The 280,765-nt window shown below is 49.6% G+C and overlaps 9 protein-coding genes across 26 annotated transcripts; 3 read left to right on the forward strand and 6 right to left on the reverse strand.

The window, feature by feature from the left end:
- Window positions 1-564: 564 nt before the first annotated feature.
- On the forward strand, window positions 565-14,536 carry MAP7D1 (MAP7 domain containing 1). Its single transcript, XM_068917075.1, is given in 19 exon segments — window positions 565-634; window positions 5,993-6,637; window positions 6,791-6,859; window positions 7,434-7,597; window positions 7,843-7,957; window positions 9,296-9,406; window positions 10,564-10,686; window positions 10,771-10,918; window positions 10,988-11,200; window positions 11,202-11,386; window positions 11,449-11,609; window positions 11,689-11,757; window positions 11,760-11,849; window positions 12,930-13,034; window positions 13,122-13,175; window positions 13,312-13,369; window positions 13,498-13,600; window positions 13,679-13,878; window positions 13,953-14,536. Coding segments are annotated over 19 exon segments (2,679 nt in total). The 5' UTR covers window positions 565-579; the 3' UTR covers window positions 13,964-14,536.
- A 1,139-nt stretch (window positions 14,537-15,675) lies between these two features.
- Window positions 15,676-52,520, forward strand: THRAP3 (thyroid hormone receptor associated protein 3). Of its 5 annotated transcripts, none has more exons than XM_068917711.1 (13): window positions 15,676-15,781; window positions 21,696-21,761; window positions 26,818-26,899; window positions 35,280-35,441; window positions 39,291-40,193; window positions 41,714-42,454; window positions 43,332-43,504; window positions 44,875-44,986; window positions 45,745-45,829; window positions 48,248-48,432; window positions 49,036-49,228; window positions 49,651-49,800; window positions 50,966-52,520. In XM_068917711.1, the coding sequence occupies exons 4-13, from the start codon at window positions 35,305-35,307 to the stop codon at window positions 51,185-51,187; spliced, it is 2,901 nt and encodes a 966-aa protein (XP_068773812.1). In that variant the 5' UTR covers window positions 15,676-15,781; window positions 21,696-21,761; window positions 26,818-26,899; window positions 35,280-35,304; the 3' UTR covers window positions 51,188-52,520. The 5 variants fall into 5 exon arrangements, with proteins under 5 accessions (XP_068773812.1, XP_068773814.1, XP_068773813.1 ...); XM_068917713.1 differs by having other exon boundaries at window positions 49,654-49,800; XM_009683027.2 differs by lacking the exon at window positions 15,676-15,781 and adding an exon at window positions 20,981-21,108.
- Window positions 52,521-54,793: 2,273 nt separating this feature from the next.
- Window positions 54,794-58,981, forward strand: SH3D21 (SH3 domain containing 21). 4 transcript variants are annotated; one of them, XM_068917633.1, is made up of 12 exons: window positions 54,794-55,285; window positions 55,436-55,490; window positions 55,660-55,760; window positions 55,943-56,041; window positions 56,237-56,273; window positions 56,683-56,730; window positions 56,911-57,007; window positions 57,112-57,155; window positions 57,234-57,337; window positions 58,251-58,483; window positions 58,608-58,671; window positions 58,743-58,981. In XM_068917633.1, the coding sequence occupies exons 1-12, from the start codon at window positions 55,235-55,237 to the stop codon at window positions 58,779-58,781; spliced, it is 972 nt and encodes a 323-aa protein (XP_068773734.1). In that variant the 5' UTR covers window positions 54,794-55,234; the 3' UTR covers window positions 58,782-58,981. The 4 variants fall into 4 exon arrangements, with proteins under 4 accessions (XP_068773734.1, XP_068773735.1, XP_068773736.1 ...); XM_068917634.1 differs by having other exon boundaries at window positions 58,257-58,483; XM_068917635.1 differs by having other exon boundaries at window positions 55,952-56,041.
- Window positions 58,982-59,121: 140 nt separating this feature from the next.
- Window positions 59,122-62,305, reverse strand: EVA1B (eva-1 homolog B). Of its 2 annotated transcripts, none has more exons than XM_068917637.1 (3): window positions 62,174-62,305; window positions 60,508-60,623; window positions 59,122-60,187 (listed from the first exon to the last, which is right to left on the reverse strand). In XM_068917637.1, the coding sequence occupies exons 2-3, from the start codon at window positions 60,572-60,574 to the stop codon at window positions 59,730-59,732; spliced, it is 525 nt and encodes a 174-aa protein (XP_068773738.1). In that variant the 5' UTR covers window positions 60,575-60,623; window positions 62,174-62,305; the 3' UTR covers window positions 59,122-59,729. The 2 variants fall into 2 exon arrangements, with proteins under 2 accessions (XP_068773738.1, XP_068773739.1); XM_068917638.1 differs by lacking the exon at window positions 62,174-62,305 and adding an exon at window positions 62,079-62,165.
- A 1,655-nt stretch (window positions 62,306-63,960) lies between these two features.
- Window positions 63,961-97,762, reverse strand: STK40 (serine/threonine kinase 40). Of its 3 annotated transcripts, none has more exons than XM_068917078.1 (12): window positions 97,639-97,762; window positions 85,299-85,411; window positions 83,144-83,263; window positions 82,057-82,142; window positions 81,398-81,541; window positions 80,027-80,254; window positions 78,890-78,942; window positions 72,470-72,585; window positions 69,168-69,312; window positions 68,658-68,777; window positions 67,564-67,648; window positions 63,961-66,655 (listed from the first exon to the last, which is right to left on the reverse strand). In XM_068917078.1, the coding sequence occupies exons 3-12, from the start codon at window positions 83,253-83,255 to the stop codon at window positions 66,437-66,439; spliced, it is 1,308 nt and encodes a 435-aa protein (XP_068773179.1). In that variant the 5' UTR covers window positions 83,256-83,263; window positions 85,299-85,411; window positions 97,639-97,762; the 3' UTR covers window positions 63,961-66,436. The 3 variants fall into 3 exon arrangements, with proteins under 3 accessions (XP_068773179.1, XP_068773177.1, XP_068773178.1); XM_068917076.1 differs by lacking the exon at window positions 97,639-97,762 and adding an exon at window positions 95,216-95,379; XM_068917077.1 differs by lacking the exon at window positions 97,639-97,762 and adding an exon at window positions 91,633-91,775.
- On the reverse strand, window positions 97,343-110,301 carry OSCP1 (organic solute carrier partner 1). 3 transcript variants are annotated; one of them, XM_068917080.1, is made up of 11 exons: window positions 110,082-110,252; window positions 103,902-104,056; window positions 103,015-103,182; window positions 102,331-102,411; window positions 101,736-101,839; window positions 101,239-101,367; window positions 100,632-100,701; window positions 100,281-100,420; window positions 99,437-99,500; window positions 98,800-98,881; window positions 97,343-98,017 (listed from the first exon to the last, which is right to left on the reverse strand). In XM_068917080.1, exons 1-11 carry the CDS (start codon window positions 110,191-110,193, stop codon window positions 97,980-97,982), a joined length of 1,143 nt encoding a protein of 380 aa, XP_068773181.1. In that variant the 5' UTR covers window positions 110,194-110,252; the 3' UTR covers window positions 97,343-97,979. The 3 variants fall into 3 exon arrangements, with proteins under 3 accessions (XP_068773181.1, XP_068773182.1, XP_068773180.1); XM_068917079.1 differs by lacking the exon at window positions 97,343-98,017 and adding an exon at window positions 107,791-107,820 and having other exon boundaries at window positions 98,730-98,881; window positions 110,082-110,257; XM_068917081.1 differs by lacking the exon at window positions 97,343-98,017 and having other exon boundaries at window positions 98,726-98,881; window positions 110,082-110,301.
- LSM10 (LSM10, U7 small nuclear RNA associated) lies at window positions 97,712-98,083 on the reverse strand. Its single transcript, XM_068917082.1, has one exon. It carries the CDS (start codon window positions 98,081-98,083, stop codon window positions 97,712-97,714), a length of 372 nt encoding a protein of 123 aa, XP_068773183.1.
- Window positions 110,302-110,628: 327 nt separating the features above from the next.
- On the reverse strand, window positions 110,629-119,224 carry MRPS15 (mitochondrial ribosomal protein S15). Of its 2 annotated transcripts, none has more exons than XM_068917400.1 (8): window positions 119,039-119,224; window positions 117,032-117,094; window positions 116,408-116,483; window positions 115,529-115,577; window positions 114,639-114,723; window positions 112,870-112,928; window positions 111,605-111,796; window positions 110,629-110,833 (listed from the first exon to the last, which is right to left on the reverse strand). In XM_068917400.1, the coding sequence occupies exons 1-8, from the start codon at window positions 119,181-119,183 to the stop codon at window positions 110,705-110,707; spliced, it is 798 nt and encodes a 265-aa protein (XP_068773501.1). In that variant the 5' UTR covers window positions 119,184-119,224; the 3' UTR covers window positions 110,629-110,704. The 2 variants fall into 2 exon arrangements, with proteins under 2 accessions (XP_068773501.1, XP_068773500.1); XM_068917399.1 differs by lacking the exon at window positions 119,039-119,224 and adding an exon at window positions 117,383-117,874.
- Window positions 119,225-119,469: 245 nt separating this feature from the next.
- CSF3R (colony stimulating factor 3 receptor) lies at window positions 119,470-128,440 on the reverse strand. 5 transcript variants are annotated; one of them, XM_068917404.1, is made up of 16 exons: window positions 128,213-128,440; window positions 127,215-127,625; window positions 126,803-127,102; window positions 126,520-126,631; window positions 126,240-126,427; window positions 125,431-125,585; window positions 124,633-124,786; window positions 124,392-124,474; window positions 124,095-124,308; window positions 123,521-123,709; window positions 123,140-123,241; window positions 122,847-122,993; window positions 122,178-122,318; window positions 121,824-121,914; window positions 121,469-121,550; window positions 119,470-121,154 (listed from the first exon to the last, which is right to left on the reverse strand). In XM_068917404.1, the coding sequence occupies exons 2-16, from the start codon at window positions 127,282-127,284 to the stop codon at window positions 120,633-120,635; spliced, it is 2,550 nt and encodes an 849-aa protein (XP_068773505.1). In that variant the 5' UTR covers window positions 127,285-127,625; window positions 128,213-128,440; the 3' UTR covers window positions 119,470-120,632. The 5 variants fall into 5 exon arrangements, with proteins under 5 accessions (XP_068773505.1, XP_068773506.1, XP_068773503.1 ...); XM_068917405.1 differs by having other exon boundaries at window positions 126,240-126,340; window positions 126,511-126,631; XM_068917402.1 differs by having other exon boundaries at window positions 126,511-126,631; window positions 128,250-128,433.
- Window positions 128,441-280,765: the final 152,325 nt, after the last annotated feature.

Raw genomic sequence — 280,765 nt, forward strand, 5'->3', positions numbered from 1 at the left:
CTGAATTAGCCAGTCGGCACCGCGCGCGGCAGAGCGCTGGCCGCCGCTCCAGCTGGCGCCAGGGCCGCGGCTCGAGCCCGCAGCAAGGGCAGAGGGTGAGCGGGGAGGGCAGGCAGCGTTCCCGCTGGCGTGCCAGGGCTTTGCCACGACCCGAGCATCTTAAAATGTTGGGAGCGGGAAGGGTGGGTCCAAGCAAGGAAATCTGGGAGAAGAGGCTGGAGGGCGAGCGGGTGCCTGTGCGGGGCTCAGGGATGCCGGGCGCAGCGGGCGGGGGGCAGCCGGGCAGCCCCGGCACCGGGGGCGGCAGGAGCCGGGGGGGGGCGAGACCCTCGGGGCGGGGGGCGGCAGAAGCGTCGTTTTGAGGAGGAAAGGCGCGGGCCCGGCCGCGGGGCAGCGCCTCGGGGTGCAGAGCGGGGGACGCAGGGACAGAGCATCCGCTGGGCTGCCGCGGGGGTGCCGGGGCGGGGAGCGCCGCGCGTCCTCCCCCGCCGGGCCGGGGGGAGCGGGGCGGCGCGGCACGGCACGGCGCGGCACGGCACGGCACGGCGCGGCCAGCCCCCGGCGCCTCCCCGCCACGCCATGGAGAAGAGCCGAGGCGGGCGGGAGCCGCAGCCCCAGCCGCAGCCAGCCCAGGGTGAGTGAGGCTCCTCGGGGCCGGGGGGGGCCGCGGCCCCGCTGCCGGCGGCGGCTCCGGGAGCGGCGGGGCCCGGCCCGGGGGGAGCGGGGGCGCCGCGGCGGGGCCCGGGCGGGATGCGCCCGGCTCGGGGCTGCGGCGGCCGGCGGCGCGGAGGGGCCGGGGCCGGCGGAGGGAGCCGCTCCGTCGGGGCCGCCCGGGGGGGGGCGGGGGGGGTCTCTCCTGGCGCAGACAAAGCGGCGGCGGCCGGGCCGTGTCCCCTCCCCTCCATGTTGGCTCCGTGTGGGAAGGGGGCCGGGCGCTGGCCGGGCCGGAGGTGGGGGGGGGGGGGCCCGAGCCGCCCCCGAGCCGCCCCCGAGCCGGGGCGTTGCGGGGCCGGGGGGGGGGCTCCGGCGGGGCTGCCCCCTCCGCCCGCGGGATGCTGCCCTGGCCCTGGGCTCGGCCCGGCTGCCGCACCGCTGCGGCCCTGCCGCCGGGGCCGTGCCCGGGGGGGGGGGGGGCTCTGCAGAGGCAGGGGCAGGCGCTGCCCGGCCGCCCCCCGCCGCCGCCCCCCGCCCAGGGGGCCGTTTGGCAGCGGGGCGCAGGCGGCCCCGGCCGTGACAGCCGCGTCGCCCCGCTGCTGCCCGCGGGCCCGGCGGCGCCCGGGCGGGCAGGCGGGGGGGCGCGCGGCCCCTCGGGGCAGAGACCCCTGCGGCAGCCGCGCGGGCCGAGGGCGCAGCCCGGCCGTCGGGGCACCGGCACCCCGGCGGCTCTCGCGCCCGGGGCCCGGCTGGACGGCGGCGCTGCCCCAGGATGAACTCTGCTGCCCGGCCCGGCTCGTGCAAACTGGGGGAGGGCAGCGGCTGGCGGGGCCAAGGCTCTCGGAGCAAAGATTTGTTTTGGCTCTTTTTTTTCAGGGCTGCAGCCAGGCGCTCTTTGGCCCCGGCCGGCTGGCGTCGGCCGCGCAGGGGAGGCCGGGGCTGTGACTAAGCACGGCTCCATGGCAGGGCCGCTTCCCCCCCGATGGAGGAAGAGGAGCGGCAGCTCCCCTCCCCCTAGTCCCGATGCCGGCTCGCTCGGCAGGGCCGGCTGCGCTGCCGTGATTCATCGGCCGCCGCGGCCTGCCGGGCCCCGGCGCGGGGAGGAAGAGCCGCCCGTCTCCCCGCGCCCCCGGTCGGAGGCTCTCGGGCTGCAGCCCGCCAGCAGCGCTCCCGAGCCTTGACGAGCGGCGCGTCCTGAGCCGCGGACATATTGTCTGCGCCGGGGGCTCGCCGCCGCGTTCCTGCCTTCCCGTTGTTCGCGGCAGAGCGGAGCCTTCCGTTCCCTTTCGAGGGCGTCCTCTGCCCGCCCGGCTCGGCCGGCCGGGGCAGCGGGATGCGATGCGCGGGGGCCCTGCCGGCGGTCAGCCTGTGCCTCCGCAGCCTTCCCCCCGCCGCGGCCGGCCGCTCGCTTCTATCCCGCGCGCCGGCAGCGCGGGGCCCGGCGGCGGCCAGGGGAGCGCGGCCAGCTCGCCGCAGCCCGGCCGGGGCAGGCGGGGTGCCGGTGTGTCCGGGGGCCGGGGGGAGCTGCCTCTGGGCATCGCTCCTCGTTTTAAGTGGGAAGTTGCTCGTTTGAGCGCGTCGCCCAGGGCCGGGGTCGCTCCAGCCCTTTCGCGCTGCGGGGCGGCGGAGAGGCCGAGCGCGGATTGCCGGCCAGCGCGGGCGTTTGGGAGCGGGCACCTCCGGGTGAGCTCTCCCGGCGCCGGGACGCGAGCGGTGCCGCCGCTCTGAAGCCGTCAGGGCAACGTGATGCGACGTGCGGAGCGGCGATGTGACAGCCCCGTGGTGCCTTGTCCAAAATAGTTAGTGCAGCTCTCGCGTGCCGGAGTGCTCCGAGGGGGACGGGGACGGGGACGGAGGGGAGCGGAGCGGGGCCCTGGCGGGAGGAAAGGCCGCTTCCCGGGAGCGGAGCTGGAGGCCGCGTGCTGCCGAGCCCCGGGCCCGGGTGGGTGCCTGCCTCCCTGCTGCCGGGCTCGGGATCTGCTTTTCGGAGGTGCCAGCAGCTGCTCTCCGAGAGGCCCCATCCGGGAAGGGGCCGAGCGCTCTGCCTGCCTTCCAGCCCCGTTTCTGTCTTCCCGGCGTGATGCTAGCGGGCAGGTTTTCCCGAGCGTGGCCGGGAGCGCTGCCCTTGGGGCTGGCAGCGGCTGCGCGGTCGCCCCAAGGACGGGCACGGCCTGGCGCGCGGCCCCGCGGCCCAGACGAATGGCAGGCAGGTGCCGGCGCCCGGCCGTGCCCGGGCCCCCATCCCTCCGGACACGGCTGCTCCGGGACCGGCGCAAACGGAAAGTTAGCGGTGGGGGGTGACGGCGGCCAGAGGCAGCTCAGGTTCTCTCCGCTTTCCCTTATGTGTATTTTAAACACTGGAAAGCACCCTTGGCTCTGGCCCCGCTCTGGCCACGAGATCCGCTGTCCCAAATTCCCCTCGTTGCTCGCTGGCTTGTCACAGTGCCGTCTGGCCGGTGCCGCGCGGCGGGAGCTCGGCCGCCTCCGCCGTGGCCACGGGGGCCAGCGAGGCGCCCCGGGGCGCCGGGCTGCGCGGGAGCAGGCGCCTTCCTCCTTCCCGGCGCCGTTTCTGCTCGCCGGGTTTGCGCAGGCGTGCAGCCGGCGGCTCCCGCGCCCCGCCATGCACACGGCTGCACGGCTGCCGGGCGTCACGCTGCGGCCCGGCCGCGTCGCCCTGCCGAGGCTCGCGAGCGTGTTAGCGCCTGCCCGGGGCGCCCAGCGGCGCGGACGTGCCGGAGACGCTTGCTCACCTTCCCGGCTGCCCGGGGGTGAGGGATGCCGAGGCCGGGAGCCGGGCGCGAGCAGGCGGGGCGCAGCTCGGGGGGCGGCGCTGGGCGCCCGAGGGCCGGCGTCGCCCCACGGCGGCGCGCCGGCTGCCTCGTCTCCGTCCAGCTGCGTCTCCCTCTTGGAGAACAGCATCCCTGAGGCCCGGGCAGCCTTTTCCGCTGCATCCCCCTTCCATGAGCAGCAGCCTGCAGGGGACCAGGCGGCCGTCAGCAGAGGCCCGGGGGGCTCGGTGCCTCCCCGCTCGTCCGGCGCGCGGCGGTCCGGGGCGCTGCCCCTTGGAAGGGGATCCCGCCGGGAAGGGCCGCGGGCGTCTCCGCCTGGGCCGGGGCCTGCAGCTGGTGGGGCTGCGGGAACAGGCTCTGGGAAGCCGTTGTGAAGCTCTGGGGGCAGGAGCTGGCGTTGGGATTGCCCGTGTCGTCCCCGGGCATCGCAGGCGCCGCGCCGGGAGCAGCCCCGGAGCTGGGGCACCCGCCAGCCCCTCGCGTCGCGGCGCTCCCCGTCCCGGGCGCTGGGGTCGGCCCCATGCGGGCACGGCTGGCGGGGCGGTTGGTGGCCGTGTGGCACCCGCGGGAGGCACGGGGCCGGCGTGGCGCTGTGCAGCGCGGCGCATCGGGGGGATCTGAGGTTAAAGCGCGCTGGCCTGCCCTCCCCGGGGGGATAAGCCACGGACATTTAACTAAGGCCGCTTTCCTCCTGATTGCCAGCGTCCCCGCGGGGGTTTGATGTGCTCTCGCTCCACGGCGCCAGGGCACTGGGCTCTGCCTCGCTGAGCATCCCCTGCCGCGCGCCGTCCGCGCAGCTCCCAGGCCGCGAAGGTGGTGCTGGCCCGCCGCGATGGGGAGCGCGGCCCGTGCCCGATGCGCACGCGGTGCCGTGGGGCAGGCCGGCCCCGGGGCCGGGCGCGCGGCGAGGACGGGCGAGCTAATCCCCTCTGGAATGCCCCGGCCGGCGGGAGAGGGGGACGCCCGGCGGCCTGGCCCGGGCGCGCAGGCGGCATTAGGTTTCAGGGCAGCTGCCGCACAGCAGCGGCCGCGGGGACAGATGGCGGCAGGGCTGGGCCGGGCTGCGCCGGGCCGCGATGAAGGGGGAGCCGGGGGACGGGCACGCCGGCCGGCGGGGAGGCCGGGCAGTGGGGCCCGGTGTGCGCCCGGCCGCCACGGCCCCGGCGGAGGGGACGGGGGAGCCCCCGGGGACGCCGGGATGCGCAGGACCGGGGCGAGGGGATGCACCCGCTTCCTGCAGCGGAAAATACCCGCAAACTGGAGGGGCCGCACAGGCCCGCGAGGGGGCCGGGAGGGCTCTGCTGCAGGGCACCGGCGCGGCCTCGGCTCGCCGAGCCCCTGGCGGGTTTGGGGCAGAGCGGGACGCGGGGCTCGCGCGGGCTGCGAGGCGCCGAGTCCCCGCTGCCGCAAGAGCCGTCCTCAAGCCGGGGCGGCCCCCGGCTGGCGCTGGGGGGCTGCCCGTGGGCTCGCTGTGCCCTCCTGCCCGCGGCGAGGGAGCGGTGCCGGGCCGTGTTTGCGCAGCCCGTGCTTCGCCCGTCTCCGCGGACTGCAGAGCGCCCCGCAAGCACGGCCGCGCCGGGCCCGTGACATCCCAGCCCGGCCCGGTGCGGCGGCGCGGCGGCCCGCGGCGCCCCGGCATCCCCGCCGGTGCGTTTGCAAGGGCTGATTAATTGCCGGCGGGTCGCCGATAGCCGCAGCACGTCGTGGCTGCGCGTCCGGGCTCCCGGCACGTCCCGACCGTGGGGGTGCACGGTGGAGCATCCCCATGCGCAGCCCGGGGCCGGGCCGGGGGTCTCCGCCGGGCTCGCCGGCGCGGGTGGGCAGGCTCCCGCGGGTGGCCCCGGCGGCGCGGCGGGGGGGGGGGTTGTTTTCTCGCCGCGGCGTCGGCCTCACATGTGCATTCCTGGGGCATGAGTTAATTGTTGTGCGCAGGGCCCCGGGCCGCGGCGCGGCGCAGCGCGGCGCTGGGCGACATGGGCCGGGAGCAGTGACGTCAGGCCGCGGGGCCCTCGCCCATCCTGCCTCCGTCCCCGCGCGCGCCGGCGGAAGCAGCCCCGCGTCCTTCGGCGGGGGCCCGCGGGGAGGTGCGTGGCCCGGGCACCGTCCTGTGCGTGGGGCCTCCGTCCCCCCTGCCCGCGGGCGCGCGGGGCCGCGGGAGCCTCCGGCGGGAGCAGCTGCCGGCGGCGGGAAGAAGGGCGGCTTTGTGGCCCCGCGCGCGGTGCCTGGCGGGGCTGTGTGCATTGTGCGCGCGGTGCCTGGCACCCCGGCGCGGGGACAGGGGGTGCACGGCCCCGGGGGTGCTGGGTGCCCCGCTGCCTGGCCACGCTCCCCCCCGGCTGGGATCTGGGCCCCCGGCAGCATCCCCCAGCTCCTGCATCCCTGCTGTCTTGGGATGGAGCTGAGCGGGCAGCTCCGCGCGTGCGGGCGCTGCCGGGCTCCCGGGGTGCCCCCTGCACCGGGGGCTCCGGCCCGGCCGCGGGCTGCGTTTGGGGAGGGACCGGGCTGCCCCAGGCGCAGTGACCATGTGCTCTTCTCTCCCCGTGTTGCAGGGCAGACAACGTCCCCGATGGGAGACAGCATGCTCGCCCCCAGCTCGCCGCCCCCCGCCCCGGGGGGCACCTCCCCGCCCCGCGACCGGCCCGGCTCTCCAGCCGCAGCCCCCTCCGGACAGCCCGTCTCGCCCGTCCCTCCAGCCGGAGCCCCTTCCGAAAAGACCGTCTCGCCCGTCCCGCCGGCGCTGACCCCCACCGGACAGCCCGTCTCGCCCGCCGCGCTGCCGTCGGGACGCCCCGTCTCGCCCGCCATCCCCTGCACGGAGAGCATCGCCCCGCAGCCCGGCCGACCCGTCCCCACCGCTGGGACGCCGCCGGGGCAGCCCGCGGCCCCCACGCCGCCGGCCGCGGCCCCCTCGGAGGAGAGCGTCCCCCCCTGGCGCGGCCGGGCCCCCCCCGGTGCCCCGTGCCCCCCCGCCGCCGGCCCCGCAGCAGAGCCGTCGCCCCCCGCGCCCGGCCCCGTCCTCGCCACTGCTCGCCCGGCAGAGATGCTGCCCCATGGGGGCGACCGGCCTGCCGGCGACGGGGCCCCCTCCGATGCCGGCAGCCCCCCGGGCACCGCAGCCGGAGCCTCGAAGCAGGCGCCCCCCAGGAGCGACCGCGCCGCCCCGGCCGCCGCCGCCAGCCCCCGGCCCAAGCAAGGTGGGTGCCCCGGGGGGGCCCGGCTGGCCCCCATCGGCACTCGGCCCCGCGGCTCCGGAGAGGCTGGCGTGCCGTGGCGCTGCCGGATGCGCCCGGCTGGGGGGGTCCCGGGGCTGGGACGCTGCTCTCACGCCGTTTCTCTCCTCTCCGCAGACGCCCAGAAAGCCCAGGCGAGGCACAAGCAAGCCAAGGAGCGGCGCGAGGAGCGAGCCAAGTACCTGGGTGCGCGGGCTGCAGCAGCGGGACCCGGGCGGGGGGCACAGGACCCGGGCGGGGGTCTCCCCAGCAGTGCCCTGCCCCGCTCCGGGCACTCGCCCACGGGAAGGGAAAGTGCGATGGGGTCAGAGCCGGCTAAGGAGCTTTGCCGGGGTCACTGGCAATCTCATTAGCGGCGCGGGGAGGCTGCGCCGGCGGGGCGGCCGTCCCTGCAGCGCCGGAGCCCCCGGTCCGCACGGTGCCGCCGGCTGCGCGGGGGCTCAGCTCCGTCCCGCCGGGATGCACGGCCACGCGGCGGCTGGCTCCCAGCTCCCGCCGGAGCCGCCGGCGGGGCCCCTCCGCGCTCCTTCCACCCTCATTCCCCCATTGTTCCCCCGCGTGCGCGCCGTTGGGCTCGGCGGGCTCCCGGGCTCCCTTTTGTCCTCGCCCAAACTCCTCCCTCGCCACGCTGCTGGGATGCCGCCCGCCCTGGCCGGCGCCGGCGGCACGCGGCTCGCCCGCAGCCCCGGGGGGCCGCGCCGGGGGCAGAGCCGGGGCTGCGGCGCGGGTGCGACCCCGGTGCCTGGGCTCCCCCCGGCAGCTGCCAAGCGGGTGCTGTGGCTGGAGAAGGAGGAGAAGGCCAAGCTGCTGCGGGAGAAGCAGCTGGAGGAGCGCCGCAAGCGCCTGGAGGAGCAGCGGCTGAAGGCGGAGAAGCGCCGCGCCGTCCTCGAGGAGCGGCAGCGGCAGAAGCTGGAGAAGAACAAGGTGGGGACGGGGCAGGCGCGGGCGCAGCGGGGCGACGCTCCGGCCGGGGAGACCTCGGCGCTCCGGCGTCCCTCCGGGGGCCGGTTCCCGCGGCGCGCGGCTCCTCGGGCCGGCGCGTGCCCGGCCTCTCCGCGAGCCTCCCCGTCGCTGCAGCGGTCTCGCCCTCCCCGGCCCCGGGCTGCCCTTCGGCCGCGCTCCCCCGAGCCCGGCTGCGGCCTCCAGCCCGTCCCTCTCCCTCCGGGCAGGAGCGCTACGAGGCGGCGATCCAGAGGTCGGCCAAGAAGACGTGGGCAGAGATCCGGCAGCAGCGGTGGTCGTGGGCCGGGGCCCTGCACCACGGCTCCCCCGCGCACAAGGACGGTGAGTGCGGGGCATCGCGCCTGCTGCGCCGGCCCTGCTCCGTGCAGCGCCGGGCGCTGCCGCGCTCGCGCCGGGGGGGGCCAGAGCCGCCGAGCCCGCGCGTCCCCCGCCGTGCCGCCGGCCGCGCTGCCGCTGTGCTGTGCCGGGCGCCGTGTCCCCGCGAGGTGGGATTGCTGCCGGGGTGCGCCGCAGCCTGTTGGGGTCTTTTGGCTTCTTCCTGCTCTCGTGGCGTTGCATCCTTCGGGCTGGTGCGGGCTGGGGGCTGCATCGTCCCACCTGGGGGGTGGCAGCGTCTACGGTCGCCGCCGAAGGGACGTGGTGCGAGGATGGCCCCGGCTGGCGGGTGGCGAAGCCGCGGGGACGTCCCGGCCGTGCTGCCCCTGGCTCCGGGGTTTGCTGTCGTGGAGCCGTGCGAGGCCGCTGGCGTCTCCCGCGGGAGCTGCGTGGGGACGCGTGTGCCCCGGTCCCCCGCCGGGGAGGGGGCCCGGCGCGGCGATGGCCCCGGCGGCGCGTGCTGCCGGGCGTGCGCGCTGCCCCGTCTGCTCCGGCCGCCGGCAGTGCCGGGAGGGCAGAGCCCGCCGAGGGCAGCGGCGGCGCGGGCTGGCACCGGGCTGCGGCTTTTCCATCGGGACGGGTCCGGCTCGGGGACGGCGTGGCCGGCAGCTGCGTGCCGCCCTGCGGCGCCTGGCTGGGGCGGGCCAGGGGACCCTGCGGGTTTCCCTGCGAGCTTCTGCGGGGCCGGGCTGCGGGAACTGCTGCTGCACGTGGGCATGCCCGGGGAGCCCCTGCTCCTGGCTGCCGGCGCTCGCGGCGGGCACGGCCGCCTGGCGCCGCGGCCCTGCCGGGGCCGGCCAGGGCAGAGGGGTCCCGGTGCCCCGTCAGGGCTCTGCCGACCATCAGCACCTTCCCGGCACCGCGGTGGAGACCGAGAGCTGGTGCGAGTTGTCCCGTGTCTGTCTGGACCCGCTTCTCCCCGCCGGGCTGGCTGCTCTCTCGGGGGGCTGCCGAGGGCCGTTGTGGCCAGCCCCGCTCCCCACGCTTCCCGGGACCGGTGTCGCGGGACGCCGGTGGCAGCCCCAGGACTGGCTCCGGGTCCCGGGAGACGCCGTCCCTGCACGAGCAGCGAAACCTCCCAGCATGACCCCCCGTGCCGGGGAGAGGGCACCGTGCAGCGCGGGACGCCAGCGCCTCCGGCTCCTCTCCGTGCCCGCCGGCCCTCCTGCTCCCGCCGACCTCCCGGAGACCCGCTGCTGCAGAGCAGGGCATGCTGCATGCCAGGGCCCCCCCGGCTCCCGGGCACCGTAACCTTAATGCCCTTGTGTCTTTTCCCTCCTCCAGGTGCGAGCCGCTGCTCGGTGTCCGCCGTAAACCTCCCCAAACACGTGGACTCTATAATCAACAAGCGGCTCTCCAAATCCTCCGCCACCCTCTGGAACTCTCCCAGTAGAAGTAAGAGACCTTTGCGTTTGCCCGCAGCGCAGGGGGGCTGGCGGCTGGCCCCGGCCCCCCCGGCGCTCGGGACCCCCAGAGCCAGGGAGCCCCCTGCCCCCCGGCCCGGCCTTGCGGCACGGTGCCCGCGGAGAGAGGAGAAGCCGTTCGCCCTTTTTCTCTTGCAGGAGGAGGCGGGAGCCGGCCGGCGGCTCCTCACCGGTCCCTGTCCGGCCCGTTTCGGGGCACGGGGTGTGCGCGGGCTGGGAGGGAAAGGAGGAGCAGCCGGGTGGTGCCGGGGCTGGGGACCGGGCGCCCTCGCCGTGCGGGGCTGCGCCGAGCAGCCCGGGCCGGAGCAGGCGTCGCGCGGAGGCAGCGGCTCCCCGTCGGATGCTCCTCGGGGCAGGGCACAGCGCCGGTGCCCACCGCGTCTTCCCCGTCCGTGTGGCCTTTCCGGGCAAGGAGGGGGAGGAGGCCGGCGGAGGGGCCCCGTGCGTGGGGTGTTGCGCCGCGCCGTGCCGTGCTGCGCCGTGCCGTGCCGCGCCGTGCCGTGCTGCGCCGTGCTGTGCCGTCAGCGGCTCCCAGCCCGCTGCCGGCTCCGCGAGGTCGCCCCGGACGTGTCGCAGCGCTGGGGCTGCTGTTGTGTTTCTCGGTTGCCTGGTGAAGGGAGCTCGCGCCGTCCCACCCCGCGGTATAAATAGCTGGAGCAGCTGGCGCGGGCGGCTGCCGGGGCGGGAGCGACGCAGGCTGCCGCCGCCGCCGGCCCCCGCCGCCCCGCGTCCCCCAGCCCGGCGGCGAGAGGGGCCTCGGCGAGGCGCAGCCCGGCGCCCGCCAGCCTCTGCGCTCCGGGCGAGCGGCGGCCCCCGCGGCCGGCGGTTCTCCCCGCGCCCCGTCTCCCTCCCCAGCGCCGCTCCGTCGTCTCCTCCCGGCGGCGCCCCCATGGCCAGGGCCCGGACGGTCCCCGGGACCGTCTCCGCGGGCGCTCCCCGGCAGCGCGCGCGCGAGGTTCCCGCGGCCGGCCCGGCGGCTCCGGCGGCGCGGTCGGGCCGCGGCGGCCTGGGGCGCGCTGGGGGGCCGGTGCCGGCCCTCGCCCGTGGCGCCCGGGCGCTGCGCCGGGGCGGGGGGGGGCAGGGGGCGCGTGGGAAGCGCTAAGACCCCCCCGACCCGTCCCTCGGCAGACCGCAGCTTGCAGCTGAGCCCGTGGGAGAGCAGCATCGTGGACCGGCTCATGACGCCCACCCTGTCCTTCCTGGCGCGCAGCCGCAGCGCCGTGACGCTGGCCGGCAACGGCAAGGAGCAGGGTGAGCCGGCGCGGGGCGGCGGCGGCGGCGGCCGGGCTCCCAGCCGCCCGTGCCGACCCCGCTCTCGCCCCGCGCCCCCCCCAGTGCCCGTGTGCCCCCGCTCGGCCTCCGCCAGCCCCCTGGGGCCCTGCCACGGCCACCGCCTGCAGCACCGGTGCCGCGAGCGACGGAAGGGGGCCGCCGGCAGCCCCGACGCGCCGCCGCGCCGCCGGCCCGAGGGCCTCGCCGGTGAGTGCCGCCCCGCCGCGGGGTCTCGGCTGCCGCCGCCGCCCGGCGCTGACCCCCGCCTCTCCCCCGGCAGAAGGAAGAAGGAGAAGAAGGACAAGGAGCGGGAGAACGCCAAGGAGCGCAGCGCCCTGTCCCGCGAGCGCGGCCTCCCGCGGCGCCCGCCGCCGGGCCGCGGCAGGTCGGAGCCGGCGCCCCGGGGGCCCCGGCCGCCCCCGGCCCCGCTGACGCCTCCTCTCCCTGCCCCGGCAGCCCCGGCCCCCGGGAGCGGCCCTCGTCGCCCGCCGCCCGCCCGGCTCCCCGGCTCGCCCGGCGGCCCCGGCCCCCGCGGCGCCCAGCCCTCGCCGGGGCACGAGCCAGGGCCCGGGAGCCGAGGGGCCGGCTAAGGCGCGCGAGAGGAAGGAGGAGGAGAGGGCCACGGCCGCCCCGGCGCCCGCCGAGCCCCCCGGGGCGCCCGCCGAGCGGCAGCAGGTGGGTATCGGGCGGGCGGGCGGGCGTGGGGCTGGCGGCGCCGGGGGCCGCGCTGACGGCGCCGGCGCCCCGCAGCCCCCGGCGGCGCCCCCAGCCCCGGCAGGCCCACGGCCGGCACCACGGACCGGGAGGAGGCGGCCCGGCTGCTGGCGGAGAAGCGGCGGCAGGCGCGGGAGCAGCGGGAGCGGGAGGAGCAGGAGCGCCGGGAGCGGGAGCAGCGGAGGTGAGTGGCGGGCGGGCGCGGGGCTGGCCGGGGGTCTCGGCGCGCGGCCCCGCCAGGCTGAGGGCGCCCGTGCCTGGCCGCAGGTGCCGGCAGGAGGAGAGGCGCGGCGGGCGGCCGAGGAGCGGGCCCGCGAGGAGGCCCAGGCCCCGTCGGCAGGAGGAGGGAGCGGCGGCTGCGGGAGGAGAGCGAGGCCCGGGAGAAGGCGCGGGCCGAGCAGGAGGAGATGGAGCGGCTGCAGAGACAGGTCGGGGGCGGCCGGAGAGGGCAGGGGCCGAGGGGGATGGCGGGGACGGAGGGAAAGGAGGGATGGAGGGATGAAGGCTGGGATGGGAAGGGAAGGCTGGTTGGAGAGTGATGATGGGGATGGAGGAGGGAGGGCAGGGCATGGAGGAGGAGGAGGGAGGGCAGGGATGGAGGAGGAGGAGGGAGGGCAGGGATGGAGGAGGAGGATGGGCAGGGATGGAGGAGGAGGGAGGGCAGGGATGGAGGAGGAGGAGGGAGGGCAGGGATGGAGGAGGAGGAGGGAGGGCAGGGATGGAGGAGGAGGAGGGAGGGCAGGGATGGAGGAGGAGGGAGGGCAGGGATGGAGGAGGAGGAGGGAGGGCAGGGATGGAGGAGGAGGAGGGAGGGCAGGGATGGAGGAGGAGGGAGGGCAGGGATGGAGGAGGAGGAGGGAGGGCAGGGATGGAGGAGGAGGAGGGAGGGCAGGGATGGAGGAGGAGGAGGGAGGGCAGGGATGGAGGAGGAGGAGGGAGGGCAGGGATGGAGGAGGAGGAGGAGGAAGGCAGGGATGGAGGAGGAGGAAGATGGAGAGCAGGGATGGAGGGGGAGGAGGAGGAAGGCAGGGATGGGGGAGGAGGAGGAGGAAGGCAGGGATGGAGGAGGAGGAGGGAGGGCAGGATGGAGGAGGAGGAGGGAGGGCAGGGATGGAGGAGGAGGAGGGAGGGCAGGGATGGAGGAGGAGGAGGAGGAAGGCAGGGATGGAGGAGGAGGAAGATGGAGGGCAGGGATGGAGGGGGAGGAGGAGGAAGGCAGGGATGGAGGAGGAGGAGGGAGGGCAGGGATGGAGGGGGAAGATGGAGGGCAGGGATGGAGGAGGAGGAGGGCAGGGATGGAGGGGGAAGGCGGGAGGGAGGATGCTCCCCCGTAGTGCCCGGGGGATGCAGGAGCGCGCATGGACGGCGCCAGCCCCTCGTGGCTGCGGCAGCGGGGTGCCGGGAAGGGAGCGCGTCCCCGGCTGCGCTGAGCCGCCGGGGCCCGAGCTGCGGGCGCCCTGCCGGGGTGTCCCGGGCCCGGCCGGCCCCGCTGAGCCCCTGCGCCGCAGAGGGAAGAGGCCGAGGCCCGGGCGCGCGAGGAGGCCGAGAGGCAGCGCCTGGAGCGGGAGAAGCACTTCCAGCGCGAGGAGCAGGAGCGGCTGGAGCGGAAGAAGGTGAGGGGGGGGCCCGGGCGCGCTGGGCAGGCGGCGGGGCCCCGGCACTGGTCGGGGCTGCCCGCGAGCCCCTCTCTTTCCCCGCAGCGCCTGGAGGAGATCATGAAGAGGACGCGCAAGTCGGACGCGGCAGATGCCAAGGTGGGTGAGCGCCCGGCGCGTCCCCGTCCGGCCCGCGCCCCGTCCCGGCACGCGGGGGGTCTCGCTCGGCCGGGCCCTCCCGTCCGCGCCCCGGCGCCTCCGCCGCCGGCCCTCACCGCTCCCCTCTGCCCCGCAGAAGAAGGAGGACAAGAAAATGGTGAACGGGAAAGCAGCTGAGCGGGAGGACGCCAAAGGTACGCGTGGGTCCCCCGCGGGGCCCCGCCGGCCCCGGCCTGCAGACGGCGCCTCCGCGGCGGCAGAGCCGCTGGCGCCGCGTCCCGCTGCCCGCCGGGGCTGAGCCGGACCCGCTGCCCCTCCCCAGGCCCCGAGGAGCGCGCGGGGCCGCTGGCCAAGGAGCAGGAGCTCCCCGAGACGGAGACGCCGAGCGCGGGGAGCCCGGGCGCGCAGGAGGGGCTGCAGCCGAGGTGAGCGCCGGGGGGCCGGGGTGCGGGGGGGGCGGCGGCGGCGGGACCCCCGCTCAGCCCAGCCCCTCGGCCCCCCAGCTCGCCGGCCAAGGAGGTGGCGGCGCTGGTGAACGGCGTGCAGCCCGGCAAGCACGAGAACGGCTTCTCGGCCACGGAGGGCAGCGCGGGGCGGCAGGGCGTGCTGGAGCGGGCGCACCACGGCCCCGGCGCCATCCTCCCCTTCGGCGACAAGGAGCCCTTCCTGAAGAAGGCGGTGGTGAAACCCCCCCAGGTCACAGGTGAGCGCCGGGGGGCCGCGGCGGGGGCCACGCCGCGGCCGCCTCGGCCCTGACGCTCGGCCCTCCACCCGCAGAAGTGCTGTGAGCGGCGGAGGGGGCCGCCGCGCGCCGGCCCGCCCCGGACTCTCGCGCAGGACCGTAGCCGTTGTCGGAAGAAAAACCTCGCTGCTCCCCTCCGCCCGCCGCCCGCCGGCGGCCCGGGCGGCGCGGGGCCCTGCCGGGGCGGCTCGCGGCCCCCCGCCTGCTCCGGGGACTCCTGGTTTCTCTTTTCATCCTTGTTTTTATTTCGGTTTTTTTTTTATTTTATTTTATTTTAATATGCACCTTATCAGACTGACGCCCTCCCACCCTAGCAGCCTGCCAGAGCCGCCCCAGACGTGTGGTGTAATAATGTAGTTATTTAACTTGCTGGGTACAATATATGTGAATACTGTAAATAAAGCAGGTGAGGCATGGGGGCCGCCGGCCCAGGCCCGGCCGCGCGCGCGGGGCCGCCCGGGGCTCGCGGGCAGGCAGCCGGGCAGCGTCGCCCCCGCGTCCCCGGCGGGCGGGCGCGCTCGGCGCCGTCGGGCTGGGACCACGCAGCTCTCCGTGCCGTTGTGACAGTGTTATGCATCCGGACAACCTTTGCAAACAATAAAGGGGACAAACCACGCTCGCCCTGCCCGTCTCTCCGCCCTGCGGCCGCTCTCGCCTGCCCGCCCCGGGGCTCGGCCGCTGCTTCGCGCCCGGCTGCTCCCTGCTCCCAGCCGGAGCACCACGTCACCAGCCCGGCCGCCGCGCTGACGGCTCGCAGGCCTCCTGCCGCGCTTTCGGGAACTGCAGCCATCCCGCCTGCGGGCGGAAAAAAACCCCACGCAGGCGTGCGGCCGCGCGAGCCTCCCAAGGGGCGAGGGCCGCGCCGGCCCGCTGGGGCACGTGCAGCCCCCCGCGCGCTGCTCCGGCCAGGCCCGGACCCTCGGCCTCGCACCGACCGCGGCAGCGACTCGTTGCTTTGGCGCTTCGCTCGCCGCCGGAGCCGGTCGGGGGCTGCGCCGCGGGGCCCCCCGGGCGGCAGGCTCAGCCCTTCCCAGCCCCGACGGCGCGCGGGCGACCGTGCCGAAGCGGCGGCCGAAACCGCCGGCTTCCCGGGCCGGGGAGGCAGAGCCCAGGCCTGCGGGGAGCCTGGGGAAGCGAAACAGCGCTGGGGGGCGGCGCTTCCCTCCGCCGCCCCGGGAGGAGCCAGGAGGGACCCTGGGGGGGCTCAGCCCCCCCGCCCCGATACCCTCTGACCCCCAGCCAGGGGCTCAGCCCCCCACTGACCCCCATTTCTCCCTGACCCCCAGCCAGGGCTCAGCCCCCCCACTGCCCCCCCATTTCTCCCTGACCCCCAGCCAGGGCTCAGCCCCCCCACTGCCCCCCCATCTCCCCTAACCCCCAGCCAGGGCTCAGCCTCCCCACTGCCCCCCCATCTCCCCTGACCCCCAGCCAAGGGCTCAGCCCCCCCACTGCCCCCCCATTCCTCCCGGACGCCCAGCCAGGGCTCAGCCCCCCCGGGAGCCCCCTGCCCCGACCCCGTCTGCCACCTCCGTGGCCGCTGCCCCCCCGCCATAGGCTTAACCCTTTCCGCCCCAGGCAGGGCCGTAGCCCCGCCCCCTCCCCTGGCCCGCCGGAAGCCCCGCCCCATCCGTCGCGCGAGGGGCGTGAGGGGGAGGAGGCGGAACAGACGTAGCGGCCCGCGCAGCGCCTGCTGGGAGTTGTAGTCCGCTTGGCTCCGCCAGCCAAAGCTGGGGGCGCCGGAGGACTGCAATTCCCGGCAGGCCCCGCGGGAGGCCAGGCGGGCGGGCGGGAACCGGAAGTGCGCGACGGAGGAGGAGGTGGAGGCGCCTGGCTGCTGAGGAGGCCGCGGGCGGAGCGGGGTCCGGTGAGTGCGAGCGGCCAGGCCCGGCCCGGCCCGGCCCGGCCCGCTCCCCCCCCCCCCCCCCGCCCCCAACCCCGGCTCTCCCCGCTCCTTCGCGGCTCCCCCCCGCCGCGGCCCCATCCGCCGCCGCGCCGCCCTCCGCGGCCGGGCCTGGCTCCGGCTCCCTCTCTGTGGGCCTGAGCGCGGCCTCCTGCTCCCCCCCCCCCCCGCCGGCCGCCACGTGCCGGGCGCGGCCGCAGCGCGGCGGGGTGGGGGCGCCCCGGGGCCTCTGGGCCGCGCCGCTTCCTCGAGCTCCCGCGGCGCCTTCGGCCAGCCCGGGCCTGGCCCCGGAGACTCCCTCTCCCGGGCCTCCGCGCCCGGAGCTCCCCTCCACCCCCCCCCCCCCCCCGGCCCCGGAGCCTGCCGGGCCGCTACCCGTGCCTGGAGCTTCCCCCGCTCTTCGGCACTGCCCCAGGCCGGGCCCGGCGCTTCCCGGCTCCGCTCCGGGGTTTCCTCGTGGCGGGCCCGGCGTGTAGGCCCGGGAGGGAGGCGGGGGCGGAGGGCGGCCCGGCGGGGGGAGCGGCGGCTCTGCCGCGGCGGGTTCCCGCTCCGGCGCTACATGCTTCATCCGTCGGGGCAGCAGGAGGATTTTGTTTGCTTACTTTTCCCTATTCTGCAGCTTGTTATTTAAGAGTGAAGTTTTAGTAGAACTTTGGGTAATGCAATTCAGCTTAGTTCTTCTGTGGTGTAGAGGCACACGTGAGTCCTGAATCCTTTTTTTTCCCCCCCCTCTATGTCGATGAGTTTGGTTTTTTTGTTTTTTTGGTTTTTTTTTTTTTTGCTTAACCCTAGCTTGAGTTTAACGTGCTTGGGATTTCTCTAAATATATTTTAAAAGTCTCTATGACGTTTTTGGTCACTATATTTGCCTGCTGTGTGGCTTTCTCGGTGAATTTCTGTGCCAGAAAATGACACGATGAGTTTGAAATAAGCAACAGTCTGCGTAGCAGCCTTGAAAGACTTGCGTTAAAGTCTGTTTATCTCTATGAGCGCTCCATAGACTTGGAGCATGTGGTTTATCATTTGTATGGCATTTATCATTTGTATGGCACTATTTCTTCATTATTTGTCAGAGTGATAGGGTACCTGTTGTTTTTAAATATACAGTAATGTGTCTTATGAAAACACTTTCTGCTGGGGGAAGGGCCTCATGGATAACACATGAAACAATTTGAAAAGTGGTATAGCATAGTGTCATAACTGAGTAAATGGAAGGAGAAAAACCTTTATCTTCCTTTGTTTACTGCTTCTTTGGCAGTGTATCAGTACAGTGCACGTGCAAGAGACTACTGGGCCACAACAGCAAGTGGATGTTTTCACGATGCTCATTTAAATGACCGAATTATTCTTCTCAAAAGGTCTCTTGCAGTATTTCTTTCCTCTAGTAGCAAAGTCAGGTGGTTAATGTAAATGTTTGTGGTAAGTCTAATATGGAGTCTTCTGTGTGCTTTTAGTGTGCCTTTTATGTGGTCACTCTTATCAACTGATGTTGCTAAAAGGAAGTAGTTTTGCACTACATAACCTAGTTTTCCTTCCATGAAAAAGGTGTATTTTTCCTCATTTGCGTTTTGAAGCTTAGGCTTTCAGATTGCCTTTAAAGGAGTCTATTGTAGAGTTAAAAAATATATATATAAGTATTTAGATATGCTGATGCTTTCTCCTGAAGAATTTACTAGTTCTTACCTATGCTGGCTGGGGCACTTTGAAGGTGCCTCAGCAAAGAGCTGAAGAAATGGCTGACTTCATGAATTGCATTGTTTTTTTATCCTCATCTCTATTGTTAGACTGTATAAGGCAGTTACGCTAGAGAGCTGTCTGAAGTGCCTGTTGTTGTGACAGAGGATCCTAGTAGAGTCTAGGTCCTTGTCACTGTATCTAAACTTTCTTTGGATTCCACTGTGATAAGCTCTAGCATCCTGAAATGTCTTTCAAAATTTGTGTTCTGTAAGACTGAGAATGTGTGATCTGTAAATTATAAGAATCTGACCACAAGGAGAATTAGAGTTCTAGCACCTAAACTGATAGCTGTGGTGTTACGTCTTTCTCTTTAAGTTTGGGTTTCTGCCTGTGGTGAGGCGGAAAGTACGACACAGCATACAATCCATTACAAGGATGCAAGAGGTCTTGTCACGTGTCAACTTGAATGACTGCATTTCTGCATCCTTTTGCATTGACTTTTTGCCTCTCGTTTTCAGCAGCCCTGGCTGTAAGCTTCCTTTGAAAACAGCAGGTTTGAGAAGCTGTCGTGAGCAGATTGGTGTTGATAACTGCTGTTCTAAAGGTGGAATTGTAGCTATGGGGGGGAGGGGAAGGTGAAACCTTATACGTATGTATCTTCCAGCGTACACTAAAGAAAACTGACCATGTAAGGAGGCATCGATATCATGGTCTATCTTGTATCCTCTTTTAAGGTGCTTGTGTTTGTTAGATGCATTAGAGCAGTGGTAAATCTAACTACTATATAGTATGTCCGTAGCTGGCTGTGTGTTGACAGTGGCAGGTGCATGCTGTGATGAATCCTCTGCCTATGTTTTGTTTGTAGTTCCTTGTTTATAGAAGTTGTGCCTGTCTTTCTGCTGAGTTATGCTGTGGAGTCTTGCTGCTTTTTGCTTGTTAATTCCACGTCCCTTTGGGAGCTCTGCAGCAGTGAAAAAGTAGTCTGTACTGCTCTTTAGTGCTACAATAAGCACTGACCAGAAAGAGATTTCCATAAGTGCCTTCATAAGCTGTATGCTGCTATTTTAGGTATGCTGAGATTTCAGAAGGCAGTCGTGTGTATGTGACGTTAACTTCTTCTCACACCATTTAGACTAAAGCAAAGTTTTGTCAGGCAGATTTCTAAATTAAATGTTCATTTTATTATTAGTGTTGTGACAATACTGTTCAGCTGTCTGCTGGTTTCTCCAGCTTATTTAAGTCAAGAAGCTTTGTAAACTCTACTTAAGAAAATAATCAGTAATTCAAGTTAAGCCACGTCTGGGTTCTGTGAGTTTACCAGTTGTGTTTGAAACTGGCACACTTCAGAAAAGCTAGTGAATACCTTTCAGCACGGTTAGAAAACAAAAACACTGACTATATGAAACCCTGATATGTTAAATAGGTGCCAATCTATGCAAGTCAGCAGACTTTTTTTGTTTTAACCTGCTCCCACCAGAGTCTGATCTAGATACCTTTGCTACAAAAAAAATTTTTTCTCCTAAGCCTGAGGATACTTCCAGTTAAAAAGCCATAGTGTTCCCTTTGTAGATGTAGCATTCATTCCTTAAAAGAATAGTGGAGTTTTGCCAGGAACTTGATTTTTAGCCCGCTTGGCCTTGTCTTTGCAAAATGACAGTTTGGCTTGTCAGAACTCATTAATTGTTTAAGCAGTGACACAACCCTTTAACTTTTTTCCATATCTGGAAAAGTTTACATATACTGAGCTGTGTTTAATAGCTTGGTGTGCCAGTACGATAACATATGTTCTTTGGGCCCTATGGTTTATTCTGAATTATGATGGTATGGAGTTGCTCTGTGTAACAAAATTCCTGCTTTTTGTGTAACCATATGGCATAGTCCATGGGCGTTGAATGAGAGAGTAACGGCGTTAACTTCAGAAGCTGCTCTGGCTCCCTGAGGAGCTTGTGGAAGATGATCCAGGCACGGCTGTATAAACGGCTCGTGGTAGATGTTACAGTTGTGCTGGCATACCTGGTGCTTAGCATATTTCCTACCTGTGCTTTGAACTGCCCCCTATTTTAGCTTCCTGTGTTGATAGATTCTCATTCAGCAAAGATTCACTACTTGAACTTGAGCATATCTTGAAAACTGGTCTGTGAAATTGATAATGGGCTCCTGAATGAGGAGATCACGTTATATTTAGCAGAGGAGCTCATCTTGACCTGTTCTGTGACGGCTGGAATCACTCTGAAGTGGTAGCTGAGAACATGTAGGTGCCATTTTGTTTCTGGATAACAAGCTGGACTTGTAAAGGCTGTGTATTTGTTATCACATAGGGAAATATTCTTCTCCTCTTTGCAGTTAAACAGAGCACTAGCAGAGGCTAGATGACGAAGGTAATCACTGTTATTAGGTTTGAGAAAGTTAAGAGTTCCTGCTTAATTTAGCTTTATCGTGTCAGAACTATGAATAGTAAAATCATGGGATTGCATTTCATGCCAGCTGAGAATTGTGTTTGCATTGTTTCACTCCATGGTAACCGGAAGCTGTCATATCCATAGAAAACAATGGCACGTAGAAATGACATCCAGTCTAATTGCAAGAATGCTGAAGTGCTGGGTCATTGTGGGCCAAGTATGCTAATGGCCCTGAGGAGGGAAAACTTGCTTTTTTAAAAGTGTTTTGCTGGTCTTTACATTGCTTTAGACATAGGCAGATTCAGGAAAAGCAACACGTTCTCAAATGTGGAATTGAATACAGAATGGCATGGCAAATAACTTAGTGTGCTGACCTTCTGTTTAATGAAAATGTTATTTTTGTACCAGGATGGTGTTGCGTGATGCAGAAATGATGATTTCTGGGGTCAGTGTTCTCCATATTTGAGAATGACATAGCGCTAGAGTGGTTGTCCGGATAAAATATTACTTATGAGAAGCTATTGTTATTTAATATTAAACCAATGTGATATTTAAAACTTAACTCTTAATTTCATAGTGTTGTTATGGAAACGGACATTATTCTAGTGTGCAGTGTCAAGATTAGTTTTATTTTTCTCCAGTGGTGGTCAGTCTTCCTCCACCTCTAAACCCATTCACCGTTTCTGAAAGATTAGAAGAATTGCACTGTAATAGTGCCTGCAGATGGCTGTGAGAGTTTGTTGCTTTTTTTAGTGGGCTGGGGGGAGGGTCATAGTTTTTCCTGGCACTGCGTTCTCATGTAGATCCTAGCTGGACATGCCTCTTCTCGTTTGCAGCACTGTACAGAGAGGGCAGCGATGGCTGTGAGGAGCTCCGAACCTGAAGAATCAGAGGTTAAGGTGCTTTAGGTTAGGACAAAGGGATCAGTAATTAAACAGATTTGAGTGCAGTGTCTCCTCACTTCTCATGTTTAAAACAGTAATTTGGTTCACATGCTTTCCTACCCAAGGAACGGTTTTCTCTCAGTGCCCTTTTCTTCCAACCATATAGGAAAATATTTAGTATGTTTTTTCCCTTTTGTGTTCTTAGGAGAACGAAGCTTTTTTGCAAAGACCTGCTCATACCTGCTACTTTGATAGGAAAGGAAATTCGTAACTTTATCTCCAAATCTGTTTCATCCAGCTGTTCTGTAGCCTGTTGGGATTTACAGTGTAAGGTAGTTCTTTTAAAAAAAAAAAAAAAAGGGGGGGGGGGGAGGGGTCCCAGAAAACTGTGGGGGGTGCTGTAGTTTGCAGAATTAGCCAGCATATGTCCTCCTCATTGTGATTTGCATTTCACTTTTATAGGTTCCTCTTGCTTTGAAAGCACAAAAGGCAATGACTTGGGTGGGGGTGTGCGGGGGGAGGAGTGAAGCTGAAGTCCTGCTCTCAAGAGAATTAGCTTCAGTATTAATGATGTTAGCTTATGCCTTAACAGAGCGTTGTATATCTGATATCTTGAGAAGGTTGTGTACCTGATTACTTCAGGCCCTGTGTTTCTGTGCTTTTTTTTTTTTTTTAATTATTGTAGATAATTGCACCTATAGGGCTGTGGATAAGGTAATTTTCCTGAGTCAGGGATCTGTGTATGAACTGTTACTCTGATTAGATTAAATATTTTCAGGACACTTTTTTACTGGAAGAGAATTTGGGAAACAGTATTGGGATGAAAGACTTAGATCGGAATCCTTTCTTACACTTGTAAAATGCAAGTGTTTGTCAGTATCTTGATTGGTTGAAATTTGATTTTTCCTTTTTCATTTAGGTGAGAGCTCAACTACTTCTGATAAAGCAGTGTTCAGAAACATAATTGATGGGAGGCTTACATAAGGTATGTAAATGCGGCTCTGAAAGCTATCTGTTCAAATGAGCATGGAAAGCTTGCAAGCCGTACGTTCTACAAAAATGTCAATAAGCGGTATATCTAATCACTAGTATATACTTAAAGGCAAGACTGGAAGAACCATTTCTGCACATGGTTACTTTCTCTTTTCCCATGCTCCTCAAGGAGCAGAAATATGGAAAATCTTAAGTGCACAGTTTAAATAGAAATTCAGTGTTTCTGGTTACTTAAGATAGAATGTCATGTTAAAATCACTGGTACATTGGAGTAGTAATATCATGTCCTTCTAATAAGAAGGATAAAAATAATTAAACACTGTTTCCACAATTTGTATTCTTATTAGAGGTATCACACCAATAGAGGGGATTTTTTTTAAGGATTTGACTCTATACATGTGTTGCACTGCTATATGAATGCATTTCCTTTTTATCTTTAAATTCTGGCAACTAAGCAGAAATCTAGCCTAAAGACTTACCTTGATCTGCAGCTTCTTCTTGCTTCAGATTGAATTATTAATCCTGATGTGTCAGTACAGCTCTGGGACAATGATTTACAGTTCCCCTTAGCTCCCTTATCATTAGCTGAACTGTGTTAATTTCCAGCTGAAACTGCTAACATAAGCTTTGATGCTTTAAAAAAAAAATCACAAACTAGAGACAGTAAGACTGGAACAGTGTGCCACATAGTCTAAATTTAGTGTAGTTATTCCTACTTCTTCCAGTAGGAATAAAGAATTAATGACAAAAACTTGCAACAAGAATGATCACTTGCAGAGGTGTACCATTTGCAAAATGGTTTTAATTAAGTTATGGCAGTGGTGTAATTTCTGGAATGAAGTAACAGTTGCTTTATTTCAGAGAGGTGGAAAATGGAATATGTCTCTTCTATATGTATAGACTTCTTATGCATGAGCATTCACCTCGGTTCTGTAGCCAAGCAGAATGTAGGAACAGCCTTTTCTAATGGCTTATACTTAAAATGACTCTGATTTTTTTTTTTTTTTTTTTCAAAATAACTTTGTTAGTGTAATACTAGGTCATGGAAAACTTCCCCCCCACCCCACCCCGAGTTCATGGGATTAAAGTTAAGGTTCAGATAATTGAAATGCTAGTGTGGGACTAAACATGTGAGTGGTTTTGTTTTTTGTAGAATATACATGAAAGTTACTGGAACCCTTGTTTTCATAGGTTAAATGTATGAAGAATCTTAATCCTTCAGGACAGATTCGATTTTGGCTGTACTGTATGCTTCAGGAAACTTCCCAAAGGGCCCAATATTCAATTATTTTTAACATCACTTGCTGTTTCTTTGGAAGCATAACTTCCAAGTTTTTGTACATGCTTTGTGGTCTAAATTTTAATGAAACAAATGCTAGTGTATGGAGTCTGCTGGTTTCCAGACTTCAGTGACCTATGGGAGATGAAAACTTCACTGGAGGTCACAGTTTATTCTTCCATTGCTGCATGGGGAGTAGCACAATAACTTCAGTTATGCATGAGTCTGAATTCTTTTTGTCCACTGACTGGTGAAGAGTTTTCTTATGTAAAGTAAGGGGATCTCTTTTGGACCATTTCCTGCTTCTCTCGGGGGTCTGAAACTACAGGAACAAGGATTCATGGAACCCCCCCCCCCAACAGTTTTGACAAGGGTTCAGTTTATCTCCAACAGCTACTGAAAATAATAGGGCTGCACTGTGAGTAGACTATTACTAGTTTTAATTTGCAGTCCACTAGGGTGACAGTGGGATCTGTGCAGGTGGTTATTTTTTTCTTCCCGTTAACCGTTCTGCTGATATCAAGGGCATTCTTACTTTCTGGTGCACAACCACAGCTTAGTTTGAAAATGAAGAATCAAGCAAGTAGTGAGATTATTAGACTTTGGTTTCTGCATGTGCTTTCTGTATGTTACATTACGGTTGGCACTTCTGATGTGCTCTAACATGGAGATTGCGGCACCTTTTTTAAATTTTTTTGCGCTCCGAGTGAGTTCACAGCAACATCTAGTACTGCTGCAGGGTGAAGCTTGCTGGTTAATTGGTTTTACAAAGCTGGTTTAATCTGTCCTGCTTTTGGACTGCTCTTTTAGAACAACAACTTTAGATGGCTTCATTTCAGAGTACTGACAGTTGCCAAGCTTCCTGGTACAGGAATATTATTTTCACTTTCTAACGTAATGGAGATAGTCACACTGCTACGGTCATTTCTTTGATGTGCTTCTTAATAGAATTGACAGACCTGTCTCCTTATGTTGAGATGGAGACTGTTTTTTTTTTTTTTTTTTTAAGCTCAGCTTTGGTTCTTGATCACTAATACAAGAGTAGTTCTGATTCAGTGGTAAAACGATGACAAGATCAGGTCCTATGTAATTTCCATAAAGGAGGGGGCATGGTGGTGGTTAGTTCAGTCTGTTGGAATGGAGTACCAGGAAAAGTCCCTCTGTCAGAAGTAGGACTTAAATCCTGTTGCTGCTGCTGGAATGGTTTTCTAAAGTCCAGGGAAGCTTTCATAGATTTGGGCTGGGAACCGTAAGGGAAGAGCAAGTGTCATGTGTCCTCTCATTGACCGTGCTCGGGGTGATGGGGAGATGTGTTTCAGGGTGCCCTGCAGCTGTGTGTTTGCACAAGCTGCCTCTTTGCTCTCCCTACAGCAGGCTCGACAGGTGCAAGTGGCAAGTGCTGCTTGGACTACAGATCCTTTTCAGGGAATTAATACAAGGTATGAAAAATATCTTGTGTGGGCACTTAGGGTAGAAAAGAAAAGAATAACTGTTCTCATTCTTTGCCAGATACACATGTAGAAAACAAAGATTGCTGTAAAGTGACACAAGAGTTGGGCTGCTTTTATTAAGTGTATCGAGTCTGGGTGTAAGAGAGAGTATTGGGAATTAAGTTTTTTAGTTTTGCGTGTCTTTTTTATGAGCCCAGTAGCTCGTGTTTGACTTATTTAACTAATTTGTTCTTATAGGTATTGTATTCTTCATAGCAATTTGGCATAAGTCAAGTTGAAAACAAAGCCATGCTGAAATGCATTTGAAATATGCTGATAGTTCTTAGTCACTGTTCTATTTTATACAGTTGCTGTTGTCTAATAGACAAAACACGTTTTGTAAGATGTTTTGTAGGATTTTCTTTAGAATTGACTAATATTGTTACATTTTTGGACTTTAGGATGAGTTGAGAATTAATTATTCGGTGATGATAAAGGCTGTTGTGAGCAAATAAAGTGACAGTTCAACTGTTTCTTCCCATACTGAATGTTTGTGTTAATGAACGCTAAATTGGTGGCAAGGAACCCAAGCAGGAATGTTTTCTCTAATGAGATGCTGTCTTGTTTGCTTTGTGTCTTACTACAAAATAAACTATAACTGTTTCAATAAATGCTAGCCAGAAAGGAGAAAGTAAAGTTTTGTTTACCTACTACCTCTGTACACAACTTTCTACCAAAGGCCTTACAAAATATCACTTAATGTTTGCAACTTAGTTTCAATATAATACATATTATTTACAAAATATTATAGCAAGTTTTGCAGGAATGTGCACATTTCTAAGGTATGTGCATAAGCTGTTTCACTTGTTACTGAATGTTCTTAGTGTTTATGCTCAATGTGTTATAGACAAATTGGAAGACAAATGAAGTGCCTCTTTTTGTGGGGACATATCTGCTGTGTTTTCTCTCCCAGCTGGCAGACTGTGGTGATGGGTGGTGTAGCAATCCTTAGTGGCATGCTTGAGATTGAGTGATTTCAGCTGTAATGATTTGTTACATAGCTTGTCTGTACAGGGTTGTGGTGGAGGTTCTGTTTTGCTTTAACATCTGTAAATGGTCTGAAATAATAATGAGTACTACTTGAAAAACTTCAGAAAAGGAATGGAGGATGGAAAAAGACAGTAAATAAGGTAGTATAGGCCAACTGGAAATAGCAAACAAATTCCAGGAAAAAAGCATTGGGAAAACTAGAAATATTCTTTGTTTGACCCGTGTCTTGGCATATAGAAATGTTCTTTACAGTGTTCTGGAATATGAAACTCCTGGACTACAATTTGTGCTTCAGTAGAAAGCTTTGAGCACGTCCCTGCCTTTCTTTCCATATCTGGAAAAAGGCTAACAGTTCTTGCTGTTAATCAAATAAGAAGATAATGTCAAAAATATTTAAAAGGTAGGTATTTTTTTGTTTTGTCTTTTTTTCCCCTTCCAAAGTTTGTTAAGCATGATTGAGGAAAAAGTTAATCCCTAGAATACAGTCTTCCCACAGTCTTAGGTGAAGCTAGGTCTTAGTTACCATTCCATAGCAGATACAATCTTCAAATAACCTTTGAAACCTTTTATTCAGTGAAGTAAACAGAACAAGTGGTGAATAGCTATAGACTAATGCATTTTATGACTGTATACTGCTGTTAAATCAGGGGATTAATAATATGGAGTCACTTTTGAGGATCTGTTTACTACTGTTTTCTTTCTTAAAACTTGCAGCCTTCTAGAGATGGAGGATACTGAAGTAGAATTCTTGCCCTGTCAGCATTTTGACAGTTCACAATGGACTAGTAGCACCTTTTGAGGACAGTGATATGGTGATGGACGAATTTGTCAGGAAAACCATTGTTCCTCTTGGCTTGTGGATTCTCTTTAACAGCATGGGAAAATACTTTAGTCCTGATTGTGGTCAGTCCATACAAATGGATTGAGACAAACTGCTTCTATACTGCTGTTCCAGATGTAAAGAAAATAGTGTGGATATAAGGGGAGTTGAGATGTGTGTATATGTGGAGGGAGAGAGAGGTGGAAGAAGAAAGAGAGAAACAGACTTAGAATTTGGAAAGCTTGAATAACCATTCTAGAAATAATGTTCTTAATGAAAGTAAATGGAAGTGTAATTCATGGTGAAGTGGGAAGTGAATTTAAGCATTTCAGAAGACCGCGTTTGTTGCCAAAGATACGTGATGAACATTTTGGGCATGGCCCTGGATTGACTCCTATTGATCACTGATAGTAATAAGTAAAAGAATGTAAATATAAAGATTTTTCAATGCATTTTCTTCTCATTTCAGGTCTGTTTCCTGATTTCATAATTGGCAAAGCTGAGATAGCTGACTATTGAAGGGTGCAAGGTGTGAATCTGTGCTCAGGCAGGTAGGCACACAAGAGAAAATTAAGTCTGCAAAGGTGGTAAAACTGACTTTCTTGGGATTTGGAATATACCTTCTTACATTACCTCTAATGTGGGTATACCATAAATTAAACTATGTCAGTTAAATTATTTTTTCATTGTTCATATTGCTGTACAAAGAAGTCTACATGTCATGTGTTACTTAAGCAGATTTTGAAGAAAAAAAATCAGCATTACATTTTGGAATCTTATAGTTTTTGTCTTTTCAAATAGCTGGTAAATGCAAATGTTAAATGGAACAGTTGGGGGAGATAATCTTGAATGACCACAAAGAACAAGTACCTACTTTTTTAACATGTTTTTTGGATTTAAAACCTGTTTGTGTTTGCTTGAAGGAGTGCTTCCCTGCCCCCCCCGCCCCCCCAAATATACCTTAACTGGCCAGATAATTGTCACACTGATCTAAACTGTTAAAGATTTCCATTTAGAAACGTTTTTTGTTTTGCTAAAGCTTCATATCTAAAAACTGATTTGAAACAGTGGCTATTAGAAAAGCAGAATAAAAGTTCTCATTAACTAAATGAATAGCATATTCTGAATATTTAATAATTCTGAAGTCTTAGTGGCTGATGGGAGTGTATAGCAGTGGTAAACTCTTGACAATGGAAAAATCACTGATTATTGGAAACTCCATAAGAAAATTTGGTTAGAATCAATCACATGGGAAATGCATGCTTGTTAAACTTCCGTTAAGGAGAAGAAAAAAATCCAGATCTACAAAAAGTTTTTTTTTTTTTTTTGTCAAAGGTATGCATGTTATTTCTATCAAGTGTTGACTGTCTTCTAAATTGAAAATAATAGATCAGCAGATACACTGAGTGGCTTGGCGCAGCACGGTTGTAACGAAAGCAGCATGGTTGTGCATTGAGATGGGTATTACTTGGTGAGAAAGGAGAATAAGATGCTTCACTTGTATGCTCGAAAGGTAGTGGGAAGACTGAATGTGAAGAGTACTGTCTGAACTAGAGTGGGGATTTTTTTGGTAGCAATTTCAGTGTAAAGAGAATTTCATTGCTGTGGAGCAAACTTAAGCTGTTTTTTGAGTTCTGTCAGAAGATTTAACTTGTAAAACATTAACTTCCCTGACCCTGTTTCATGACAAAAGTCTGTCTTCTGGACAAAGTCCATTTTATTGGCATAGTAGGAGCTTTCTCTCTTCCTTTTTTATCCCCCACTTTAAGCGGTATGGTGGATTGCAGTGAGAGGACTTAGAAATAGAGAAGGCAAAACTTAAGCCTGGAAACAATCCCCCGATTTTAGAAAACAGTGACTTTGACAGTGAGCCTTCCAGGCTGCTGGTTCTTCATGAACTTTATCTCAAAACCACCTCATTTGTTGGTAAGACTTATTTAAGAGCCACACTATGAACAGGGTCAGAGAATTGATGTGGCTTAAAAATATTTTTCTAAAAATATTTGTCACTTGTGTCATGACATTGATTCAGTTTATTGCGTAGCCCCTCAAGGCATTGTATTGGCACGATGGGAACTTTATACGCTGGCCTGGTTGCTAAAGTAGTATCTAGTCAAACAGTAATATCTGCAGTCTGAGGCATCTGTTAATTTTTGTTCCGTTTCTTAAGGAAGTAAAAATGGCTCTACACAGAAAAGTGTCCACAGAGGTTACTGTTAAACATCAAAGGGTTGACTTTGGCCTTTGTCTTCACTTGATAGATTAACTGAGTTGCCGGCAATTCATGGTGTAGGTCCTGTTTGGACGAGATACTTAGAAACCCGGCTTTTATATTGATATTCATATTGAATGTTTTCATTTGGTGATTGACTTCAGTGATTTCAGATCTGACTTGCAAAAAACACGACTAACTTTAAAATCTGTGTGGTATGAATGTATTTAGCAAACTAATTTGGAATATAAGTAGTGCTTGTTGAATTATGACGTATGTTATGTGGTGTAGTTTTAAGGCCAAAGAAGAGGCTGTGAAGCGTCTGTTTTCCAACAGTATAATAATACTTTACTAGAAATGTAAACTCCCCATGCTCAGGATCAGTTCTGATATTTTTAGACATTAGACTGTACTACTTGGGAAGATCTGCTGGACAGCTTATAACCAGGCCTTCAGAAGAGACAGACAGGAAAGAACAGTTTCAAGAAACACCTAGAAGTGGTTTCGGGAGCACGTATCCACCAGATATATGCAATCTCTGCTTTTTTTCTGCTGGGAGATGAGACCTGTCTTGCGGCAGGGAATAATCATGCCCCTTTAAAGGTAGAGGTGGAGTCAGTGTCATGAAAAGGCAATTTTGTAGCTGTAAGCAGGAAGGAGACTTGACCTCTGACTGGCAAGCTGCTAGTGAGGAGTCTCCATAGCATGGTGTAAATGCTCCTACTGAAGTCCCCTCTCACAGGACCAGACACGTTACCTTGTAATGCTTCACAAAGCAGCTTCCTGCTGTGAGCTGTGTGAGGCTGCGTACCTGTCTGTACTTTGCGGCACAGCATCGTGTTCAGTGGAGAAATTGAAATAGTAAGGAACTGTGAAAGCAACTTTGGCTGCTCACTTACATCTTTCAGTTTCATTTAGCGGTATCTCTTTAAAATCAGAATAATCTTTAGGAAGTTTTAGCCGAATAGATTCCTTCAGAACGTATTTTTGGTTGATCAGCTGAGCATGTTTTATCTCAGCAAGTAAATCATTAATTTTTAGAAGGATGCTGTAAATAAGTTTACAACTGCAGTGTTAACATAAGGGAACTGAAATGACTTCACTATTTAGTTTATTTAACCTTTTGAGTGCTGATAGAGCATAGAAACTTGGTTCCTATTCTAGTAGGAGTTACCTCACATGTTAGGAATTAATCAACCTTAAAAATATTGGCAAATATTAAAAATAACTTCTAAGGCATGAGAGCTTTTGGCACACATACCAAACTAATGTTTGGCTAGTAAGTGCTCTGGATCACAGTAAAATCCTGAAGATGCTTAAACAACTTGAAGCAAATAATACGTTTGCTAAGATCTGTTCTGGGGCCTTCTCAGGACTTTTTGACCCTGGTCATGAAAGAGGTACAACCTTAAAATCATGTTTCAGAACATATCATCTCTGTATTCTGAGAAGAGTTGAGTCCTCAAGCTAGCCCAAGGTTGAGATGAGTAGTTGTTTCTCCCCTACGTCTCAGTAGCTGCACTGCTAAACACTGCTGATTACTGTGGGTATTTAGGAGATGTCTCTAACAAAAATGGATTGTGCAGTAAACAGAAGATAATGTTGTTAAGACTCTTCCTTTGAACAGTAGTTAGCTCTTTGTGTAGTGCAACATAGCTGTAACTATGATACTTGAGATATAAGCCACTTTTACTGTGCTCTGTCGGATCAGCTCTAACCTTATTCTTGTTCTTGGAAAATGCTTTAATATTTCAAAAAGACCCAACAGAGAAGAGCCATAGTGAAAACCATAAGCTGTAATGCTACTTGTCTATTAAAATATTTTAACCACTGTAGATTTTAGCATGCATAAAGATAACTTACAAATGGCAATATGTTGAATTGTGGTTTGTTCTTGAGCTGCAGGATTGACTTTTATTAAAAAGCTATACTGAAATTACAAATTTTATTGGCTATTTTTGTAATCTCCTTGCAGAACGTAGCTTTTTTTTGGCTTTGTTATATCAAAGCTCCCCAGGATTTGGTTGGGAGTGGTTCTGTGGTTCTGAGATGCGATTTAGATCCACGTTCCTTTTATGATTATTATGAATCTTCCTACTGATCAATTGTTCCCGTTACCATTTGCTTCTTACGATTCTTTTCCATATTTTTGCTTTACTGTGCTAAACTTCTGATTGCTTTTGGCTAACGGATTTTGGAAATGTTGATGTTTCAACAGATGTATTTAGTTAAAAATTAAAAGAAAATATTTGTGAAATGTCCTTCCACACAGTCTTTCTCTGAAAAGTGGCCATCCATAGGAACATTTCTTCTTCTGCTTGTTGTGTTTTTTTTTTTTTTCCCACCCCTGGTGCTATTTAGTTTTTCCTAATAGAATAGGAAACTTTTTTTTCTTCCACGCTTTCTGGTATGGGCTATATTAAAATACTTAAGTTGTCTTGATATAGTATCTTTAGTATAGTGAAAAGGAAGAACTGGAGCATATAACATGATTTTTCTTAAAAATAAGAACTAACTTCCTGTCTCTGGAGAATATCAAATCTCATGAAGAATGACCCACTTTCCCAGCAATTGCTCCTGCAACTGACATTGTGCTCTTCCTGAAAGTGCCCTGACAGTAGTTGGAGTATTCAGTAGTGATGCACGTAATTTGGCGTCCGGGAGCAACTGGAAGTGCAAATCAGTCCATTGGAATTTGCTTAAAATGGATACATCAGCAGAGAGAAGTATTTGATCTGTTGTGTTTATATACCTAAATGTCTCTGTTTTTAAACAGTAAGTGTAAAAAGGATAGACCTGTAGCAATATAGTTTTTCTTTCAACACAGGTGACAGAATCAAAAAGAAGTTTGATAACAATCAATGCTCAGTTAGTATCTGCATGTGTATAGTTATTTTTCAACTAAGTGCTTCTTAGCTACTGATTTATGAACAGAGTAGATGTCAGTTTAGTTCAGTGAAGCCATTTAATTTCAGACTGTGTCTTAAGAACGCGTATTGCATATGGAAAGTGTATATTAAAAAGTTGCATCAGCTTGTGCAGTTAAGTTTTTTACCAAGTCTTCTGTAGTTCTTGTATGTATTTTGAGCTCAAGTAAGTTTATTTGAGAGAGGATATCTGATGTTTTGAGCTGAAGGGCTCATTACATGTTACAACTAAATAGGCACTAATAAAAAGCTAGTTCTTAATTAAAAACACATGTGGTGTTTATCCTGTAATACAGTTTCATTAACGCTGTTGCAGTGGTAGTGTATGCTTGATCGGAAGGGCCTAAATTCTAACTCTGGTTTAGCTACACTGCATAGCCTTTAGATGTATCCTAGAAAAGCCGAGACACATTTTAAAATCTTCTCTAGGCATGCCTCCTCTACCTTGAGCTGGGCTAACTTAGTGGAGGATGATTTTTGGAGCAGGTTTTGGAAAATGCAAGTTGGAGGCAAAAAACCATTGATTTGTGTTATAGGAAGACTTAGTGACTTGCTAATGACCCTTTTGAAAGGGTGAAGATAAGTCAGGAATCTTAAATAAGAGGGGAAAGAGTATAGCAGTGAGTTGCCTTTTCAGTGCACTGATTTAAAGTAAGGTCAGATTTCTCTGCAGTATTATTGACAGCCTTCATTTTGCTAACGTGAGCATTGCAATCTAAAGCTTCGTTTAAGGGTTGGTTCTAAAGGAGTAGTTTTCTTGCTTCAGATTGCAGACTGACAGGTCACGTAGAGAAACTGATCAAACGCAATCAAGTATGCATCAAAAATCTGTCAAATTCCGAAATGAAGCTTCGCAGAATTATAAGGATCCCTTCAGTTTTCTTGTTTGGTAACACTGGGAATATTTTCTGATGAGTCAAAACTATATTAAATTTTAATCTGGAAGCTGTGTATCTGGAATTTTCTCCATTTGTGGCATCATGCTTTATGCATTCTATGTGAAATTCCACAACATGAGAAACACTGCATAGAGATACGTTTTGAGTGATGAATCAGTAGGGTAAGGAATTCTCATTAACTTTAATTTTGCTATTGAGCATGTATAGATACAGGTAGAGCTGTGAATCTACCCTTAAACTGACTCTTTTTCTCTCTGCCTATGTCAATTAAATCTATGTAATATTTTACTAATGGGGAGGGGGCTGGAGAAAGTGTAATTCCTGGTAGAAATTTGTAAAGAATTTCTTGGTAGGGAGTTTAACTGTAAAGATTCATGAAAGAATGTTACTATGCCTGTATGTCATATAAATACAAACTGTGCCTGATGCTTCCTGGAAAGCCAATCTGTTGCTCCTCTCCAGTCTGTGCTCTTGTTCTGAAACTAGCAAAGATGGCTTTTTTGGCTTTTGACTTGCTTGGCAGCTGGATCAGTTTCTTGCCTTGAATCATCAGGGGAGGAGTAAGCAACTTCAGGATGAGATTGGATATGACTGATTTTATTCTCTCTCTCTCTCTCTCTCTCTTTTCTCCCCCCCCCCCCCCCCGAATGAAATACACATAGAACTTAATCCCTTTGCTTCATAATTTTCTTAACCTGATCTAACTGTGCTGCTGCTGCAAGTAGTATTCCTGTCCGGCCACAAATTTGTCTCTTCCTCTGTGTTGGCTCTGTAATGGTGAGGAGCTTTATGTGGTGAGGAGGTCGGTTTCGGTGCGTCATTCTGGCTGAAATATGAAGGGTGATTTTTTTGTGGTGTTAGTTTTCAGTCAGATTAATGAGCTGATATGACTCTACGCTTGTATGGTTGTATAATCCAAGTCAAGGGAAACGCGGGAGTTTCCCCCATTTCCATCAATGTGGCTTTAAATAGTCTAGATGTGGTTTTGGTCTGCTTAAAAAGTAACATGCTAAGAGGTATGCATCTGCTGAAACTGGTCCAAAATCATTGCTCATTTTTCATGCAAAAGTTGCCTTCTGTTACAATGATATGGTCATCTATTAGTCTTGTGCTTGTTATAATTTATGTGGAGGAAGAGAGAAGTTATTCAGATGATAGGGTGAAGTCAGTGGCCTCTTAAATGCTAAATTTCTTCTGATATTATGAATGAAACTTATGTATTGTTTAATGAGAGCAGTTCTCAGATTCATCACCTACCTCTGGAATTGCAAAGTTCAAGCCTTGGAACTGAAGGCTAATGTAGAATACTGAAGAATCCAAGCATAAACTAGCATAGCACTTGTTCCCTTTTTCAGCCCACTGCTGAAACCTCGAGTTTCTAGGAACGGTAATAGAAAGGAGACGGGGAGCTCCATCTGAGGACTGAGGGAACAGAGCTCCCTTTCTCCCTCTTAAGTCGGAGGCCAAAGCACTTTCCATTTAAGCTGAAGAACTGTGCTGAAGAACTATACTGAAACCAGCAGGGAACCAAAAGCTGGAGCACATTTTGCAGCATGATCAAATTTTAAGTTGTAAGGAATTTTGTTTATGGCTGGATACAGTGATTAAATAGGTCAACTATTACTATAGTTTTGGAGCACTGTAACTATGGGACAGAAATGGCGCTAGAGCTCTTCTGACCTGTCGCTGTGGTATGCTAGGTTTGTTTCTAGCCCTTTATGGAAAGGAGGTCGCAAAAGGAGGTCGTTTCTAATGTGCAGTGGAAAGTTTGTGAAGGACCCTGTCTGAAGCCTCAGAACTGTGTATTAGGCGTTTGACTTTTTTGGATGCTGACAAGTTGAAAGAGAGAGCAGTCTGAATTTCATCAAAACTTGCTGGGACCTTCAAATGTAAACACTATGAAACCCCACTTTTTTTGTTCTGAATGTTTTCCTTTCCCTTGAGGCAAGACATAGTGAAAATCCTTTAGAAGATCATGCTCACTGATATAAAACTTGTTCTTATATGGTAATAGTTGTTTCAATTATCTATCTATAATCTATGTGATCAGACTGTGTGTTTAAAATATTTTTAAAGGGGCTGTTTAACCTTTAGCTGGATACTTTCCTGAAAATGGCACAGGTAATTCATTTATTACTGCAGTTATGTCAAGTCACTTAATACTACGACTTAATCTCTTCTGTCTTTAGTATTTGAATGACTGGGTGAATATTTGGAAGGACTTCTGAATTATTTTGGCTGCAACAGAACTCCTCACTGGATGATGTACTCTTGTAATTGATCATAGCAACTGCATAAACTACACAAGCAAATAGAGCATGTATGCCCAGGATTTAATCTGGAGGTTCATAGCTAGACAGATCTGTACAAATGGCGTTATGTTCAGGTATCTTGGATTATCATTTTCGTTTGTGATTTCTTCTGAAAATTTAAAGAGAAGATTTTTTTTTTTTTGATGGTAAGCCGCCTTTATTTTTTCATTGTTCTCTAATAGTGACAACTGGTTGTTTTGATAGTGATGTGGTTGAAATTAAATAGTTCATCTCGTTCAAGGTCCTTTTGCTCTAGCTAACAAAATAGCCTCTCCCCATTCCCGTTTTTTGTGTTAACTTGATGTTTTAAAATGTAGCACTCAAATTGGTAATTACTCTGCATTAAAAGCCTTGTTTTCTTTGCAGATTTCCCTCTTAAATTGGGGGGTGGGGGGGGAAGCTTTCTATTCTGAGCCCAGTTCCGTTTATCTGTTATTAGGCGGCCACTTCAAACGTTCCCATTTCCAGTTTTATCAAGCTTCGTTTCACTTGGTAGTTCCAAACTGCCAGATGCTGCCTGTTCTCTCAAGTCTACTGTATGACTTCATTTCTGAAAGATATTATATCCCTGTTTCCTTCAGGTGTAACTGACAGGTGCTTGCAAAGATGTCTAAAACTAACAAATCAAAATCTGGATCCCGTTCTTCTCGTTCGAGATCTGGATCAAGATCACGTTCGCGTTCCTTCTCCAAATCTCGCTCCCGTTCTCGTTCTGTCTCACGATCAAGAAAACGCAGGCTTAGGTAAGTGCATGTGGCTCCAGGTCAAAGGGTGCAACGGTCTGTTTTTCCAGTCTCTGTCCTGTTCAGATGGTTTGTCACTTAGTGCTTTTCTATGAAAAGCCTTTTTTTAGATTCTAGAATAGATAGTGTCTTAGGGCGTTTCCTGCCAACCTATACTTTTTGAAGTGTTTTTAATGAGCTAGAATAAATTGTCTGTTTCTCTGTATTGTTAAGTGTTTTTATTTTTATTTTTTTTAAACTTAGCTGTTATTTGAGTCCTTAGCCTGGTCTCTGTAGCATTTTTTTTTTTTGATGAAGGGTCATTTTACTTTTCTCTGTGGGATTTTTTTCTAACTTTAATAGTAGCAACTACAATAGTAATGATGCACAATTAAACAAGAAAATGTTTTTGTTAGTACAGCTAACTTTTACAGTATTATGGTCCACAGTAAAGTTGTTACAGCCTTTCTAAACCAGGCCCTAAGAGAAGGCCTCTTACTTTGCTTTTCCTAAAAGGTATTGATAAAAGCCTCTGTCAAAGGATGCATTCCCGCTCCGTTCTTCTGCAGTCTTAATTGCTGCTGTGTGTAAGGTGATAACCCATTATACATTTTCCTAATGTTAAGTACACACAATCTTGAGGAAGATCTGGCTTCCTATGTTAGAGGTACTTACAGATGATGATGTGTTTGAAATTGCCTAAGCAGGGCAATACGCAAAAAAAACAGCTTTTTATCATGATATGACAAAAGTGGTTGGTTTGTTTGTTTTTAGTAGACTTGAAATGCCTTTGATCCTGGGTTTGCTTTGCTAATATAAGTGGTAGTGAGTGTTAGAGTTTGTGTTCCTTAGTTAGAACAGGGAAGAAATCCGGAAGTTCCATAGCAAAAGAAGCTCACTTGTTTTGTTAAACATCTTTTTTCTTTCTTTCTTTTTTTTTTTTTTAAACTTTTGAGTTAATTGATCCCAGATTTAAGAGGCTTTTGCAGATGCTACATGCTCCTCCCCGCCGCCCCCCCCCCCCCGGGAATTCAGAGGAGTTTTAATGTAATTCAGAGGAATTTTAATGTCAGTTTAAAACACTGCTGTGAAAGGTAGAAGCAATTCTTTTTTTCTATTTCCCTTCTCCTCCCCTCAAAATACAGGAGTCAGTTAACCTGTATGGTAATTCTGGAGGGATAATGTAGATAATGTTATTTTCACTGCAGTTTACTTTTAAGAAATTGTTTATGTGCATAATAGTTACCACCTCCACAAATTGCTTCTGATCAGGCCAGTTAAAGGCTCATCTCTTTCACAGATATTGGGAAATCTGTTTTTTTCCCTTTCCTTTTAAGTTAAAGATTTTGTATCTTGCAGCAGCATTCCGGTTGGATCTGGTAAAAATTATGTTCAGCTGCCTTTTCACTAAGCTTAAGTGAGTAACAATTATTCTGAAAATCATTAGGCTATAAGCACTTGCAACTGTTAACAATTAAAGATTTTCAAAATGCAGAGGCTGTAATAAACATACAGTTGGAGAGAGAAGGACAGGACAAAACCAAATTAGAGGCGGAGACTTGAGTCAAACTGAGTCCTTTGCAGAAGGAAGCTGGAATGCTGGAAGATATGTTGTCGTTTGGGAATATCTGCCTAGCTGTGAAGCAACTTTGACAATTGGAAATGAAGGCACCCTGTATAAACATGATTGTTTCCTCTGTGCTGCTGCTGAACCTACTTGCGCTTTGCAAATAGCATCTTAAAAAAAAAATCAAAATGGAGGGGGTTAGTACAGACAAATCATCTTGTATGGAGTTAGCATATTCTCTGAGGTAGGTCTAACGTGTTATTTTAGCATAAAAATCCATTTTAGTGTACTTGAGTGTACATCATGAAAATGGTTTTACTCTTAGTCTTCGTTCCAGAGGCTTACTTTGTATTCTAGGTTGTCTTCCCATGTTTGAGTCTACCTGAAGTTACTTGCTTTCTTTATGGTTTTGTTTTGCGTTTGTAAGCATTCTAAAATAGTGGACTCTCTAAAACTTGTAGTGTGTTTTAGCCAGCTAGCTACAGAGACTGCCAGACCTGGGAGAATTATCGTTACTTTTATTGTTTCTTTTGCATAGCATTTATTGTATTTTTTTTAAATGATTTCTTGTAAATCGTCTCTGCAACTTTTAGAGTTAGATTTTTTCCTGCTGCAAGCCACTCTAAAATGACAGAATAGATTTTGGAAGCAGCATACAACAGGTCCCCTGCTCATAATTGGCAACAAATGCAGTAGTTGTCTGAAAATGGGAGCGTATATGTTCTGCTTAGTGCTTTTGAATAGGATTCCTCTTTTAATTGGTTCATTCTTGCTGTCTGCCCCTGCCTTTCCTTCTTGTTTGTTGCTGTTTTTCGAATGAGGAAGTGTCTCAGGTAAGTTGCTAGGGTTTTTTTGGGGTGGTTTCAAGTAAAGGAAGACGCATATGTTAAAATTGCCATTAAACGGTTTGCTAGCAGTGACTACAGTATGAGTAAATTGTTTCCTGTTAAACTCTAATGTATTTGATAGCTGGAAAAAATAAGAATAGATCTAAAGTTTGCTTTAACTGCATGTATGTACTTTACTGTTTTAGGAATTCTAATGGTAGTTTTTTCTGTTAGGTTTTGGGGGTGTGAGGCAGGGGAAAATAGGGGGCAGCAGTGAGTTGTGTTTTTTGCCAGTCTGGAGAAAGAAAGGGTGGGGGTAGTACATATCTTATTAGAATATGACCAATGAGCGTTTTAGAGCTGACTGGATCTCTATTAATGTAAGAGGTGAATCTGGAAATGGCATCAGTAAACACTATTTACTAATGTTCCGTTTAGAAAATTTCTTCTGTTTAAACCTACTAGTTTGGACATTTTCTGTTTTACTAATACAAAGTTTCAGACTTCCAGCGAACTTTATAGTTTTCTAACAGTTGTGAAGTATTTACTGTAAAGCTGGCATTTAATCCTGAGCTACATGGTGCTTTTAAATAGTAATGCAACTGCAGTTCCAAAAATTTACTGGAAAAGACTAATGAAACAGTCAGCCCTTAATGTTATGCCCTTTAAATCTGGAATCTTACAGGTTTTCTACTTAAGTCTTGGATTTCGTTCTGTTCTTCCTTATTAATACCCTGTACTCTTGGAAGCAAGCAGCTGGAACGCTGAACAGTGCCATCTCGTGGCGTCAGGCTAGAGAGAGAATGCACACCACCTGACTGCTGCCTCGCTTTATTTGATGGAGTTCCAGGCCCTGAATTACAGCAAATGATGCACCTTTTGAAACTTAAACTGCAGAGCAGTGCGCCATTTACTCTAGTACTACTGTTCTCATTTTGAGGTGTTTTAATTCTTTTAACTCATCTGGCAAAGAAGTGGGGTTTCATCTTGGTCATCAGGATTTCAGAAGCATATGAAATAATTGAGGGACACAAGAAGGGGAAGATTCGGATCTGTTCCAATAATGGTAGCATGACCTGCATTAAAAAATGCTTCTTTGTGCAAGATAAGATGTAACCTTGGCCTTGAGCTGTAAGACCTTGAAATTTGAGACATGTCACTTTCCTTGAAGGTGGGTAGCAGCCACATTCCTCCTAGAAAGATCAAAAGCAGTGTGTACTCATCATGGTCTCTGCAGTGATTCTGAAGTCACTTGTTTGTCAGTATCGCAGATAGAAGTTATTTCCATTGCCATGTATTGAAGGCAAAGTGTAACACCTCAATTGGATGAGGATAAACAAAAGAAATTATTTTGAAGCTTAGAAATTAATTTTACCAATTCTTTTTATAAGGGTTCAAATACAAAGTTGTATGAGAGGAATAAACTTTAAAATATTATGTGCTTTTTCCTTTTTTTTTTTCCTCTCCTTTTATCAGTTCTAGGTCCCGCTCAAGGTCATATTCTCCATCTCATAACAGAGAAAGGAACCATCCAAGAGTCTATCAGAATCGGGATTTCAGAGGTCATAATAGAGGATACAGGAGACCGTATTATTTCCGTGGCCGAAATCGAGGGTTTTATCCATGGAGCCAGTATAACCGAGGAGGGTATGGAAATTACAGGTCAAACTGGCAAAATTATCGCCAAGCATATAGCCCTCGTAGAGGGAGGTCGCGTTCTCGTTCACCCAAGAGAAGGTCTCCTTCACCGCGGTCTAGAAGTCATTCTAGAAACTCTGATAAGTCGTCATCTGATCGGTCAAGGAGGTCTTCCTCTTCCCGATCTTCCTCAAATCATAGCAGAGTTGAGTCTTCCAAACGTAAGTCTGGAAAGGAGAAAAAGTCATCTTCCAAGGATGCCCGAGCATCTCAGGCTGCAGGAGATAATCAAGGTGATGATTCTAAGGAGCAACCATTTTCAGGAGCGGTGGCTCAAGATGTCAAGGCATCTGAGGGATCAAAACCATGGCAAGATATGACCGCCTATGGTACGAGTTCAGCGTCGAGAGCTGCCGTGCCTGAACTTAGTCCACGGGAACGCAGTCCTGCGTTAAAAAGCCCCCTCCAGTCAGTCGTGGTAAGGCGTCGTTCTCCTCGGCCAAGTCCACTGCAGAAGTCAAGCCCTCCGCTGTCCAACCCGTCGCAGCTGAGCTCTGTTTTACCAAGCAGCACCTCCTTTCAGGCAGGCGCTCATCAGAGTCCGTTTGACCATGGCTCAGGAAGTTTGAGCCCAACAAGGAAGAGCCCTGTGTGCAAAAGTCCAACACCAATCAGTTCAATTTACGGTACATCTCAGAAGGAGGAAACCACAGCTCCTGGAGGAGGAGCCTTCTCAAAAAGGCAAGTGGTGGGTTTTGCTGTGCTCTGTGAAGTGTTCTGACAAGCCAGGTTGCATGTGTAGGCACGCTCTGGGAATGCTGCAAGGGCTCTGTGTGTGCTTGCAGGCTCCAGCTGAAATGAGGTTCCGGCATGCGCAGTGTGCCATGCTAGCAGCTTATCAGCTGTTTGGGCCTGGTACAGCCTAAATTATAAAACATCATATAGACCTAGCCCTGTGTTGTATCAAGTTGGAGTTTGTTTTCTGACTTAACTTGGCTAGTTATAAAGATTATGTTGGTTCCCTGTGAAACTATTTCTAGTTTACAGTGAATATGTGCCTGATGAGATTTTCTAGCAACCTAACAGTGCACACTAGAAGCTTAATTTCTGTTGTTTACTTTTCAGTGTAAGATTTCAAAGTACTGCTTTTTTGTCTGGATCAGTTTTACTAACAAAAGATAATGGTCAGCCATTTTCAAAGCAACCTCATATTTTAAGTTAATGTTATTATCCAGTTAAGATTCTTGAATTGCATTAGATATTATAAATTGGCAAAAAATTAATTCGAACTGACTGCGTGTCCTGCTGCAAGCAGTCTGTGGCAGGCATAGCTGCGGTGCTTGTGTCTGTGTATGTGGGTGGTGCAATAAGCTTAAGCACCAAGTTCATTACTGAAATTAAAAGAAGACTTTCCATGCAAGGCATCAGTTCACTACAGTCCTATTTTCTTGTTTATTCCGCTACAGATTAGTACCTTGAGGTGACGCTTTGTTTCAAAAGATAAAATATCGTTCATGAATGGCTTTCAGTCGTCTTATTTTTTGAAGTAATTCTGAGTTGATTCAATATCAAAGATCTCTGAACTTGAAAAGTTATTTAACTCCAGTTTGGGCTTTTTGGAGCAGTGAACTGTTTCCTCAAAGCTAGGATTTTGCTTGATGAATGCTTTAAAACATAGTTCTGATGCTTTAAATTAGCTTAGGCAAAGCTGTTGTTCTCACTAAGTGTTTTGTCTTCTCCCAGCAAAGTAAATATTTTTCTCCTTTTAACCTTTTTGCTTTTATTTGTGTTTACAGTCTATCATGAAATATTTAGCTTACCTAAGAAACTTGCATCCAAAATTTGAAGTAGCTTTTGAGGCTTTTATTTCCAGTGTGTTGTTTAAAGCAGAACAGCCCAGGTTGAAAGTTTTGATGTGTTATTCTCCTGAACCAGGTTTGTAAGTAACTGAACTGATTGGGTAAGATGTTACCGTTTTCCTTAAAATCGGTCTATGGGTAAGACGTTTTTATTTGTTCCTAAGCCTCATATCATCAGTTCTGCATTATCCTTTTTTTTTGTTTGTTTCCTGAATTTATTGAGAACGTAAAGTCGAAATCCAGGCTGAGTAGCCTGCTTTGCCCTTTAACTGTTACAGCCTAGAGTTTGCCTTCTGTATATGTGTATCTTGAGATTTTCTAAAATTTATCTGCTTTCAAATGAAGCATTAACCTCTCTGATTTTCAGTAAGAGAATTACTGCAATGTTTGTTGTATGAATAGGTATCTGGAAGAGCAGAAAACTGAGAACGGGAAAGACAAGGAACAGAAAGTAGCAAGTGTTGAAAAAGAGAAAACAAAAGAAAAAGGGAGTTTCTCTGAGTTGGGATCAACAGATGGAAAGACAAAATCTGACTCCTATGCCTCCAAAACCGACTCTGAAAAGGGATACCGTGGTAGCCAGTCACCCAAACGCTATAAGTTCCGTGATGACTTTGAGAAGCTAAAGATGTCGGAGTTCCACAAGGAAAGTCATTATGGCAAAGAGGAAGTAGACGAGCAGGAGAAGAAAGACAAGGCAAAGGGCCGAAAAGATTCGGAGTTTGACGATGAGCCCAAATTTATGTCTAAAGTGGTAGCAACAACGAGTAAAGGTCAGGATGAGGAGAGGCCAGGAAAATGGGAAGGCCTAGTGTTCTTACCACCTGGAAAAGAGAAGCAAAGGAAAACTGATGAAGTAGAGGAGGAAAGCTATTCTGAAAGATCTAAAAAAGAAGAGAGACCAGCATCCAAGAGAGCTGAGCCAGGTCACAGGGGATTTGTTCCTGAAAAGAATTTTAGAGTGACCACTTACAAAGCAAGCCAGGAAAAAAGTTCTTCACCCCCGCCAAGGAAGGCTTCTGAAGTAAAGGAGAAGCCAGGCACCAAAGGAGATGGGCTAGCTCCTGGCAAATCCTCCTTTTCCATTACCCGGGAGGCCCAGGTCAATATCCGAATGGATTCCTTTGATGAAGATCTTGCACGGTAAGTATTTGCTATTGTTTATGGGCAATCTAAATAGTGATTTCAGCTGCCTGTTTCTCTTCTTGAGATCTCAGTATGCTTGCCAAGTGTGGGGAAGGCTAAACAAGATTTACACCACACGTTTCATTTTTGGTGATAGATATTAAAATTTTTCTGGCATTAGAACGTTTGTATGAACCCTTTATGTGGTAGAAGGTTAGAGGGTTTGCAGATGGAAGATGAAGGTTAAGTAACTTTTTCTTATCTTCTCTGACTTGATGCAAGATTAGTTTAGAAGGTAAAAGCTTCTGGCTCACACTCCCCACTGCGCTGGGGCCTGAAAAGAATTCAGTACTTAAAGCTTCTAGCAGCAAGAAGACATTATGGTGCAATAAAGCTACGGTGCAGCTTAAACTCTACGAAGGTCCGAGCCACTTCAGCATTGTTTCAAGAAATCTTAAGACTATAAAAAGTTACTCCAAAAAGTACTTTTGTAAAGTATTAGCCAGCAAGTGTTAATATGCTCTGAGGGATGTTAGAGGTTAATTTAGAATTTAGGAATGATGGGAAAGGTTCACAACCAGCTAGCGGCATAAGAGTTGGCTTGTGTTTCATAGGATGTCAGGGTTTAGCATCTGTACAGCTCTTCAGATATAGAGCAGCAAGTGATCTGAATTATTACACTAATGAGTTAAGTGAATTATTATTACACTAAAATGGATGAGTATATTTCAGATATGTTTAAATAACAGCTTACTCTTGCTATTGAATGTTTTTAGGTGACTCCATAGTACTAATCATAAAATGCAGTAGACTTCCAACCTCTGAAATATTAATCATCTTTTACTGCTTCCCTTTACCTTGCTCTTCTGTTCCATGTGGTCTGTTCTTTTTCTAGTCCGAGTGGCATATTGGCTCAGGAACGGAAGCTATGTCGTGACCTTGTGCACAGCAACAAGAAAGAGCAAGAATTTCGTTCTATTTTCCATCATATTCAGTCTGCTCAGTCTCAGCGAAGTCCTTCTGAACTGTTTGCTCAACATATAGTGACTATAGTCCATCATGTAAGAGGTAAGTCTCACGTCTGTGTGTCCTCAGATGAAGGTTCACTCTTTTCTTCCTTGCTCCAGTAAGCAAGTTTCATGCGCTCTAGCTAATACTCACAGTTCTTTTTCAGAAGACATGCTAGATTAGAATAGCAGCCAGATAATCACAGAATCATAGAATTATTCGGGTTGGAAGGAACTTCTGGAGATGTATTCCAGCCTGCTGCTCAAAGCAGAACTTTCTTCCAGGTTGGATCAGATTGTCTGGGGCCTTCTGCAGTTGAATTTTGAAAAACTTGGGTATAGAGCACCTGGGTGCCTGTTCTAGTGTTAACTCCAACTGCGGGAAAAATATTTTCCTTATATCCAGTTAGAATTTCTCTTGTACCTAGTGATGATTGTTTCTTGTCCTTTTACCATGTATCTCTGAGAAGAGTCTGGCCTTATCTTCTCTGTAATTCACCTTTAGGTAGTGGAAGACTGCAGCTATTACTTTTCCCACTAGCTTTTTCTTGCTTTCTCTTTTCTAAGCTAGACAAACCACTTTCAGGCTCTGCTCATATGTCACGTGCTCCAGCCCCCTAATCGTCTTAGTGGTCCTCTGCTGTATTCTCCAATTTTGAGATCTCTTGCGGTAGAGGTTCCAAAAGTCAGCCCATATCCAGATGCAGCCTTACAAACAGGGAAGAATAATCACTTTATTGACCTGCTGACCACACTTATGCTAATATGTTCCAGTTTGTAGATAGCTTTTGTTGCTGTAAGGATGCATTCATTCATGCTTGGCTTGTCTGCCAGGATTTCCAAGCCCTTCTCTGTTAGAGCTGTTATTTAGCCTGTCCATCCACAGCCTATACCGGTAGATGGGACTCTTGTATCGCGGGTGAACTTTGCGTTGTCTCTGCTCGTGTTGGCCTGTTCTTCCAGCTTGTTGAGGTCCCTCTGGAGGGCAGCCCTGCCCTCCAGCATGTGAGCCGCTCCTCTCAATTTGATCTCCTCCACAGACCTGATGAGAGGGTATTGTCCCATCATCCCGTTTGTTGTTGAAGATATTAAACAGTATTGGCCCTTGATTTATGTAAAGGAAATTGCAAAGACAGAAGGGGCACTCTTGCTTTTACCTGAACAGTATTCAGGGAGATGATTGTGACTTAGAGTTTGTATATTCTAGTGAATTTGTACCTATATGATTAAATCATGTCTGTACAGTGAGATTCTACTCTCTTAATTTCAAAAGAGTGACTCTCGTTTGTCAACAGTGTTAGTTAGAGCTTGTCACTTGTGTGCTGCATGCATCCTGCGTGTGAATTTGACCAAGATGTAGGAGTAATTGCTTTTTCCAGTTTACAAAAATGGTATTAACTATGTGACACTTCTCACTCAAACCCCCAACAGAACATCACTTTGGGTCTTCAGGAATGACACTGAATGAACGCTTTACAAAATATCTAAAGAAAGGAATGGAACAAGATGCAGCTAAAAACAAAAAGAGCCCTGAAATCCACAGGTTAGTGGCATTGGACTGTGTTTTAACTTTTCAGGATTATTTCATGTTTCCTTCTCTCAAACTCTGGAATAATTCTGGAATAAATCAAGACTAAGATTGAATGATATGTATCATTATCTAGTTAAAGTAGTGCAATACAGCAATCATAATATTAGTGTTACGTCTAATCTCCTCTCCAGTCTCTGACAAGAGAGACTAAGGAAGTCATTAAATCCATAAAGAATAGAAGTCTCTTTGTTGGGGGGGGGGGGGAGACGCTGTCTGTAGCATTTGATTGAATGCCTTACGTTCTGGATCATAAAGGCTTATCCTTTAGTAAGCTGTTGCAATTCCATCCAATGTAACCGAGTAAGCATATGGAGACATGACTCTTTTTTTTTTTTTTTTTAAGTTGCGCTGCTGTGCTCTTGTATTGTGTCTATGAATTACCTAGGTGTTAAAAAGTTCTGGTTTTAAAAAGACATTTAATTTTCTTTTTTTCGTTGTCACATCCCTCCTCCCACTTCTCAAAGTCCTTTTGTCTACAGCTGAAAGAGTACTTCTGGCAGTTATTTATTGGAAAGTAGTTTCATACCTACAAAACTATTCACGAATCTAAATAGCAGTATATAACTAGCTTGAGGCAAAATGGACAAATGAGGAATTTTAAGGACCTTTGGAAATTTTGGACTACCTACTTTAAAATGGCATTTGATTGAAAAAAAACTTCATGTTATTCTTAGGGACAGGATAATGCCTTGTGCTTCCTTTACTTTTAGGAGGATAGATATTTCTCCCAGTACTTTTAGAAAACATGGATTCTCTCAAGAGGAAACGAAAACTTCCAGAGATCCTGGCTTCAAGGTGAACTGTTACTCTGATTAGTTTAATTCAACAAAATGAGTGCATTGGGCATGAACTTAACAGTGATGTTTTTGTTTAAATTACTCTCTACTTAAGTTTGTGTTTTTCTTTTAAGGATGGGCATAATTCTAAAAATGAACTACAAAGGGTTAATTTTTATTAAAAATGTATCAACAACCTTTGTGAAGTGGTTAGACTATGGTAAATGACCCCAAAGTCAATTGAGGTGAGCTTGAGAAAAAAGAGAGGATTTTTGGAACAAGTGCCCATGATGAGAGAAGAGACTTTTTGTGATATTTTTCTGCTTGTAAGTATTATTAAATCAATTGTATACACGCGATATTTCCAACCATGTTTTCGAAAAGACATGCATGTCAAAAAGAGGAAAGTAAAACTAAGTACTTATCTAAACCAAATACACTATTAAGCAGATGATAAATTTTGTTCTAACAACTTACTGTACCATTTCTGTTGATTGCTGTTACTTTAACATTCAGCACCTGTTTTAGTAGATCCAGACCACTTGGAATTTAGTGTATTAGCTTTTCTAAGTACAACAGTGTTAAGCCATTGAACTCACTGTAAACGGTCATAAAAGTGGCTTAACGTAAAATGTTTGGGATTTTAACCTGTGTTTATTCACCTTCATACATATTTACGTTGAACATTGAAGAGATTTAAACAGTCCTGCTGAAACCTTACTTGTTTCATATTTGTTTTCGATTTTTTCCAAACACACTTGTGGCTTGACATGGACGATGGTGAGATGGATTTGATGGGCCTGAACTCTGAGCATCAGCTTGGCAGAGTGTATTATAAACGTGGTTTCCAAACAGCTCGCCAGCCTTCCGTGAAACAGACGTGCCCTCACAAACCCAAATAGGTGTTTGCTGTGCCACATAAGGGAGCTGCTGCTGGTTTTGTCACTTATCTGTCATCCATCGTGTTGGGAGCAGTTTTGTTCTCAGAGTAGAAATTAAAACTTTGCCTGGGGAAAGTAGAAGAGCAGAAAACCAAAACAAAACGTCTGCTCCCACTCCTGCGTTATTTGACATTTTTATTTAAACAAAAAAGTGTTTAGAAACTCATGTAAGTAAAAAAAAAATTTAATAGCTAGAGAATTACTAATCCTTTGTATTTAATTCAAGGCAATTAATCTGATGTATGTTGCATAGAAAGTCATACAGTTCCCAAGAATAGTATTGTGTAAATAGTCTAAATTGGTGATCACCGAGCACAGCCATGGAGGCTGTATGTTATTACCAGCGACGCTGTGTGCAGTCTTCCCGCAAAAGTGCTGCTACTCAGTTGAACATTTCTCAAAACCACAGCCAATGTGAATTTGCTACTCTTGTATGTGCAGCCATGGCAAAACTTCATCTAAGTACCACTGGTCTTAGAGTATCTACAGGTAACATAACTGTTTTCGTTTTCTCAAGAAAATATCTTAAGCAGCAATTTCAATAGAACTCTAAGCAAGCATTACCTGATTTATTTTTAACTAACTAAAAGCAAAAAAAAAATAAACCTAGTTCTTGAATGTTCTTCTTCATACAGTTGGCTGGTTTTTTGCTTTGTGAAGCACCAGCTAACTTGCACCATTAGACTTGCTAGGATGATGTGGGGAGAATACTTCTTTCTGTGATGCTTTCTTGTCATCTTTCATATAGTGCCTCCCAGTTTGGGAGGAGACGATGTGCTCTAGGTGATGTCTGCCATAGAGCAAATCTTGTTGACAGACACATTAAAGGATACTCATCTGTGGGATGTTGGGGTTTTTCTAAATGGAACATGACGGCTGCATTTCTGTGGCCTCTTTCTCTTATTACTTTGATCAGTAATCACTGTCTTAAGTATCTCCAAGTAGCAAACAGCCTTTGCTTCTCCTCAGGTACTGTTTCAGACCTGACGATTAAAATTCTTTCCACCCTGCTGGATGGTGTCTGTCAGCAGGGTAGTGAGCATGCTGCTGTTCAGCAACAAACATCCACAGGACGTTAGACACTTTATTCATGCTACAGTTTTGAGACAACATATAATCAGTTGGATTGGATTTCCAAGTTCTCGGCTCTCACTGGCTGTGGTATCCAATAAGTGTCAACTTCTGTTTCTCCCTCCCCTATTACCAGACTGTTCTTACAGTGCTTAAAAGAGGAGAGTACAAGTTTAAAAAAAAAAAAAAACAAAAAAACAAACAAAAAAAAACCTTTATGTAGGTATGTAGGAAGGTTGAAGTCTATGAAATAAAAACTGATTTCGATAGTGAAATGTTTTACATCTTAGAATGAATTATTGATTAAGTGTTTGGATAAACTCCTGCTCTCCGGAAGTCTGTGCAGTCAGTAGCAAAGTAATGGTGCTGAGCTGGTGCACTGTAAGCCTTCATATTAAGCTCTTCCCACTTCCCTGCTTTTGCAGGCCGAAGGGAAATATAAGGACGACCCTGTTGACCTGCGCCTTGATATTGAACGCCGTAAAAAACATAAGGAAAGAGATCTTAAACGCGATAAATCAAGAGAATCGGTGGACTCGAGAGATTCAAGTCACTCAAGGGAGAGATCAGCTGAGAAAACAGAGAAAACTCACAAAAGCTCGAAGAAAAAGTATGTAGGAACCTAAGAGCTTTCTTCTCTATTTCATACCTCTGCTGTTATGATTGGAGACAACTGTTATGCTGTTGATTTAACTACACCAGTGGAGTTTATGTCTTCCTGATATCTTGATATCTCTCTGAAACACTGAATGACAATTAAATGTAAACGAGAAGGCTACGTGTATTACGGTGAATTACTTTTCCTTCTTTTTCCTAATGTGTCATAGAGAACAGCTATGTTTAAGTGCCTTGACTTTAAGGTTAATTTAATCCTTTGCTATTAGCTTCATTTTCCATTTGACTAAAACTCTGTAGGTCAGTGCCTCTCCAGGAGAAACAATACCAAGAAGAGAAATAGTGCTGATCTGAAAAGCATGCTTATCTCAAAATAGATGATTTAAACACCGTTGTGTCTGTGCCTTCCTGGAGAAGGCTTGGGACCTGTTAGAGCTGCGTGTTGCAGCTTGAGGTGTTACTATGGCTTTCCTTCCTCATAGTAGGAGAAGGTGGATGCTATATTGATAGGGGAGTAATAAAGAAATGGTTTTGTAGTTCACTGCTGACCTGTTACCTCTTTGTCCCCCTCACCTCCCCTTTCCTGTCACTGAAACAGGAAACACCGAAGGGTACGTGAGAGATCCAGATCCAGTTCATCATCTTCACGGTCCTCCCATTCATTCAAAGCAGAAGAATATCCTGAGGAGACTGAGGAGAGGGAGGAAAGCACCACGGGTTTTGACAAGTCCCGACTTGGGACTAAAGAATTCACTGGTCCAAATGAGAGAGGAAGAGCTAGAGGGACCTTTGTAAGTTTTTCATCAGCCCTTCTCTCCTTCCTCTTGTCGCCTGTATCAATTCCCGAAATGGTCAAAGTGTGGCCATTTTGTACTGCTCTTGCACAGTTAAAGCATACTGTAAAGTAGAAGCCCCAAAGACATTGGCTGGTTGTGGATGACGAGCCAAAATGTAGTTACACCCGACTTTGAACGCAGGTTCCGGAGAGCATACTAGGCTGCTGAAAATAGACTGGGCAGTTGAACTCAAGATGCATTGAGCAAAATCAAGCCTGGAAGCTTTTGCGCATTGGTGATTGCTCAGCAATCCTGATGACCAGCATAAACCTGCATCCATTGGTTTGGTTTAGGCTATTGAAGTGGCTCTTTTGGTCATAACCACCCTGGTCTCATAACCATAACCTTTCTTTTTCTCCCATTTCTTAATGTTGCAGCAGTTCAGAGCAAGGGGGAGAGGATGGGGCAGAGGCAACTTTTCAGGCAACAATAACAGCAGCAGTGGTGGCAGCAATGACTTTCAGAAGCGAAACAGAGATGAGGAATGGGATCCAGAGTACACACCCAAGAGCAAGAAGTACTACTTGGTATGTGTCTGAAGTACTGACACATGTATGAACACTAGGTGTATCTGGCCTGAATCTTTCTGAGGTGAAAGCGCAAACTATCATTAAACTAATCCACGAATTTAAGGACTCGCATGACACTTCCTCAGAAGTTTCTGACTCACAATTAAGGAGAATTTGTTTCTACTCATTGTAGAATAGTTTTCTATTAAGTAAATTCCTAAAGGCCAATTAAAGACCACATGTTTCACAGTAAGGTGAAAAACACAGCCTAAATCTGTTAGTCTGTGTTGCAGATGGCCTACATTTCTGGCCTCTTCTGTCCCCATAACGAGTCCACTTCCTGGATGGGTTAGTACTGTTTCCTCTATTTCTGGTGATAGCGACCTTCCATGCTAACAGGCATTATTAGTCCAGGAGAATCCAGTCTGAATGACTCTGTTCTTTGAAGAAAGGGTAGTTTTAAACATAGGCTCCAAGTCGATTTCTTTTCCTGATTTGGGGTGCTTGAGATCCCTCCTCTTCTCATTACATAATGCAGTATTTCAGTCTTGTACCTCAAACAAGAAAGATTGAATTTTCCCTGTGCTCTGCTCTTGTTGAAAGCAAAATTGTAATTTGCTTTTGGTGTCCAGTCTCCACTCTGCCACTTCACAAATAGAAGTAGATCAGTTTGAGGCCAGAAGCGTGGTCCAGCTTGTTACCAGTTGCATCTGCCTTACTTCATATAAAGCATTGCCGGAAGTTGCTTGCGTCTGTTATTGAGCTCCCTGAATGCCCAGCAATAATGACTGAAGCTGCCAAGTGGTTTGATTGGGAAGAAAGTGAAGGGGACATGTGTAGAATATCTACACTGTGGAGCTGCAGAATCAGCCAGTGGCGCTCCAGGCCTAGATACCTGTCTGCTGCCTGCCCTTAGCTATTGCAAAGAGCTTCCTGTTGGAAAAGCACAGGTGGGCTTGCACAAAAGAAAGCCTGTATAGCCATTGTGTGTTCCTATTTCCATCTAGCTTGTTGTTTTTTCTCCAAAACATGCCCGTTCTTCTGTGTAGATGGCACTATTCATTGTGGCATAAATATGGGAGTCTGCAGGGATGCATATAATAAACTAGAGTTTTCTTGCTCCTCTTATATTTGAGAGCAGTCAGTCTGTTTCATCTGATGTCATTGATTTCCTCCTGTGCAGCATGATGACCGAGAGGGCGAAGGTGCTGAAAAGTGGGTGAACAGAGGCCGTGGTCGGGGAGCTTTCCCCAGAGGAAGAGGTCGCTTCATGTTCAGAAAATCAAGCACCAGCCCCAAGTGGGCCCATGACAAATTCAGTGGAGAAGAAGGAGAAATTGAAGATGATGAAAGCGGAACAGAAAACAGAGAGGAAAAGGACAACTTACAGTCAGCTGCTGAGTAGCCGCAGTGTCTGCATGTTCCCAGAGAACCCTGGCAGGGGTGAAAGGGTTCAGCACACCAGTGCTGGAGCCTGTCAGGGTGACGTTGAAGTGCTGAACAGAGCCCCAGAGAAGAGCTTTGAAACAATCCCGAAGTTAACTGCATTTTCAGAGCTCAGCCTCCCTAAGTGTGGACTAGAACTGATCAAATCATTTATGCTTGGATCCACTCGTGAAGTATATCTTCCCAAAGACTTACCTTCTGGACTGAATAAGGTCAAGTACTGAGTGAGATCCTAGATTTTCTCTTGTCTGTGACCTTATTGGATGGTCAGTTGTTTTTTTTTTTTTTTTTTTTTTGGTAACAGGCTTTGAAGACGATGTGGATTTCAGTTTGTGCCCATCTTAACCCAGTAGTCTTGACATTTGTTTCTCTTTTTATAATTTGAAGTAGTAGAGGTCGGGATTAACTCGCCAGTTTAAATTTTTCTCCCCTCTTGTGTATTCAATTTTTTAAATTCATACTCTACTTATTTTAGGCCTTTGCGTATGTAGTAACATCAATTAAATGATAATTTTGGAAACTATTTTTGGTTCTTATAAATAAGAAAACAATGAAGCATGTGAATAAACATCTAAATGTTAACTTGTTGGGACCAAACTGCTATGATTTTTTTTAAACTTTTTTTTTTAATGTAACAGTTGAGTTTAGGGCCTTTTTAAAACCATTGTTTTCCTTTTATGTTGAAAGTTAACAAAATTAGCATGGTTTTAAAAAAAAAAAAAAAAATACACCCTACTCTTCACCACTGTTTAGTGTGTACACTGTTAGGCCTGGTGTGTGCTGGAGTCCCAAACCGCTTGTAGGCATTTTGTGTATCCTCTTTGCAGCTGGTTGTGAACTTGAGTGCTCTTTCCAAGGTAACATAGTTTTCTAAGAAACTTCAGAATTCTACTAGGTTAAAAATATAAAAGATGAGAATTTTTCAATATTTTTTATTAATCTTTTTATAAAAACAAAAGGCAAATCCCTCCTGTGCTGGTTAAGGATGGCAGTTAGTGTATTTCTTTTTATCTTCTGCTTTAAAATATTCTGAAGAAGTTTGCAAATAGTTCTTCGGCTGAATCAGTGAGCCTTCTTAGGAGGAGAGGCATGTTCATGCACCGATGCTGAGTGTGCACGTGTTGTAAAGACACCGCTCTCCCTGTCCCCTACATCTTTGCCTTCCCTTCCCCAGGATTGCTGTGCTGTTCCCCCACACACACCAACTAGAGTTTGGTTTGTTTTGACTTGAGCAGTTCCTGTTTAGCAAACCCCTGAAGTTTGTTTTATGCAAATAAAATACAATAAAATAAGTAGTAGGTGTAACTTGCTTTGTTTTGTGTTCTGAGTCTGGGGCTGCTTCTGTCACCAGACGTTTGCTTTCTGAATTAATTGGTGAAGCCAAAAGGACCAAACATCTGTGGTCAGCACCAGTGTGGAATTGCAAAAGAGTTGCTCTGAAGGGAGGCTTTAAAACATGATGATCCTGAAAGAGAGCTGGGCTAATAAAAGAGGAAGCTCCCCCACCACGGTGTCTGTGGGTTGTCTCCAGCGTTACAGTGCAGTAAGTGCAAGCATTTACTCTCCTGGTGGAAATGATCAAGATGTTGCTATATTATATGGCTCTCCAGGTATGGAATATTCTACTTTGAAGCAAGTAGAAAAACTGGCATTGCAACACAAGTAAGTGTAGAAACAGCTTACCTGCAGTTACTGTTTCAGGAGGTGTTTAGGTGCAGTAACTGAAAGGGTGGAGTTTTTATCCCTTAGCTTGATCTTGCATCTACCAGTAACCTACTACTGATACCAGACAGTAGGTGGGGTTTCTTGCTTTTGTTTTTTTATCATTAGCCTAACTGCTTTCATAGTAACTAATTAAAGCTAAACTTTTTTTTTTTTTAACCTGAATCATTGTTAGTTGTCTCTTGGGAGTCATGCAGCTTGCTGGGATTTACCCTAACTGTTGCCAGTCCTCTTCCAAGGAGGAGGAGAGGGATCTTTTATTTGCTAAGTATTTAAGAGGCCTTTTAAACCCTTTTGTTAACAGTAATTGCATGGGGGAAGGGAGGGAATGATACAGCCATGGGCCAGGTTCCCCACCCATTCTGAAAGCAGGGATTGCATATCACGCTTGTGACTGAGGAACGTGATGGCTACATGCATCCCTTAACACTGAACGCCCTGAAGATCAAAGCTCCTGGCAGCCCGGTTGTATGCCACCAGTAAACCTGAATGCTTGTTGCCTGTAGCCGAGTGGTGGTGGTTGCATGCGCTAGTGTCCTTCAGTGGTGGTTTTTGTCCATTGCTACCCCCTCACACAGGAAGGTTATAGCAGCTCACTTAGCTCCTTGCTGCTTGAGATTTGAGTGATGCTAGGTGTGCCCAGCAGCAGAGCTTGCCCTTAATTCAGGGCTTTGCCTACATTGCAAAAAAGCATGCTTTACTTTGTGTTAGTTCATAGTGTTAGCTAATAGCAGCAGAGACAGTAGCGGGGGTCAACGGTTTGTTTCCCTTCACACTTGAATTTGAGCACTGTTGAGACACTGTTCCCTCAGCTTGGATTAGCAAACCCAAGGAAAGAATGCGTTTTCAGTCTGTAGCATAAAACTCTATCGCTAATGTGAGTGTGAGCTCCTCGGGGCAGTTGCACAAAGCGCAGCAGCCACCCCCTCCCTCTTACCTTGGTTCAGTGTTACCAAGTCACATGGATTTAGTGTAAAGGCGTATTGAGTGCCAGGCCCCCTTGCTGAAGATGACGATGCAAGAGAGGCCCCTTGTGTCACTAGTGACCCCTTCCTGGCACGCGCGTTCCCCGAAGGGTCTTCAGCAGCATGGGCGCGTGAACCCTGGCAGCTCGTTCTGTGGGTTTCGGGGCCCTTTGCCGTTTAGCTTTCCCTTCCCCTATATAGGGAGGGCTACAGGCCTGCAGCACCCAGCCTGGCGTGGCACGCGCTGCGCACCCGCGGGGGCCCCGGCACGCACGGAGCGATGCCCCTCGTCCCCTCCTTCCCCTATAATGCTGCAGCTGCAGCGCACAGCTTTTCCATCAGAAGGGGTGCTGGGGCCCCTGGGGAGGGGTGCTGCGGCGGTCACGGCTGCCCTGGGGCTGGGGCCGCCTCGTGCGTCCCTGCTGCTCTACCCGCTCGCGCCCCCGGCCGGGACGGCTCGGGCCAGGCGGCGGCTCCTGGCGGGACAGGGGCAGCGTGCGGGGGTTTTGCTGTGTTTGGAAGCGCTCTGGTGGCATCCAGGGCGGTGGGGAGGTGCCTGGAGGAGCCAGGAAAGTCGCTCCTGCCTCCTGTGAGTCTAAAACTGAACTGCTGCCTGCCTCGGTTTCCCCCAGCAGCGCTGCGCCCGGGGCAGCCTGGCTGTTTTGCCACCCCACCGCTCTCGGTCCCTTCCCCTTCCCCTAACCGTTTCCGCCCGGCGGTTTTGTGACTTCCTTCACCGTGGCCACCGCGCGCTGGCCTGCCGCTGGCGGCCCCTCGGGGGCCCCGACCGCAGAGCCGCCGGCCTGCCGGGGTCCCCGAGCCCGGCGCCCGCACGGGGCTCGTCCCGGCGGCGCCTTCGCCTGCCCTGCGCCCGTGCCCTGCGGCGCGGGCTGCGGCCGGGGCAGCGCCGAGGCTGTCGGTGCCCTCCTCCCTCCGCAGCCCCACGCTGCCCTGCCGCGGCCGCGCTGCAAGCCCGCCGGCTCATCCGGCCTCCAGCGAGGAAATGCAATATCCCCGGCCGCCTCCCAGCCCCGCGGAGCCCTGCCGCGTCCTGCCGCCCGGCGCCGACCCGCAGCGCCTCCGTGCCCGCCGGCACCCTGCCCTCGGGGCAGCGCGGAGCCGGCAGGAGCCGGGCTGTGCTGCACCCCAGCCCCACGGGGGGACAGAGGACGAGGGTGTCCCGCTGGCCTGTGCTGGGGGCACTGGCACCCACGGGTGCAGCTGGGCTGCAGGCGCCTGGTTGCGCGGCCCAGGGCGGGGAGACTGCTGGCTCTTGCAGAGGCGCCGGGGCCGGACGGCCGCTGGCCGGCGAGGCCGAGATGCAGCGCTGGGAGCAGATGCCCAAGCCCTTGCCGCTGCCGGAGGCGAAGGTGGGTGCAGGGGATTTGCAAGCCTGCGGGTGCTGCCCGAGCTGGGTCTCCGGCCTCGGCTGGGCCCGCGGGTGCTGTGCTGCAGGCAGGAGCCGGGGACTCGCTGTGGTGAGCGGTGCCCCCCATGCCAACGGGTCTCTTCTCTTGCAGGCAGAGCCATGGCCGCCGGCCCCGCACCCTGCGCCTGTCCTGGTCCCCGAGCCGTGTGAGTGTCCCCGTGGCCATGCCGCAGCCATGGTGGTGGGTGGCGAGGGGCAGGGGGTGCACACGGTGGGGCCGGGGTGTGGGGTGCTGGGGGGCAGTGGCTGCGGAGGGCACCGGACCGCCTCGGCCGGCTGCGTCCCCACCAGCCCCGTCCCGTTGCCACCGTGCAGACCGGGAGCCCCAGCTCTGCCGGGCCCTGTTCGACTACGCGCCGGCACTGCCCGATGAGCTGCAGCTGCGGAAGGGCGACGTCGTCCAGGTGCTCTGCATGGTGAGGCCACGCGGAGCCGTCCCTGCACCCCGCACTGTGCACCCTGCACTGTGCACCCTGCATCGTGCACCCTGCACTGTGCACCCTGCACCGTGCACCCTGTAGCCTGCACTCTGCAGCCTGCACCGTGCACCCTGCGGTGGCCTCGAGCCGGGTGGCCTCGAGCGCTCCCTGCCTTGCAGAGGATGCAGGACGAGGGCTGGTGGGAAGGGCAGTGCCGTCACCGGAGAGGCCTCTTCCCCAGCAACTTCGTGGAGCTCCTGCCGCCGCCGGCGCCTGCGGTGAGCGGGGGGCTGCGATGGGGCACGCGGGGCCGGTGGCGTGGAGCTGTGCTGCTGCCGCGGCCTGGGGCCGGCGCGGCCAGACCCTGCAGCCGGTGGGCTCCGCGGGGCCCTCGTCCTGCGTTGTCGGCGCCGGGCGGCAGCCGTGGCGCAGGGGGAGCGCGAGGTGCCGTCCTCACCCTGGCTCTCCCGCAGCTGCAGCCGGCGGTGCCGTGCCGGGACGCGGAGCCGGGTGAGTCGGGGCCGGCGGGGCAGGGGGAGCCGCGTGGGGTGCCGGGGCCGCGGCGCTCTGCGCAGCGACTTCCTTCCCCGCCAGGAGCCGGTTTCCTCCGGCGTCACGTGCCGGGTGCGGGGCTGCGGCGCCCGGGGCGGCTGGGCCCGGCACCGCGCGGCAGGTAGGACGGGGGCAGCCGCGGGGACCCGCGGGGCGGCCCGTCCCCACGCGTCCCCGCGCCGGGCCGGGAGAGCAGCGCCGCGGCCTCGTGCAGGCGCCTGGGGACGGCGCTGGGGACGGCGAGGCTCCGGAGAGCCGCCGGCGGCGAGGATGGGGCTGCCCCACGCCGGCTGCCGGTGCCCGGCAGAGCGGAGGGCAGCCGGCACCTTCCCCGGCCGCCGACCTCCCTTTTTCGCCCCCGCCGCAGCCTCTAAGGCAGCCGAGGACGAGCCCGGCGAGGAGGGGGGGCCCGCGGGTGAGTGGTGCACCGGGGTCCCTGCCGCGGGGCGGGTGCCCCGGTGCCGGCGGCGGCGCGGCGGGCTGGGCTGCGCGGCGTTCCCCGGCAGGAAGCGCTTCCTGCCCCGGCAGCGCGCGGCCTCGCGCCCCGGCGCTCGCTCTGCCGGCCCGGCCCCGGCTCAGCCCGCGCCTCCCCCAGCGCCACCCGCCAGCATGGAGCCGGCCAAGCTCCCCGCCGCCAAGAGACCGGCTCCCGCGCCCCCCGTCCCGGCCAAACCCAAGCCGGCTGCCGGCAAGTAAGAAGCGGCCGTGTGCCGTCGGCCGCCCCGCCGGCGCGCTCAGCCCCCGGCACGGCTGAGCCCGCCGGCGCCCCGCTCCCTGCCCTCTCCGCTGCCCCCAGGCCCTGCGTCTCCAACGGCGAGCGGAGCAAGGCCAGCGACCCAGGTGGGGCCCGGCGGGGCGGCCGCGGCGCGGGGCCCGGGCGGCCGGGGCGCTCGTGGGCGCCAACGCTCCCTTTCGCAGGTGCCGACGGCTTCGAGGCTCTGCAGGTCTGCACGGCCCGGCTGAGCCACCCGACCGCCGCGCGCCCCAGGGTGCCGGGCAAGCGGCCGCCCAGCCTCTTGGTGGTGAGTGCGGGCTCCAGCGCCCCGGGCGGCACAGGGCACGGAGGTGACATGGCATGGGACACGGTGGCAGCATGGCATGGGGGCACGGTGGTGGCATGGCATGGGGCGCGGAGGTGACATGGCATGGGACACGGTGGCGGCATGGCATGGGGCACGGTGGTGGCATGGCATGGGACACGGTGGCGGCATGGCATGGGGTGCGGAGGTGGCATGGCATGGGACACAGTGGTGGCATGGCATGGGGCTCGGAGGTGGCATGGCATGGGGCACGGTGGTGGCATGGTATGGGGCGCGGAGGTGACATGGCATGGGACATGGTGGCGGCATGGCATGGGGCACGGTGGTGGCATGGCATGGGGTGCGGAGGTGGCATGGCATGGGACACGGTGGTGGCATGGCATGGGGTGCGGAGGTGGCATGGCATGGGACACGGTGGTGGCATGGCATGGGGCGCGGAGGTGACATGGCATGGGACACGGTGGCGGCATGGCATGGGGCACGGTGGTGGCATGGCATGGGACACGGTGGCGGCATGGCATGGGACACGGTGGTGGCATGGCATGGGGTGCGGAGGTGGCATGGCATGGGACACGGTGGTGGCATGGCATGGGGCTCGGAGGTGGCATGGCATGGGACATGGTGGTGGCATGGCATGGGGTGCGGAGGTGACATGGCATGGGGCTCGGAGGTGGCATGGCATGGGACACAGTGCCACCATGGCATGGGGCACGGTGGTGGCATGGTACGGGGCACGACACCAGCATGGCATGGGGCACGGTGCCACAGCGGCAGGGCTGCCGGCCGGCCCCCACCGCGGCTCTCGCACCGGCCGTGCACCCCTGCCCCCTGCGCGCCGGCTGCCCGGGCCGGGCCAGGCCGGGGCAGCCAGGGATCCCGCGCTGACGCCCGGCAGGAGCAGCGGCTCGGGGTGCTGCAGCCGCGCGCCGGCGAGGGGGAGAGGCCGGCCGGCGGGATGCCGGCCGCGGGGCCCCGCTCCCAGGTGGCCGGCGCGGGGCAGGGCTCGGAGGCGCCGGTCCCGCCGCGGAGCCGGGAGCTGCCGCCGGAGGAGCGGCTGGCGCTGCAGGACCTGAAGGCGGAGGTGCGCTCGCTGCACATCCTCGTGGACCTGCTGCGGCGCCAGCACCTGTGAGTGGGGCACGGGCACGGCCAGGGCATCCCACACGCCGGCAGCGGGAGCGGGGCGCCGCCGCCGCCGCCGGTCGCCCTCGGGGCCGGTCCTGCCGCGGCTGCCCGGCGCGCTGCTTTGCAGGCGGGACCTGGAGGACGTGCGGCTGGAGCTGTGCCAGGAGCGGGCCAAGCGCGCGGCGCTGCAGGTGGGACGGACGGACGGCCGCCGGGGCCCCCGCCGCCGGCCCGGCCGCCGCTCACCGCCTCTCCTCCGCAGGCGGAGATCGAGCGGGTGAAGACGACGCTGCTCTCCTAGAGCCGCTCGGCGGGGACGCGCCGCGGGACGGGGTGGCGGGGTGCACCCTGCGAGCGCGGTGCCGCCGCCGCGCACCCCGGGCACGGCGGTGTGCGTCCCCCCCGCCCCAACCCCGGCGCTGCGTTTGCATTGCACTGAGGATGGCTAACAACCTCTGTTTATTATAAATATTGTGTAAAATAAACTATTTTGGGTACGGAGCCCTGCCCGGCTGCGTGGGCGCCGCTGGGCAGGGCAGAGCGGCCGGGCAGCGCCGGCAGGGCAGCCCCACGGCGCGGGCGGCCGGCGGCACCTGCCCCCTGCCCCCCCCCCCCCCGGCCGGGCTGCTGCAGCCGCCCCCGCCGCCGCCTCCTGCTCCCCCCCCCCCGGCTCAGCGGCCGACACGGGCCCCGGCGCCTTCTGGCAGCCCGCCATCGACGTGGGGCTGGGAGAACATCTGGAAAACATCTGGATCCTGTTAGGGCCGGAGGCGCAGGCCTGGGAAGGAGCTATTTTTGCAAAGCAGCCGGGGGAGGCGGGGGGTGGCGGGTCCGGACGGGGCCGCGGGAGCTGCTCCCGCACCGCAGCGACGGCGCAGCCGGCCCGGCCCCGCTCCGCCGGGAACCGTCCGCCCCCTCCCTCGCCGGCATCCGGCACGGCCCGGGGTCGCGGGCCGGGCGCTGCTGGAAAGGGCCCGCGGCTAATTCCGGTGGGAACGCGGAGTCCGGGGCTGGCCGGGGAGGGAAGCGGCCTGGGAACGTCTCGGCGGGGTCCGGCCGGCTCCTGCGCGGCGGGGGGGCACCCGGCGCTCCGGGGAGCCTGGGAAAGCGCCCTGTCCCCAGGGCCGGCGGCTCCGCTCGGCCGCGGCGGGCGTGCACGGCGCCAGCACCCGTCCTGCACCGGCGCCTGCACTCGTACCGATGGCGCACAGCGGCCGTGCCGTGCCGGGCCGTGCCGGGCTGCTGGCGCTCAGTAGTAGAGGCTGCGGCCGGCGGCGCCGGCGCCCAGCAGGTCGGGCTGCCCGTTGCGCCAGATCTCGCGGATGATGCGCTCGCGCTCCTCCAGCCGCTGCGCCCGCGCCAGCTCCTCGGCCGAGGCGAAGACGTTGACGGCCAGCGCGCCGTCCCCGGCGCCGGGGCTCTCCGGCGGCAGCTCGGTCACCGGCAGCAGCGACTCGGAGGCCGCCCGGTCGATGGTGTCCTCGTCGTCCTCCTCCTCGTCGTCCTCCTCGTCCTCGTCGTCCTCGTCGTCCTCGTCCTCGGTGTCCTCGGCGTCCTCGGCGCGCCGGCGGGGGCGGCGCGGGGGCCGGGGCGGCGGGCGGTGGGCGCGGGGCCGGCAGGAGATGCGCAGCACCAGCAGGCACAGGGTCAGCAGCAGCCCGAAGCAGACGCCCAGCACGAAGTAGAGCCCGAAGCTCTCGGGGTTGGCTGCGGGCAGAGGCAGCGGGGCTGAGGGGCTGCCTGGGCCGCGCCGTGCTGCACCGCGCCGTGCTGCACCACCCCGCGCCGTGTCGCGCCGCACCATGCCATGCTGCACCGTGCCGTGCTGTGCCGCACCGTGCCATGCTGCACCGCGCCGCGCCGTGCCATGCTGCACCATGCCGTGCCGCACCGTGCCATGCTGCGCCGCACCGCGCCGTGCCCTGCTGCACCATGCCGTGCCCTGCTGCACCGTGTCATGCTGCACTGTGCCACGCATGCCGTGCCACGCTGCGCCGTGCCATGCCGTGCCGCGCCGGCAGCCTCACCTCGGATGTGGGCGTACGCAGCCATGCTGTTGCTCAGCAGCTCCATCTCCCGCTGCCGGCTCTCCATCCCGCTCCGGCTGCGCTCAGGGCCGCCGGGGGCCCCGCGCGCTCCGCATCTGCGGGACGAGGGGCCCGAGTGAGGGGCTGAGCGCCGCGCCGTGCCGCACCGGCCGGGGGCTCCCAGCCCCGACGTCCTTCCTGCGGGCCAGGAAGGATACGGCCCCTCCGGGACGCTGCGCCAAGCGGATCCGCTGCACCAGGCCGAGCTTTCCGCCCCGGCCCAGCCCTGGCCCCGGGCACGGCGCCCGCGGGCAGCCTGCTCCCGCCACCCCTGTTTGCACATGGTGCCCCGGGGCAGCCCGGCCGCGGCGCGGGGACAAGGGCCGCACTGCGGTGCAAAGGGCAACGGCACTGCCGGGCCCTCGCTGCCCCCCTGCACGGTGCAGGGACCCCCCCGCCGCCCCAAGCCCTCGCTGCCCCCCGCGCGGTGCACGGATTCCCATGCCCTGGCCCCGGGCAGGGCCGGCGGTGATGCCGCATCCGCCGCCCTGGCACGGGGAAGAGCTCTTTTCCCAGAAACGTCTCCACGGAGGGAGGAATGAGGAAAGAAATGCAGAAAATGTGACACATCAGCAGAACCGTCCCTGGACAGTCCGGTCCTCCCCGTGCACGGAGGCAGCGGGGCTGCGGCACGCAGCTGGGCCAGGGCAGACCTGCGGGGCGCCCCCCAGCCCCGAAACACGGCCAGCGCTGTCCCCACGCGGGGCTGCCCCCCTCCCCGAGGAGCAGCCCCACTGCTGGCTCGGCCGGGCCACGGCCGCTCCACGAGCCCCGCTATGGGGCCGGGAGCGCGCAGGGCCCCCGTGACGGGGCCGGGAGCCAGCAGAGGGCAAGGCCAGAAGGAGCCAGGCCCGGGCGCTTGCCCTGCACCAGGGTAGGTGACCCATGTGCTGTCCCCAACGGGGACAGTGCTGGCCCCAGGGGCCGTGTCTGGACGTCACGGGAGGGACATCACTGTAGGGTACGGCCGTGTTCGTGGGCACAGCCTTGAGCACCGCGTCCCCGAGCACCAAGTCCTGCACCGAGTCCCCAAACACCGTGTCCCATGTCCCCGAGTCCTGCGTCCCCGAGCCCCGAGTCCTGCATCCCCGAGCCCTGCATCCCCGAGCCCCGAGTCCTGCAGCCACAGGCCCTCAGCCCCACGTCCCCCAAGTCCGAGCCCCGCGTCCCCGAGCCCCGAGTCCTGCACCGAGTCCCCAAACACCGTGTCCCATGTCCCCGAGTCCTGCAGCCACAGGCCCTCAGCCCCATGTCCCCCAAGTCCGAGTCCTGCGTCCCCGAGCACCAAGTCCTGCACCGAGTCCCCAAACACCGTGTCCCATGTCCCCGAGTCCCACGTCCCCGAGCCCCGAGTCCTGCATCCCCGAGCCCCGAGTCCTGCAGCCACAGGCGCTCAGCCCCACGTCCCCCAAGTCCGAGCCCCGCGTCCCCGAGCCCCGAGTCCCGGAGCACCAAGTCCTGCCCCGAGTCCCACAGCCCCGAGTCCTGCATCCCGGAGCACGGCGTCCCACCTCCTCCTGCACCGAGCCCCGTGTCCCCAGGCCGGGGCGCCTCGGGCAGGGCACGGCGCAGCGCCGTGACACGCGGCGGTGGCTGCGGTACTCACCGGGCCGGGGGCGCGGGCGGCCCGGCGCAGGGCGGGAGCCGGCTGCACTCGGGCGGCAGCGAGGGAGGAGAGAGAAGGGTCTGTTTAGCATTAACGCGGCAGCAACAGGAAATAGTTCGGCGGAGGCCGGCGGTCAGCGCTGCCGCCGCGGAGCCAATGGCTGCTCCGTCCTGCCGCTCCTTCGCCCGCTCCCCCGGGACAGGGCGGGCGCGGGGGGCTGCCGGCCCCTCCGCCGGGCGCCCCCCAAGCAAGGGGGCTCGGCTGCCCCTCTGCCTCCGGGCGCACCGAGCTCCCGCTGCTGGCGGGGCGGGACGGGACGGGGATGGGCTCTGCTGAGACCCCTCGCGCTCGTCTCAGGCGGCGCTGCTGGGCCTGGGGCCGCGGGGAGAGCGGGGCGGCGGCCCCGCAGCCCCCTCCCTCCCCTCGGGCAGCGCCGGGACGGGGCCCCGCCGGCTGCGGGGGGCTGGGGGGCCGGGCTGGGGGGCAGGGCGGTGCGGGGCAGGGCTGTGGGGCCGGGCTGTGGGGCAGGGCTGTGCGGGGTGATGGGGGCAGTGTGGGGCAGGGCGGTGTGGGGCCGGGCTGTGGGGCCGGGATGTGCGGGACAGGGCGGTGCGGGGTGATGGGGGCAGTATGGGGCCGGGCTGTGCGGGACAGGGCTGTGTGGGGCGATGGGGGCAGTATGGGGCCGGGCTGTGGGGCAGGGCTGTGTGGGGCAGGGCTGTGGGGCAGGGCTGTGGGGCAGGGCGGTGTGGGGCAGGGCGGTGTGGGGCAGGGCTGTGGGGCCGGGCTGTGAGGGGCAGGGCGGTGTGGGGCGATGGGGGCAGTGTGGGGCCGGGCTGTGGGGCAGGGCTGTGCGGGGTGATGGGGGCAGTGTGGGGCCGGGCTGTGTGGGGTGGAGCAGGGCGATGAGGGGCAGTGTGGGGCAGAGCAGTGCGGGGCGATGAGGGGCAGTGTGGGGCAGGGCAGTGCGGGGCAGAGCGGGGCGATGAGGGGCAGTGTGGGGCAGGGCAGTGCGGGGCAGGGCAGTGCGGGGCAGAGCGGGGCGATGAGGGGCAGTGTGGGGCAGGGCAGTGTGGGGCAGAGCGGGGCGATGAGGGGCAGTGTGGGGCAGGGCAGTGCGGGGCAGAGTGGGGCGATGAGGGGCAGTGTGGGGCAGGGCAGTGTGGGGCAGGGCAGTGCGGGGCAGAGCGGGGCGATGAGGGGCAGTGTGGGGCGAGGAGGGGCAGTGTGGGGCAGGGCAGTGTGGGGCAGAACGGGGCGATGAGGGGCAGTGTGGGGCAGGGCAGTGCGGGGCAGAGTGGGGCGATGAGGGGCAGTGTGGGGCAGGGCAGTGTGGGGCAGTGTGGGGCAGGGCAGTGCGGGGCGATGAGGGGCAGTGTGGGGCAGGGCAGTGCGGGGCAGGGCAGTGCGGGGCAGAGCGGGGCGATGAGGGGCAGTGTGGGGCAGGGCAGTGCGGGGCGATGAGGGGCAGTGTGGGGCAGGGCAGTGCGGGGCGATGAGGGGCAGTGTGGGGCAGGGCAGTGTGGGGCAGAGCGGGGCGATGCGGGGCAGTGTGGGGCAGGGCAGTGCGGGGCAGAGCGGGGCGATGAGGGGCAGTGTGGGGCAGGGCAGTGTGGGGCAGGGCAGTGCGGGGCAGAGCGGGGCGATGAGGGGCAGTGTGGGGCAGGGCAGTGCGGGGCAGAGTGGGGCGATGAGGGGCAGTGTGGGGCAGGGCAGCCCCTGGGGCAGCGCCCCCTGGCGCCCCCCCGGCCCGCCGCCGCCCCCCCGCGGTCGCTGCGCTCCTCAGCTCTCGTTATGAAGTTTTATTGCCGACATGCAGGAGTAGTTTCGATGTAGTACAAAAATAATGTCTTTATACAAACTTTTTTCCCTTGTTTTTGTTTTTTGTTTGTTTTTTACAACAGGATCCTTCCCTACAGCATGTCATACATCGCTACCACAGAGACCCGAGCAAGCGGCTCCAACCCTCCCGTGCGCTACCGTGGTTTTCCAGTTTGCTTCAACACAAATGCGATTTACTGGCGATTGCTCGTTTGCCGAAATACTCAATATCATACAACTTCGCGGCGTCCCCGGAATATTGCTTTAAGTTTGGGGGGGGGGGGGGAGGGGGGGGGCACAGACCAGGAGGGAGCGAGGCTGGGGAGAGGAGCAGGAGAAAACCCAATGGAGAGAGCAGGACCCGGCCCACCCCGCGCGGAGCCGCCGGGGGCCCGTCCGGGGGCCGCGGCACCCCGGCGTGGGGCGAGGGTCCGGGCCCCTAGACTGGGGCTACTGTCCCTGCCCTGCTGCTGGTGGGGGCGACAGTTTCACACAGAGGCGTGCACGGACAGATCGATCGTCTTGAAAAATAAATAAGGCTAAGACTTACGCTACTGGCTCAGCTGGCTGGGGTTGCTGCAACTGTTCTAGTCTGTATTAGTGTTCACAAATTAACTGCCTGCAGGCGGCCCAGTTGTTTTGGCGAGTTCAGAGGCAGAACATAATGCCCGACCCTGCCGAGGAGTTTCAGGTCACTCCCTATACGTCCATCACCAGAGTCCCCCCCAAAAGACAACCGTAGGCTTAAAGACGCTAGACGCAGCCTGCTCCCCCAGCCTCAGGCAAGAGAAGGCAACAAGCTACAAATAAATCTGCTACTCGCTCCCTGCCTGCATCCGTGGGCAGAGCAAGGAGTAATTTGTGCCACACCAGCACGAGGCGCACAGGTACGGGAGCTGGTGGTGGAGAGAGATGCCATCCCTTTCTCCGAGAAGCATCGTCAATGGTGGTAAAGCTCACCCCAAAAAGCAGGGCCAAAGTCTATACCTCTTCCTGGGACCGGGCCAAGGCACGTCCCTGCTAGCACATTTCCCTGTGCCAAACCCGGCGGCCCCAGCTCAGAGCGCCCCAGCTCTCTCGTTGGTGCTGGGCGTAACGTTAGCACCTATGCTGCTGCTGCTGCTGCTGCGGGGCCCAACGTTGTAGCCAGCCCAGCCCAGGGGACCGAGGCATCCAAAAAAACCTCTGGGTTGAGCAGGAAAGCTGGATGGGGCACTGTGAGCCATGGGATCTTTGCGTGAGAACAGTTAATCTGGCAAGACGGGCATCCAGTTCACAAAATGAGGCTCAGAAACAATCCTTCCTGTTCTCAGCACAGTCAGATGCTTTTCCAGTGGCATTAGGTGACTAACCGGGACATCCTTCTCCAGCCTAAGCACCACACTGGGACAGCAGAGGAAGGCCCAGGTTTACATGGTGAGCTGGGATGGCAAGATAAGCTAGAGAACAAATACAGTAGAGACTTCAGCCAGCCCCTTTCTAATTCTAGGCAGATTATTCTGGGAAGCTTTTTCACATTATAACTCATATATTATATCTGTACCACAAATGAAGTGTGAAAATGCTAAACCAATTAATGCAATTTTAACTGCACCTTAGATAAGCTACTGAAAAAATAAGATTAAATCATGTATTCTTACAAAACTAAAAGAATCAGTGAAAGGTGAGAAGAGGTCAAAGGCCAGGATGGGCCAAGTTCTGCAAAACCTTTGAATAACTATGGACAAGACTAAATCCTTGCAGTGATTGTCTGCAATGACAATTCTTGTCTCACACCGTGGCTGTGTTCTCAGGAACAGCGATTAGTCATAGCAGGCAACTGGGCTGTTTGGGTGCTGCTCACTGAAGGCCTCAGCGCACTGAGGCCCACACAAAGCCAGCGAGGGTTAGACAACACATTTAAACCAGGTGGTATGTTAAATACAGGAAAAGATTTGATGCAGATGAAGGGAAGTGGGAGGCTTCAAGAAATTCTTACTTTCAAGAAACCCAGATAAATCTAAGCTTATTCAAACCATATGGAGGGAACGCAATCAGCCGACTCTCCATACTACACACAGCCGCAACGCTTGTGCCAGCAAACCAGCTTCACCCTTGGTAATCTTCTCCTTTCTGACAGGCTTTGCTCGATCCAGAGAACAGCATGGTTAAAAAGACAAGAGAGGTAGATTACAAAGTCATGATTAAAAGCAGATTAGTCATCTAGGCTTGGATTTAAAAACAAAGATTCCAGAAGATGCCAAGAGATTGCTGCTTCCAAAACTAGCTTTTTCAAAAGTCTTCTCCCTCCAGAGCGAGTGTGAGTGTGTGTCCCTTAACAGAGCTCAGAAGAATTGCTACATTATTCTCCATCATGGGACACCAGTATTGCTGTTGAGCTGTAGTAGGTGACGTGAAAGGCAGATTGCAGGATGGTGCTTGTGCTCTCAGATGTGCGGGAAGCTACTTCCGAAGGTACCTCTGGGCCAGGATAGCTGCATCCAAAGGGTTCATGGGCTGAGCGTCATGGCCCAGGCGTCGCACAGGGGGGATGTTCCCAAACTGTCGTTTCTGTAGGAAGCTCTTGGCCTCATGCAAGGTGTTCTTTTCCTCAGCCAGGAGTAGCTGCTGCCTCATGTAGTTCTCAAACTCATATTGTGAGCACTCCTCTGTCACCTTCACCTGCAAGAGAACCACCTCATCAGAGCCACAGTGACAAGCAGTGCTCCCATAGCAAGTTGGGTTTGTGTTGAGCTGGTCTGGAGGAGCATGGAAGTGTGGCAGCAAGCACCTCTCACAGCTCTTAGCACGCGCCATAATTCACCTCCAATGGTCCAGAACTAACACAGGATAACTAGAGTCTAACAAAAGAAAACACCTTCACTGGACCTGCTGCTGAACTTAAGACACAGAACTCCCTTGTGCCACCAGGAACAGAGGTCTGAAAACCTTGTGGGCATTGTCTCAGTGCAGCTCATCCCCAGTGCTGCCAAGTATTCAAGAGTTAGTGCAGCTGCTGGACCACAATACTCACATCCCTCCTCAGCCCAGCGGAGGAGGAGCTTGCCAAGGGATTTCTGAAGGTAGCGTTGCCTGCCTGGCTGCTGCGCCACAGGCAAAAGCTCCAAGACAACTGTCCCCAGGCAGTGAGGTCACTGGTCATCCCTTCCAACATGAAATAACACTGGCAAGAAAACAGGATGTTTGCTCCCGTTACAGAACGCGCTGGGGACACCGAGCCAGTGTTGCTACCACTTCCTGGCTCTTGCCGGCATGTGCAAGCTCTCAGCTGCATACAAGGGACTGAACGCATCTCGGAGGAGAGCGGACCGCCCCAAAGTTTGGGTCAGCTGAGCTCACTTCCACACAGCACAGTTGGCTGGATACTCTCTGCTTCCCTGTCCCAGCAGCATAAGACCTTCCTTTCTTTTGCACAAGATCGTGATGGATACAGCAGCCTCCTAGAGCAGTTACCACAGCAAGGTCCTCACCACCCTCCCCTCACCAGCTCAGGGGCCATTTCTTTCTATAGCAGATGGGCTTGCAGGGGCAAGGGAAAGCAGCACGAGGGTGTGCAGGTGCACACCTACCTCTTGGGGGTTTTCAGGGTTAGCCACTTGGTCATCAATGTCTGGCACAACTTGCAAAGGGCCACTTAGCGAGGACATAGACTGCCTAGGGGTGAGAATACAGCATTAAAAATTCAGAGCACAGTGCCAGCTCCCCCACCCTCGCCCAACAGACTGGTCACACTTCTGCCTGGCTGGCCATTGCTGGCACGCTACATGGGCACAGTGCTGTCTAGATGCCACACCAGCTACTGCTACTAAAGCATACCACTCCAAATTCACAGTCAAATTTCATTGAAGGAAATAACGTTACAATCTCCACAGTTTCTTTTTTTAAAACAGGATGTGGAACTCTTAACATCTTGCCTAGGTAGGAGAGAAAACAGCCACAACTCCAAAAATCACAGAGGTTTCACTGCTGACTCAGCAGACAGCACAAGAACTTAGCTTGGACATGCTGTGCAGCACAGACCGAGGGTCAAAGGGCTGACGACAGAGGGCTGCTCAGAGCAAACACTGTCAGCAGCTACTTCTGCTGGAGCATGCTACTAGAATCTCATCCCAGTCCTGGGGTCAGATTTACTCTTAACAGTTATCCCCACCTTGCAAATGCAGTGTTCCTCTTCGTAATGCTATCCGCTGCTCTTCCTCTAGCTCTCACGTCTGATTTTACTTAACTGACAAGGCAGGGCTAATTACAAACTTGTAGGAAATGACTGTCTTTTGGTTGCATCTGTATGTACATGCGCAATAATCCTGACCATTAGCCTATTTAAAAGTCAAATTTGAGGAGGAAAGGGGTGACACAGAACAGCAAAGGCCCTCCAGTGCCCCAGTACTGTTTGGTAATTTTATTGCTTTACAAAATCCAACTTTTCTGTCACAAATGATAAGCATTTGCACTAGTCATGCCAGCTGTGTCCATCAGCAGCCACCAGTGTCACCTGCCAACCACATGGAAATGTTTGTGACACAAGTTTTAAAAACTTTTTTGCCGTTTTCACAGACTGTCCTCTGGTATCCTGTGCTTGGCAGCAGTCTGCTGACCACAGCTGAAGTAATACAAACTTGAGGCCAGAGACTCCGTGTTCCCATCTTTCTCCTCTTGAACATACCATGATGCTATGATGGAGCTGAGAGAATCCAGCACTTCAGAAGCTGTCAGACGCTGCTGTGGATCCAAGACCAGCAGTTTTCGGATCAAGCACACAGTGTTTTCTGAGACCCGCCCATCCCTGGGAGAGAGAAAGCATGGTGAGTCAGAGTGTCACCTGTCCCAGTGTCTGAGGTGGGCAGAGTCAGCAACAAGATGGACAGGCTGACAGCACGCCGGTCAGGAGCTACAGGAGCCACTACTGCTCTGACTCAGGAGACCCCAGAATTAACCAGGCAGTTGCTTCCCTGTCCCAGCAGCCTGAGGCCTTTCTCACCTTTGCACAAGATGTCCCAGCTCAGCCACTCCTTCCTTGGTGTCTATTGCATACACAGCCTTTGTTCTCATTTCTGCTGTGACCATCAGGGGCTTTGACCAAAGGCCCCTCCAGCTCATGCTGCCACAATAAGGCACAGCGCACTGCCTATACAGGCATTAAGAGAAGGACTGCCCTGGGACAGGCTGTACTCACTCAGGGATGGTGTACTCAGCAGCCTTGATTTTACGGAAAAGCTCCTGAGGTATGCTGTCGTAGAAGGGAAACTGGCCATAGAGCATGGTGAAGAGCACCACACCCAACGCCCACATGTCACTGGGTTTCCCACGGTACGGCCGCCCTGCAGGGAGGAAGGAGAGACAAAAGCAACAGGCTTTACAATACCGTTGACTTCTGTGGTCCACCGTGGCAGTAAAAGCCCAGAAGCAACCTCTAAAAAAGGAGCGTATGCAGAATTAAAATGCTCAGCCCTTCCTATTCCAAGACAACAAGAACCTCTTTCAAAGATGCACTCTTGCAAACAAGGAAACCAGTCATCTCCACACAGATATTTCCCCATTCTCTGCAGGGGAAGGTTATCCTTACTGAAGGGCCTTGGTATGATCTGAGAGCATCAAGTAATCAGAATCACAAGGGCACTGTATAGGAGTTCATAAAAGGGCCCACAGCTGCTCCTTAGAGCTAGAGCCAAAGTCCAAGCAGCACCCGTTCAGCTTTGTTTCTTTCAGAAATGCATCCATTCAGGAACTGGTAGCACAAACTGAACAGTGAGTTTCTCAAAAGGTCCCTTCTGTTCTAGCTCTATGCTGAAGCTGCCTTCAGATACCTGCTTCACCCTCCTTCACCATCCCTGGCAGCACTGTCACTGCCAGGAACCCTTGAGCGTTCCAGGTCCAACGAATGCACCTTGCTACAATTCCAGGTCAAAGGAGAAAGGAATTTAAGGGTCAGCCAACAAAATGGGGGGACAAGAAAGAAGGTGCGAAAAGAATACGCTGATGAGAGAGAACACCGGTGAACAGCGGCCTGAGGTTAACACCAGTCCCTGCCACGCTGGCTGTACAGGAGATTTGAGCAGAAACGTAGACTAAGACTCTCCACGCTCGGATTCAGGCTCTCAAGATGGGACTCAGCATTTAGAAAGGACCTGAAGGACACGGTCACTAGAGCCTGCCGTGAAGCAGCAGCGTGCTCAGAAGACGCCTCCCCCGGCACAGGCACTCCAGAAAGCTGCTGCAACCCCAATACGCCCTGGAATCCGCTAGATGGAAACGCTGCTTTAAAGTCCCTTCAATCACATAATAAATCAGCAAATAGCAGCTTGCATGAGGGTCAAAAATTAAACTCCAGTGCTATACCACAGCACAGGATTAAGGGAATGACTTCCTCTGACTCACACAGTGAGTCACTGCTGCAGCATTCATTACTTGTACTAATTATTCTCTGCTTTATATGCTCAAAAAAGGCACCTCTCCCTCCTCCTCCAGCTTCTCCTGCAGTGACATTTCAGTAGCCACAAAATACAAGCCGTCTCTTAGAAAAGGACAGCTTCTCCTGGAGACCTAAACCAATGATTAATTCTTTGGGTTTTTTAGCTTCCTCTTACACAGGAATATTAGTGATACAGACAGAAGGATATTCTTATGTACCCGGGACAGCCTCTTAGAGCCTCAAGATGGTGGTGAAGTTTGAAGCGTCCTTAAGTAACCCTCCAAACCCAGAGGGTAGGGTAACAGAGAACTGAGCCATTTTAGGACAGCTTTTTCAAGAGAACAGGATTGTGCTGCACAGAGCCCCAAAGGGGAAGGGCTACACACGTCTCCTGTCGGAGGCAGCACGACTGCATCTGAAGACCAGCCCAGCCAGCGTTGCAGCAAGATGCAGCCCTATAAATTAGGCTGTCCCTTGCAGCGTCTTCAACAGTCTCAGCTCTCAGAGAAGTCAGTAAAAACAGGGAGTTCAGCATCTTGTGGCACTAGGCCTACAGACAGGCCATTTGATCACCCACCCACCAGAGAGCTGTTAAAACAAACACTGGTGCTTGCAGCAGTGCTGTGCTGCCGAGCAGCACGCAGAGGGCTAAAATCCAGGACAGAGAACGGCACCCCAGCCTAGCAGGAAGGAGGAGCTCCATGCAACCTTTCCCAGACACTAGCCAGTTGAGTTACAACTGCTCCAAGCTCCTGCAGAGCAGTTGGCTCATCATCCATCTGGTTACAGGGGCCTCAGGATATCCTGAAGAACAGGAAAGGCCTGCAAAAAACCACACGTTCTGTCTCCCCAGCCTGCCCCTGCCTCCCTTCCTGGCCGAGTCCCGCTCAGGAGGGAAGCGGCCTCAAACCTGCCTGACAGATCACAACAGAAGAGCTCAGCTACATTTTTTGCTACCGCCTGTAACCCTGACAACAAATACACTGCGGGGATTCCACTGGGTCTTGAAATAAGAACAGAAAAGACTAGCTCCATCTGAGGGCATTTCTCAAATACAACAGCTCTAGAGAACCAAGACCAGTAACGAGTAACTGATCTTTTGCAGAGGTGCTTTCAGTATTCCAAGACCTTATCCTTTCACAAACAAATGCCACAAAAAAAACCACTGGGCAAGGATTCTGGATTCCACTCTGGCTACAGGCATATCAGCGAGTGCTGCTGCCCAACGTAGCGTAGACTTATACAGAAAACAGTTGGTGCTAACGACATTATGTCCAGTCTTACGCAGTTTCACATCATCCATTGACAGCATCCAGCAGGTAGCGCAGCAGCATACCTTAGAGCTCACGTTTCAAGAGAAACGTGCGGAAAGCAATTAAATACACAGAAACTGCATTTGTCTCTGAAGGTTCCAGGCACTGAAAACAGTTAAAAGGTGGAAGAACATTAGGAAAAGCCATTCCTTCCTAGATATCTGCTCAAAAGCCTCTGCTGGAGACGAGGCATAGGCCAGATGGACTGCTGGTCTGACCCAGCCTGGTCATTCTTTTATTTTTAAATAACTCTCCTCAGTCAGCCTAGAAGCACCCAGGGCATCCAATAGTTCCCTTCTGGAAACAAGTAGAAAGAGGAGCAACTGCTCCTCGTACAGTACTTACTTGGGAAGAAGCTGACGTTATAGTGGAAGTTGAACTGATTGTCTCTTAGGCCTAGGGATTGACCTGCTGCTTAAGTCAAGCCTCAGGAACAAAATTCAGACATGGGAAAAAGAACATCTTGTCTGCATTTGGACTCATTTGGGAACAGGCAGGCAGCTTTCAATTAGCTTTGAAGTTCAGACTAGCCTCAAGACAAAATTTATACTCACTCTTTCCCTCCATGCTTTCCCAGTTGGAAAAATAGACCAATTCTTATAACTAGACCCTCATTAAGAGATTCTTAAAACGCAAGTTACATACAGGAACAGAAATAGTTTTCATTTAATGACAAGGGCCACAAATAACAAAACAAAAGTAGTAAGTGCAGGGGCTGTGAACTCCCACCGAGGAATGGAGCGAATTGCCTACCGCTAAGTACATCCGGGCTGATGTAGGCAGGGCTCCCTCGCTGGTCTTTCAGCAGGTCATCTTCACTCACTAGGTGCTTTCCAAGACAGAAGTTTGTTATGGTTATTCGGTGAGTCCTAGGGAGGATCAGAAGGTATCAGTGAACAAGGACCAACATGCCACAAGTCAGACAGTGCAGAGGAAATTATTACTATAACAGAGATGTCTACATGGCTTTTTGGGAAGCAGGAAGTGGTGGACTTATAACTGTGGTTATAAGATCAACCCCATCCTGCTGGGAGGGATTCTGCACATGTCAACATGACTTGCAAGATTCTTTTACAGAGGAAATAGAGACGCTATTTTACAGCTATGAATAAAGTCTACATCAGACTGAGTGGTATGTGCGAGCGTGGCTGTAAGCAGAGGGTGCTCAAATGACCTGCCCACCCTGCAGCCACACAGTGGACAGCCTCCCACGACGTGTTCGGCAGCAGAGCAGCCTACAGGCATCAGCAGCACCAGGATCTGCACTTAGGCACTTGCTGACCATGCAGGGCATCATTGTTAAGAAAATAAATGTTTATTTTAACAGCTGATATTCCCCTATTCTTCCTAGCTACTACCTCCAAGGACATCATATTCTATAAGCTGAGGGAAGATAACTGACAGGAAGAACGGCCATATTTATGCCCCTGTGCACTGTTTGCCTACGAATCTCCAACAGGCCATTCAGAGAGCTCGCTGAGGTACAGGACCTTTGATGAGATTCAGTACTGTCACTTACGTCACCTAAGAAACCCGCAGCAAGCGTCCCATGGCAGTTTTCCCTGATCTCCAGAACTCTTCTTTACTCGAAGGTACGCAGAACGGAGGAGGTTTAATCAATATCCAAAAAACCTCCCATAGTTAAGTACTTCATAAAAGGTGAGAACTGCAGGTACGCACAATTTCTGTATTAAGATACTCCTATTTCCCCACGGTATTGCCTGCTGCAATTTACGGATTTTTCAAGGAAAAGTACGATCATTACAGAATTAATTAGTGCCACATTAAAACGTCCATGTCACTCAGATAATTCGGTTCTTGACATACAACTTAAAGGACTGAGCAGAAAAACACTGTCTAGAAGATTTCTATATTCTTGAAAGTATTACACAGGTAGGGTCTGAGAGCATGAATTAAGTCAGTCAAAATAATCAAGAAATATTTCCAGCAAATCTAACAGACAAGTAAAATCAAACCAAGTGTGGGTTGGCAATGGAGAGCTGATTATTAAGACAGACAGATTTGTGTTTAAGAAGTGTTAGATTCAACTGTCAGGAGTCTTCCCTGGGTGAATAACAAGTTTCAGGATTTGTTAAAGATTAAAAAAGAAAAGAAAAGAAAAGAAAAGACTAAGTGTGCTGTAGGATACAAAAGTGTTCATGATTGCTTGGTTTTATTTAGTCACTGAAATTTGATCTGATCTGTAATAAAAAAAAAAAAAAAATTCAACTACTGTGCTGCCTACTTGGGAGCCTGACCTGGAGAGGCTTCAGTGCGTGCATCTCCCGGGGACAACGTCTGAAGGGTTTTCATTAGCCCAGGAGAATAGCATGCATGGTTTCGCATTTAGAGTGACACATAACTAAGGCTTGCTCTCCAGCCAATAGAAAAGACCTGGCTGTCTTTCATGAGCATGTCTGGAACAGAACAAACATTTCTATCAGTCCAAATGACTGGTCCTCTCCATGGTAATCTATTCTTAAGCTTCACCCACCCTTTCAAATGACTCATTGCTTTAGAGGCCACAGGCAGGTTTTCCTTACCAGCTGATGGTCTTGCCAGTAAAAAGCAAAAGCGTACCATGTAGTACAAAGAATGACTTTGACAAATATGTTGACATAGCTTCAAATACCTTCCCCCTTACACCTTGCCCAGAGCAGGAGGGAAACTCTGTGAGGACTCTTGCAGCAGCAACCCTAGTCTGCCTCTTCCCAGCAAGCAGGAAAAAAATCAAACAAGCAAGAGATAAGCTATTTATTTTACAGCAGCTAACTAGAAACAATCTAGAACAATTTACAGGTGGCCCTGAAAGCCACAAGCTGTTGTGACGAAAACAAAAAGTTCATTTCAACAGGCAAAATCTGTTTGCCTTTCAACAGGCTTAGGGAGGAGAAAAAGCACACCGTGATCGCAGTAAGCCTGCATGCTTTGGACAGACTCTAGAAACCTGCAAACCCAAACCCCTCCAGTTTTTTTTTTTTTTTATTCACTCCACAAAATCGGACAGGGCATGAAAAAACAACAAATCCCACTTGTTCTTAAAATTAGTGCAAAATATTTAGTCTCTACAGCAATCTAATTTGAAAGAATATAGCAAAGTATGTGAACTGGAACTAGCTTGCCAGTTTAATAACTGTATAAACTAAGACAACTATAAACTCCAAGGAGCCACCAAATAGCGTATGCTGTCACCAGCCTCCTCTCTCATTTGTGCTGAACTCATGCCGCACTGATGCTGTTTGTTCTGCGCAGGGAGGCCTGGACCCTCCTGTGCCTGCACAGCATCCAAGACGTGTCAGACAGTGTGTTATAAACCAGTAAACAGTGGCTTGCATCAAACCAGCTGAAGGCAACAAAGAAGCTATTTCAAGCACAAATAGAGTAGATAGAACTTTGTTTAGATAGCATTTTACTGCTAGTTAAAACATAGTGTATAACAGTCAAAGATTTAACATTGCTGGTGATTACAGTACAGATTGCCGAGCTGGGAATTCATTTAGCGTGAAGAATGAATTATGTGAACAGAACTGCTTAACGCCTTTTTTTTTTTTTTTTTTAAGAAAAATTGTTCTCTGTTGCAGATTTCTGGATTGCTATAATAAAGCTATGAAATCACAAAGTTTTTACCCATCTCTCAATGTGTGTTTTAGCACAGGCATTTTAACCCTTTAACTCTGCTTCAGGTTATTGTACCATTTTCAGGAATATAACCCGAGTAGTACTTTTTCCAGCTTTAATAGGTTATTTTATTAACCCCTGAACATCCATGTGGCAAACAACAAGGAAGCAATCAATTACTTCCGTGCAAAAATAAGAGCCAATACAAAAACATTCCAAATCAGTTTAGAACTAGATTACACAGGAGCAGATTTATGCTTGAAACGGGTTAAAGAGCTCTAAAATGAAATTGTAACTTCTCAGTGCACTGTGAAATTAAGGAGTTCACAAAACCTCCAAGCCTTAAATGGCGCGTAGGCAAGCAGCAGCCAGCCGTCACCCAGCAGAACAGGGCGGCTAAACACGGGTGGCCAGCGGAGCACAGCGCAGAACAGCAGAACCGCGCAGGTGTAACACCGTTCTGGGAATTGCCTGAGGGGGAGCTGACATAAACCACTGCGCTCTCAAACATCCCGACTACCCATGCTTCAGTGCTCTCAGCATGGTGGGAGAGGACACAGTAACATCTACTGGTTAGGTAAATAAGCTGCGCAGATGGGCTTGAATTGGGACTATCACATCAAGCCCAATGTAAGAGCAGGAAGCAGCGTAATGTTTATTTGTGCGTGCTTGGGGAGCAACTGGAAACGCAATGCAAGCCTGCTGTTATTTTAAAACGCAGTCAAACCTCAAACTAAAGATGACCGACGCCTACATTGGCTTCAGTAATGGTGTCTTTTCAAACCTGCAGATTTTAAGTCCTGTGCTATTCACCATATTCTGGAGACTAATATTTCAGCCTTGGCTAATCCCACTGAAAACACAGACTAGATATTCACCCAGCTGCAGAGCCTGTGCTACGTTTTTGGACAAGCGAGCATGCAATGCCAGAAGGTCCAACTGCACTGCAGACAGAGAAGCCTCTTTGCAGGGCTCTGCTGGACTCCAGCACTCTGAACAGCAAGCCGGTTACCCAAGCAAGAGTGTAGTTCTGAACGAGCATCAGGAAAAGACTGAAGTCAAAAGATCTTTCGCATCCTTTGGCAAATTTTGAAGTTCACATTTGCTACTGGAACAATTGGTGACCAGTTTTCTACAGCTTAACTGCAGACAAACAATGGCCTCGTTCCCTCAAGGCAATGGAACTCATTCCAAGAGGACTGAAAGAGAAGTAATCAGAGATCTGCATCAGCATCATTTGCTATGAGTGAGTCACGCTTCGGTTATGACCCTTTTGGCTGATGCTCTGCTTTTTTGGTTTTGGTTTGCTTTTTTTTCCCTTTTTCTAAGAACTTAATTTGCACCTCCCACCCCTAGGAAAAGGAGAGGAATCACACCATCCTCCATGGCATACAGGCATCCACTTTCTCCAGAGTAAGGGGACAGCCATGGAAGGGATGGTAAATTCATACTGTTATATTTCTGACCAAGGAGATCCTCATTTTCATCTTCTCACTTACAGAGTAGGTGTTCAGTGCTAAATGCATACGTTTCCTCCTAAAGCCAGGGCATGTCCGAGGCACAGACCTGACCCATCATCAGAGGCTGCTACCGTTTACATTGCTCAAAGCAACAGTGCTGGTGGCTTTCAGAGAGAAAGCTGGTTCAGGAAGTTTAAGCAATTCCTGACAGATCATAAAAAGCAATGACAAAAAGAGGCCTAGGCTGAAAGCAGAACAAAAACAAAAGCAACCCCAGAAACATCATAAAACAACAGGAACTAGAAGCTCTCATGCAGCAAGGAAAAGGGCTAAAACAGCAACCAGAGATAAAACACAGCTGAGCTGACATCCTCCAAATGGATTAGTTCAGTCATCACACTATTACTGAACATCTTCCAAATAGATTCTTCAAATGATTATTCAGAGGAACTATAGTCTAAAGAGCAAGGGCAGCACTGCCAACTTGCAGAGATAGGGGAGTTCACAGGTTACAAATGTCTTGCTTCCTACTACGCTCCAAATTCAGCCTTCCTTTCCTGCCAATTTATTCCCATTACCCCTGTGACCCACCACCACAATCAGCCGCATTCCAGTCTGTCTTGTGCTTAAACAGTCAAAGAGATCTTAGTCATGGAATCTATAGCGAGCAGAGAAATGACAAAACATGAAATATTTTAAAGATTAGCAGAATCGGGGACTAATAGGTACCGAATGATCGTCCAGCTGTAAACTGAGAGAAATTTTGCTGCTGGGACAAAGAACCGTAAAATCAAATGGTTTTGCATTTACTCTGTATTTTAGAGGGAATCTTGCATGAGAAGCAGTACAATGCTTTTTATAACCCATGGTAGCATAGATCTGCATTTACCTATGAGTGGCACTTCAGGCTAGTCTGATTAGAGTTCCCCTACATGAATAACTCCGAGAAGTACAGTTCAACATCCACACATCTCAGCCTCCACAAAGATGCAGGCATCTCAGACACGTTAGACCTTTCCTACACCAACATGCATTGTCTTAACTAGAAAAGAACAGTGATGAAACTAAGATCTGTTCCATCCCTTGGCAGTCCTAATGGAATAAGTTTGTGTCTTCATTGTAATTCCTAGCCACTCTCCAGCCCTACTCTCCAGCCCTACTCCCCCCCCCCCCCCAAAAAAAAAAAAAGCTGCTAGTTGCCAAGAGTTGTGAAGTGAGATTTTATAGCCAAAAGTTACCATTAACGATCCTCTACACTAACATCTTCTATTATACAGACCACAAATCGTACCAAATATTAACACTGCCTTCCAGGAAACAACCTTCAAAAACCCTCATCCACAGTGTAAAATTAATGGTTATTTCAATTAACTCATAAAGCATCTGAATCAATACTAGCACTTAAGCGTCCATTTGGAGTTAACCCCTCAGAGTCAATATTCTGAGCGCAAATTAATCTGGGAAGCTAAAGCAAACATGAAATAATTATACAAGGTGAGTCAACAGTTTCCAGTATAACAAAGAGCATGGAAGATTTCGGGCTCAAATCCACCTGTATTCATTCCTTAGCAAGAAATCTGGATTACTAATTTGGTTTCAATGTCAAAAGACAAATCTTTCTCGTCTTCCCACAGTTTTTGCTCTTAGTATCTCCAAGAAAATGTGACAGTGATGGATGCCAGCTGTTAAGGAACAGTTTTTAGAATGCTTAATTGTATGCAACTCTTCACCAACAGAATCTTTCAATTCAATTTCACTAAGACATGTCTAAAGAGAGCTGCTGTTTCCAGATGTTTTTGGCATGTGTTTGTTCTAACGCTGAATTTTCAGAAGTCAGAATCCAGAAGTAGGTGCTGACCACGAAGCCATTCTAAGTTTGGTGGAGAAGCAAACTATCTAGGTTGGACTCGATTCATTTTTGAGAGTACTCATGCAACTTTGAGCTGAATTTGCATTTTTGCTCAGCTTTCTATTTCTCTCATCCTTTTGGTACAGTTGCTCAAACACTGCCTTCAATTGTGTTCCCCATAAAATATCTGCTCGAAAGGAAAACCATAAAACAACTGCAAGAACAGCAGCTCTCCAGCAGACTTACCTTTTGTTTAGCACCATGTTTCCTAGTTTCAAGTCTCTGTGCACAATGTTTTTCTGTAAAATATATATTGGTATAACATAAGCAAAAGCACATTTGCCGTATAAGACTAAATTTGATACTTAGACAAAAACACTAGCTATCCTTTGAAATCATGCTGTCTTCATTCTCAAACTAAAAAAAATACAGGTGGGAAATGCTCATCTTAGTCAATTTGGCTTCTCCTAAGTACAAACTAAGGAAGACAGAACACTTTTAAACTACATATAGAAGGCAACATTTAATGATGGTTCTATTTAAAAAAATACAGTACTTGAAGCCATAGACATCGGCTTTTGGGGTGAAGAACAAGGAAAAAAAAGTGTAATTATGGTCACAGCCCGACATCTAACACAAAAGGACACTTCACAATAACGTAGATTAAGGTTTCTAGTCAGGCTGCATTCTAGATACTTTGTGTATTTCATTTTCAATTCTGGTCAGGACAGAACAAACAAATGTGCTGATCTGGACACACAAACAGACTTGACTGAAATTAACAGGCCTGAAACTTAAGGGCTCAGGCTCAGTAAGACCTCCACATTGAGCATTTCTCAAAAGACAGATGCTTAATTGCTCTGCCAAGGAAGGATGAATGTCACTTTTTGCAGGATTAAAAGGTCAAACATCAGTAGAATCTATTTTTGTAACAGTAATTTCTAGTTCACTGATGTCAAACTTGTAGCTTGAGGTTTTAATCTCAAAAATCAATTCTTGCATTGTGATTCATACCACTTCAAAAGGAAACATCTTGAAGGGTTTCCTACATTTGATTAGCTCTCCTCCTCTTCAACCACCCCCTTTTGAGGTTAATAATGTTGCAGTTCACCTAATCTGCATTTAGTCCAGCTGGCCTCTCTCCACAGCCAACCAATGCTATATTATCATCAGGAAACTTGAAGGGAGGGAAAGGGAATGCTCTGCTATGGCTTGCTGCATGAGGTCTTATCTTATGCAGAGCACTGTTATTGGGAAACAGCTGAAACATCCATCCTTTGTAACATTTCCACTGCCTGCACAAGGAAGATTAAAAAACCCTATTATATTAATGTGGGAAAACTGTAAGCCTTCCAGCACTGAAAGGGATAACAAAGATCTTACCTTATGTAATGCTTCTACCACTCGTACCACATCGTAAAATATCACAACCGTCTCTCGCTCACTGAGTCTCTTCTCTTTAATGACATAATGCTGCAGATTGATCAGATCTGCTGTTTTGTCACTGAAATCATGAGCACAGAGACAGTCTAACACAAGACAAATGCGCTTCTTCATTTTTCTGACCATTCTATTGGCTTCTAGATCTTCTATAATTTCACAAGCGCGGTCCTACAGGGAGACAAAGAAATGAGCAATAGTTCTGGGACACTACCCAGACATATAAATATTTAAGAACAGAGCATTAGAAAATAAATAACTATATGGTAATCTCAAAATAAGCAAATACAGCTATAGGGCTTAACCTTTGCCCTGACTTGGGATTTCAAAAATAAGACACAAGACCTCCACTTAAAGAAGTCAAAGAAAGTCTGTACTGATTTATTATGAATATGTACATGTCAATACTGATATTGATATATATCTTTAGATAAAGCCTAGAAAAAAAAAACAAACTGTGGTAGAGAAATCTGTGAGTACTAAGGACCAACTCTCATTATTGTTAATGTATTAACAGAAATCTTAATCAAGACAGAGAATTAGGTGTTCTTTCATGACATTGAACAGGACACAGCTGAGTTGGAAGTTTGGTTTTATTTAAGATACAGAACAGATGGCTTCAGGTAAAAAGCCTGTTGACACAACTTAACCAGCAAGCAAAAAAAACGCCAACATCCAAATTGTAACTCCTATCAGCCCATCACACTCCATAAATAGCTCTGAAGGTGTTAACAGCCCTACAATTCATTCATTCAAGATGACTTTATGTTGATTAGCACATTTACAAGTTTGTTTTAACTTGCTGAAACGGCTTCTTGGCAATCTGTCCTCTCTTACCAAATCATCATAAAACAGATCAAGTACAGAGATCGGAAAAAAGAAGTTCAGTTCTAAAAAGAGTGCTATATTAGCACACATTAATTTGCTAGTGAAGCAGCCATTTTCCTCTCTGTGAGGCAGTGACCCATCCTAAGTACTTCTGCTACATACATTTAAAAGGCCTCAGGTACAAGCATCACAAGAGCTGTCATTAAGCAATGTAAGGAGTATCAATAGGCATGCTATCTAGTACCTGTCCCATTTTTGAATCTTCTCACTTTTCACCAATCACCAACCCTGCTCCATCACATTTAACATTCAAAAGCCCCTGCCACAAACTTGCTTCTTTGAAGCAGCAGTGATTAGTCACAGCTGTGTGCTGGTAATTCTTTACACACAAGAATGAGGTCAGCATGAACTGTACATTAAACAAAAGGCACCCATGCTAATAGCAGTGATGGACATTCCCAAAGCCTGCACGGTGGCCAGCCGTACCTGAAAGAGCCCGTGATGATGAACCACTCCTTCCTGATTGTGGAGAAGGGAAAGAAGAGAATACTCTGTGTGCAGCAGCATCTTGCCCTGTCGTTCTTCCTGGGTTTCTGTTCCTTTATCACCCCTTTCTTCTAAGGTCAGAATCTTCAGGAAAAGGGAAAAGACCTTTACAACTCCTGGGAAAACTCAGATGTCCCCAGACCTCCATTACATTTTAAGTGTTCACATGTGTGTTTAGCAGTTGCATGTAATTACTCTGATGTTTATATACTCACCACAAACCTGTCTGAACTAACATCTGTGCAGAACACACAGCATTAATTTGATTAACACGCAAAAGCACCTTAAGTGGCTTTTTGCTAACATCCCAAGTGATTTTTCATGCTGGTGCTGCCTCTATTTTAGGTACAGTGGAGTAGGTCAGAAGGCTCCAGGATCCCATCACACAACCCTGCGAGAACAGCAGCCACAGAGGCCCCATCTCAGAGGTAACGCTGACACCGAATTTATGCCTGGCAGAACGGCCCTGTGAGGGGACGTTTAAGCAGACATTCCTAGAGTGAACCAGTGCAGAGTACCCGCTCCCTAATGCGAGCAGTTCAGTCAAGAGAGCAAAAGTTAAGAGGTCTGAAAATTTGGTACCTTTGCATTGCGCTTACCTTTAGCTGATAGAAGTCATCTGTCCCATCTTTTCTTGCCAAACATTGAACAATACTTGGCACAGGGGAGTTACCTAAGCGTGGGCCTAACAGCACAAAGCAAAAACAGACTTGTTTTCCTCTAAGCAGTAATGACTAATTCAGCGTTTCATCAGTAATTAAGCGTCACACAGTTTACATGAGTTTAAAATAAGTTCCTTTTTTTCAGGAGATTAAGTGTCTTTCCATAATTTGTGTTTATCTAAAGAAAACAAACAAAAAAGGATGCTGAATTCTGAAAACCTTCTGGACAACAATATTTCATTTGTCCACTGGAGAGAAATTTAGCAAAAGTGCACTCTGTCCAGCTGTTTTTAGAAATACACATTTCTAAATGCCTAAGCCATATGGCTCTTGCATTTACTAGCAACCACCATGGCAAAGAATTATTACCAAACCTCTGAACCTAACTGTCACCTCTGCAGGAACTGCTCAGATACACGGATTAGTCCAAGTTTCAAGTTAACATACAATCTCTTCAATTAATTTTAAACCAATCCATTTCTAATTGACTATTGCTTGTTTTCCACCTGTGAAGATCATGATATTTTTTTTAGGGCTTTATATAACCAGTCCCGACCTAACAACTATTCTAGCAATTCTCAAAAGCCAGCACAGTGGTCTTGCCTCACCAGGTATCCCTTGTAATGCCATACTGCATTATTAACTTGTCCACGTGGGGATTTTATAGTATATTCCAGTAAACTGGGATTGAATACATCGCTAGAGCTCTAACTAACAAGTCCCCTGAATTAACTTGCTTTTAAACAAAGTTTAAAAATGTAGTTTAAAAAAAAAAGTAAAAAACAGGGGCTCCCATTTATGTTAAAAGCCATGTCTGCCTTCCTAAATTGGTATTTTAAACCTCCTAGGTACAGAAGCTCCAAGTAATGCTGCTTTGTTAACATCAGATGAATTCCACTCTGATTATAAGAGCCTAAGTTACACATCTGCTTTGTCTCATTTTATTATTTCTTTTACTTTCACTTTTGCAATCAGTGGCTTTCTACCTAGAAAACTAAAGATGAAGAAAACCTTCCCTGCTTACCTAGGATAAAAGGGCCTGCTCTCTTGGCATTATTTCCAGAAATCCCTGTACAAAGAGCTTTCGCCTTAGTGGATGTTTCCCCAGCTCCTCTGTCTGACGCTCGCCGCTTCATCCTTGGCTCTTGAAAGAGAGAAGATCACATTTTGATGAGCAATTGAATTAATTTCCTTATACTATCTCTTACTTTGTACTGGAAAGCTTTCCCTTACTTATGCATTTGTGTCTCTGCCTACTTGTGTTTCTACACAAAAAGCTATGGCTCATTTATTGGTAGATCTATTGGGGTGGGGTGGGGTGGGGGGGTTGGAAGCTTAATGCATTTTTGAAGGTATAAAATCAGCCTCACTATTCAAAGCAACATTTCCTAAAACAGTTGTTTGACAGACACGGTGGGAACAAGTCAAAATAATTAAAGCTTGTTTCACAGCAAAAAATGAGTTTGCAAATTAACATATTCCAAAAAACTCTGAAAGCAAATGCCTGAATTATCCCTTACTCTAGGTACCTAATCCTGACTCAGCCTACGGAACTTTGTGGAGTTCATCCACAGAGGACTTCACACTAGGTGTTAGAGGCAGCTCGCTCACTGGATAACCCAGAAGGCACAAGCCTATACGAACAGTATCTTTCACCTTTTCCAGCAAGCACACAGGAGAAGGCATAGAAAATTTAAAAATGTTTTTTGTTAGTTACTCTGAGATTCAGTTAATTTAGCAATGATTTTGCAAAAATACATTTTAATCTTAGAATACACCCTCTCCTCCCTTGCACCTCTTTAGGCTACAACCTTTTAAACACTTCTCCATCCCTCTACACCCAACGCTGCTGGATTGAGTTGAATGCATGAAACTGGAGTCCAATATATAACACACTTTCCTACTTCAGTTTCCACGTGCGGGAAGTGAGGCTTTCTCTAGGTTTAAAAGATTACTACCTGCTCTTAATGGATATTCTAATGAAAGGAAACATCATGGTATCAGTACGCGGACTCTCCTGTACAACTACTGCTTGCAAAGAACACGTTATCAGAGGGGCATCTCATGCTTTGCATCAAAATATTCTTTCAAAGACCACAGATATCATTACAATTCTGTATCGTTCTGTACCACAAACAGCTAAAAGCATAAGTAATTTCTCCTTAGTGATTGATTTCAAACACGCAGGAACCTTCTGCTGCTGAGAATTCTAAAGAGAATTTGAGGAGGTTACTGTAGAATCAATACTTAAAAGGACAAATAAATTCAAGTCTCAGTCACTAAAACACCCCTTCCTCAAAGAAAGCTCTTGTTTCATTTCAACGGAAAGAGAACCTCTTATGTTTGCTGAAAAGCTATCCTTCACACACAGTATGTTTACCACAAGCAAAATCAGCTCCAGCAGCAAAAGTTGTGAAGTTGTTTCTCATACACTTCCTTTTCATCTTTATATCTTGGAAATTAGTTTCAAAGACTCACAAATGCTCTAATGTTTCAGTTTTCAAAAAAAAAGAAAAAAAAAAAAAGCAGCATAGATCCACTTTCTTACTCTTAGCAAGTCAAAACCAAGCCCTGGTAATTTTCCCTAAAATGTTCCTACAACAGACTGAAAAATATTGTCTTTTGTACTTCATTAAAAAAAAAAAAAAACCTCAAGCCTGTGTTTCACAACGTAAGAGACCGATAAATCACCACGCTTTGAATACAGTTGGGAAGTTTACCCTCCAGCAGTTCCACCCTTTCTGCGGACACAACAGTGATCTCATTGCATCAGTCTATCCAGCAGCATCTGTCACCAAGATCAGCATAAATAGCAAAAGGGGTAAGGTGAGAGGTCTTAACAGCAGACTTCACATCCATACGCTACCACAGTCTATCAACAGTTCAGACCTTTGAAAAGTATTACCAGGCCCAATTAGTTAAACAGAACAAAATCCTGATCTCCATATGCTACTTGTTCTGTTCATTCCGCATCCCTGACCTAATACTTGATCGTGCTTTATAAAATTCTCCGTTCCTTGCAATATAATTATTCCTGCTGGAAACATATGAGTAAGATTTCCACTGGAGAAACCCCACTGCACAGAAACTCTGAGATAATGACTGTTGTGCAATCTGAGCTGGATGGGAATCTATGGTGCAAACAGCGTTATCGTAAACAAAATAATCTGAGGACTCACGTAGTTCAGCATCAACTGTATCTTTACTCTTCTTCCAAACTAGGTTTTCCAACGTCTCAGGAGGCAGGAGGCACCACCTTGGAGAAGGCTGGATGGTCGAAAGGCCGAGGACTCTGTAACGTGAAATGAGATACACTTGATGCTGTGGTTCTGGATTATCCTTGATTACGATAACGTGATATGCACCAAAACTGCAGCTTGAAACATCTGTGTTTATTTTGGCTTAGAAGAGGCCTCAAGCTCCTGATCTCACATGAGAGAACGAGAAGGGCCTTGAAGTTTAGTCACCAAAGAGTCACAGATGCATGGCCAGGCACAGCAAGACAAATACAAGCACCAAGGATCTCTGATAGCATTTTGTGAAGTGAGATGGATCTTTGGAATGGAAAGAAATGCGATCTCCTTTTTAACCTTCATCACACGGTACAAAGCTTGGCTGCTTTTAACTGCATTTTAAATACGGCATGATCGGTAATTTGGATATAACAGAACCTTCAGCACTACAAGCAATTTTTAATCACTATAGGAGTTAATGCTCACAAGTTTGGACTTCAGAGAATTTCTGCAAAGGGCAAAGAAGAATGCATTGAATGTTATTCTTTTCAAATCCCCACTGCAATTTGTGCATTTGCGCCCTTTTTTAAAATCAAACTAGCCCTACTCAAATTCAGTGCTGCTTTACAGTTCATCAGGGCCCGTTTGAAAGGGCAGATTGAATTTACCATTTCAGTCAGACACCCTAGGATTGAATCTATACTAAATACTTGAAGTTTAACTCATAGATATTGTTTATGTTACATATTTGTTAATTCAACTGTTTCAATTTACCAGTAGTCAGTTAGATCATCAACTGAAAAAAACAAAAGGAACATTTGGGACATGGGAACCAAATTCGCAACATCAGCCAAAATACAATACAGTATCAGAGCTTGGTACTGGAAAATCCGTAAAGGCTGTTCAGTACTTATGTCAAGAAACATCTTTAAGTTATTAGTACTTTGATGAACAGTGTTCAAAGACATTACTCCAGGTAGTGGGACCACACGGCGCATAGCCACAGTCACACAGACTCGTGCCAGATGGGCTGCGACGGCGCGAAGGCAGCCTGCTCACCCACATGCGCTGTCTAGCCAGCATTTCACTATGAGCTGTCTCGGCGCACAGCAAGAGCGGAGGTGCCCTAACCCTACCTCTGTTAAAAGGACACCCACCAATTTAAATACCACAGTCCCGTCACGAAACTCTTGCAAGAGTAAGCAAGCAAAACACTAACACGAACAAGTACTGAGCTATTAAAGACAATTCTGTTTGTTCAGTCAGTGCCATTCACCCCACTTTCTACCCAATCTCACCGATCCTGCCTACTTAGTCTCTGCTGTTTGGGTTGAATCTCAAGGCAGTGAGGATAGCAACCCCCCCCAAACCTTAAGGGACCCCAAGTAGCATCTGGAGCTACTTCTAACTCGCTTCTAACCCAGGGTTTACACTCGAGTATGCTTCAGGCTGGGGTTCCTTTAAGAATGGAAGGAAAGAAAGCCGGATGGAGGAAAGCCCCAGAGCAAGGGGAAGAAAAATGAGGGCAGCTGCTGTGAGAAAGCAGGAGGAACATTCCCTTTTCTGCACGTTGTGTAACCCTGATTAGAGCAATCAAACTGGTCAAAAGGCCATGGATTTCATCATGAAAGCCTACTTCAGAACTAGGGGCCATCCACTATACATAGGTCTAAGAACAACAGTATTGTGAAGCAGGACTAAAGGAAAATATCTTCAACCACTTTAAATTAGGAGATGGGCAAAATAAGAACTGGGGTGTCACCCTACAGCCCACTGCTTAGGGGCAGCTGCCTAGGGCTGGCATGCCTGCTCCAGGGCGCCTGGCCCCACTGCCTCCTTCAGTTGCCAGTCCCTCCAGCCCAGCTCCTCTCCCCAAGGCTCAGCCTTCGCTCTCCAGGGGCAAGGAGAGCAACTGTGATCACTGACAAACGTCAGTCAATCCTTTTGGTCCATCCGGTCCCCCAGACACTCCTTTGACAGCCTGGGCTGTTTGGCTACGGACTGCTTCTGCATGCTACTCAGCTGACACGACCTCCTTGCTCTCCAGCGCTACCGGGTAAGCCACAGAGCAGGACTCCTCCGTCAGTTTTTGTCAGAGGGAGATCGCCGGTCGAATTCTGCTAGGGTCTGCCAGCAGGCCTGCTCTAAATAATTGTGTCCTGCCCATCCAAGAGGGCACTGAAGCTGGAAATGCAGCTGTACAGCTTTTCCTGAAACCACTGTTTATTGAGGTTGCATCATCCTCCATCAAAACCGAGCAAACAAAACACTGCCGCCCTCCCCAAAAGACAACCCTCCAACGCAGATTACCCTTTCCTAGCAAGTCTGCAGGTGTTTTCTACATGCAAATTCACTTCATCCTGCCTTGAGCGGGGCTGATACAGAGCTCCCACGTCAAGGGGTTTCACTGCTACAAGTGCTTGCAACATGAAGCTGGTATTTGCTCAGATGCTAACAACTGAATTATATCCGGGAAGCACAAGCTTTAAAGAAGTTTTAGAAGGAAAAAAAAAAAGCTGGACAGCTTAAAATTACTCTCCAGCTGTAAATGGAAACACTAAGCCAGCCCCACAGCAACCTTTATCACTCAGACCTGGGAGGAGAAACAGCAGGGAGATGAAAATCCCAATGTGTGAGCAACGCAGGAAAGCGCTCTGCCGTTCCACCCCGCCGACGGGAGCCGCGTCCTCCCTGCAAACAATCGCGGCCTTCCGGACGAGCGCTGGCTGCAGGCACCAGCGGACCCTCACCCTTGCTCACATGTCCGCTGGAGAGAAGCGGGAAACATCGCTGCTCCTCCACATAAAGAAGAAACTCGCTTGCAGTTTGAGCTTGTTATGTCCTGCTGCTGGCGTAGCCAGAACAGCAAAGCCTTTTCCCAGGACAGGCTTACTCAAAGCACACAAGTGAGGGGATTACTGCACTGCACAAGGATTTCCTCCTCAAACACAATGGACAGAGAGCGAACAAGCAGTAATCGGTGCATCATGCACAAATCGGTTACACTGAAAACTGCAGCACACATCTGAATTTTAAAATAGCTCTAAGCTGAGATTTTAGAATATGTTTATAAGCGAGGTTACTAGCCTTCGTGACTTTAAAAAACACGCCTCCCAAACTTACGCAGCAATGTCTGAATCTACAGGCAACCGCAAAGCTAGACAGCTTTGATTTTCCAGTTCTTAGGACTCAAAAAAGATTCATTTTTAACATCAGCAGGATCAATCTCAAGAAACAGCATCCAACATTTCTGAAAATAACTAGAAGAAAAACATATATTGTTTAAAACACTCCACCCTAAGGACTATTAGGAACTTACCACACTTGTATCTAAAGATCTCTCCCTCCCCCCCAAAAAAACCAACTGTGTAAACTGAATTTAAGCCACCTCCGTTCCCAGTTCCACCATCTGTAACACAAATGATCTTTCTCACAGAGACAACGAAACTACAAGGGTAGCATGACAATTCCTTACATAATGTTTTTAACATGATGCATACAATATATCAAATGCCTTACTGGAGAAAAGTGTCTAAAGCTTCTTGCTGGGCTATGACATTAATAGAAGCATTAAAAGGTCTCTCCAAAATTACGTAGCTTATGGAAATTGTCTAATTCCATGAATTTCTGCATGCTGTTCTAATGACCAGCCCAGGAACAATGAAAAACAAGAGCAGAGGAAGCAACCTTTTCCATCTCTGATTATTAACAAGCAGATTCTGCACTCCAGGAGCCACTGCTAATAGGTGGAGCAGAAAAAAAGGGTCACCTTAGGGGAGTTAGTAAGAATACTCTGCACCTCACAAACTAGTTAACTAGAACAGACGAGTATAACGTCACTGATGCCTTCTGTTTCTTTAGCTTGCAACAACGGGACAAACCCAAGATAGTCTATGTTTAAGCATATTTTTCCCTTCACACTGCAGTGTGATGGCTGACAATTCCAAAAAATGACCTACTCCATTCCTACAAACAAGATGATCTTTGAAAGTGAGGGAACTGGATGAGTTAATAGCTAGGAAACACTGACTATTCTGAGATAGTAACAGATAATAAAGCCCGCCAATTTTGCTGAAATTTAACGGCTATGGGGCATGAAGCATCTTCAGAAAGCAATTTACTCTCATTAAAGAAAATAACAAAGAAAAAAATCTCCTCCAGAAGCCACGATAATTCAAGAAGCAGTTTGACGACAACCAACAAAAAGCTGAATTGGTGAATGCTCTCTCACACCGATTCTGCCCTACACAGCCCGACACAACCACCTAAACACCTGAAACCGGCACGTCACTTCTGAACTGGAAGCGCTCCAGGTGAAACAAGATAGGCCAGCGTTCACATCACAAGCGCAGTTGCCAGACCGCCGATTTAAACATGTGCACAGGACAAATGAATCACCTCTCCCTGGAGACTCCTGGCGGCTACGATTTGTCATCAAACTCAAAACGTCAGCTAAAGAAACAGAAAGGAAGAGGTACCACAGCGAGAACTGCCAACGCTCTCTCTCAAACCTCCTGCTGTCACGCTGCTCGGGGAAGTGCAGTAATTCACTCTGTATATTCATGAAATATCGATCTCCCATCCCCTGCAGGAAAAGACCTGTCACCTAATACAGCATTTCCGCCCAGCTTTCTTTTTTGGGAGGCAAATGCTGTAATGTTGGTCACAGTTCTGCTTGACAATACAGCTCTTCCAGCCTGTTCTTGAGCATGAGGTTAAGACAGAGGAATCCAAACTTTGGTCTCCAACACTTGGAGAGAGAAATTCTAATGACTAGTGCTTCAGAGTGCATCTCTTTGCATCCTCTTGAAAGCACGCACCTTAGCTCCTCCTTGCACAGCACCACTGGTTAAGAGCTGAACTGTCCAACTGCTTGCTGCTCCCTGTGCATCAGCATCTAGTTTTTGCAGAAAACGTTTTCAGCCCATCTAAGGATGGAGAATGACACTTTCTCCTCAAAAATAAGATCAAAATAGACTGTGGGTATTTCTTGCCTAAGTTCTGCAAAGTTGGCACAAAGATTCTTCTTCTTTTTGTGCCTTCCAATCTCCTATCAACCTTTTATCACAGGCCTCAGTGCAAGTCTGAGCTTTTATAAATACCTAAGCTAAAAAAATTGGTTCAAGTGAGCAGGATGAGGCTACATCTTTCCCCACCCAAGTAGTCTACTAGACAATTATTTAATCAGTCATACTTAATCAAAGTTCGTATCTGCTTTTAAATGTGGCTTATGGCAAATTCCAGATCACGTGAAGCGATATTGGACATGACCTAAAAACCTTGATGAACGCTAACATTAAATGAGTAAAACCTCGAGCACGATCTGACTCCTCAGCACGGGAGCATACAGTAACAAACAGGTTAAGATCACTATGAGAAAAGAGCAACACCACACAAAGTGTTGCCACACATCTTCCCCAGGCGTATCCAGCTTGAGACAGCGCTGACCAAAGTCAGTAGCTCTTCCAGATAAAGAGGTAAGATTCCCATTTGAAAAGCTTCCCTAAAAACAGGTGGAGTTCAAATGAAATCAGACCCGATGAGGAGTCATTCGCTCTGGGATTACAGGAAAGTTTTGTCAGGCAGATCCAAAACAAACCAGGCATGACAGAACAGGGAGGCTGCTCCTTGAGCGCTGGTCCAGCTCCTCCACTCGGGGAGAGTGTCTCGCAGTAGGACATGCACTGTCAGTATAGATCTCCCTCAAAGAAGGAAGAAGAAATCAAATAGACTTTCCTTCCATGTGACAACGGCAGCATTTTGGTAGATTCACAGTATAGCAGCATTAATTTTTACAGACCTGCAACATGAGAAGCTTTGCAAATTTAACAGTTCCATAAAAGAAAAATAAATGTCACAAAATAAAAGTCCATCAGATAATTTAAAGAGCCAACAGTACACAACTGACAGTTACTCAAAACTACTTAACCTGTAAAAAAAAAAACCCCATGTTGTTTCTCTGCGAGCCCCTCTGGGGAACAAAGCTGTCTTCAGAAATACGGAAGAGTTTAAACCCAGAAATTTTTTGGAAATATGCAGAGACTCATTCAAGCTTCTCCCCTAACTAATTAGAAAGGTAGCTTGGAAACGAGAGGCCGAGTTTCTCCAACTAAAAGAAGAGAACAAAAGAATTCAGACTTGTCAGCACAGCACAGGAGACCACGGGCACCACCACCAGTTACAATACGAAGACATGTCTTAAATCAAACTCTCAGATCTCAAGAAGTGAGCCATGCTTTACAAGCTGGAAGACAACTCCAACAGCCCCTGCCAAACTCACCTACCAGAAAAACTCCTTCCTGATCCCAACCTCTGGATTAGTTTAATCCTAGGTGTGAGAACAGGCCACAGCCAGCACTTGAGAGAATACAGCGCCAGAAGGGATCCTTGCCTACATCCCATGTCCATCTGCAGCCAAACTCCAACTTTTCAGAGACAAAAGACTTCCAGAGACCAAACAATGCATCAAGGAAAGAAAATTCCTTTCTGGCCCCACAGGCAGGCAGGGGAAATTCTGAAGCACAGGATTCCAGTAATGTAATTACAGCACAAATACGCAACAACCTAGTCTTTCTTTAAACTCTTCTGATACATCAACACATTAGATAGCCAAGGACTCATCTCTGGGAGTTCCCTATTTGATTACATAATCACCAACTTAAGCTTAACCCTTTCATGCTGAAGCACGGGACACATCTGTAAGGCTTTCCAGTCACCACAAAAAAGAGAACAATGCTCCCAGAAGGGCCTAATGTTTCACTGCAGAGGCCAACTAGAGCATGACACAACACAGGACAAGAACTGAAAAATGAAACTTTGGCATTCTGGAAATACCAGAAAAAGACTACGCTGCTCTTTCAATAGCAGATCATGACATATAGAGTTCTTGACCTTGGACTGCAGTGCACACAGAGCTCCCATGAAGTTATGTAGTCATTAGCTTTAAAATCACCATCAGGTAAGATATTCATTGCACTAGATTTTATTTTTCATTTATAGCTTAAGTTACTGTGTATATTTAGTGCTCCATAAGTTCAGTGCAGCAGGACTTGCTTCACATGCACAAAGATTATTGCATGACTCATGCACATGCTGACACATTTTCTTTATGGTGAGACATGCTTGCTGTTTTTAATATAGTTTACTCTTAAGGCCCTAACGACACAGAAACAAATACTTCAAGTTATCTAGATGGTTAATTCATACTACCATATATGTCATAAAAGCACATTTGATATAAATACCACAAGACCAAAAAGGAATTTACCCCACTGACAAGAAGAGAATATTTCATATGGAAAATTACAATAGGCACAGAGCTTCCTCCAGTCTAGCAAGAGCTCCTAGCTGGAGAGCTCACAGGCAAGAGTGAGGCACAAAACGCAGAAATCCAGAGCACCATCAAATTTCTGCAAATGCAGATAACACTTCCCTTATTAGACTAAATGCAACAGGCAGTTCAGGCAAAATCAATAGGGTTGTCCTTAATCAAACAGCAGCTAAGTGGCTACAAGGCTTCCCTCTGTGTGGTTTTAAAAGGAGATGATTCTGCAATATCCTGAGGATAAAAGGCAGCTGAACATGAGGGTGCTTTTAAGTAATGTGATTATGTGACCAAATCATCAGTGCAGATGCCACAGAGAAACAATAAAAGGATGTAGCAAAACACTCCAGCATCAGGGAAACACTTCCTTCATCCCAAATGGTACCGACTGGGGACTTTTCGCTAAAAGGATCTTAGCAGAAGCCCTTCAGGAGAACATACCAGAAACTAGCCCTACTTTTGTCAACACACCTGAGTCCTGCTCCAGCAGCTGCTGAAACCCGTCAACTAGCAGGATACACGGTTTTGTGAACAAATAGACAAGTCCCCCCACACAAAACAGGCCATCAGCACCATTAGCTAGAGCTAATGGGGCAGTGAGAACCAACCTGCCCGTGTTATTCAGCGCACTGGATTTCATCGCTGCTATCTAGCCAGGGCTGCTGATGAGGCTTTAGCTACAATGACAAAATTCAGGTCATCAGGTCTTTGCTGACTGCAGGAATGATGAAAACTAGATCAGACTGGGCACAGGCACAAAGCCAAAGACTTTGTAGTACACAAACACCCTTTTTATTTCAAGGAATAAGGGACTTGGCACAAAATGATACCATTGATTTTTCTTGGTCTAAATCTTACCTATGCACCATGGATCTGCCCCGTCCCTCAGGTTAAACTTCACCTCTGCTACGTGCACACTGCCAGTCTGCTCTTTTACCCGAGCTCCGTATGAGCTGGAGCACTCAACTAACATCCCTTCTGCCATGGAGAGATCCTATTCCCCCTGCAGCAGGAAGGAGTTTGAGACCCAGATTGCTTAGCCCCACCATACTCTGCACTAGCCTCTGCTGAGTAATCTCAGCTCCAACACTCACTCCTACTTCATTACCTCCTTTCTGACACCGGGCTATAGCTGAGACTACAGCCTGAATGCAATCAAATGCCGAGCGCACCTATGCACGCTGTCAAACAGCAGTGTATGGTAAGCCTATATATTAAGACTCTAAGCCAGTAAAAGAAAAAACAAAGGCTTAAGAAAGCCAACTTCAAGCTTAGAGGGTGTTGGAATTTTTTCAGAAATTACTTAATTCCCAAATTTAGGACAGCATATTGCTGCAAATGCAAATAAACTGCAGTACTAGAAAATGCAGCTCCCTTACCTGCTTTCAGCATGTAAGGAATCTATAACCAGCACAGCTCATCCATATTCACAACCAGACCCAGTGAACAGATAACACAGTGGACAGGATGACAGGAGGAAGGAGTAACTGGCCAAAATAAAAACAAGTCTAGAAGGCCCTTATGTCCAGAGAGATGGGCAGTGGGGCAAAGACGAGGCTCCACGGGCTCATTCCAACAGTAAAACGCGGGACCTTTAATACCTTCGCATGGCGCGGCAAGAAAGGATTTTAACTGAACTCTAACTTTCAAAGGCCACTGTCAAAAAAAAAAAAAAAAGAAAAGAAAAGCAACTAACAAGAAGAAGAAAGAAGATAATTTAAATTATCTTCTTAGATAATTTAAAGCAGAAGAAATTTAAAGCATTCCTTATTACTTTATTCAAATGAATTAAGGGAATAACACAGAGGAGACAGGACAAGTTTCTGTAGCTAGCTCCAACTTTAATAATTTATGGTCCTATTCGTTCTTACTTAGAGCTACAGCCTTCAGCCAGTTACTGCTGGGAGCACCCCAGACTGCCTTCTCCCCAAGCAACTAACTTCAGACGTTGTCACCCAGCCTGAAAACACAGCCGGCACCAGACAGGAGCCGCTGGCCCCCCAGCACGCTCGCAACCTATCGCTGTGCTGCCAGGAGAGTTGAGTTAGGCGCTGTCAACAAAATAAAAAACCCCCTAACCATGCTACCGTTATCGACAGGAGGGAAAAAAAAACCCAAAAGGAGCTTCGTTAACCGACTTTTTCAGCCTAACTGCATAAGCACGCCGCACTACGCCACGGCTAACACCTGACCGGTGAAGAGGCGGCAGCGGGCTAGGCAGCGGCAGGGCTGCCGCGACAAGAGGGGCAGCCGCCGGGCCGCGCGGAGACCCCCAGAGACAGCCGGGGGGGGGGGGGCAGCTCCGGCTCCCGGAGGGCGGCGAACCGCCCAGGGCTCTTCACCGGGCGCCGAGCACCCGCGGGCGCGGACCCGCGCGGGACGAGCCGCCTGCCCCCAGCCGCCGCCGCCGGCCAGCGACCCCTGAGGAGCCGGGCGAGCAGCGCCGCGCCGCCCCCCCACCCCGGGAAGGCGGAGCGCGGCCCAGCAGCAGGAAGACCCCGAAGCGAGAGGCCCGACCCCCCCCCCCGGCCCTGCTCACCCATGGCCCCGGGGCCGGCGCGGCCGCCGGCGCCTCCCGCAGCCCCACGCCCGGCCGCGGCCTCCGCTCCGCTCCGCGGCGGCGGCCACCTGACGACGGAAGTGACGCACCGCCTTCTCCCCCCCGCCCCGCCCCTCGCCGGCCGCCATCCTGCCTCCTGGCGGCCGCCGCGGAGATGGCGGCGGGGACGGCGCGCCTCTGGCTGGCCCGGGGAGCTGGCGCCGGCCGCCATTGGCGGAGAGCTCAGGTGAGGCGGGAGGGGATCGGCGAGGCGGCAGGATCTGATTGGCTGACTCCCGGAGGCGAGGCGGGAGGAGGCGAACAGCGGAGCCTCATTGGCCGGAGCAGCGCGGCTCCCTCTGCTGATTGGCTGCCGCTGCGGCAGGCCGTGGATGGGAAGCGGGTTGGTGGGCAGGCGGGAGATTCGAAACCGCCGTGATTGGGGGAGAGCCGGGGGCTTTCCAGGGAGCCCCGCCCCCGGGCCCCAGCCCCACCCCCAGAGCAGGCCGCAGCAGCCGCCCCGAGCCCGGGGCCGGGCTGAGTCAGGGCCCGGAGCGGCCGGCCCGCTGCCTCCGCCGCTTGCGCAAGGCCCGGCCCGGCCCGGCCCTCCCCGCCCCGTGAATCAGCGCCAGGGCCGCGGCCCTGCGGGGGCTCAGGGGAAGGGAACCCCTCTGCCCCTCGCGCGGGGGCCCGGCCCCCTGGGATACCTCCGGGTCAGGGGGGGCGAGTCATGCCACGCCGCTGCCCCGACCAGCTGAGCCGGAGGAGTGAGCAGGCCTCCTGCGCCCGCTGCAGGCGGGGGCCCCCCCAGGCTTCGTTGCCTCTGGGGCGGGTCGCCGAAAGCTCCCTTTTCAAACCGCCTCGCTCAAGCCCACGCAAAAACCACTCCAAGCCGTCTTCCCAGCTGGGGCGGCCCAGGCGGCCTGTGTGGAGGTCTGGTGGGTCACCAGGAGCCCCTTTCCCCGCCCCCCGGCGCAGGGTCATCATCCCTCGCTGTGCCCAGGTTCTGTTCCTCACCCATAGTCGCTCCTGATCTCCACCTGACCGGCACTTCAGGGGACGGTGGGGTACAAGCTTCACCTCCGACTCCTTGGGGTCCCTGCTCTGCCCCCAGCACTGCAGCCACTCCAGCAAGCCAGGAGGGATGCCCATGCCCAAGAACAGAGCTGCACGCACACACACACACGCAGGGCAACCGCCACCGAGCTCCATCTCGGAGATGGCCAGGCAGCACTGGGTAACAAAGAGATGCCTGTACCAAATAGGATGAAGTCATCTGTTGACTCTGGCAATGTTTTAGGCAGACTCTCAGTGGGCTGGGGAAGACTTATGGAGGAGTGAGGAAGCAGAGGAGCTGGCAGCGGTAGCATTTGCTGTGTCCTCGGTGATAACATAGACCTGTGAATCATAAAAACCCATTTCATTCCCATTCCTTTCACTGTTGCCAATCACCCTCTGCCAACACGAGCCAGGTCTGTGACTCCTTCCTGCCCGGCCAAAAGAGCCATCCAGGGCTTGTCTGACTCCAGCAACACACCTAGGGGCAGTGACTGCCAACTCCTGGGTGTCTGCCCTTGACACATCTGCTGCCTGGGGACCAGCACGTGCCTGGCTCCAGCAGCAGGAAGAGCCCATGCAGACACGAGGGAGCCCTCCTCATCCTCCTGCTGCCACGCGCTAGGCTTTGAGCACAGCTTCCTCTTCCCAGGACCCTGAGCAGAGCAATCCCTGCACCTTTGCACTTGTCCATGCAGAACAGCACTGCCCCTTCCCCTCTGTCACGCACCTGTTTTGGCCACGGGTGCAAATGCCCATCAGGGCTGTAGGAGGAGTGAAGCTAGACACCCGTGGGCATCCGAGAAAGCCACCTGGGGAGCTGTAGCCAACAAGCATGATGCACACCAGCACCTTGTGTTCAATTTGCCAGCTTTGCGGCTCGTGAGTGCCCAGGCTGTCTCATGGCCTCCATCTCCTCCTGACCCCCTTTCCACAGCGCTCAATCTCCTGCGGACAGAGGTACCCATAGCAGTGGGGTCCCAGTCTCCACTAGCCAGGAAGGCAAAGCTGTGAGAGCAGTAGGATGCCTGTGGGAGACCACAGCCAAGCAATAACACCAAACTGTGGCTTCTGACCAAAAGGGCTTTGTTTGAGAAGAATGGTGAGCAGTGAGAGAAGGGATACAGAGTAGCTGCCAAGCAAACAGGAAATGAGCTGGAAAAAAAAAAAAAAAAAAAGAGAAATCACAGATCCTTTAAAGCAGGGTTATTCATTAAAAAAATAACCTCGCACTGAGGATCCCCCCGCTCTCCCATAGGCACCAGCCAGGGGAGAAGCAGAGCCCTGTGTCCCTGGGAGGGATGCCCAGGGCAAGGTGTGGAGGCAGCTGGCAGAAAGTCCCAGTGTCCTGTCAAGAGGGGACACACCTGTCCTTGCCTTCCCGTGCACGTGGCGCCAGGGTCCGTGCTGGAGCTGGAGATACGGCAGCACCAGGAAGGATCACTTGTGCCTCGCTCGAGGGAACTCCTTCCTGCCCTTGTCACGGCCTCCAAAATAGCGGATCCTGTGGATTGCCTGCAGCTGACGCTCGATGGTGGCCCTGATGTCCACCTCGTCGGGGATGTGAACATAGCGGACGTTCCTGCCGGTTATAAAGAGCTCATCCAGGTGGGACACTGTGCCCTGCCTGTCTGTGAAGGTCACCTCAGACAGGCGCACGTTCATGAAGGCGTCCACGTTGGTGATGCGCCCAGTGGCTGTGCTCTCATCACGGAGGTCCACAGTGGTGACATGGCCGTGCAGGCCCTGCAGAAGGATGACCAGACTGTTCTCGGCAATGGTGCGCTCCTTGACAGAGTGGCTGACCTCCATCGCGCCGCTGTAGCAGAGGAACAGGAGACGCCATGCAGCGCTCTGACCAGCACCTGCCTGCCCCACTGCCCGCTCCCCCAGGGGCAGGTCAGCCAGACTCTGTGTCCCGGGGCACATGCTGCGGTGCAGCCACCAAAGAAATGCACTGCATCTCCCTTGCATGCTTTCACACTCCTCCCCTTGCACACTGGTGTACATACCACCCCCTCTCCCCTTGCACACGCACATAGGTGCACACCGCCCTCCTCTCCTTGCACACGCACGTACAAACTGTCTTCCTCCTCTTGCACGCTCACCCGCACGCCCACTCCCGCTGCTCGCACTCTCGCTCTGCAGGCGCCCCCCCGCACACCCACCCGCCCGCTGCCCCTCTCCCGCGGCCACGCGCCGCTTGGATCCCCGCGCACACGGGCGTGCACGCTGCCCGCCCCCCCTTGCACGCTCGCGTGCATGTGCTTCCCTCCTCCCCGGCACACTCACCCGCGCGGCCCGGCGGCAGGAAGGGGCGGCGCGGAGCGGCCGCGTGCGCAGTGCGGCCCCGGCCCCCGAACCGCCCCGGAGCCGCCCGCCCCCGAGCGCCGCCCGCCCGCCCCCGGCCCCGGCGCCGCCCGCCCGCCCCCGGCCCCGGACTCTCGCTCGGTGCCAGGCTGGGAACAGCGTATTTAATGGTGCGGCGGGCGGTCAGAGCCCGTCCATGAGCGCCAGCAGGTCCTCGCCTTTGGCCGTGCTGGCCGGGCGCTGCTCCGCCACCTCCAGCTCCCCCAGGATGCGGGCCAGCTCCTCCTGCCGCCCCGGGTCCTGCGCGGAGAGAGACAGCCTCAGCCTGCGCCCCCGGCCCCCGCAGCCCCGGCGTGCCACAAGCGAGCGCAGGGGTACTGCTCCCCCCGTTAATCTGCCGACAACTGCCTCTCCTGGGCTGACGGTGCTCCCGCCTGTGTTCCTGACACCGGCTGGGATTCTCCCCTGTAAAAGTACCACAGTATTGCAGCCCTATTCAGAGATGCCCAATTGCCTGTTAAAATTAAGGAGGTGATTTAAGGGTTTACAGGCATTAGGCATGATCCGGTATGCGTTCTCTAGTCCATCTGGTCTTAAAACTTGTTCTAATAAGTGAGAAAGCTGCAAATATTTGGAATTCAAATATTTGAAATATTCAAATATTTCAAGTTCTATTACTCAGTAATTACTATATCTACAAACTTAGTAGACTATATTTCCATTACTTATCACGAGCTTAACTGAATTTGAACACAACACATCTATATATTTTTAAGTCACTACCACAGGTAAAACTCAGTTCTTAGCAAGGAAAGAACGATTAGAATCAAAAGATCAGAAATACACCGTACATACCTGAGTGGCTTCTATGTTGATAACTTTGTAAGATAACTCCTCTGGTCTAGTCAATGCTGCGTGCCTTGATTGAAAACATGAAAAAAGTGCTTAATCTCACGATGACATACCAGTAAGTGATGAAAACAGAATCAGATTCATGAGGCTGCTGTGGACATGAAGTTTAGACAACTTTGCTATTTTTACTAGGCAAATTAATACATTAATCCCAGTTTGCAGTCTTATCCCTGTCTTGGATTTCTTATGCTAGCTGTAGAACAGTGAGAGTCTCTCTTTAGTTGCAAATAAAACAAATCTGCAAAAATTTCTGCAAAAAAAATTCTGCAGAAATCAAATAATGAAATGTCTCATTACCCTTTTGCTCCCTGCTAGGAAGCAGCTAAGGTAGTCAAGCCTGTTAGGCTTATCACCACTGATCAATTGTTAAGATATGTATATTTCAGGAGATAAGTATGTATTCATTTGGGGGATGGGAGAGCTAAAGGAGCTGAAGGGATGTACGTTGTTTCAGTTCTGTGTGACAGGACCTAAGCACAGATGGTCACAGACTGGTGATCTGCCAGTCTCACTTCAAGGGACAAGCAGTCCCAAGGACAAGAGCTTGCATCACAAGTGAAACACCAGTAACGCAAATGCGTCTCCTTGCTGCTAGTCCCAAAAAAAAGGTCAAGCCAGGGAAACTGCTGTTCCTTGTGTTCCTTCAGGGACTATCTGCACCAGGATAAGGAGATACTACAAAGACTGCTTATTCTGTCCCTAAGGCTGTTAAGGCTCAGCTTCAGTCTCCAGGACTGTCCACATGGGACTAAATCACAAACCCCAACCAAGCACAACTCGAGCATACTCTTCCTCCTCGTCTGTCGTGAACAAGTTTAGTCGAAATCCTGTCTCATTGCCACCAGGTTTCTTGATCTCCAGAACTCCTATTAGCCTGGCCAAAAAGTTCATCTCTTCTTTGGCAAGAGGATTAGGGGCTGTATTCTCCTGTAAAAAACAGTAATGGGTTAAATGGCCAGATTAACAGGAAAATGAGGACTGCAATAGTTTGGTCATTTCTCATATTAGATAAATATTTTTCAAAGTGATGTAAATATATTTCTGTATTTTTAATGGTGGAGATAGTGCAGGTAAGTCATAATTATATCAGTTACACATTTAAAATGGTTGGTTGAATTTATAGACTGAGAACACTGACCTTTGCATGGGATGCCAAGCTTTTGGATGATCCTGCCATGTGTGTCTCTACTGGCCGGCTAACACTGTACCTAGTGAGAAAAAATATACAAGGAAGAGCTCCCCATTAGCTGCATTGATAGTGGAATAGAATGGAGCAACAGGATCCGAATGTGGTTTAGCAATATTTTTCTGAAGAAAAAGTAAAAGTTTTGATTCAGTTTTATGGAATATTGATGCATTAAAATGTGCAAGTGACGAAACTATAAGAACGAACGCTGCTGTCTCTTGCTCTGTGAATGGAAAAAATTACGTCAGACAAACAGGAAAAAAAAAGCATCCCTTGAATGCAGTTAACATGAAATCACATTCCAGAGAATATGCAGTACCAGATGAGAACACTCTTTGCTCAGCTCTACTCTAGACATGAATTAAACTGTGACTGTCTTTATTTATACACATCTATTGCTAGGTATGTTTTGTTTCAGAAGATCATTCTGTGAAAGAGTCAAGCTGATCATAGAGAAAGAGGCAAAAATAAGTAAACAAGGCTGATGCCGTCCTTCTGGACAAGCATATAGCCATCAGCATTTACTTTCACGTTTCTATGTAGGACAAAAGTGACTTACATATTTGTTCCAAGTTTAAGGACTCTGTCTCCATAAAGATCAAAAGATCCTTCCCTTTGTGGAGTAACATAATTTCCATCAGTGGTGAATTCAGTTCTTTTAACCTCATCTCCATTGTGATTAAACATCCTTAAAAACAAGTCGTTATTGAAACATGTTTAGTAGTAAATTTCAGTACTGACTTGCTTTGTTTGTTTTACAAGAAAGGGGAATAAAACTCTGTTCTGTAAATTGATGGGAGCCTATTTTAAAGGATAAATAACATCTAAGTATCTGAAATAGGGGATGACAAAAACATGCTTAATGTTTCATTACTGGGCGACTCAGTTCCAGATCCTGCCCTATATATAATACTTATTAGATGTTCAGATATCCATGCACCGTAAGTGACAGTCTAGGCATGATTCTTATTAGACATCGGGGACTAACTGTTCCTTCGTGAGCAGCCATGCATGCAAGGCGCTACAAACTTCATAAACAATGGTTCAAAAATGTACCTGATGAGTCCTGGAATTTCTGTACCCCATGGAACAGGGCCCGATATTGGCAGCACAAAGCGGCCATTGGAATTTTGTACTTTATCCTTCAGAAAGATGGAGACCTGCAAAAGAATATTCCACCCACAAGAACGTCAGTTAAGTATCTTCTGATGCAAGTTCTCGGAAGTCTGACCTTGCAGCTTTTCTGCCTAGGCATGGCATGGATTGGGTTCTTAGAGATTTTGATGTATATAAAGATTATGTATGACTAGCTTTGGCCTGTGTTATAACTGTGGTCCAGAGGATGGGCATACTGATCTAACATTTAAAAAAAAAAAAAAAAGAAAAAGAAAGTACAGTGTTTATGTATTTGAATACGATCCATTTGTTTAAAGAATGTCCAGCTGCCTGACTTCAAGCAGTGTGGACCACTGTAGTAGAGATGCTCAATTTGTGAAATTTTGAAGATGAATATCACAAGCACATAAAGATGACTGAAAAGCATAAGTAACAAAACCAATCTTATAACGTAATTTTAACAAGATACCTTGATATTCTAGCCACAGAATCAAACTCCTCCTGCTCTTACCGACTAGTTATATTGGACTCTTACCCTTATGTGCATGTCCTGAAAAAAAATGAGGAGCGTTTGCCTGATCAGCTGAAATTCACCAGCAGAGAGACAGCTGTAAATCTAGAAGAGAAAAACCATAATGTAAGGTTTTGCAAGTGTACTGTGTCCAATCCAGTTAAAGGTAGAAACAAGTACATCAGATTACTGCTGGCCAAAAATGGTATGTGTATGTCAGGAGAAGAGGAAATAATGTAAGGGGCACTGCTAGACATTATCAGTAGTTAACACCAGTGACTAAGAGCCCAATTTAATTTCTGCTTAAGTCAGTGGAAACTTTGATCAGGTTAAATAGGCAATGGATTGATTTAAAATGGGTCAGCAGGAAAATAACAATTGAATTGTAGACATCTCCATCTCCAGAAGCACTTGGGACACATTTCATGATTTCTCAGCACTTTTAACAGTTTACGCAACCAGTTCCCTTTCACTGGGACACTCGTATTCTTCGTCCAAAGAATTACAGCAGCTACATTAGAAAATGCTATCAACTAGGAGGCCATTTTATTTCCCTGAGCTTCAAAAAGAGGAAGATTATTTGGATGGTTCTCCGAGACAAATTTGAAGTGATTTTTTTTTTAAATGAAGTGATATTAAGCCTCTAGAACTAGCCTGAAAAAAATCCTGAATACCAGTTGCTTCCACAGTTTAACCTAGAATTCTTACTTCAATCAGCTGCCGGAACGTTTCATCCACCTGGTTAAGAATGCTAGGGGCATCTCGTACGAAATCTTTGATAGCGTCCAGATGATTGAAAGTGACTAGCAGTATGTCCTTGGGCCGAGGACACAGCAGAACTTGGTATTTGAAAGCCATAGTCATAAGGTCATAAAGCTGCAAAGTAACACAGGTGAAATTTCGGTTACATCACAACACAGATGGCAACGTCACTTAGATTAGTTTCATGTTGATGCAGAAAAGAACGTAGATACTTATGCTAGCACCTGGTCACGATAAGGAGAATCATTTTAGCTTGGTTTCTTAAGAAAACTAGACCTATGCAATCACATTGTGTGCCCTTCTGTTGGTGTCACCAGTAGTCATTAAAACTACTGCCAATTTCAAAAACATCCGACACAGTGGTAGAGGTCTCACAGGTAATTAAGTTCCTACAGATTTTTGAAAAGGCACAGCTGGATATACTGTTTGCAGGCACAAATTCAAACACCTGCAAAACTGTGGGTGTCAATACAGAAATATATAGATATGTTTATATAGACACACATATTCCTAGGTTCTTTAACATAAAAATTCCAGTAAATTCAAAGAATGCTTAATTAACCACTTGAAATTAAACATTTAGATATTAAAGCAGAAATAGGGAGTTTTGAGTCGATGTCCCAAAATATCTGGTACTACCGTGGACTTCCCTGTGGTTTCCTATGCTTAGAACCATTTCTACAAAGAAAACAAATGGAAGAAGGTTTGTTATAAAATACCTCAAAGATTACAGTGATGTAAAGCCATGTACTAATTACCACAATCGAGAATTTGTGAACAGCAGCATTTAAGAAAGTATAGCATAATAAGAACTAGGAAGACAGTCTTTTTACCTTATCCATGCTTGCCTGATTCAGTCTCATGATTGAGGCATGAGCTAGCCGGTCATACACAGTTCTCAGAGCTTTCTTGGAATAGAGTTCTTGTGGTTTAAACAGCTCTTCCATAAATTTTTTATTGAACATAGTTGTGATGATGTCATTCATAACTGAAAAGACAAAAAGTCTGTAATTTTTTTTCCCCTCAGAGCATTCATCTCTTTCATTTCACACGGAGAACTTGGGACAATGACAGTTGTGAGGATTCACATCAAGTCTTACCTGTGCAAACCACGTACATAGTCACAAAAGAAAAAAAGAAGGAAAAACATCACTCTAGTTTCAACATATTTCACCCAGTCCAACACTGGTCTAAGCCAGCAGCACAATCTCTGCTGGCTGTCCCTAGAGGCAGTTATTTGGCATGTAGACAACAAACCCTATTTTCCAGTGGGAATCCAAGACTATTTTTGTTGCCTTGGTTTTACAGCAATGGCTAGCACTTTCCCCTTTTTACACAGTTTTGTTTGTAGGCAATTCCAGTATGCATCTATAAGAGATTAAGTTCTGCTTCCCAAGAATACTGTTTTGCATCAGCTCTAGATTTTTACAAACTAGAGCTAGCTGACTCTCCCTCTTCTCTTTTCAGCCACTGACACTATTAGTCTATTTTTTCCTTCTAAACAGAAGCCTCTTGAATTATTTAAGGCTCCTTGAAGTATTCGTGTTAAACAGATTAAGACTGGCAAGTATTTAAGGAAGCATTTCTAACCCTGGGATCTGTGGAAGGCAATCCAGGGCTCTTACACAGTAACATCTGAGGATACTAGAGCAGTTCAAAGGCTTACAGCTCTATCTAAACTTCCGTAACAGTCCTTGATTTTGTATATGTAAATTTAGACACAAATTGCTATGTGACTTATTCAAGAATATGCAAAGATCAGCAGTACTGAATATGAGGGCTATGCTCTAGTTACCAAGCTTTTAACAAAAATAAGATAGAAAACATTTTGCAGTGATTCAAGCAGATAGAGCTTCTTAGCTTTTGTGCTGGTTTTGATATTTTCTCTACTGACTACCTGATACATTCTACAGGGTTACCATAAAAAAAATTCTTTACTCCGAAAATATTGAGTTAGAATTTACAGTGCAGTTAACATAGATTATTGTACAAGGATGAATCTCCCTAAGCGGATGACTGTTACCGAAGTTCATAAGGCTAAGTAATTCCTAAGGATTAGAAAAATCTTAGGGCAGTAATAAAAATAAGAGTGAACAAATGCTTAGTGGTTATGATTAGCTATGTGAAATACTGTTATAGTTATTTATTGATGGTTTTAGTTACCTGGCTTTTCACAATTGTGGTACTGAAGCTTCACAAACAGCCAAAAGAAAGTTAACGTAGCAGGCACTTCATCTTTTCTTAGATGATTAACTCCCTAGCGGATATTGCTACGTGTGCTCTAGACACTGGGAACCTGGATACTGACAGTTCAGTTTTCCACAGGGCAACTACCTCCTGAGGCAATTTTCTCTCTCCTTACTTAAAGCTGATGTTTACAGGTTCTCTTCTACACGTGTCATGTCACTGGTGACATACGCATTTCAACTTCTAGTGCATTGTAACATAACCTGGCTCACTATTTCCTCTTTTAAGTTCTCCAACCATTCAACAAGGTCTTAGCTGAGCTCACTTTCTGAGCAGTATGGATACAAATCCACCTAACTACCCACGGAAAGAAAAATCCCTCCTCTTCCTCCCTTCTTTTCAAATACACCGTCCACAAAAAATTCTCTACTTTTTTTTCAGTCTGAGGCACAAATCCCCAACTTGTTGCAGTATATTGAACATTTGTTTGCATACTGCCTGCTATATTAGAGTAGAGAAGATCAGATGTAATGTATTAGTACATATTTCTTTTTAAAAGTAATAAATTATGAACAAAATATGAATTTTTGCCTTTACTGCTATCAAGAAAAATATTCTTCAGTTGTATGCATATGTTGTCTGATAATGACACAGTAAACAGATCTTAAGAGCAGAGGTAATCCCTAAGGAAGTATTTACAACATTCTAACAATGGAAGATAACAAAGAAAGGAGTGTTAGCTCAAGGAAAATGGCACGCCAGGCAACGCAGCATAAAAGCAATTTAGCAGAGAGGGATTTTATCAACTGGGATGAGGAGAGGGGATCCAAGTACGTACAGTGAGATGGACAAAAGAGAACCTAAGGACTTACAGTGGTTTTTGCCTACATGTGTCATGTCACTGATGACATACACGTTTCAGCTTCTAATGCGCCGTAACATAACATGGCTCATATGCATGGCATGGGTCTGGAGTCTTTATGCCTGGATTATGCTCATGCTTCTAGATTACATTCAAGGCAGCAAAGGGAATGTTAAAAGTCTGAAACAGTTCGACATTCCACTTGCAATAGGTTTCTAAAAGAAATAAAAGCCCAAGTTTGTTCCTAACTGCTGACAGCCATAATTGCAATTGACCCCATCTGCAAAAAATAAAGATGTACACATTCATACTGCACTCCCTGAATTAAAATAACTAATTACTGCTTCAGGTTTCAGAGTCTCTCATTATATTTTTCACACTTTCATCATGTATTTACTTCATTTAGTTGTTATGTTAAACATTTATTTTTAATATAAAAATAGCTCATAAAGTCAAAGCCAGGCAAAGCCCAATCGTCTTTTTTTTTTTTTTTTTTTTTTTAAATCAGCTACAGAATCACGTCGTTACTTTATAGGAACTTTTTGAGATCATGGCTTTTAGGAGCAGTATTCAAAGACAGACATTATTTTCTCTCACAAGACAAGCTGACTGGTCAACATGAAATCTGTACCGTGTCTTTACCATCTAAACGTGGAAATTCTCATAGAACTCATCATCATTTTGGATGCACTAAAACAGAAGGCTATGGAATCGTCTAAATTTCTGAGATACTAAACAGCAGAAAACAAAATATTGAAAATAAGTAAAAACAACAGAAAAAGGCAAGGCAAACTCCAAGATCATTACTTACCTTCAGCAAACATTCAAAACCTACAAAAGACTCTTATTATGAAAAACATGAATCATAACCTCCATCTCACTTAAAAGAGAGCTCCTCAAAGAGACACTAAGTTCTACTCATGTCCACCTAGCCAAAAATCCTGTGGTAGTTTAAGAGATTTATTCCCTCATATAGTCACTTATCACACACCTCTTTGCTAGAGGTTACTATTTCATAGCAGAGACTAGAAGGAAATGCCTACTCACACCTTAGCTTCTAATTTCACCTAATTTAAGGCAAGATGCCATGCTGATGAGCGCAGCTGAAGTGTGGGCACCTGCTCCTTTGTCATCACTCTGCTGCAAGGGTGGTGACCACTGGCAGAGAAATGGGTAAGCAGCTAGGACAGCAGTGTCTTAAAACTTCTCTGGAGTTCACCTGTCGAAACCCTAAACACTCAATTAGAAATACCCTTAGAGAAATGCAGCATACCTGATATTCCTGCAATTAAGCAAGAAAACAACATTCACGTTGCTCCTCACACAATCATATGCTTGCATTCATTTCCTGTTAGCAAAACATTAGTACTAATTTTGGCTAGAAAGACCACTCTGATAGTAGGTTATGACCTATTTATATGTATGGTCGTGATCAAATTAACAAAGAGGTTATTCTAGAAGCCACATGATTTAGAGGTATTTTCTATTTTTCTGAAGATCAAAGGTTAGTAAAGTGTATTTTAAAGAATAAACAGGTGAAGAATATTATCTATCTTTGACACTATCGTTAGAAGGCTGCAGAAACAGCACACAATGTGTTCATGTACAATGAGCCTCATGTGTGTGCATGTATTTGCGTTTGTCTACTGCATGCAGCTAAAAGATTACAGTACCTCGTTTCCTGTCCACATCTGTCCATTCATCTACACGAAGCATATAAAACAAAAACATTGGTTCAAGAAATAAGAACAATAGTTTCAAGAAAAATAAAAGAAAGAAACTAAAAAATCCCCAACAACGTAATGGGCATTGTTCTTCTTATCAGCATTCAGTGCTTAACAAGAAATAACTGTTCTGTTACTTGACATCTTCTACTTTCAATGAAAATACAAAGATGAACCCCTGCCCTCCCCTTGGAAAAAAATCTTGTTGCTTCAGTGGAGCTAAAATTTTACCCCTGATAGAAGCTTAACATATTTTACATCTAGCTTGGAAAGTCTTCTGCACAACCACATTTGCTGTTCACTTGCAAATGAACAATATTTGAGTGAACAGTTTTAAGAACTGCCACCTCAATGTAGATGAAAGCACATCAAAGTAAAAATACCTGGCAGTTTTTCTGAAAAACAAAATACATGTATAGAAAAACTAATACACATCTAATTCTCCTGTAGAGATATTCCAGAATATATAAGTAATTTAATTTAAGCTATAATCTTAGAATTATACAAATAGCTGCTCAGCAAGTAAACTGTCAGATCATTTGTTTAAGACATAACATGAATAATTAGAAATTGCACTGCTGTAATAAAACCTTTACTATTGTTTAGCTCTTTTTGTCATACTGGTTAGATAGCAAGAAAAAAAATATAACAACATCTTCAACACTGAGTTAATATTGAGCTGATTTTTATTACAAACTATTAAAGCTTTCTCAACTGCATTCCCCGTAACAGGGGATAGGTAGCAAAAAGTTTCTAAATGCAAAGCTCTTTTAATTTAAAAGTGCTAAACAGAGAGATGCTTTAACTTTAAAGACTGGAATTTTTGTGCATGCATAGGAATAAAAGGGATCTGCTTTTACAACGGCTTTGACAAAATGCTAGACAGATAGAGATTTTTTACTAAAGTTGGAGAAGGGTCTCGGGGCCATCTTTATTTTACTCAAACTGTTTCTCAATTGTGCATGTTTTTTCCTTAAAGCCCTTTAAAAAAAAAAAGAGAGCGAGAGAGAGAGAGAGGGAAAAAAAAAGAAAAAGAAAAGAAACCACTCCTGACTGCAAAGAAGAAAAAACTAGTCTTCCTGAAACAGCTTAGGACCTGGATTGAGAAGATCACCTTTTGAGTTACTTTGTTTCCAAAAGCATCAACCTCTGAAACAAGTACGGAAATACTGAAGTTTATTTTAATTTCTATCGTACTGGTACACACTTCACAAGTTATTGTTTTTTTCAGCTACAGCCATCTGTTCAAACTTTTTGAGTAAGTTTACCAATCTTTAGCTTATATGGCACAACGATGATTTTCTTGAGGAGGTGAATAAAAGTTATATTTGTAGCTTCGAGCAGTCATTATTGAAGAAACTTCACGGAAGGTGTTTAACAGGTTTTGCTTCAAATTTATGACAAGAAAAACATGTCATCAGCTACTGTGATGCAGGTGTTAAACTCTGGTAATGGAATTACTTGGCCAAGACCTTGGACAACAGACACTGTGAAGTTCTATTACCTTTGAAGTATCCTTCCAATAACAGTAAGTATATGAGATACAGGAATAAATGTGAATAAGTGAATCATCACCAAAAAGTGACCACATGCTCACAGTTTATTAACAAACAACAAATCTCTCTGCAGCATCATAGAAACTGATTGTATTTCAGCAAAAGCCTCTAACAGCTGGTCTTAAGTAGTGAAGCAAATGCACCTTCTGACAGAGAAATAAACAAAGACAGTAATTAACTTGCTGTTGTAATGGAACTATCATTAGTAGTTGCTCTAAATATCCATCTTCTAATTGGGGGGGATCATCTCAAATTTGCTACTTGACGCCCACTTTCCTTGGCTTCGCTTCAGGTTGACCAGGAGCAAAGACGGCCCAAATCAGAGCCACGAAGACACGGCTCGACGCCCCCAGAGCCACGCAGCGCGACATGCCGGCGCTCCGCCGGGCTGCTGGAAGGCAGGTTTTCCCTCTTCCGCAGCGACACCGCGATTCATCGCCCAGCGCGACGCGTCCTGCTCTTGCGGGGCTCCGCGCCCCCGCCCGCCCCTGCACCGCGGCCTCGCGCAGATCCCGCCCCTCCAGACGAACGCTGCGGCGGCTGGAAAGCCCCCAGGAGGAGGGTGCGAGGGCACCGGGGCAGCTTGTCGCGGCGCCAGTCGGGGCCGGCGGGCGACGAGGCGCCTCAGGCTCCCGCCACGCGCGGCCCCTCACGGCCGCCGCCGCCCCGGCCCCGCCGCCTCACCTTTGCGGGCCTTCTCGCCGGGGATGCTCTGGGCGCGCAGGCGCTGGTCCAGGATGTAGAGCATCTCCCCACCCAGGTTGAGGAACAGCAGCGGCAGCGTCTGCGCCGACATGGCGCCGGGGCAGCGGGGCGCCGGTGCCCCGCGCCACCCTCCCGCCGCCCTCCCGCCGCCGCCGTTGCCCGGCAGCCGGCCGCGCCGAGGGGCCAATCAGGAGGCGCCGTCTTGGCCGGGCGGGGAAGGGGCGGGGCACCGCCGCGCGTGCAAGCCCCGCCCCCCCGCGCGCGTGTGCCCCGGCAGAGCCCGCGCATGCGCACAGACAGGGAGGGGGGGCTGCAGCGCGGCGCGCAGGCGCAGACGGCGCCCCGCACATAGCCAAGCGCAGCCCACGCGCGAACACACCCCGCGCGCGCAGAACCATCCGCTCAGGGGCGAGTCCGAGGCGCAGCCTTGCCTGAAAGCTCTGAAACACCTGCATCGCTCCTTGCACTTTTGGGTACTCGCACGCGGTGCAGCTCGTACGCTAACACAAGGACAGAGGACACAGTGTCCGTAGTTAGTTATTTATTTGTGAAGTGACTGGCTCTATCACGTGCAGACAGAACAAGATCTGCTCAGCCTGCTGCTACACAGGGGTGCCCTCGCTTTGCTGCGCCTGTTTCTCCTGTTCAGCTCTGGCTCTTGCTCTCGCTCGCCACTCTTGTCTCTGCTTCAGCCTCTCTGGTGCTTTCAGCTTCTGCGCCTCCTTAAAAACCTGCAGGAAGAGCATGAGAAGGTGAGAGAAGGGAAGAGACAAAGTTGGGTGCTGCTATCGGAAGGATCCCACACCGCTGCTGGCTGTTACAGCTCGGAGCTGGGAGCTCCTGCAGCTGAGGCCAGAAAGCACCCAGCATGGTTCACTCAAGTCGGCTCCTTCCCACGCTCTTCCTTCTGGGACTCCAAACAGCCCTGGTTTTCGGGCACCATTCTCAGGTACTCTCTTCTGCCCACCCCATCCCTTAGTCACAACTCTAGTGGATTGAAGTTTACTATCTATAAACTGAAGGCACTGTCCAGCTTTTTCATTCTATATACAGTTACACCAAGGGATACTGCACATGGCTGTTACGCCAATATCTTTAGAGCAAAAGAGATCAGACGCTGGCCATACCCACATTTCTGTTCCCATGGTGCCATCAAATATAATAGCCTCACATATTGGTTTCTCTAATCGGGCTTTGAAGGAAGGCCGTTCTGAGTCAGTGCACAAATACGTTCCTGAACAAACTAGTAGCACAACTTCAAGTTCTCAAGCAGAGCATATCTGCAGCAGAAGCTTCACGGCCCACTACACACCGTCTTTTGGGAGCTCTTTGTAGAGCTTGTGTACCACTCTACAGATGTTATCCCTGTCTCCCCAAATTCCAGACACAGCTTAAAATAATTTTTATCTATAGGCCTTTTCTAATTGTCTTAATTGTGCTCTTCTACAAAAGAGATTTGCTCCGCTCCAGCTCTGTGGCTTTCTCCTTGGATTGCTCCATACCTTGAGGCAGAAAGCCTTCTTAACGAGCCAGCGCTTGGTGATCCTTCTGGAGTAGGCAGGGGGCAAAGTGTACTGGATATTCAACTGCTTGCAAGTGTTTTCAAAGATATCATAGCGGACACGGCGAAGATATGCAAGGAGTTTCTTCCGGCGATCTATATCCATCAGCATGCAACGACGATTTTTTTTATCCTGCAAAGGACTTAACGTTCACTAGACTGCAGATAAATTGTACTTCTATTCCAATAAATTACTTAAAATGACCCAGATCATGGCTAAAAGGAAACAATCAGATTAAAGACAGTATCTTAGAACAATTGCAGATATTGCAAGCACTTTAGGTCATTACAAGAAGATTTAATTTACTTTTCATTGGAATTGCTTTTTTATGTTTTGCATTTCTCCTTCCTCCCTCAACCCCAAAGACTATTTTCAACTAGTATGCAGGTTCAAGTGACACATTTTTCCCTCTCAATTTCACTTTCACTTTCCCCTCTGCTGGCAAAAGCCACAATGGCTAGGAGGAAAAGACTATAGGGAAGGCCTACTGGCTAAAAACTGTGCTTGTAAATCTCCTCCCTATCCTTTACAAGCAATTCTCATAAGCAGCAGGCTTGATCCAAGTAATTTCAAAAGGTCTCTTGCTGCTGAAACATTTGGTAGAACTTCTGCCTTCCTAAAACTGAATTCTATTCTGGTTTACCGTTCACGCTTTTGTAAGTAACAAATAATTATGAAGTTTTTCAAATATACTTCAATAACACATTTTCCACCTTTTTCAACTGCATTAAGAACCTTTAAGATATTTTGTTCATAAGCTCATAGGTTGTGATGTTTCTCATTTGGGCTTTCAACCCCAGTAACTTTAGGTAAGAAACTGGTCATCACGACATCAATACAGTCATCTGCTAAACATGTTCACAGGCAGAACAGAGTGAGAATACAGCGGAAGTGCTCGCATTAATTATGTTGAAAACTAAGCAATGAAACCATATCTGCAACAAGAACAGATTGAGCAAAACTGTTCCAAGGTATTTGTCCAGCCATTTCCACCAAGCCAGTAACAAAAAGAACACATTCCATTTTTCAGTTGTGACTGAGCCAGCAACTTAGCCTGGCGGGAGGAAACATTTACAGCTATTTTACAAACCAATTTAGTTTCACCGCCCCCCCTCCCCCCCCATACCCAGAGTTAAAATCCTCTAAACTCAGAAAACAACCTGCACAGCTGCTGTCTCAGACTTGTAGGCTCAGATTACCGATACCTTGGGATGCTTCTGAAGATGTTCCTCATAAGTGCGAATCTTGGCAGTCAACATAGCAACTATAAAGGACAGACATAAGAAACTGCATGAAAGCAGCAGCTTTCTAGCGTGAGACTAAGTATCGTGTGCATTCCACTTCAAATTGCCCTTTAAGGACCGCTGTCTTTATGGATGCCCATTGCACCACAGCAAGTTATTACTGCACAGCCTTCTAAATAAATGCAAAACAAACTGTAAAATATAAACTACATAAACCCAAGTGAGAACTATTTCTGCAAAGATGCTTAATTAGTGTTTACAATTTTAACAACAGATCATATGAATTTATCCCTAAAATGCCTCTCGCCTCACTTAATTACCAGTGACTTTACATGCATTTCACTTCACTTCATTTAAGCTTTGGAGGAACAGACACAACTTACACGAGTTCCTTTCTAACAGCAGCATCAAGCTACATTTAAATTTTTTCGTAATTTCATACTACTTGGAGAAAGACGCTAGTGGCAGCCTGAGAAACTGAAGGCCTTTTATTCATGAGAAAGGAGTGCACCTGGGTCAAGGGCGATAAGGGCTTCACCCCTGCACTGTCCCTACACTGTGCTTCAGCCAGAGCTCACTCATGGAGAGGGGATTTCCGTTTCCATGGCTAAACTTGATATTTCACTTTTGTACTGAAGGCAGTACAACGGTTCACGTCACATGAGCACCTCAAGCAGGATAGATAAAGCACATGCTGCCTTTGGAGATGGATACAGAGCAGGGATTTGGAAAGCAGCCTAGGAGACATTTGTAATAGATATAATTGGAATGGAGTCAATTGTGCCACTAAATTTCTGGTATTTCACATCACTTTCTCCAGCCTGAGTTGAGCCTTGCTAAGCATCTCTCTTTTACAGTTGCAGTCACGGGAGGAAAATGCTGCTAAATTATGTGGAGCTTTAGTGTAAGGTTAGGTATTTTATGGGGCCGAGGTAAATGAATCTCTCAAAAAATTATAGGAAATACTCTGTCAAGTGAACTCTTCTGCCACAACCTGGCCTCTGGCTCTGCCACTGTCCTTTACGATTTCAGGGAAGGATTCATATATGGGCAGAAAAAGGTTCTGTTTCCAAATCCAGAAAGTGATTTTTCAACAAATCTCCTGTGATGCACTTTTCTCTTTGTGCCCCTGCTTCATTCAGATATAGATAGAACATTGCAGGTACAGAAGCCATGGAAACAAAACTAGAAGGTGTACATCACTGTAAAAGAATTGCAGCAGTATTCTATTTTAGAGAAGCATTACCCTAATCACGTGAAGCAAAGCCACAAAAGATTCTCTTGTGAGAAAGCACTGATAACAGAGGTGGTTTCACAATATCACATTGAGTAATGCAGTGAGAGGATCATAACATCTTATGTGACTTTCCTCTTCAACACATCTAGGAAAGTCCTTCATTTGTCCTGATAAATAAACACATACTGAATTCCCCTATTGTGAGCAGGCAGTAACCTGAGATTTTCAGATTTCTTCAGCACTTCTCTAGCCACAGACTCTAAGAAAGTATGTTCAAACTGCTCCCCCTGCCAGTAAGTACATGCACTCTCTCTGCAACATTCCCAAATCCTGAATAGGTCCTCCAGTGCACGCTGCAGGCTACTTGCCTCCCAGGTGCTCTCCTGAAAGAGATCCTCCTAACTGATATAGGGAACTTCAAGCGAAGGGGTGGGAATAGCTGAATAAAAGCAATGTCATCTGCCAACAACTTTCTTCTGCTTCTTTAACTTACTTTGCACCTCAAAGGAGCCATTGTCGTTGGGAGACCTCCTGACCTTCTCCACTAGCTGCTGAGTCTTTATCTTCATCTTCTCCTTCTGTGGAAAACAGAAAAGAGCTTGTCACTTCCTCAGGAGCATTTCAGGCATGAGACACCCTAGCTCGCTCCCCGAGTGCGCAGATGAAGGCTTTGTAATTAGTAGCTTTACTCAATGTCTGTCACAAACATGTAAAAAATGCTGCAAAAAAGAACCTATTGCATCCAGGATAGCGCCCACAGCAGAGCATAGCAGGGAGCAGCACAGAAAAGATCTCAGCAGAAGACAGAATCACCCTCATTTAAGTCAAGAGTACAGCCACATCCCTCTTCCTAAGACTACAGGAGAAGAGGGTTGAAGAGGCCCTGCCATTCCCATGAATGGAAGACAACCTAGGCTGATCTCACAGAGCAGTTGCCTTTGTTTGTTGCATCTTTTCAAATTTATTTGGCCAGCAGTAAGATGGGGCAAGATCTTTGTCCTGTCTTTCCGACTTACTGTGTTTTCTCAGCACACGCACACACACGCACCAAAATCATTCGCAGAACGTCTGCTGTCCCCTGTACTATTTTCTGGAACGTGGGCCAACCATCATCAGTAACATAATGGCGCTGCGTTTCAACCTGTGATTTTCTATTATTTTCTTCTTTCATTTTAATATGTAATTATTATCATACAGGAGACTTCACTTTATAATAAATTTTAAGAGCATGCAAGACTAAATACCATCATGTATTTCATACTTTGCAGTTACTTAGCGAAATTTAAAACAAAGTAAATGAAGGACATTTAACCATAGAAGCAAGTCTTACATAGCTGTAGTCACTAAACCTTATAGTTTTTAGGCAAGTAAAATGACACTAACCTGGCTTGCCATTTCCAGTGACAATAATCTTTTCACTACATCGTCAACGCTGCAAGAAGGTTATAGAAAGTATATTTAACAATAGAAATAAAGTTAGTTTTCAGAACAAATTAACTTTTCTCAAAGTTATTCAAGGAACTTCAATTTATTCTATAAATTTAGAGCAACACCCTCATCACCTAAAACAGTCAGCCATAAGCGATTTCTTGTATTCCTAAGAAAAATCACATCTAAGATCACAGAAGTAGCAATCAGTTTTACTGTTGTGGGAAGCACAGCAGGATTTATTTAAAATCACGATGAAGGCTTAGCAGTTCCAAAAACAGTATTATGTGCAACCTGGCTGCTGAAAATTAACCCTTGTAAGTAGCCAAGGACACAAGGATTAATTTTAAGACTTGCACTTTCAAAGATCTGTGAAAGTCTCATTTATGCCACTTGGGGCTCTCCATGCATCACAAATGAGCAGTTCTGGAATTAAAGCCTAAAAACACAAAACCTCTGGGTCCAAATTTCAGAAGCAGCCATTCATTTTGAGTGTTTAACTATATGCTCTCTAGCACCTGATTTCAAGACAGGCATAAAGTATTTCCACTGATTATGATGCCCGTAGAAGATATGGGCAAGGAGCACTTTTAAGAAGTGGGCTCAGTGCATCTTATGTTAGGTAAACAAAAAGCTAACACATCCCTCATTAGTGACTGCTTTCGTAAATTTGACATTCAAAACAAATTTGCACTTCTCTGCTAAACTGCATATCAGTGACCACAGAGCATTAATGACGCACTGAGCAGGCGACAGCTACTGCATATCGTGGTAGCATCCGTCTAAGATACAAAGCTTGGAAGTGAACAGTCATTCCCTTTCCCTACATCATACCTATTTATTATTGGTACATTGGCATAATCTTTCTTCAGCATTGTTGGAGGAAGGTCATCTAAATGACTGGGGAAGTCTACAAAGAAAAGATAAACATTTAAGGAACAGAAGTACTAAGGGAGAGCTCTGAACCATGCCTGCAAACTAGATCAGAGGAAACAAATTGCAAAGAAAATAGACTGGATGCTTCAAAGGATGAACTTAGAGAGCAGTTCTAAGATCAAGCTAAGATGAGAGGAATTCAGGTAATAAAATGGGGTCCAGGCTCTTGCCTTGAACACTCTGGATTTACAACATGGTGTACAGCCCAGTGAGATCAGTGATCTCTCTTGCTGAAGACAATTGCTAATTTGCCACATGTTCATGAACTGCTGAATTTTCTGAATAACTTTTGAGCTCATTTGGAATTATTTATAAATCACAGAACTGCAAAAAGGAACCTTAAAAGGGCCCTTGCAAAGTCTCTAGTCCAATCTCCCCTTTGAAGTGGGACTGTCACCATGTTTTTGTCGAGCCAAGCGTAGCGAATTTCTCCAAATACCCACTCTTCCTGCTGCATTAGGGTACAGCTCTGATAGCCAAGATAAAAACATTTTGAAATGGGGCCTCATAATCCAGACGTACCTTTCTTTTTTCTTCTTACAGGCCTGGCATAACATCTGGCTCTCTGAATAAAGGGATTGGAAGCTTGATGGAAGAAAACAAAGATTTATCAGACTTGCACATGCTTTTTAGCAATATACTCATTAAGTACCACTAGCTCTATAATAGAAAACTGCCTGATTAGCGTATTTAGATTCAGGGGTGGTCACTAGTCAACCTAGGTCTTTTGTCCCACAGGCAGCGTGGAACAGTCCCAGCGTGGTTCTCATCCTGGTGCTAAAACAAACGGGTGAAGCTGTGCCACTCGAGGGCAATCTGAAACCAAATGATGGGAAGAACAGAGCTAGCAGGAAGAGAGTACAAATGCCTGACCTGCTGCTGAGCAGACAATGTGAGGGTTCCCAGCTGAACTGTGTTCATTTAAAGGGTTTAAATTGATGGTCTGAACTAATCCAAATAATTTGATGTGCAAGCCGGATGGGTTCCTATAAACCAGTCTGGTGGCAGAAGAGAGAGGCAGTGAGATCTGGCAATAATCTTTGGTGAGCACACCTTGATACAGACAATAATATTCACCACCAGTCTGAATGGAGCTGTTCTTCAACCTTTTAAGAGATAACTGTTCTAACTGCTCTTTTGAGACCCTAGCTATGGGAGTCAATACCTGCTTCAGATTATTCACCTGTGCCACAAACACATCTTGAACTGCAGACTGTTTGCCAGTCCATGTATCTACAAAAGGCATTTGCTGAAAAGGCAACTAGCTAAACTCTGGATTTGTGACACACTAGATTTCCACACGGGCTCCCAGCGTGCACGCTGTGAATGCTGAGCGCAGGACAGCTCTCCCCGTGGCTCAGTATGCTATCTCATGCTTACTACATGGTAACTGCATGCACAGATGAAACTACAGAACTCTAACCCAAACCTTAGCTCAGCTCACATTAACCTCCCTGTGTGCACACGCCATGTGAGCATGCTGTATCTGAGTTATTCTGGTCTCAGATTCATCTGAGCTGCTTCTGTGTCCCCTCTGTGCTCAGGGCAGAGCCTACATGTATCAGAAGCAGCGTACAGACCAGGGGTGCCAGCAGGCCACCTCCAGTACCAAATGTGCACGCCTGGCATCCCTGCCCACAGCGCACTCGGGGCTCACAGGCCCTTCCCCACCACAACCTGCTGGAGCACCAGGCAGCTTGCCCCTCTCTGAGCAGACAAGGCCTTGCTGGCAGGGCTCGGCCTGCCACAAGGCGAGCTGCTGCCCCCAGCACGGGTGTATGGCCACCTCCACTCCAACTGTCCTCTGCATGCCAGCCCACCCCTGCCCCAGGGACACCTCTGTCATTGCCCCAGGTGACCCCAGCTCCCTGCCCCACAGCAGGTCCACCTCCACGGTCACCCCAATGCTCTGCTCTCCCACCCTGGACACTCCTGCCATGCCCAAGATCACCCTCGCCCTCCCACCCCGGGGCCACCCCTGCCCCTGGTACCGTCACAAACAGCTCCAGGGGCTTTCCAACAACCAGGATGACCCTGTTCCTACCCCCAGGGTTACCCGAGTCCCTGTCCCTCAGGACTAGTCCAAGCCCCCCCCCCCCAACCCTTTGCACCCAGGGCCACCTCGACTCCCTTCCCACCCAAGATGGCACCAGGGCCACCTCACTCCACTGCCCCAGGCTCATCCCAGCTCCTTCCCCCCAGGCATTCCCCCTGCTCCCTGCCCCCCAGGGACCCCCCCCAGCTCCCTGCCCCCACTCCCTGCCCCCCAGCACTATGACAAGGCCACTCCAGCTCCTGCCCCAGAGTCCCCCCGGCTCCCTACCCTCAGGACGGCCCCACAGCCACCTCGGTTCCCTCTCCCCCTCCCTCGGCCACTCCTGACCCGCAGGACCGCCTGCTGCCCCCGTCCTCAGCCCCCCCAGGCCACCCCCGGGCCCTGCTCCCCCCTCCAGCCCCTTCCTCTCCCCCGGAGCCTCCTCTTCCTCCCCCGGGGCCCTCCCGGCCTCGCCTCCCGCTCGCCCGCCTCACCCGCGCCGCCACGGGCGAGCTCCCAGGCCGCGGCCCCGCCGCGGGCGAGCCCCCGGGCCGCGGCCCCGCCGCCCCCGATGCCCCGAGCCGCGGCCCCGGGCGGCCCGGCCAGGCAACGGCCCAGCGCCCCGCGCAGCGCCAGCATGGCCCCCGCCTCACCGCCCCGCCGACGCGGGCGCCGCCATCTTGCCCAGGCGCGGCCGGCCGAGGGCCGAGCGAACGCCGCCGCCGCGCGCCAGCGGCCGAGCGCATCGATGGGCCGCGCGGGGGGGGGGGGCCTCCGGTCGCCATGGCGCCGAGCTCGGGCCCAGGCGCGGCCTGCGCGGCCCCGGCGGCTCCCCGGGGCCCCCGGCGGCGGCGGCGGCTCCGGGGCCCCCGGCGGCAGCGGTGCACAGCAGGGGAGCGGCAGGGAGCCCCTCCTGCCCCGCGGGCGCAGCCGCGGCGCGCTTGAACGCCTGAAGCCTCATTTTCGGCGTTTCACTGAAATCTGTGTTTTCCCCTTGGCGGCTGCAGCAGCCTCCTGAGCCCGGCCGGGCTGCCCCGGCCAAGCCTTGGGCGCGCAGGGCCCCCGCCGGTCCCCTCCCTGGGCAGCCGGACAACATCCTGCTCAAAAGCGCCCGGTGCGATGTTCCTCCACCGCCTGAGGGGCCCGGGGGGCCCGGAGCAGGATGGCGTCTGCCCGGGACGGCGGCCCAGTCCCAGCCCCGCCAGCCTGGGAGTCGTCCGAAGCGCTGCAAGATGAGGCAGCTCCGTTCCCCTCATGGAAGTCAAGGGAAATCCAGGGGCGTTTGGGTGCCTACATCTCCTCGTCGCTCCGGGACGCAGAGACTTCGGTGCCGCCCTGGCGGTGTGCGGGCGTTTCACAGCTGCGCCTCCACTCGTGTCCTGCTGCCAGCATCGCGCAGGACACGGGGCTGCAGTTTGTTCGGGGAGCCCTGGCCTTGACGGAGTCTTTCCGAACGTAGTTTGCGGAGAATATCCCCCCCCCCTTTTATTGTGTGAGCATATGAAAAAGCAAATAAACAGCATGGAGTGACCTGGGGGTTCCCAAAGTGCAGTGAAATCCCTTAGCTGCCTGGTGGTGCAGTGGTGCAGGGGCTGGTCTGGCCGGCCCCAGGGCCAGGCAGCTGGACGGGGAGCTTAAATGACTGTTCAGGTAACGTTGTAAGAGGTAGGGAGCTTTGCAGTCTTAGCTAAGACGCTGCAGGGCTCTTCCCCGCAGCGTAGCGCTGGGACAGCTGCAGCAGAAAGGACACGGCGAGGCTGGTCCCTTCGCACCCGCAGCAAGGCCTTTGGAGCCTGGTGCTGATCTGCTCATGGGAGCTGGGAAGATGAGCAGGAGGCCAAGTAGGACGTACCCAGGCCTGGCTCTCTGCGGGGCTGGGAACGCTCTGCTCCGTGTCACATTGCAGGGCACGGGGCGGAGGATGCTCAGCTCCATGTTGGGGCTGCCCTGAGCCTGGGGCACGGCTCAGGCTGCCTGCAAGGCAGGTCCTTCAGGTCCTGCAGGGAAAGTCCCTTCTGGGAAGGTCCAGGGCTCTGGGCCAGTGGGTGCAGTCATTAGTGCTTGTCGTTGCTTGGCCTCTGCCCAGAGCTAAAATCTCTGGAAGTCATAGAGCTCCTCAGCCCCACTGATCTTCAGGCCCTGTAGCAGGGGGAAGTTGATGAGCGGCTCCTCGAGGAAGCCCTTGTCCTCCTTGCTGCCCTGGCCGTACAGCCTCTCTGGGGCGACCCCGTGGAACCAGAGGTTCTCGTAGGGCTTGGGGCTGGGGGTGCCATCAAAAAGCAGAGGCTGGGTGGAGCTGGACCGGAGGTAGAGGCGAGATGGGATGTGCTGCTGGCCCTTGTAACCGTCCCCGACCACCTGCGCATACTGGACTGTCTCGCCTCCATTTCTGTAGCGCCCCTCACTCCTTTCTGACACGTCTCTGCTGCTGCGGGGTGTGCCAGGTCCATCCTGCTGGACGTAGGACTTGGGCATGTCTGGGAAGCCACTGGTGGTTTCTGCCACGGGATCCTTGCCCCACAGCTGTTTCCCTGCTACCCTTTCCAGCACTGTGATGGTAGAAATGGGCGCCAGGCCGGGTTCCCTCACGCCAGGGACCTGCAGAGGCTCCTGGAGGAACAATGTGCGTTCAGGCTGGCCTGCGGCACTGGCCGCCGTGGCGCAGAGGTGTTCGCAGGATGCACCCCTCCTCCGTGCCCCCCCAAAACGCACCTCTCTGCGCCCCTGGGCACACTGCACTCGCCCAGCTGCAGCATGGCCCCTGTCCCTGGGCTCCGCCGTGCCGCGCGGCGCACAGAGGTGTTGTGCCTTTGTAAGAGCGCGGCCACGGCCTCGGCTGCTCACGGAAGTGTGGTGCGGTCCCTGGGCGGGTGCTTGGGTGTGGGATGGGGGAGGTAGGGGGAGAGCAGACTGCCAGGTCTCACCTGCTGTAGCTCTGCTGGCACCCATTTGCCGAGGCTGCTGTTGGCAGGGTCGGGGACGCTGGGCCAGAACTGCTTCTTCACCCTGGTGGTTGCAGAACAAGAAGGGTCAACAGATAACCTGAAATGAGGTGGCTTGGGGCTGACCTGATATGAACACATCAGGCTCCCATGATTGCAGATCCCCCTGAGATAATAGCGGGACACGTCCACCGCCCACTTTTATCCACTTCCTCCAACAGACGGGCTGCAGCCAGGGCTCTGGCCATGCTCCTGGCTGGAGAAAAGGGTGGCCAGAGGAGCCCAGCACAGAGGAGGCCAGTCCCAGCCTTGCAGCAGGGCTCTTGGTGGCACTCACCTCCCGTTCTTCTGGAAGCAGATCATCAAAAGTATGAGCAGGACAAAGATCAGCCCAAGGGTCAAGAAGAGGAACTGGATTTCAATGTCATCTGGAAAGCAGGCAGGAGAGGATCATTGTGGGAAGTGGCCCTTGCAGTCAGGTGGGGGCAGCGGTGGGGCACCGCGCTGCCCGTCCGCTGTGCTGTGCTGTGGGGCTGGGGCAGGACGCAAGGAGGGCAAAGCCTCTCACCACCCAACTGCCCGCGTGTCCAGCTGTCCCTGTGAGCACGGCAGGGCCCAGGGGCGCAGGACAGGTCCCCTCCTGCCCTCACGGTGTCCCTAGAGCTGGTGGGAGGCTGCACCCCTGCCTTACCTAGCACCGTGGTCACCAGGGTCAGGCTGGTGCCGTTGGTGCTGCCCGCGGCCGTGGAAGCCATGATGTGCACCTTGTACAGGGTCGAAGGCTTCAGGTCCCAGATGACGAAGGAGCTGAGAGAGGAATTCACAACGGCACCTAGAGAGAAATCCAGCAGATGTCAGGGAGGCCGGGGGCCTGCTCTGCGGCTTGGCCATGCCCGTTCGTCACTCTGCACAGCCTGATCGAGGGTTTCCCCTGCAAGGACAGGTGTGCTCAGCTCCAAGACGGAGCAGGAAGAGCAGGGAAGGGCATAAGAAGTGCCACAGGAGAGGAGGAGGCACGAGCCCTTCAGGAGCTGTCCCAACCCACACCATCGGCAGAGCAGCCTGCACTACCCGCAGCAGCGATGTCCAGGTTGGCAGGGTCTGGGTCAGCCCCACTGCCACCCCGGGGTGCCGCGGCGGAGCTGATCTGCTCTCCTGGCACAGGAGCGTTGGGAGCTGCGTTGCTCCGGCCAGCTGCACCCCCTTGGGTCTCTGCTGCCAGTGGGATATTCGTACAGTACCCAGACACGCACGGACCCATCTGCTCTCTGACCAAGGGACAATGCCTGCTAAGGTCCCCACCCGACGCAGCCATGGTCAGGCAGGGAGCAGGGACAGCAAGGACACAGCCAGCACTCACTAGAGACATCTGCGGTGCTGTTGGCCCAGAAGATGGTGTAGTTGGTGATAAAGCCATTCTGCATCTCAACGGGAATCGAGTCCCAGCAGAGCTCAGCGTGGGACTTGCTGATGCTCTTCAGGTGGAGCTTCGGGGTGCGGGATGGTGCTGAAACGGAGCAAGATAAGCGAACGGGCACTGTGCGAAGCAGCAGCCGCGGGGCTGGGGGACAGGCTGGAGGAGAAGCACCGCCTGGTGACTCCAACCCCTGCCAGGCGCGGGACCTGCCCGGCGGCTGCTAGGAGCACACGTACCCTTCTGCTTGGAGTAGGCTGCGGTGTAGACAGGCACCCCTACGGCATCCTCGTAGAGGGGATACACCGAAACGTTGTACCGCTGGAAGGGCTCGATGCCGTCTACAGCGAAGAGCAGAGGGAGAGCGGGGCATTCGGGGGCTCCAGCAGCCGAGAGCCGCGGCGTCCCTGCGTGCCAGGCCCGAGCAGCCTGCCCGCGCGGGGCTGGCCCGGCCACGACCCGCTGCGCTGCACGGGGCGCGGAGCCGGAGCCAGGAGGCAGGACGCGGAGCGGGCTCGGGCTGGGAGCCCTGTGGCACGGGAGGTGCAGCGAGCCAGCCCTGGCGGGGAGGAGGGCTGAGCCCCCCCGGGTGCCCCCGTTGCCACTTGCCCCAGGCTCACCTCGGATCAGGGCCCTGGTGGTGCCGCCGTCACGCTCCCTCTGCCAGCAGGCGCTGCAGCGGGCCGGCTCCGAGGACGTCCGGTGCCACTCCAGGACGTAGCCGGCAGCCGGGGCCGGCGGTGCCTCCCACTGCACCCAGAGGCTGCGCTCGCCGCCGGGCACGGCCCGGAGCCCCGCCAGGGGCTGCCCTGCAGATGGGGACGACGCACGCTGCCAACCCCGGCCGCGGGCCGGGGCCCCGACGGCGGCGAGGACGGGAGCATCCCCTCCCCAGCTCTGCGCTCCCGCCTTGCCTCCCAGCGGAGCCCCTCCGTGCCCGGCGGAGCCTGCCCGGGCTCCCGCGCTGCTCCGCGCAGCGGTTTTGCACCTCACGGGCAGCCCGTTTGGGAGCCCCGAGACCGCACGCCCAGGCGAGCACCTCCGCTGGGGCTGCAGCCACGTGAGATGTGGTCAACCCCCTGCGGCAGGGCAACGGGGCGCCAACGGGGGCTCGTGGCCCTGCCTGCAGCCCCCAGTCTGGGAGGTATTTGAGGGCTGCGGAGAGATGCTGCTCTGGTTTGCACCAGCGCTCACCTGTCTTCTCCAGGAGGACAACCTCGGTCGCGGCCGACTCGCCGGCAGCGTTGTAGGCTGTGAGATAGACCCTCCTGGCTCCCGCCGGGGCGGAGAAGTTGCACTGGGTGTCCGCGGTGTCGCAGACGGCGGGGGGGTCCCGGCCCCTCCGCCGGGGGCTCAGCGCCACGCGGTAGCCCAGCAGCCTCCCGTTGGCCTCCCGCCGCGGCGGAGCCTGCGGGCGCAGACAGGCCGGACAGGGCGCTGGGGCGGCTCTGCTGCGGGAGCCCCCGCGCGCTTGCCACCCCCCGCGGGTACCTTCCACCACAGCTGCACCTCGACCCTCCGGCCAGCATCCGCGGGCTGCGTGCTCCACCACGCGTCCAGTCTCGCTGTAGGGGCTGTCGCGGGGGAAAGGCGGAGGAGATGCTGCAAGGGGCTGGTGTCCGCGGCCAGCGCCCTCCGCGCAGCCGTGTGCCACGCACGAGCCGTGCTGCTGCAGCTCGGGGCGCCCGCGGGGGCTCCCCGCTGCCGCCGTGCCCCGCGTGCCCGCACCCACCTTTCTCGTGGGTGGTGAAGTTCCTGCCCGGGCTCCACTCGCTCCAGTAGCCCCCGGGCGAGGGCCGCCGGCAGCGCATCTCGAAGTGGTACTGCGTCCCGAAGAGGAAGCCGCAGTGCTGCGTCGGCCGGGCCTGGCTGCCGATGCCGGGGACCTGCGGGCAGCCGGAGCAGGGGCTGCGTTAGCTCCCCGACGGGGCGGCTCCTCCCCGTCCTGCCCCGGAGCCGGGGCCAGGGGCAGCCCTGGAGCGCGCGGTGGGTCTGCGGCAGGCGCTTGGGGTCTCTGCCACCCGCCCGGGGCAGGGAAGGATGAGGACATGCACCCTCGCCAAGGACGGAGGGTTTTGCGGGAGCCGGCGTGTGCCTGCGAGGCAGGTCCGTGGGGCGGCTCTGCGGCAGCCCGGGCCACGGTCGCCGGCAGGAGCACGCAGCAGGGAACCCAGTGCCGGGCTGGCCTCAGCCGTGAGGCCTCCTCCGGGGCACGGAGGAGCTCGGTGAAGGGGGATCACACAGGTGTGGTGAGATGTGGTGGCCTCGGCACGCAGCCCAAGTAAGGACCGGCAGAAAGCAGGAGCTTGCATGACAGCACCGTGGGAAAAACACTGCTGCCATATCCCTCCCGTAGTGAGCAAGGCTGGGAGGAAAGCGCAGGCGCTGATCGGTACCCAGAGGTGCCCAGGTGCACAAAGCAGGGTGCAAAATCTGGCAGAGCGAGGAGCAGATGTGGGGAGTGCTGGTTCCTGCTCGCCTGCAGCCCCTCGCCGGCCCCTCTCCAGCCCCGGCGCTGAGCATCGCTCACCAGCGCCCAGGCCGGGTCCTCTGGGCTCCTGTAGCGCAGCTCACACTGCAGCTCCATGTGCGCGCTGGTCCGGGCGGCCTCCCAGGACACCGAGACGCAGTCCGTCTGGTGGGGGATGGACTGGATGCTCTGCAGCACGGGAGGGTCCAGCTTGGCTGGAGGGAAAGCCGGGCAGAGCTGGAGATGCTGCGGGCGGACGGTGCCCGTGCGGGCCGGCGGGGCTCTGCACCCCGGCTCTGCCAGGGCTGCAGCCTCGCGCGTGGCCGAAGGCACCGTTGTTATTAACGCCGCGAACCGCAGCCCTGGCTCTGGCCTGCTCTGACCTCCTGGCAAGTGGGATTAGACAGAAACAGCCCCAAAACATTTTGGAGAACGGCTTGTGGAAAGGGCCCGGAGCCAGCGTGCAGTGAGGTGCAGACGCCCCGCGCGGCCACAGCGGGCTTCGCGGGCGGCTCTTCCCTGGGTGCAGACCAGGGACGACCAGTCTCATCGTCTGAGGAGGTTTCTTTTTATAAATAGTTTATGGGAGTTGTATGTATTATTAATAGACCTCCTGAAGAAACGGGTAATCAATTGCTGGAGAGAGTTGTAGAGTGCAGCAGGTCAACCGACGGCTCATACCCAGCCGGCACACGCTGCTCAGGTCTGTAATACGGCTCTGGCACCTATTCATCTTCGCAAGCCGTTTATCATGGGAACCTAAAAGCCTGACGTGCTGTCACGGCACTCTAAAATCCCTCCCGCACCGATAATTAGTTTCCGTGGCCCGCGACGGCCGCTCGGGGCAGGAGGCTCCCGCCGTCACTCACCGACGTCCATGGGGTCGATGCGGAGGCGCTCCGACTCGGCCGTGCCCAGGGCGTTGCGGGCGGACACCCAGATGTCCATTTTCCGGTAGAGCTGGAGCAGCCTGCGGGGCACGGTGCAGCAGTGGCAGCCGCCCCGCGGGGTGCAGCCCGTCACCGCCTCGCCGGCGGCCTCCCGCTGCGCTCTGCTCCTGCCGACGGAGACGGGAGGGCTCGGATAAGCGGGGATAGGGGCCGGGGGCCGGAGAGCAGGGGCGCCGCGCGGCCCGCTTACGTGGCGCACTTGAGGGCGACGGCGGTGGGGAGGCTGTCGGCTCCCCGCTCCCACCGGCACGTCAGCCCGTAGTCGCTGAGGTTCAGCATGCAGGTGAGGTTGAAGGGCTTCGCAGGCGGGTCTAGGGAGAAAGCAGCCAGGAGGAGCCTGAGCAAACCTGCCCCAAACCCTGCGCCTCGGCGTGCTGGGGAGCACCCAGGGCAGCTCCGCGGAGGCCCGGGTCGGCGGCCCCCCCGGCTGCCCAGCCCCAGCCACGCCAGGCCTGGCCGCGCGCCCCGCGGGGCAGACTCACAGCCCGCCTGGATCTCCGCCACGCCGACCCGCTGCCGGGTGCCGTTCCACTCCACGAGGCACCACAGCCTGGCCTGGCTGCGGCTGAAGTTGGCCACGGTGAGGTCGGACACCTCCGTCCCCCCCGGGCCGCGGCGCTGCCTGCCGGCCAGGGGCTCGCCGTCCAGCATCCAGGCGATGCGGATCTTCCCGCGCTCCAGCCCGCGGCAGAGCTCGCTCTGGACGGTGCAGGACGCCGTGACGGCCGATCCCAGGGGGACGACGGGGGAGCCCACGGCCACCGAGGCGCAGCCCTGGGTCCCTGCGGGCGGGAAAAGGGCGTCACGCCCAGGGCACGGCCGCGGCCGAGCCGGCCGGCCCCGTGGCACCCAGGCAGGGCAGAGGGGCGAGCGCGGGGCTGGGCACCCACTCACCGCCCAGGGAGAGCAGGAGGAGCAGGGAGAGCCGCTGCAGCAAGGTTGTCCCGGCGCCGTGCCTGGCCATGATCCGCTCCTTGGCTTTGGCATCACCTGGAGTTCAGACACGGGCTCCTCTCGGCAGGTCGGGGAGGGGGCCGGGAAGCGGCCGGATTAGATCCCCCTTGCTGCGACAACCGCGGGTGCTTGCTGGAGCCCAACGTCCTCTGGGCGCAGCCTCCCTCCGGCGGCCCTTCCGCAGCGCTGACACATCCGAGCCGCCCGCGGGGCACCGACGACGGGAAGGGGCGCGGGGCGCGCGGCTCTGCCCGGCCACCGGCTCTCCGCCCTGCTCTCCCCGTTTCCGCAGCACGAACCTGGAGCTGCGCTCCGGGCACGAGCTGCTTTTATCTCAGGTACCTTCTGTCTCTGCCGGGGACAGATTTGTGGTTTAAGCAAGGGTGAGAGCTGAGGTTTTGGGTGGCAGAGCGGTCTGATAAGCAGAAAGGAGGAAAGGAATGAACGAAGGCGATGCAGCAGGGTCTGCAGGGCCTCGGGGTCCTGCCCGCACCCTCTCTCCTGCGCTTCCCCCCTCCACCTGCATCCCCCGGCCGCTGCCGGGAATGGATCCAAACCTCCCTGCGCTGCGCCCGGGGCAGCCGGAGCCACCGAGCCGCCTCTCCGGCCCCTGCCCGGCTGTGCGGCACCCCTTTCCCCGGGGCGTTCGCGGCTGCCTCCTCCTCGGTGGGGGACACGTGCCCCCCCGAGGGGCTGCCCGCGCCGGCACCCGCCTCTGGCACGCTCCTTGCCCCGGAGCCGGCATGCAGGGGCAGGCAAGCCCGGCACGGCTGATGGGAAAGCAGCCGCCGGCGGCGCACCCCTGCTCCGGCACGCGGCCGTCCCCACCGCCGGGCCAGGCACGGCCGTCGGCGCAGCCGCGGGTAACGCGCTGGGTCCGCGCCGCCGGGGCACGCCGGGCGGCCCGCGCTCACCGGACCCCGGCGCCCCGTCCCTACCTCGCCTCTGCGCCCGCCGCCTCCGGCCGCCGCTCACCGCCCGCTCCCAGCGCTGGTCTCCGGCTCCCGGCGCATCGCCGCGCTCAGCCCGTTTGCTAGCACGCTGCTCTCACCGTTAGTTCCTCAAAACCAGTGCCGTTAATTGCTGTGACTCTGGAGAAGGTGATTGCAAAACACTTCCCTGAAGGCTGTGCCTGCCGTGCTCGCTGGCAGGAAGGGGAGCCCAGGGCACACGTCCAGCGCCCGGAGCGGGACCTGCCGCCCGCCCCGCCGGCCCTCGGCAGCGGGGCCGGGGCAGCGGCCGCCTCCTTGCTGCAGCCTGCCGGGGCCGGGCCGGGGGACGCGGCGCGCGGAGGGGCAGGAGGCGGCCGCGGGCGGGTGCTGAGCGCAGCTGGCGCACTGCAGCTCCCAGCTCCCAACCCGCTCCCGCGCTCCTGCTCGGCACCCGCCGCGGGGGTCTGGGCTCGTCCCCGCATCCTCGTCCTCCTGAGCTCCAGGGTCCTCGCCTGGGATGCGTCTCCCAGGTTCCCGGGAGCATCCGCACCGTGTGCTGCGGGCCCCCTGCACCGGCCCTCCCGGCCGCTCGCAGCCACGCAGGGACCGTCCCTCCCAGAGCCTGGCTCTGGCGAGAGCAGTCCTGTCCCCGATTTGCTCTAAATCGCCCCCATCCCCATCACGCGAGCTCCACGGGCCAGGAAGCACCGTGGGACCTCGAGGGGCTCCTGTGCCGGGGCCCGTGGAAGGCAGGATCCGGCCCCCGGCCCCAGCAGCTGCCTCCCAGCCCGGTGGCTCCCAGCAGGACCCAACGACGTGTCCCAGAGCTGGGGGACCAGCGAGGTGCCGCAAGGGCAGAGGGAGACCCAGCTTCGCCCCCGGTATGTCCCCGCCCCGGCCCTTGGCCCAGGTTCGGGGCCGGGGGCTTCCAGCGGCTCCTTCGCCCGGGGGGCCAGCAGCTGCCCCACGGCAGCTCCTCGCTGCGGCTGGGACCAGGCAGGGCTGCCCGGTCGCGCCGCGTCCTGCGGACGTGGGAAAAACCCCGGGTCCAGCAGGACGGAGCCGGAGCATCCGGGTAAACAGGGGATTGCCCAAGCTACGACGCACTCGCAGCCTTCGCAACGGAGGCATTTATTGTGCAAACAACTGTTTACTATGGGATTTACGGCATGCGTGCGTCGAGTCTAGCGGCACGCTACCCAGCGCTCCCGCAGCTCCACACTGCGCCTTACCCCGGGGCCGACGGGCACGCGGGTGCAGGGCATCCGCGCAGGGAGCCGCGCTCCCGCATCGCCTCCCGCCGAGGAGGGCTGCTCGCTGCAGGTGGCACACGGCCGTCTCGCCACACACCCCGACTGCCCCGTGGGGCAAAGCTCCTTCCCCAAAGCCCTACTCTGCCCCCGGGCCCTGGCGGGTTGCCCGCAGCAGGCCTGGCCCCGTGCAGCCTGCAGCCCGTGGGGAGCGGCGGGTGCAGGGGCAGCAGCAGCTCCTGCTGCTCGTCAGGGGTGATGCGCTGGAGAAACGCGCAGCCGTTGCATCAAAACTGTAGAGGTTGAGCTAAGGGAGCAGGAAGCCAGCGGGAACATTGTGGCCAGCTGTGGGCTGCTGCGCTGGGGTGCCTGCAAACACAGGATGAGGCCTGGGAGCAGCTCCTCCGGTGCCAGCACATGACCAGCAGCCCCTGCCCCAGCTCTGATGCTGCTGCTGCTGCTGCTGCCCCAGCTCTGCTCCTGCCCCAGCCCCAGCTCCCAGTCCTGCTCCTGCCCCAGCTCTGCTCCTGCCCCAGCCCCAGCTCTGCTCCTGCTCCTGCTCCTGCCCCAGCTCTGCTCCTGCTCCTGCCCCAGCTCTGCTCCTGCTCCTGCCCCAGCTCCCAGTCCTGCCCCAGCCCCAGCTCCCAGTCCTGCCCCAGCCCCAGCCCCAGCCCCAGCCCCAGGGATCCTGCCCAACGCTGGCCTCCTCAGTCCTCCTTCCTCCCCGATCAGCTCAGCTGTGCTGCTCCCAGCAGCAACTCTCCCACCTGCAGTGAATCCATCCTGCCTATTAGCAGCTGCGGCGGGGCGAGCCGGGCTGGGGCCAGGGAGGCTGATTAGCCGCCTGGCACCAGCCCCGCTGTGCTGCTGCCGGTCGCAGGGTCGGCTGCGGGAGCGCGGCCCCGGCCGGGCCAGCGGTGCCCCCGGAGCAACCCCAGGCCCTATTGCAGCGTGAGCCCAGGGCTCCCCGAAGCAGCGTCTCCACCTGCTTCGCTGCCCAGTGGCTGCCGGCTGCCGTCTGCTGTCCGGCGACGTGGCTGAGCCCCTCTGGCAGGGCACCGTGGGTGCTGGTGCGGGGCGCCCTGCCGGGGCGACCGGGGATGCTGAGGGCCTCGTCTGCCCACGGACCCTTCTCACCCAAGGCAACATCCCCCAGTGCTCGCTGCAGAATTGCACCTGGAAACATCAACAGGCTGCGTTTTCCTGGGCTGCAGGGAGCCCGTCCCCCCGTCGCATCCCGCCAGGCCTGTCCCCTCGCGCCGCAGGCTGCCTCCTCCAGCCGGAGCGTTGCGCAAAGGTTGTTTTTCACATGCACGGTCTCCGTGTTTCCGCTCCGGGCAGAGGTGCGGCTGGGATGTGTTGCCCTGCTGAGCACTCACCTCCCCGCCAGGCCCTGGCCGGGCCAGCCCTGGCGGCTGCGAGGTGGCCAAGCTGCCCCACAAGCGCCCACCGGCCTCCAACCCCCCAGGAGAGATTTTGGGGAAAAAAGATAGCACAGCTGAACCATGCAGCGTGCTGAAAATCAGCCTGTGCCAGCCAGCGCCGGGGCTCCGCCGGGCTTTGGCACAGCCGGCTGCGGAGCTCTGCTCCCCCGGAGCCCAGCGCTGCCCCGGCGTGCCCGCCGCTCGGTGAGCGCTGCCTTGCCCGGGGCCAAGCCGCCGTTTGCTTTTCCTTGCTGCTCGCCAGCCTCAGCGCTGGCGCTGTGGCCAGCCCGTGCCCGGGCTCTGGGCAGGGCCTGTCCCCGGCTGCGGTCCCCGGAGCCGGGGTGCTCACGGGGGAGCCGGCACGGGCAGCGCGTGCACGGGGGATGCAGGTGTTTCGGCAGCTCCCAGGAGAAGATGGGACAAGTTTTCTCTTTCCTCCTCCTGGTGCCCCTGCAGTGGCTCCGACGGTGCCCGGTGACACCGTTCCCAGCCGGGGGCTGTTTCCCACAGCTGCCCTGGGCAGGATGGGGAGGGAGAAGTTGCCATTGCAACATTTTCCTTGGGTGTAGCAACCCCCAGCGCTTTACCACGGAAATCTGCCTTCTTGCAGGCTGTTTACGGCCCAGAGCAGGAATATTCGTTCTGGTAACTATGGTGACATGGGCATCTCCGTGGGAACCGCGAGGGAAGTAGAAAGCTGTAAACATGAAGCTGGACAGAAAACAAATGCTGCCCTCCCCGCGCCCCATTGCACCCGGCAGCCTGGCCTGGGGGCGCGGGGCCAGGGCTCGGCTGGGGCCAGCGCTGCTCCGAGCCCAGGAAGCCGCTGGGTCCTGGGGGCTGCGCTGCCCTGCGGCTGCATTGCCCCGGCATGTGCGCGGGGGGCACATGGGCGCGCGGATGGGCCGTGCATCCCGGGGCGCGCGGATGGGCCGTGCATCCCTGCGCTCACGGGACGGTGCATCCCTGCACGTGCGGCTAGGGCTGCGCACCCTGTACACATGGATGAGGGGATGCCCCTGCGTTCGCATGTGGGACTGTGGGACTGGCACCCACCTGGTGCACACCTGCCCTCGTGCTCATGTGGCCCTACTCCGCAGGGAAAGGGTTTGTCCCCCAAGGAGGCGCTGGCATTGCCACTCCGGCAGTGCTGGGCGCTCAGCTCTCCCTGCGCGGTCCTGGTGCAGCGATCCCCTTCCCCAGAGCCGTGGGGCTGGTCGCAGATCGGGGCAGGGAGCTGTCGCTGCCCCATGACCGCACTCTCGGTTCCCCTTTGGCTCTGAGTCACCCTCACAGGCTCCCAGACCCTTCCCCACCTCGGCGGGGCTGGGAGGGTCCCTGGCTGCTCCCGGCAGGGTCCTGCAGCCCGAGCACGTGGGTCCCGGCCGGCCCGCAGGGGCTGCGGGAGCCGAGGTGGGGAGGATGCCGCGGGGGCACGGGCGCGCGGAGGAAGCCGGAGGGGACACGGGGTCCCTGCGGGAGGGGGCAGTGCCGGGCAGGCGGTGGCAGGGGCACCCCGGTTCGGAGGCAGGGCAGGCGCTCGCAGCCCGGGCAAGGCGCGTCGCGGGGCCGCGAGCCCCCGGCCCGTGGCGCAAGAGCCGCCTCCGTGCCCGGCCGGTGACGCAGCGAGTGGGAACTCGGAAAGGGGAAGTGGCAGCGGGGCTCCGAAGGGCTTTTCCAGAGTTGCAGCGCGTGGGATGGGGAGCCAAAGCCCAGGCTGACCTGGCAGCCCAGCGCGCCCCGGCCGCTGCTTGCAGCCATCTGCACGTCGCCCTGGGGCTGACAGAGGGGAAGGGCCCGAGCCCTTCCCGGCAAGGCAGCATCAGCTTCCCGCGCCCGGGCACGGGCGCCACCGCCATCCCTCGCTCCCGGCGCAGGGGCAGCGCGGAGCATCTCCGCTTTCCCACCGAGCTGCCGAAGCGAGGTCTCTGCCCGGCGGTGCGGCTGGCGGGCTCCTGCCACCCAGACACCTCCCGGACGGTCTCCCCGGGCCGGGGGGCCGGGCGAGCTGGGCACGGAGGCGAGAGTGCTTCCCGCAGCCAGATGCCGGCGGCTGTCAGGCATGTTATCAGCCCCTCTGATTTAATCCCTGCTGGGTGGATCATTGCTATTAGGCAAAGTAAAGTATGTTACTGGCTTGCATCCGCTCAGCTGCCAGCAAGAACCAGCATCCCTAAAGAGATTTTTCCTTTTCTTCTTTTTATTCCGTAAAAAAAAAAATGCTGCCAGCCATGTAGGATGCAAGATCTAAGCACAAAACCTGGTGCAGTCTCCAATGTGCCAGGTTTCCCTGCTGTCCAACACGATTAATTCAACAAACCGCGTTGTTCCGCCCCTGGGCGATGTGGTGGGAGGTGAAGGCTGCGCGGCGGCCGCGGGGGGCTGCGCCGGGACACGGCCACGATGCCTCCGGGCTGCTGGCTCCCGCCTCGCTCCCGTCCCAGGGGAGCAGCCGGCAGCGCCCGGCGCCCTCGGCTCCCGGTGCCGCGGGGACGCTCGCCGCCGCCGGCAGCCTTTGCTGCGTGCGCGGATCGAGAGTGAATGGATTGCACGGGGTCCGAGCAGCCGACCTCGAACAAGGCTCCCGACACGTTACTGCAATTAATGAGGCAGCGGCATTAATCATCCTGGTAGAGGAGGGTCCGTGGTGGGAGCGGGGAGGGGGGACGGGAGCGAGCGGGGCTGAGCGCTGCCTGCGCTTCGCCCCGTTATCCAGGGGGTTATCCGGGGCAGGTGCTGGGTGCCTCTCCGAGGAGGGTGCTGAGCCCCCGCAGCCCGGCGAAGCTGGCGGAGACGGGCCGCTCCTCTCGCTGCGGCCGGCGCGGTGGAGCCGCCGGACTGCGCCCCGGCGAGCGGATTATCGCTGCGTTACAGGCTCAGCGGCCGGCCAGGATGGACGAGTGTCATGTCGGGAGACTGAGGTCTGTCTGAGCTCTGCGCTGCGTTTCGGCGGAGGGGACGGGAGCGATCCATCCCGCGCGTTCTCGTTATCCGCACAGGGAGAAACGCCACCGGCAATTTCCCCGGCCCGCCACGAGGCAGGAAACGAGAGCTGCCGGCAAACGAGGACCCCCGGCAGGCCCGGCGGGGCGGAAGGATGGCGCAGCGTGGGCACGGGGCGCTGGGTGCTGGGTGCTGCACCAGCCCACAGGCGCCCAGAAGCACTCGGACACTGAGGGAGGAGGATTTCGTTCTGCTCCCCGCCACGGCGCCCTCGTCCCTCCTGTCCGTGCCCGCGGGGCCACGCGGCACGCTGGGCACCGAACCACCGCGGGGTGCACGTCCGGTTCCCGACACTTCCAGGCAATCAGCCTGCAAGCTCAGCGCTATTATTTTTCTGCTCTAATAAACACCCCTGACAATAATAGAAAAAAATCACCTTTTATCAGGAGAAAAATGTATCTGGAGATTATTTACTCACAGTCAATAGTTGCAAAACGAGGTTGTTAGCCCAGGCAAGCGGCTGACGGCAGCTCGCTGCCGGAGGAACCGAACCATGATGTGGAAACGCATTAGAAATCTCGCAGCAGCTCCTGAGCGCTCCCTCCATTATACACATACAAAATCACCGCTGCGCGCTGCGCAAGGACCGTCAGCGTGGCCACGCGCAGGGCGAGCGCCGGGCCGGACCTCGCGGCCACGGGGTGCCCCCCGTTGCGGCTGGGAAACCGAGGCACGGAGGAAGGCCGGGATTCGCTCAGCAGCAAGAGGGTGGCAGCGCCGCCGAGAGCCGCGGCGGGTCTGGGGCCGGCGAACGCGCCGCGCCGAGCGAGCGGAGCTCCGAGCCGGCCGCGCTCGTCAGCGAAACGCTCGGCTCCTCGAGAGCAAGAGAATTTGTGGTCGACTGAGTTGCAGCTAATCACGAACGACAATTAAATAACTGCTTTTAGGGGATTATAAACATCACTGATTTAAATCCATTGACACACGGAAATAGAAATCCAACCAAGCAGCCTCCAGAAGCACTTTATTCCCCATTATTTTCATTAGCTTGCTTCTAATTTGATTTGTCCCTCTCCTGCTGCTGGCTTTTGCCAAGGCTGAGAGAAGCAGCAAATGAACCGCTCTCAAACTTGCTAACCCGGATACCGTCAATGCGGGTCAGGGGCGACTCAGCTCCTCCGATTCCCTCCGACAGCTGCAAAAAGCGGCCGCGAGAAGGGACCCTCGAGGGGCTGGGGCTCGCGGACCGTCGCGGCCACTGAGCTGCACGCGCCGCAGCATCAGCGCGTGCCGGGCAGCCCTCCGGCGAGGCGACCGTGGGTCCTGCAGCGCCGTCCTGTCCCGGCACCCCGCTCACGTCGGGTCCCTGCGGGACGGCGGGGGCGAGAGGGCACGCCGGCTGCGGCAGAGCCGCGGCGGCCGTGCCCCAGGGGCGGCGTGCCCGGGACGGCATCGCCGCTGCTGTCGTTACGCGCCCGGGCTGGCTTGTTTTCTGCAGGTACCAATGAATTTCACCAGGTTTCCTGGCGAGGCAGATGAAGGTCTCTGCCGTTCAGCGCGCTCAGCTGGGGTTTGCTGCGATGGTGCTGGCGGCGACGCCGGGCCGGTCTCCTCGCAGACCTCTGCTTCCCTCTCCCGCTGTGTTTGCTTCCTTCTACCTTTCCCCCCGGAGGACTGAGCTGAGGTCGCTGGCCCCGAGGGCGCAGCGAGCCGAGGGCTCCAGCGGCGGGCGAGGGGCGCCGGGCTGGGGAAGGGGGCTCTGCCGGCGAGGCAGCCCAGCAGCGCTGCGGGACGTCTCCGCAGCCACGGGGAGGCTCCTCCGGGCGCCGCGGGTGCCCCGGCGGCTCAGGGCGGCCCCGAGGGCCGGCGCCGAGGCAGCTCCGGGCGCAGCTCCAGGGATGGGGCACAAATGCTGCGGCACCCACAAGGGTCCGGCGGCGGCAGGAGCCCGCTCAGCCCTTGCCAAGCCTGGGAGTAAATCTCTCAGACTCACACACTGTCAGCTATTCACGTCCTTTCCCAGCAGCTGCCACCGCTCTGCCCCAGAGCGCACGTTTCCGCAGCCGAGATGGTGATTTTGCTGCATTTCTTTGCTCATCAGCAGGGACCTCGGGGCCAGAGGCCTCCAGGGCCGGGGGTGCTGTCGGGCTCAGCCTGGCTGCGGTCTCCGGATGCTCCTCTGCATCCCTCGACCTCTCTCAAGTCCTCCCCCCATTAACTGCAATTTCCTTGAAAGCTGTCAGACTTCGCTGGGGCTCCTTTGCAAACGAAGGGAGATGAAAACAACCAGGTCTGCATTTAGTCCACTAGAAATTAATCCCCCACCCCTACTCTTATTTTAAGGTATCAGTGCATGAGGCCAAGTTGTTAAGTAACAAAAGAAAAATGATTCTTGCCTTCCAGGGTTATTAAAATCATGTTCTACAATTTTAGCAGCCACAAGGAAGCCCAGATAATGACAGATGATGATAATACATCTCCAGCACAGCCTGGTCTGTAATGATACTACCCCCATCTCTTGTATTACCACCAATTACTCAGCGTATAAGTATAATGAAAATGTACATCCATTCTGGGGAACTGCATTTGCTTCCTCTGAATCCAATTTCTCCCTCTTCCACCCAAGGAAGGAGACAGGTGCAGCAGGAGCCACCGGGACAGTTTAACTCGATCTGCTCTCCGACAGAGGCAATTCTGGCCCCCAGCACGGGGCCGTGGGAGCCGCAGGAGAGATTTCAGCTCACGAACAATCTCCATCCTCAGCCGCGATCCCGGCTAGCCGGGGCTGCAGCAGGGCGAACAGGACGCCTTGGCAGTCCCTCTCCATTGCCGAAATCCCCAGCGGGAAGTCCCAGCCGCGGCAGAGCGGCGGGCCGGGGGCCGTGCCCAGCGCGGGGAAGAGCGGGCAGGGTGCCGGTGGCTGGGCAATAGCCTGGCTCCGCTCCCGGGACCAGCGGGCCCTGCCTGGGCGCGGACAGCGGCCTCACGGCCCTCCAGCAACACTTTGCATGGCTCAGGGCAGCCGGAAGATGCTTTGAAATGTAAATTACAGGAGGAATCTAAGAAGATATAAAGACACACAAATCCTCTCGGCTTGCTCAGTACCTAGGTAACATGTGAAGCCCGCTGGGGCTGCGAGCGGGAGCAGCCCCTGCCGCCCTCCCAGCAGGTTTCTCCGCTACCTGGGAGCACTCTGAAAGTCCCCACCCAAGGGCACGGTGCTGCTCAGCCCGCGAGAGCTGCCCCAAACCACTGCATCCCCTTCGGCAGCTGGAGGGCTGCGCAGCCCCGCAGGACAAAGCACCGGCAGGCTCAGTGCACGCCACGCTCAGCCCAGCAGGCAGGGTACTCGGCAGCTCTGTGCCTGGGGGAGCTGCTGGCCGGGAGGGCCACGGAGGACGGAGTCCTCCCCTGGGTCGGTGGCTGCAGCTGAGAAGTGCTGTCCTGAGCAGGTATGAGCTGCAAAAATCCCCCAAAATTTGGGGCCTGTTTCATCCCTTGCAGCAGGGATGAAGAGGCAGCATCTGCCGGTGGGTGCTCTGCCACCGGAGATGAGCATCGCTGCTGTGCCACAGAGCATCCAGCGTCCTCGTCAGATCCTGGAGCACGTGTGTGCATGCATCTGAGGACATACATGGGGGAAAAAAACACCTTTGAGGATTTATACCTCCATATCCGCATGGAAAAATCATGCTCCCAGCTCTGGCCACGTGACCGCATCACACGGATACATTTAATCCTATTAAGGCAGAAAGGAAATTGCAGAGATAAAGGTTGCCATCTGATTAAATGCCGGATCCACTCCTGGTGCAGCACCTGGAAGCTTAGAAAAGGCTCTCGCCTTGTAAGATAAATGTAGATATATATTTCATCTGGATTCTGTTATCTTTCAGTTTATTCAGGTCAAAAAGCAGGAGACAACACCTTTAAAGATGAAAACATAATCTTTTGGAAAATTGAAAATATAGATCATTGTTTGGGCTAGAAGTATGTGCACGTGTTTCCCTCTGCTGAAGAACAGCCCCCACTCCGGATCTGCAGCCTGTCTGGAGACGGAGGCACAGAGACCTTCGAGACACGGGTGTCGAACGCCGCAGTGGGAACGGCTTGAAGCAGAGCCACTGCAATAACCGTGTGTCTCATGTCGATGGAGAGGCCCCCTAAAAGCTTGTTGGGGTTTTTGCAAAGGTGTCGCAGTTTAATTATGGAGCAGAGCTCACAGACTGGCTTTCCCATGGGAGCAGGGACTCGGAGCAGAGCCGTGCTGGCCTGGGAGGCCCTTTGCTGGGCTGCGCTCCGGAGGGGAAACAGCTTCCCTTCTCTTGGGGAAAACGTAGAGCCGTTTAACAGCAGGGGGGAGACAGGTAAGTGGAAAAGGACTGGCACAGCGGTGCAGAGCATTTCCAGGGCCTCAGGAGCAGAGGGAACGCAGCGCCGGCATCCCAACCAGGGAGGTGGATGCACCGGCCCGGGGGAGCTCAGGGAGAAGGATTTGCCGTGCAAGCTCAGAAAAAGCTTTTGGGGGGGTGAGCTGGCTGAACATCATTTGCAGTATCAATCGCAGAGCCGCGTGTGCATGCACGCATGCTTGTGCGCCTGCGTGCTGACTGGCGCTGGGAGGCCTCACTGCCATTCCAGATACCCATTTTCATGAGCATTAAATATACTTACAAGAGCAAAAAACATGCCAAAATGGGGCCTGGATGCCCCTGCCTACATAACTGTTTTTCCTTGACACAGAGATGCAATACTAGCAGGCTCTTTAAAACAAGTCTCCAGGTAGGAGAAATTACCTCATTATTTCTTAAATTAAATGCCCGTTATTTTTTCATAACTTTGTATAACATCTATGTGTGTGTTTAATACATAATTAACAACCTCTCCATGCTCTAATCTACTCTATTGCAGTATTCCATAGTCACCTCCTCCGAACAGATTGTATTTCATAGCACAAGTTTAAGTGAGTTATTAAAGCACATAGCTGCATCTATTAATTATTTCATAAATATTAACGAGCCATTAATGGCTGGAATCCTGGTTTAACATGTTCCTGGGGAGTTAATATTTAAAGAGGTGGTTAACTACGCCGACCTCGGCGCTGGCGGGAGCTGAGGGGGCTGCGCAGCGCGGCCGGGGAGGGCAGAGCCGGGGCGACGCCGGCCAGCAGCAGCGGCCGGAAGGGCGACCCCCCCGCGGGGCCACGCAGGCAGCCCCGGCGCGGGCGACAGCTCCTCGCCTGCAAAGCAGGAAACGCTGTTCGGTGATTTTGGCAACCACGGCTGCGTGTTCATCCCTCCGCCGCACTCCCGCTCCCTTCCCACGGTCCCTTCTGCTCCCGTCACACGCGGAGATGGGGAAGGAATGAAAGAAAACCAGCAAGACTCCTTGTCGGCACGGCAAACGCTGCGCACTACCTGCCAGCGGCTATGCAAAATGCACGGAGGAGGACGAGGGCAAAGGCTCCTGCACTAGCTGCGAGGCTCGTATAATTACTGAGCGAGCTTATCTCAAATGAACCTGCTATCTCTCGGCATTACGGAGAGGAGAATCCTGTTGCTATCGTCCCTGTTACGCTAAAGACAGCGAATGGCAGATGAATGCCGAGAATAACAAGGGCCCCAGCTCACAGGGGCTGCTGAAAACAGCCCTCTGGAAGGGCATGACGACGTTTGGACCCCCTGTCAGCAGCTGCGTGTTCATGCATCTGCAAATCGATGCCCCGCAGGCTTTGTGCACACACCTCTGGCCAAAATAACCTGTCAGAAGAGACAGTGGGGTGGGTAGGAGGGAAGGGCATGAAAAGCCTGATTTGAAATCAAATGCTAATATTGGCTTTTGTCTCTTGTAAATTAGAGCTAAACAGGTAAAGACGCAGCTGTCACTTTTCCCTTGTATTCCCCTGCAATAAGCACTGCTGCAGCCCTCCCTCGCTGCCCTGCCCTCGCGCTGCCGTCCAACGGGCTCCCCAACCCCCGGCCCGTTGGGTGGGAACAGTCCCGATGCCTCCACCAGCCCATCACTGCCTTTCCTTTTTCCAGGCATCCGCTTTCGCTGGAAAGAGCCGCCTGGGGCAGTGGCAGCACTTTGGGCGCGTTGGTCCCTGCCACGTGCACAACGCGAGGTCCAGGCTTTCCCGCACGACCCGGTCGGTGCCTTTCAAACAGGATAACCCCGCTCGGCCCCGGCACAAGCCAAGGGCAGCCGGCCCCTGCTCCTGCCTCCTCAGCTCCTTAAATCACCCTGGGCCCATTTGCACTTCTTAACCAGCCCTGTCTGCAGCAGCAAGCAGAGTTATGGAATAATTATCACACATTAGCAGCCCTCGCAACAGCAATATATCTGCCTTCTCCCTGGGGGGGTGTTTAGTCCACGCTTTGCCTTTCATGGAGATATACGGAGATGCTGCTATTAAGTCCAGGAGAAGTTATGGCCTTGGACTGAGCACAGCTAAATATTGCATAATGAGGGCAGATTGGCGAGCCACACTTTGATCCCAGAGAAGGACCGCGGGGGCTGTATTTCTAGGGCCAGACATGCGGAGAGAAGGGATTTGGAACCGTGAATTTGTAAACCCCTCCGTAAATGCAAAAATACAGCAAAAGCGGCCAGCCCTCGAGCAGCAGGAGCCGCACAGAGCGCGTCCCGCTGGGGCGGCCGAGCCCCGGCCGCGGCGGGCAGCAAGGGGTCACCGGCGCCGGGCTGCCGACGGAGCCGCCACGCGCGCGGCCCAGGAACCCCAATCTCTTTGGAAACCCATGAGCAACGTTGATTCATTAGGTCGATTAAAACTCTTTCCGGCCTTTCTTTAGCAGCTTTTTGGCATTTGACTCTTCATGAGCTGCACTGTCTTCTCCCCGGGAAAAATTTATAGCTGTGAATTCTGCAAGTCTCGGTGGGGTATAATTCTCTTTTACATGAAACAGGAGACCTGATTAGGGAGCTGATTTCCAGGGGAGGCACGTGCTGGCTTCAGCCCCCAGCGTGGGGTTTCTGCCCCAGTGAGCTCCCCCGGCCAGCGGGGTTTGGAAGTGAGAAACACATGGACAAACCCACCAGGTTTCACACGTTTCCCTTGCAGACCGCCTTGCGGAGTGGAGAGACCTCGCTGGCCAGGACGGCTCATGGCAGGACCGGGACCCCTTGCCCAGGACAGCACCGGCGGTGCGGGGCCTCGCAAGCACGCCCCTGTTGCCTGGCCTCTGCGCCTGCACGATGGCTTTTAGATTTGCTCCTGCATCCTGCAGCCAAGGCTATTTAATCTGTGACGGACGTTTTATTGCTGTAATTAGGCAGCAAACGCCTTGGTGGGGCCATGGGCTGCTCTCTCGACCTGGTTGTCCTGGCCTGGGAGGGCACGTGCGGGGGGATAAATCTTGTGAAAACAGGCTGTTTCCACCCGCCACCCAAAAAAGCTCCTGGGCTGGTGCAGCCTCGGTGTCCGCCGGCGCCATCCGCGGGACCCCGCTGTGTTCGGGGGAAAGCGGCGCAGGGTCTGCTCTCACCCGCCGAGGAGCGGCTCCGCCGGGAACACGGATGCGGCAGCTGGATGCAGGGGGAAGACGCTCCAGCGCGATCAGGGCGACAGCGGAGGGGCTCCCCGGAGGCGCCAGGCTGCTCTTTCCGACACCAGCGCTGCTTTGGTCGCGAGGCGCTCTCCATGGCGCTTGCCGATAACACCATCAGCCTTCTCTGGGGGTGAAGAACGTTTCTCATCTATTACAGTACGGATGTCGCTCTTCAGCTGCCATTAGCACGTAAGAGGAAAGCTGGGCCAACATGTCTGTTATTTTTCAAAGTGTGACGTGGATGAGAAACACATTCTTGCCTTTGAAAGGCAATAAACAACCTCCCTCGTGAAACGCCCCTCTGGGAGAGCTGTAGGCGACGGGGCCGCGGGACCCCGGGGCTACGGCAGAGGTTGTTCCCTCCACGTTGGGCTCCTCTTGCAGCATCTTTCCAGGCCAGCTGCCTTTAGCCCTTGGCACCACCTTGCTCAGAGGACCGGGCGTCTGCAGAGCTCTGCCGCGATAGCCGCCACGGCTTTTCTCTTGGGCGAGCTCTGGGGCTCACCCCCGGCCCGATAGCTCAAAACACCAGCACCAGTGCAGCCTGGATTTGCCTCGCAGAGATGCAGCGAGCTCAGCAAAGCCCTGAAGCGGTTGGCTAACGAGCACGGGTGCCCTGACGGCCCGAGGGAGTCCGTCCGGCTGGACGCAGCCCACCCCGTCCTCGGCGCTGGCACGCTCACTGCAGCGTGGTCCGGGTCCCGCACCGGCCAGAGCGGGCTCGACCGGCAGCTCGTGACGAGCCCGAGGCCGCTGCTCCTGACGGCGTGGCTCAGGGCGCGAGGCCGGCAGCAGGAAGGCTCCCAGGGCTGGAGCGCCAGCCCGAGCAGGCGTCCCGCGGCGCAGTGCGGCACAGCACGGCACGGCCCGGGGAGCAGCACGAGTGCTGCGGGAGCTGCAAACACCTTCTTGGTTTGGTACACTCACTCCTGCTGCATTACACTATAGAGCAATCAGATTCCTGCGCACCGCTGTGATCTCCACCGCTGCACGCTCTGCTCCAGGAAGCGCTGAGGAAATAGCAAAACTGGGAAATAGAGATATCCTGGAGGCTGCTGCTCGTCCCAGGAGCGAGGGACACACTGCTGGTGCGCCCGCTCTGCCTCCCCAGCTGGTAACATGGTGGGGACAGTCCGGGCTGCTCAGCACAGGACAGCCCAGCACGATGCCACCGCAGGAACCTCACCAGGCACCAGCAGCTCCATGCTCCCATCCCTGCCCGGCCAACCCCAGAGAACAGGGCGGTTTAATTGCCACACATCCCCTCTACAGGTGCCATAATTAGGGTTAAGGGCTTGGTTTGTGTTAATCAGATTAGGATATTTTTACAGCCCGGTGGGAGGCAGTTCAGAGCGGCCGGGGGCCGGATCCTCGCCCCAGCCGAGGAGAAGGCCCTGAGCGCAATGGAAGCGTGTGCCGGGATTGCCACAGAGCTCCTCAGCTGTGCTCGGGAGCGGGGAGACGGTGAGCGCCCGGGGTGGCGGGTGGGAGGCGCGCGGCCGGGGCAGCGACGCCGCGCGCCGGCGGCAGGCTGCGGGTAGGCGCCGCAGGAGGAGCGCGAGCTCCCGGCACCCCGAGGGCAGCAGGTTAACAACCGGCAACAGCGCGCTTTCAAATCCACGATGCATAACCGCCCGGGAAAGCCAGGGCCTGGCAAGGAAGACGTCGGCACGGTTTAGCTTGCCTCCCCTGCCCCTCCAGGGATGGACAGCTTCTGCCTTTCTCCCTCCCTGGTGCCCTCGTGCTTCAGATCCCTTAAAATACACCAGAAAGGAGTTATTTGCAGTCCCACAGCCATAGCCCTGAGGTTTAAGCTCTTCCTACATTTTTTTTGAAGTGGCATCTAGCTCAAAACGCTCAGCTCGCGTTGTGTGCGGCGCCCCGTGAGCGGGCTCGCGCCCGGACTCCCCTCTGCCTCGCCCTGCAGACCCCGGGGCGTTTCAAGCACCCCCTGATTTTATGAATTTTTAAAGCCTCTCTGTGCACTCTGCTCCTGACCAAGGAGCTGAGGCAGTTTATCAATTTATTTAGTGAGCTCTGCAGCTCACCTTCAAAGTCTCTTTACTCCGCAGTGAGCAGCCCTGCTCAATTCTGCTCATGCATCTTTAATCTCTAGTGAAAAATGAGGTTTTTTTTTTCCTCTCTACCAGTTGGTTTCAGAGCCTGAGATAGAAAAATCAACCCTCCTGCTCGAGCAGTCACGAAGGGGCAGCTGCTGCTCCTCTCCACCAAAGGGAGCCCTTACCACCCCCGGGGCGCTGCGACACGAGAGCAGCCGTTCTCAGGCGGCCCGAGAGGTGCGAGCGGAGCGATCAAAGCCGGGGCAGGCGGCTTAGCCTGGTGCAGCCGGCAAAAGCGGTAATAATCTTTCTTATCAAGGTCACATAGGCATCAAGCACTAAGGGAAGCCAGACAAGCACTTGGAGAGCGTTAAATCCATTGACCAGTCAAAAGGCAACTTCATCCTCTGCTCTAGTGGAGTCTGAATGGAGGAATTCAAGGACTACAGCTGGTCCTAGCAGACACCTAGTCTGAGCTGCAAACTGCTAAATCAGTCGTGCACGGCTGTTGGCTCTAGGCAAGGCAGCGGTCACGACTGGTGTAGGAATTTAGCAAACCGGAGAAACTTTGCCGGCTGTCTCGTCTGCCCGCAGGCAAAACACCCACATTTGGGGCAGGACAGCAAGGATTCCACTGCTGTGTTTTCTTTTATTTTATTATCATTTTTTCCTGGAGAATAAATTGCTATGGCAACTTATGCAATAGCTGAGCTCCTGGGAAACTGGCTCCAAGTGAAACTTGCCACTCATCGTCTGACAATGTTAATCTGCTGGATTTACATAGTAATTAATGTCAAGAGGCAATCTACAATTTAAGCAATCAGAGTTTCTGTGCACAAAGTCAGACTCTGCAGACAGCAATTTATAACGCTATGTAAGAAAGGAACTTAACCCCTTGGAGCCCCTCTGCCGGGAGCGGAAGGGCCCCGCACGCAGCCTTTGCAGACCCTGGCACTGATGCGATGGATGCAAAAATCCCTAAAACTCCCCAAGCATCTGCACTGCTGCTGCTTGCCCAGGTCCAGGCTCTTCCAGGCTCATCAGCACCTTCGTCTCCCTCCATGCGTCTTCCTCCTGCCCCGGCACAGGTCCTCTCCGTCAGCACCACCGGCGGGGGCGCAGCTCAGAGCTTTTCATGGCAGTGGTAATTGCAGCTCGCACGACTTCCAAGGCCTTCAGCTCTTAAATTCTGGCTAATTCCTCTTTGCTCCTGAATTTCATCAGCTATTCTGTGAGCCTCTGAACAGAAAACTCCTGTTCAGGTCTGGCCTTTGCTGCCTGCTAAGAGGCGTTCTGCATTTTTGCCTGATATAATCATTAACTTAGCAAATTGCAGGATACATTTTTAACAAGGCTTCCATTAACCCCCTGCTGTTACCTCTGAATTCACACTTTCCTCCCCCTTTGAAGCACTCAGAATAAAAAATTCCAGGGTTTTGAGCTGGAAATGACCTTCGCCAGCACACGCCAGCCCCAGAGAAGCCTGGCTCTCGCTGCCCCTCCAGAGCCTGCTCCTTCTGCTTTCAGACTCAGCCGTTCCCGTCCCCTCCGGGCATTTTACGCCTGCTCCCAGCTCTGCAAGGGAGGCTGCAGTCAGAGTGAGGATTTCCAGGAGAAACACTTTGTTCAGCGCTGGGCACGCGTGGCCCGTGCCCCTGGAGAGCCCCGTGCTGCCCGGCCACCGGCGCTCGCTTTGCGCCCTCTCCTTGGCCCCGCTGCCCCTGCGCTGGGATGTGTTTTGGCATCTGCCTCCTGGGAAACGCTGCAAATCTCTGCATTAAGCTGCTCCTGAAATCTTCTCTGTAAAGAATAAAGCTCAGTTGAATCCCAGCATCCTTTTTTCCTCCTTCCTTTTGGCTGATGCCAAAAAACTTCTGAGGAGGAAAAAAAAATGTAATTGATTTCTTCTGTATTAACAAGTCAATCACTAGGGTGTTTTTTTTTTTTTTTAATGACTCATAAGCAAGCTTGACGTGTCTGTTAATTAAATAGCCATCCTCATTTTAATCCACTGAAAGTTAATCATTTGGGGAATTAAAAGTTGTCAGCAATGAATACTTCATTATTATGAGCGCTTGCCTGCCCTTGCTGGCCGGCGCGCCGTCCAGGAGCAGCACGCGGCCTCCGCGGGCCAGGATCTCTGAGCTGGGGACCTGCCGGCTGTACCTTACATCAGTGGTAATTTCCACTTCTCTCCCCAGCTCTGCAGCCACAGCTGGCCCTCGGGGAATGCTCTGGCGTCTGCAGAGCATCGTTCCTCCGGGTGGTGTTTAGGAAGCATTGCAAAATTGTGCAGCCTGTCCCTGTGGTCCGGGGATGACTGGGTGCCTCAGCTGCTCCAGGAGCAAAGCACAAGGGTAATTTCCATGGCACCACCGCCTGCCAGTGCCAAGCAGGATGCCAAAAAGCAGACTCCCAAAATCTGCCAGGAACAACCGACTTTCATCCCTAATTTCTACTGTTACTGGCCCTTCTGTTTGAGCGAGGGTTCAAAAGTCTTGCAATTCAGTGTGCCAGCAGCATCCCTTCCTGTGCTGCTTTGTGATTAGAGTCCCATCATTTTTCCCTGTGTGGATAAAAAAATCTGAACGCAAAACAGGAAAAGACAGCACAACTCAGAAAAACCTTAATATCCACCTGCCCAAGAATGCATTGCAGCCTGGCACCTTGCTAACCCACTTGCAATAGGAGAGGAGTAATCGGCAAGAGACGTATTGCCTGGTAATAGCGTGTTCGGGTCAGGGGCTTCTACACAGCAATTAAGAGAGTTAATAGAGCTCCTGGTTTAAAGCCTGATTCATAACATTGCGGTGCCTTTTGCCCATAGAGCCACGTTAATCATCCAGACTTCCACGATGAAGCAATTCGTGAGAGGCTTGGTACCACATCAAGTGCTGGGGAGTGAAATGTGCCTAGGATAAGTTTGGCTTTGGTATAATTGGACTGCACTTTAAAGTGGTAGCTATAATTACAAAATAAATATATAAAGGATACATATTACATCAGTGAACATGAACAATTTTGGTGTCACTTAAACATTTGTTCAGGGTAAAAGAGGGAGTAGAATTTGTCCTCTTCAGGTTATACTATTCTTTTCTCATTTTTCATATGAGCTTAGGGGGTGACAGGCTGTTTCCAGGTTTAACTGAGGCAGCCCTGCTGAAGCTGGCAGCGCTGAGCCCCGCTCAGCAACCAGCCCCCTGCTTTTGATGCATTTCTAACGTGGAGGATCCATTTTCCACCTGCAGTTAGCCCATTGTAAGGGACTCTATGGGAATTAGCCACAAAACTAGGTTCTTTCATAGTTAAATACTACGGCAAAGACCTAGCATTTGCGCCCACGATAAACTGCACAGCATATTGCAAAGCCAAGTCTAAGCTAAGGCTTCATTTAGCTGCTGTTTGTGTGTGCTGATGGTCATGAGGGCTCGAAAATCTGAAATAAAGCACCTTCATTTTTGGAAATACTGTTACCAGATTCACAGGAGCTGTCCATTTGTTGCATGAATATTGACTCGCTAGCATCTCCCGGAGCAGAGCCGTGCTGCTCCCTGGAGCAGGGCACTTCACGCACTCCTGACTCCGCGATGCAGATCTGCGCCTATTGACCAGGAGCTGTCACTTAAACGTTATTGACAGCTGCAACACAGCCTTCAAATAACTGCTGCCTTTTCATCCCCTTCATTGTATTTTCCCTCCTGCCTGCCTTTTATATTTGATAGCGCTGACATCTGTGTCAGCAGTTCCTGAGATCTTGAACAAGCACTGTTTTTATTGTTAGAAGTAAAGAGAATAAAATAAGATAAAACACACTAGTGAGCTGCCCGCCGTGTAGTTATTTGGTGTGCTGGCCCAAGCCGGGATGGAGACGTTCGCTAGCCGGCTGGTGGCACCAAGCCCGTGCGGATGCCGGGCGGCGCAGCGCCTGCACCGCGGCCGAGCCCGACACGGCAGATGGCAGCAGCACCCCGCGCTCGCCGCCGGCCGCACGCTCATCCCGGCCGCGCTGCAAGCCGCCCCGGCTGCCGCTCGCTCGGCAGCTGCCCCGGCTCCTGGGGCGCAGAGCCCGCTCTGGTTGCAGGATTGCTGCGTCTGCACCCGCACGGGCTTCCCGGCGTTCAGGGGGTCTCCGGGAGCCCTGTCCTCGCCCCGCCGTGCTCCTGCATCCTCCGGCCCGCGGGGGTTAACAAACTATGCTCATTTTTTTAAGAGTTTGGTGCCTCTGCCCAGGTTCTCCTTTGAGTATCACCTCACTTAATCCCGATGAAGCCACTACAATTTAATTTACTGGCTCAGTGCACACACCCCACGCGCGCCCACGTGAACGGGGCCGGGAGCTGAATGACGGGACATCACAGGGAGCCGCTGCCTCTCGGCCCGCTAATCCTGCGGGGTCACCCACGCAATGCAACTAGCGGGGTGTTATCGGGGTATTAACGGCGCTGGGGCGGGCGTGCTCCCGCAGCCGCTGCTGCCGCGCGAGGACAGATCGGCCCCGTCCCGCGGCGCTCAGCGGTGCTGCGCTCCCCGCCACCGGCCCCTCCTGACCCGGCCCTGCTGCTCCCCTGCTTTCCCAACGGCTCGTTCAGCCCTGGGCGCTGGTTTCGCAGATTCCCTGCTTCTCCCACCGTCGTATTTAACTGAGTAATGAGTTCAAAGAGGGCAAGGAGGGCAATTCTGGCGGCGAACACAAAGGATGCCGTTGTGCGTTGCTGCGTGCATGGCATTAATCATTTGGTGACGTGCTGGCTAAGGCCTGGTGCGCGATAACGAGAGGTAATTAGTTGCAAAAATTAAGAGGTGGGCAGATTGCCAATTGTTTATGGGCGCAGCGGCGATGCGGGCCGCCAGGAGACCGCGCTCTCCCTCCTCTGCGGGATCAAAGCTTGTTTTGAAGCATCTGATCCAATTACGGCACCAAAGGCTGCGCCGGCCCCAGCCGCGGGGCGCCCGGCGGGAAGGGGCGCCCGCGCCCCAGGACGCCCTGCTGCTTGCGCCCGCCTCGACCCTCCGGCCCGAGCGCTGGGGACGCCCCTCTTCCGCCCCGCCAGCCCCGGCGCGGCGGGCGCACGCTCACCCAGCCGCGCTGCCGGGCCACCCCGACGTCGGCCCCCGCGCCGGACCCGGGCGCGAGCGCAGCCAGCGGGAATTGCCCACGAAGTATTTCTCTTTCCTGCAAGAGCTCCTTCGGCTCCGTTTCCAGCCCGGCGTTTCTAGCTGGGCTGCCCACGGCTCCGACGAGCTCGCAGCCATCGGCCGCCGGGGCAGAAGCCTTCGCCGGCCTCTCCAAAGCAGCTGGCCGGGGCCGGCAGCGCCGCGGGAGGGAGCGGAGCGAGGGGCCCCCTGGCGCAGCGGGTGCCAGCCCCCCGTGCCCCCCTCCCGCCGCTCGTCCCCAGCGGGGAGCCGCGAGCCTCAGCCCGTCCCTTTCTGCTCTGCCTCGTGGAAGAGAGATGCAAACGCCTGCGGAAAGCGTTCCCCCCGCGCTGCCGCAGCCTCCCTTCCCTCCTGGGTGCCACATGCGCCTCCAGGCTCCTTCACCTGAATCCTGCTCAGATGCCACCAGCCCAAGACAGCCCTTGAGATGCTGCTCCCGCTATTAACCATCCTGGGAGTCCCCGGGCCCATCCCCACTCATCAGGCTGCAGCCAGCGCCCCTGTGGCAGAGCGGGAAGGAGAGGGAGGGAGCCACAGGCAGCTGCACACGTACCCATGGGAAATGCGGTGCTAATGAGCTCCAAGATTTAAGGGTCTTCCCTCCCACCCTGCCAAGATGCTCCAGTAGCTGCTGCAGCAGCACATATGTGTGAAGAAAGCTGGCGAGCGCGTGCTCAAAGCAAGGCGCCCTCCCCTGCTCGCTGCCGCGGAGAGTTTGCTCCCCTTCCCAGCTCGGGGCAGCAGCAACGTCCCTTTGCGCTCCCAGATACCCGCGGCAGGTCGCACCAAGCGTGCAAAGGCAGAGGAAGCCCCCGATCGGTGCAGAGCTCCGGGGAGCAGCTGCTGCTCTCAAATCCTCCCTGGCTCAAAAGCAGGATGCAGCGCCCGCGATGGCCCTCCCTGAAACCACGGCCTCTCTGGAGCATGTTCAGCTTCTCCAGGCAAGGGGGAACACATGGAAGAAATGCATTTTGCTTATCTGGGGTGACACCAGCAGCCTGGTCTCCCCAGAGCCTGTCTCCACCAACAGCAGCTCTGGATGAGACAGGCTGGTCGCTTCAACCATCCCCATTTTTGCAGAGATTTCCCACCTGGTGACAGTGATGCAAGGAGATCCCCGCGACGGCTCCTGGACTGGCTGCAGCCAGCTTAGCGCAGACGGCGTAAACCACCACGGGCCAGAGGAAACCACAGCCTGGGTCACAGGGACCGGTGAGCGGTGATGGCTCGCAGAAAGTCGTGTTTTGGCTAACCCGCTCGCTGCCTGAGCCTGGCTCCGCTCACATCAGCACACACAGCCATGCAGTGTCACACCACCAGCAGAGACCTCTCCTCGCTTTTACTCACCTCTGAAGCAATAGCCACAGGGAATAGTAGATATGTTTTTCCCTGTAGTTACAACTGATGAGGGTAGAAAATATCAGCTGCCACACGGAGAGGAGTGCAGAGGCCAACTCCATTAAAGCTGCTGGAACTGGTATATTTGACACAAAAGCTGCTATAACTTATAGTTGGAGTATGAATAATAGAGCTCTGCACTCAGATCCACAAGTGAAATATATCTGATTGTTATATTGCCTTCTGCACGGAAACACAAGCTGAAATCAAGTCCTCGTGCGGCCGGAGAGCCGGCAGAGACGCCTGGGAAAGCCGCGGCTGTGATGCTCTCCTCCCCTGCTCGGAGCCGCGTGGAGCCGCGGGGCAGCTCCTGCCTTTGGATGAACAGGTACCAGGTCCCATCACGGAGCCTTTGAACCTGTGAGTGACTGCTGTGTCCTAAGTAAATTTGCACATCATTAAAAATAATAGCTATGCTGGAGCTGGCAAAGATTTAGGAGGAGCAAAGATGGCAGCAAGATACTGTTCTGCCCCAGTGTCCTGGGGGCCGAGGAGGAGGGTTAACTCTGAACGGCTGTGCACCCCGGAAAGCAGCCGGGCTGGTTGGCCGGGATCCCCCTTCTGGGTCCCCTGAACGTGCTGCAGGTCAGCGAGGCTGCAGACGCATCCTGGTAGATGCTCCCCATGTGCATCTTATGCCTCTGTACAGGAGAGGACCAACCCTTACCCAGTTCCTTGGGAGTAAAACCAGCACAACTAGGAGTGAGATCAGGGACAGCTTCTGCATGTATTTAAGTTCATTTAAAATGTTGAGCTAGAATAAAATTACAGAGCCACCAGCACAGCGGGGGTGCTGATAGCCGGGAAGTGGAAAAATCCATGTTTGGAAGGGAGGACGCTGAGCTGCTGAGCACTGTTTCAAGCTGCACAACCACAGAAAGAGGGAAAGAGAGGAAGAAAGTTGCAACTGCAGGTACCCAGGAGCAAGCCTGCTCCTTGGCTGCCGTCCGCACCCCAGGCCCTGTGCATGCAGGTAACCTGATGTCCTGCAGAAGCGTTAAGCAGGAGGTCAGCAGCTGCTTCCACCCCCAGCCTCACATATCTCTGAATTACGGGGCTTAGCATGGGGAATTGATGAGATTAGCAAATGTGCGACTGCTTGAAGGAACTTAATTAACAGACACTCAGGTCTGGCCACATCTCATAACTGGAGCATAACAGGGACCTCAAGTAACGTCCCATGGGAGAGAAGTTCATCAGTAAGGAGCGGGGGGAAGGGAGATGCAGGAGGTCACCAGAATTAGCATTGGGAGTATTGGATTTTCCAGGATTAGCCAGTATGCTCGGGATAGCAGAGGAGTTCCCAGCTAATCCAGTCATTACAGAGGTACTTAAAGAGAGCTTACCGGATTTGGGCTGTCAGTGGATTTCGTGACACCACAGAGCAGTCGCGCAGCGGCTGCCGCAGAGCCTCGCTGTCTTGGCAAAGCGATCCCCCTCCGCACGCGCACGGCCAGGGCCAGGACTAGTGCTGCGAGCAGCAGCAGCACGAGGAAACGCATCTGGAAGAAAGTTAGACGGGAGCAGGATTAGGCTAAACTGGTTCCAGCATGAGGCACCAAGGGGTCGGACTGATTGTAATTAGCCCTCCTGGGTCTCGCAGCGGAAACGTGCTCCCCAGCCCTGGACGGAGCGCAGCCGGGCTGCTCCTGCCAGCGCGCTCAGGCCCGGCCGGGTGGGGAGCGGAGAGCCCACAGGGCGCAGGGGCTGCTCAAGAGACTGCGGTAAAACACTGCTGTTTTGATGTGAAATTTGGGTTTCAGTGGAACAAAAGTGTCTGCTGCAGAGAAAAGCAGATCTTTCACTGAAAGTCCTGACTATCTGAAAGCCTAAGTGTCTTTAATGGTTTCGGCTGAAAAGCTGAAGGTACTGTTTCAGAAATGCTGTTGTGGCAGAGTTCTCGCTTGAGGGTTTTCTGTGTTTTTGCCTCCCGTTTTGCACTGTGGCCAGGGGCCTGCCGGAGCCCTCCGGAGAGCAGGGAGCGGGCTGCGGAGGGGAAGGGGCCGTAGGAGGCAGCGCTCTCACTGCCCCGAGGAGCACTGAAGCCCCATTTCGGAATAAAATATTATTGCTTTTAAGGAGAGTATTTTGCATTTCGATTTTTTTCTGAAAATTCAACAGGAAGCAGCCAGAATTCTGACCGAGTCCGAGGGGATCTTTACACCGTCCTCAGACACGGTTCTGCTGGAGAACGGTCCCCGAACCCTTCTCTCCCCTGCGGCGACGTGCGCTGGCAGCCGCCCAAGCCTGCTTGCACCTGCAGACCAAACCCGCCTCCCTGGCTCTCGCCTCCTGCTCCGACACGGGAATCGGAGCTGCAGATCAGCGCGAGCTTTTACCAGCTTTCTGGCCGGGTCCCCGCAGGGCAGCCGCAGACAAGCTGGCGGAGGCAGGCGCGGGGCCGCGCTTTGTCCGGCCGGCCGGACCCCGGGCGCGGGCAGCGGCGCCGGAGGGCCGCCCAGGGCCGGGCTGCTGGCACTGCTGCACGGCCCCTTCCATCATTTCATCACCGTGCCGGTTTTTATAGCGAGAGACAGGGCTTATCCATCTTGTAAAATGCCTTTGTCAGAGGAGCCAGGGAAGGCATTACGAGGTGTAAAGGATGGCATCTGAAAGGAACAGGCAAAGATAAAAAGCAGAGGATGGTTATTAACTATAGCAAGGAGTTCAGCCTTGAAACTTGCCCCCTCCACTTAGGCTGACGGCTCGTGCGCCTCGGAGCGCCCCAGCACAGCCGCGCGGGCCGGCCCTCGGGCAGTCCCTCCTCGCCCCGTCCCGCGCGGGCCGCGGGCGCAGGGAAGCGGGTGGCCCGGGGCCGTGCCCGCCGTGCCCGTGCCCCTTTCCCCGCCCGGCAAGGGCACGTCGTTAGGTTCAGCTACAGATTCTCATTAGTTTCTGCTCGCTCTGCCGCCTTATTGATTTCTTCTCAACCTCTTCATTACCAGGCCCATCACATTTTGGAGGCTCACTGCCTCCAAACTGCTTCCCCCCCCCCCCCGAAAAGGATGAAACCTCCAGGCACAAGATGTTCCCCACTAAAGCAGTGCACAAGGGGAAGAAACTTTGCCATTAACGCGGCACGACCCTGCAGGGACAGCCGGGGAGCAGGGGCCCTTCGCACCGTCGGGCAGGACGGGCGGACGGAGGCTGCCCACGACCTGCTGCAGCTACCAGCTGGCAGAAAGCAGTTCTGCCAACAGATCCTGCAATGTGCAGCTGTAATTTTCCTGCTGCTACAGGCAGGGAGGTCAGTAGGCAGTAGCCTTGGTTTTCAGTAAAAATACATTTTTTTCTAGCTCTCCTGGCTGCAGGGGAAGGTGAAACACAGCCAGAGTGCCCCTTAAAAGCTCTCAGTCCCAAAGGCAGAGAAAAACAAATTAGAGTTGTGTCAATGATTTTTTTCAGCTCAGAAGCCAACCTGAAAAATGTGGTATTTGGAGATGGCTTGAAATCTATTTTTAAGCAATATTAATTTCAGATCAACTCAGCATTAAAAAGGAACGCTGCGAGCAGGATGCCAATTCAGAACAAGATGAAATTGTTTGGCTGAAGTAGTTTGACAAATATGATACAATTAGACTTTTTCCACTTTATAAAACCATCACCTGGCAAATTTTCCCCTCTTTCCTAACGGCAGCGCTGTAAAGTCACAGCCGCTCTCGTTTTTACATTCTCTCTATCTGCAGGCACAGGCGGCCGAGGGCGCAGCTTTGCCCTCTTCCCCTTGCACGGCCTTTTACGGCCCAGGCCCTGCTGCCCATTCCAGCACCTGCTCAAGACCAGCACAAAGGAAAGAGCCAGGATTAAGTGGCCACACAGAGGCATTAGGTGGCCCCAGAAGGGGAACAGCACAGGCACCTGCGGGGTGAACGGTTCATTTCAATATTGCAAAGGACAACGAGGACAAGGCAGGGAGCAGGGTTTTATAAACATCTCTACGCTCTCGAGTTGCCGAGCGGTTTCGAGTTATTAGCCAGGTTTTTCCTGGACGGCGGTATGGAAAGAATGCATTCTTGCTGCACGGTGGGCCTACAAGGGCAATATTTGCCTAAACTTTGAGCACTGACAAATTTAACTCCTAGGCAAAGTCACCCCATTCCAGGTCTGTTTTTGAAAGAAGACAAATCTGTGAATCTGACAGATGTGAAATGACACACCAGACACTCGGCGGTAAATGGCACCAGGAATCCATCCTAAAGATGAGACAAGGGCCCAATATTCAAAATAAGGAAGGAAACGTCGATGTTCGCGGTGATGCTGCTTTGTCAGCGACGGAGCGCGACGGGGGCTAGGCTCCTCGTATCGAAGCGTGACGGATGGATGGTGTTTTACCCTACGCTGCTTCCAGCTTTCAAGGGAGGTGCGTCCATTGCCATGTTTTTTCCCTACGATGATGAACGCGCTTCAGTCCGGGAGCGCGATGGCTAGGCGATGTTGCTCATTACGGTGTACAAGCGCTATTAGCAGTGCAACAAATGAGATCGACTAATGCTTTTCATCACTATTGACCCCTGCCGCAGAGCTCCCCCTTTCGTGGCCTGGCAGCACCCACGTCCCCAGCGCCCATGCAGCCGGCTCCGGAGGCACCCACAGACCTGCCGCAGCATCCCAAAGGCAAGACAAAGGGCCAGGGCTTTAAACTGATGCTAAACTGTAAGAGGCATCTCACCTCCTGACGTGCTCCCAGCCCCCTCCACCCTCCTTCCTTCCAGGAAAATTCTCCATGAGTAATTGCAAAATCCTCTGGTGCATCAAACACAGGATGCAATGTTATTAACTTGCCAGCCAAGAGCTGGCAGAAAAGCAATCATGGCTGTTTCTCCAAGACTGAGTCAGGGGATAATTGAGTTGAATGGAAAGGGATTGCTGCTCTTTGTCAGTTCAGAGATGATCTTCCAGTCCCTTCCATATTGATCTAATTTCGGGTTATTCAAACAGACTTTTGAATTAAGAGATAGTTATTTAAAAAGACTCCAATGCTCTTTGAAAACCTTGGAAGATCTTTCTGTTTAAACATAACTCTCCTCCTGGTCTCAGTGCTTAAGCTCTACGGTGCTTGTATGATGAATGCCTCAAAAACAGACTGCCCGAAAGAGCCACTGCGGGAAGACCGGCGCTCGTTGAAGGAAAGCTCACGCCGTAAAGCCCCCGATCTGCGCGCCGGGTGGCAGCAGCGCCGGCCCGCGAGCCGGCCACCTCGGCCGCCAGGGAGGGAGGCAGGCAGCCGGAGCAGGAAGCGCCCCGCTCGAGCTGAATCGAGTCGGTGGCTGCGGACCCGCAGTCTGCTCATCCACGGGACGGTGCCCGGCGCCGCTGCAGCCGAACGCACCCGAATCCTGAGGACGGAGAGTTTCCTGAAAGATCGCTGGGGTTTGTGTTACAGAGTACAATGCGCTGCGCCGACTGGCAGAAAATCAGCGCTGAAATATAGCCGACTTCACGCCCGCCCTTAAATAGCTGCTTTATGATAGTTTTAAGGTGGAATTATTTAAGGTCATGGGCGGTCAAAGTACACAATGTAACAGTGCTGAAAATTGCTGCTTTTATCAACAGCCAAAAAATCATCGCCTTGCTCTCTCCTGGGGCGAGCAGCAGCTCCTCTCCCTTCGAGGGACACCCGCTGCTGCGCTCCCAGCGCCCAAAGCGGGCGCCGGGCACGAGGCTGCTTTGGGAGGAAATCCCCCCAGTCTGGGCCCACCTTGCGGACGGAGCCGCGTTCCCACCTCATCCCTCTGCCCACTGGTGTTTCCCATTTCCTAGGCTGTTGGCCCCATTTGAGCTGCTGTGCCCCCCAATGGCATTTCCTTCCAGGCATTTGTCTTCCTCCAAACTAGCTTATCCTAAACGGAAGAGAATCTGGGGTTCTTCAGCAATCACCTCCAGCCAAGCTCAGACACCAAATAAAATATTGCAACATTTGCAGTAAAATCGCAAGAGATGACAGTGCTGGAGGCTGGATTTTGGCCCATGCTTCACAGGAGCAAATATATCGGTTGGATGGAAACAATAATCTTATCAAAACACAGGCTTTGCTTCATAAATACATCCAGCCCTGAGTGAAATATGCTGCTGCAGAAGGAGGGAGAGCTGTCAGCAGAATATTTAGATTGATTAAGATGCCAATAGCAGCAGGGCCACCGTCAGCTTTTACAAGCAGCACAAATAGCAACAGGTTCCAGTTTGTGCCATTGCAAATGAAAAGCCTTCAGCAACAATACCTGAAAATGAAATCTGTTAAAGTGCTCTCTCCTTTTTCACTCATTAGCAGCAAATGCTCCTAAAAACATCTGCAACAAGGCAGGACCATCTCAGTGAGACTGACTACCGCACAGCTAACGCTGCCCCACGGCATGGGAGCCATGCATGCCGAGGGACCAGCATGGAGAGGGGCGAGACAACTTGGGGAAGAAACCCGAGTTCCCCTTGTGCTGGGGCTCCTTCGTGCCTTTGCAAGAGGCCAGGCCAGGTGGAGTATTACCAGGTCTTTCCTCATTCCCTCCAGGTATCCGGAGCGGTCTCTGGCTCTCCCAGCTTTCCTGCCCTGACGGGCTCCGGTTCCCAGGACTGTGCCATGCCACAGCCAGCTGGATGACCACCGTTGTCCTTTCTGCTGTTGCAATCCACCAGAAATGCTGGATGGGTCTCAGATACCGATTGCAGCAATGAAGCGGTCTGTGCAGGTGAGATCCAGCCAGGCAGGGTCCCCGCTGTGGTGTCCAGCCACCATGGTGGCCAGGTTTGAGGTGACACACTTCGTCGCTGCTGCTCCATCTAGGTCAGCAATACCACCAGGAGCGAAGGTGTTATGCACCTCCCCAACAGGACCTTGATCTTGTATACTCTATTTGCATTTCCCATTAAGGTGAATAGTTTGTTTTAAAACAACATTTCTCTTCACTGATTGAGCTATTAACCCCCTCATCAATCCTCTATGCAGATTTTTTTCCCTTCCATTTGTTTCCTGCCTGGTATTTATGGCTGTTCTGCAAGAGATGAGCTACCCGCTCATCACCATCAGCTGCACTAGCAGCATTCCCTATCTCTCTCGTCATCACTGACAACAACTTCATTATCTGATCAGACTGTCTCTCCCCCATGCATATATTTACTTTATCTCTATGACTCCTACATATTTGTATATGCAGCAGGACCTGCATCTTCCCTCAGAGACAACTACTCTTCTTCCCAGGGAAGGTTTTTCCTCTTGCTTCCTTGTTTGCAAACCCACATTCTCAGATTTGTCACCCGCCTGCTAAGTGAATCAGTGCTTGCCTCATCCTCATTTGTCATAGAGGAACTTATGTTTTCCATCTCTAATTCCATATTTTTTTTGACATAATGAAAGTTTCATAAGAAATTAATATTAATCCTCCAAGAGGGGCAGAGCACATGCCAGGTCTCACCCCAGCCCCCAGGAAGTAGCGCTGGAGGCAGCTGCAGGGCCACCGTGGCCCCAGCGAATGGGGCAGACCCGGTAGCAGAGACTCCTTCAGAGTGTGCATACGTTTCACCTTCGGAAAGCCTTCTTGTTAGGAATTAAACACACTTAATGCTATATAAAAAAAAAAAAAGACAAGCCCAATTTCTCTTTCTAATCGAGTCCACATCCATTTGGCCTGTATGGATATCACACAGGCATTTTCCTGATTAATTTTCAATTAATGGCCTCAAAGTCTTTCTGCCTGAGCAGTGGCAGAAGTTTTTTTTGTGCATGTATCAGCATGAAAAATAGGACTGAATTAGCATCTGCTTAAATTCTGGTACGTAATTAGAACAGAAACCACAGCCCAGGGGCTCTGGGTAGGTCGGAAAATCCTTCAAGTTGAAATAACCAGGAAGCACCCACCCCCAGGTGAGGAGCCAGCCGAGACCCGCACGCACCCTGCTCCCACGTCAGCCCGTTGGAGAGGCAGGTTTTGCCAGCGGAGGATTTCACAAGTGCCTCATTGAGTTACTCCGAGCCTGAAAATATATTTGGAGATAATTTCCACAAGATTAGCTGAAGATGAAAACATCCTTGGGGAACAGCTCCAAGCAGAGCCAGTTACTCACGGAGCAAAGCCAGGAGCTCAGGTGTGAGGGGATCCTGGTGAGGTCGATCCTGGTGCCCTTTGGAGCAAGTAAATGTAAAATAAACTATTCCTGGAAGAGCTGAGCATACCAGCTTTCGGAAGATGCCAACAGATAAGGGAGAGCTGCTCCACGCTGGGCAAGGGCTCGAGCACCTTGGCGCTGCTGCAGACCGGCTGCCTGTGGTGAGACCCTGCTCCCTGATCACGTCCGCTTAGACTATGAGGCTCCTGGTACCTGAAGCTGCTTCGTTTTGTGGTGCCAGTGGGACTCTCAGCTGCCCCGAGACCTGCAGGGTCTACTGCAAAGTCAACAACAATAAAGCTGGTGCCTTGGTTGAATTAGTTTTGCTTCAAACCCAATTTGCAAGAAAAAATAATTAATTATTCACTGAGCTCTAGAGATAATAGAGATAAAAATTAAGCTGGCATTTTGCAACAAAAAATAGTTCCTCTCCTGTTCAAATATGAATTAGGAGGGCATATAAATGCTACATGACTCAAATTCCATTTTAATTTCTAAGCAGCCATACAATATTCATAGTCACATGAGTGATTTCAGGTTTCACCCCAGAGAGGACTGCATTTGCACAGTAGAGAAACAGCTACCGAAGACACCTGTGAGCTTTGCAGCCCCTTTTTGAATGGGAGGCTCTTTCCAAAGAGACAAATCGTTCTTTCAAATCTACCTTCGGTTCAGATGCTCATTTCTCAAACGAGCCCTTCAAAGAAAAGGGGTTACAGAAGAAAAGCTGCAGCCGCTCAGAGTGCAGCCCGGCAAACACTCCCCGCTGGCAGCGGCTCTGGCTGCCGGCCCCCCCGCAGCATCCCCGGTGGGGGGGGGGGGGGGGGGGCAGCCGCTGCCGGGCTCTTATGGGCCGGGGCCGGGGCCGGGCCTGGGGCTGCGATTGCAGCAGCTAATTAAAAACTGCTGGGGAAAAGCCGTCCGGGCTGAATCAATGCCGTGGGCAGTGCCGGGCTCCGGCACCGGCCGCGCTGCCGGCAGCGGAGACAGGGAGCCCCTGGCATGTTCCCGTCCCGTCTCGGTGTCGGCTCTGCCGCTGCGGCTGGCAGCCCCGGCCTCACGTCTTGGGCAAAACTGCAAGAATTATTAGCATACGAGATTGTGATGTTATTTGACAGCTGTCACCTCCCCGGGGGGGTCGGCGGCTGCTCGCTTTGCTCGTCGCCCCGCTGCCCACGCCGCACGCCGCTTCATCGCCCGCCTGTTTTGCAGGGGCAGTTTCAGACCCGGCCTGGTCTGGCTTTTTGCGGGACCGGCGCAAGCCGGGCTCCTTGGGACTCAGCCTCGGGGGGGGAGGCCACGGGGCATTGAAGCTATTTGTCTCCGGCACAGTGTGCAAACGAGAGGGAAAAAAAATGGTCTGCATTTCTGCCACGTATTTTTGGAAGTGTTGTGCAGGGAGAAAATAAATGTGAGTAGAACAAATTAGTTTGTCGTGAAGAAGCTTGCCTCTAAAATGTTAAGATGCAGATAACACAGGGAAAGCTTTTGAAACTAAAATGCCCAGCTGCACTGACAAGGCGATTTTGGTAAACGCTGTTCAGAACAATTTAAACAATTAATTTTAGCATTTAATGGGCACTTGCACTATCTGCTGTAGCAGAAACGAGTACGTGTCTTTCATTATCTGCCACACTTTCCCCATTCCTCGTCTTCTCACCACCGTTCCCCGTGGGCAAAACAAGGCATATGTTAATTGAAATTGCAACACAGCTGCAAAAAAAAAAAAGAAGAAAAAATATATAGATAGACTTCAGGATTTTCTTGACCCTGTTTTCCACAGACAGAATGTGATACTTAACTATTTACATGCAGAAAACTGTCAAGGGATATAAAGGCTATCTGAGAATGAAACTAAACAGACCGTGGACACGTGTTACGCAAACCGAGGTGGAAAGTGAACCTGGCTCATCTTTCCTTGCAATCCGTGTGAATTGCTCCCTCCTGCAGGCTGGCTCGGAGGGTTGCGGAAAGAAAGAGGGTGATTCAGGAAGAAAGAACGCCAAGTTTTAGTTTTGTGTACGACTGAAATTGCTTTAATTCACTCTCTTTGGGTAATGAGAGGCAAGCTCAGGAATCCTTTTGCCCCTGCCATTTGCTCACTATCAAGCTAGCAAACCTCCTTGATCAAAAGATGATTACTTTTCTTGGCAAATCTTCTTGCTGCCACTTTTTCTATTAATCTCCCTCTGTCTCTTTAGAGAAAAGAGAATTGCAGAGGATGCTCAGAGGTCCATTTACTCGCCCCTCCTTGAACCTGGCTGGCAACCTGTTGTTAGCAGAATTGAGCAAATAGCAGAGAATGGAATTTCTGCAAATATTCTTTCAAATTTGAGAGCACATTTTCATCTGGCAGCGCTCGTGGCACTTTTGTGCTGGTGTCCCAGGCACCCTTCTGCGTTTGCCCTTTGCAAGCAGAAATATAAGGAGCATAACTTCAGCTTCTACCACCTCAGAGGCCATGTTTTTGGCCTGAAAATATTCTAACTGAAGCAAGATTAGCTGGTAATTTCTTTTGCAGCTGGAGGGAAGGGCTGGTGGTGGCAAGGTGCTCCGAAGCAAGGCCACACGTGTCAGCGGGGATCTGCCTGGGCTGTCGGCAGCGGGTCCGGCGCCCCCCGAGCCAGCACGGCACCTTGTCACCGGGCTCCCGCTCCTCCTCATCACGCTGCCAGCGCCCGTTCTGCACAGGAGCCTTAAAAAATGGAGCTGTTTGGCAATTCAGACAAGACAAGCATCCAGAATTTGGGATACGAGTTTAAAGCACCTATTACTTTCTGCTGAACGCTTAGGAGAGCCTAATCCAATTGGCCATATGGTCCTGGGCTCCCTCCAATCTAATTCACCCATCCCTTGGGCATATTAAAGGGAGAAGGGGGGGGAAATTGAAAAAATGTAAATCACATTTTAATAGACTCATAAAAATACACAAAGTGATGACCAAGAAAACTTATCAGATTTTATGGGCATGCGAGCCGCTCGACAGAATATGGAAACGGCAAAGCTCCCCTCCGAGCAAACTCCACAGCTTAATCCAACCGATGCCGTCGGCGAGGCAGAGCAGCGGGGCGGCGGGAGCCTGCTGCGGCCGCGGCACCCTCGCTTCCCGCGCGAGCCGTGGGGCGCAGCCTGCCCGGCCCCGCTCCCGTGGGCCAGCCGAGCCGAGCCGAGCGCCCGCTGCGCGTGGGGTCGCGCCGCGCTGGCCGGTGCTGCTTTGCCGGACGCCGCCTCTCGGTGTCACATCAGCCCCTTCGTCGGCGGTCCGGGCGCACTGGGAGCCAACAGGAGGGGGGTTATTGGAAAAAATGCAAGGAAAGTTTATCTGAGGTCTGCAGGGCCCCCGATCAGCGTAGCGCGGCGGCGGGGAAGGAGTATTTGCAGCCCCCGCCGACCCGGGCTGCCGACCCCGGTGGGGGGTGGGCACTCCTGAAACATGGAGATGGAGAGAAGAACATGGAGGCAGAGGGGTAGAGAAAAAACATATTTCCCCTATTTTTTCCAAGCAGCGAGCACTACAGGTCATTACTGAAGAGTATCCCATGCAGAGGCAACAGCTGCAGCAAGCGCAGAAGCGAGCGGTCCGGGCAGCCCCTGCAGGCGCACAGCGCCGGCGTCGCTGCTCCCCGTAGGTGAAATTCAGCCCTGCTCCTTGGCTGGACACAGCCCCAGTTTGGATGCTCTCCCCATTGCCGTACTGGTATTGCAGAGCCAAATGGAGACATAAATATGGTCTGGGTGTCAACCTGGCACATCTAAAGGGGTGAGTTACTTCTCCTGGGACAACCTACGTGCATCATAACTGCCCCAAAGAGCAAAGAGTCCAGCATTCGGCCTGAAATTAGTATGCAGCAATGCTTTGGTGAATGCTCTGAGACACGATTACCTGCGTTTCTCCAGGCTGTGTGTCTGTGGGCGCTATTCTTATTAATAGCAATTTAGCCAGTGACTGTTATTGGGAACAAAGGGAAAGTTTGAAGCTTTGACACAGATGATTGTAGAGTAGAAAATAGGTGTTGTGCAGGTGCGCTGGTGAAGTTCACTCCTCTAATTACTCTGTGATTGTTCAGCCTTCCAGTGGAGTTGTCTCTTGAGCCTGTTTTCGCCTGAACATGCTTACAGCTACTTTGTTGGAAGAATTTAATTTTTGCCATTATGTTGTCCAGCGCAGTCCAGCTCTGGGTACTTACCACCAATTATCCGTCTGCTATAAAGCTAATGTTGACACAGAGGTCCTCAATGCATCGACTCTGGGACGCTGCCAGGAAGGCTGGTTTCAGGCAGAATAATTAGTGGGCATGGACATACGTGTAGGCTGCCCTTGAACTGATGGACTGTCTTTATTCATGGGGATGTGATCAATTCTGAGGTTTTTCTTTTCTACAAGCCCTTGAATTTAATTTCGTTCTGTACAGTAAGGATTTCCTGTCTGAAATTCACTTTGCATCACGAGAGCCCTGTCTGAGCTCCACCATTCACTATTCTTTCCTCTCATCTGAGAGTCTTAAAGCACTTTACATGGATTAACTAATTAGCTCTCTTCATAACCCAAGCTTTAAGTTAATTTTCCCGTGTGCATTATAAGGACAATGTCAATGAATAAATCTCAATTCAACCAGCATTTTTCACCTATTGCTGCTGCCTGCAGCACTGAAGTGATTGAGATTAGAGAAAAAGCAATCCCAAAGGAGTCTCCCATTTGCTTCGGCCTGCTGTGCCGAGGTTGGGCCTGGGACACCCAGAGCCGTCGATAAACCTGGGACCATCTAGGGCAGAAACCGCAGTGCTCAGCTCCCACCCCCCTGGGCACAGCAGGCGCCTGCAGGGGTAAATGAACCAGCTGCTGAGCAAGGGGCCCGGGAAGCGGCAGGGTCAGGGGCCATGGACACGGCACCGGCCGCCGGCATCATCCCACCGCGGCCTCGCAGTCCCGGGGCCGGCAGGGCCAGGCACCACCAGATCCCATTCGTTGCAGCAAAGCCGCCGTCCGGGCGCGGGCACGGCAGCACGGTGCACCCCGGGGTGCTCCGCCGGTTCCTCCCGGCGCTCAGCGGGCAGCAGCCGCTGGGCTGGCTGCAAACTCAGAACTTAGCTGAAATTCCCCCTTGGAGGTGGGGAGCTGAGTGGGGAAAAAACCCCTCTTTTTCCTCCTAGCTTACAGAATTGATGAGAGAGTGACAATGCCGAGAATTCAATTGAATGATAAAAACCCTTACAGAAAGGATCTCGTCCTCACTTCAATTCTGCAGTTTTAAGAGAGATTACCACAGGCTTTTATATTTCTATTCAGGCCCACCGATTTCATCACTGTTATTATAGTCTGTAAGACCTTTCCAGAAGGATGCGAATTGCCAGGAATAATTCAGTAGGAGCCAGATGAGCGCTGCCTGCTTGGGGCTTTTTGCTCTGAACGCGAGGGTTTGGGAAAGCTCCGTGTCCGGGACGCCCCCACCTCGTGCCGGAGCGGTCCAGCCCTTGCCGTCCCCGTCTCACCCTTGCCCCTGCTCCCTCCTCAACCAGCGCCTGCCCAAGCCTCCAGCCCTCGGAGCCTCCCGCGGCCGCAGGAAAGGCACCGTCCTGCCAGCAGGGCGTTGAATGGGTAATCAGGAAACCTGGCTCTTTTCTGAATTACCCCATTTAGAAATAACAACCTTCCTTTCGTAGCAAGATTGCTGCAGGAAGGGAGCATTATTTATTATTCACGTGGGCTGGGAGCTAGACAAGACAGCAAGTACAATAGCGAGTCTCCATATGCCGTGTCTGTCTGGGTCACGACTTGCTGCGCCAAAAATTAGTCTGGAATGAGCCGGCTGGGAGTTTAAAGGCGCGTCGGAGAGCTGGGTGCCCAAACCGCGGGGCATTTTGGTGCCTTGCTCCCTTAGGCATCTCTGGCATCTCCCAGCCCTGCGTCTGGGGTTCTCACCGCGGTTTTCATTCATGTTCGGTTTATGTTTCTGCCCCGTTTCCCCCCCTGTGCTGTTTCCCCCCCGTGCCCAGGTGGAGGAAGGACCAAGTGTGTCGGACGCAGGTGCCGGAGCCGCTGCGCCCTTCCTCCTCCCCGGCGCCAGCGCCCCGGTTTTGGTGAGGAAACGGCGTTTCACCCGGCTGGCTGGTGGCAGCAGAGGTCCGGGCTGGAGCAGTCCCTGCCGCCCGCGCGCATCGCGACGGTGACTCGTCTCGGCGCCGTGCAGCCAGCCACCGCCACAGATGTTTGCCTGCGAGCGCTTTTTCAGGATGGGAATGAATTATCCACAACGCGCTTAATGTCACTGCTTCCCACTGCTGACGGCTTATGGAGGGTGACATGGGCTCTCCTGGGAAGCCAGGCAGGGAGAGGAGGCCGCTCCACCGCCTCTCGCTGAGTAGCAGGGCTGGAGGTAGAAGAGATGAAGGGAAAAATCCCATGTTAGAGCCGGATAGAGGATTTCCAGGGGAGTGAGGGGTGAAGGAAACCGGCCGGTCCTTCAGTGACGTGGGCACAGGCACGGCCCCGCTGTGGGGTGCACGAGGAACATGAGTAACGCAGGGGACACTTGGGTCTGGGACCTCTGAAGCTCAGCAGGCGTCTCCTCCTCCCACGGCAAGGTGAACGTGGCTGCGTCCTTCCTGCCAGGGACACCATACCGACATGGCTAGCGTGTGGGTTTCAGGAAGAGAAACAACTTCTTTGGAAGAAGAAAGCTGAAAGCATAGAGAGACCTGTCCAAGAGGCTGCGTTGCAGACTCAAGCCACGCCGGCGGGGTAGCGCGCGGCTCCGGGAACCGCCACGCTCCTGGCGAGGTTCTTCGTGACTTGCAAGGCGCTTCCCCGAAGCGCTGGCGAGCTCACATCTCTGCTGATGTGAACACATTGCTCCTGCAAAAGCCGGGCTGTAAACACGCAGGCTGTATTTAGGGACGAAGCTTCAGCAGGTGCGCGCAGGGATTTGTCTGTCGAGCTGCAGGGGCTAGGCTGAGCGCTCTCCTGGACAAGGGCAACGCTTCTGCAGGGCTGTTCCCGACAACCTGGCGCAATAATCCTGGCCACCTCTTCCTCTCCCCTCGACTCTGGCTTTGTGCACCTGGGAATTACTGTAATATAAAGGCTACACATAATAGTTGCCCACATGCAGAGATGAATATGCCCATTTAATATCTGACTGTGCAAGTTCTGCGCTTTCTTTTGAAAAAGTGGCTTAAATGTGTGTAGGAATAAGGGCAAGGCGGCATGCTGCGGCGGGTAATTTTCCATCTGCAGGCAGAAATGGGGGTGACCGTGTGCGTGCGTGCGCACAGCGTGCATGGATATTCCAGCCGGTGTTTTTCAGCGCGGAGCAAACAGGAGTTGGTCGTAGTCTAGGAGCCTTTTCATAGGACTGTACTTTTTGTGTCCAAATTGCTCCTGCTGCGGTTCACCTGCAGCGACTCAGTCTGACGCTAGCAGGGGAAAAAAACGTCAGTGTTTGTCCCTGGGTAGCCTCTCGCCTGCTGCTCCCAAGGGCTGTGATTTTATGTTTGCTCAGAGATAATGTCACTGGCCCCCGAGTTTACAAGCCACTCCAGCTCCCCTGTACTGGAAGTTCAGTACACCGTGTACATGGACGGGTTGTTTACTACTGCCTATATACTCTGGAGGCAACGGGAATAACCATTGCCATATATTAAATGTCACAGTGTAATTAGGAGGAAGAAAATCCTCTTTTATTTCTTTGCTTTTATAAACTCCTACTCATGTTCAATTACTGTTGTTGTGAGTTACCAAAAGGTTTATTTTTTCAGGAAGCTTGTTCCATGTTAGCATCCAGAAAAAAAGCAGCATCTGAAGGGAGGACACAATACCTCCTGGCAGATCTGGAAAGGAGTGGGCACGGAGGAGGGAAAGCAATGTATCTGAAGGAGTAAGGGGGTGAAACTGAGAGACGAGATTTACGCTAAACAGCAGGGAAATGTGCTTGCAGGGGGAGCCGTGAGGCACAGAAGGTTTCTAAAGAGAAGCCCTGTTTTTAGGCTGGGCACGCAGTATTAGACAGATCGCAGACGACAGAGAGCTGGGAGCAAAGGGATTCACCCCGTCAAGAGTCAGCAGCAAAGACCAAAAGGGAGTAAGAAGCAGAGATTTGCTCTGGCGAGGCGGCTCCGGAGGCACGGGGTGAAGGCGCCGGCTCGGAGCCTGGAGCCCGGGGCAGCGGGAGATGGATGGGGCGGGAATGACTGGCTTTAATGTGCTGGCAAAGGGCATTAATTTTACCTCTGCCTTCGCCAGGTGAACAGCACTGCAGCAGCACCCTCCCTTAGAGCAGAAATGATGATCCCTATTTATCTTGTCTAGCGCTTTGGCTCTGGAAGCATTTTTAATTCCAATTTTCCATTTTTTTCCCCTTCTTGTCTTCCATTTGTAAGTCCTGTTAAAAATCTGTCTCGTTGGCTGTTTTATAAGAACCCGGCAATGGCAGATGAGAGAGATGAAATGTGCAGTTATTTCTCTTTCGAAGGTCTATCCAGACCCAAAGAAAGTGAACTGAGCGCTATTTCCAAGCTACTTCTGTTGTACTTTCATTCATGTCTTTGGTAAACAATAGGAAAAGAAAGATTTTTTTTTTTCTTGCAGCTGTTACGGGGGCGCAGAGATGCACAAAGCTGCGGGACCCTGCGGCTGCGGGGAGGGGGCGGCCGGTGCCCCGGGCCAGCCGTGCCCGCTGCGCGCACGAGCGGGCGGCGAGGGTCCCCCCGAAGCTGACGCCGGGCCGGGCTCAGTCAGCCTCACCTGACACAGTATTTCATAGCTCATCTGTCACAAACAATTACTCCTTACATGCACTAACATCCCCAGACGGCGCGTGTCCTTAAATCCAGGCGAAGCACGGCGCATAAATATAAAGGAAGCAGGGAACAGAGGGTGGGTGGGGAGCTGCACCGTGTCCTTTCCATGGGATCCTGCCTGGGACGCTGAATCCCCGTTGGCCGCGGGGGAAGGAGGGAAGCCGTGCCCACGGAGCCCGAGTCGGCCCCTCCGCAGGGGAGGCAGGCTGGGGCCGCGCTCCCTCCGCGCGCGTCCCCAGCCGTGGGGGCCCAGGAGGGGCTGCTCCTCACGAGCAGAAGCAAAGCTCAGCTCAACAGAAGAAAAACCATTCGGCGTTCAGTTCAAGTCAAGAGCGTCCCTCTGGACGGGGGGAGCAGGCTACAGCCGAATCGCCGGAGATACCTGCGTTGCCCCCTCCAGCTTTCCGCCCTCCCTTTTCGCTGTAGCGCCTTGGTGGGTTTTCCCACAGTTTTCCTCCGATCTCCATTTTCACTTCATTCTTTGCCATTTCCCCTCTTCCTGGCCGGCAGCTCTTTGGCTCCTGGTCAGCAGGGAACGGATCCAGCCTGGCTGGGGAACCCGCAAAGGCGTTTTGAAAAGCGCAGTCAGGACTGTTGTCTCTGGAGGAGTAAATCACTTCCCAAAGGGAAGTATCTGAAGTTGTTCCAGGAAAAAACTTCTGCAGCAACCCTACCTCCGGTAAAGCTGGAGAGCATCCACCCGGTGAAGTCTGGACCGCGTGGAAACACCAGACCCCGGAAACGGAGGGGAGACCGCGGCAGCTCCGGGTGGCTTGTAGGGAGGCACAGGAGGCTCCTCACGTTGCTCCCACCGCCCGACGCCTCCTGCAGCGCTGCTGCCCGGGCAGGGCGCGCGCCCCTCCGACCCCCCGGCGCAGGGCTCCCTGCCTGCTGAACGCAGACCCCAGAAAACTCACAGCGCACCCAAAAACGCAACTTCTTTGCCCCCTTGGCGCAGACCGTCTGTTTTCACCACGCCGGTTAGAGCCTACCTGGGGGGGCGAAAGCGGGCAGCGGCGATCCCCGCGGCCTGGCCACGGCCCTGAGCGATGCCGACACGTCCCCCCCCCGGGCCCCGGCGGTTGGTGGCTTTCCGTCCTGTTTGGTTAAAGCAGCCCACGGAGAGGCGAGGACGAGGCGCCCGGGGCAGGGGCGGCGGGCGCGCGCGCCTGGGCGGCCAGGGTACGTCCCTGGGCCATTTCTGCACCGTTTCCGCCTTTCGGTTGGAGCCTGCCTGCGTTCATCTGCTCCAGAGCTCCTGGCGTCACTCTTCCCAGCAAGCGAATCCCGGCGCGTGGCCTGTTCAGAGGGGGCCGAAACCGGCTGGCGGGGGTCTCCGGGTCGGAGCCTTTCCCTGCGTCCCGCCGGGGCAGGGGCAACGCCGCCGGCCCCGGGGCCAGCAAAGGCGCCGGGGTGGCGAGAGGGACCCGGAGCGGCGCCGGGCTCCGGGCGCGCGGGGCCGCCGGGCTCATCGAGGGGCCGCACGGCGGGCAGAGGCCTGAAATCGCGGTCGGGCTGGGACTAAACCCTGCGCAGGAGCGAACGAACTGCAGCCCTTCGAAGGGAGCAAACTTTTTTTGTGAAATCTGCTTTTAATAAGCAGCCTCACTTGCTGTCCCTCTGCTCGTCTCCCCGATGCCTTCCTTGTGACGCTGGCAGACACTGACCTAATGATGCATTTTACAGTGTTAATGCTATTATGAAACCGCTGCCAGCTGGGAGCTTTTAATTCATTAACCAGCTCCGGCTCTGGCGGGACTGTCTGGGTTTTCAGTGAGCAAACAATAAGAAACAAAATATTTAACAAAGTCTTCTGGAATTCCAATATCATGCCATCGATTTTGTGTCACTTGGATTTCAATAGCTTAAATATTATTGGTTTCTGTCATTAAGGATTGGGGCCGTGGAGCTGTGAAAAGCTGGAAGGCAAACAAGTAAATGTTAAGGCCGTGTTTACTTTTTGTATCTGGAACCACCTTCCCTTCCAATATGCTGTAACACCGCAGGAGAGGCCAATCAATTAAAACAAAGTCAATTAGGAGTGGAAAAATATTAGGGAGAAAAAAATAAACGCAAGAGACTTGGTGGAGCCGCCAGGATCGCAGCAGGGAGCTCGGACGCAGCGACGCTTCCCCACGTTTCTGGGCTGCCGGTTCAGCCCAGGCGACCGCGCTTCTCCGCGCGCGCGGCTCGGGACCAGCGCTGCCGCCGCGCCGGGCACCGCCGCCGGCGGACGCAGCTGTGGATGGCAGCGTGAAAACGCCGGCCCAGGAGAGCGCCGGGGCTGGTCGGGCGCTCGCCTGCCTGCGCCGCCGGTGCCTCTAACGGGCACGTTGCCCCTCGGCACGTGGCCCCGGCGTGGGGCACAGCCAGGAAGGTGGTGACGGGAACAGCAGAACGGAACTGGGGTGGGGGAGGCACTGGCAAACTGTTGTTGTTATTAGTATGATTTTCATTTTGGAGTTTGAAATCTCCTTTTTTTTTTTTTTTTGAAAGGAAGCAACAAAAGGTTGCAGTTTTGAGCCTGCCATGGAAAGGCCCTTCGAAGTGAAGATCACCAAAAGCACGTCTCAACCCCCCCCCCCCAATTCACAGTCCTTGGAATATATCCCTAAACACTCGCAGTCTTCCCCGAATCCCTTTAATTTATTGATTATCTAAATGAAATCTTCCAGCATGGCAGCCTCCGCAGTGCTCGTTCCCAATAAAAGAGGGAGGAACATGAGGGACAGTGGGAGATCGGGGCATCCGTGGGCTTTGTGAATGGCTGTCTGCACTGCTGCTGGTTATTACCTGGGCTGGGAAATTATTTTCAGATAGAGAGGAAACAAGCTGTAGGGGATGAATAGATGTTATTGTGCAGACCATCTTCTGCACAAAAGGAATATCATAGCATGCAAATGCCATTTGTATTGTGATCATTAGCCTGAGCTGTGGGAGGCGCCTTGTATCAGTTAAATTCTTCCAGGGGCTCCTGCAGAGAGGAGGAGAACTTCTTTAGTGCACAGTGGCATTTAAGAGATTGCTGCCTGCTCCGAGCAGATGTTGCAAGGATTAGATAGCTCAGTTTGCAAGACAGCTTCAAATTAAGAAAAAAAAAAAAGGAGCTACAATATTTATGGGCTCCTCTGCATGCTCTGGAAATCTGAGACAAACGCACCATGTCTGGTAGCTACCGTTACCGCCATAGCACGACCGCACGCGCACAAAGTTTGCCTTGGAAGGGGGAGCAGCCAGAGGCGGAGGCTGGTGTGAGCAAGCTGCTTGAATTAGCGGCTCTTGAATATTCATGCTCATTTCGTTGAGATGCTGGGTGCCGATAAGCGGCTCTGACTGCAGGCGCTGCAGTCCGTGGCCGGCCCTGCCAGGGAGGCAGCGGCTTTCTGCGGGTGCCTTCGAGGACAGAGAGGCTCACGAGGTCTCTCTCTCTGCCACTGAGTTTTTCCAGAATTTGCCTCCTAATCTCTCATGTACAATATTTGTAACGGCTGCTGCCGGCAGGGCTCGCTGCGAGGGGAGCCAAGGGCCACCAGCCTGGGCTTGCAGCGGGCAAACGTCCCCGCGTGAGACGGGCGTCGCGGCCGGGCCCGTCCGCGTGCGCGCTGGAGCCTCGCTCCGTGGTGCAGGAGGCGGCTCCCGAAGCCCTGCTCGCCGGAGCGCCCCGCGGACCGGCCCGGCCGGCGGCCAGAGCAGCGCAGCGAGGAAGAGGAGGGAGCAGAGAGCAGCCCGCACCGAGCGGGAGGGCAGCTGGGGTGGGATGGAGCAAAGCCTCGGGGCGCCCCGGCTCGTCGCGCCTCTGCCAGGACCTCTGCCCCGTGCCAGAGGGGTCCTGCTTCGCCTCCCCGGTGGGCACGGCCAGACCTCGGCGGAGCTCTGTGCTGCTGCAAAGCCTGCTATAGATGGCAGCATCGGCGAGCCGGAGGCACCAGCTCCTCAGCTGGGCTTATCGAGGTTGATTAATGCACAAAATACAACCAAAAATATGATATATGTCATCCTGAGCTTCCCTCTCCATAGCCGTATCGCAGAGCTCCCGGAGCCGAGCCGCCCCCTGAGGCTCTGCCCGCGTGCTGGAGCCGGAGCCGCTGCAGCCGGCCGGCTCGGCGCCCCGGGATGCCTCTCTCCTCCACGCTGAGGGCTGCGTCGTCAGCTTTGCAGCGTGGGGTCTGCTCCTCCCACCAGGTTTTACCCCCAGATTCCTGCTGTATTTAGGACTTTATTATTATTTTCCATCTTAACAGGGAGATCGGGAGCGGGGACGGAGCCCCGGGGCAGGCGCTGCACACGTGGGGTCCGACCCCGCCGCTCCCGGGCACCCTGCGGCCCTCTGCGCTTCCTCTCCTCACAGGCTCCAAATTCCTACAGGAAAGAAAACAGGGAGGAGAGAAGCAGCGTTTGCTGCTACCCCGAGCCCCTGGCAGGGCTGACAGTGCTTGTGTTTAACGTGGCTCACACTGAGCATATTTAAAAGCTAATGTGGATGAGTAACGGGGTAATGTCTCTTTAGCGCATGTCTGCAGCTGCATGAACTGCTTCTTGCTTTAGTTACGTCGCCTTTAAATTCCCCAAGTGCCCTGCCTGAATCCGGGGCGCCCAGGCACCTTCCAGGGAGCTGCCGCCCGCCCGTTAGAGCAGGCGCTTGCAGACGGCTCTCTGCTTTTACTTTCCTTCTTTGGTTAGATTAAAAAGCTGATTTAGCTGGAGGCTTGGTGCATGGCGGGGCTATGAAGCACCGGACGGCAGGAGCAGTGGATCTGCCCAGGTGAAGGGATGTAGTTGGGCTTTTCCCCTCCAGAGGCCGAGGCGCAGCGCTGGCGCCTTGCTAGCGCGTGCCCAGCGCCCGGGCTGCGGCTGGGGCTGGCCAGAGGCGTCTCCGGCAGGCGAAGCGCTGCCTGAGCTCTGCGGGGCGGCCCTGCTCCCGTGCCCCTCGCCGTTTCCATTAGAGACCTGGAGGACGACAGAGAGAGCACACTTATTAAATTTGCAGAGGACACCAAGCTGGGGGGGATTGCCAGCGCACTGAAAGGCAGGACTGGAATTCAAAACGATCTTGACAAATTGGATAAACCATCTGAAAAAACCGGGATGCAATTCAGCAGGGACAAGTGCAATATACTGCACTTAGGGAGGAATTACCAGCTGCACCGACCCAGGAGGGGGGGTGACGGCTGTGACAGCCCGTCTCCGGCAGAGGAGCGGGGGATAGCAGTCTCATGCTGGATAACAGCATCCCGCCGGTGCCCAAGCGGCAGCCGTCTCGCTGGTCCTACGGGCCAGCGCAGGGCAGGGGAGCAGTATCAGGTCCCTGTTTTCCAAGGACTGGCGAGCCACGCGCCCGCACTCCCTCTTCGCCCGCCGGCCCTGGGAGCAGGCTTTTTGGGCCGTGCGTCACCACCTCTGCCCTGCTCCGCTCTCTCCCGGCTCCCGAAAAGCCTCTGCTCCCGGCGGCGCCTGCCGCAGCCTCCCGGGCCAGGGCTGCTCCCGGGGCGCCGCAGCACCTTGCAGCGCGAGCTCCCCCTCCACGCAGCGTGGCATGGCACATCGCTCACGGGGCTGCTCGCGGTTGGCAGCTCGGCGGTAATTCTCCCCGGATACCAGATTTTCAGCGGGAGGAAGGGGGAGCAGGAGAAGCAGCGCTGGGAAGCGTTCCCGCTCCCGAGGTCTGGCCGAGCCGGGGCTCCCGTCCCGCTTCCGCTCTCCGTTGGCAGCGCTGCCCTCAGGAAGGGAGAAAGAGGCAGAGACGGAGCGCTCTGGCGCAGGGGTTTTTCCAAGCCCTCATGTCTCTAATATTTATAGTGACTGATGGTAACTCAAACATGGTCTGTGACTCAACCTGATGAACTTGAAGCCTTAAATCACACAAGTCTGCCAGGTGAAGTACTCGAGCCTCGGGCCCTGGCCGCCGTAAGCAGATCGCGTCTCCGGTGCTCCCGGAGCAGCTGATTGAACCGAACTGCTTCACGCTGCCCGCAGACTGCTTCGCGCTCTGTGTCCCTCCTGTGGAAGTCCCTCGCCCCTTTCCCCATGTTTCCTGCAATGTTTTCTTGTAATTGCTGCCGTCCCACTGGGGAGAACGGCAGAGAAAAGCTGCTGGGCACGGCACCGACAGTGGTGGCAGCTCGAGTCAAGGCTGGGACCCGGGCCAGGGGCGCAGGGGGGCGTCGCGATGGCCAGGGCAGGCTGCCCCGGGTCCCCCCCTCCCGGGGGCCGAGGCGCAGCATCGGGGTCGGGGCCCCCGGCCTGGCCCCCGGGTGACGGCTGTGGGGCCGCAGCGGCAGCGGCAGCGGCAGCGGCAGCGGCAGCTTCCCCCACCCTGCAGAGGAAGAAAAGGGCTGCTTAGGAGACTGACTGTAAGAATAACGGTGCATAAGACCCCATCCATCATCACAACAAGTTGCCTATTTACTTTCCAGACATAATACACTTTGTAGCCTCCTGTTTTACTCAAAAGGGAAAACCTTTATCTTTTTTTTATTTATATAAAACCCTGACGAAAATAAGCTTTGTTTCCAGAAGCAATTACATTCCATCTCTTAACTGGATTAAGTAACTTGATAAAGCTCCAGTGGAGAAATATTTGCTCATATTTAATCATTTGTTGACTTGGCACCTCACAAAATAAAGCAAAATTAAATAAAAATGTGTAAAGGGCAACCCACTTGCTGATAAATCCTACCCACTCTGAGTAGTTTATTACAGGAGCAACGATCCATTAGCTCTATACATAAATTAGACTCATGCATTCAGTTTATGGAGTTGCAAATTGTCAGCTGCTGCCATTATGTCAAAAATATGCTGTGCCAAGAATGAAACATGATTATCGTCTGCATTGTCTGCCCTCAGCAGATGAAGTCCAGACAGTTTAGGGTAAGGCAATATGAAAAGCAAAAAGAATTTAAGCTCTTTATTTTTTGTAAAAACAAAAGCAATCAGCATGCTTGCATGTTAACACCGTATGAAGACATGGAGTGAATACTCTATTAGTGCCCTGAAAACTAACCTCCATAGCATATATCGATCATACCCTTTTTGTTATCTGTGTGTCCAAGTGAGGGAATACAGCCCTTGAAATGAGCTCGAGCCATCAATATTCTCCCTGGCTCTACATGCTGCTGAAGCTCCTTATTGCAGGTTGGATCACCACCCCAGGAGCTTTCCATTATTTCTTGGTCAAAACAGAGAGAATACTGCAGTTTCTGCTTGGTGTTGCCACTGAGACGTATATGCTGTTAACAGGGAAGTAAAAAGCTGTAGTGTTACTTGTGGTTCACAGGTAATCATTATATATCCATAATGATAGAAAAACAATAGGTCTTGGAGGAATTACAGCAGGACTCAGTTCAGCTAAGTATCGACATCACTAGCCCTGAAAAGACTTGCTGTCTTACAGCCCGAGCTGAAGCTTCAGCCAGAACGGGATTTCTTATTTCCCTCCTTCCCTTGGCACGTGTTTCTCTGAATGAAAAATTTATCTTGGGGCTCCGATAAACAAAATAAGACAAAACCGCAATGGAAATCCCCTTTCAGCCGCCTCCGCTGCTCCTGCTGGCGGGAGCTTGCAGGGTGGCACAACGCCTGCAGCAGTGGTGATGGGAAGGGAGGGGATTTGCCTGGCGAAGCGGAGGGCACTCTTTCGGATGCTCTCCGAACACGTCGTGGGAGCACAACAGCGTCTCATTAAGCTGTCACCAGGAGAAGGGAGGGTTGTCAAAGCACGCCGTTTGGAGGCTTCTACGAGTATCTGGAGGTGTTTCTGTGCTTTCATTTAACAATTAATAAAACCCAATGGCTGAATCCAATCCTGAGGAAATGATTTCTGCTGGTGGGGAGGGAGAAGGTGTCTGAAGACGCCCTGGGTTGGAGCTGGGGTTCCTGAGGGCCCTGGCAGGCGGCTGCACATCGCTCTCCGCAGCTTGCACGTGGGCTGTGTCGGACGGGGCCTGGGGCCGATCCCGGCCTCCTCCGGGCTGAAGGGTGCAGGAAGGTTTCCTGATGAGCAGCCGGTTTTTCCCCCGGGTAAGGGGCTCCGCTGCTGGCTGGCGGCTGGCGTGATGCCGCAGCAGCTGGTGCAGAAATAAGCCGCCTGTCTGCTGTCCTAGGGATTTTGGACCGCAGTGTGGAAGGTGTCTGGAGAGAGCGCTGGGAGGAGAGAGCACGGGTGAGCATCACAGCGGCAGGCAGGGATGTGGTTTTTTGAGCTGAGAGGTGCCTGCAGGCGGGCGGGCGAAGGGGGAGCCCGCTGGAGCTGCTCCCGGCTCAGCCCCCTCCCAGGGCCCGTCTGCAGGGCCACGCGGGCTGCCGGGGGATTTGCCCTGCGAGCAGCAGCAGGGAATTATGTTAGTAAGTAAATAAGAAGTATAAACACAAATGTAATCCCACAGAAGTAATGTGCCCTAATAAAAAAAGATTACCTTCTGTAATTCTGAAACCTGCTAGGAAGCTGCACACTTTAGCTGAGGCAGATCTGTTTACTGGGAAAGGTCGCTATCCCAGCGAGTGTAGTACTTTACTCATTAAAGGCTTCAATTTTAATTTAGTTCAGCCAGCACTGAATGCACTTAGTCATGAGGGGGCTGAGTAACACAACGGGGCTATGTTTGGTATGTTAAATCATGCACTAAGAGGCATCTTGGAGCAATTGATTTATTCTGTGGAGATTTGTTTTCTATCTTCTATTTCGTTTCGCATTTCACATGGTGCAGTTGTGCTAAGGGAGATTTGGGCACAGAGGCACACGTGTGCCCACGCGCACCCACACCTGCACAGGCTATCTGGCTACAGGCTTTCAGATGTAGCTTCAGTAAAGCGGCAGCTGCACATAGGTGTTTTGAATGTGCTTATATGCTACTCAGTCTGAGAAAAGATCACAAACAAAACTGCTGCGTATCATAAATGGTCTGGATTGGCTGTTGGGCAGTATCACCTCTGCGGTGGCCAAGGTGACCTGAAGGACCAGCTCTCTCCTGCCTTTCTTGGCATCTTAGCCCAACTCACGCAGGTGGTGCTGCTGCCTGGAGCTGCCCTTCTTTTCCCCCTCCAAAAAAGCAAGTTTGCAGGGGAACAATTTATTTTCTAAAGTGATGACTGCAAAGTGTTGCTTGTGGAAAATATTTATGTAATTTTATGTCTCTTGAAGATCTACCACTAGCTCTGAGGACAAGTTTGCTCTCACCCCTCTATGCATTTGCTCAGTGTGTTAGGTTTTCTTCGCGTTTGTGCGATGGCCAGCATGCTGTAGGAGAGATGTTTGGATCAAAACACTTGTTACAGGCTTCTGTGGGCTTGTTTGGCCTGTCCCCATCGCTTAAGCCAATTTTCTTGTTAGATTGAAAGACCTAGAGAGGCCCTGACAAAGGGAAGGATTATTCAGATTATCTTCCCTTCTGTGGGACCCACAATATGACACCATTTTTTAAGCTCCCCTCCCAGGCCAAACACAGCTGATTCTAGAGGCTTAGCTGTCACATTTGCTGCAGGCTGGAACATCTCACTTTGTATGAAGAGACAGAGCTGGGTGACCCTTTTCGTCCAGATGTACTAATTTAAAACAATGTTTAGAAACTCCACCTCTCCTGCATGGGCAGAAAGAACAAAAGAAAAAAGGCTGTGCTTTATTTATTCCTCTTAATGTGAAATTTATGCACTTATTGCCTTTGCTCTCTCCAGCCAGGCTTCTGGGAGGGATGAGATTCAGTTCATGAATCTGAATTTGGGGAAGCTTCATCTTCTGAGCTTTCTGTTCGAGGAAAGTTACTTGATAGCCAGGGAGCCAAGGGAGAAATGCATTATTGAAAGAAGAGCTTCCCTTTTAATCTAAAATTCAGCAGGATCTTTGAGATGAGAAAGGTTATTTCCAAGAGTCTGTCCAGCATATCTTGAGGGCTTCTCCTTCCCTACAACAGTGAGTGGGAGGGAGGGAGAAAGGAAGAAGCCCCGGTCAGAAACTGCAGCTGCCGCTTCTCTCTCAATTACGCTGGAATCCCATCTCCTGACAAGGGAATAGCAATTCCCCTTGCAAAGAAGTGCTTGGAGGTTGACTGTAGAAAGAGGAGAAAGTAATTATGGCTTAACTGTGCAAACAGCTACTCCTGGGAGCAGCCTGACAGAGTGCGATGGACTACTCGAATGTGTAACGTGCAAGGTAGCACACTCCCGTGCAGCAAAGCACTTGAATAGGAGCCTCTGTCCCTTTGAACTCAATTTGCCAAACGAGGGTTTAAGAGTATATTGAAGCCCAGAGAAGAAAGTGCCAGGATTTTTGGGGGAAGAGAGGATGCTGGGAGGTTTGCACTCGAGGGGGTTGTGGTGAGATGCCAAGAGATCCTTTAGGACATACTTTCAGGTGTTTGGTTTCTTCTGCTGCCTCTCCACTGAAGAACTTCAGAGAGTCTCCAGATGAGATTCTCTCTCTAGCAAGACGTAGCACTGTACTCTGTATCGCTGGGCAATGCCAGCACCCTGGTGTCAGATGAGCCTACGCTTGTGCCTTGTGCTGCTTTTGTTCTGCTGTGCTGTTATTCCAAGGAGAGGTCGCACTGCCGGATGCTCTGAAGCCCAGTTACGGCTTTGCCATCGCGTGTGCAGCGTCGAGCCACCCGTGCCCCGCGTCCCTCCCTGCACGCTGGTGTGCAGGGTGAAGCAGCCTGCTACAACAGGAGCTGGGCAGACCCCAAATAACGGTGACCGTCTCAGATGATTTTCCCATTGCTGGAAATTACCTGCTCTGCAGGAAATAAAACAACCTGTGGCGGCTGGAAAGAGTCTTTATCAGCATTTTGCAGAGACAAATTCCCCAAGGCTTTTAGCAGATTTCCCAGGTGAGGGCCTGGTGCTCGGTGCCACATGGAGCTGTGTTCGCTGCGCGGCTCGCCCAGGCCCCCCGGGGCCAGGGACTGCAGGCAGGGGCTGTTTCTGAAGCCTGGGGGGAAAGCAGTGAGCGCCGCGTGCTACGGGATGCCAGCCTGCCCGATGAGCAGCACGGGCCTCCACTTCCTCAGGGGGACGCCTTGCCTTTCCCTGGGGGTGAAGGAGGGCAGGAGGGGGGTAACGTAAGCCCTTCTTCTACTGCCGAGTTGGCGGGGGGCTGGTCCCCTTGCAAGGCAACGGGAGAAAAATCTCGCGAGAGAGTCATGCTTGGGAGAAACCTGTTTTTCTCTGACCTGGAAACAATCCAGATTTGCTCCTGCTCCCAATTTAAAAACATTCTCTTGCCATGCTCAATTATTTTAAATCCTCTCCATAGACTGTGCTGCTCTCAGGAAGCTGGCAAGAGTGGGAGCCGAGTGCCGCATCCACATGAGGAAACGCGAGTGACAGCTCCTGCCCCTCTCTGGGGACGCTATTAGGCGGGATCTATGAGCAGGGACGAAAATGCAGTAATTCTGTTGTCAGCAGTTTTCTTCACTAGCATCCACATAGCAGACGCTCCGCTCTGCCTTGATCGATTTGGGGGCTCCGTGTTTTTAAAGCGCAGCTTGTTCTCCTGCTACTTGCAGGACGAATATTAAATGAGACATTTTTGTTCCAAAATACGTGTATTTTTCTTTTCACTTCTGTGTTTGTTATAGCCTGCCAGCTGCATGCCAACACGGCATCCTGCGCTCCCTCCTCTGCGAGCTCGCCCCTTCCTGTCTGCACTGCATCCCGGCTCTGGGGTGTCCCTGCTCCCAGCGCTGAACGGTGACATGACGACCTCAGGGAGTTTTCAGGCTTTCTGTAACACAGGCTTGATGCCTTCCATTTATTTTAAATCACTGAAACATCACTAAGCTGGGAGGAAATGTAAAAACCTTTGCTGGCTTTCACTGAAACAAATACAGTGCTAAAGTAGTATTCAGAGCAAATTTTCTCTCCTACCTGGCTTTGCTAGGAATAAAAATCCCAAGGCCTGGGATTCAAGTTTCCTGGCAAAACTAATTATGAGGAGTTCATAAATTTAAAAAAATCAGCTATGCAAAGAAATCTTTAAACAAAATTAATGTTGTTCTTTTCTTGTTGAACAACAGGTATTTAAATAAGTTCACTTTTAACTTTTCACATATTTAAATGTTTGTGCTGATGGAACGCACGAGGCTGGCAGCCCGGGGCGCTGGAAGGATTCACAGCGGGAACTGGGAGACAGGGGCTTTTTAAGAAAGAGCAGGGAGTGGTGGTGGGACTCTGCTGATGGACACCCTGTGGCCACAGCGACGAGGTTTAGGGGCCCTGAGAGCGTTTACGTGGATAAAGAGAGCAGCCAGCACTGCTGTAGTACATGAGAGTAAGATAGATGGTAGGAAGTTAATTCTGCAAAGTGTGTGATTTAGCTCCCTGTTTCATTCTACCACGGCAAAATACCACAGAAAGGATGAGGAAACTATCTTCTCCACATATGGTTTCAACCAGTCTCCCAAGTCGCAGAGCTCCAGTTCTAATTAGTGATTTTTGGTTTGTTTTTAAAAAGGGAGAATAAGGAGATGGCAGGGCAGCACCTTTGCAAACTTTCCAGAACGCTTTCTTCTTCTTGCAGCTTTTGCCAGGTCCCCGGAAATTTCATTTCATAGTGTTATCCAATGGAGATAAATGGGCTAAATAAGGGAGATGAGGCAGCTCCAGGGTACAGTTTACATGTACACTGTCTGCAGTTATTTCAGTGAGGGTGTTGTTGCCTATTTGTTTCTCTGCACCCGAGCTAAGGGAGTTGCAGGCGGCTTCCCACAACATCTCTCCTGCTTTCTGCACCTTCTCCTTGTTTTGCTACAGGGAGCCTTTGTGTACGAAGCCAGATGGTCTTGAGCAATCAAGGCTACTTTCTGCCTCATTTCTTTTGCAACCTACACAGTGATTCCAGCAATAAGTTTAGAGCTGCTAATTATTACCCGTTGCAATATGGCAGGCAGCATATTATTTCGTAATAATTCAGGACAGTTCCTAAATGTTTACTGAGATGGCAGGTCACGCAATGGAGTGCAGCTGTAGTCACTGTGGAAATACATGTGTACTTTGCTCCTTTGCTCCCTACCAGGACACCAACATACTCTGCTCTGCAGCCCTTAGCTGGGGAAGCATGCAAGCTCACAGCTGAGCACTCTGCATCCGTGTAGCCCTGTAACATGATTCCAAAGCACGGCGCTACATATTTGCTCCGCTGAATATAAGATCTCAGTCTTATCTGGGAATCTGACGCTTCGGACAAGTAGCTAAACCATAGTTCCGGTCTACCTGGGTTGTTTTTCTTGAAATGAAGTCCCTGACACTGTGAATGCCGGCCCAAGAAAGGCAGAGCAGAAGACCCTCAGCCACTATGCTCGCCCAAAATCTTGGGCTAGGAGATGGGATTCCCGGTTTCCACCATGAGCAGCAGTCCTGTCTGCAAAGATCACTTATTCTTCTACTTCCTTGGTATCTCCTTATTCCTGTGCTTGCCCAGCCCTCTGCAATGTAATTTTCCAGTCCACTTTTATTCAAAAAAGAATCACCTGCCAAACCTGCAAAAGCCCTTATCTGGGAGGAGGTATCAGTTAATATTGGTTGAAATAGACTTTTCTGAGCACAGGGTATTGCTTTTTTTTTTTTTTTTAAACCACCTAAACTGCAAAGTGATGCCTTGAAGATGAGATTAGTTCATTATTTATAAAAGTAGAATCCCTCTGAATGTATTAAATATGAAAACATTGTATCAGGGTGTAAGATTTGTGAGGATTAGGCTCTGAAGTCTAGACATTTATCTCTGAATGCATCACATTTGCATTCATTATGTATCCTGCTGTACCTCTAAACATGAAAACTGATCTGCAGAACAGATGATCAAAGCAAGAAAATGCAGATCAGAAAACATGCTGTGTTCACTTAGGAACTAAAAAATGTTGTAAAAAAAAATAATTGTCTGATATTCCAGTACATGAAACTATAATGTAACCCCCTGCAGTAGCGATGTGGGAACCTCAGAAGTAGCTGACATTTGGTTTGGAGACGCTGCCAGAGGTTCTGGTGTTTGTACACAGCTTCTCCGATTCAGGTTCCGGCGCTCCACTTGGGAAGAGCGCGAGAAGAGCAGGGATGCCCCGCGCCTCCTTGCCTAATGCTAGTCTGGCGCCCTGGGCACATCCCTGCCTCCGGCATGACCTAAGCAGTGACCTTGAACGGATCACCCAGCGGGGGACTCAGTCCACAAAAATGCCATCTGAACACGCGCCTCCCTCTGAGCCAGTCCAGAGGGCTCTTCTGCTGACCAGGGAAGGCAGAGGCTGGTCCAGCTGTCCACACCGCCCGTGGCTTTAGGCTCCCTGTGCCTCTGGAAAGCCTGACTTGCCTTGCTCTGAGCGCCTGCTTGAACTTCAGCCATCCTGTTTTCCTACCCAGGAAATGCCTGACAGACATCTTAGTAGATTATATCAACTTTATTTATTTCTTCTATCAGTGACACTTGTAATCTTGTAAAAGATATTGTCTTAATTTGACCAATCTGTTTCCACAAAGCCATGACAATTACTTCTAAATTTTTTTTTTTAACTAATCAAGACCTTTCTATCCTTTAGTCCAACATCAAACCAGGGCAAACAGACCCACACCACACTTTCTCCTTTTCAACACAATCACACTACTCACCTTCTTCCAGGCCTTTGAACTTTATCCAATGTTTTGTGATTTAGGAAAAATCAATACTAATGATCTAAAGACCTCCTTGGCCAGCTCTTCTACAGCTCTTGGATGGTAAGTTATCCAAATTTGCAGAATTAAACAGTATTTTTAGAATTAATAATTGCTGTTTAGCATTCCCCTTAGCTCCTGTTGGAATAGAGGTCTATCAGCATCCTGATATGAAATGATTTTACTGTCATGTCTCTTTCTAAACAGAAAACTGAAATTTGCATTGAGTACTTCTGCCATTTCTACCTGAATGGGACAAGTCATATTTGGAAGTAGTCAACAAGTTTGCAGCTAAAACGTTAAAAATGGGTGAAATTTATCTAATTCTAAGGAACTTTTCTTCTACACTGGGACTAAAGCCAGGTCTGCTGGAAACATTCCCAAGTTTCATGAAGCATTCCAGCAAGTTTGGAATCACTTTAGGATGATTTATATGTTTGGAAAGAAACCAGGCTCCCAGGCTCCCTCTGGCTTTGACCTAGACAAAGCTCTTTTGCTTGATTTATACCATGATTTATACCATGCATTTTTTGCATAACTTCAAATAGGAATAAAATTTCAGTCCACAAAAATATGTTAAGTGAGACTGACAGAATGGTCTGTAGAAATCCCTTCTGTATTATTAATCTGCCTTATCTCTTCAGTGTGCTCATTTCCTAGCCCAAATGCATCCAAATCCCAGATCAGAGGTTACCATTGTTTTCAATGGCTGGCTATTCTTACAAAGGAAAGCTACTTAGGTTGAAAGTATAAGTAAGTATTTAGTATGACAACAGAACTGATGAAGCACTGTCAAGGCTTGTGCTAACTGGTCCAAACCTCTTATGCTGCTAACATAAAACTCCCTTTCTTAACAGAAATTTTAAGTGACAAATCCATGGAATGAATTTGGTATTCATTATTTGCAAGAGAGAAGAGAGGGGATTTAAATGAAGCATGTATTCTGTGAGGAGCCTCAGGAAATCATTTAACAGCTCAAGGGAGAGGGGAGCCGCGTTATCATTAGAATTTACATGATACATTAGCCGGGAGTGGAAATGTTAATCTTTCTATCCAAAATCTATTTGCAAAATTAGTGGAATACAGAAGTTTTAATGCCCTTTTCTTATCATCAAAGTGTAAATCCTTTCGCCTCCACTGGGATCTGAAGATTCTGGAGAAATTAATTTTGTGAACTGCTGTCTGTTTCCCAAAACATCACTGCAATGAGTACAGAGAGACTCGAAAGTCAAAGAGGCTAAAGGTTGAACTACGTAAAAACTTTGAGGAATTTTTAGCCTTGAAGAACTGCTCACAATGTACATGTAAGAAAAACAACTGGTTTTTTTTCAGCCTGCTGTCTCTTCCATACAAATCTGCTACATGAGTGCATAAAAGTCTGTGGTTTAACTCCTTCTCTCTGACTCTCCTTCTACCTAAAAAGAATGTGAAATCTAGCAATAAATAAAGTAAGAATTTTCTGGTGCATCAGAGTAAAACAAGTTGTTAACATCCAGAGACTACCTTTTTCTGAAATCATGTTCCAAACTTAAATGGTAAATGAGTGGAAATATTTTCTCCTAGTTTTCACATTAAAAAACTTCCACTGGCCCAAAAGCAAAATACCAGGGCCTATGCATAAACTTAAGCCTATGCATATTATTATGAAACTCTGTGGAGCTAAATTGTTTCTATGCTTAGGATGCACTTAAATACCGCACTGGGTTGCAGTCCAGTTGCTGAGATTTCTCAGCAACTCAAAAATCTCGCTGCATATTTCCACTTAGTGGCAGAAATGGGAAATAAAACCCCACTTCTCCCTGCTCAAATTGTTCCTTCTCAATAGTAAATCTATGACTGGCAAACCTGGACCGAGCATTGTTGGTGGAAAAGAGTGGATATCCATGCTATCACAGCTGGAACCAGGAGTCGTCCTGAAAGAAGCAGAATTTTCCTTGTTCGACTCAGCCCAAAATGATATTTGATTTCTGAATAACAAAACATCTGGAGTTAAAATAGAGAGGAGTCAGACTATACTCAGGAATAAAGCTGCAGTTCCCAGCATGTCTGAGAGGCCATGGACACCATCCCCAGGCAGTCTGCATGACAGCACTGTGCAAAGTGAATCGGAAGGGCTTTAAGGGCTTTATGCTTAGGTTGCAAAGGCCTGAGTCCCCTGTTAGGATAAGACATAGTTCCTGATACTCTGGGAGACAGGCAAATATATGCAATAGGCGGTCAATGAAGTATGCTCAAAACTGATTTTCCTCTGTAGTGAACCATTGCCCTGAACCTCTTTATTCATTTTCACAAAGACTGAAAGCTATTTTCTGGCACCAGATCCCCCAAATTTCCAGTTAATAAGCAGGCTTTGTGTTGTTGACCTTACACATGCTGGCACAGCCAGATTTTCCAGCAGAAACGAGAGGCCAGCAGCCAACTCGTATCACATTTTAAAGCGCTGCAGCTTGGAGAGGAAAGGGAAATTATACAGCAGCACTGCAGTCACAGCGTGCTGACTGGCATCCTCGGCAGAGGGCTGTGGAACTGGTACACAGTGTTGAAATTACTTTTGGATGCTCCGTCAAGCACAAGATATAAATTGCACAATGTTTTTAAATGTTTTGGAGAGATTACCTTTTGAGTGGCACCCTCCATTTCTGTATGTCCACTAAGGTGTAGAGAATTCATTTGCATTTTTCATTTTTATCGGTGTCTTTTAGCCAGCCTGGACCGGGAGAGTGAATCCAGCTGTGCGGATGGTGCCAGGAATGGCTCAGGCTCCATCTGCTCTAAGATACAAATTTGATTTCCTCTCATCTTTATTTTCACATCAAAATTTTCTCCTTTTTTTCAATATCCCCTTTTCTTCCTCTTTTATCCTTGCTGTAAATTGGATACCATCAAATGAAATGAAATGGAAGGAAATGGAATGCCTGAAGCTATTCGCTGCATGGGAACTAAATACACCTCCTAATAAGACATCCCCTATTTATTTTTAGTAGCACAGTGTTCATATCTTTCCTGTTATTGTTGAATATTCAAATGCTGCTGCTGCTAAACATTATGACTTTCTTTCCTTTGCTTAATTATGTGCCAATCAGTGGAGAGCAAAGCAGTTGCTATCAGCTGCTTGCTGGGTAAATATTGAGTGCAATGAAATTGCAGATATCACTAAGTAAAATGGGCATCTCCAAACTTTAATGTATTTAACTCTCAGAGGAAATGTGTGCCAGCTGTGTTTCTGCGGAGCAATGGAGGCAGCTTATGGCCGATTAGGACACTTTCAGCTTAGATAACCTCCTCATGGGGCTTAGAAGAGAGGATGATGATTTTGGACATAACAACAAGAAAACCCATTTTTGGTACCCAGTTGTCTTGTTTTCAGCTTGTTCACATATTTCTACACTGTGCAGGCAGGAAGGTGGATGTAGGTGGATGTATCCTAAATAACCGGAGCTGCCCTTGGTTACTGGCTGTAAATAAATTACAGGTTCCAAGAGGATTTCAGTTTGTAATGGCTGGCCTCCATCCCCCTGTATGGCTGAGCTGGCAAGGGATCCATGGCGGATCAGCAAATCTGAGTCTTTTTCCTGCATGTGGATTTTTTTGCTTCTGGTGTCTTTACTCTGCTCTTTGTTTTTGTTTTAACTTAGCTGAAAATATACTGCCTGCTTCTAATGAATAGCATGCAAAACATACGCTTCCAAGACTCTTGGGTCTCGCCGAGTAGTCTGTTGCTCCCCATATACTGCTGGGATATATTTGCCAGCATTTCAATTAGATCATCAATAACCTAGTGCAGCTGCTGAGAGGAGAACTCAGATGTTCATAAATGTTATAGTCCATTAAGTTCAGATACTTCAAAGGCAGTTTGGAAAGAAAGTCATTTGTTAGGCTGAGTGTCAGTATAGCTGAATGCAAATCATACTGGATGCCAAAGCAAAGGATTAAAAAAAATGGAGTTTAAAGGTCAAAGTAACTTAATTTGACCACTTCTGTCACATAATGCAACTCTCTGACTTTTAAAATATTGTAGTCACTTGCCTAGGCAAGGATTCCTCCGCAGGGCTGCAAGCCCTGGATTGCCGGACGACGCTCAGAGCACTGCCAGCAGCAGAGCTGGGACATTTCGGTAGTTGCTCTGTGTGTGTGGGTGTGTGTGTGGGTGTGTATACTTTTCTCAGCCAAAATACCTGTGAGATTTCCTACCATCTAGGCTTTGAAATGCTGGTGAGTGCTTAGAAGCAAATATTTAAGTAACCGATTAACATGATGAGAGATTTACCCATTTTAAAATGATTTCCTTTTGAGGCAGGCAGAGAACTAAGATGTCTTTCACGTGATATTTTTCTAGGGCCTTCCCTTTTACCCTGAGAGGCAACATGATATGTGGTGCTTTGGAAAGAAAGAGGAATACAAACATCAGGATGAATTAACAGCTGACGGAAAATGCGGCCAGCTCACCTTAGAGGACGGATAGCATGACAGAGAGGGAGAGAGAAACACTAAATCAGTGTGGAACTGCCAAACTACAGCTGAGATTCAACAGCAGAAGAAATCTGGCAAGGCATCTGCTTTCAGCAAGGGGAGCTGTACCCAAGGAGCTGAGCAGAATGGCGCCAACCACGGGTAGCAAAATGACGGATCTTGCCCCAGAAATAGAGGCAGGACTTTCGCCCTCTGTCCAATGCTCTTGTGGTCTAGAAGGACTTTTTTCCTAAGGTGGAAGTTTTAGGAGGCTTAGCAAATGCTTTCCCCACCTGGCAAGGGCAGGGACATGCAGCTAACCTGCCAAATCTGTCCTTTTCTGCATATCCTTCATGACTATGCACATATGGCTGGGAACGGTCACTCCAGCCCTTCCCTTGCTGACTGCCATCCTGCTGCTCTTTCTCAGAGACTCAGGATTTGGACTCGCTAAAACATTTCTATGACAATTTCACTGGAAAATTGTATTTTTGTTTAACAGAGAGTTTTGCAGCAAATACTTACTGTTTTATAAAGTCCTAGATATTTGTGGCTAGTGAACCAGATACTAGAAATGTTGCCTTTGACCCCCAAATTTTGACTCCCAAATATGATAGTTTTAAAGATTCTTTTAAAGAAGAGCAACATTTCTCAGAATACCATTTTTCAGAAGACCCAGCCTTGACCTCAATATCCCTCAATATCCCTTACCGTAATGGCACATACAAGCGCAGATTGTTGGTGGGTGCTTTGGGTTCAGGATGTTTCCGTGCTCACACAGCAGCACTGACAGTCTCAGGACAGTCCTGAGAGGAAGAGATGGAGGAAGGCCAGGTTCAGGGGCACTGCGGGAGGGAAGGCTTGCAGAGCTGATGATAAGTAGCTGCAGGTGAACACACAAGCTCAGCCTTGTCCCTCCAGCATAGCTGGGAACGATGAATAAAGAGGAGCTAGGGAAAACAGAGGAGTGGATGGAGGCAATGATTCTCTTGGAAAGCAGTCACTTCCCCCCAGATCAGCTTCTTCCAACCAGCACAGAAAGCAGGTCCAAGTTGTGTTTTCGCATAGAGGGCCTCAGTCCTGCCTCCCTTACTCCTCCCGGGTGCTTCGCCATGGTGCAAGCCCCGAGTTTCCCTGGAGGCCCCTCTGTGCAGATCAGATAAGCAGGAGCCTGACCTCGTGCTGCTTGCAGGGAGCACCTGCCGACAGTCACGGAAAAGCTGGATGCGCAGTTAGCGCAGGAAATGGATGTTTTTGCCCTGGGGAAGCTGATAAAAACACATGCAAGGCAGAATTGGGTAGTAGCGCTGGCAGGCTGTCTGCTGAGCTGCTGCCTGTGGCCTGGAGGAGCATAGGGCAGGGGTCTGAGCTGAGCTGTCGGGAGAGCTGCGGAGGGTCTGCCTTGCACTCCTCCTCCCCTTACGCTCACTCACAATGATTTCAAGGCAGGCAGGGTGGTAGGAAAAGTCCCTCCTGGAAAGGGATTATCTAAATATCTGGTTCATCATTGTCACTGGTGATACGATGGCACGTCTGTCTGTGAGCAATTAGGAGAAAGGAGGAGGCAAGCAGGAAGCTCTGGAAATGACTCATTAGCAGAATATTAACGAAGCTCTTGGCTTAGCCACGCTGTTTAGCAGCGATCACAGAGGCAGGCCGTGGCTGATTCCCCTTGGAATCAGGGGACCGTGCCCTGTCCCACTGTCCTGTGATGGTTTGGAGAAGGGCAGCAGGTGTTAGCTTTGTGCTTCCTGCAGATAATGGGGATTTGGGAAAACCCTGGACAGAATGGGATAGGATCAGCACAGGAACGTAAGGGGAGTAAAGTGAGGGCAGGGACTTCTTGACACTAACCTGACTGACGCTCTTGCAATGACCTGACTTTCCGTGCACATTTCTTGCAGCTGGAGCTATCTAGGTGCAGACTATGGCTTGAGGAAAACAGGGTGACTCACAGTTTGAATGAATCCTGCCCCTTCTCTCTCATGATGTCTCCTTTTGCAGAATTGCTAGGAGTGAAGCATGGACTTCCTGGAGCTTCTTGTACCTCTTCTGCTGTGGATTAGCTCTGCTTCAGGCTGGCTTTGTGGTGTGCTTTACTTTTAATTTAAACGTTTTATTAATTCATGTTTGATTTTTTCAGGTGATTTATTTCATTCTCTGGTAGAGATGCTGTGTTTGGGGTGGAAAGTAAGCTGTGAGTTGAATGTCAAGGCTGTGACTATCAGCCTTCTGAAGAGAAGGACTTCTTTGAGCAAGGAGGCATTAACAGCATTTCTTGCTTCTTGGAAGTCAGGTCATAGCAATGGTGCAGATCTTTAGCATGCTGCTTCCCAGCCCTGCCTTCTCTCAGTCCGTCTCCCCCTTCAATGGGCTCTATGCTCTGGCTCCAAAGTCTTCCTTTCTGTTTGGTGCCAAATTCCTTGTGTTCAGAGCCTCCTCTCCTGTTCTCAATGTCTTCCTCTTCCCATTTCAGCTACTCTTCCTGCTTTTCCTATTACTCTAAGCCCTGTGGCTTTCTCTGTCCCATGGCACAACCCACCCCTGCTCTTCCCTCGAAGACTGAGCATCCCGGACCTGCGAGGCTATGGGACAAGGGAAGAAGTCCTGAGGCTGAGCTGTTCTCAGCTGGGAGAGGAGGAACAGAGATGCTAAGAGGAATGTGAAAGCAGAACTGTACTCAGAATAAAAATAAATCGCCGCTTAGCCCTGATTATACCATCATGATACCACACGCCAGGTCAGAGAGGCAGCTGGAGAGCTGGCACTGTATGTACCTGCTCTCCTGCACCGTCTTCCCTGCCTGGCATCACCCTGCTCTGTCTCACATAGGTTTTGCATCAGCTAAGCTCAGGGAGGATTCAGATCAGGTTATCCTTTCCATCAGAGTCGGGAGACAGGAGTGAAATTTGACATGCGTATGTGTTGGCTGATTAAGATGGAGAGAAGAGCAGCCTCCAGTTTAACTCCCATCTGACCTTTCGAGAGGGAGGCACCGTGTTGAAAAATGCCATTTGGAGCTCTTAAAGGTTTTATGCCCCTGAACATCTCAGAGCTGTTTAAGAAGAATGATATTCAGCTTGCTCATGTCCTGCCAACTCTTCCTTTCACTCCCAGCAGCAGCAGCCTCAGTGGGAGGCTGAGAAGGATTTAGGAAAGGTCAATATTTGAATGTGAAAAACTTACTAAGCCTAACAGGGGATGAGGGAGAGATTCTGCACCAGCTCACCCAGCACTCAGCCCAGATTTCCACTCAAGTAGGATGGCAGCTGGAAAAACCCTACATGGCTCAACATTGGCTCTGGTAAGCTGTGCACATGCAGCTCCATAAACACCTGTCCTCAGCTGGCATGCACAGACATCAGCAAGCTGTGTAGGGGAATGGATGAAAACAGACTGCCTCTGCAGTGCACCCAAGATCCCTGCAATTATTCTTTCTCACCCTTTCTAAGAGTTTGCAGCTGACCAGGGCAAGTGGGGTCCTGCCAGGTGCTCATGTGAGCCTGCACAGCCTTCTGAAGGCAGTGATGGAAAGGGAGAAGAATTCCCAGTCAGCCCCGGCCAGGAAGCCTTTCCTGACACTGACTGTTCATACTGGCCAGTATGAACAGTCCCATACTGACCTTAGAAGTGCCTCTACCAAACTGCAGACATATAAAGAAAGTTACTTAGCAAATTTAGCTGTTAATCTAAACGCCAGAGAATGTTATTGCTTGTTTGCAGGGTTACAGCATCTGCAGCTTTTATGGATTTCATGGAAAGAGAAAGAAATTTCGTTGGAGCAGAAGAAAGAACCTGGAGCAGAGGAGCTGGTGCAGCCGTTGACTTCTGGTGCAAAGCCAATATGAATATTTCATGTTATACAATATGAAAAGTTTACACTTGCCTCTCAGACTTGGTAGCATGGCGATGTTAACTGAGGGGTAGTAGTGCTTCAGCAGGAACATATGATATGAATTTGTTCCAGAATTCTTAGCTGTGACTTTATTCTCATTCAGAAATCTGACAGTCTGCCAGTTAAATTTCAACGGAAGAGATAAAGTGAGAAAAGCTTCCTATTTCTTGGAATCCGCCAGATGCCGAGATGCTTCCCATCATGGTTGGGCTTCTGGTCCCATGTCAGGACCTTATTGCCAGGACAGGCAGGGTTACAAACCAGCCAGGCAGGAGGGTTTGCAAATTGGGCTGGATGGGCTGCTTCTGATCCCATCAAAGGCAGCTTTTTGCTTGGTCCTATTCTAGAGCCCCAGACCTTCTGGAGTCACCAAAATAAAGAGTAAACAGTTTTTGCATCTGGTTTCCAGTGGGGACTGAGTCTGTATGGGAGGTAATTAGGCAAATATGGTAGGAGAAAGCTGAGGCTACTAGATCATGAGAGACTAGGAAGGGAAGCTCGTCTGTGCGGATGACAGGCATCCCCTGCTACTTCCTAACACCTAGAAATATTAGTGAATTCCTTGCTCTTTAAATTCCTTTCAAGAGCTGAAGTGTCATTAAGTTTCCCATTTTGCCACTATTTACAATTAGTTTACCTCATTAAGCATTGTAAAAGCTGCCAGTGTAGCACCTTGGAGGTTATCCATCACCAGTTATTGCTTTGTGCTGCTGGATTATGGCACAAGCAGAGCAGCAGCTCCCCGGAGACTGGCAGGGCTGGGTACTGCCACCATGGAGTGCTGCATGCCAGGGGCACGGCGGCACTGGGCTCCCCACCAGCGAGCGGCAGAGCTGCAAGGCACAGAGCGGAGGGGCTGCAGTTGCTGCTGGATGGCCTTCCTGCGCGGAGTGATGGAGCACTGCTGAACTGAGCAAGGGGCAGGTTTGCACCTCGTGTTACCAGTGGGCAAAGAGCCCTCTGGTCTCTGCAGAACCATTCTGGAGGCCTGAAGGGAACCATCCCACAGGCCAGAAGTGATTGTTGTTCCTTGGCTGTTTTTTTATTAAAAAGCGTGACAGCTTGATAATCAGAGGCAGTATAATGAAGCAATGCACTTTATATAACATAAATGAAGACAGTAAAAGTAAAAAATTTATGTTTTCACCAAATCTTTTGTAATGTAAGCCTAATATCATCATGAGACCACAGCTGCATTTTAAGAGAACAATTTCCAACTTTTGTGCATATAAGAAGCTCTTATTCCTTCAAGCAATCCTGGCTCTGTTCTAATATTCAGCGTCCTTGTCTTTCCTTAGGGCTTGCAATTTACAGTGAGTAGTTAAGTTTGACCGAAAGATAGTGTCTCACATTTTCCAACCTCTGTGCCTGAGGATAGTGTTTAAATCTAGGGATAGGCTTCTACTGTAACTATCTAATATAACTTCAGCAACTACAGTTCTCATTTAAGCCGATGTGATCCTTATCTCTGGTAATCAAGGCACTTTTATTTAGTTATTTACATTTGCAAAAATAAGCTTAATTTTAAATATCTAGATTGGAGTAATTTGAACAGTATTAACCAAAGCAAAAATTGCACATTGCTCATGGCAACAGGAATAGTTAAAACAAACAGGACAACTATGTCTCTGCCTCTTGAGGGCCGCTGTATATTAATTAGCATGTGTAATTTTTTCATTTCCAACAGTGATGCTGAAAATCGGTCCACTGGTTGTCATATGCTGCCATTTCAGGCTTCACATCTGGACACTACGGGGAATACTCAGAAAAAGCCACTGGAGCTGTCCAGTGACATTTTTACCCTGATTCATCTAATACATCTATGCACCAGCAGAGGGTATTTGGGTTTGTAATTGTTTTGATAAGCGCAGGGCATCTTGCCAAAGAGTCAATTGAACAAAACTGTGACAATTAGCTAAGAAGTTCTCTCTGCAGAATTGTGCTCCTTAAGCTCTACTCAGATTTACAAATGAGATTGCTTAAGTAATGATGTACATACTAATCCCTGCACATACACACGCACACAGGCGCACGCATCCTGGTCTGGTCTCAGCACTGCCATGCAGAAATGCTCTGTACATTGTTAAATACTGTGCACTCTGGAAAAGCCTTTCTGAATTCCTCTTCAAGGCTTTGGAGCAGTGAAGTAACAGCAACCACATGGCAGCTATGGAGCTCAGTGCAGCAGGGCATGGCCCTGAACATTACGTCTGCTCCCTGGATCCACAGATAATGCGGAATTCTGTGTTAAGACCCCAAGGCCCCAACTCAAAGTCCTTAGAAAGAACCTCCTTGTTCTCAGGCTATTGGTCCAAGGAGCCTCCTGTGATCTGAGGCTAAATATAGGACGCTTGGAGAGCCAGGGTTTTTGAAATACAGGCGCAGTACTTTATGGCTGTCTAGAGCATGCACAAGCGACAACATTAGCCGTTTAAATATGTTTCTTCTCCTTTTATCTATAAACTGAAGGGAAGAAAGCACTGCTTCTTCATGATCTGCTCAATACCAGACAGAGAGATGTTGCCCTTGCTGGGCTGGTGAGAGGGTGTGCCAGGGGATCAGTCAAGGAGGAAGCAATAGAGGAATTCAAGTGAAGTTGGCTGAAATGTTAGGAATGGACAGATTGAATTAGCAATATCATTTGAACTCTTGGAGCCTTCTCCAGAGAGAGTGGAGAAATGCAAGGCACAGAAGTGAATGGAAATAATACAAATGAGAAACAACTAAAGGCAGGATAGACAGGATCCTTGGAGCTTGGCAGAGTCTGAGGCTTGCCTATTAATTCTTCCTAGGATAATCGGAGAACATAGTTCTCAAGAAAGGGTGAGAAAGCAACAGTTTTTGGCTTTCTTGGGAAATCAGCTTGATCCACAGCAGTGACAGCCATGAAACCCTGGGGACAGGATCCTGCATGCTGCTCAGAGCAAGGCAGCTCTGCAAGCACCCTTGCTTCAGCAGCAAATGAAGCCCTGGTGCTTACAAGAAGCAGCTGAGGCATCAATTACCAATCATGCTATTCCCCACTTTGCTAGTCGTATGCACACCATGCAAAACTCTATGCCTAAATTTAGGGTTCAAATCTGCACTGGCAGCTTTTACCTCAAGTTTAATCACATTTAATTACACAGGTGCTCCTGATGACACTTCCTGAGACGCAGGTGCTTTGGAAATCAGTGTTTTTTGGTGCTTACACACTTGCACTCGTACCCTGTGCTCTCCTTTCCTTCTCTTGCATTTGTTCCATTCTGCTGTAAATGTTGGCCTTTTTCCTTGTAAAATGGAGGATAAAACCTCACAATTTTAAAACTTTGGGTTTCAAACTCTCTTCTCCTACCCTTCATAATCTCCTGCTCTGCAGCAGAAGCATTTGGCATCGGGGATTTTCTTCATGGCATGAAGAGTATGCAGCAGTGGCTGACTCTCAGGTACCACTCCACCAAAGCTCACATTACCTGTAAGGGGAACTAAGGGCTTTTCTGTAGCTCTCTTGTGTCTGGATATCTGCAGCTCTGTTCTGTAGTCTTTGGTATGAGAAGCTATACTCTTTTTGACCATTAAAGTTTATGACTTATATGTCATTAAAGCAAGAATGAGCAAATGCTCTTTGAATGTAAAATGCACTCTGTGAAGTGTGGAAGGCTGCTTATACCTAACACAAGGGGACAGTTAGTCAATGAACAGTGAGTTATACTGAAGAAAACAGGCATCTAGGAAAGAGCCTGTTTCAGTTTTCGAAACCAGCTTTTTTGGCTTTAGCGATGTGCTCTTGGATGAGGCCCCGCGAATGGCAGGTGGCTGTGCTGCTGCTGCCAGGGCAAACCATGGCACCTGAACAAACTGTGAAATGTCTGGGTCAGCCTCAGCTCCGCTGGGCTGGGATGGCATGATTTCCACTGATGACGGGATCTGCTTGACTTCCCATCTGTATAGTTTTTGATGATTCTTCCACATGCAGAAAAGGAAAGGTGACTTGCATAGTCAAGAAAGGATCATATTTTGCAGAACAGGAACTCTTCCCATTGTGTTCATAACTGGGATTGTTCCCAGTGTGGAATTTGAACCTCATCTTTTCATTATGAGAAATATGTTTGTACAGTCATCTCTTGCCTCCTGATAGCCCACCTCTGGGTAATAAAAATAGGCTCAGTTCCCTTACTCAGAGTCTATTTCTCTTCTATCTTTGCATGTGAAGCTCTTATGATCAAAACACATCTATAGAAAAATTCAAATGAAGAAATTGATTCTTCTAATTTATTGTCTCTGCATTTGGAAAGAAAGATGCTTTATTTCTTCCAAGAGTGGCTCTGATTATTAGAGATCTGTTGATGTTAATTTTAATGGTGGTCTTACATGGTCTCTAGTGTGACCAAATTATTGACTAACAGCCTGACAGAAAATCAACATGAGGCTGCTGTGTCCAAGAGCTGAGATTAATGAATGGGAATTACAGGCAGGGTCCCTGCACCTGCTCAGTTTCAACCAACCATTTCACTGACCTAAGACCTAGGGAATTGTATTAGCTCACCCATGAGCCTAAATCTCTGCAAAATGCCAGTGAGTGAATGTCCTTGTTCGTAAGTGCTTACTGATATCCAGCAAGCCAGCATGAATCTTATTGACAGATGCTGGTCACAGCGTTTACAATGCCCTGCTCTAAGGCTATGGGCTCCGGTAGGTGAGAAGTGCTGAGACTTTATGCCAGTGCTGCTGTTTGGCAGGTAACTGTATGAGAGAAACCCCTTCCAGTGCAGGAAGGGTGAATGACCTATGGGTGAAAGAATAGTTCACTGACGTTTTTGCAAGGGTAAAGATGGACTAAGGTAGACTCCTCGGATGATGCTCTCACCCAGCAGCATGCAGTCATGGCCCATGGCTCTGCACAGAGCCTCCAGTTGTCCCTTCCAGGGATGGGGCATAGCAGGGAAATAGGTGCCAGCCTCTGTAGGAATGGAGCCTGGGAATCTCACTCCTCCCACTCCTGAAGGAGTGAGTCACAGGAGTTGGTCTATCCTGCTGCCAACTCTCCTACTCCAGACTGAGACATCTTTCCCAAGAAAAGGCATTGACTGGATAGCAAAAAGTAAAAAAATTTGGCCCTTATTTAGCTGCCAGCAAATGATGTTTTTTGTGATTAAGGCCAAACATCTCCCTGTCTGTTATCTTCTGGAATAAAAAGGCCATGCAAGACCCTGCAGGTACTTACAGGGTACTGATATCTTCACAATTCTGCTTGCTTGTGCACCTTCTAGGCTGTGTGAACCCAAAAGGTGTGTATGAGACAGCAAGGAGTGGAGTCCACAGGCTGGCATGGTCTGAAAGGCATCCAGGCTGTCTGTCAAAATGCTCAGGGACAGTCCCTTTGCCAGGTTACTTGAACTGGTTTTACACTGACTCTGCATGGCTGAGCTAGATATGGGTAATGTCTTCTCAGACACGTTTTTGCCTCAGGAATTTGGCTATGTGGAGCAAAGATGGATAAAGAGATAGGAGAGAGAACAAGAAGGCTAGGGCAAACTGCTGCAGTTCATCTGTGGTTTTAATATAATTTCAGGATGCTACCAGAGCCCTGTATTTACTAATTCACTTGATTGGCAGGCATGTGTTAGCTGGAAAATTGCTGTTTCAATAACCTGTCTGGCTCTGTCATGCAGAATCTTGAAATGGAAACAATCATGCCTGTCACATCACCTGTGATAACCTTCAGCAGGAAGCATGTCCCTCTTTGTTGGGGAGATAAAGCCATTGTTGATATGTAATATAGTGCGCTGGTCAAACCAGCTTGAGGATTGTCTCTTGCTTTGCTAATTAATTTTATCACCCTTGTCATCTTCTGTTCAAGCCTAGGCAATCCTAAGCCTCGTGGAATTGATTTTAGGGCAAGACGGATATATGCTTCTTACAAGCCAACTTCAGATACAAATGTGAAGCACTTGCTCTCTGCTTATTCCCATCACTGAGTTCTAAAATAGGACACAGTGCTTTGACGATTTCTATTTTGGTATCTTGCAATGTATTTTTATTTACCCTCCTCCCTCCCCAGTCACTCTTTTTTATTGGAGACAAACAACAGCTGTGTTATTGGCATGGTGCTGAGAAAGGAAAGCTAGAGGTTAGTAATGGCATAAAGATAAGCAATCCTGGTGTAAATCAGCTCCTCCACAATGCTGAGATTAGAAACTGTTGCTTGTCTACAAATAAATGATGATTTCTTGTTCTCCCTTTATGTGCAGGGCACTTTAATTTCCCATTCAAATGTTTTATGAACACTTTACTTCCAAGGAGGCAAGGATCAAGTTCGCATTCATAGTGTGGAAGGACTGAACCTAATCCTGTTCTCAGTACATGTACCATTCAGAATAATTCTGCTTCAATAATTTCCATTGTGATGTGATGTCACTGCAAAGACACTGTGCAGATTTAGAAAGAATCTGGCCCATTGGTTCTGTTGGCTACCAAAAGTCTATTTTATTTATTTTGATTTGTTCCACGTTGCCTATGTTTTGTGTTAGGCTTGTTAGCAAACCTATTCAGCTTTTCATGTTCATTTAGGAGTGCAATGATTCCATACAACCCCTATAGGCTGTGGTTCAGCAGCAATACCAGCCCTGCCCTGCATGCTCATTCCCACCCACATCATGAGCTGCCTGTGTGGCTATGCTGAGAACTGGGGCAGGGATCTGGTCTGGCTGAAAAATACTCCAACAAGAAAAGCTTCTCATTTCCCTGACCCTGTTCATGATATGGTCCCAAAGCATCCAGTTGGGTGGTGATCCAGTGCCCAGAGATGGGAAACCCAGCAGGGTAGGGAACTGGATACCTGGCCATTGAACACAGGCCGAAGTAAACAGTCCAGGTCATCCTCAGCCCAGAATGTTGTTGCTAGATAACTGAAAACAAGCCACGGTTTGACATGTCACTTGACTACTGCATTGAACAGTATAATACTGAGCCCTTGAGACTGCAGGTTTTAATGCGATACCAGTGAGAGACAATGTGATTGCAAATACAGACTGTTTATATTAGCATTGTTGCTTGTGGACATCCTCCTATACTGAAAGGAAAAGGCTGTTTGAGATCCCAGTAAGTGCCCCATGTAGAAGGTTATGGGACTGAGCACACAGGTTCTGCAGGAAAAGGCCTCTAAGCTCTGTCCTCCACAAGGAAGCAGCAGCAGGAGTGACTGGCCATCCCTGGCAGCATCTCCCTGCAGGAAGCTGTCTGCAATTTTTTGAAATGCTCTGTGGGGTGGTACGGGCATCCCAGGAGGGGTCTCGGCTAGCTAGCTTGGGTGCTGGTGCTGTCTGCTTGCAGCAGAGCTCTGTGCAGACTTCCAGGTCCATCTGTAAGGCCAAGAAAATATTTAAGCAAAAAATACAGGCTTAGCCCTGCACAACCCCAAGATACGGGGTAGCTGGGATTAGGCAACACTACTTCTGAGTTGCGTCTTTGGTCTGGATGGTACTCAAATCCTGGGGGTGCCTTGTGGCAGAGGCTGGGCAGGATGTTTAATCCTTGTACCCAGAGGTTTTTGTCGAGCAGAGCTCAGCATACAGTGATCACATGCTCAGTTTCTGGAAAAGCTGAAGGATGATCGATAGTTGATTAATCTAGTGAAGAAATTAATGTATTAAAAGCAGTGGCTGATGTCAAATACACTCTCTTGCTCATTGATTTCCTTATTTTTAACCTACATGTGCCAAAGTTATGAAGTCCAATTCCAGTGTGCAGCTAGTACATTCATCTATTTAATTTCATATGGATATAATTTACTAAGCAATGTATTTGATTGAGTAAATGTGGTGCCATTGATTTTTTTGTGGCTGAATTATCTGATTTGATTGGCACTGTGTCTCATTTAATAGAGAAGGCAACCAATAAGTAATGTTAGTAATTGGGTAGTTCTTTTTTAAAGAAAGATTACTTGAGTTTAAAGAACTAATGTTTCTTGGTTGCGGTGTAAACAGGATAAATTTCTACAACAGATGAACATGATAACATTCATCCACCAATGTAATAACAAAATGCTATGTTCTGTAATGTAGCACCAAGTGTTCTCAGCCAGCGTTCACAGGGTAGTTTATACACAGATATATTAGTACAAAGCTCAAGCATCAGCTCCATTAATTACCCCTCAAAAGACTCCTCCGCTTCCTGCAGGGCCCCGTGGTGCAGGGCCCGCTTCTGGGACAGCAGCACTGCAGCATACCACGCTCCTCTATGCTCCCATTTACCTTTGCCCTCTGTGAGGGGTAAGATAATGTGCTATATAGCAGCTGATATTTTCAGTCTGTGTCTACCCCGAGCTCATTTGTGATTCTCTGAGCTTCCCTGGCCCTGCTGAGCTGCTGGTGGCAAGAGGATTAGGCAGGCAATTGCAACAGGCGCTCAACTACTGTATGCTCTGATAGTTCTTTTGGACATTTAATTGCAAGATAGGTAAGTTTTCTCCATTTCCCTGTGTTCTAGTATGCATGATTGTCAATGTCCTGAACTATACAGCAGTAAAACCAAACATGGGCTTACAGCAGCCACCTTCTGGCTGCAGATCAATAGTCTTCAGCTAACGGAGCAGGAACAGCCTTCACACCAATGTGACTCAGTACAATTAAGGACCAATTCCTTTCTGATAATGATACCTTTCCAAGCCTGAATCTGAGGCAAGTAATTTTATTCAGGGTGATGTTCGATACTGGTAAGAGGAAGGATATTTAATTAAATGTTCTACTCAACAAATCTGATACCAACAATCATCTGTCAAGTTCATGTAAAACTGATAGTAATAGAAGTGGAACAACACATCTACTGACTCTTTTCTTGCCTGTGCTTCACTATTTTGCAACAAGAGAAACCAGCATACGTTGTTTGAATTCCATACTTATATATTACAAAATACAATCTAGTCATAATGCTGCTGTGACAGCCAAAAGGAGCTCAGATATTAGCAGAAGAAAGTGATTTTTTATTATTCCATTTTATCACTAGATGGAAATTTCAGGACTTAAATTTACCATCACATCTATGTCTGAACCTGAATATCTGGGAGGTCATTTACTCCACTGCACAATAAAAGGGAGTCAGGCAAGGTAATGCATAATGGAAATCAAAGCAGGGCTTCCATTTTCAACTGTGCCATACATAACACTATCAGCTGCACTATCTAAATTACGACCTGATGCAATTCTGAGGAAAGCAGAATATAACGAGCAAAGAGGACAGACCCTACAGGAGGGGGACTGTGCCACTTGTAGAGGTGTGCATATCAAAAAAGTGATATGCTTCTGTACCTTAATGTTGTTTTTCCCAAAGTTTATTGTAGATATTGATAAGGAGGACCTGTTTATTTACCTCATGGCAATTAGTGTTGTTCAGAACTGTCTATTCCAACAGATTTTCCCCATGGAAGACTTCACTGAACATTTCAGGGTTTTACTTCTAAAAATCCCAACCTTCAAAACCATTCTCAAATGCAGAAATATTCAGCTTTTTCTATTTTGGAGGCCTAAGCTGCAGCTTTCAAATTACTAGCTTCTTAAGGAAAAGTTTCAGGCTCAAGAGCTATAAAGAATATTTTCCTCACTGTGCTTCAGGGAAGGAATGCCCTGCGGTCCCGGCACCAGGGCTGGGCTCGTTGCGCAGGGCAGGAGCTGCTGGCCTCCCCGCGGACTTGTCCCACTCTGGCCAGGGCTCCTCAGGCTGACATCAGCACATCACTGATGATGATTTTTCTGGGAGACTTGCTGCCAGTGCTGACATACTGGCATCTTCATTTTATGTGCTGGATTTACCAAGCAGAAGTAGTTCTTCCCATGTAAAGGAGGGGTTGGGGGAAAGAATAGCTTTGTGTTAGGCCTTCTCAGCTTTTCACAGGGTATATTCAGCATACAGAGTCTCCTGCCTCTCCTGAGCTGGCTTTGTGTGAGAACTGGAATGGAAAATGGCAAAGATACCAGTTTATCTACACTTAATTTATTGAAGTTCTCATCTGCATTGGGGAGATTGGGTTGTGGTGCACTATGAAACGATGCACAAATGGTGGTAATTATAAGTCAAGGGATTTTGGTAATACCAGACTTTGTCATTTTTCCTTAGTAATTAGAACAAAGCAAACAAATCGGTGCAGTGGATTTAAATAAACTGCCACTAAGAAGATGATGTACTGAAAACTGTTCTTGCAAATTACCTATCTACTGTTACGACATAGCAGAGACATGATTTTTGTTTCTTGAAAGTCAATGCATTTCATATAGATGGCAGGTTCCCACTCCTGCTCTTGGACAGTAACGGAAGTGTTAGTAATGTGTAAGATGCAAGTTGCTTGGAGTCTTGGTGCTTAAATCAAAGTCTGCTGCTGAGAATAATGAATGTAGGTGAGAGAAATTCAGATTGGAGGCATCTGTTGGAAATCAAGAAGATGCATTGTCTAAATGACTGGCAGAGATAGATGTCTCTATAATAAAACTCCAGAAAGTGGAGTGTCTCTCTTCTTCCTGGCCAGAAACATCAGAAGCTCTTCAGGGGTCCATGAAATGCATCAGTTGTCCCAGTCCAGAGTTTATGGAAGCCATATGAGCCTGCTCTCCCCATGAGAAAAATAATCCAGATTGGTGTAATTTACAGAGCAAGAAAAGCTGGGGAGACCTTAAACCATATACTGTCTTCTGCAAGTATAAATTTTACTAACTCAGATACCTGCCATATGGTTGCAACAGATGCAAAAGATCTGAGATATCCTGATGTTATCTTCCTCTGAGTTTGACCTCCCTGAACATCAGAGAGAAGCAGGGTCAACTTATCTGAGGGGCTGGTGAAAAGTCAGTAAGTCTTTACTGCTGCTAACCATGCTCTTACCATTTTGTGGACAAATCTTCAGCCTCTTTTATTAGAGTGGCAATTTTCCCAAGCACTGTGTATATGCTGAGGCTGTAAAAGTACCAACAATGCACATCAAAGGCAGGATCTTTGTTTACCAGATGTCAGCTAATAAGAAGAGGTATTATGCCAGCACTGAGACCCATTGTGAAAACCATGTACAAGCTCACAAGCTCAGCTAGCTGATTTACTGACTGCTTCGTACCCACATCGCATGAGCTGGTTTGAATGTAATCTACTAAAAACACCCCAAAGGGACCCATAAACTTTATATAAGGAGCCTTAACTCAAACAGTAAGAGACTCCAAGGACCCATGGAGAATGGCTCAAATGCTGCAGAGGATGGCTTTTTTTTTTTTAAATGCATTTTGTTTTCTATTTTGTAATCACAGGATTTGGTTTTCTGTTTATTTTGCAAAACAACAGCAGACTCCAAATCTCTCCCCGAGACTCCTCTGCCACAAGCACAAACAAGGCAGGAATATTAGGCTAGCACTTTGTAACCCATCCAGACTCTGCAGGCTGCACATGGCATGAGAACGCACATAGATGACTGTTCTAGGTATCTGTCTTCAGTGAGGAATTTGTAATAAGAATGGCCAATATTATTTGATGGAATATTTGCTCTCTTGTATGTTCCTGCAAAACTTTGCCACTAGAACAAGTAAAATTCCATTGTGGAAAAAAAGTTTGATGCTGCAATGAAAGCCTTTCCTTTGGAGAAGGGGGCTGCTCTGCTCAGACTACAGGCAGTCTGGCATGAGGATGTGGTGGAGCAAGACTTGGATTATACTGCTGTGGCTGAGATCAGAATTAGACCCTGTATGACTGTAAAAACAGTGGCGATGGTTTCCTCAGCTGCTGGGGAAGAGACCTGGCATGGTGTTGGTACCACTCGGAGGAATGAGAAACTGGCACTGTGGCGCAAGGGTGAATGAAGGCAGGACTGGACTTTTCTTCTCATGCAGGAGCCCTGGAGCACAGCTGTCAGTGTGGAGGGACAGAAGGGATGAGGCTTGCCAGGGGCTGAGCTGGCTGCTGCTGTGGCAGGGAACGGACATGCTCTCTGAGCTAGATTTCTAGCAGGCTAGCGCTCTTCACGAGGATGCTGTTTGCAGTTAGCTGTCAGGCAGATGGCAGCCTATGTTACAGGTTATCGAGCTGAGCAGTGGAGTCAAAACAAAATTATTGCTTTACTCCTCTGCACTAACGAGAAGTGCATCACCCCATTGTTTAAGCAGAGGAGGAGTTTATTTTACGCTTTCTTTGGATCTGGTCACTATTGCAATAAATACATCAGAAAACATGGGCCAGTGATCTCTGCTGCTCTGGCAAATCCTTTCCACCCATATTTTCCCTCTCCCTCCTTATTCCTGTCTGTAGAGGAGGCTTGACAACAATTAGAAAATGATTCACATTATTGTCATGGTCAAAGCCCCCCCCAACCCACTCCCCAGCCTTTTCCTGGGAGCCCAGGAGGAATGACGCTCACAGTGCGCCTCTCCTTTCCTCCTCCATTTCCCTTGGAGGTTGGTGCACCTCAGACCTGCCTCTGTGTTCCCAACTTCAAAGAACAGTTCTTCTAAAGAAACATAGTTTCTGGCCTCCCCCTTCTTCCTCTGTTTCTCTTCTCTTGAAAACAATAATAAAGTATTGATCTACCTTGTTGAGACAAAGAAGCCTCTTTAATTAGTTCATTAGTCCTTAGCTCATCAAGACTTGGATGAATGCTCCATTGAATCCTGGTTAATCATAGGAGTTTATGACTTTCGAAAGGTTTACAGGAATTGAGGGTTGGAGGTGACTGGAGTCCTCGGCCTGGGATGTATACTGAGTTTGACCTAAGATTATGATTTTATACATTAAGCAAAGTCTTTAGCATGATAAATTGGGCCTCAGAGATCTGTATTAGGGAGAAGGAAGCTTAACAGTTTAAGTTTGAGGAGCTGAGAGGATCTTTCCCTTAGGAGTTGCTCTTTATGACGCAGCAATACATTCCCAAGTTTGCTAGCAAATTTGGTCCAGGAAGAAAGTTTTTCTGGTTGTGTCATTACATTGCATTCTTTTTTTCAGATAAAGGGATAGTAAGCACTTAACCTCCAGAGAACCAATGGAAATTTTTCACTGCAAAATACATGAATCTACAGTGAAAAAACAGTATGACTTGAGTGTAGTCAGTACACATCAAATCAGGGGCTATCTGTTCTCCTTGTCCTCCTCAGAGCAATGGCTGCAACACTGCATGGACTGCAAATACCCTCGTCCAGAAGGGCCTGGGCGCTTTTTGCCACCCGCCCATAACTCATTTGCTGTTCAATTATGACATTGCCATTTGAACCCCCCCCTACTTTCAGCTCGATAGCATGTGGCTGCAAGGCTTGTCCTACCATGGCCATACTGCACTCTCGAAATGAATTTCAAATCCTGTGATGTGTTTTTTGTTCTCAGCCCAATCCAATCACCAGGGAGCAGAACCAAAGAAACTGCAGGTAGCATTGTGTTGGTAAAAGCTTAGGGGTGGCTGTTAACACTTTCTTGCCTTGACCCAAGGTTTAAATGGCAATAATAAACCAGCAGGTGTATGCTAATCAAAGGGTGATGGGGTGAATTTTGATCAAAGATCTGAGTGTGAGCCAGAAGGAGAGTTTCAGCACTGCCAGATAATCTAGCAGGGAGCCCAGCTCCTACCTGGGGGCAGGTCCCTGCTGGGAGGGAGCAGTGCTGCCGCGTGGGGAGCTGGGTTGCTGCTGTGTCCTAGCCCCACTGCGCCAGCTGCCCCATGCGGCGGGGCCGTGGCAGACCACGGCTTACAGTGCTCTGTGGTGCTGCTCTGGACGCTCCAGCCAACAAACACAATAGCACGAACCCCCCACCTGTCTGATCACATCTTTACTCCTGTTTCTTCCTGGAGGAACAAATCTCTATTAAAAAGTGTCGTTTGAAATGTCCACAAACCATGGAGAGAGGCTGGAAATGCATTATCTCTCTGAACCTAATTTAAATCAGGATTTGGCTGTTTGGTGACACTTTGAGATAATTGTTTTGAAGGATCTGAAGGTAAAAAATACTTTAAAACAACTTTAAAATCAATAGCTAGTTTAATTTGCAGCTCACAGCTCACTTTCTGACAAATAACCCCAAATTGTGGATGAATAATACAGCTTCAATTATATTTCTGTACAATATTTATCTTATTTTGTGTTGTGTGCTGCTGAGCTAATTCAATTTTGCTGCTGCCAGCCCGTGCTTGTTCCCTTTTCACTTGTAATATACAACTTTATGAAGAGGGACTAAATCTTCCTGTGTGAATGGTGCTTTATCCCTGAATGTGAATGTTTCTGGAAAAGAAAATAATAACAATACTTTTCGTAAAACTAAGAATAAAAAACATGTAGCTAGGCTATTTTTCAGTATTGACAAATGACACGCAATGGAGCTAACTAGGAAAGTAGGTGGCAGCTGGAAAGCATCTGGAAAACCCCAGAGGCTTTTACCTTCATAGCCGGAAACTAGGACCTGCTACCTTTTGCTTGAACATGGAGCTCCCTCCAGCTCCTTTTAATTTCCAAGCCAGAGAGGACAGTGGAAGATTGCTCCCTGCTACCTCCCGCAGCCTCACCAAAGGACAAAGTCCCATTTGGAGAGCAGGGTCATACTGAGCTGTAAGATGTAACAGAGGTGGAAAAGGTGGTTCCTGCCCCTTATAAGCTGAGAATTTAAATTGATTTTTGGAGCCTGCAGACTGACTTTTCAAACATTTATTTAAAGATGAATCTTCACTTAAAGATGAAGATTGAAGCTCGTTGGGATAGTCCAATGTGCCTGAACGGGTTAGCTGTGCCCTAGGTGCCCACACACATGGGAAACACTAGTGATAATATGATGCTGCATCAGGACATGACACAGGTGGACAGATTCTAAAAATGTTTAATCTGATGCTTGTGTACTGGTGTTTCTTTAACTTTTGTGTTCTGTAATTCATTCTACTAAGCTGCTGCTGAAACTTCTTATGGTCCTATCCCAATGTTTTATAATTTCTTTTTTTCTAAGTTACTGCCTCTGGAGGTGCAAAATAAACTATGAGCACTTGTTTCATGTCTCAAAGCAAAATGTCAGTCAGCTGCCCCAGCCTGTGGGCACCAGTGACGTTAAACTATACCAAGTGTAACCAGAAAGGCCAGAAAAAAAAAAGAGAGAGAGAGAGGAGGCCATTCAGCTAAAGAAGGTTGGGAATTGTTTGCAGCAAACTGACAGATGTTTATGGTTCATAAGTGGATTCCCAAAAGGATGATGATAGTAGCTTGAAAAAAATGGAAGAAAGAAAGATGGAAGTATTGATTTAACATCTGTGTTTTTCTTGGAAACGTTTTCTCTTGGGAACGCTAGGGAAGTTGACATTTTCCCAAGACAGGAGAAGTGGCATTGGTGGCTAATTATGGTCCTGATGGTGTGATGTAAAGTAGGGGATGCAAAGGTGTTAGAGTCCATAATTATGGTAACAACCTCATAAACAACTGTGTCCATGCTAATACCTACATGAATGGGCTTTCCATGAGGGGCAATGTGAGCACCCTGATGGCCAGGACGATCTTCTGTTATTCCGGCAGCAGGTTTCGGACTTGGCTGCTGTGCACAGCATCCTGATGGAGAGCAGCATCCAATGAGTCTCTGTACCTTGCAGATCCAGACACCAGGGACCTGGCAGTCATTCCTGCCATGTCACAGAGAGAAACGTTTTGTAGGTTGCAAAGTTGCCTTCATAGCTTCTTTACCCTCTGCAATACTTAAAATAAGAAAAATATGGGCCCATTACAACTTTGACCCCTTGGTTTGTTTCATTCATTGCTTGAAAACTGATGGCTTTACAGCCTGTTCTTTATACTTGGTTATGAAGCACGGTATCTTACAGGCAGCAACACCACTGCCTCAGAAGTGTCATGCTGGAAGAGAAATCCACCATTACATCCACTCTTTTCTTCTTGGCACTCTCTCCCCTGTGATCTGCTGACAACCAGCCCTGCTGGTTTGAAGACTCTCCCAGGCAAACAGTTTGGGTTAGAAGTGTTTGATTCTTTTTTAAATTTTCCACTAAACTGCCGCTGCTCTAGTGCAAATGTCAGGTAACAGGCAATTGTAGGAACTGTGCAAGCGGAAAGTGAAACAGCAATAAAGCAGTCTGCTCTCTATTCTCTCACACTTTGGAGTTATAAGATCCACATCACACTTTCTGTCTTTTCAGCCTGCTTGATGTTAATTTTAGCATCTAAGTAAACCTTCTATTTTAGAGCTGAAACAACGCAGCTGATATGCGGTTAACAACTGCTGCCGTGGGCTCCCTTGGCAGTGAGGCGTTAGCTTCCCTGCAGGCATACCGTGCTCAGCTGTGCTTCCAGGTTTTGCTGTCTCTCAGCTCCTCCCCAAGAAAAGGGGCTGCTGCTCTGGGAGCTGCGGTCGCTGCCACCACCCTGCACTCAGTTCAGCTTCTTAGACAAAGGCTGGATATTTTTGCCACTGATAGCATCAGCTCTCTTGTGATGGATGAGGCTGCAAGCTATTCCCTTGTCTCCATTATTCATCTGCACTGCACGCTGTCCAAGAGCACAAGGTGCTCAGTCCGCTTTGCTGGCAGGTTATGCTTTGGGGAGCAGGGGGTGCATGAGGGGTGTGCGTAGGGTGTACATACAGGACACGCAGGATACCACAGCTCACTTAGCCAGTGGTCAGTGCTCTCCACTCTGGCAAACTCTTCTCCTTTGTCTGATACATCACGCGGGGGCTCCCCGTGGGCCTCCCCTGCGTCTCTGGCCAGTGGTGCTACTCCAGCTTCGGTACTCACTGAGGCCTTATCTTTTCAATGGCTTTTATGATCGACTGCTAAAGTTTTGGGGGCTCTCCGACTCTGGACCTGCAGGAAGCAAATTGCAACTGCAGGTCACTAGCATGTCTTCAGTCAGGCCGTAGAGGTATAAAGCTGCATATCCCATAATCAGGTTTCGGTGAAGAAAAGGGTGCTAAAGAAAAGTTTCCAGATGTTTGGTATGTAGTGATGTCAGAAGTTGCACAGGTTAGCTGAGGGCAGAATCAAGTCCTCAGCATGGAAGAGGTGAAGTGAGATTTTTTCATTTTATTTTCAAAGTAAAAAAACTTTGTAATTAACTGCAGCTTAATAAATCATCAATCTTGTGCAAAAAAGGAATAATGAACTAATTAACTGGGACTCATCCTCTCAGTGTGGACAATCAATGCCTTATCTTAATGTAGGGGGATCTCTGGAGGGGAAGGAGTAAGGCTGGAAACACTTAATTAAAGAAGCTAAATACTGAGAAGGAGAGAATGCTTGTTTGTTTTTCCCTCAGAAAGGAAATGGATGAAGAGATAGAAACAAACTCCAGTGTTTGAAACCCAATACCTTTGTTTCCTCTGTTTTATTTCTTAGGGAAAACGTAGACTAGGAACTATATTGCCTTAGGGTTCTCTGAGTAACTGGTTAATGTATAGCGGAGACCACAAGAACCACAAGGATAACAAATCCCCTTTTAATCATTCCCCCCCCCCCCCCCCGTCCCCCAAGTTTTAAAGAAATGTAAATCTGCCACTACAGAGTCAATGCCTTGGAAAAAAAAGGGAGTTTGTATTTTTATGAGATTTCAGAAAGTGTCTTTTTAATCTATCTGTCTCAAGCATATGTATTTACTCCAGTGATTCTCCTCTTGTCAGCCTAAAGTTAATTCAAGCCATTTTTACCCTAAAAGCAAGTCTTTCCTTGCATGTTTAAAATTCAGTTTGAACCTCTCCCAGTTCAATAAAGAGAGTCACTTGGGTTGTAAGCGACTGCTCAAGCGATTGCTGCCGCTTCCCTCAAGAATATTACATTCTCTGTTGCTCACAACAAAGATATCAAGAGTGTTAATATTGTCGTGGTGACTGACAGCTGCTGCAAATATGGCTGATATAAAGCTAAATTACTGCACTTTGGAAACTGTGCAAAGCTTTGAATGTAGCTGGGGTGATCTGTTACATCCTCCTGGGGAAGACTGGGATTTGAGAGGCATCCACCAATTTCACTACAAGAATGTTCAGAAAGCCTCAGATACACTGCGGCTCCATGAAACTATTGAGAGAGACTGTTTTTTATTTCATCTTCTGTGCTAAGACACTTCAAGTTGCAAAGCAGAGTAGAGAAGGGCCTCCTCTGTCCCTTTTGTAGGGACTGCGTGGTGGGCAATGACCAAAGAGGACAGGAAGGATATTTCCTCTTAGTAACAGCTGCTCTGGGAAGGAACAAAAAAGACTCCTGTATATTACTGCAATGTTCACACTGTGGTTCAATATTGATATTATCGAAGTGTTCAGATAGGCTAGCATTTCAGCTCCCTTCCGGAGAGAACAAGCTGAGCTGTGGGATCTTTGGTGAGCGTGTCCCCGAGACCTCTCAGGACATACCTGAAACCAAATTTTTTATTAGCATGACCCTGGAGAAAAGACGTGTTTATTCCCTTCTACTCTGTAGTTGCATTTTGTTTTTGTTTCCTATCTGCTAATGAGTAGGTATGAGATGCACTGAATATCTCAGGTCATGGTGTGACACAGCAAATATGACATGCGCTCTGGTGGATCCAGATCAGCTGCACAGGATGAGTTTCTGTGGGTCTTGTCACCTCTAGGAGCTGGGTAGGATCATTAATCTATCACATCCAAGTCCTGTTCCTTCACCCACATCATCCAGTGAGGCTCCTGGAATCACCTGGAAGTTCTGTCTAAGTGCACGTGCTGATGGCTGGGTGCAATCTTGGCTGAGTAATGGTCTCTCAACGGTCTCTCCAAAGGGCTCATAAGCTACATTAAGAAATGAAAACCATGAGGGAGCTAGTGGAAGAATTAAATGAAATAGATGGGAGCGTGGGAGGGGAGCTTGGGCCAAGAAAGGCCAGTTTCAAATCATATTTTTAATTAAATTGTGGAAGTTTTTAACTGATAAAAACATCTTTAGTTGCATTTAATGGCATTTAGCTGTTTTAATTGGGATGTCTATATTTGGAGTTTGCAGACAGAAACAGATAATAAGGTGACAAAAACAGATCACAGGGGCTTAAAATCCTGGCATTTGTGTAACCCAGTTGTTCACATTATGAAATAGAAACCCTGTTATCAGCTTGCATAAAACAACTTGTTTTGGTAGATTGCAAATACTGTGTTTAATTAACCAAGCTTCAGGGACAGTGAATCTTATTGTTATAAGATATGACTCTGTGGAAATAAAGGCATTTTCATTTAAATAAAACAAAAGGGGATGTTTATCAGGATGTTACTTAATTGTCAGCATTGCTAAAGAGTTTTGTTTCTGCTGTAATTTATGAACTGGAATTGATCAGTGAAGCAGGGAACCAGGAGCCTTTGTCCTGTACAATTAAAGTTCTGTCATTTTAAATCCAGGCATTAACGATGCCAGCAGCTAACAGTAAAGCAGAAATCACATCCCATGAGCCACTCAGAAATCCTGGGTTATGAATGAAATCCAGTTTTACCCAATTACCCCCTCAAAGCATCTCGGTCTTGATAATATCTACTCTGCTGCTTTCAGAAAGCCCATTACTATATCATCAAGGTCCTAGTGTGTTCCTCAGCACAGAGAGCAGATGAGGATAAAGCGAGGCAAGTACAAGGTTATATGCCATTAATACATTCTTTGACACCCCTTCCCTCAGCATTCAAGCAGGAGATCTTTATCTGAAAAGCCAGGAATTGTCCACAGAGTAAGTTAGATGGAAAATAACTGAGCTGCCGGGTAGGATATGATTAGTATTCCCTTTCAGAAAACACAGCTGGGAATGGAAAACATTCTTGTTTTGAGTGTCTCAGACACAATGAAAACTAAACATTTCTGTTTCTAGAGGTATTTCTGCTACCATTTCCATTATTTTTCACTGGGGGAAAAAGAATTAAGCATCTCTAGAAATACTGTTTGCTGTTTTGCAGCTTCCTGAGCCTGTGGTGGGAGTGGTGCCAGTGAGGCTACACCTGGAATCGGATGTGCCAGGCAGGCATGGTAGGAGCATCCTCTGCAAACTGCAAAGGGAGGGAAGGAGGATGCTGTGCGCTCAGAGGTAACGCAGGGGCGAGCTGCTTGCATGGCTGTCATGGGGGCGCAGGGTACTTCTGTGGCATCAGGAGAAGGGAAAGCAGAGGTGCTGAGGGCAAGAAGGAGCAAGGAGAAGCTTTGTTGCGTGCTGATGGGTGCTGCTGGGGTCTGGGAGAGCAGTAACGACAAAGAGCGTCATCTCTGGTTTGCCACCGTGCCTGGGTTGGTCCCTGGGTGCTGCTTCTTCTCTCCATAGTACAGGCACGGAGGCTGTACTTAACATCACTCTGGCTCAGTGATGAAAGCCAACAAATTTCTTCACCTTATTGAGATGATCTGAAAGTATGGAGATGGAGTAGGAATTGGATGTTAATGATTTAACAGGATTTGCAGGATCAACTTCATCTACTCTGAGCCCAACGGTAAGGCAAGGCCAGGATGTCTGCAGGTGAAGGCAGTGCAGTGAGTGGTCTGTGCTCCTGCTCTATAATGAGGATTTCTGCTTTCACCACAGCTTGGTTATTGCAGGGGGAGGTGCAGCACCACTCCACATTACCACTAATGTGAAGTACAAATCACAGGATGTTTCTCTGAAATACATCATTTTATCTGAAAGGACCCAGAAGCAGTAGTTGCTGAGCTGCTTCCAGGAACAAAATGTAATCCACGGCCTGAAACAAAGTCCTTTTATTTATACACTGTGTTTTTACGTGATTGCTTAAATATGCTTATCACATCAGTCTTCTCACTGTACAGCATCACTGAATTCCTTCTGCTCAGAAATGACATACTATGTGACATAAGATTTCTAACCACAGTGAAACCTTGCACCAAAATATCCTGAGGGAAAAAAGCCTGCGTGGAGGTTTAGCAAGAGGCAGAGGCTGCTGGTGAACCCAGTAAAGCATATCATCAAAGAAACGTGCTGGAGTAATCAGAGAGGAGAGCAGATGCTGCTGGCAATAAAAGCCTATGCGAAATCCAGCTGAGAAGCCTACTGCGAGACATATAGGGGCAAATTCCCCCGTGTTAGAACAAAAGAGACCCAGCAAGTAAATAGCAGAAAAATCTATTGCTAGGTGCCCATTACAAAGCAGCCATGAAACTGTGCAAAAGAGAGAACTGACTTTCAGGAGAGAAGGGAACCAGGCACCCCATGGACACAATTACAGAGACAGTTTAGAAATTGCTGGGTGTGTAAATGCAAGAACCAGCAGATGCGAGGAGGAAAGGATAGAAGTAGTCTTCCCACGTGGGCCAAGGAAACACCCAGCTGCCTGCCTCTGCCCTGCTGCCTGGGGCTGGCTCCCTTGCAGATGCGCACTGCCTGGTCCCATCCGGCACGAGCGCAGCCATCTCCTGCGTTTGCTACCCCTGTGGAGAAACTCACTGCAGCCCACGCACTGACAGCTCTGTTCCCCCCTTTCCAGATAATATGCTTAGATAAATCCAGGCTAAGCCTCACACCCTAACCATATCTCTTGCCTCTCTAATACATGAGCGGGGTTGTCTCAGCGCACACGTACAGCATCGTGCAGAGTGTTGCCTGAGGTCAGCGGGGCCCAGGACTGCGACTTTGCACGGCCTCCAGCTTCTTGTTACACGTGAGCTGCTATTGTGCAAAGAGCCCAGCCGTGCCCCAAGCCCTGGAGAGGGCCAGCAGCATGGCGTGCTGCGGGTTACCCCAGCAGGACTCCACGGTCGCTTTGGGAACCAGCTCCTGGTTTGGCAGGGTCCAGCGCTACTCAGCCTGATGCTGCCTCAGCCCTGGAGCCTTGCAGTGAAATCTCCCAGCAGCCAGGCTGCTCTTCAAAAGGGGGAACCTGGTGCTTGAAAGGCACCAAATCTTTTAAATCCTGCAGCCACTTTAACCCGTGGCCTCCTGAGCCTTGCTGAAGGATCTGAAAGCTCACTGAAATCCCAAAGTATCATGAGGATCATTGTATATCCTTAGATAAACCTCCTTTCTTTTCCTCTCTCCCTTTGTGAGGGTTTATGCTCTGTGAAAGGCACAGTTGCTCCTAAGGAAATGGCTTGAGGTTCAAAAACTCCTTCCTAGCTTTTACGCCTTGTCTCTTGAGGGTTAACAATCCTCAGCAGAGCAGCCTGTCTATCCGCTTTGGTAATTGAAATCAATTTCTCGGCCTTATCTTTAGGAAACCTATATAGTCGAGACGCTAATCTGCTGGCTCTGGCATCTTTTAAATGAAAACCCATTTGGAAAAAAAAAGAAGAAAAAAGCCCTTTCCTCGCCTGCTGATGCTCCTTCGCTCAGCCTCCAAGAGGAGACGCAGACGCAAATTCCAGGCTTGAGAGAAGCTTTTTGGGAGAGAATAGCCTGCCGTGGCGGGGAGTACTGGCGAGCTCTGCTCTCCTGCCCTCCTCATGCCGGTACCCGACTGCCCCAGGCAAGGCAGAGGGACCAGCATCTGCCTTGAGTGGCCCCGCTGTGCCTGGCACAACGATGGGAAGGGAAACCCTCTGCCTGCTCGTGGACTTGGGGGAGCTTGTGTGCTGCCTAACAGCATCCATCTTCCTCTCTGGATGTCTGTAAGACACCCAGACCAAGGCAGAAGCTGGGAGAGGGCCTTTGGCCAGAGGGCCAGACACCTCGTTGGTGCTGCACAGCAGAGAAGTCAAGCTTCTTGGCTCCTCTTGCGGTTACTCCTAGCCTCTGGTCCTCTGACTCCTGTAGACGCACTGTTACTGTAGAGAGGTAACAAAAACCAGGGCACCAATTGTGCACGTTGTGGTCGCATGCTCAGCTGCGGTCAGGAATAAAGAAGGGGCTGACTGCCCGTGAGCCCTGCTCTGCGGAGTCGATGAATTCTCCCTCTGCAAATATCTCCTGCCAAATTTTTAGTTACCAAAAATGAAGCCTGCTGGAGAAAAAGGAGACCCAAATAACGTTCTTGCCTAATCCTGCTGATTAAGGGTCCAGCCAAGCCAATAGATTTCTAATTTGAAGTCAATCGGGCTTGAAATCCCTGTAGTTTTGATGGTAATTATACAGATCAAGTAATCAATATGGAGTCATACCTCCCTGACCCCATAAAAGGGAAATCAAGAAACAGGGCAACGCTTGTGGGCCTTGTTCCTTGGGCACCAGCCAGCCAGGCAGTGTCAGAGCTCTGCAGCGGCTTGCGCGCTGTGCAGGGCTGGGGACTTGGGTCTGCTCAGGGAAGGCTGCTGTTATATACCTCCCGTGGGTGTCCAGGGTGGGAAGAAGCAGCAACAAAAGAGCGAATAGGAAAGAAAAAAAAAAAAACCACCACATTTTTCCAGTTAGAAACGTGCATTTACCAAAAGTTAACATTTTGTAGTTTCCTTCAAACTAACTGCACTTCTTGAGTAAGACAATATAATTAAATGAGGCACGTTAATGTCATGAGATAAGCATCACTGACCACATTTATGACAGTATAAACAGAATGAGCAGAGAAAAAAAAACCCTTATACTCTATAAATCAAAGCATTTTGGTGCATAAAATTTGGAAATACAAATCTATGAATTGTAATAGAGTGTGACGAAGTCTCATCAACAGAAGTAAATATTAAACCCCCAATGACAAATAGATACCACGCATCCTATCTGAATGTTTTCTCAACACATCAAATTTAGAGTAGTTCCCTGCTTCTTATTCTCTTAATAGAGGTAATTTGTTTTAAGTGTTCCTTGCAGCTGAGGAATGACAATTGCCCCTTTAATATTCTGATAATACGAACAGCGGGGCTTTTTCATCTGATGATGCTAATCATCACGTGCTCCCCTCTGAGGGCAGAATTCTCTTTGGGTGGGTGAAAAAAAGCCTGAAAAGAGAGTAATATGTGCATCAGAAAGTGAAACGGATGACAGTGATTTGACTGGGTACAGGTAGAGAAGGGAATGGCCATTTCACTGGTCTGACTTCCCATCCAGCTACTCATTATGTTAAACTGTCATTATATCCCTCTCAGCTCCCTGAGAAGTCAACATAACATAATGAAGTTATCACAAGATGAAGTTTGCTGAGTTAATTTGGTGATGGTATTAAAAAGTGGTTTGGGGTAAAGTTTGAGAAGATAGCTTTGTTTGCAGAAGCAAAGGTGAGGATATTTGGTTATTCATGACAGAGGTAGTAGTTTCTTCCACCATCCTTGCCCTTCCAGACTGACAAGAAGATTTTAAATCCTTGGATTGTTAAAAATGTCAAAAAAGTTTCAAACCTCAATGTCATGATAATGGGAATCAGAAAGGTTAATATAAAAACAGGCTGCTCTTGTCTCAGACCACTCAGTGCTGCTGAACAGAAAAGCTTGATTCATTTCTCCAGTAGTACAGCACTTCATTAAAGTTTTTTAGGAAAGCTGGAAACAAACACGTTCCTTTTATCAGCAGATGTAATACCAAAGGAGTAAAAATGCTGTGCTTATCATCAGCAAATAACCCTTCCTGAATACATCTCAGCTTATTTGTTCCAAACATCATTGACAAATGATGCATGTCAGAGGGTACCAGGAAGTAAGGAGACACAGTGCCTGTCATGTAGCAGTTGCTCAGCACTTACAGCCCACGATAATTTGGAAATCCATCTATACACATCTCACTAACTACATTTGACATTGCAAACTCCCTTAGTTTTCCATTGCAAACTCCATTTTGAATGCAGGGCACGCTTCCTGGCTTCATGGTAAACTGCAACCAGAAATGTATCACAGCTGTGGATTTCCCCACCAGGACATTTCTACACTTGGAGCCAGGCACAGCGCTCAGGAACTCTGAAAAGGCAACACGGTCACTGTTTCAAGCAGCTTGGGCTACTACTTCAAAAGTTATCTGACCATTGGTAGCAACACCACTTTGGTAGTAACTTATCAACATACTCTAGGAAGAACAAATGGCAGCTTGGAGCTGCATTAATCAATCAATTTATTCTGCTCTTTATAGGAAAACGTATCCTGTCAACCAGTTCTTTGAGTTACAACTGTTCCTCTATTAATCTCAAGCATATCAAACTGAGCACAGGCGCATTGTCAGAGGGAATAATGGAGAACATTGCAATAATGAGAACACTGCAGGGAACATTGTGTACCACATGCAGGAATGCTCCCCCCTCCCCCCCCCCCCAGCTATTAGTCACTTTGCATTAGCATGCACTGCATTAATTGCTCACTGAAGGTGTGGGCTACATACAAAATACAGAGGGATTGACATTGGATAGAGACTAACAGACAGAAAGTAAGGCGGAGCCAGAGGCAACTAAACATATTTCACAGCAGCTTGGGTAGAGTGTGGCTTCAAAGCTGTGTCATCGTGGGGTGTTTTCCCGCTAGCGAGGTTTTCCCTCTGCTGGGCACAGCAGTGGGGCCCAAGGGATACCTGGCACGTGCTCCGCGGGGTACTGCGGAGTCTGAGAGGATGAGTAGCTACATGAGGTGTGAATTAGGAGCATGAAAATTTCCAGATTGGAAATTCAGACCATGTGTGCTAGCTGAGGATCCCTACTCTGAGAGGACACCGTGGCAGCTGCTTTAGGAGAGGATACAAGATAACTCTGTCAGAGATAACTGTGGCATGAGATGCTCATGGGGAGTCTCTTCCTGTCCCCAGTCACAGCGCACAGTTTGGCCAGTCTGAATTAGACAGGCCTGATGCCTACACTCGGAACTTTTCTGACCGAGCACGAGGTTTCTGCAGGTCTGTGTGACTATGAGCTCCATGGGCTGACTACACGTTGCCTTCAAAGTGCACAGCATCAGCCTCAGGGCACCATCTCCTGGGATTCTGGTGACTGTGCCCTGATTTGGGGTTATGAAGAACGGTAAATAGGATTGCCTGGGTTACTTTCTCTGAAGCATCCATTGTTTTCCTTGCTCGTGTCCCATGCCCTGGTAGTCATTATCCCCTGGAAATTCCGCAGTCACAGCCGTTCCATTCTTGGCTCTTGGGAAATCTTTCCGTGACTTTTAATCACTGTCACCGATCTCAGCTGTTACTAGTAGATTTATAATGTAAAGAAAGCAGAACTGAACACTACTCTTTGCGACAGCATCCTATGAATTTTCATAGGCCCACAGATTTTTAAGGCTAGTGAGGGCAACCAGAGTGTGATTTTGGCTCCATACAAAGCATGTATGAGGCATTCACAACTGTTTAACTCCTGGACTGAATTCAGAAATGTTTCCTCCAAATGTCAGCAGTATTTTCTGTCTGTTCATCAAAGACAGCTCTCCAACTTGAACCTGCTGTCCCAGGGACAAGCTGCTGAGCAGGTGGCTTGCTGAGAAGCACCACAGCCAGGATGCCCACGGAAGAGGACACAGGCAGGAAGTTTTGGCAGAGATGGAAGAAGCAGTACTGAGACAGGTGCTGCTTGGAATTGCCCTCTGTGGATTTTGCATTTTCTCCTACAGCAGGGGAACCCTGACCAGGCAAGAGGCCCCTCCTGGACTGTGGTATTTAGCTGATGACTGTATTGAAAGGCCAATGTACCAGTAACACGAGTGTGATGTTGTCATCCTCTCACCTGCTGTTTACCTGCTGCTGAAGGGAGGATAGTGTTTTTTTTATTTTCAGTTTTACTAGAAGAACTAACAGAATGAAGGTCAAGGAGCAGAGCTGGGCTGATCCGTAAATATCTCGTATTTTTACTCCTGTCTCAAAGCTCTGCGACAACCCGCTCTGAATGGAAGCCTGACTCCAAAAGAATCACTGAGTGCTTGGCGGTGCAGGTGAATGAGAGAAGACACAACGGGATTCAGCTACAAAGAGAATAGTTGTTCTTTCAGCATTTCTACCCCCCCTTAAAAATTTCAATAGGCCATGTCTAATTATTGGACTGGCAGATACTCCTCCTCATACTGGGTTGTTATCAGACCATAGCGTGTGTCAGTCCACAGAATTAGCAGCTATAATTGGACCCTTTTAACAACGTACACAACACATTTTAAATTAAATTGCATTCCATAAATCAGGTTAACCTTTTCAACATTGCTCTAAGAAAATTAATTACTCATATCGAAGCACATGACCTTTCACAGTGCTTGGGATTAGCTTCCAGGTTTCTTTTATTTTCTCTTTTTCTGCTCCTCCCTCTTCTCTCCCCCAACCCAGCCTTCTTGTTTCATTGAAAAATATCAGAGCCCAAATACTGTCAAGGCTGAACACATTGCTTCAGCTTTCACTCACAGCTTCAACTAAGCACAACTAATTGCTACTCACTTTTCGAGTTTCCTTCTTCGAATAAGACTGCCCTCTTCCCCCTCCCCTCTTTTTCTGGCAGGTGAAACTGCAGCTGCCCAGATGCCAGCTCTCAATTTTACCACCTGACTCTTGGCTTTGGTTGGTGTTTGCTTGGAACACCTGGGAGACTTGTGACTGCGAGGATCTCAGTTTCTGTCACCACCAACTGGCAATGCTTCCAGCCCTTAGAATCACAAAAAATGTTGCAACTGAGAGCGCCCTAAAAGCTCAGGGGAAAAGGGGGGAAAAAATCCATGATGTTTATTGTTTTAAAATTTCCCAGGACTTATCTATGACAGTTCTGAGGGGTCCATGGGAGCAAGCGTAAGCAGCAGAGCCCCAGGACCAGAGGGGAAGCATCCAGAGAAAAGGATTTCTATCAAAGTTAGTGTTGGAGTTTCTATCTGATTGGAAAAATGGCAACAAGAGCTCTGCAGGGACCCCTTAAAATGCCTTCTTGAGAAAAGAACCTCATCATTTGATGATGGGCCCAGATCTCCCCTCATTACCTCCAAAATGGAAATACAGCAAGGTGTGGCTGGAAGGCAGGGGGTGCAAAGCTAGGGTTAAAGCACATGGGGTAACCTTAAACAAAATCAGGTGTGAGGAACCCAAACAGATGCAATCTCCTTATCTCTCCTCACCTGATCCCACTTGTAGTTTCTATGCAAGTTGATTTTTATAAGCTTTCTTGTGCCTTCCATGAGTTCAAAAACCAGATTAACATCTACAAATAACACAAATCCCAATTCTAACTGAGAGAATTAGAGCAGAAAAGGCTTTGTTGTGCCTTTCTGCAGGAGGAAAATAATAAGCTCGGGTGAACTCACCCTGTCTGAAGTTAAAGCGTTTTCTATCACTGTGATAACATCACAAGCTGTGTCTGTGTGCACACACAAAGCGTCCCGTTAACCTGTCTGGGGCTGCTCTCCTTCCCCACAGCTGCCCCGAGAGTGCAGGAGGGCTGCATTAGCCCAGGGACTTTTAGCAGCACTTTTAGTGTAAATGAAGAACAAAACAAACCATCTGTGCAGGATGGGCGAGCATTAGGGATCTTTTGCTGGAGCCCTTTCTGAGGCAAACAGTGATGCTTTTGTCACACTTCCTGGTGTTGTATCACATGACTGCAAATTTGCATTAACTCAGGTTATTTGGCAGGTATTTTTCTCTGGAGAACCCTTCAGCAGTAAAGTAAAAAATGGAAAATATAGGATGGGAAACATTTTCCAGACAAGAACATTCCAGCTTCCTGATACAAGACGTTATCAATTTTCAGAAACGCAGCAACAGCCAAAGTTAGTTTTGTTCTGTAACCATTCACACTTTTTTCTGCTTTAGGTTAAACCAAATTTGACAACGTTTTTTTTTCCCCCCCCTCCCTTCCCTCTGGCCGTGCAGCTGTTCTCCAAACTGCACATCCTTGCTTAGGCAGAGACAAGACCAAGGAACTTAGAGCCGCAGGTAAAGACTCACAGAGTAAACAGAACATCAGCCAAAAAGGTGCTAGTGGAAACCTGCAGCCTCCTTCCCCGCCGGTGGCTGCAGCTGTGCCCGAGCCACGTGCGGCGGCCGCGTGCGCCGGGCCGGGAGCCTCGAGGGAGCAGGAGCTGGAGCCGCCCGGTGGTGGTGGTGGTGGTGTGGGGGGTAGCACTGCCTGCCCGCCGGGTTTGTACGCGGCAGCCGGGCGCCGCCCCGCCCCGCCCCGCCCGCCGCAGGCGCTATATGAGCGTCCCGCCCGCAGTGCTGGGCTTCCTCGGGTGGCTGAGGGTAGGATGGCTTGCTGCAGGCTGGGGGCTGCTTTGGCCTGGGAGAAGCTCTGTGGAAGGTGAAGGGTGCTGCTTTGGAGCTGGGAATGGACCGTCCTAGCTGGAGCAGCCCTAGTGCTGAGGAGAGCCCATGGGCCGAGGGCTCTGTTCAGCCCATTTTGGAGCTGCCTGGCCTGAGCTATCTCAGGGGAGTGCCACAGCCCTGCCTAGCTGTGAGCCCTGCTGAGCTGGACCCAGACCTGTGGACTGACTGCCTGCTCCCTGTGCTGCTGCCTGGGCCTCATGAGGCTGCATTTTAATAATAATTGCTCTTACCAAGCCTGGTCTGGATCCCAACCTGTGGGCTGATTGCACAGCCTTAGTGCTGCCTTGTCCCCACAGCACTGCCAAGCCCTCACAGGGCTGCATCTGACCTGGTTGTCCTTGCAGAGCCTGATCTGGATCCCAGTCTGAGCTGAACACCTGGTGCTGCCTCATCACTGCAGGATCATGTCTGACCTGGTTGTCCTCACAGGGTCTGATCTGGATCCCAGTCTGGGCTGAACACCTGGTGCTGCCTCATCACTGCAGGATCATGTCTGACCTGGTTGTCCTCACAGGATCTGATCTGGATCCCAGTCTGTGGGCTGAATGCCTGGTGCTGCCTCATCACTGCAGGATCATGTCTGACCTGGTTGTCCTCACAGGGTCTGATCTGGATCCCAGTCTGGGCTGAACGCCTGGTGCTGCCTCATCACTGCAGGATCATGTCTGACCTGGTTGTCCTCACAGGATCTGATCTGGATCCCAGTCTGGGCTGAACGCCTGGTGCTGCCTCATCACTGCAGGATCATGTCTGACCTGGTTGTCCTCACAGGATCTGATCTGGATCCCAGTCTGTGGGCTGAATGCCTGGTGCTGCCTCATCACTGCAGGATCATGTCTGACCTGGTTGTCCTCACAGGGTCTGATCTGGATCCCAGTCTGGGCTGAACGCCTGGTGCTGCCTCATCACTGCAGGATCATGTCTGACCTGGTTGTCCTCACAGGGTCTGATCTGGATCCCAGTCTGGGCTGAACGCCTGGTGCTGCCTCATCACTGCAGGATCATGTCTGACCTGGTTGTCCTCACAGGGTCTGATCTGGATCCCAGTCTGGGCTGAACGCCTGGTGCTGCCTCATCACTGCAGGATCATGTCTGACCTGGTTGTCCTCACAGGGTCTGATCTGGATCCCAGTCTGTGGGCTGAATGCCTGGTGCTGCCTCATCACTGCAGGATCATGTCTGACCTGGTTGTCCTCACAGGGTCTGATCTGGATCCCAGTCTGGGCTGAACGCCTGGTGCTGCCTCATCACTGCAGGATCATGTCTGACCTGGTTGTCCTCACAGGATCTGATCTGGATCCCAGTCTGGGCTGAACGCCTGGTGCTGCCTCATCACTGCAGGATCATGTCTGACCCGGTTGTCCTCACGGGGCCCGATCCAGATCCCAGTCTGTGGGCTTGGACACCTCAGCGCTGCCTCACTGCCACAGGGCTGTGCCTGACCCGGTTATCCTCACGGGGCCCGATCCGGATCCCAGTCTGTGGGCTTGGACACCTCAGCGCTGCCACGGTGGCCGGGCCCTCACAGGGCTGTGCCTGCCTGCATTGTCCTTGCAGGGGCTGATCCGGGGGCTGACTGCCCGGCCGCACCCGGCCCCATCCCTGCAGACCTGTCCGGCGGTCACTGCGTTGTCTCACCCAGGCTGCCGTCGGGGTCCCTGATCCTGGCTGGACCTCGGCCCTGCCTTGTCGCCGTGGACTTGCCTCATGGCCCTGCTCCTGGGGGCAGCCCACCGGACCTGCGCTGCGCCCCGAGGCACAACGGCGTGGGGCGGCCGAGCCCCTTCCCCAGAGGGCCCCGGAGGCCGGGGGGCTGCAGGCAGGCTCCTGCCGCAGGGCTGCCCCAGGCCCCCCCTGGGGCGCGGGCAGCGGGCCCTGGCCTGCGAGGACGCGGACTGCGCTGGAGGGTGCCGATGGGGAAGGACCGCGCCGGGACACGTCTCCTGTCTTCGAAAGGTAGGACCTCGCGCGGCGTGCGCTTCGCGGTGAGGGTGCTGATTCAGTGGGCAATGTTTGATGGCCGGGAGCTGAAACTAGGAAGGTTTGTGCTTGAAACGAGGTGGTGTTTTTTAATGAGGTGAGCAGTTAAGTGTTGGAGTTGCTGCTTTGGGTTGTGTTAAGTTCCTTGTGACTTGGAGGCTTTAAATTTGTGACTCGGGGTGAGGGGCCTGGGTGCAGGCGCAGCGCGGAGTCGGCGCGGGCGGTCGCGGGGGGACCGGGTGCTGTGCGGGGACAGTGTGTGTTGTGGGTGGTGAGATGTGCTTGCGGGCTGGTGCTGGAGCCGCAGGTGTGCTGCGTTTGGCTCCCTTAATGGCTTGCCCTGGCGGGGAAGGGGAGAAGTGATGCATCCCTGGAGGGTATCCCAGGCAGCAGCGTGAGACTTCATAAAAGCCTCCGGTCAAACTGGTAGAGTTACTAGAGCAGCAAACGGCATTCTCGGATCTGTTCCTTGGTGAATGGTGGTCCTGTAAAGGGTTTTTTATCTGTTTTGCTTATAATTATATTTCTTAGAGGGCTGTAAACCAATCAGGTAAACAATAAGAATAATTTTTGGCTTCTTTTAACCACACCTCTGCTCACAAAGCATGGAAAACATGGTACAATGTTTTGAGCTGAATGCAGAAACATAGAGGAGCATGTGTTCCGCAAATTGCGGAGCAATTAGGTTGGCAAGGCTTGTCCAAGAGGCTGGTTTCTCATTTTAAGTGCTGGACAGGTCTTAAGGTGACTGCCTTAATGCCATTAAGGCTGTCACGCTGTCTGTCCTGGCTTCGGAAATATGCCTGAGAATGCAATTTAGTGGGTTAGACAACGAGCTAAAATCCAAGTATTTTCAGGTTCTGGTATTTATGAAAGCGGCAGCTTTTCTTTGTAGGTTGGACTTGTTGCAGTTACACTTGTTGTAAAGACACTTTTTTCCCCTTCTTCCAAATGGCTACTTCCCATGGAAGTTTGAGCCCCAGAAACCAGCATTTCCTTAGTGCAGCTGACTGCTCTGACCCACAGTAATATGGATATTGGTGTTGTCAGGCTCCATACAAAATGTGTGGTTTATGAAATTTTTTTCTCGGAAGTCAAGAACATCTGTTCTGCTGTTTCTTATCTCAAATGGGATAATCTATGTAATTTTACTATAGACTGTGTTTCCCAGCTCTCTTCATTTCCTTAAATTGCTCTGCAAGTTGCTGAAGTCATCATAAGAAATGCTGAAGTCAGCTAGATTTTTAAAAACAGTTAAAATGATATAGGACCATTTTCTTTCAGAAAGAACTTCTAAAATTTTAATCTTTTTCTTTTCCCTATTTCTCTTTTCCTTTTCTTTTAATGATAGGATTGTTGAAGTCTTCCATTAAACTTCCCATAAAAATAACATAAAGAAATAAAAGTTAGAGCAGAATGTGACAGATTTTTTTTGAAAACACTAGGCATCTTGCTGCTGATCTGTTATGTTTTCTTGAAGTGGAGAAATGAATGAAAAAGAATGGGTTGCTTGGGGGTGGTTTCTGTATTTTATGCTCAAATTAATGCCTCATAATTAGCATTGCAGTGTAATACCTACTTCTTGGAACCTGGTTTCCCAGTGCTCTTGTGGTGAAATATAAAAATCCTAATAACCTAAGCACTATTAAAATAACTGTTATAGCCTGTGTCAGGCTCAAATATATGGACCTTGAAGGTGAGGGCAGTGAGCACTCTGTGTGTGTGCAGACTGGAGCATAGTGATGCAAGATAATCCTGGCCTCTTTAGACTGACTGGGAAAGGAATTGACTCCTATTCTCTAAAATTTTCCAAGTGCTCCCCCTGTTTCAGATGAGTTGATTTTTGGGGTGCTGAGCTTCAGACATTGAAGGCAAAACTTGCTAAAAGTTCATTTTAAATTTGAAGGAACCCAGCATAATTTTTTCCCTGGTAGTGCACTTTAGCTGCCTGTTTGTTTTTACTTCTGTGTACCCAGACACATATATTAAAGTGATTGATCATAATATGGTAATTGGTTACCTAATCCTTAATGAAGATTGCTACTTCCTCTTCAGGATTGCTGCTTGCAGTAAGACATATTAAAACTGATTCTGAACTATCAGTGTTGGGAATAGGTGCTGTTCAGAAAGAGTCTCTATTTCACTATGCTAAGCCTCCTGCCAACATGCTCCAGGATCCTGTCACTGCTCAGTTCTTCAAAGGCTGCTTCTACAGACCAAAATACAAGCAAAATTAAATTTTAATTCATTTAATTCAAATGCAATGTCTTGCGTCAGTAATCTAAGAGGATCTTCTGGATGCTTTCACCAAGCACTTGCAGGGCTCAAGGATGTTTATTTTAGATACCCTCTGTTTTCTACTTGTGTGTTTTGCTGGCTTTGGTCTTGCCAGGAGACTCTTGTGGTCTGCTCTGTATGGTTGTACAGAATGAATTTGGGGAGGGAATGCATATACTAAATGCCTATTACTTGGTTACTTGCAGTTATTGGAAGCTGGTGCCCCTTTCTGGTGGTGGTTCTTTTCTGTACTGTGTTTCTATGAAAACAGTTAACTTTCAGTTATTTTAAAGGCCTTGCATATTCTGCTGTTGGTTCTCTTCTCTGGCAAAGCCTTCATGGAGGTTTATCATCGGCTACCTTGAGTTTCCTGTCACTTATAATGTAATTATTGTTCAAGTGATTTTTGCATCAGTCCATCCGTTCTTGCCCTGCAGTTGCAGCTACACCTTTTAGTGCAACTGACTTCCAAAGATCTGGGCTGGGGAAAATGCTTTTAACATCTTTAATTTCAAAATGTGATACATCGTTTGGTTCATTTGGGGCAGTGATTCCTCTGGCTTGCTCCGGGCATTAAATCAGACATTCTGATTGTGAGTGACAGAGCCATGAAATTGTCTAGTTTACCAAAATAACTGGAGTCCCTCATAGCTAACAGCTAATGCATAAACAACAAAACCAGAACTCCCATTCATCTATTCATGACAGAAGGTGCAGATGACTGAGTAAAGTGTCAACTCAAAAGATGAAAAACAGTATTGAAAATAAAAGTACAGATTTGTTTCTAACAGACTTAATTTGCTTTAAAGTTTCATTTGTCTCATTTTGCTTATTCCAGATGTTGTTCCGGTACCTCATTCATTACAGCAAATCAGATAAGCAAATGAAAAAGTAAAGCTATTGTTACTCGGCTATTCCATTGGGGTTTTTTGTAGTTCTTTGCATATTTATAATGTTTCTTCAGGCTGTGTCCAATTAGAACAGATGGCTGATAGGTTACATTGACTTACCTACTCCAGAAAACTAGGCGAGTGTCCATATCTCCAACAAATGAAACAACATATACCAGATTTAGAAAGAAAAATACATTGTTATTGAAAGTTATTTTCAATTGCTTATGGTACTTTTCTTGTGGTCTTTTCTCTTGTGCTGTTCATTATTCCTTCCAGAATTTAAATGGCACGTTTTAGGTATTAAAATTAACTCCATTTGCTGGATAGAATTGATGCTTTGCCATCCCCTATATGCATGAATATAGAGATATAGACATAGATATGAATGGAAGTCGCTCTTGAAATATTCTGAATGCTAGAATATTTCTTTTCCTTCTTTAATTCTGCTGTTTAGAATGAAAGGAACACATTTGAATAATAAAATGAACCACAATGTGTGTTCTGCTCTATTCATGGAATTTTTCTAATTTCAGTTCTTTCTACAGAAGTGCTATAAATACTGTTACATGGAAATGCCTGAGAAATAGATCACAGCAAAAATTGCTAGTATGTACTTTTGTTAGGAGTTCTTCCAAAATTCTGTTTTCTTTCACATTGCTTCATAAAGCAAATAATGTGATGCTTAGGCCAGGATTTTCAAGCATACCAATTTGAGATCTGGAAAAAAAAGCAGTAGGACCTCCCCAAAATTGCCATAAGTTTAGAACTGATCAGTTTTTTCTTTTAAGACTTGGAGTTAAGATTTTTTGTTTGCCTCCTTGTTGCTGAGCCTTTAGGTCTCATTCTCAAGCAATCTTAGCCAGCACTGAATGTCCAGATCTCTTCAAATAGCCAAAATTGTAGGCACTTTTTTGTAGCAGGAAACAGGATTTGCTTGAAGCCAGAAGCAGATGCGCTGGTACAGGGTCAGTGTCTCATGATCACAGAAGGTGTTAGCTTGCTGGAGTGGGTTTGTCCTAACAGGAGACCAAGAGCAGAGCAGCTTGTAGGTGTCCAGGAGCGTATCGCATCCCTCTTGCAGGATGTCAGGAGTTTCTTGGTGATAACTAAGGGCCCTGGATGGGCTGTCGTCTGCCCAGATGTGCTAGCATCATTTGCTAGATCTTCCAGTTTTGTTACCATACCACTTAAGGCCCTTCCAGATGATTGGTTTTATCTGTTTCCTTTTCACAGTGAATGTGTCAGATTTCTCCTTCAGTGCCTGAGTCCTTTGAGCAGAAACTTCTGTCTCTGTCATCAGAGGTGCTCTCCCTTTTGCCTCACCCCCATGCCCAGCCACTTTCTCTAGAAGTTCATATATACATGTGCGCACACCCTGCTGTACTGTTGGAAGGAGAGGCTTATTCCTTGTCTTGTAGCAAGATCCAAGGTGTAACAAACCCAAGAGCAGACAGAGGCAGAGATCCATTGTCAGCCAGTTTAGTTACTGTGAGGTGCCACAGAGAGGCTCTCACAGTTCACTGCAAATATTCCGGCCATGCAGCAGCCCTTCTCCAAGCAAGACAAAAGGGGAACAGCAGGAAAATACTGACTCAAACTGGAGACATTTTGAGGTTTTTTGATGAAGCAGAAATGTCAGCAGTGCAAGTCCTCTTTTTGCCATTGTCTAGCTATTAAAGCCTGAAATCTGGCACTAAGGTGGAACTCAGGAGATGGACTTGACCATGAGTAAAGCACTCTGCCTTTTCTGTTGCGCTGCTTTGGAGGAAGAGCCATTTCTTTTGTGTCCATACAGCATCCAGCTGCAATGGGGATCGTGGCTGGGTTTCCAGGTGCTGCTGTAACGCCAGTACATAACTCATAAGAAACCAGAATATTCTAAGAAATCTCAGTCAGCTGGACAAAGCCAGGAGAATCCTGATCCTTCCCTGCTCAGTTGAATTTTAAGGCCTGCATTTGCAAATCAGTGCGAGTCCCAGCTGGAATCAGTATGATGTAGTGACCTGTGTAGCTTTATGCTAGAGAGACTAGCTTTGAGAGGGATCTCTGAAGTGAGGCAGATGGATATTTACCAGCAGCTTTTGATCTCTAATTTTTGTAATTTGAAGCTGTCTCATTAGCGTGTTTGGGGGCCTCATTTTCAAGGGCAATAGTCACTTCACACCACTCTAGTAATGTAAACAGTCTTAAGGAGAGGGTGAAAAAACAGACCTTTATAGTAGACTTTTAAGGGGGGTCATATAGATTTTTAGGGTCTGCTCTAGAGCATGCTGCAGTCAGTGGAATTCTTCTAGTGACTTAGCTGGGTATTGAATAAAGCCAAGGAAGATGAGGAACAGAATTTACAGCAGCAAAGAAACTCCAAATTCTGGATTCATTCTGGGCACTTCAGTGAGGAAAAAGCTTTTAGAAGCTGTAGCAGAGCTACCAGTGATAGCTGGGCAGTTGCACTCTACAGGGAACGAGCAGGCATTTTAAAGAATGAATATATTCTTCCCAACCTGATAGTCTCCATGGACCTGGAGAAGAGAGCAAGTTCATTGTAAAATATTCATAGACAGCTGCTCTATAGCATTTATCCCAGTGTTATTTAAATCTTGAGCTAGTCTATAATTAAAGCATTTATGTTTCAGATGCTTAACAGGGTGTTTTAAATGTTTAGGCCTTGTAAATGATGTTTATTTATGGTTAGCTAATTAAGCTAGCAGAGTTGAGTTTGGTCTCAAATCTAGTCCAAAATATGAGCAATGACATTCCTTCTCTCTTTCAAAGAGGTTGATGTAAGAGAGGAGAGATCCTTGCTTCCTTCCTGGGCAGCTCTGGGCATGTAACTGCCATATGACAGCCACTCAGATGGGGTTGGTGTGCAACCCTTCTGGGTGCAAAATGTTGCAAGGGAATCAAATAGCAATTAACAAAGCTGCATGTCCTACTGTCAGTTACTGCCTGTGGGCTACTGAGTCTTACTCTGGTGTTATCCTCTCCTCCAGCCATCTTTCTAACTTAAGGCTAACCGCTTGTTGTGTCCACACCCAGGAGAGGTGGGTGTTTTGGTGGCTGTATCACTGCAGTGGATGGGGTCTGAGGTGTGTTTGCCTCGCTACTGAGAGGTGAGAGGGAAGCATCAGATGAATGTTGGCTCCTTATCAGCCAGCAAGCAGAGATTTGTGACAGAGCCTTTGCTGATGGAGGGTCAGCCTCTGGCTGTTGCTCAGCATTGTACTTTGCACTATAAGATCCACTGAGGCCTGCAAGACAAAACACGCAACTTGGGTCCCTGCTTTTAAGTCTTTCTATGAAATGAAAGCAAAAGCTTGCAGCCACATGTGCTCAGTGGAGCATCTTTGAACAAAGGATGCTCTTTTGCTATGTGCCTGTCCCGTGGGCTGCTTTGCTATGTGGAGACAGTGGCTGCATTTGTCAAACTTCAGCTGGGGTCAGTATTTATTGCTTGCAATGACTCTGACCTCTTACCACAAACATAGCAGATAGCAGGGAAAGTATATATAAACAACACAATCAGCCACATGAATTAAAAAACAACAACAAACAAACCACAACTAATTGTCTAGAGACCTTTAACAATTCATTAACTTGTACTGAAACTTACAACCCCAAACAGTGAAACTTGTGGCCTCCCCTGTCTTCCACAGGACTGGAGAGAGCCAAACCTAACTCCCACCTTTAGGAAGGCAGAGAAAAGTCTTGCAGACTGTGGAGGAAGCCTGGTGCAGACACTGAACTGGATTGTGGTCAATTTGAGCTTAATTTCAATGTATGAGCTAAAGTGTTTCTCTTTGGTAAAAAGTAATTATCTTCCCATCATTTTAAGTGTGAACTCCAAGGCTTGGAATTATCTATTTCTGCTATATAAAATAGCTTTCTGCTTTATAAAATACCCAACACAATGGTATACTCATTTCTGTTGCAGCTTTCCAGTACTGTTGTGATGCAAATACTAATACTACAAAGGAAGATCAAGGTAAAGAGCTGTTGGTGCCATCTAGCAATCTTAGATGCATTTAGTTTCTACAGATAATCTTGCAAGGCTGTAATACGCTTTCAGTATTTCTTCTAATTTCTTTTTATATATTACTAGAAGTACTTCCATGAAGATGTGGGCTTAGCATCCTTAAATTTCAGGTGGTCTTAATATTTGACTTCATAACAATGCATTTCTGCAGTTATAATTCTTGTCCTCTTTCTCCCCACTGCCAGGTGGTAGCATCCATTTTCAAAAGAATTCTACCTTTAAAGCAAAAACTAAGGGTCTAAAAAGGCATGTGGAAGGAATATTGCAGTTGCCTAGATCTCTGCCTTTCATAACTTTACCCTCGAGTGATGTGATCATTCTTTGCTTGAGACAGATGTGGCTGAGGCTAGGGGGGTTCAGGTTGCCTCTGAGATTGTTTCCACAGGGAGGGCAGAGTTGAAGCAATTGCTGCTGGGATCTGCTGTAGCTGGAAGAGCAACAGTACAGACTGGGCAGAGGCAAAGGATGAGAGGGTCTAGCAAGGGGAGGTCATTGAGATAAACTTATGGTGTCTTTTTCTATTTGGAGAGAGAGGTTGTGGATGTTTTTGGCAGAGGCAACTATTTTCTGATTACTCTTCACGCTGGCTGAATATGCTAATTTCAGCTATGGTTATGATCACTAACGTTGAAGGGATTTTTCATGTTTACAATCTGTGGATACAGGTTAGTTATAGAGCTAAAAATTAATTTTCACACTGATTCAGGGTTCTGTTTATTGCTAGGGGGAGGATTTGGACTGGTCCTCAGTTTGTAAAGCCTTCATAGCTATATGGTGCTAGTTCACGAAAAAGAGGGTGCTGGAGCTAGCAAGATCTAAATGTATTTGGGACATGCTTTTCTATCAGTATCTTTAGTTCACTTTTCTACTGTTTTATTACCTGATTAGTTTAAAAATGCTTACTCAGAGCGGAACTTGGTTTCCTGGGCAGCTCTTTACCCAGACAAAGTCCCCATTTTCCCAAATGCTGCCTTTCATACTTGCTGCCTTTAACTCATGTGAAATCTGAAGCCTTTAGAAGACAGCTTGATCAGTTGAATAGGAAGGAATAAATGTCAGGGGTTGTATGCTACTTGCATCTTTGCCAGTGACTAGCTCTGAGACTGTGAGAAGCCTCTCTGGCTTTCTTATGAAGCTGTTACTTTGTGCTATCTGTCTCATCCCCTTCAAGGGACTGCGCCTTGCTATGAATTTCCGTCAGCCGTTGGACATTAAGCATCGTAGCTAGCCTTCTGGCTTTAGTCCCTGAAGGCAAAACATTAAGATTTCATTGTATAAGCAATGGTTCATCAGTCTCTTCTGTGAAAATCTGAGTTGTATGATGCAAAAGGGTATTAGAAATAGGACTTGTAACTTCCCTTTATTTTACTGTCTGCTGAGCAATTGGCAGTAACTTCTTAATTTTGCAATGCAAAAGTCTCCACTTAATCAGATTTTGTGATGACTTGTCCTATAAAAAAGATTATTGATGATCAAAGTGTAATTCAGTGAACATTCTTCCCAGTGAGGGTCTGAGATGCCCTGTATACATTTTACAGGGGCCAGATGGTTTGTGTGTTTGCCAAATGTCACATTTAAATTCATGGCATCTATGACTGCCTCTAACCAGTACATTTTTGTTAATGTAAATCAAAACACAGCCCTAAATTACTTTAACGTTTAAAAAAAATAATTTCAGCACTTCAACGTAACTGTTTGCAGTTCAGCTCAAGTAGAGTTTGCTTTTGTTCATTTTGGGAACAGTCTGTGCTTTAAAGCAATACAAATAGCTCTAGAAAGCAGTATGGACAAACTGATCTGGCTAAAATTTAAGGGCAGTTTCACAATATGAAATTGGTAGAATCACTCCCTCTTCAATTTTCCCTTCAAGTGGAATGTGCCACCATCCTGAACAATGCTGGGTTGCCACCTAAAAACCCATGTTTCTGTCAAGCATACAGAAAGAAAAGCCCAGGGAGTTATGACAGGAAAGGTAGCATGGGACCCTCCAAGGCCTGGTGAGCTGAGCTGCAGAGTACCATTGCATCTCTGCAGCATCTGGTTTGGTGGATTCCACTGATCCATGACATGTCTCTCAGTGCTGCTCTTAACTACTGCTATAGTGCCTTTGTAGCAAATTTAATGTGGAAAATACAGGATGGTGCTTTCAATTGTGAATCCTTTTCACTTGCTTAGAAGATTTGATGCCTTATTGCTTCCATTAGTTTCTTACCAAAATATTTAAAAGTTACATAGATATCTATGTAAATCTATACCATATATATCCTTAAAATTACATATATTCCACAGGGTTTCTGAACTACCCAAGCTGCACCTGTATAGTGATCCCTGGAAAAGCAACTGTCCCTGTTCAAATGTAGGGACTGAGATATTCCTAGTTATGGAAACTGCCCAAAGGGAGAAGGTTGCCTATGAGCTGAGGCAGCAAGGCTTCCTGCTCTGCCTGGGTTCAGTGCATGCCTAGCAGGAGCGAAGACCTGCCCAGCATGGAGAGTTTTCCCTTGCACTGTAGGGGAGAAGAGTGCAGAGGGCCTGTGCTAAAACAGAGCCGGAAATATCAGTGTTTAGGCAGGAGCTCACAGCTCCAAATGTGTTCTAACTAGAGTCTTTCTCTTGGCTTTTTTCTGGTATGTATAAAAATTATACTCTAATAAAAGCAGCAGTAGGAATCTTTGTAGGGTCCTTACTCTCAGCTTTCCCCTTCTCTCATGTTTCCAGACTGCACCAAGCCCTGAAGCCCATAGGGTCAGCTGCTTGGCAGTGCCCTTGCATGAAAATAGTACCGTGCTTGTGCAGAGGATATAAATGTATAGGATCGATGATGGACCTTTTGTCTTTTTTGTAGTTTTTTTCACAATAAACCAAATGACCAGGGCATTTGCAGGGATGCTTCCACCCTCAGAAGTACCAGTCAGGGCCAAGTTCCTGGGGGATACCTGACTACTACTGCTCGTTTGCCCAAGTAGATGAGAGGAGTCATTCCCACTGAGTGCAGAGCAAGCACTGCTCTCCAGATCAGATAACCTATGCCCTAGCTCTGCATCCATATTCCCGTGGGGTGGGAATGGGCAGCAGCAGCTGCCTAGCAGGAAAGACTGCAGAAGGCACCATTGGAGATATTAACCAGTGGTATGTTATGCCCAGTTCATAGGGAGAGGGACTGCTGGGAGCAATGCAGTTCAGGCTCATCTGAGATGTGATTCAGCTCCTGAAATTCATTGAAGCAGCATGTTTAAATCTGAGCAATTTCATCTGGATCTATGCAAATTTATGGCATAATATGACATGGAAATATATGCAAATGTTGTCAATTATTGTAAAGCAAAGGAGCACATAGATGGAATATTCCATTAAATGTTTTCTATAGCAGCTTTGGAGTTCCTAAAAAAAAAAAAAAAAAGAGAACTTTAGAAATACCAATGAACTGGAATTGAGTTTTGATGTTCCAAGCCCATTACATTGGGACATTTTCTTTAAACTGTTTATTAATCTAACCTTACCATGTAGATTTTTCAAGAGAATACTTTTCTTCACTGTAACGTTCTACCTTCACAAATCAGGGAAATGTCAACTCTTGATTTACTGACAAAGCAGACAACTGACATAATTTATCTCACTTGAGATCAGTTCATCAAACTTAGGAACATCTCAGCTGCCATAAAATCCAGGCATTTGATACAATCATGACTGCTTAAAATGCAAAGGATAACCTACATTTTTAAAATGCTGTAAAAAGAACAAGAAGTGATGCCAGGATGAAAATTTATGAAGCATAGAGCTGGGATTTGAATTTAGCATTTGCTGCGTAGCGGAGTGTTGTTACTATCTTGTTTGCACAGTTGAAAACTAGTTTTAATAGAAAGATACAGCGGGAGGGATAAGCCTTTAGCATTCAAGTCCAGTGCCTGCTCTGATCTGATGTTATATAGGAATTTATGTGCATCTTTGATTTAATATAATATTGGTTGATACTAGTGGTTTCTTGTTAGTGAGGCTCTGATTAGAGTACCACATGCTTTTGCAGTTTAAGTGCAAGTGCTTGTTTCATTCAAATGCAGAATAAAACCTGTGAAAACACAGATGAAAGCAAAGCACATAAGCAAAGAATCTAGTTTAGTATCAGCTAGTCTGATAATACTTAAATAGAATTAGCTTTTTCACCATCTATGTAAAGACATTAGTATTTAGTGTACCAAGATTATAAATTCTTTCAGCTTAAGGCTTATCTGTTTTTTCTGTGCTTATACAGTGCCTGGCACAATGTGTGGTACATGACTATTGAGTGCTATGACAAACCACGTAATACATACCAGATAAAAACGTAACAAACAAAACACGGTACGTAAAACTGCAGGAATACAGTTTCTGCAGTTTTCATCACCAGTGTATCTGTCAGCATCATAGATAAGGAATTTCCAAAACATTTATATATACAGTTTTAGATTAAAAACTGATCCCCTTTAGTTACCTCTAGGTACCTAGATAATGGCCAACTTGGAATATGATTTCTCTTGACCAGTCTTAAAGTGTTGTATGAATGAGAGCCAAATAACTGTTCTTTTCACATGGCAGTTTTTTTACTGTAAAACCTTCAAACACTTTGGTCTTCTCAAATATTCAGGACAAAGATCTCAAATGATGCACCAGGGAAGTCATGTTGACATGAAACCTGATGCAAGGATAACCTAAATCTCAAATCCCAACTTGTGGCTCAAACGTTCCCCATAATTTTGAATCAAGAACAAATGAGATGTTTTTGATTTTTTTTTGCAATCAGTGCCTCACCTGGAAAAAGCAGAAGATAGGAATATTTTTCTTCTATAGGTTTATACAGCTCCAAAGTCTGCTTAGATGTACGCATTGGTGACTTAAAGGACTTAAGGTTCTACATGCTAGTGGGAAAAGCACAACTTAAGTTAACGTTTATCTTAACTGTCATCCTTGTTTGCAACACTAAATTTCTTTCTGATAAATGGAGAAATCTTTGCTTCAGAGTGAAAAATTCATGCTCCAGTTAAACCTCAATTACATTTCCAAACAATATTTATCAGATTTTTCTAATGTGTGCTTAGTGCAGTTCAATTTCGTGCTATCAGTCAAAAGTGGAGGAGCTCAGGAAGCGGGGCTGGATGAGGTGTTTTTCATATGGGAAATGGAGGGTGCAGTAACAAGGCAGAGCTGCTGTCAGGAGGGCAGTTTTAGAAGGAGACCACTGCTTTGGGTGCGTTTTATTTCAATGAAGTGTCAGTGCATTTAAAAACTCACTGCTGTGCTTTCTATTTTCAAAACAAGAGAAGTATATATGAATTCATAAGAGCTATTTTCTAGGGGCTTAACTTCTGTAATCCTGGGTAGGAAAAGAACGCCTTCGTAATTTCGTGAGTCTCTGAATTTATTTCCCCTAATCTTTTTTCTACAGCTATTTACCACGTTAATTTAGTCAAAAACCCAACAACTGAGCACATGCAGAATTTAAGCTATGTCCTTAGGTAAACATTAAATAAAAATTTAAGGTTGGAAATAAGATTAATTCAACTCTTGCTTACAATTGCATTGCAAGATTGTTGATTATCTAGAAATCCATATATTTCTAGTTTGCACAAGTTTGATCATGTGTAATACTATTTATGCAGAATACTAACATTTATGATTAGAAAAATAAAGCTCTTGAGAGCTGAATGGGAATAAAGTGTGTGCTTAAGACTGCACATGTGTAAGTGCTTTGAACAGATTCTTTACCAAGTTTTCAAGGGAAGCTTAAAGTTTGACCTTAACTGTGACAGCCTGTATATGCGACTTGCTTGTTCTCAATTTATTAAATATGTTGTAAGTGGAGTTCCCAGGTCTAGTGCCTCCCCCGGGAGGGGAGTTCTGTACCAACCCAATCAAACATTTAGACCTACAATTGTTCCTTCTCTGAAAAAATGTGTACTTTTACCACTGACCCAAATTTAACTGGGCTGTTACTGTATGTTCTTTATTGTAAACATGCTCTTTGATCCTTTCCTGATGAAGGAACTGAATATATATTTCAGAAGTTGACAGAAAGAACTTTGTTTCAGCAGCGATTTCTTTTTGGCCTGAGTAAATCTTATTCTCTTGGCCTCAGTTTTTCTCTATGTTTGAGCACAAATTGTAGCTCACTGAAAAGATAAATGATATGACATCTCCGAAAGGCTCAGAACATGCAAGGCACTATTTATCTCAGCTGTGTGCTTCAGAAAGGTGCATTTTACAGAAGAGGTGGGACTAAGACAAGTGCTGCAAAAAACAAATGGCACCCAGAGAGCAGATTCCAAGATTCCCATTTCAGATACATATAAAGCAGGAAGCTATAGCAGTATCAGTCAAATGTGACAGCAGTCACTCCAACCTTTGCTATTACGGCACAAAATTGCATGTTCTTGCCAAAGAAATAGGAAGGACTGATAAGGAAGACAGCTGGGATTTGCTTTCTTATCTATTTTTTACATGCATGGTCTTTCATTTCCCTCCTGCTCCCCTCTGTTTCCAGGATCCAAGTCTGCTTTTCAGTGCTTCCACTTAGTTTGCATACAATGGGGCAGCTTTGTACTGCATACTTTGTAAGCCCCACGGATACTGATGGAAAATTAAATTTTTTAATTCGCATGCTCTAAAACTGGCAGTGTTAAGATAGTTTGGTCTGCAGAGGACTGTTGGTCTTGCAGTTATCACCAGAGAGCCTTGGAAGGATCAGACTCAAGCTTTTGTGCGCGTATGGATTCCCTCTGCTTGATCTGATCCCTCAAAACAAGCTATATTGTGTGGGTGCTGCTGAAAGACTCGCTAGTCCCATGGTCGTTGTTCTGGTGGCTGGCCTGGAAGGAGAGCCGAGCATTTTCTGACTCAAAGTAATTAAGGCTAGATTGATGGATTTAAACATGCTTTGTGCTCGGTGTGCTGAGCTGCTGAAAAGGCCCAAGCAAAGTGACAAGCAGACTGTGTGAACACTCCAAAATCTTTCTCCCTGGATTCCTGGTGGGAGCTGAAATATGCTGCTGCAGGCTGGTATTGCTAGGAGAGTACAGCATGGCACTGGCATGCACCAGGGTCTCTTCTGCAGTGCAGTATAGTTGTTTACCCTGCATTAGCAGTGTGTGTTCTGGGAGAAGTTAGAGTTGAGGATGAAGAAGGGCAATCCATGAAATAGTTGTGGCACAGTCTTAATGAACACCATGAAACCGTTCCTCTGTCTACCCCACCTACTGGAAAGTTATGTGCAGTTATGCATGCCCTTGAATGATCAATGAATAATTCATGCTATTAAAATAGCAAGGTGTTCATCAAGAGTTATGAACAGAATCGCTTTATGTTCACACCCTGCCATGTTTCTGCTTATTACAAGGTAATTGGAGGATAGGCATTAAGGGCCAGAGGGAACTGAAATATTTTGATTTGCGGAGTCTGATGTCCAGTTAAACATCTGGCTTTGTGTTAAACAGCACTAAGGTGCAGATATTCTTCTGTTGTGGCATGTTGGGAATGCAACCTCAGGCTGCATTTCCCTTGAGCAAGAAAAAACATACAGGTCTGAAAATACAAAATAGAACAGCCTCTTAGAGTATGACCTGTAATCTGTAGTTAATGGCGGCTGTTATTTGCTACTTAACCATTGATCAAAAGCACTTCTAATTTTACATCCTTTGGGTTTTGACATGTTTCCATGTATATTACAGTTTTTGAAAGTTGTTCACTGAAAGAGTTGACTCCAGAAATGTCTTACAAGTAGCTCTGGGTGAGAAACCAGAGTGAGGTCAACTTCTCTGACGCTTTGCTGAAGCCAGGAAGGGCAAGTCAAGGCTGAAGCTGATACAGAAAGAGCAAGGCCTGTTTAACCTTGCAGTGCAAATGCAGTCCCTGATGGTGCCTGGGAACCCAGGAGTCAGTGCGCTTGTCTGGACATATGCTTTGTGCTCTACTCTTCTTCCTCTCCAGTAGATGATGGAGATGACATTCTAGCTGTGTTTATGGAAGCAGCACCATAGAGTCCTTGGAAATGGAGAAATACATATCTAGGTAATTTTAAAAACATTTATTATTTATCGTAATGTAATAGATGAAGGAGCTGCCGTAGCCAGCCACAGAAATGTCTGATTTTTCTGAATAGGGATATTGCACTTGGGTATTGCACTCGATAGATCACTTTGAGGCTTTAAAGTTGAGTCCTATAAATGTATTATTAAAGTCAGTCCTGTGCAGGTTTGTGTGGGTGCTTAGAGGCAAGTGCTGGATTGCTGAGACTGGATAAAATGCTTGGACTTGAGCGTACATGAGAAATTTGATATTTTAAGCCAGTTGATGCCCTTAAATGCTAGAGTGAGATTCAGGATGATTAAATAACTGCATGTCCGTCTCATGGAGAAAGCACAGCACGTGTCTGAGCTTGCCCTGCCATCTGCTCTCCCTGTGTCTTGGAGGAAGTGTTTAATGTTTGCATGACTTTCTAAATCTATAAAATGGGGAAAACTGCTGTGGCACTATGCAGAACTCATTTAAGTGTTGAATTTACTGTTTACAAGACATTACAGAAGTGCTAGCAGACATGGTATCACATGTGCAGCCATCATCCGTTCTTCCTTGATCCCAGCCCCACCTTTAAAAGCTCCTGGAAATAGCTGAAGAGAACAAAATAAGTTGATTGGCTTCACCTCAGGAGCTACACTTTTTCTGAATCCTGGGATTGAGGGGGGGGAAAAATGTTTAGCATGAAAGTCAGCCTTAACTTGGTAAATTTGGTAAAAAGCTTCTGATACTGCTGCAAAGGACACCTGCTTGTCAGGCTGGTCCTGCCACCAGAGCTGTCCTGGAGGTTGGACATTCAGACCCCAGAGAAATGTGGAGTTATAGCAGTGAGTTTCTTTATGGGCTACAATTGCAGCAGTATCACACTGGAGAAGACTTTACCTCTGAGCTGTATCAGATTTAAAATTAGTAGAACAAGGTCTGGGACTGATTTGATGGATTAATAGGAAAGTTAATTGGGCTTACCAAAAATGATTATCTATCATTAACAAAATACAGCTGTTACCTGCCAGAACCAATCTGTGAAGGCAGTGTTTGGAGCCTCGTTTAGCCCCTTCTTGTATTCTGCTCCTGACTATTTAAATATACTTTTTTCAATCTTCATGGATTTCTGATTCAGACCTGGCATAGGCTTTTCTACTGGTGACTTTGAAAGTGGGATTCTGGAAATCTTAACTCTGTTTTAGGGGATGGCCACCTGGGTCTAATATATGCCCGTGGTTAATGAAACTTGAACTGACAAGCATTGTGGGCTGGTTGTAGGAAAGTTTTTTCTGTGCCAAGTCAGTTCTATTAATCTTGGGGCTGTGAGGTGTTGGTGCTCTTATTGATTTCCCAGCAGGCTATTCATCACCAGTCTCGTCACATTTTGAGCCAATATGGAGACGGCATGGGAGGGAAATGGGGCTAGTGTTTTTTAATCTCTAGGGCACAGGATGCTCAAAATCAATGCAACATGGAGAAGGAGCCAGATGGGTTGAGATAATTGAGAAGCACCTCAAAGTAGAAGTTCCACTCATCTTGTAGGGCCAGTGGGGGAAATTGTTTTTTGGCTGACAGGTACCTCACCCACAGAATCACAGAATCGTTTAGGTTGGAAGGGACCTCTGGAGATCATCTAGTCCAACCTCCCTGTTCAAGCAGGGTCACCTAGAGCATATTGCCCAGGATCACATCCAGATGGGTTTTGAATATCTCCAGCGAAGGAGACTCCACTACCTCTCTGGGCAGCCTGCGCCAGTGCTCTGTCACCCTCACAGTGAAGAAGTTTTTTCTCAGGTTCAGATGGAACTTCGTGTGGTTCAGTTTCTGCCCATTGCCTCTTGTCCTGTTGCTGGGCACCGGTGAGAAGAGGCTGGCCTCATCCTCTTGACACTCCCCCTTCAGATACTTGTACACGTTGATGAGATCCCCTCTCGATCTTCTCTTCTCCAGGCTGAACAGGCCCAGCTCTTGCACCCAGACCTGATGCTCTGAACTGGCCTAATGTGGAAAGTATAGACCACAGTCTCACTGCACCCATGTGTTTGGCAGCATACAAAGGACTGGGTGAACGCTGGCTTGGGCTTGTCACAAACTACATTCATGCAGCAGTTAGCAGCCAGGTCTGTGCTACTGCAAGGGCCAGAGCTGCCCAAATGCCTTATGCTGGCCCTGGGCTGACCTGCGTGGATCTCATAGGTTGGTACCACACTGGCCTAATGCATTGGGCCAGCCTGTGTGAATCAGACCTATGCACACACTCAAAGCACCATCCATATGACCAGGTCCACAGGCACACTGCTTTCAAGTGTTCTTATTTATGCTTTGCATAGTCTGTTTTTCTGTTTTGTACCTGTGACAAGCACTGAAGAGGAAATGCTTAACTTGCTCAAAGCACCTATTTTCAAGGCAAGTACTTCATGTGATTCTCTTGCTGTGCTGAGATGCACAAACTTGCCTGGCCGTGTGAACGGGAACTCTGAATACATGGCCTCATCTCCAATGAAACTTTCACATAGGGACAGTATGTGTTTTAGCAACTTCTTTCTTGTCTTCTCAATCAATAGTGAGCTATCACAGTGAAACTCTACATTTCTTATTATTCTTATTTCTTTCTTATTGCTGTTTTTAAAGTGGCTGCTTGGAATTAAAATAGCTCTTAGGCAAAACTTATATAGGAAAAAATTAAGAGCCTGGTGTTTGGGGGGTTTTTGCAATTATGAGCAGAACATGTTCTGATCCCACAAAGACTCATGCCTCTGGCATCAGTGGGCAGAGCTGTATGTGAAGATAAGTACAGGAAAAATATCTTTGATTGTGATCTGAATTCTGACTTTGAGTTGCTGGGCTTTATTTGCCATCACTTGATTTACCTGTGCTTTGCAGTTCAGGAATGGCTTTTGGCTCCCTGAGCTGGAAGTTGGAGTTCCTGCACTGTAGGTACAGCTGCATGGCCAACCTGCTATACAAGTAGAGCAGAACTATGTTCAGCTGACTTGGCTGCTGCTCTAGAGGTAAGTCCCAAATCTCCCCTTGTGTAGCTGTTTGTATAAATAGCAAAATACTTGCTGCATGAGGAATCTGATCCCCTTGGCCTACAGGAATGTGTTGAGATTCAGGGGTTGCCCTTGTGAGGGAGTGCCCCATGCCCTGAGTGTCACTGTACCGCACTGCTCCCATGGCTCCTAGGATCTTTCTGCTCTGTTTCCCATGTGCCTGTTCTTGCTTTAACTGAAGGTTTTTAATGCAACAGCCCTCCTCCCCTGTTTGAGCCCCCCCTTTGGGAATTGTTCCCTAACTCTGGAACTCAAAGGGCTCATTTGGGAATCAAAAACTTCTAATACTTCCTGCGCCCCCTTTCCTGCCCTTCCTCAGGCTTCAGCAGAGGCAGCATCTCTCCCTGTAGCAGGGGGTCTGCACCCTCAGTGCAGCACTGCTCAGACTGCGAGCGAGGGTGAGCTGCTCATCTGAGCTGCAGTGTAACTGCAGGCACGTTGCCTGGTGTTTTCCTGTAAGTGGCATCCCAGCCCAAACTGCACACTGCTAGTCTGTTTGCTACTGCAAAACCTTAAGGGGAAGAGAGCCAGGCTGTCTGTGTATTGAGCCATATACTTTGCAGTCTTGTCTGTTTACAGTTACTGTTAATGTTTAAAAAAAAATCCCAAAACATCTGTGTAGTAGAAGTTCCACACATGCACAGTCTCCAGCATCTTAACTCCAGATTGCTGGTTGGGAGTCAGAAGTCTTTAGTAGCAAAACAAGTTCCATTTTTAAAAATTATAGTAGCGGGATCTTTTCTGATTTTTATGGCAGTGTTCCATGTTTCTGTATATCAAATATCTGTATAGTCTATTCTTAGAGTGGAGAAAAAGCTTTTAATATTTGTTTTCTGTAGTTCATAAAAGGAGTCTCCTTTCCCCATCACAGGACTTCTCATAAACCTCAGTTAATAAGCTGCTGCAGCCAAACCCATTAGGAATCCCTTTAAGAGGTTGCCAGCATGGATGAATCTGCAGAGCCCCTGTGTCTTATGTTACCCTTTGACAACTTCAAACTGAAGCAATTTTGTTGCCTTCTAACTCAAACTGAGTACAGTTAGTATCCCAAGCTATGTCTGATCAGGGATGTGTGCTTATACATCATCAATAGTGAACACAAATACTTACACCGAGGGCAGGGATATGCTTCCTAGGTGTGGTTGCCTTCAGTCAGATTTTTCCAGCAGCCAGGGTCTCAAGTCTTTTCAAGAGCTGGAGTCTGGAAGAAGCTGTATGCCACTGGGACAGGAAAACCGGGGCTTTCCAGGAGAAGGCAAGGAGTATGGATGTGAGATGCTGACAAACACCATCTCTTCATTATGTGCCAGAGGGGTTGGTGTGAAGGGTGTGTCTGCACGTGGGAGCTCAGCAGGATGAAGCAATGAAGGAAGTAGGGAGCAGTTTGATAACAGTTATGATCTACAGCGCAAAGCATTGGAAAAATGTAATTCCCCCCCTTTTTGCTGGCCTCCACACAAATTTCGAACAAAACATGAGCTTTTAGGGAGTGGGATATTCTCAGCCACCACACAGTAAGGAGGCTCAGACTTGGTTATGGGAAAGATACTTAGATATGGGAGGATGTTTGTTTTTTAGGAAGGAGCCTCAAACATGAGAAGTACTCCAGGCTGGTAGGTGAGCTAGCAATGTCCCTTCCCTCAGGACTGTATATCGTCCAACCATTGCTTGTGCGACTTCCTTTTGAGCCTTACCAGGAGGGGGTCAGTGGGCCCTTCTCAGTGGCAGGATGACTAGAAGGAACAGAGTGCATGGCATTGTGCAGGATCTGGTCTGACGACCAGATGGGCTGCTCTTTAGTATCACAAATCTGGTAAGCCTGAAAAGTTCAGTATGCTTCTAACAGCTTGAGCCTTATGCCCAGGACAGGCCTTATTTTTCTGAACATGGCAGCTGTCCAAAGGTTATTCATTGTTTTTGTGGGCTCTTTATACAATTTCTGTTTTCTTATGTTTGCATGTAGGTATACTGCTGGGATAATAGACTCCAGCTGCCCCATATGGATGGAGGGCACCAGTGGCCTGCATCGGTTTTCCCTTTCAACTTATTGTAGGGGTGGAGAGTCCTCAGGAAGGGCTCTTTCATCTCATGGACACGCAGGGCATTTCTAGGTGCAGTTTGTGCCTGTGTGGGGTCCCTCGTGTATTTTAGCTTTGTCTAGCTGAGAACTTGCCTCGTTACAGGGTTCATAGATGTTTGCAGCTGTCTCTTCCCCCAGTGAAGAGTGGGGTGAAATGAGGGTGTGAGAAATGAAGGGGCAGGGCTGGATACAGGTGATGGTTTTCATCCAAAATGGGATACAGGGCTCTGGGAGGTATAGTACTGATGCTTCTGGGCTGAGGGAACGTAGAGCAGAGCTCCTGCATTGCTGCATCTTTTCCTTCTGCTTTTTTTAAGAGGCCATTTCACACTGCTGCTCCTGGGTTGGGTTTTCAGGCTTGTGGTATTGCTGTGGCTCCCAGAGGTGTGTTTTGGCCCTAGCACCCAGAGCTTGCATCCCCTAAGTGGTCTCTTCACCCTCCTCTGTAAGGCGTACAGCTGAGCAAGGGTCAACAGCACAGGGCATGCTGAAATGTCTTGCTAAATACTTGCAGAGAAGATGCCTTTGAAGAAAAGGTGGAAACCAAAGATAATACATAGTCTAGTGGTTTAGAATCTGATGCACAAATTAAATTGCTACTTCCTTCTGATAAACTTTGCCAAGTGTGAAAATACATTGATTCAGGCTTATGTGCAGTCAGAGCCTTGACAAGAATTTTGGAAGCATTACTGTTAAGGGTGAAAAGTTTCCAGGATTTTGAAATAAATCTGCTCAAATTTCCCTTGAATATATCCTTTCTCTGAAGGCATTACCTTTCAGACTTGAGCATGGTGAGCTGTGGAGGTCTGGGGGAGTCAGGAACTAAGACGCTGAGGATACACAGTTTATCCAGGTACAGCCCACAGTATCATTTCTCGGAAGAAAATTTCAGTTATGGTAAGGCCCTTTTCTTGATGGGAAACTTTCATTTAGTTTTTTAAACCATCTTTTAGGATAAAGGGTTTCTTAGGATGTAAGCCTCTTGTCCTCCCGAACAGAGGGGCATTTCAAATAATGCTAGCTATAGGTATGTAAAGCCGGGAAGCTTACGACTGCTGATTCTTGGTGAGTTCATGACATTCTTGCCTTGATACTCAGAAATTTTAACTTTTCAGTAGTACTCATAAAGCAGAATTTTCAAAGGCTGTCTTCATTCCAGACCCTTCACTTCCAAGACACGTGTGTATTTGTAGATGTGTATATGTACGCATGCTCTTTAGAAATAAAAACCACTTTCAGTGCACTAAAAGCACTCAGTAAGGTCTGTCCCCATCCAGTGTCAGAACTACAATAGTGATGTAATTAATATATTTCTTCTTTCCTTTCACTTTAAATAAGAATGTCATTCACAAGGTGGGCATACCAAATGTGTGCTTCATTATCTCTTGTTAGAAGCCTTTTGACCTTGTGCCTTAGTATTATTGCTGTTCAGCTTGATGGAACAGATGCTATTTTACTGAAAAAGCAAAACTGCAATAAATTGACAGCACCTTAATTTTTTTCTTGTAGCAAGAATTCTTATTTCCTATTTTATTTGCATTTTTACTATGAGAAGCATGGTCACTGAGATACCTGGTGTTTTTATGCCACTGCTGTTCACCTGTTGAGACTATGATGATCTAAATAGCAGCCAGACTATGAATACATATCACTTCATTCATAAAAAAACTTTTGCCATATAATGCTAAATGGAGGCTTATTGGTGTTAGTGACCTGGTATAGTAACTTGTGAAAGGAAGTGTCTTGAAGTGGAACACTCTATCAATATATACACGTTATTACTAAGAAGTGATTCTTCTATTATCTAAATTCTTACCTGGACTGTAGTATTTTCTGATTCAGAGCATATATATTAGACTAGGTGGAAAGGTCACAGACTTGTAGCAACATGGGATATTCAAATCAGTTAAAAGATGCTTTATCCTTGAAAAACAGCAAGATATGGCATTCTTCAGCTAAATGGTCTTGGTGGGTTTCAGAAAGCAACAAGCTTGTGAATTTTTATTTTTCCTTTTTCAAGTTAGCTTACCTAAAGTTATTGTATCTGATGCCTTCTAGTTCCTAATTAGGGACTCTATTGTAAGAAAATGGAATCTCTTAACCCCAACAGAATGTTGATCCATGTGCAAAGGTCAAAAACTGGAATTACTCAGTCCAGAAAAAGACTGAGCAGAACATAGTCTCTAAATATCAAACTTAACTGCAAAGAAGAAAAATTATCTTCCTCTTGTCCATTGCAGACAGGACTAGGTTGCAAAACAGGAGGCTTAAATTAAACATTATGAAAACAGGAGGTTTAAACATTATGAAAACCTTTCCACTTTTAAAACTAGGGGAGCATGGGATTAGCTTGCCTAAGTAGTACTGAGTCTCTATCACTGGAAGCTCTTTAGAACAGTTTAGACAGGGATCTGCTGAATGTTGAGATCTCATCCAGCCTTGGGTGACAGAACTGCTTGTTCCCTTGGGATGTGCTCTGGCTCAGGCTGCCATGTTTCTGATCTGATCTTGCAAGGCTATTTGATCTGAACAGTTTTTGGCTGGGGGCGATGCCATTGGGCCCAAAACAGCAACGTCAGTGTGCAGCGACTGGCCAGACTGATTCAGCTGGGTGCCTGGCACTGGCTGGGACATCTTTTAAGTTTCTTCTCATTCATCTTCAATGAATGCTTTCTTACATGAACTATATGTATAGCTGTATAGGCTTTTACAGTTGTATGTTTGTCCCACTGTGAGATCCTGACACTGTCAACAGTATAAATACCTGTGATGCTTCAGGACTGTCTTAAAAGATCTGAAATGTAGCAAGGGCAATCCCTCATGTGAATAAGCTCTTCATGGAAGGGGTGGATCCCACTTTTTTTGATAGTGTTCAGATCCAGACAGGATGCTCTTTGGTAAGCTATGCTCAGCTAAATGCAAGCTGTGTTGTCAAATGCACTAGCTATTGGTTTCAATAAAAGGGCAGGCAAGCGAAATGCAGTGGCCTGTGATGCACAGGATGTTAGGATAAGTGACTGTACTTTCTCCTTTGGCCTTTAACCCTGTGAACCTGTGAATGATTCAATTTACTGCTGATGGGAACAATAGTGTTGTGAAGATGTTCACTCCCATGCCAAGAGGATGCCTAGACAGTTTCAGCACCTTCGTCTCTTTGCTGCAATTATTTATATTTAAAAAAAAAGCTAAGTGCCTGCAGCATTTTGTCTAAAATAGTAATAACCCTCCTCAACAACAATGCAGAATACTTTTTTGATAAGATCATTTTAAAAGGTAACTGCTTATAATAATACAATTTGTTCTTTATGGCTTGGGGGCAAGCTAAGATCTAAATGAAGCATGTCTTCCATTAGAACCCTACAGAAACAAACTAATAGGCTGCAAAGAAAACCATTTGTAATGTTACTATAATTCACATGATTCATTAAACAGAAATGGAAAATGATAGCACTTCCCCCTGAAAAAAATCCTTGTGGAATTACATGCTGAGATCACTTAGTTGAACTATTTTATTGACTAAGCATCTTGTTGTGCTGATGTGTAGATTATATAGGCCTATAGCCATTTATTTTTCATTTGCTAAAATTAGAACTGCTTTGTGTTATGGGAATGCTACCATGTATTTTCCCTTCCAGCTGTAGCTGCTAGCCATGGCAGGGTCTTTTTCTAGGGGATTTTCTAGCAGTGGGCATTACTGGAGCACTCAAATGTATCACTAGCTTTCACTCTCCCGGGTCATTATTTGAGGGGGGGAGGGAAGTGGAGGAGGACTGAAGAGGTATGAATCAGTAAAAGGCACAAGTGATGGCTTTTATCACCTAAAAATAAATGCATGTTGTTTTTCCCCTTTTTCTCTTGCCCAGAACAATGTGTTTTATGTCCCTCCAGGGAACAGAACTGCAAAGACTGCTGTAGGGTTAGGAACTCTTGCCTAAATGAGTCAAGGTGCCTTTCAGCAGTGTGAGGTTTAGGGGAGAAAACGTGAATAAGAGCAGGAGGCAGAGAAGCTGTTTTCTGTGTTGCAAGCTTGTAGATTCCCACTTTGCGTTTGGACCTTGCTGTGTGGCTAACAAGTGCTGGGTCGAATGTGGAAATGGCTCAGTGGGAAGGAGTGAATGGAGTTAGGGGACCTTCACATGGCTATCTCCTGCAGCATTTTCATCCAGACAGAACTAAATACAAACTCCTCTTGAAAGTCATAGCTTCCAACATGGCAATGCAGTGTAGTCCTCAACAAGCAATCATTTATGGGCACATGAGTGAGTTCCTGGGGAAAATCAAATTTTGCTTCATCTCTCCTCTTGCTGTCTGGCTGTCCTAATCAGTCTAGATAATCTCCAGACCTTCAATAGGGGTCTAGGTTAGGTGTGAGACCTGGGAAAGGATGGGGCAGACGGCAGATGATGGAAGTATCAGTCCCTAAGGACTGATTGTGTTTGTCTAGCTCACTGGTCCATGGCTTCTATATGGCAGGAGGCTACCAAAGATCTCTGTTTAGTGGTACTCCCAGGAAAAGTTTAGGTAAAGCTTATCCTGCCTTTGAGGCAAGGGGGAATGGACAAAGTGACCTTTTTGGGTCCCTTCTGATCCTTATTTTTCAAGATCTCTTATTAAAAGTCTTTATGATGATTCGTCTTGCATAACCGTGAAGTGGGATTAGAACATTGTCTTTTATGGACAGAACTTTGCCTGGGGAATTCAGAGTCTGAGCTCATGAGTAACCTCATTTTGAGTGTTGCTTCTTGTCATCAAAACTACAATTGAACTCAGTTTAAAAAATATGCATGGAGTAGTTCCAAAGAGATGCTGATACAACATTGAACTTGTTGAACTTCTATGCACAAGTTATAGTGAAAAGTAATATAAATGTAACATGTACTAGAAGCAATACTAGAACATATATCAATCCTTCTAGAAATCCAAGACTTAAAGTAATTCCTTTCTTTAAGGCTTTGGATCTTTGCCTTTGCTGCCCTCGTCCCCCCCCCCCCCCCCCCCCCGAAAAAGTAGCTGCAGGGGGTAAAAAAAAACCCATAGTGTTGACTGCCATGGAAGGACAGGAGTGTTAAGTACAGCATTCTTAGCTATCAGTGCTTAATGTGGAGATGGAGAATTTGTTATTATGCAAGCAGCTAAAGTGCCGACAGGATCAGAGTCCCATCTGCTAGAGATTGCTTACAAATCCAGGGAGAGACAGCTGCTCACTGAAGAGTTGCTGTCCCAGCTGCATAGGACATACTGTGGGAACAGGGGTTGAAAGTGGGGAGGCTTGTCCAGCCTCATGGCAGGAGGCAACAGACTCTCCCACTACCACAGGCTGATGGAGGCTGTCTTGCTGTGCCACTGTCTGGCTAGGTGCTATGCAGCCATCAGCTGGAGGAGAAGAGCCCTTACCATCCAAGCAAGGTGCTGGGGTTGCTTTTCAGGTAATTCACATCTTTGGGATCTGGAGAAGTTTCTCTTGACATGCATACTCAGCCCTCCAATGTCAGCCTTGATTAATATCAGAAAGCAGAGTGCACCATTTAAAGGATTTCAGAAAAACAGCACATGGAGCAAGGTTTAATGCTGATTTTGACAGCCTTCCTGTTTGTGGCCTTGACATGCTACGGGGTAGACTCTCTTCCAATGGCCATTTATCAGAGGTATCACAGGGCAGAGAAAGATATTAAAAGGTATTTTAAATGAGTCCAGGATGAACCTCAGGACTGATGAATGCATTTGGGAGTGCTAACCAGTCTGACAGTCTCACATTCATCAGTGCAAAATCGGTCTGAAAGATACAGTGGGTTGCATCTGCATTAATGTTGATGGAGGATGCTAGAATTGACAGAGTATCCTGGCACTTGCTATTTATTGCATAGAGAAACAGAATCCTTGGGTTTGTATATCCATATGTACATATTTTTATCTTTTATTCCCTCTTGTGTCATGTTGTACAGCAAGAAAAAATAATAGCAGACTAGGGTACGAGATTGTTGCGAAATACCTAGCTACATCTCTTCATCTAGTAATTCCAATGGAGCATTTATTTCCATGCTGTGCAGCAGGAGAAAGCTAAACTACAGCAATGGATTATAACTTTGCCAGTGCCATTTACATTTTGCTTTATTAGACAAAAGTCAAGCAATTAATCAGTTGATTACTTAATTCAAAATTCAGTCAGTTGCAGCTTAGCCTTCATCACTATGCTTTCCACATGATGAAATCTGTTTTAATAAATTTGATTCTTTTGGTGGTTTGGCTGTTGGAAGAGGGGGGGGAAAATTTGGGATAAAGACAGGCCAGAGGCCTCAGCCTTTCAGAAACATCAGAATGTGAGCAAAATTCCTCAGAGTTTAGGACATCCCAATTAGGTTTTAGAAAATGTACCTAATACTGCGTTTTCGGAAACTCTGGGTGCTTGCACTTTACTGATTTCAGCTGAGTTTTGGTGAGATTTAACTTCTGAAAATCAGCGACTTTGTCCAAATGGTAAAATTCCCCTCGTGTAGGTAACAGACATGAACTATAAAATGCATCAGAATCCCACTTCAGTCCTGCAGTGAAAATACAGCTCTTAGTGCTATTGAAAGCTCCTAAACAGAACATTTCCTCAATGGAGTAGGAGTATAAATGCAGAATAACCAAATATAGGCTTGCTTTGCATGGAGATGCTTACTTCACCATGAAGAATATTCATTCAGTGCTCTCCTTACCTGCAAAATAGTAAATCTTCAATCCATCCTGGATTTTCCACTGTAAGCTATAAAAAGTTGTCATTTCCTATTGTCTAAATTTACTGCAGCCTTAAGAGGATGTCTCTCAGCAATCTTGACATCTTGATCATAAACTTGCAGCTATAGTTGGGGGAGATGCTTTTCCCTTTAGATAAGTGCACAAATGGAAAGCTGGTCCCCATTAGCCAACTGTGGAAAGGTGGCTGGCTGCCTCCTGCCCATCGTGCCTGAAAAGCAAGGCTCTGCAGCACTGGTGAGGCAGGGCTATATTTTTTACCTCACAGCATCCACTGCCAGCAGGAAACAGGAGAAAAATGCTGCTTTTACCAGCTAATATTTTATTATTAGTTTGTATTACTTTAAGAAACTCTGCAGTAGAATTGTAATCTGGTAAACCTGAAGCCCATGAAATGAGATTTTCAGTTCTGTGAGTTAGCAATAGGTATGATACATTAAAGCAGTTTTACTCCCCACATAAGGGAGACTTTGATGAGAACTCTGATAAATTAACCACAAGGAGTTCTGGTGCAGAGCAGGGCACAGCTCACCTGCTGACCCTATTATCCTCACCTCACTTTATTTCATCTTCTTACTGTGTTCAAATGACTGCCCCACAAATAAAATTATCCACAACTTTATACCTTTCTACAGGGAAAGGGGCAGGGAATGTTTTTTGCAGAAGACTATATGGGAGGTTGTAAGAAGTTGAAACAGCAAGGATTTGTTCGTGGCGTTCATTCCAGGAAGAGCAATTGGGTCTGGAGCCTCTTGCTGTGACACCAGGAACATCTGCTGAGGCTGGGTTTCTTGGCACTGATTGTGCACTTTGTGCTGGGTCCTCAGCACTTCTGCAAACCTGCACCTGCCTTCCCAGAAATCCACCCTGGGCAGAGGGACAGCAGAATGTGCCAGATGTAATACAAAACTGCTTGAATTCAGCTGTAAGGAGCTGGTGTGACTTTCCTCTGAAGTGGCAGTGAGCGTTTTGGCGCAGCATTTGACTCGCAGTGTCAGGCATAGAGGCGTGCATCCTGATTCCTCTGATGCTGCAGGCTGTCTACTGCTCAGTACAGCTGCAGCATGTGCGAGAGTCCCCTCCCCACTGTGACCGCAGGCTGCGTGGTGCTGGGACCAACAACCTGGCAGCTGAATGCTCAGAGGAGGTGCACATGTACCTTTATGGCAGTGTATCAGACTGGCATTGCTGGATTTTTGCTTGTCTTTCTAAAATCCATGTGCTTTTTGGATTCCAGCCGCTTGGTTTTTGTCCTTCCCTCACCTTTATTACAAATTTTCTCCTAGGTGAAAAGAAATCTGTCTCCTGGGATTCCCTTTTTTCTCCCCACAGGTTCACCTTTCCTCTTGTGTTACAAGTGAGTTCACTGACAGCACTGCTGCAGCTGAGTTGGCCTCAGCACTAGGATGAAGTTCACAAAAAGGGTCAGTGCCTGACAGTCTGGTGTTGGGACAAGGCCACTACTGCTGTATCTGCTGCCCACGTAGCGCTCCCTGATCTGTAATGTGGTATTACTGAGGTGCTGCCGGTGTTTACCTGTCAGACTGTTCAGCCCTACAATCACCCTAAATAAAAGGACAGGAAGGAAAAAGGTGGCAGTTTTTAATCTCTGCTGACACACATGCCTGCCAGAAGGCTACTCTCCCTGCTGTGCTGACCAGAATGATGGCAGGGCAGACCTTTGCTGTGGAAGAGACTGGCCAACTCCGCTCTGCGTGTAGCTTGAACAAGGGGAACTCGTAGGGTATTTTGAGCAGCACTGAAGCTTCTCACCACAGTTCAAAGCCATGTATTTCTTGCACACAGAATGTACTTTGAGAAATCTTACCTTTTACAAGAGGTTCTCGGTTCTCCCAGTCTTGTGGGGTGAGATTCACAGGTGAAGCAACAGTAACAAATGCAGAAGGAAAGAAAATGGCATAAAATCAACTACAGTGACAGATGTCATTGGAGATAGCTGGCAGACATGTGACAATTAAAAGAACTTATGGAGGGAGCTAGGCAACAGCTCCTATATGGAGAATCCTTGTAACCACTTCTATAAATGTGAGCTAGGAGGTAAGGAACAAGCTGCCTTGTGTGTTCATGAGCTGGATACTTATGCAGAACGTACAATAAGTATGCATAATTACTGCGTGCCCTCAGGTGTTTGCTGATGCTAATAGCTGACTGGTATAAGTCTTTGTATTTATATTCATTGGACATAGCTGACTCCAGTTACGTTTATTTACTTCAAAGTTTTTAATGGTATGTAATTGGAAAAGACTTGTACCAAATTTGCATATTGATTTGACATTTAAGTATATGATTAAATAAAAGCTGCTGAGGTCATCACTTGACTAAATTGGCTTAATGAATGTTGATCACACTGTACATGTTAATTTAGTTTAGTGAGATCTCTATCTTACTTCTGAATCTGTTATCACATTCTGTTCAATTATTATTGATTAGGATATGGGAAGATGCCAGTACCAGTTATGCTCCTGAGCTCATAGGTCCACTGCACTGTGCGTACAGCACAACTGGTTTATCAGAGTGCCTGTGAGCATCTAGCACATGGCACTTTGTTTCTCCCTTCCAGGACTTGGTCCTTTCCTCTTCACCAATGGCAAAAATCACTCTCAATAAGGAAGGACTAAAGCCAATGTTCAGGTCCTCAGAATCTCATGGAAAACTGCTCACATACATGTTCTTACTCTGGCAAGTGTGAGATGATATGATGCAGGTCATCAGCTCTCAGTAGAAGCAAGAAAGTATCTCACCTTTGCAGGTGTAGGCAGTAATTTGGAGTTACTGATATCCCATAAGGTTTTAGGCTGATCTGATGTGTTGTCAGAATCGAAACTGAATTCATGTCCTGTGTCCTGGTCCAGTCCTGCTATGGCTGCTGCTCTTGCATCTTAGTTTCCCCACCACTCAAATTTGTTAACAATACTTGACATTCTCATCTGAAAATCCATTTTTCCTTGGAAATGCAAAATCTTATCTTTCTTCTCAGCAACTTTAAACCTTTAACTTGCACCTTTTTGATGTAAATACACTATCTTCCTTTCCCTGGTAAGTAGCATGAAAGAAGGGATATTTACATTCTCATTTGCTAATGAGAGTCCATTCATCAGTTTCAGGAATGAGTATTACTCTGTGATAGCAGTAAAAGGGTGATACAGCTTTCCTCTCTCCCCCTGCTTAGTGGAGGAGAAAGAAATTTGAGTGCACATTAGACTGAAGTACAATTGCTCATGAATTCACCACATAGTTGATTAGAACAAGTCAGATATTAGGAACCTTAATGAAATTTGACTTGATTTTGTAATTCCAAACTCAAGCAGCTCAAATGCAAGTCAGTTTTTGTGCTGTTCCCTAATTATTACCTGTGAATTGAGAATTCAAAATTCCAGGAGAAAATGGTGTAGAAAATGTCTGTGTTGCATGTAGTTTACTAAGCTTTTTGTGGCTTCCATGCAGCTAGATGTGCCTGCCGCTTCAGGATGCGTTGTGCTAGATGGTGGGACCCATAAGAAGGGAGTAAAGCTCCAAAGGACAACTTCAGTTTCCTGTCCCAGATGGTGAACATGCCAATGAGCTATAAAAACGGGATGGAAGAAGGAACAGACAGCTTGGCATTTAAGCCTGAGGCTCTGAGAAATCATCTGGTAGTGCTGCCTTTACCAGACAATTTGAAAAATGGCTTTATGTTCATTTGTGTATTTTGGACAATAACTGTTTATCTTGCCTCTCATGCCTGCTTGGATAGGGACATCCCTATGAGCATTGATAGTCCCCAGCACTTGTCCTCTACCGAGAGTGGAAAAAAAGGCATGATGTGGAGTAGCAGTAAGTGTGCAGCTTTGTAAATGCCAGATTCACCAACTCCGAGTGCTTGTATTGTACAGCAGTTGTGGCATAATTTTGGGATCTGGAAAAAGGAATGAGCATGGGACAATGGCCTGATGTGAAACCTGCTGAAAGCAGTGGGATTTCCTGCCTTGACTTCAATGGCTTTTGCAACTGGCCTGAATATTTTAAGCCTCCCTTTCAGAAGACTGTTAAGGATGCACTTGACCCCCAAGCATATCAAGCACTTGCTTAGAGTTAAGCTCATGCCTTTGTGCGTTATGAGTCTAGGGCCTGAGTGATGGCAGATAAGATGCCCTTGTAATGAAGAGAATAATTGGTCTAAGCATGTCTTCTGCTTTTGGGATGTTGTGGCTAGAGCTTTGCTGCTGTTGGTTGACCATGGCCCTTTATTTTGGCTTTTTGGGTTCCTGTTTTAGAAGAGGAGAGCTCTTTATCCCTCCATACCTCGACAGCCCTATGTCTGTAGACCCTAGGCTGCTGCTCTACCTGGGATGGCAGAGGACCCCTTCAAGCCCATAGCTTCCCAGTTGTCATGCTGCAGAGAAGCTTGTGCACACTGCACAAGCTCAGTGGGTTGGGAGATGTGCAGCTGCCTTTGGGGAAGCTACCCCAGAGGGAACTGAACTTCCATATGGAACATGTCTCAGTGGCATATGCCATCAATCCTGCATGCTGAATTATTCAGCAGTTCAGAATAATGAACAAAGCCTGACATTATGCAGCTCTGAAGTAGAGTCCTCAGCAGCCTCATGCGGCAAACCCTGCCAGTGTTCAATGGGTGGGAGTACTGCAGCTTAGTGTGTGACTTTGCAAAAGCCATGATCCTAAGGAATTGTTGTTCAGGCCATTTCTTGTGGCTGTCTGAGCAGCGCCTTCCACCTCACTGAATGTAAGAGCTCAGGACTCAGTTACCTGAGTAGTTTTGGCTTAAGCTGCTCTTCCACAGTGTGGAGCTGCAAGGACTTCCAGAGAAGGGCCAAAAGTGATGACACCCCTGAAAAGCCCTTTCTCCATTGCTGGACTTGTAGCAGTGAGAAATACAAGCCATTTTGTTAACTGATGCAAACCAGTTTCAGTAGATCTGTGCTGACTTCCATCTGTTACAGGCCCTGTCCTTTATCTCCGTCAGTATTCTACAAAGAAAACAATTGTGCCCCTCTTTGAAAGCCTAAGATGATTTTTGGAGAGGAAGAGGTGGTTTATGGTTCTGGGTTTTAAGAACGTATTAAACTGTTAGAAGGATCATACCTTAATCATGATCATAGAAAATTTCTGTATCTGTATCAGCTCAGTTTAGAACTAGCTCATAGCTCCTAAACCCAAGTGTGTCAAGCATGGTCCTATTGACAAAACATTGACAAGAATCTTTCTTGAGAACTTAGAGGTGTAATCACAATATGGGTAGGGAAGACAAGGGAAGCCTGGTGACGGCAGGGTCTCCTGATTGCCTGTTCTGTACCTCCTTTGGGAGTCGAACTTTCTCCTCAAGCTCCTTCACTGACTTTAAGATACAAATGTCCTCCTGTGAGGTGGGCAGGAAAAGATGCCTGAGGAGCAGTGATTTGACAGGTGAGAGGCAGATCCAAATGATGTGTGCTGGGCATTGCCTACCACAGCAATAGTTCCAGTGTAAAAACCCAGATACATTAGCATGTAAATAGAGGGTTTCTCTGGCAGCCCACTGACCAAACTGTGTGCGCAGCTGGGTAATATTATCCTAGATGCATAAAAGCTATAATTTGGATACCTTAGAGGAAAATTGCCATCTATTTGTTCTCAAATCGTAGCCTGAGCTGGTCTTGCTGACAACTGTACCTTCTTAAAGTTAAAAACACTGACTTGCCCCCTGCATTTGTCTGTCCCTCTTTCTCTGTTTTGCTCCCAGAGTGCTCAAAAATGATCTGCTGGTTTGGAAACGGAAGTTACTGAGCAAAGCCTGACTTTTTGGATCCTTCCAGGCAGTAATACTCACCTGTTGTGTAACATTGCACTCGTTGCACCCCTATCATGCCATGCTGATCCTGTGCCCATAGTCGCTCTGCCCCTGCGTGGAACTGCAAGAGCCAGCTGTGAAGCTGCATGAAAATGGCTTTACTTTTTCTGCATGAGTGTGTACAAAGTAGAAACACTGCATTTTGTGTGGAAAACATGGCTAGCTTTTGGATAAGTTATTCATATTTATCTGTGCATTACTGGATTGAAATATAAAAGAGCAAATGCTCTCAAAACTCGCAGTGAATTCCTGCAAAAGGGTCTATATTGGTGAAAACAAACTTGAATGGTGTTTTGCAGAGATGCTATGACCTGCTTCGGTAGGTCTGCCACACGAGCACAGGCTGTCAGTCCTGTATGCAAGCAGGGCTTGCATCACTCATGCATTCTGGCCTGTTTGTGCATGCACACTGGGGAGCTGCTGTTTGTTAGGTACATACAAGAGCCAAAGATGTCCAGGTGAAATGGCCAGACACACTGATCAAACTTTAGATTTTTTTCCCCAAGTGAAAATTTTGTAACTCATCTCTGCAGAACATTTTAAGGTCAAAAATCTAAACTTTTTTGCTTATTCACAGGATAGTGGATGAAAATGAATCTCCTAAAAAGTGTCAGTTTAGGGCTGAGCAATATATATACTTTAAATCAGTATTAGATGGGCTGGAAAATAGCTTTCGAGGAAAAAAGCAAACTAAGCTGGATTTGGACAAAAGTTGACCTCAAATGTGTGGAATTTCTTAAAAAGGTCAAACTATTTCATTTTATTTTTGAAATTTTTTTAACAAATCATTTTGATATAGTAATTTTTTGAATGGAACATACTATTTGTTTTTTACTTTTAATCTCAAAGTGGCATTTAAACTCATGTTAAAAATAAAATTCTGCTTAATATCAGTTCAATTGGTTTCCAGCTTCTTTAAGTTTGACTCCCAGAAACATCCATTGTTTACCTAGCTAAGATTTCTGCATATGAAATTTAGTCAGTGTAAGACTACTAAAGAAACAATGGAGCTTGCTCCAAGGTGCTTGAAAGTTTAAAGAACAACCCTCCTTTTACTACTTGGGATGGCTGCTTTGACCTAATATTTAATAATAGGTCTTGTCAGCCACCAACTTTCCTGACCCTGGAGTCAAGGAGCATGCACAAAATGGATGAAAAACCCAGAGAATATAGGACTACAATTCATAATAACCAACAAAATAAGTTTAAGTCCCAGTGCAACCTATTTAATGAGCATGTGAGCTAAAATACATTGCAGCTGAATTGCTGAGTTTGTCCGTTTTTCCCACAGAGCTCATTAAACCTTTTTATGTAACATTGCTGCAGCCACACTTCCCCAATGTGCAATTCAGCCAAGGATTTCATATATTTTAATTTCTTTTTTGTCCTTTCAATTAAAAAAAATCTTAGGTTATTGAATGAGGATTTGTATATTTCACTTACTCCTTATTAAGCTACTTATTTCTTTTGAAGAGAAGATCTGGTGTTTTGTTTTAACAGTGCATATTCATTCTGGAAAGAAAAGATACCGATTGTTTCCAGCTTCAAGAACCTGAGCAATAGGGAACACTGTCAAAACAAAAGCATTCAGCATGAAATTCCCTGGCAAGTCAAAGGCAGCCATAGCCTGTCCATTGAAAGCTGATGGGTTTAGCTTTGGATTAGTGCACCAGGAACCTATGGCCACAGGTCTCTAGGAGCAATTTTAAAAAACTATTATCAACTTAATGTGTGGTGCCCACCTAAGTTCTGGAAATGGAGCAGATGCAGTGAAGGCTGCTGGCTTGCTCTGTTCTGCATGCGCCTGCCCAAGGGACAGGCTTTGACAGTGTTCAGCAGGAGGTGTGTGCGTAGTTGGTTTATCTCCATGCCCAATGAATCTGGCCATGATGCTGAGATCCAGCCGATCAGGCAAGTGACTCCTGTGTTGCACCCTGCTGCTGGGGGAACCTCAGAGTTGGGATAACTTCTTTTGGGTGCTGCTTTGTAGTTATGACTCTTATTTTCTATTGAGTGATGGTATTTAGGCAAATAACTTGTGGATCCCCTGTGTGACTATCTCTGGAGCTTTTAGTGTTAGCGTTTCAAAAGTTTTTTTTGCTCCCAGCTCCTCTTGGTGCCATATAGGGAGAGCACCCTGTCCCAGGGGGTGGAAATGGGCCTGGCACAAGCACTGGCATTGGGAAGAAGGATCATGGTGCTGAGTGCCAGCGCTGCCTCCTGCAGCATGTGTCCTGGGAGTAGGAGCAGGCTGCCTTCCCTCTGCTCCCCCCAGGTGCTGTCGGACATCTGCAGGGATGGCTCCTGGTTAAGAGCCAAAGCGGAGCTGCAGGAGAGTATTTGAGGGAAGTATTCAAACAGAGCATCCAGGATATTTAGCCCTCAGAAGGACATCCTAATGAGTAATGCAGATCTTTCCATTAAGGATAAACTCACCAAGCACTACCTTGGTCTTGGGAGCACACAGTAATTGACTTGAAACAAATTACTTAAAGCTCAAGAGATGCACACCAAGTGTCTCTGGATTTTTCTGTCTGCTAAGGAGCCATGGGATTTGGATTTTGAATCTCCTTTTTTAGTGTGTGAATATTAGTCATTACCAGAATTGATTCTTCTACTGCTAATTCTAAATATTCTATTTTGCCTCCACTGTTACCTATTCTAGCTCTTTAATTTTTCTGGTTCACTTTCTCATTTGACATCTCACCTGAAACCCCTCCAACCTCTTATTTTCAGAATCCTTGTGCTGCTTCTGGATCTGACCTGTAACTTGTTGACTGTGAGTCTTCCTGCTGACTTCCATGGGCTGGTGCCCCTTCCCCCCTTCCTGTGTCTGTGCAGGGTGAAATTTGGAATTTTGGAAATTTTTGTTCCCATGGCTGTTGATGTAAGCATCTATTAATGCATACCCTTTGTGGTGAAGAACCGCTTTAGGCCAATTGTGCTGGAAGCTGTATGGGGCCAAGCTTATCAGAAGTGTTAGATCCCCTGCCAGCTGGGGAGGGAGGGGCAAGGACTCGAGATAGGAAGAAGGGTAAGATATCCCACAAATATTCCATCAGCTTTTGGCTGTGCCTGACCTTGCCCCCCTCCTCTGCTGCCTCCTCTCCCAAGCCTATAAAGCGCTGTATGCTGGTTGTCACGTGAAGAGTGTAGAATGTGCCTGGACAGCAGGGAAGAGGAGGCAGAGCTATTACAGAGCAGGAGGAGAGCTGGAGGGACACAGCAGCTTGGGAACTCGTGGTTCAGAAACTTAGTCTCTGCCCCACACCTAATCTGAATAGACAAGACAGGCACGGGCAGGAGGAGAGGAAAGCAGCAAGATTGTCTCCCGGATGATGATCTGGGCATAGGAAAACGAAGGCTTGGATACAGACTTTGGGGACCTAAACACCTTTAAAGGATCTAATGTAAAGGGATTACCTTCAATCTGTAGGTATAAAATGAATTTCATGCTGGTGGGAAGGTACCAGGGTTGCCATCCTGGAAACTACTTCCTAGGACCAGGTGCTGGTACCCAAACAGCACCTGGGAAATCTGGAAGCTATTTTAGGACAAATTGACCCAAACTCAACAGTTGGAAGTAAAAAATCAATGAAGTCAGTCTGCAGATCCCAAGGTCAGCAGGGTCTGCTGAAAGGGATTGTCCCTGAAAGCCTGATGTAATGGAGGGGAGGGAGTGTTACTTGGCTCTGGAAAATGGCCAGTTTTCCATGGGGATAGTACTTATCATATCCTTCAGACAGGTCCAGCAGTGTCGCAGCACACTTCTGTGTGCCAGGAGGAAAACATCTGAATTCAGTGGGACCATTACCTATTGACCACCTCGGAAAAGCAAGGCTTACATCACCTGAACAACTTCTGCAGGCAGCATGTTGTTTGTCTGTGCTGCCATTGGGGTGTGATCTAATGCTGGGTTGCATGGGCAGCTCTGCTTACTGCCTTTGAATGCCTTTGACAGTGCTTTTGTGCTATTGACAGAGGTTGAGGCTAGTACATAGTTTCTTAGTCACTTTCTAGCAAACACCATCAGGTGTCATTAATGCAAATTAACAGATGATCTGTTTTCTCTGAGTCTCAGTCCCATCACATGAACTTACGTTATACAGCAAATTTTAAAAAGTCAATTTTTTAATCCTTACTACAAATTGATTTACGGCTTTCCTGCTTGGATCTGATTGGGCCAACTAAGCTCTGAGTAGCAAAGTTGTGCTCTGCTCTGTTCCCTTATTCTCCACTGGAGGGGGAAAAAGTGAAATTCTGACCAGAGTTTAGTAACAGATCTTTCTGGTGAAGATGTGTAAAGCCTGTATACAGAAAGAAGTAAAAATCTGTAGTGACCGTTTTGGAATGGAAAGGAGTCGTGAACACAGGAAAGATTTTAGGGCATATATAGGAGAAACTTTGAATTTGACCTGCCTTTGCTTGTTGAGGAAGATGTTAAGAGACCCCTGGAGTACCTGGTAATCTTTTTAGCTCACCCAACCAGCTGCTGACTAAAGGTAAATCACAGCAGCTTTGTTAATCTGCAGACAGATGAAGCATCTGTGAATGCTGATTGCAGGAGGCTATGAAAACTATTAGCCTGAGCTGGTTCTGGTTGGGTTGTGCCTTGGGTTGAGCTGTGTTGGATTTAAAGAGCAAAAATCCTTGCTAAGACTTTTAAGTACATTGAGGTTTTTGTTTGATTCCCTCCTCTTTGGAGGGGTGGCGACAGAAGAGTGCTGAAGCTGATGATATAAGAACAAGGTGACTGGTACTTCTCTGGTGCTTGGGAAAAGGCTATCAGGAGAGTGAAGGCTTCTCTCAGACTTCTTGGCTCCTGACTCGTCATTATTTCAAGGACAAGAATACTAAAGGGGTGGAGGCTGGAAATCATAACTTCACTTTAAAATGAAAAGGTCTCTTGGGCTCTGGCCAAGTAATTAGGTTTCAAACTTGAAATGTCTGTCTTGAAATGAGAATTTAAATGAATTAGCTGCATCCATCTGCAGGTGCTGAAGGGTCTATTTTAATTTAAAAGCTAGGTATAATCCTGGCTTGGCACATACAGCTTAATTATGGTCAGCTTTGACAAACAAAAACATAAGGAGAGACCAGAGCTTGGCCTATGCAACTCTGGGATTTAAAAATTATTTTACAAGTATTGAAATTGCTTTCTAATTAATTTACTCTGGCCTAATGATATGCCTGTTGAAGGAAGTTAGTTTGATCCCTTAATTGAATTATGTTTAAACTTGAGGCATGTAATAAGAGTTCAACTTGTGGGGATACCCAGGACTCCCTGCTCCTGGCAGGACTCTCCCCTTGCTATTTCCAGTGGGGCTTTTCCTACTGCCTTGAGAGGTGGCAGGCTGCCTGGAAAGACTGTGCTCTCAGGGAGAGGAGCGCTGGTCAGAAGGGCTTAACATGGTTTAGCTCTGACCAGTGTCCAGAAAGTGTCCAAGAGGGGCCTCCTTTTGTGCCTTTGGTGCATGAGGCTAGATGGTGACCTGTGTAATGGGAGTGTGGCCCTAGCCACTACAGAGAACAGCTGGAGCTATTTTGCGCAGCTGCAGTGTTTTTCCTGTACATCTAGTTGTTTTCACTCAAGTTTTGCTCTCCTTGGTTTTAAGAATTAGCCTAAATTAATCTCAGTATCTCAGTTGTACCCTTGAACACTGAAAGTCAAAAAGAGCAGACACTAATGCCCAAAATGCTAATGCCCAAAAACTGAGTAAGATCACAAATAATTTCTAACACTGTATTAGAGAACCAGCAATGTGGGCTCAGATCACGCTGGTATCAGCAGTTGTGACAAAGCTAATGTTCTTATGGCATGATACGTGGAGACAGTAGCATGGAAGGGGCTTTCTAGTTGTCCTCTGCGAAACACTATCCACAGCAGAGACTTACTGCCATATGGTGCTTGAAGCCTGACCTCTACAGAGAAGGCTTTAAACTGCAGAATTGAGCTAGGGGCTCTAGGCACTTGTGCAGGCCAAACTGCAGTCTTACAACAAGATGAGTTGCAAAGCAGTTCTGATCCTGGTGAAATAACTGGAGAACTCTGGGGCTGGGGGAGCGCAGAATCTGCTAGGGAGATGCTTTGTCTTTTAATGCAAGCAGAGTAGTTTGGAGCTCTATTCTCTAAGCAAATTTAGTGAGTTTAATCTTGCAGACTGTTGGAAATGTGCCTGGAAAAGTGAGTGAAGAGCAGAGTGAAAGTTACCATCACTAAAAAGCTGTGGGGAATTTAAGTCATGAATAATTAGTAAACAAGGAATTCACTGCCTTATAATCAAGGAAGTGTAAACTATCCTAAAAACAAAATGGAGTCAGCAGACTTGGATACTTGTCTCAAGAAATGTAAGCAGGAATACTGAAGTAAAGCCATAGTCCTGTCTATAAAATGTTGCTTGAGCTGTAGACTATTACAGATTTCTTGAAGTTTCTAGAAACTCACTTTTTCTCATTTTTAATTTCTTTTCAGTTGCCCATCATCTTGAAGGCATACACAATATGAGTTGATATTTCAGTGTTCTGGAGTTTCCTTCATGTTTTTGGGGGGTGCTAATGCTGCAGAGCTGGATGCGAGGGCATGTCTCACAATATGCTGTGAGCATTTCCTACATGCTGGAGCTGAGCTCACAGCTGCTCTCGGCGGTCTGCTCGGACAGCTGCCTCTTGCACTTTATACTGAGGAAGAGTTTTCTTCAGCTCTGCAGTCCCAGGGACTTATTTTAATGCATTTTGAGTAGATAGTTGTGAAATAAAGAACTTCTAAGGAAGCTTTCCACATACTGAGAAAGGTTTAGGGATGTGTGTTTAAATGCAAAAAAGGGGGAGGAGAGGGAATGTTTGCTTACTAAACATTTGAGGTATGGAAACCACTGAGAAAGGAAATGGGCAGGAGAGATGTTGGTTGTAGTGGGCGAATGGAAATGATCAGCTGACTCTGGGAGGCAGGACTTGCACTGAAATAGGTATGTTAAGATATAGTAAAAGCTTGAAATGTACTGCATCCCTAGATGAAAAGGATGAATACTATACCTAGTGAAAAATCATCCTGAGCACATGAACAATATCTAGCTTTTACAACCAATATGAAGTTGTTAAATTGCAACAGAACTTTGAGGTACTGAGGAGGGAAAGGAAGAACTATTAGCTGATCATCAGAGTCTTATCTTGTTAGCCTGGCAATTCTGCACCCAATATTTATTTAGCAGTCAAATCTTATTGTCATATTTTGAACACCGCATCATTAACTCTGTTATTTGTCCCATTAACATAGTTCATCACGCACTGGAGTTTGCCAGCCATCATGAACGCTGAGCTAGCGCATGGCTTAGAGCACAGGCTAAGATGTGAAGACAAATATGTCTCTGGTCTGACTATAAGCTGTAGCTGGCAAAATAGGGAGTGATTTAATGAAGTTTTGATACAGCTCATCAAATACTGAAATAGGAAGATGCAATATTAATTTAGAAACTCATTATCATTTCAATTGTAGTCATTCTGAAGAGTATTAATAAGAGGGGAGCTTGTGGCAGTTTGGAAAGATGATGCATTATTCTAAAGGCAAAAATATTCTTCAAAATTATGTTTTATTTGACACCTAAACACTGAGCATATTCCTATTATCACCATTGTAATCAATTTTTTTGCCTTGTCTTCCATGCTAACAGGCCATAATCACTTTAGGCATTTTGTATGCTGTACTATAGGCTCTGAAGTGGCTAGGCAGGAGGAGTTGAAAACGCTAGGTTGGCAACTTGTTTTTTAATCCTAATTTTTTTTTGTGGAATTAAGGGACTTCAAATTCTGTTAATGACAGCAGGACCTCTACAATCAAGAAAGACGCAAATGTGTCATCTAAAACATGCTCCTTCTGTGTCATACTGTGACATTCATTACGCATGGTGCTGACCACCGTTGCTGTAAAGGCTTTAATCCCTTTTACACTAAAGGTAGTGCACCTCAGGGAAAATTGCATCTTGTTCTGCTTAAATAGCAGTGTGATTCTCGGCTAAGATCAGAGTAGAGTCTCTATTACTGATGAAGATAGAAGATGCAGGAATAATATATCTTGATTTTTCTGTCTCCAGGTACAATTTAATATAAAAATTGGCATTGAACTTATGAATTGAACAAATTTGGACTGATTGTTATTTGGAGATCATATGAAACCAGTCCTTTTTACACTGACACTTTCTCAGATTGTAGGCACAGTTTAAGTGCACAGCCTAAATGAGAATTCTCATGTTGCACAAGGAGTAAGTTTAGCCTCTAAAATCAATCAGTTGTAGCTGGCAGAGGGGAGCAATGCTTTCTCTTGAAAAGGTGCGAGAGTGTCACTGCTGTCCGCCCCTATAGGATTTCCCTGTTCCTCAGCTTCCTGAGATGCAGCACAAATCAATGCTCTGGAAAATACTTCCATGCCCTGATCCATGCCTTGTATGATTGAAGCATGGAAACAAATCGTCTTTCGTGAGCAGAAGTCCTCTACCCTGCACCTGAATTCTCAAGTGCTTGTGTGACAAGGGTATGTGACCAAGTTCACTGGCTTCATCTGTTCCTTTTTCCTCTTCTGCCTATCTCAGAATAGCAATTCCTAAGCCTATGAAGGCCTTGGGGGGGTTCAGTGTATGCTTTGGGGCTGTAGGCAAGGCATGTTTACATCCTGTTAGTGCTTTGGTGTAATAGGCAGGATCCCTCAGAAATTGCTGCTTGTAACTTGAGCGGGCTCCAATACGAATAACCACTTAATGACACAGTTTCCTGGTGGTAGTGCTCAAGCAAATTTTCTATCTAAAAGCAGAATCAAGGCAATGTTTTGTGTCTATTCTTAGTCATATCTATATAATCTGTAGATATTTGAAATCCTCAAACTGCCTGGCAGGGCAGCTTCTTCCTAGTGTTTTAAAGTGAATTCCTCTCCCACTGCAACCCTGTGTCATGTTGCTGAGACGCACCCTGGGCTACTCCTGAGCTCGCTGCGAACTGCTCCTGGTGGTCTGTGCCAGGAAACGCTGAAGGATGTGTTTCCGGGCGCAAGCAGGCTCACGAATTGCTACAGCTAGCATAGGACCTGTGAGAAAGCCCCTGTTGTGGCTCAGCTTCACCAGTCTGCCCAACAACTAGCACAGTGTGGGCACTGGTGACAACTGAGACATTTGGGCTCCACCAAAATAAAGGCATTTAAAATACCTGGCCCTCTGTCTTCAGTTCTAAATATTTGGGAAGGGTGAAGTTGCCCCCAGTGGTTGGGATGCTTTGGATTTGAGATAAGGAACAAGTCAAGATGTGAGCATGGCTGAAAGATCTTGCACTGCCTGTTCTATGTGTAAATAAGTAAATTGTTGTGATGGTCTTATGCAAAAGTTCATAGAGGAAACACCTGCAGGTTTTTCCTTGCCTCTATCTTATTGAATGAGCATGCCAATCATTTAAAACTGTCCAGGTGTTGCGACACCTGCAAGCAGAGACTCCATCCCTTGATGGCTTTTTTCATCATGAGTAAGGATTTTGCACTTATTAAACTTTTAAACCAAAGGATGAGCAAAGGCAATCCTGCTGCTCCGACTCCAAGTAAAATGACCAAAGTCTCATTTGAGGAAATATTTCTGTGAAACTAAAAATGGAAAAATCATTTCTTCTGTTGCTTGGTCCCAGCTTGGGAGCCAAAAGTGTACTGAACATCCCCTTGCTCCAAACTGAGCTTTTACAGCCATATTTAGACCATGCCAAAAGTTGCAGTTTTCCCTACCGGGGAACGAGTATAGCTGAGCTCCGAGTTGTGCTTTGCCCCTTACTTCCACTTCAAGTTTTGTGTATATTTGCCTGCCTAGAATGGTGATATTCGAGCCTCTGACTGTGCTATAATGGCCAATTATACAGTGCTCTGACCTAGGAAGCACTGTAGGACAAGGTTGCCTAAGGGACAGGCTACATATTAGCTTTTGACATGTGTTTTCATTGAATAAAATCTATAAAAATAAATTCTTGTATTAGACTGCTAGTTTCACAATAATTCAAATCAACAGAGGCCTTAGCTGCTTCTCCAATGCTTACTGCTCTCTGTGTGATGGGGAAAGATAAATAACGAGGCAATATTTTACTCTTCAGGTTCTGCCATTGGCAAATGTTTCAAAATGCATTCGGTGAATTTATGATGCTGGTGGCAGACTTCCATGGCAATCCTTGTAATTAATCACAGCTTAACAATGAGGAACATTCATTGGTCTGATTAGCACCAGGTGAAGTAATTAGTACAATTAATCAGGTGCGGGGTAGGACTGGGAGTGAATTCAGGCAGAAGAACTTTTGTTTGAAAACAGTTTCCTTTGCCATGCTTGAAAACAGCCCTTGTTATCGTGTGCTGGGACAAAGCTGCTTGGCCATGCTGCTGCAGCTGCCTGCTCCAGCCAGCGCCAGCCCTTCCACCCAGGAGAGGCTCCCAGTGCGGGGAATGAGGTTAGCAGGAAGAGGGTCTGTGGAAAAAGGGTCCCTAATATGAAAATTAGATCTAATGCTGTTAGAATCTGAGGTGACCAAATGACTAATGTAAGCTCCTTTCAAATATTTGTGCTCCCAAAAGACAAATGACCCATTTTTGTGTCATTTACCAGAGTGAAGTAATCACTGGAAGTGTTGCTTTCCTTCTCACAGGCGCTGCTGTAGCGTTGCTGACAGCTCTTGTGGTTGTGACCGTTCCGTCCTAGAATGCTTTGCCAGGAGTTTCTAAACGTTCATTAAAGATAACTTTTCCTGTTCTGCTGTTTTTATCGGCTTTCAACTGCACTCTATTTGCATAGGAAGACTCTAACACTGTAATGAATACTTTACATGGATCAATTTGTTGTAATGGTTCTGAACAACCCTAAAGGACCTAGTTTAACCTGACACAGAAGTGAGTGGTGTATGTGATTGTCTCTCTCAAATAGGTCTGCAGTCAGTACTGGAGCTTTCTGTTCTGGTGTCTTCACCTGTGGAATTCACCCTATATCTACACATTGCATGCATGGTTTTTAAATTGCAGCTTAAAGCTCAGTTCTATATCATATATACTCACATTCAGGACTTTAGTGGTTCTGATTCATTGTATTATAATTGGATAGCCACAGGGAAATCACTGTGAGAATTGATAGGCTCCTGGCAATTTTTTGTCTGTTGGTGAAGGACATGCACTTTTTTCAGATGCTCATGTATCTATACATTCCTATGGGGCTGCGTTTGCTTTAAAGAAATGCAATGATAAACTAGCATCTCGAGCAATAGAAAGGGACTGATTTCCTTTGAACAAAGTTGATGTGTGCAGCTGGCTAAAACAGCAAATAGAACAAGTTAAAAATAATGTGAAATATCTTGAACTGTAGTTATTCTCTTATTCTATGCCCTCTTAAAGATTTTTCTAGGCTTTCCAAATCTGGGTTGTTTTCATGATGTTTATGAAGCGGTGTCTGTCAATGAAAATCCTGTGGAACAGGCAGTGCTTTATCTCTAGCTCAGTCTCCATGAAGTCCTGGTTCCAGGTTGGTGGCCTGGGGGCAACCTTCCATCTGGCTTCCCGTGTGTCTAGAAAAGGATTTTCCTCTCTGGATGTCTTTCCTGGCTCTGCTCAGCTGTGTAAGTTAAAGACACTCCAACCTCTGTGACCTCTTTCTGTTTAACAAGTTCAGCTAAAATTGTTCAGCATTTTCAAAAGGTAGTGGAGCAACGTGTGCCCATGTGGGGAGCATGATCACGAAAGCTTTAACTTTGGGAGGCAGGCTAAAAAAAAATCTTGCTAGGCTGTTTTAAATGAACAGAGTTCACAGGCAGGGGCAGGGACTTGGTGCAGTGTGTGTACCCCTTGGGCTGTGCTGCCCGCACTGAAGCCTGCTCTCCTCCTGAGAGTGCTCTCAGAAAGAGCTCCTGGTCAGGTGCCAACATTGCTTTTCCTCTGACTGGGTTGCTAGTTGAATTTTGCTTGTGTTTTGAGACCTCAGGATGTTTTAGAAATATTTATGGGGTATAGATTATAGCTGTTTTCATCTGCCCAGAGCTCACTCCAAGCATACTAACACATGGTGGGGGGGGGTCCTCTGTTTTTTCTTTTAAGTAACCCTTCCAAACCTCCACATATGTTTCCGAAGGCATCTGCCAAATGGGTTTGTGATGTGTAGTTTCACTGTGCTTTCAGAATGAACTTGCCTTTGGAAATAGCCTATCACACTTGGAGAAGAAGGAAAAAAAACCCGATATAATTGAAGGCCAGCTTAAGCATCTTATGGTCTGATAAACCCTCAGGTCTGCGGTGAGCTTTGCCAGAAGCAAAAACTTCATTGCTTCTCTGGTTACTGCAGCCACCCTGAATGGAGAAGTTCTGGTGAAAACCTTATCCCTGCAGAGAACGAAACCTTGTGCATGTTCCCTTGAGGTCCGTTATGAATGCACTCCCCTAGAACTAGTAGGTGCTGCCTCTTACTGGGACCCCTCCGTGGTAAGAGGGAGGCTCTTCCAGGAGCAGGTGGGCAGCAGTTGCAGAGAAGAGCTGTCACCATTTCACAGATGAGAGCCTGAGACAGGGAGAGGAGGTGACTCATCCAGATTAAGGCAGGAAACCTATTTTCCTGATGTGTCTGATCAGGCAGTTTCACCCCCCCCACCCCCCGACAGAATTCAGTGAATCCTTTGCTTAAATTATAGAGCCCATCAGTGGCTGAAGGGATGCAGAAAATACCTCTCAGTCCCTTTTGGCTAATGGCTGCTTAGATTTGTTTTGTTTACCCAGTGTATTTGTCTTTTCAAGGGTGAGGTCATTATTAATTTAAGTAATTTGTGGGCCCAGCAGATTCAGAAGCTTTCAAAGGTTACTGCTTACACAGCCTAGTCTCCCAATCCCCTGGGACTCGCTATGTGAAATGGTGGAAATGGTACATGATGAGGGAATGCCCTTTGGAAAAGGTTAAGCCTGCTGCCAGTTTATCATGCGGTGCTCTGAACTGGGGAAGAGGGCCTGTGGGAAATCAGAGGGAAGCAGGCATGCTCGCACTGATTAGCGTGAGCCTTGCTGTCCTGCATTCGCCAAAGAAATAGGAAGAGGTTCATGCAGAATTGGGATGAGCCTCGTCTCTGTGGACAGAGCAATCAAGGACGTAGCTGCATCCATTTCATTTTAGCTCATTTTTAATCTCTCCAGAATGCTTGTGCAAAACTCCTCTTGCAATGTTTTTTTGTGATAGAAACTTCTCCCCTCCCAAACCAGAAGCGGTTAATCTGAGTTCCAGCCTACTGGTAAATTACAGCCTAAATGCTTTCCATATTGCCAGGGGCTGCACTCGTGGTGTTATGTTTTTTGGCAACATATGTTATTCTGCCTGTGATTTTTGTTGTTCTTTCAGATGTTGAAGGGCAAGCAGGACACAGTTCTAACTTGGATAAGTGGAAGGAATGAGAGAGCTGGTATTTAACTATTAATAGTTCATATCTTTGTAAACACGCTCCTGTGTGAGCTTGAAAATCCCAACAGTTTCTAGCAAGTACTTCTTGGATTACTCTTCTTTGTTCCCTTTTCTGTGCAGCAAAGTTGCACTTTGGTTTTGTTTCTAACCTGACATTCAGGAGAACTGAGATTCCCTCACTGCCAGCTGACACAAGGAGAAAGGGAAATCTAAATAAAAAGCCCAAGAATTTGCAGCCTTGTAGAAAATGGAAGATGAGCTCAGCTCCATGTCACTTGCGTTCGGTGCCTCGGGGAGAGCTTCCTTTGCAATAGGAAATCCTGCAGGTTCCTTGTCTGCAGCTTGCTTTGGAAGGGAGCATTCATGCAGTTATTTCAGCTCCATTAAATAGCACAGCTGCCCAAGCAGCTAAATGAATGAGGCTAATGAACATGTGCACAAGCTGATGGTTCAGGAGCTAAATTGCCTGGGAGCAAGCAAAACAGAATTAAGCAAGGAAAGAACCTGATTGTTTTTCAAGTGATAAAAGGTTGGTATGAATTACAGGAGGCATTAGAAATTTTGAAGATATGTAGATTTAAATGGATACATTTGTTTCAATTCAATAAAGGTGGTGGAACAAAATGCCTGTTTGAAATCTGTGCATGACACTTTTGGTCTGATTTACTCAGATTGCTAGGCTAAGAATTAACATATCTGCTTTTAGGATTAAGAATTATTTCTTTTTGTTGTGAAGGAGCCCACCCAAAACAGAACCAAGGATATAATAGCTAATTGGGAGCCAGAATAAGAGATGTAGTCCTAGCAGATACGAACTGGGCTGTACTTCAGCAGAGAAAAGGAAAAGTTCAGCAAAGCAATGTTTGAGAGCAGTGTAGCACTCGGGATTCTGTGGGTGTAGGTTCAAGAGTGCCAGCAGTGGAGCCAGCTCTTCTGCTGACGACGTAGTTCGAGGCATTTCAACATAATGTTAGTTCTTTTCCAAATGGGCTTGTGTCAGAAGTCCAGCTTTGAGGCTGCCTTTGGTTCAGCTCAGATGCAGAGTTTGGAGGAGGAGACCTGAGCACCTGGGGTCTGCATTTGTAGGTGAATCCACGTGTCATAAGGAATGGTCTGTGGCTGCAGAATGCAGATGTGCTGGTTAAAGCCACCCTCCCACATCTGCATGCTCAGCAGGTCTGGGAGAAGGGATGGCAAACCCAAGTGCAATGGAAAACCTCACCATTTTGATATAGTTCTTTTTCAGTGAAAGTAAACATTCCCATTTTCTCTTTATGAAGCTTGGTTTCGTCTTTACAAAGTCTTTTTTTTGGTTTTAAATCAGAACTTTAATTGAAAGTTGAATCATGTTAGTTTCCAAAGCTGTTATTGCTTTTTTCTTCTATTGTTAAAGTTTTTCCTGCAGCCTTTGGAAAATACAATATTTCTGTGAAATACTTTTGAAAAGTATCTCAAAGTAAATTTTGATTGAAGCTTTAAGAACTGAAACATGTGAAAAGTGTGCTGTTACGGGCAATCTTCCAAATGTAATCTCTTTTTAAGAAAAATGTGAATGTGTTCATTTAAACCCATTGCCCTCTGGGGTGCTGACCTCCCCTGGGTGGAAGGACGCTTTTGCCCTCTTAGCACTAGGAGGTTTTGACAGGCAGACAAGAGTCTAATAGCAAAGTTCCCTTGCTTCTGCCCCTTCTTAAAGCTCCTGATGTTTCCCGTCAGCCCTGTCCTCCTGATGATTGCCTTGCAAAATGTAAATGCAGCATTTCCAGAGTCCCAGATCACTTTAGAAAAAAACTGCTGTCTGGTTCATACAACTATTTCTTTAGTAGCTTCCTTCTCATTCAGGTCTCAAGATTGCTGTGGCATTGATTGAACAGGAGATTTGTGGAGGGAAATTAAGCCTCCAGAAGATACAATAATTTAAATAATTGGCAATTTTTTGTGTATGTGAGAACATGAGAAATACAGAATGTTCATGCACCGTAAATTCCTCCAGGACCACAGTAGCAGAAGCAGATGAATTCTTATGAAACAAAGATTCTATTTTCATGCAAATATCCCTCAGTAATAAAGTACCAAGGGAATAAAAATGACAAAGAAATGTATGATGTACAAGCAGAATTGTTTCCAAAGCAGTGCATTTTCTATGAAGCCTCAATAGCTTTTTATACTGCAGGCCGTGTTAGCAACAATGTGCAAAGCAAGATCAGGTTTCACATGAGCAGTGTGATGGAGAAAGTGACTGATTACACTGTTCACACTTTTTTAAAAATAAAATTTCTGCATAGAAACAGTCTTTTGCAGTCATGTACGGAGACAGGGGAAAGTTGTCTGATGCAAGGGGAGTGGGATCAGTCCCTTGTTTCAGAGCTCATTTTAGCTTTTAAAAAAAAAGGCAACTATGGGAGGAGAGAACAGCTTTTGGTTGTGATTGGAAGGAAGTGAGAAAGCCCTAATCCCTGTTGCAAGTGTCATCCAAATCCAAACTATTTGAGCTTCACTTACAACTCCACTTTGAGGCTGCAATACAACTATGGGTATAGCCAGCCCTGCCCTGTTGTTTAGGACCAGTAAGAGGAAAATAGCTCCTGCACGTATTTAGCACTGACTTGGATGGTCCTTTGCCCACATTAATGGGTCAGAAAAACTGCAGCTCTCTTCTCACCATTGCAGCCCCAGATAAGCTCTAACATGATTTTAAGGTCAAGATGTCCCCCTTTCCTTTTTTCTTGTTATGCATATTAATGAAAATACACACCTGCAAATGATGAGAATGAAGATGCAATCCATAGTCAGTGATCTTTCTTGACTACTTGCATTGAGAGGAAAATGCCCTGTGTTTCAAGATGATCCAGAGAAAGCTGTTCACTTCTCCATGGGCAACGGATGAATTATGGGAATGTGGAGTGTTCCCTGCTGCCTAAGCTAACGATTGCTTTCCAAACAGCATATGTACTGGGGGCTGAGGGAGGTAGCGCTGTGGGAGAAAGGGAATAGTCACAGCAAACTAGATCTTCAGAAGTGCTGCAGATGTTTGTCATTTTTATTGTAGGGAAGATGAATAGATCCTGGGGTGTTTTTTGTTTTGTTTCTGTGGAAAGAAGTGTTTACATCACTAGTTTACTTCAAACCGTTTGGGTAGTCTGGGGCTAATAAACCTTGTTGGAGTTGAAGAAGTTTTCAAACGCCCCTAAACTTGCTCTCTGACAAGTTAAGAATTCACGAAGCCCAGAGCATGGCTGTGTCACCTGGAATATGGATTAAATAAGGATTACTGTTTTGTTTCCCTCTTTTCCCCTCTTCATTGCCTCACTATGAAACCCTTTGATTACAGTTCCTGTGGCGCTACTATAGTAGCAATATTGCGCTCGCCTCTTTGAGTTGTCATCAGGAATCAGCCTTCCTTAAGCTGGGCTGGCTCACAGTCACATCCAACCCGTATGTTTTGGTTTTGTTGCTATCTCATGCTCCAAGTCAAACTTTCGATTGCCTAGGGTTAAAATAACTTAATACAAATGTATCCTAAATAGACAGGTTTTTGCACACAACTTTATTTCTGAAAAAAAGGGATATGTAGGTGTGTTGGTGTTGATTTTCCTGATTTGTTTGTTTGAATAAATAGAAACATTTCATATGTTTTGAAAGAAACAATTCTAATCTTTTTGAAATGGAAAATTAGTTTTAAATCTGAAGCAACTTTTCTTCCTTCAACTTTATTTTAAGAACGTGTCACACAAAAAATCTTTTTAGCATGTTTTCCTAGTTTTCAAAACTTGATGATTGCCTAATTCCATTATTTGTTGAGATAGGGAGTGAGGAATTTACTGAGAACAATGACTTGCTGGAGACCCTTGGGGTACAATTCATCCCTCCTAGCTCTAGAGGTTTCAGTGTTAGCTATGTTAGAGCTAGGCCCTCCGCATTTGCTTTAGACAAAAGAAAAACAGGGCACATCCAGACGACAATTTTCAGCCTGTTAGCATGCCAAGATAGGTCAGATGAGCTTTCCTCCAGAGAGGTCAGGTTTTTCTCCGGTCTCTGTAAAGTGAGCTCTGTGACTAATTCAGCCTGAGGTATCTCCATGTCAGACGTTTACCTTGCACAAAGTGAACCCTGCCATTAAGGTCATGCATTTTCAATGGCAATGTTACACTGAATCTGTTCAAGCTGAAACAAGTTTGATACTTGACTTGAACTATTTGCATCAAGTATCTCACGTTACAAGTCTCAAAACTTCTGAGGCTATGAAGAAATAAAAACAAAACAGACTGATCTCAGTTTGTTCATATTTTCCCAGCATATCCACCTCTGGCATAGGACTAAAGCATGGGAAAATTTGACCAGAAAGCAGAATTTCTTAGAAAGATGAGAATATATGAAAAGTGAACTTACAGGGGTATCTCTGTGAAAACCCTAACTCAAACTTGGGCTATCATGAAGTTGTATGTGTGCAGATATATATAGAATACAGTTTTAAGGCTATGGGAAACAAAAAAGCCCATGAAATTACCTCTTTCAGAGCTGCTAAGTCACTTTGTTCCATTAATATTTTTTTGGAATCTGAATATTGCATGAAGAGTACATTATGTCAGAGAAAGAAACAACCTATTAATGTATTCTGACCATAATGTGGTCTCATCCACTATGCAAAATGCAGTCTTGGAGACACAGTCAGGCAGACTTATTTAATATTGGGTTTGAAAAACAGCAAATCAGGTGAATTAACTATCCATGAGCTTTTAAACTTCCACCTTGCTAATGTTAATTCATTCTTTCCTTTACTTTCAACTTGTTTTGATCAGATTATTCTTCTCTAAATGAATTTGTCTTGGCTTTTCAAAGCTGGTTGTTAATCATCTTGGATGCTACACTCTTTTTTCCCCCTTTGCCAAAAAAAAAATCTCTCAATGAGTAACAAACAGGATTCTGTTGAGGGGTGGAGTCAGCCCATTATTTTGGAAAAGTGTGGAAATCCATGTTTTGAGACAGTGTTGCAAACAGTTTGTAACATTAAGTGAAATTTTCCTTGGAAAAAATACTATTTGACAATGGAGGGTTTTGGACTCCAATTATGTTTAATATTGTTTTGTCTTCTGTTATTGTTACCAGATCTCCATGGACCACTGCCACAGTGCTGGAGGGTTAATCCTTCCCCCTTCTCATCCCATTAGCGTGTGAAACAAGATGGGAGTTTTCCAGTACTAGTTTGGATCATAATCATCTGGTGGGGGATGGGACTTGGGACACTGAGTTGTCCATTGCTTTGGAGGGTGGTAGGATCACGCACAGACACTTTGCGCTTGCATCAGAGAGGCTTCATGTGCCTTTGCTGGAGCTGAGTCTGGCCCAAGGGTCTCCTTGTGAGCCCCTTTCTGTACTCAGTAGGTCGAGAGTCTCCTTTCATCCCCTTCCTCTCCATGTTAGGACCTTTGGTTATTGCCGATCTGTTACTGTGGCTGCAGGATGTAATTCCAGGCTGTTGCAACATTAATCAGGGTTTTCTCTGCTGTATCTTGGACCTTACAAGCATGATTTTGATTAATTTAGTTTTATCTAAGGTTCAATGTGTAAATTAATTACCAAAAATGACTTAGCCTCCACGGCTGAAGCAGGGACGTATGAGGAAAAACCTAAATGCCAAAATTAAAATCTCAATTAAATTTTGCAAATAATGGATAATTACAGGGCTTTTTTCTTTTTTTCTTTAATGTTCACATTAAATTGTAAGAAATTATTAGATATTTAACTGACATTTATCCAGATAGCCCACAGCAAGTTAGGTAGCAGTTACATGGTGTAATAAATGTCACCATTTAAAAATTAATTGCCATGCTATCTAACTTGCTGTGGGCTGCCTCGTTAAATATTAATAGGATGTCTAAAAATATGTTATGAGTTGAAAGGATTATTTGGATATGGGATGGCAGGGTTATAAAGCACCTGCTGCTTGGAGGAGGAAAGATGGGTTCAAGCATCCTCAGTTCATAGGGGTTGCTTGGTGGTGATGCAGCTCCCAGAAGTACGTTTTGCCTCTAACCAGAATAGCGCGTCTCAGTCCACGAGTGTTATTTCAGAGGAATCAAGTCTGTGGAGAAGGCTGAGCCTTTCTGCTCTAGGAAACGGGATGCCTGGCATTATGGACCTCCACTAAGTAGAAGTGGATCCTACAGCTCTTTCGATAGTGTGTTAAAGGAAACTGCCACCATTGTCCTCACACGGGTTGGTCAGATTTTCAGCAAGAAGCAAGATTTTCCTCCCTGGTTAAGGAACAGGAGCTGGGGGTGCCCACTCTCTCGTTGGCAGGGGTCCGTTGAGATCCTGGTTGCTCTGGCAAGCAGGGCAGTGTGCTCCTGACCTTTCCTTGACTCTGCAGCCCCTGTGACTTTCACTGAATGCAGAGAACATGATTCTGAGGAAGGAAACACCAAAAAGTTAGAAGTTAAGACTTAGTTCTGCTTGTTGGATCCTCTGTGTATAACTTACCTCATGGTTGGGAGAAAAAAACAAACATTGCATGTCTCTCTACACACTGTCTCCATCTCTCATAGAGAGATTTCCACCCCATTCTCCAGGATAGGGCCCCTCCTTGTCAGGCAGGATGTAAGGTGGCTTGAGCATGGCCCCTGCTGTTTTCTACTGCGCAGAGGTAATTTGTGATGGGGAAGGGTGGAAATGAAATGAGGAGAGGTCCTACCCAACATGCACGTTTTTATTTTGAACCACATATGTGCTAAGTGTTTTGCAGGGAATACACATCTAAGCGTTCTCAGCGCTTAAAAAGCAGTACAGACACTGGGAGGGAAAAGTCTTCTGCAGCTCAGAGATACAAGCTGAAGGAATATTTTTGTTCTAACGCAATCTCCCCCTCTGAATAATGCATGCTGGTCTCCTAGAAAGGGTAATTGGAAATATACTGCGTCCGTGACAAACACAGTGCACATTACTGTAATAGAGCCTAAAGACCATTCCCATTGACTCTTACTATTTAAAGCTAAGAAATGCAATGTGTTTTCCCAGTCAGTTACCGCTTTAACTTTAATGCTTTGCTATTCCCCATACACTAATAAAGTGTTTAAAGTGAGTGAGAGCTTTTGCACGTAGAGGAAAGGATGCAGTCAGACTGTGGGATAGGTTACTGCTGTGGCCGAAATGCTGGAGCAGTGCAGGTGCCTCGCAGGGAACCTCATGAACTCTTCTGCAGCAGGGCCATTAATGTAACTAATTAACTCTGCAGCCAAGGCAATCCCCTCCACTGAACCCCACACCCCACTATGCTTAGCCTGGCAGACAACATCACGAATGCTCTTTAACACCCATACGAAGCAGGAGATCTTTAAACCCTGAGCCTAAGACTTGTCCAGTTGTTTTTTAGCTTTTTTTTTGATTCAACAGGAAAACTATGGAGAGAATTGAATTTGTTTAGATGTTTTGGAGGAATTGCCCCTTCCTTTCCCCTAAGCAAGCCAAGGAATGCAGGATTTCATTTATCATGTACTCGGTTGAAAGCAATGTTTACCGCTGAAGGATTGAGCAAATAATTTAAGGTTCCACTGTGCATGTGACATATTTAATTAGTGTACATGGGAGCTCAAAGTTGTTCAGAAAGTATTTGTTTGCATAAAAATAGGCTATTTTTGCAATTTCAGCTGGAATAAAGCACTGCAGTTATGAAGAATTTAATGAATTGTTGCATATTGTTCTTTATAAGCACTATCATAGATGCAAAATTCTATTAGGAAATGTAAACTAGGTTACTAAATGCAACTGAATCCAGCCCTGCACATCCTCTTGCTTACAGCAGCTGTAACTTGTTAATGCCATTCAGTTAATCTGAATGGGAATTGCATGTCTGCAGTGGTTGTCAGAGGAGCTGGAGTGAAAATCCCTTACAATTATTATCTCATTTTTGTGTTAGAGTATTGCTCTGAGCCATGTTTGTGATGCAGCAGCAGTCTGGGACACGTAGAGGAGGTACCAACTCAGGACGCCCACTTGGGGGTAAAAGGTGATCCTTAGCTTGTGTTCACGCAACTTTCCAAGAAAATCCTTGCAGATAACCTGTAGGTGGGTATCTTGAGTATCTGTCCTCAGACACTAAGATGTTGTGTAGAGTTGTCAGAAAATTATTGATTTGTCAGCTGGGAGGCTGATGTAAAGTTAGAAACTCAGTTTTTGCTGTTGTTATGTAGAAGTTTGTTCGCCTCAAACATTGTATGTTAATTGTAACACCACTGGCAGCCCACTTATTGCATGACAATGAAGGTGGTAAAGATTAAGCTTAGAGTGAAATGCAATGACAGCACAGATTTATCTGAGGAAAAGCAAATGGCGTTACAAGGGAAAGGGCAATGATCCAGCTGCTGAATTGCAGTACTGATGTTCATAGGAAGGCATGTGTGGAAAGAAAGAGCAATTTGCTGTGTCTCCTGAAGTACACTAACCTTAAGTATTGATTAAAACCAATGTGATTCAGCAGGCAGACTTCTTTCTCCCCTTCTCTTTTTTGGGTTTCTGCGCTCTGATGTAGCAGGTTGGGAACTTGGCCGGGGTGGAGCGGTGATTTAGCAATGAGCATTTCTGCCTGGCACCCTGCTCACCATGAGGTGCAGGAACCTTTCCTAGTCCCCACAGGTCACTGTGTTTCAAGGGGCACCTGAACAATCCAGTGCTGGCAGCTGAGCTGTCCTTACGCGGAGCAAGCCGTTTACAGTCTAAAGCAGCACACCAAAAGGTGAGAGAAAGGAAAGATCTTTTTCTTCCCTATTTAGCACAGCACAGTGATGTGCTCAGGACGTGAGGGAGGCCTGTAGCTTGCCATAGCATGCCTGGAGTGCAAAGCCTCCTCTGGGAAGACCAGATGCTCTAGAGAAAACTTTTAGTGTCATTATAAATTTACTCTAGGTGCAACTTAAATGTTAGGAGCATCAATGCCTTGTTCTACTCTTTCAGCAAACATACCAGTTGTTTATTTAAAAAAAAAAAAAGACTATATCATCATTTATTATTTTGCTTTCTCATCTGCTGTGCAGCCATCTCCAAGGTCATTAGGACGTTATCTTTCAGAGCTGTTGGAGCTAGTGGCAGACATGGGAGGAAGGACCTGTCAAGCAAAGAGTATATTCCATTAGAGACAGCTTTCATTTTTGTAGGCAAGCTGCATGGATGAGGAGGTGGGTTTTATTCGAATAGTTTTTTCAATAGAATCACCATCTTATGTTTCTTGTGTAAAACCCAGTAACCGATTCATTGATGAGCTGCAGTTACTGTCACGTGGGAGTGAACTTTTGTCACTTCCTACTTGAGAACTTCAGTTGTTATCTAGTACCTCTGGAGGTCACTATAACAAAGACAGAAAAATACAGATCCTGGGACTGTTTTAAGATTTCTTTGTTTGCAATCTTATTTTGTGCTACAGCATATGTATGTGTCAAATCTGTGATCAATTAACACAGATTTTTAATACTAGGTTTTTGCAAGGAAAGGTCTTGATCCTACAAGATCTTGATCCTTCAGTCTGTGCTTCTCATCAACTACAGCAATAGTTCTCATTTCACTTTTCACTGCTTTGAACTTCAGAGTAAACGTTGTCTGAAGACAAACTCGGAACTGGTTACAAGCTTGGTTCTTCCTAGGATCTTTGCAAAGGGCATTTAGTTAGTATCCAAGTCCTTTTGAGGGTCTGGGCTAATATTTTTGGTGCCTAAATGAGTAAGACAGGACAGTGAAGAATTTGCCTCATGTCCTTTCAACATCAGTGCCCTTTCTATATGGAAAAAAATGGAGCAGAAATCTTCAATCCTTTCTGTAAAGGCAAAGGGAAAAGTTCCCCTTCCTGAGCTGCAATTTGCACATCACCAAAAGCATCTGCCCAGTTTAAAGATTTTCCCACTGGTCAGAAATGGAAGATCTAATCTGGAATTTTACATCCTGCCCTTTATGGTTTAGTACATACTTACCTGTCTGCAACCCCTAAAAGCTCTGATCCTTCCCTGGAGAGGAAGAAGGTTGTGAAATAATTACATTTCGTGTTCTTTACAGTGAGGCCAGAAAGCTGAAAGACTGATTTCTTAAGAGACGTAGTTTTAAATGGGCAAAGTCTTAAAGCAAATTAACTCAAGTTAGCACCTAATCACTTCTCCAATATATAGTGTTTGCCAGTGAAGTATCAGTTGGTGCCTTTTAATAAAGCAAAGCAAAGAGGTGCTGACAACTTGCAGTGTAACTTAGCAGCTACTAATTGTGTTTTTTTGTAGTACAGGCAGTAAACCAAAACTGGCCCTGCTTCACACAGCATTTAGTCTCTCTTTAATGCTGCTTTATACTGCAGTGGCCTGAAAGAACTTTAATCAACAAAGGATTCAGAACCATCCAGTGCATATTGGGCAGATGTCAACCCTGTTTTTTCAAAACAAACTCAAACCTTCATTTTATTGACAATGTTCCTCCAGCCTGGACTTTGGCATTGGCGTAACTGTATTTTGAAAACTCACCTGTTTATCCTCAGTGGACTGCTGTATAACAGAAGAAAATCCTAATTCATGACTAATGAAAGCATGTTGCTCTATGAACAGCTGAATTAACAAGGCCTGTGTATTGATTCTTATTTATAGATGTATGTCTTGTATTTGGATTCTCTGCTGTCTAATGAGGCATAAGCTCATGCTCAGATTTGCAGATTTTCTTCTGTCTGGAGGATTCAAAGCATCTCTCCTTCCCCTCCCCCTGCAGGTTCTCTGATGTGTGATAAAGGTTTGAGCACAAGCTAAAGCCTTTTTTCAGTGTTACCACTGTTATCTCTCTACTGTACACAAAAAACGTCTTCTCACGATCTCAGCTATGATGCAAGTTTGATATTTCTGCTCTCTTCCAGATGTGGCTGAAACGGACTGGTGCCTTAAAAATTTACAGGGGGAAGGAGAGGATGAAAATGGACTCCCATTGAGGAAAATCATTCTTTCATTTCCCTAGGAGAGCAAACTAAAAGTATTCACTCTAAACAAGACAAAAATAGGACAGAAGGCTGGAGTGTGTCCCTGGGTGCAGGTGTAAGGAGCCACTGCTCCAGCAACCTGTGCAGCCTGACCCCCCCCCCCCCCCCGCCTCCCTGACCTAGGGAGCTGGGATGTTTCTGCTGCGCCATCCCTACGTGTTGGTGTAAAATATCATTGGGGTTAGACAGGTGAAAGGGACCTGCACTCATGAGGACGCTTGATTTCCTGGCTGCACTATTCATCTCCATAGTGTCATTTAAAGAATAGGGGGTGTACAGAAGGTCGATACTAATATGCTGTCTCCAGTCCAAGTACTGAGGATGGATCTGGCCTCATTTAAAAGCATAACATGAACTCTGTGCATGTACAATTTCATGTGCCACACAGACACAGATCAATGTACAATATCATTGTGGCACAGGAGACTCTTGGTGAAAAGCATCTCTGCAGTCATCTCACACGTTTCACTCCTTTCTGTGGCATCCCTCACCCATGCTGGCTGGAGTTCAGGTTAGTCCAGGGGAAGCCCATAGAGTAGCAGAATGCTGTCAGCTCCCGTTGCAAGCTGAGACAGAAAGGAGGACAGCGGCATGACCAAGGATGTAGGGAACCAGTGGCAAAGCCTGCAGGTCTGAATGTGGAATAAAAATGGAAAATGTCACTATAAATAAAATTTCGGTTAGTGCTGCTGTTTAAAAGACACTTATTATTTAAAAGAAATGTTGATGGAATGGTTTCCATTGGTTTCTATTCAGTAAATTCTACCTCACCAGCAGAGGCAGATGTTTAAAAGATCTCATCAGCTGTTTCACACCATATTTTGTCTCTTAATGCAGTCTGTATAATTGCAGTATCAGTCAAAAGGGATGATTCTAGGACTGTCTAGCAGAAATAAAAATTTTTCATTCTGGTGATATGCAGTATGACCTTCAACTCTTCATACCCTAAAATGAAGTTCCTCTGAACTGCAAGACTGCAGTATAACGCATGAGTATTTCTCATGATCTGAAGCTTGTGCTTCCTGGTTGTTTATCACCTGAAAAGTACAATCTCTGTTCCCTGATGCGTCAGGATTTAGACATAGTTTTTTGTGTGATGGCTCAGCTTGACTTTTCAATGACTAAAATTTACATCATGGGTTTTCAGTCATGTAAGTTCTTAGTCAAATTTCAGGTGCCTTTGATCTCTCTGTTCATGGGTTAACTGCTTTGAAGAGTCTCAAAATGCTGGTATTCTTAAACAAGCAACAAATTTTTCTTTTGATTAGATGCTAAGGTTAGCACAACTGTCTGGATTTCAGAGTTATCTAAGCAGCTTTCTCAAGTGCTAGAAGTTTACCCTTGGCTATGACAGGTATAAAGCATATTTTCTGTGTCTGTGGATCTTTCAGTCGAGTGATTGATTTACTACTGCGTTAGTGCAAGCTTCAGCTGTGTCACTCTGACACAGCCTGAGCTATGCTCTGCAAGGGGAGATGACCGAGTATCAGAGTGCCAAGGACACTCCTAGGATGGAGTAATCACTAGTAGAAACCTTTGCATCATTTGCAGATATAGGAATTCAGTTTCTAAACTAATAAGCACAAAATGTCCAACAAATTGTTTTCAAGGGCAACCACAGAGTCTCATGGCTGGCTGTGGCAGGCATGCTGAGGAGCCCTTAGTCCACAGTTGTGTGAGATTTCATTTTTGTCTAAAGAGGCAATTAGCAAAAACGAGGTGGCTTTGTTAATGAAGGATTTGAGATGGAGTTTCCCCCGCTGCAGTTCCGTGGCCCATGGCAGGTTTCAGGCAGCCTGCTATCCTTTGTGCACCGCCCACGGCACCCTTCAGATCAGGGCAAAATTTGTGTGTGCTTTTTCATCAGATGATCAGTGTCTTAAGTTTTATACCATTGCTCATTCCCCAAAATGCGGAAAACAACCAGTGTTTAGCTCTAGTGTCTAATTAGTAATCTAATCTACTGAATTTCAAGTTTTTAATCAACCTAAGTATAGAGTAACCTTCTTTAGTAAGATCAAAGTACAGCATAAACAGCGTACGTTCAACATGAGGAGACGATCTAACTTGTTTTGCCTTATAGTCATTACATGTAAAGAGAAGAAAAAAACCTCAATAAGAGTTAAACAATAGTCCTCACACCTGAAAAGTAAAAATGGTAAATAGCAATTATAATTTAAAAAGGAAAGTTTTTACTGTAGCATTTGAGAATGATTTATTTGGAAATGAACCTTTAGAGAGAAGGAAAACTTACTTATCAAAAGGAAATTTTATATGAAAGACAACACATGGAGTACACATAACCTTCATGAAGTAGGCAAAACCATACAAAGTGCATTCATCCTTCACCGTGTTGCTGGTGCGTATTAACTCAGGATTTGGCGCTTTATGTGAAGTGGTGCCATTGCAGCAAATAGCACAGACCTACTGGAAACTCCGCAGTGTGTGAACTGGCGGGTTGGGGATTTCTTGAAAGTCTGAATGGCAGCTGTCAAATGTGCAACTGAGACCAATCTCTCCTTAATTTGCCTCAAGAGATGA

Source organism: Struthio camelus, chromosome 23, assembly GCF_040807025.1.
Source record: "Struthio camelus isolate bStrCam1 chromosome 23, bStrCam1.hap1, whole genome shotgun sequence".
NCBI classification, from domain to species: Eukaryota; Metazoa; Chordata; class Aves; order Struthioniformes; family Struthionidae; genus Struthio; species Struthio camelus.

What these genes read in the sequence shown, in the direction of transcription:
- THRAP3 (XM_068917711.1), top strand. Translation starts at nt 35,305, where the DNA reads ATGTCTAAAACTAACAAATCAAAATCTGGATCCCGTTCTTCTCGTTCG. An exon ending in TATAGTCCATCATGTAAGAG is followed by an intron (nt 43,505 to 44,874) that starts GTAAGTCTCACG and finishes AACCCCCAACAG; the next exon opens with AACATCACTTTGGGTCTTCA. An exon ending in AAGAGCCCTGAAATCCACAG is followed by an intron (nt 44,987 to 45,744) that starts GTTAGTGGCATT and finishes CTTTACTTTTAG; the next exon opens with GAGGATAGATATTTCTCCCA.
- SH3D21 (XM_068917633.1), top strand. Translation starts at nt 55,235, where the DNA reads ATGCAGCGCTGGGAGCAGATGCCCAAGCCCTTGCCGCTGCCGGAGGCG. An exon ending in TGCCGCCGCCGGCGCCTGCG is followed by an intron (nt 56,042 to 56,236) that starts GTGAGCGGGGGG and finishes GCTCTCCCGCAG; the next exon opens with CTGCAGCCGGCGGTGCCGTG. An exon ending in CGAGGAGGGGGGGCCCGCGG is followed by an intron (nt 56,731 to 56,910) that starts GTGAGTGGTGCA and finishes CGCCTCCCCCAG; the next exon opens with CGCCACCCGCCAGCATGGAG.
- EVA1B (XM_068917637.1), bottom strand. Translation starts at nt 60,574, where the DNA reads ATGGAGAGCCGGCAGCGGGAGATGGAGCTGCTGAGCAACAGCATGGCT. An exon ending in TGCGTACGCCCACATCCGAG is followed by an intron (nt 60,188 to 60,507) that starts GTGAGGCTGCCG and finishes CTCTGCCCGCAG; the next exon opens with CCAACCCCGAGAGCTTCGGG.
- STK40 (XM_068917076.1), bottom strand. Translation starts at nt 95,364, where the DNA reads ATGGCGGCCGGCGAGGGGCGGGGCGGGGGGGAGAAGGCGGTGCGTCAC. An exon ending in AGCAGGCCCTTTTATCCTAG is followed by an intron (nt 82,143 to 83,143) that starts GTAAGCAGGGAA and finishes TTGTGCTGTTAG; the next exon opens with GCCCACGCTTAGGTAACTCC. An exon ending in CAGCCCGGATGTACTTAGCG is followed by an intron (nt 69,313 to 72,469) that starts GTAGGCAATTCG and finishes TCCTCCCTGCAG; the next exon opens with GGCGGCCGTACCGTGGGAAA.
- LSM10 (XM_068917082.1), bottom strand. Translation starts at nt 98,083, where the DNA reads ATGGAGGTCAGCCACTCTGTCAAGGAGCGCACCATTGCCGAGAACAGT.
- OSCP1 (XM_068917079.1), bottom strand. Translation starts at nt 110,193, where the DNA reads ATGTCGGCGCAGACGCTGCCGCTGCTGTTCCTCAACCTGGGTGGGGAG. An exon ending in CGGCGAGAAGGCCCGCAAAG is followed by an intron (nt 107,821 to 110,081) that starts GTGAGGCGGCGG and finishes TGCTTCGTGTAG; the next exon opens with ATGAATGGACAGATGTGGAC. An exon ending in CGTTCCGGCAGCTGATTGAA is followed by an intron (nt 102,412 to 103,014) that starts GTAAGAATTCTA and finishes TTTCTCTTCTAG; the next exon opens with ATTTACAGCTGTCTCTCTGC.
- MRPS15 (XM_068917399.1), bottom strand. Translation starts at nt 117,755, where the DNA reads ATGCCTTTTGTAGATACATGGACTGGCAAACAGTCTGCAGTTCAAGAT. An exon ending in CACTGGAAATGGCAAGCCAG is followed by an intron (nt 114,724 to 115,528) that starts GTTAGTGTCATT and finishes TGTTTTCCACAG; the next exon opens with AAGGAGAAGATGAAGATAAA. An exon ending in ATCTTCAGAAGCATCCCAAG is followed by an intron (nt 111,797 to 112,869) that starts GTATCGGTAATC and finishes AGTCCTTTGCAG; the next exon opens with GATAAAAAAAATCGTCGTTG.
- CSF3R (XM_068917402.1), bottom strand. Translation starts at nt 127,284, where the DNA reads ATGGCCAGGCACGGCGCCGGGACAACCTTGCTGCAGCGGCTCTCCCTG. An exon ending in CATCGACCCCATGGACGTCG is followed by an intron (nt 125,586 to 126,239) that starts GTGAGTGACGGC and finishes CTTTCCCTCCAG; the next exon opens with CCAAGCTGGACCCTCCCGTG. An exon ending in AGGTGCAGCTGTGGTGGAAG is followed by an intron (nt 124,309 to 124,391) that starts GTACCCGCGGGG and finishes CTGCGCCCGCAG; the next exon opens with GCTCCGCCGCGGCGGGAGGC.